At 37.5% G+C, this 239,165-nt stretch overlaps 5 protein-coding genes across 5 annotated transcripts in view; 4 read left to right on the top strand and 1 right to left on the bottom strand.

Moving 5' to 3' along the window:
- The first annotated feature begins 19,541 nt into the window (after nucleotides 1-19,541).
- On the top strand, nucleotides 19,542-76,743 carry LOC131201287 (deleted in malignant brain tumors 1 protein-like). The gene is made up of 22 exons (XM_058189105.1): nucleotides 19,542-19,613; nucleotides 24,247-24,315; nucleotides 27,083-27,103; nucleotides 29,547-29,831; nucleotides 31,120-31,143; nucleotides 35,250-35,288; nucleotides 37,614-37,922; nucleotides 39,477-39,497; nucleotides 45,375-45,398; nucleotides 47,158-47,181; nucleotides 47,785-47,811; nucleotides 56,253-56,400; nucleotides 57,362-57,582; nucleotides 58,441-58,613; nucleotides 59,034-59,422; nucleotides 62,611-62,882; nucleotides 68,175-68,322; nucleotides 69,286-69,506; nucleotides 70,362-70,534; nucleotides 70,955-71,343; nucleotides 74,531-74,802; nucleotides 75,911-76,743. Exons 1-22 carry the CDS (start codon nucleotides 19,577-19,579, stop codon nucleotides 76,063-76,065), a joined length of 3,441 nt encoding a protein of 1,146 aa, XP_058045088.1. The 5' UTR covers nucleotides 19,542-19,576; the 3' UTR covers nucleotides 76,066-76,743.
- Nucleotides 76,744-86,519: 9,776 nt separating this feature from the next.
- Nucleotides 86,520-195,552, top strand: DMBT1 (deleted in malignant brain tumors 1). Its single transcript, XM_058189104.1, has 56 exons — nucleotides 86,520-86,581; nucleotides 90,585-90,599; nucleotides 92,498-92,533; nucleotides 93,737-93,884; nucleotides 94,037-94,218; nucleotides 95,794-95,838; nucleotides 97,025-97,045; nucleotides 99,617-99,664; nucleotides 101,357-101,419; nucleotides 103,114-103,176; nucleotides 105,499-105,561; nucleotides 106,734-107,045; nucleotides 110,451-110,489; nucleotides 111,608-111,919; nucleotides 112,557-112,598; nucleotides 114,527-114,671; nucleotides 115,571-115,767; nucleotides 117,958-117,999; nucleotides 118,286-118,464; nucleotides 118,969-119,357; nucleotides 120,051-120,309; nucleotides 138,687-139,035; nucleotides 139,969-139,989; nucleotides 140,153-140,197; nucleotides 143,099-143,143; nucleotides 144,249-144,476; nucleotides 145,149-145,460; nucleotides 146,101-146,127; nucleotides 146,496-146,540; nucleotides 146,736-147,047; nucleotides 147,666-147,692; nucleotides 148,059-148,103; nucleotides 148,299-148,610; nucleotides 149,265-149,291; nucleotides 149,884-149,928; nucleotides 151,044-151,088; nucleotides 151,287-151,598; nucleotides 152,570-152,596; nucleotides 153,176-153,220; nucleotides 155,188-155,524; nucleotides 158,578-158,901; nucleotides 161,131-161,429; nucleotides 162,394-162,420; nucleotides 165,922-165,960; nucleotides 166,478-166,507; nucleotides 166,557-166,850; nucleotides 167,825-167,872; nucleotides 168,746-168,896; nucleotides 170,403-170,623; nucleotides 171,873-171,920; nucleotides 186,765-186,909; nucleotides 188,397-188,543; nucleotides 191,529-191,779; nucleotides 193,070-193,272; nucleotides 194,037-194,422; nucleotides 194,979-195,552. The coding sequence occupies exons 1-56, from the start codon at nucleotides 86,533-86,535 to the stop codon at nucleotides 195,277-195,279; spliced, it is 8,169 nt and encodes a 2,722-aa protein (XP_058045087.1). The 5' UTR covers nucleotides 86,520-86,532; the 3' UTR covers nucleotides 195,280-195,552.
- On the top strand, nucleotides 171,673-180,950 carry LOC131200661 (deleted in malignant brain tumors 1 protein-like). The gene is made up of 5 exons (XM_058187771.1): nucleotides 171,673-171,920; nucleotides 173,498-173,524; nucleotides 174,567-174,742; nucleotides 177,980-178,344; nucleotides 180,467-180,950. Exons 3-5 carry the CDS (start codon nucleotides 174,593-174,595, stop codon nucleotides 180,663-180,665), a joined length of 714 nt encoding a protein of 237 aa, XP_058043754.1. The 5' UTR covers nucleotides 171,673-171,920; nucleotides 173,498-173,524; nucleotides 174,567-174,592; the 3' UTR covers nucleotides 180,666-180,950.
- Nucleotides 195,553-196,163: 611 nt separating the features above from the next.
- Nucleotides 196,164-204,033, bottom strand: C6H10orf88 (chromosome 6 C10orf88 homolog). The gene is made up of 6 exons (XM_058187765.1): nucleotides 203,692-204,033; nucleotides 201,557-201,760; nucleotides 201,000-201,072; nucleotides 199,637-199,840; nucleotides 197,939-198,387; nucleotides 196,164-197,001 (listed from the first exon to the last, which is right to left on the bottom strand). Exons 1-6 carry the CDS (start codon nucleotides 203,883-203,885, stop codon nucleotides 196,779-196,781), a joined length of 1,347 nt encoding a protein of 448 aa, XP_058043748.1. The 5' UTR covers nucleotides 203,886-204,033; the 3' UTR covers nucleotides 196,164-196,778.
- Nucleotides 204,034-214,687: 10,654 nt separating this feature from the next.
- Nucleotides 214,688-239,165, top strand: part of LOC131200662 (disintegrin and metalloproteinase domain-containing protein 9-like) — a 40,905-nt gene continuing 16,427 nt past the window's right edge. Inside the window, exons 1-15 of the mRNA XM_058187773.1 lie at nucleotides 214,688-214,966; nucleotides 215,968-216,065; nucleotides 218,875-218,951; nucleotides 220,773-220,851; nucleotides 223,380-223,456; nucleotides 225,355-225,556; nucleotides 226,082-226,147; nucleotides 226,469-226,537; nucleotides 228,503-228,675; nucleotides 229,939-230,023; nucleotides 230,744-230,865; nucleotides 233,336-233,507; nucleotides 234,294-234,383; nucleotides 235,889-236,084; nucleotides 238,724-238,829. Coding sequence (XP_058043756.1) covers nucleotides 214,894-214,966; nucleotides 215,968-216,065; nucleotides 218,875-218,951; nucleotides 220,773-220,851; nucleotides 223,380-223,456; nucleotides 225,355-225,556; nucleotides 226,082-226,147; nucleotides 226,469-226,537; nucleotides 228,503-228,675; nucleotides 229,939-230,023; nucleotides 230,744-230,865; nucleotides 233,336-233,507; nucleotides 234,294-234,383; nucleotides 235,889-236,084; nucleotides 238,724-238,829 — 1,685 coding nt within the window. The 5' untranslated portion in view covers nucleotides 214,688-214,893. The remainder of the gene's footprint in view (nucleotides 214,967-215,967; nucleotides 216,066-218,874; nucleotides 218,952-220,772; nucleotides 220,852-223,379; nucleotides 223,457-225,354; nucleotides 225,557-226,081; nucleotides 226,148-226,468; nucleotides 226,538-228,502; nucleotides 228,676-229,938; nucleotides 230,024-230,743; nucleotides 230,866-233,335; nucleotides 233,508-234,293; nucleotides 234,384-235,888; nucleotides 236,085-238,723; nucleotides 238,830-239,165) is intronic.

Genomic DNA, 239,165 nt, shown 5'->3' with positions numbered 1-239,165 from the left:
TTCAGAATGACTGTATCTCATAGGAACCTTGAGAAATATGAAATTAACTTTTAATGACGATAATGTATTTAATGGCATAATGCTTCAAACAGGCTGTATGAGTTCCCAGGAGCTAAAAGTGTTTTGCTGATGATTTTCATTTGTACTCAGTGTCTGAAGCATCTCACTGAAATGTTCAACAATACACAGCCAGCATTGATGGATTCCCAAAGAAACACCTTTCTAATCTCATGCTCATAAACCAAGACAGTTAACAATGTCAGCACAAAAAATGAGGTGGTCAACCTGTGTAAGGAAATTTGTTAAATCATTCTGACAAAAACAGAAGTTTTTTTTTTAATAAACTAGTAGTTGAGAGGTTCAATTACAGGTCATTTTTGTGATCAGCAGCCAAAAATCTCCAGGATACACCCCAAAGTGTCCATGAACTAAAATCTTTGTTTTCCAGTGATTAGGATACTATTGGAGAGTTTGAATAATCAGCATTATAATGCTAGATATGCTTTCCTGGATATGTCCTTTAGTTGAGACAAAAGCTAAAGCCTCATTTCTGTGCAAACAAAAATACAGAGGTTGCTTAAAGTCTGATCTTTATCTTAAAATAGTCTTTTCTAGATGTGTGCTTACAAGGGCCGGATAGCTCAGCCTGGTAAGGCCTGTTATTAAGACCTGTTATTAAGAACACAAAGCCTGCAATTACTGCAGGTTCGAGCCCGGCCCAAGGTTGACTCAGCCTTCCATCCTTTATAAGGTAGGTAAAATGAGGACCCAGATTGTTGGGGGGGCAATAAGTTGACTTTGTAAAAAATATATACAAATAGAATGAGACTATTGCCCTATACATTGTAAGCCGCCCTGAGTCTTCGGAGAAGGGCGGGGTATAAAAAAAAAAAAGTATATAACATAAGGAAACCTATTATGTTATCTTCATTTAGAAATTATCAGAAACACAATATCAACTGATGAGCACAGACAAAACAGTTAGACATATAACAAGTTACAAACACACTTCAGTGCAACCCTGTGTATACAAACCTTAATGTTCTTCCTTCTTTGTGGTGCACTATGTACTATTAGTCAAGATTTGTACTCTGTGAGGCTCAGAGGACAGAAGTTCACCCTAAGAACATTTCTGCTTACTCTGCCACACCTGAAGTTGCACATTAGTTCACATGGTCAATGGCTGGTTGTGTAATTCATTCCATTGTAACACACTGGAAGGCTAAGATCAAGAGAAATAACTAGAAGTCTGAGTCTTCTACTTAATGCTAACTTTGCCGATTGCTTTCATATCAGACTAGGTATACTTTTGTCATAAGACAAGACCTTTGAATTTGGTTTTCTGAACTATGATGAAAAAAAGTTTGTTGTTGTTTCCCCTCACCTTGGTTGTTTTAAAACAGTTTTCCTCACTTTCTTAATTGTTTTAAGTAATCTCCAGATTCTTAAAATTTATACAGAAAAGTGCATTAAACTGTAAAATGACCATTTCTTTATTTTTGGAAAATAGTTATATGAAGATCTGTTCCAGGATTACAAGGTCAATGATGCCACGACACATAAGGAAGTATTTGTCCGTTGGTGTTTTCCCCTGCTCATTTGCTTATCTTATAATGGTGTCTTGAATATTGTGAAATCTTGTTTAAGTAAATGTATCACATAGGATTTTTCCCCAATGTGGTTTTGTAACTGTAGCAGGAAATACTTGCCAAAAGTTAACAAAGAAATGAAAAGTTTTAAAGATTTAGCTTGTTTTGGATTAATTATTTTATTATTCCGTTATACTTTTGCTCAGTAGAACTGAACCAGTTTGCCAAGACTTTTAAATTTTATGTCCAGAGTTGTCTTAACATTTGACTTCCACAAGTTTGTTTTCTTCAACAAACAAACTTTCTTTCTTCAAGTTTTCTTTAGTCTGACTATTGATACTATTAAATCAGATGTGTGATACCAAGATAATTTGGTAAATTAGTAATACAGCTAGTCCTTGAGATACAGCTGTAATGAAGCCTGCCCATTAAAGCTGCATGTCCCAATGTCTGTTTAGTGAAGCATCTTATTTAATGATCTCCCATCCCTGCTCTCCCAATACAATCATTAAATAAACATGAAGTTGTTAAGTGGAACACAGGGTGCCTGAAAGTTGGGGGAGGCCCTTGGAGGCCTAGCACAGGGCCAGGTTCACCTGCCCTGGCCCTCCCAAGTCTCCTCTCCATGACACCCTGTGCTCTGTTTCCTTCCCCTTGGATCCCCACATGCCTTTTCTCACACCCCCCACCTTGCATCCTCCCCTTCTAAGCTTTAGACCTGATTCCCACCCCACCAAGCCAAACACCCTCCACCTTTTGGAGAGCTCTAAGACCTTCAAGAGTGCTAGAGTGGATGCTTCATTACATGGCCATGTGGCACGATTCCAGAAGCATCAGTGATATTTACAGCTCCCAGAATGGTATTTGGCTACTGAAAACATAAGTAATTGGGAAGGAGTGTATGGGGCCTGGTACAGATCAGGCCTAAGGCCAGTTGGAAGCTGTTGGGGAAAGGTTTGCAGGTGATGGTGGGGGAAGATAGGTAGAAGGTGGCTAAGACATAATACAGAAGCTGTGAAATGGCTAGTTTATGTGTAAAAGAAAGGAGTGTATAGTATCAATCTGCCATGCTCTTAGGCTAAGATCAAGAGAGGAAGAGGAGGAGGAGGAGCAGGAGCAGCAGCAGCAGCAACCCTGGATGATCTTCTATCCCAGGGGTCCCCAACTCCCAGTACATAGCATGGTACCAGTCTATGCCCCGTTGGGAATTGGGCCATTCGAGCAGCGGGTGAGAGTGTACGTGTGCGCAAAGCTGTGTTTGTGTAAATAGAGCACATGAAACCGTCTCCTCTCCTCCCCATCACCACCTATCTTCAGAAAGGTTGGTGACCACTGTCGTATACTTTAGCAACAAAAGTAGAAAGCTCAAGATAGGTTTAGCCTAAGTTGGACAGAGGGGATGAAGTTCCCCCTGAGACTCAGGTACATAGGGCAGGTTTCAGTAATAGGTCTCTCCTTTAAATGGAACATGGGCAGTGAAAGTTCCATTCAGGAACTTTATTCTAAATGACTTAATGGTTGACATTTGAAGCAAAGGCTTCATCTTTGCAGGCTTAATGTCAAAACTCCTAATGATGGTCCCACAATGTCTTTGCATCAAATATTACTTTGATATCAGTATTCTTGATTTCTTTTGAGGGGGGCATATTTGAGACTTTGGTTTTGTACATTCTTTATCTGCTGAAATCTTGGATTTGGGACTGCCTACAAATTCTTCTGTCAGTTATTGACTTTCTGCATTCCTTATCTTATTATGGTTAGCCTGACCAAGCTATCCTGGATAGGACTTTGGCTTGTGCGGAAAGTGAGGACAATCAAACTTGTTATATGAATTAATCAAAATTTCTAGTTGCTCCATTTAATGTTTGAAAATAACCTGGGTTTATATTAATATTTGCTATTGCTTCTTAACTATTTTGATTTGGTAGGCACAAGCAAAATGTAACATTTGAGATCAACAAAATAAAATGCATGTTGCCAAATGTTGAATAGAGTCAAATATTAAATACTACTTTATGTTAACAGCTGAATCTTAAATGTAGCATTTTGCCATTTATTTGATGATGAGGATGAGGATGAGGATGATGAGGATGAGAATGATAGTGATAATGAAGTGAAAGCAGGATAGCAATTCTCAGTGACCACACAGATTGTCTCTATGATGATCTGTCACTAATTTGATCCTCAGCTCTTCAAATGTGCCTTCATTGTCTCTCTATCTTGTTGCTGGTCATCCTCTTTTCGTTCATTCCACTTTTCTCAGCATTAGACTTTTCTCCAAAGAACTCTTTGCACTATGGGTCTGAAGCAGGAGTGAAATCCAGCAGGTTCTGACAGGTTCTGGAGAATCGGTAATGGAAATTTTGAGTAGTTCAGACAACCGGCAAATACCACCTCTGGCTGGCCTCAGAGTGGGGAAGAAATGGGAATTTTGCCTTATCCTTCCCTTGGAATGGGGTGGTAATGGAGATTTTGCAGTATCCTTTGCCTGCCACGCCCACGAAGCCACATCCACCAAGCCACACCATGCCCACCAAGCCATGCCCACAGAACCGGTAATAAAAAAATTTGGATTTCACCACTGGTCTGAAGTAGAATAATCAGAGCCCATTCATTTGTGCCATGACTGAGAACTCTAGGTTAATTTGTTCAGTGATATATTACTTTGTTTTCTTAGCTGTTCATGGAATTCCCAGGTGTCATCTCCAACACCAACCGTTTTCACTGTGTTCCTTCACTTTCAATACTAGGTCTTGCAGATCCTTTGCATTTTCTTCTATCAAGGTACTGTCATATCAGTATAACATATTTTAAATTAATAGATGCTAAACAGACATTTATCTGCATTGTCATTAGAACAAGCTAATGCACACACACATTAAAATATATTGAATTATGAGAAATTCTCACTTTTCATTTATACTTTCCTCTGTTTCTCCTCCATGCAGAGCAGACCAAGGGAGCAAAAAATGGGTTACCTGGTACATGATTAAGTGTTTGATAAAATTAATGAAATATATAAATACTATATAGGCAAATACTGAACTTAATTAAAATTGGATACATTTGTATAAAAAATACAGGTTGTAGATTTAATTCAGGGTTAGGGTTATTATATAGATGCATGCCTTTAAAAAAACACCACTTAGATAATCTGATTACGTCTGTCTGCATTCGTTTGCAATGTGTTGCAATACAGTATGACATACAGCAGACACATAATTATTTATAGCTTGGCAATTTAGAGTTAATGAATAATTTGATCCTTCGATAACCCATGTAGGTTACTTATTGGTTTTATTGTTTCTGGGCTTTTGAACAATATAAAAAACGTACAAAGTTTATATTTATTGTAACGTTTTTTAAAAAAAAACCTATTTACATTCACACATCAACTTTTGCACTGTTACATTTATGTGGCTGAATTTTAAAAAGAATCCTCCTTTGTGTGAAACAAAGATCCGGTTCAGGTCAATGAACTCATAGATGGATATTTTAAAAATGAACTATAAATGTTTTTATCTTTACAGAGAAACTGAGTAAACAATACCTAAGCTTGCTCTGCCCTTCAGAAAAGAAAACCACAGACACACGCACGCACACACACACACACGCACACACCTCATCCACTCTAAATCAGGACTGGGCATCCTAAGATCCACCATCACTGACTTGTTGTGACAGAGGACACAAACATGCAACATTGCTGTTTCTTAACTATAGCCCAGGTTTTCAACTGGTTTTTCTAAACCAATCCATCTTTTTCAAAAGGGAACAGCACAGTGGCCTAGAGGTGAAGATGCTCATCTTAAATTCAGGAGGTTGAGAGTTCAATCCTAGGCAGCAACAGATATTTATCAAGCCACAAAGAGAAAATATCTGCTGTGAACTCCCTATAAGAGTCAGGAAGTAAACCAGTAAACACTCATCTCCATTCAATCCCTAAAAGGTAAAGGTTCCCCATACACATGTGTATTAGTCATTCCTGACTCTAGGGCCTTAGTTTCCATCCATTGCTTTTTGTCCTGCCTTCAAGTGCTTTGGAGAATAGGTTGACTCTCTCTACTTTTAGAAATTGGAACAATGCTATCATGTCACCCCTAGTCCTTCTTTACTTTAAACAAGACATACACAATTCCTGCAAATGGCAAAAAAGTTAAGTAAGAAGTTAATCTAAGAAAGTTTTTGAAGGATTAAGGGACCAGATGAATTTTAAATGTTACATCCTTTGAATAATTGACTAAACAAAACACAAGTTATTTTGTTTATTAGGAATGAGATCATTGTCTGAAAGTTGAAAATAAAAGAAAAACGGAAAATAGAAACTTCATAATTACAGAAATGGGACACTAGAGGGGACCAAACTTCCAGGCAGGAAAAAGTAAAATGAAATTTACAAAATGATTTCCTCCCCATTTTTCAAAATTGTAATTGATACTGTTGTTAGGGATATTTATTTTTCAGTGTTTTATTGGCTTTTTGTATTTGTTAGTTGCTCAAACAATCTGGACTCTCCTAAGCATGAGAAAATTCTCTGATTCTGTTCTTAATCTCTCCAAATTTATGGGACCTACTCCTACCCCAAAAGGGATGCGGTGGTTAAGACGCTGAGCTTGTTGATCGAAAGGTCGGCAGTTCAGCTGTTCAAATTCCTAGTGCCACATTCGAAAGCACGTAAAAAATGCAAGTAGAAAAATAGGGACCACCTTTGGTGGGAAGGTAACAGTGTTCCATGTGCCTTTGGTGTTTAGTCATGCTGGCCACATGACCACGGAGACATCTTCAGACTGCACTGGCTCTTCGGCTTTGAAACAGAGATAAGCACCGCCCTCTAGAGTCAGGAATGACTAGCACATATATGTGAGGGGAGCCTTTACCTTTACCCCAACCCCTTTCCCCTACCCCTAACACTAATCCTAACCATAAACATACCCAGGCTCTCTGATGCATTGGTAATGTACATTTTGCTGTCCAGATTCATGCCGAACTAACCTAAACCCTAACTGAAATTTCCTGCAATGGGTTTTTCCCATGTATTTTACCATGAAACCTAGATAAGGCAGGCTCAAAGACTGAGCCCCACCCTAAGCATGACCAAGCTCTCTGAATCCATTGGTAATGTCCATTTTGATCTCCAAATTTATGGAGACTTAAACCTAACCCTAACCCTAAATGTAATTTTCCTCAGTTGGCTTTTCCCATGTATTTTACTAGGAAACCTAGATAAGGCAGGCTCAAACAGTTAGCATCCTCCTAAACATAACCAAGCTCTCTAAATCCACCGGTAATGTTCATTTTGCTCTCCGAATTAATAATAAGCTAACCCTAACCAGTGGTGGGATTCAGCCAGTTTGCACCACTTCGGGAGAACCGGTTGTTAACTTTCTGAACAGTTTGGTGAACCGGTTGTTGGAAGAAATCATTAGGGCAGAGAACTGGTTGTTAAATGATTTGAATCTCACCCCTGACCCTAACCCTAAGTGGATTTTCCTGCCAATAGGATTTTTCCATGTATTTTACCAGGAAATGCAGAAAATCGACCTCACCAATGAATTTTCAGCGCATGGATATGTTTAAAAGGGCACTGACTTTTTGATTGGTGAGGCTTATCCTCATTTCCTGTTAAAATACCTGGAAAAATCCCATTGGCGGGAAAGTCCACAGGATTAGAGTTAGGCCTCCATGAATTTGGACAGAAAAATGGACATTGCCAATGAATTCAGAGCGCATGCTGTTTAGGGGGGCACTGACTTTTCAAATGTGGCTTATCTTCATTTCATGTGCAGGAGGCAGCGAGGCAGGTCCATTAAGGGCCAGGAGTTCTGTCTCTCTGGGTGTCTGGAGATGTTTCCAGTGCACTCTTGCTAGCCCCAGCCCTGCCTACGGTGCCAGGCAACCTTGCAGCTGAGGGCCCCTCTGTTCCGCAGCTCACCTTGTGGTTGTGGCTAGAAGAAAATAAGACCCAGTCTTTTTTTCAGGGAAACACGGATATGTCTAAGTGCTATTGGTAGTGCTATTAAATTATATTTCTATAGAATTTTAATATATAGAATATATATTAATATATTAACTATAATTATTATAAAGGGCCGCGGTGTGGCTCAGGCTGTAAGAAGCCTGTTATTAAACACAGCTGCTTGCAATTACTGCAGGTTCTAGTCCCACCAGGCCCAAGGTTGACTCAGCCTTCCATCCTTTATAAGGTAGGTAAAATGAGGACCCAGATTGTTGGGGGGGCAATAAGTTGACTTTGTATATAAATATACAAATAGAATGAGACTATTGCCTTACACACTGTAAGCCGCCCTGAGTCTTCGGAGAAGGGCGGGATATTTTATTTATTTTATTTATTTATTTATTTATTTATCGTATTTATATACCGCACTATCTCCCGAAGGACTCAGGGCGGTTCACAGGCAAATAAAAACACATAAATACAGATTAAAATAACAATTAAAAAACTTATTCTAAAAGGCCGAATGTTTAAAAACAATATAGAAAATAAAACCCATTTAAAACCCATTTAAAACCAATAAATTTAAAATCTAATCCAGTCCTGCGCAGATGAATAAGTGTGTTTTAAGCTCGCGACGGAAGGTTCGGAGGTCCGGAAGTTGACGAAATCCTGGGGGTAGTTCGTTCCAGAGGGTGGGAGCCCCCACAGAGAAGGCCCTTCCCCTGGGCGTCGCCAGACGACACTGCCTCGCTGACGGCACCCTGAGGAGTCCCTCTCTGTGAGAGCGCACGGGTCGGTGAGAGGTATTCGGTTACAGTAGGCGGTCCCGTAAATAACCCGGCCCTATGCCATGGAGTGCTTTAAAGGTGGTTACCAAGACCTTGAAGCGCACCCGGAAGGCCACAGGTAGCCAGTGCAGTCTGCGCAGGATAGGTGTCATACGGGAGCCACAAGGGGCTCCCTCTATCACCCGCGCAGCCGCATTCTGGACTAACTGCAGCCTCCGGATGCCCTTCAAGGGGAGCCCCATATAAATGTAAATAAATAAAATAATAATAATAAAATAAATAAATAAATTCTTTGAAATGGTCCCCTTTTTAAAAGAAAATTCTGGGGCCAGGTATACCACAAAATTTGGAAAAATATGTCAGTTCTTATTAGTTCTGAAACATAACATACAGTGGTGGTATTCAGTGGTTATATCCAGTTCGGGCACACTGATAGCGGTGGCTGTGGGAGGCTCCGCCCATCCACCCATCCATCATCACGTCCCGTTTTTGATGCTTTGTGGATGCACGGAAGACCCTGCGCATGTGGAAAGGTGGCGCATGCGCTCACATTTGCGAACCGGAAGCGAAGGTAAGTGAACACCACCCGGTTAACATAGTTTCAATTTGGAACTAGCAATACAATATAGGACTATTACAGTGCTATTATACGATTATAGGACTTTGCACTTTTCTAAATGTCTGACCAAAGGATGCTATTTTTAGCTAGGCGGTGGAATGGTGATCTGATTTCAGCCTGTTGATGCATTTTTCTATCCTTGAGTCTTAAAATTAAGCTAACCATAAATTTATAAAACGCAACCCCCTCCTTTACTACACTCCTAAAATCTGTTTACTAGTTTCACCTTTAGATAAGGTAGGTAAAAGTTCACCTTGAGGAGAAGGAAATGTGATTATTTTTACTTGGTGGTTTTCTTTTCTTGACCTCTTCTGTTGGTAATACCTATATTAAGGGGAAACCACACCTTCCTGTATTTTTAGACAAATAAAACATGCATTTTTTAGGTGGGTGAGTTGGGATTAGACACAGCCATGCTCTGCTTGCTCTGTTTTGAATGCTGTGCTTTCATTCTTGAAATTACTATTGTTTCTTTATATTAACATTTGGGAAATGCTAGGCACCCTTAATTTTAGATCAGTTTAGTGAGTTGGCATGGGGTATCACTGTTATAAAATACATAATATGGATTATTCTCTATTAGCAGATTTTCTTTTACAGGTGGTACAAAAGTATTAAATTTTGAGGTGGTTTGATTGATATCAAAGGTAGAGTTTCTCAAACCGTGAGTCAGGATTTCTGGGATTTTTTTTTTGTCATGAAAGGTGAGGAGGCTCACAATTTTCTTTTTCCAAGATGACCCGGAGTACATGGGCAGAGTGGGAATACAGGCACATTTTGCTGTTGTCTTTGTACTTCTTTTTGCTTGTGAAAGTCGCAAAAAACAGCTACCTATCCCAGACTTTGAAACGTTCATCAAACTTAAATCGCAGTGATATATTTACTTTTTGCCCATATTTGACTCCAATAAAAGAATTAAATTTATTTGTGGCAGTCAAATAAATTTATCTATCATTTTCAGTGGGTGGGGTGGTGCTATAATGTTTGAAACTCTCTTATTTAACAGAACAATAGAATAGTAGTGTTGAAAGGGACCTTGAAGGTCTTCTAGTCCAACACCTTGCTCAAGCAGGAGACCTATGCCGTTTCAGACAAATGGTTGTCCAGTCTCTTCTTAAAAACTTCCAGTGTTGGAGCACCCACAACTTCTAGAGGCAAGTCATTCCACTGATTAATTGTTCTAACTGTCAGGAAATTTCTCCTTAGTTCTAGGTTGCTTCTCTCCTTGATTAGTTTCCACCCATTGCTTCTTGTCCTGCCTTCAGGTGCTTTGGAGAACAGGTGGACCCCCTCTTCTTTTGGGCAGTCCCTTAAATATTGGAGCATTGCTATCATGTTACCCCAGTCCTTTTTTTCATTAAAATAGACATACCCAATTCCTGCAACCGTTCTTCATATGTTTTAGCTTCCAGCCCCCTACACATTTTTCTAGAGTGTCGACATCTTTTTTTATAACATGGCGACCAAAACTGGATACAATATTCCAGAAGTGATCTTACTTATTTATTACTTATTATTTATTTAGAATATCTGTGAAAGAATTCCCTTCAATATCTCTGTTCAAATTCTTAATATATATTTTGTAGCTGTCAAGTTACTAATGTGTGCAAATAGAGACAGACCTCTTCAATTGCCAATTCACTCTGGCTAATGTGCATTTTTTGGATATATAATTATATGCTCATTCTGTTGAAAGTGATGCATCACAGAAGAATAATATATACAGAGATGTGTTAAGAATACACAAGAAACTGACTCTAATGAAAATATGATCTTCTACCTTAAACTTTGTCCCATTTTGCAAAATGTATATGAAAGGTCTTTTACTTCAGAATTTGCTTGCATTTGCTTGTGTGACTAACTTGTTCAAAGTTGAGGATTTTAATTGATTTTCTTATCAGTTAAAGGTATGAGTACAATAGGACACACAGTCTCATAAAGGTTACCCAATAACACTAAGGCTCACTTAGATATAAGAGCAACCAAGATGATTAGGAGACTGGAGGCTAAAACATACAATGAACAGTTGCAGGAATTGGACATGGCTAGTTTAGTGAAGACCAAGGGAGACATAATAGCAGTGTTCCAATATTTGAGAAGCTGCCACAGAAGGAGGGGGTCAAGCTATTTTCCAAAGCACCTGAAGGTCAGACAAGGAATAATGGATGGAAACTGAACAAGGAAAGATTCAACCTGGAAATAAAGTGAAATTTTGCAGAAGTTGTTTAAAAAAATAGACCAATAATTATTAGAACATTAGTGACCCTAAATCTATACAGGATTGTATATAGAAACACAAAATCCTGTGGAATCCCCTTAGTTAAATATTGTAGGACTGGACACTAGTCTCTAACATTCATTAGTCTTCCAGTGAGGAAGAGAGCCATAGTATCACCAATCTCCAATTCTAAATCTGAGAATTGATCCACAATCAAAAGTATTAGACGATCCAGGAAAATTAGCATCTCCAGATACTTAAGCTTTTATTTTTAACTGCTAAAGGAAAATTTCTAATCTCGAGCCTGTAATTTTAAGCATATAACAACCTTCCCCTATTTGGATTATTGTGGCGAGAACCAAAAAAAATCACCTATATTTAGCTAATTTATTTGCAAGCCTGTTTGATACTGTTTACAGTGCATTTTATTATGTCTGCACAAACTGAACCCAATTGACTTGAACTGGAGATTTGAGGTTTGAAGAAGTTATGATTTGATTTAAACTAACAGGCAGAAAGAGCCTTGACCTCCAATACCTGTCAGCCAACTTTGGCTTCCAGACATCACTGATTTATTCTCTTTAGTAGTAGAGCTGACATGTTAGAATGTATGCTAAAAATTGTCAGAATAAAACACTGAAATAAAGACTTGCCCTGTATTCCTCCAACGAAAGGAAGCGGATCATTTGTTTACTCTTATTGACTGCCAATATTTCCATTCCTTTTTGGGTTTTCTTCTCAAAGAAGTTGCTTTTCTCATCTATCAGTTAGGTGCCAAATCTGGAGTCCTAAAAACACGATGTTCCCTTCAATTGGCTGGCACATCTTTTGATAACTGTTTCATCTGCTGTGGTTTATTTTTATTTTTTTTATTTAATTTTGTCATAACAATATACACAAGCATAACACAAAAAGATTATATATTATATAAAAATATATATGAGGAGAAACAAGGAAGTATAAGCATATATATATATATAGGGAAAGAAAAAATAGGACAGGAACGGTAGGCACGTTTGTGCTCTTATGCACACCCCTTAGAGTCCTCTTAGGAATGGGGTGAGGTCAACAGTGGATAGATTTTGGTTAAAGCTTTTGGGGTTATGAGAAGAGACCACAGAGTCAGGTAAAGCATTCCAAGCACAGATAATTCTGTTACAGAAATCATATTTTCTGCAATCCAAACTGGAGCGGTTGACATTAAGTTTAAATCTATTGGTAGCTCTTGTGTTATTGTAGTTGAAACTGAAGTAGTCATTAGCAGGAAGGACATTACAATGGATGATTCTATGAGCTAAACCCTGGTCCTGTCGAAGGCGACGGAGTTCCAAGTTTTCTAAACCCAGGATTTCAAGTCTGGTGGAATAAGGTATTTTGTTGGTTACGGAGGAGTGGATAACTCTTCTCGTAAAATATCTCTGGACACGCTCAACTGTCAGAAATATGGTATGGGTTCCAGACAGGCGAGCTGTAATCAAGAATTGGCCTAGCAAATGTTTTATATGCTCTGGTCAGCAGTGTGGTGTTCTTGGAAAAGAAGCTACGCAGGATTAGGTTAACAACTCTTGGAGCCTTTTTTGCTATGAAGTTGCAGTGGGCTTTGGCACTTAGATCATTAAATATGAAAACTCCAAGGTCTTTGACAGAGTGGGGGTCATCTGTAAGGTAATGCCCATCAAGCATGTACTTAGTGATTGGTTTCTTTTTTCCAATATGTAAGACTGGTTCTTCTTAGATAGATTCCCCTCCATTACCTGTGACAGTTCTCTTTATTTGACTTTGCACTTCAGTTTTCACATTGTCTACATTTATCAAATAGCTAGGATTTTTCAGATAAGGCCAGTTTTCTTTGCTCTTGTTAACCTATTCCTTCTTTTACTGGGCCTTTTTTCATTTGTAGCTTATCATTGTGAAAAGGCTTCCTGGTGACACCTTTATTCTCTAAGCCCCCATTTGCTTGCCCTCAATGTCTAATCAGTCCATTCATTAGATAGCCTTAGTCTTTGGTTAGCTCTGGGCTGTTAAACTCCTGGCCCATGGGCTGGATGCGTCACACGCTGGCCCCGCCACCGCCCAGTTTAACGGAGGGGGGAAAAGTCCCGATATGTCACATGACACTGTTGTGACAACGTGAGTTTGACACCCCTGGTTAGCTAGACCTGTGTTTTCCCTTTGAGAGCGACCAGCAGCTGTTTCAGGAAGAGAATTACAAGTCAATTTCCCAAATCCACCTAACAGCAGCAAAGTTAGATGATCAATAATGAGCAGTGACTTTGTGTTTGTGGGTAGGATTATCCCATAATCTATTGTCACTTTGGCTTGGTGCTGAGCCCACATCCTCTACCAGGTTCAGGGCACGTGTCACTGGTCCTATTTTTTTGTAACAGGACAGGAAGATCAGAGATGGATTGCAACTTGACAAGGTCAGGAAATCACATAGTGAATGGGAGACTTGACTCTTTCAGAGAGTTTTGAATGAATTGACTCTCCCACCTTATGATTGTAGTATCCCCTCATTCAATCACCTGTCAGCTGCATGCTTTAAATGTGCCTTACACCTTTTTCAGAAAACAATAAATTTGTTTTCAAACCATGTTGCCAGACAATTGGTCATTAGATGGACATGGCTGCACATTAAAGCAGAAGAGCAGAAGGGAGAGATTCTACTGTTCTTCTAGGTCAGGGCTGTCAAACTCGCAGCCCGTGGGCCGAATGCGTTACACGCTGGCCACGCCTACACCTAGTTTAGCGAATGGGAAAAAAGTCCCGATATGTCATGTGATGCTGCTGTGTCGACGTGAGTATGACACCCCTGTTCTAGGTAGTCCATTTCCTTTGGCTGGCAACTTTATTTATCCTCAAGCATGCTGGGCTACCGTACTTATCTGTGGGTCAAAGACTTGAAAACTTCTTTACTTTACCAAGCAGTTCCTCCACTCTGCAGAAAAGCTGTTTTATAGGCTTGTTTGAGTGTAGAGTTTTGAAACAATGCTAAACTCTAGATCAAAACAAACCTTCGTAATAGATGATAGTCAGATATGAGGATCTGTGTATTAAATCTCTAGAAGCTCTTTAGCTTTACTAAACAATTCCTTCCCCACACCACAGATCATCTTTTCAAAAAACTTGGAGAGACAGCAAGTTTTCACAGACAGCTAAAGCCATGGCTCTAACCATGTAGGTTGCTGCAGTCAATCCAGGATAAATTAAGTGTATATAAATCTTCAGTAATCCAAAAAGGTCTGCTATTAGAAAGAGCACTGAGTACACAATATATCTTCAGTGTTCCTCCAATTAATTAATATGTAAATATAACAACTGGTTATCTATCTCATAAATAGGGCCCATGAGTTTGCTATATCATTAGCATCATTGATATATGCTTGATATTTCACTAGCATCACTCCTGCAGTGTGGAGTGGACAAAGTGAGGCTGTGAGATGTTTGGCTTGATGAAATAACCCAGTGACCTTTGCAAGGGGAAGGGGTACCTTTCCCTCTCTTAAAAGTGTTGAATCCACTTGCAAGACTTCCAGAGGTATGGGGAATGATTAAGTCTTGGCGAATCCTGTCTCCTGCAGTGCCTCTTCCCGGTTAAAAATCCTGGGATCCTTATACTGTATTCAAAATTAAACCAGGATTCTGATGTCAAGTTGATCCGTGTAACATAATCTCAGAAATCAGAGCATTGAAGGTCCAAATGTTGCAAATGGTGAAAGAAAGAAAGAAAGAAAGAAAGAAAGAAAGAAAGAAAGAAAGAAAGAAAGAAAGAAAGAAAAAGAAAGAAAGAAAGAAGTTATTCTGCCTAAGTAAAATATTTACATCTTTGCAAAACAAAAAGGAATCATACGACATGCGCAGTCCCTTTGTTAAATACAACACATCCCTCTTCTTTGTATAAGTTAAATCTTCTGAAAAGCAAACAGGAGAAAATGACAATAATTCCAAAAACTCCCTTGCAAGCAAATATACCATGGAATGCAACAAAAGTACACAAGAATATGAACAAAACGGAGCAAGAAGAAAGACAAGCTCCAGATATAAACACTTGAAGGATGGCTAGAAACAAAAGAAGGCTGTTCTGCACTTGAAACAATCCTTGTGAAGTTGGAACAGGGCCTACTCAAGTGTTTCGCACAGTTCTAATCCATGGTGATCACTATTATGTTTAACCTGGATTAAATTTCTTCCCCAGAATTCCAACAACTGCTCTCCCCTGCCTACACACCAGGGATGGGTTCTATTTTTTTTTACTACCAGTTCTGTGGCCGTGGCTTATTTTGTGGGTGTGGCTTGATGGTCACATGACAGTGGGGTGTGACTTGGTGGTCATGTGACTGGGTGGGCATAACTTGGTGATCATGTGACTGGGTGGGTGTGGCCAACTTGATGTCACTCACATCAAAGGTTAGGGTTAGGGTGCCTGGCCACTCCTTGCCTCAAAGGTCTCAACAAGATACAATTTCCCTGTCTATTTACTATTTAATCCTATGTATATATGCCATATGTGTACATACATATTACATAGTATAGTGTGTACAGGCACACAAAAAGTTATATTATCTACTATATATATGCTTTATGTACACATACACACACACACACATACCCATCTTCTAAAACTATATACATTCAACCTCACTTACTAAATTTGGAAAAACACACCCAGAGTCCACTTTCTGCCACACATTTAACTATAATTTCTGTACATTAAAAACATTACACACACCTTCAGATGTTCTTCCCTAACTTGCACATGACAGTTAGAGCCAGGAAAGATCATGGATTGAGTAAAATATGGTGAAATACACTTAACAATGCTCTTGATTAGCAGCCAAAATTTTGGGCTCAATTCTGGTCTTTAGTCAAGGACTATCTCTGCCTTCCTGTGCATGGTAGCCTTGTCCTAGTAAACTCTTCCTTTCTGGCAAATTTCCTCTCTGTTAGAGGCACTAAAATAATCCAGACAATGTAAGGTTTTCTGCTGGAGCAAGGTGTTGGACTAGATGGCCTCTAAGGTCCCTCTAAACCCTAGATGGCTGTCCTGTTTCAAAGCATCTTTTGAAGCCACGTCTGGTGCCAGGGTTTGTGGTCCTTTCTTCCTCTTCTCTCTCTCTCCCTTCCTTTCTCTTTCTTCTTTCTTTATCTCTTTCTTGTCTCTCCCTTCCCCTTTCTTTCTTTTTTCTCTTTCACTCATTTTCTTTCTCTCTTTTTCTTTCTTTCTTTCCTTCTCTCTCTCTCTTTCTTTCTTTCTTTCTCTCTCTCTCTCCCTCTCCCTCCCTCCTTTCTTCAAAGTCTAGGAGAGTGAGACCAGGAGGCCCAAGAGAAAGCACCTAGCAGTGAGCATAATGAGAGCTTCAGGTGGGGGCAGATGGGAACCAAAATGAAAGCTTCAAGTGGCAGCGGCAGCAGCAGCTGAAACAGGAACTTCAGGTGGCGGCAGTGGCAGTAGCAGTGGTGGCAGTAGCGGTGGAGGTAGCGGCACTAGTGGCAGTGGTGGCGGTGGCGGTGGGGGCAGTGGCGGCAGGGCGTCCTGGCAGTGGTGGCAGTGGCAGTAGCAGCGGCTGCAGTAGCAGTGGTGGTGGCAGCGGTGGCAGTGATGGCAACAGTGGTGGTGGTGGCAGTGGTGGTGATGGTGGCAGTGGTGGAGGTGGTGATGGTGGTGGTGGCATGGCAGTGGTAGCAGCTGTGGCAGTGGCTGTGGTAGTGGCAGCGGTGGTGGCAGTGGCGGCAGCAGTAGAGGCATAGCAGCAGCAGTGATAGCAGCAGCAGTAGCAGCAGTGGCAGTGGTAGCGGCAATAGCAGCAGCGGCAGCAGTGGTGGTGGTGGTGGTAGTGGTAGTGGTGGCAATGGTAGCGGTAGCGGCAGCGGCGGCAGCAGTGGCGGTGGGATGTCCCGGGGACTTTTCGTACATGGCTTTTGCCGTGGCAGGTAGCGGCAGCCATGGCAGCCCCTGAGTGGCTTTTGCCATGGCAGGCATCAAAAACAAGCAAGCATGGCAGGATCGCAGGGAAGGGAATAGGCTGCAAGCTGCCTTTCCGATAGCTGGGCCCCCCCGACATGCTTGCCTGCCTTCTACGCACCCTTCCCGGCAGTCCCGTGGCCAGGCCTGCTTGCCTGTCTTCCTCCCCCCTTCCATTGCCTCTTTGTTCGGCTGCTTACCTTCCTCGGCAGCTGGTCCAGAGTGGGAAGACAAGCTGACCGGAGTTTTTGGTCACTGCTGGAAAGCCACTTTCTCCGCAGGCCGCCAAAAAGTACCAGCAGAAAAAGCTGCCACCGCTGCCGCCATGTTCTTTGCACATGTGCATCCCATTGGACTTGCAAGGCAATAGAATGTGCATGCGTGAAGAACATGGCGGCGATGAACATGGCAGCTGGGGCGAGCCAGCCATTACTACCAATTTTGCGAGCGACTACATATTTTTACTACCGGTTCTCACCCACCACTGCTACACACCTGCATTTTAAAAAATAAAGTTGGCTCCTCCTTGACGCAGAGCCTTACTTATTTGAACTGAAGTGAGGCTGTTGAGTGGCATGTTCATAGTAAATATTATTTAAGCGTTTTTTCTATCAGGGCAACCTGGTCTACCAAAATATGGAAAGGAGCATACTGTTTCCCTTTCATCTTTCAGCCCCAATCCAGGACCTTTGCAGGCAGTCACTTTCGTGACAAACTATTTTGTGTTAAATTTATATTTATCGACAAAGAACTAAAAGAAGACTAGTGTAGATCTATTTCAAGCTATTTAGCTCTCATCAACTAGCCATACCTTTCTGGGATTCAAACCTGGGTTGCTTGCATATTAAGTAAATGTATTAATCTCTAAGCCACAGGTGCTCTTTGCTTTGTCAGCTGTACCAGGGGAGAAATTAAGTGGCTTAGAGGCTAATACATCTACCTAATATACAAGCAGCTGAGGTTCGAATCCCATGGCTAGCTGATGAACTAAATAGCTTGAAATAGATCTGTACTAGACTCCCTTTATTTCTTTGTCGGCTCCATCTCTAAGCAATTTACAGAGTCAACATATTGCCACCAACAATCTGGGTCCTCATGGTTTTTTTTTGTTTACATTTATATCCTGCCCTTCTCCGAAGACTCAGGGCGGCTTACAATGTATAAGGCAATGTTACCCATCTCAGAAGGATGGAAGGCTGAAACAACCTTGAGGCAGTCAGGATCAAACTCCTGGCAGTGGGCAGAGTTAATCTGTTGTGCCACCGCGACTCATACATTTGGAATACGCTTTTTGATAAAAAGTGCTACAAAATTAATTAAAACATATCATATGAACCACTTTAAATAAATATTAGCAACAATGTTCAATTTTCAAGAAAAGTATAAGTATAGGTAGTCCTTGAATAATGACCACCATTGAGCCCAAAATGTCCATTGTTAAGTGAGACATTTGTTAACTGAGTTTTGCCCCGTTTTACCACCTTTCTTGCCACAGTTGTTAAGTGAATCACTGCAGTTAATAAGTTAGTAACCTGATTGTTAAGTGAACCTGGATTCGTCCATTGACTTTGCTTGTCAGAAGATTGCAAAAGGGGATCACATGACCCTGGGGCAGTGCAACTGTCATAAATATGGACCAGTCGCCAACCATCCAAATTTTAATCATATGACCATGGGGATGCTGCAAAGGTGGTAACTATGAGAAATGGTCATAAGTCACTTTTTATAGTGCCGTTCAAATTTTGAACGGTCACCAAATGAACTGTTGTAAGCCAAGGACTACCTATTCTTAAGTAGTTATTAGTGGCTTGGGACAATGGAAGGGGAAAACAAGCTGCCTAAAGATTCTCCTTTTTATGTGGGCTTTTTTTTTACATTATTTCATTTTCTGTCTCCACTTTTCCTTTATTACCAGCTTCAAGACTCTAAAATAACAACACGTTTCATATTTTTAAAAGAATCAAACACACAATAAATCATAATTTTCCACTCAATACCCTTATATATTTTTGGCAACACTGCTGATGGCCTTTGAATGTTGCCCTATCAGCAGATTATGCAGGTCTATTCTCCCGTTTAAACTGTTTAGTCATGGTTTGTTCTTTGGCCTCTTCAATCTTAGGCACACCTGAAGAGCTTTATTATCACAGGGAAATGGCTTATGTTCAAAAGGAAGTAATCTACATTTTTATTGAATATGTGGCAATTCTTTTCTATAAATCATGGAAACTTGTTATCACTGCAATGCTATCCTTGTTGGCAAACAAATAGAGCATACATGTGAATGGCAGATATTGATCCTTGAAAGACATTGCCTTAATGTTTATGGCAACAAAGGCAAAGTGAGGTAGGGGAGCCACACCTCTGTGTTGTCACAAACTTTTAAATTCAGGCGCTGGTGTGTCTGAATCTGGGACAGAAGGGTTGGGAAGACGGACACCACAATGATGCTATCTTGGGTGATGCTGTTAGTGCTTGCAGGTAAATTCTATGCTTAATCTTCTCCAGGGTGATTGCAATAGAGTCTAGTACAGGGGTCTCCAACCTTGGCAAGGTTGAGTTGACTTCAACCTTGAGTTGAAGTCCACCAGGCTTAAAGTTGCCAAGGTTGGAGACCCCTGGTCTAGTAGATGGATCATCCAAGTTCTCCAAAACAGGACTGTTTTTGAAAAATTACAGGGCATGGCTAAAACTGAATCTTTGCATTCTATGTATCTTCAATTAATTCAGAATGTTCACCCTTAGGAAGCAAATGAAGCAGTTTTCAGATTCCATATAAAATTTTACATTCTGAACTAAATTCTAGAATTTAGCTTTATAGGAAAATATAACACGTATCATTGTACATTTAAATGATTTATACATCAAAATGAGCTCTGCTCATCCCTTAAGTTTCTAAATCGTGCAAACTATTTTTTCTCTTATGGCAAAGTTTCACTTTAAATATACGTTTAGCCAGCAAACCACCATCTATAATTTTGGGGATGTCTTTTGAATTGTTAAGAATCTGTCAGTGATCAGAACCCCTCAAGCTAAATCTTTATTAACTTAATACATCTTTATACATCTTTATTAACTGTTTATTATCCATGTTTTTTTAAAACAACACAGATATTAGGATTTAATCTTGTATCAATACATTCAATATCTCACTCAAGTCTCATGAGAAACAATTGATGAACATTCTTTGAATGTTATTTTCATGCCAGCTATGTATCTGCTTAATTGTCATTCCATTTAACTACTTCATGATTGACTAATATGGTAATCAGATTGTATGCAATTTTACCGTTTTGGTCGCCATGATGTAAAAAAGATGCTGAGACTCTAGAAAGAGTGCAGAGAAGAGCAACAAAGATGATTAGGGGACTGGAGGCTAAAACATATGAAGAACGATTGCAGGAACTGGGTATGTCTAGTTTTATGAAAAGAAGGACTAGGGGAGACATGATAGCAGTGTTCCAATATCTCAGGGGCTGCCACAGAGAAGTGGGAGTCGGGCTGTTCTCCAAAGCACCTGAGGGTAGAACAAGAAGCAATGGGTGGAAACTGATCAAAGAAAGAAGCAACTTAGAACTAAGGAGAAATTTCCTGACAGTTAGAACAATTAATAAGTGGAACGACTTGCCTGCAGAAGTTGTGAACGCTCCAACACTGGAAATTTTAAAGAAAATGTTGGATAACCATCTGTCTGAGATGATGTAGGGTTTCCTGCCTGGGCAGGGGGTTGGACTAGAAGGCCTCCAAGGTCCCTTCCAACTCTGTTGTTATTATATTGTTATATTGTTACCAATTGCCTTGCTGCAGTTCAGGATTTTATATTTAAGCATTCCCAGTTATCTGTCAAAAATGGTATAATTTGGCAAAAGTTCTTGATCACTTTACGGCTTTCTCTGAAATCTTGGGTATCGCTGTAGGACTGGCTGATCTGTTGTTCCCTAGATCCTAGTTTCTCCTCTGTTTCAACATAAGGAATACTTTGCCCTATTTAGTCATCTGGCATTTCCAAGGTTTTCTTGATAATCTGTTCTTCAGAATTTCTTTAAAAACTTCAGACAAGCAATGATTTTTTAAAGTCCCCAAGGATATAATTCTTGATGGTGAAATTTAAACTCCTTTAAAATAAATAAATCCTCCATGATTATGTTTCTTTCCATCTCAAGTTTCAATTTTGACTTTTATCCTGTTCATCACAACTGTGCCTCTTGCTCTCTAATTGGAGAAAGTAACGATGCATTAGGTGTTGATTAGCTCAGCTTTTCTTTATAACAATATTAGGATTTTAATCTCTTAGTTGATATACCGATTCTTTTCTATTTTATTTTGAACGTATCTTGTTATTCTTAACATTCTTAGCCAATCTCCTTGCAATCCGACCATTTATTCATTACACTTTCAGGCAACCTGTATGCCCTTTTCTTTGGCAGTTTATCTGTACATCTCTTTTTTATAGCTTTATTTATGTGTTTTTGTGTCTAAAAACACATAAATGTATTCATTCTTCTACCTTTTAAAATTAGGATGCTCCCTGCAATATCACTAAGTTCATTCATTAGTATTTCTGGGCAGCTGTGGATATTTTTAATATATACTAATATGTTTCCCTAAACAAATTTTATAATTATTATATTTCCATTATGGAAATCAGACCATGAGGTGTCTGTTATACCCTTTTTCTGTGTCTGTATGCCTTCAAATCATTGCTGAGTCCTAGAGACTGCCCTAGACAAATACCTGCATTTTTTCTTGAGAAGATTTCAGAAGTGATAGGCCTTTGTCTCCTTCCTAGGCCTAAGAGACTGGCTCAAGCTTAGAAAAATGGATGAGAAGGCCATTTTAGTCTTCAGGTTCTTGAATTTACCAGCTATACAAAGTCTATTTGCAGATATAACAATAACAATAACAACAACAGAGTTGGAAGGGACCTTTGAGGCCTTCTAGTCCAACCCCCTGCCCAGGCAGGAAATATTATTTGTGCATGATTAGTTCTCACATAAATTGTGGTTTTTTTCTTCCATTAAATCATGTCCAGTTTGTGGACACTGCCTAGATCACTCCCTGAAGTTTTCTTGGCAAGGATTTTCAATGGTTTGCCATTTCCTCCTTCCGAGGGCTGAAAGAAAGTGACTAGCCCAAGGTCACCCAGATGGTTTTTTGCCTAAAGTGGGCTATTAGGACTATTCTAGCCTGATACTGACTTAACCACTACACCACATTGGTTCTATAAATTGTTTATTATGTTTATTTACTTTATATAACATCACAACCCACGTTTCTAAATGGCTTACAAGCAAAAAACTGAAAATTGCCATAAAATTTAACAAAGCAACCTACTTAAAACACAAAATCTAATCCCAGTTTAAAAAGTACTATCCCATTGACACCCAATGAAAATCATGCTGAATAAATTTTAGCAACCTTGTATTTATTGTTTCTTTATTTGACATTGTTATCAATCCTTTTTCAAACAGACACAGACATAAAATAAAATGAACAATTCACCACTTGCATAAATAAAAAGGGGAAAGATACATTTACAGACCAGTGGTGGGTTTCAAAAATTTATACTACCAGTTCTGCGGATGTGGCTTGGTGGGCGTGGCATGGTTTGGTGGCCGTGGCTTGGTGAGCATGTCAGGGGAAGGATACTGTAAAATCTCCATTCCCACCCCACTCCATAGGAAGGTTACTTTAAAATTCCCATTTCCTCCCGATCAGCTGGGACTGGGGAGCCAAAGAATAGATGGGGGTGGGGCCAGTCAGAATGTTTACTACCGGTTCTCTGAACTACTCAAAATTTCTGCTACCGGTTCTCCAGAACTGGTCAGAACCTGCTGAAACCCACCTCTGTTACAGACCCAGTAAACATAAAAAAGAGCAAGTGTCTTTTTTTTTTAACCTTTAAAGACCTAAATGTCTTTACTTCTCCAGGTTACTTGAAGGAGCATCTTCTCCTTTATGTACATGCCCTGATTTTAAGAGTATTTGTCTAACAAGGCTCTCTTCCAGCCCTTACCACCAAAAAAGAAGAGGTGGGGATTTACAAAGGAGGGAGCTTTTTCTGTGGTGGTGCCCTAATTCTGGAATGACTTTCTAAGGAAATGTTAAATGGTGCCCACCGTAGCATCATTTTGGTGCCGGGTGAAGACTTTTTTCCCAGGCTTTTGCATTTGCTTAATTGTAATTGCATTTTGACTTATATTGCTTTATATATTGAATGGCTGGCTTGTTGCTGTCTAATTTATAGGGAGTTTTCATTTTGCACTTTGTTTGATTTTATTGTATACACATTTTATTGCAAACTATGCAGAAAGTTAATCTATTACATATTTCAAAATGTTAAAGAAATAAATAAAGGCATAACCTATATCTTACTTTTTCAGCCACCTAAGATTCATTGCAAGAAAAAAAAATTGAGTTAAAAAATAGACCGAGCTCAGAAAATGCAAGGTCTTGGATCAAGTTCCAATATGCATGATGCTGAGCTACCAGCAAAAGGGGCTATTTAAGTAGGCTAATCTGTCATATAATGCAGAACTGATGTTCCTTTTCTAATTTAGACACACTCCCCTGCCATCACAAGTGTACAAAATCAGAAAAATACACCTGCACCTTTATGTAAATAGGAAAAATTCCTGTGGCAATTCCTGAATTTTAGTGTGTCTGGACATAGTCTTTTGTCTGTTTGAATCCGTATTTCCTTCTTCAGGCATAGTGGCAATGGGAAGAGAAAAATTTCCTTATATTATCCAAGCCAGCTAAAGAGACTCTCGGTTTCTATTATGTTCTTTGGCTTGTGTGCAAGGCCGAAAGAAAGATATTTTTTTATATCTTTCTTGCACTTCACTGCTATTATACACACATGCAACTTGAACTGCATACTTGTTTTGCATTATTTTATTTATCATGATTGCCTACTTGAAAAATGTATAAAACAGATAAGTGAGGCATGCAATATGGCGGGTTATATTGTTAGGGTTTAGTTGTCACAGAAGTTTCTAAGCATTCACTAAGCCTTCTAGTTTACATGATATATTCATTTAAAATTAGCTGGTAAAAATATTTTGCAATGTCATTTAAACTCATTAGCACTTCAATTATATTATTTCTACAGGTAATTCTGCAATAACAACAGCAATAACAAGACCAGCAAGAACAAGAACAAGAGCAACAACTCCTTTCTGTAAGTCTTTTGCTTTTTTAAAATAACATTGTTGCTGCTATTGTTCTGCTGAAAACTCTGACATGCCATGCTTATTTACGCTCCATAGCCCATAATTTGCTTTAAAGATATATAATATATTATATAAGTTATAGTGCTATATCTTTAAAGCAAATTTCCTTCTAGATTTGCATCAAACATAATTTCAAATATGTAATTTTCCTGTCTCTTCACATTGTCTTATTGCAGGGATGTCAAACTCGCGGCCCAGGGCCTGGAAGCCTCACATGCTGGCCATGCCCACCCCCATTTTAGCAAAGGGGGGGAAGTTATGATACATCACGTGACGACGTGTCGTCGCAAGTTTGACAACCCTGTCTTGTTGTGTGAACCAGTGTTGTGTCTTGCCCGCTCTCACCGCAGCCGGGGCCTTCTTATCTGCTTCCGAACGCTGAGGAATGTCCTAGTATGCCTCCCGGCCCCAGCCCTGGCTCCATGCCCAGACAGGCTGAGGAGGAGGAAGCACCTCCCGGCCCCAGCCCTGGCTCCATGCCCAGGCAAACGGAGCAACTAGACCCCTCCCCCTCCCCCACAGCATGTGAGCCTGAGGGAGGTCAATTACCAACAGCTGCCGACTGGAGTGACCCTCGCTTCAGAAGAATTGATAGGCGGCGGCGTCAGAAGGAAGGGAGGGGCAGGCCTGGATAAGTGCTGAGTCACGGAGCCACACCCCATGGCCTACATAAAGGATCTGCTTTCTGGCATTCTCTGAGTCAGGCAAAGTCGAACATATCTTGCTGAAGTCACTTTCTGGTCTCCTGCCTGCCTTGAGGACTTTGCTAGGACTTTGGCAGAGCTGCAGAGGCACGCCTGATTCGGATTTCCCTGACCCGGCCGTCAGCGGAGGAGTGGGACACGACAACCAGTTCATGCACCAGTGCAAACTGATTGTTGACGCAATTGGCTTTGATGAACTGCAGTCCCATAGGACCATATCAATCCTTCTCCAGTATCAGATGCACTCAGCTGATATGAGCCAGAGACTTATTTCTGTATGATTAGGAGGGAATTGCAAATATTTTGAAAAAGGAGCTTGAAAAATCATAGGAATGCATACAAAATGTTCTCCCTCCAAACCATTAAATATCTTTTTGCAGACACAGATGACTGTTTCAGGGTATATTTCTGAATGTGTGAGTGTGTGAGCACGTGCATAGCTACTGCATTTTATGCAGTACTTGGACGAGGGGATAGATGGGGAACTCATCAAATTTGCAGATGACACCAAGCTGGCAGGAATAGCCAACACTCCAGAAGATAGGCTCAAGTTACAGAAAGATCTTGACAGACTTGAACATTGGGCGCTATCTAACAAAATGAAATTCAACAGTGAAAAAAGTAAAGTTCTACATTTAGGCCAAAAAAACAAAATGCACCAGTACCGTATATGTGGTACCTTGCTCAATAGTAGTACCTGTGAGAGGGATCTTGGAGTCCTAGTGGATAACCATTTAGATATGAGCCAGCAGTGTGCAGCAGCTGTTAAAAAAGCCAACACAGTTCTGGGCTGCATAAACAGAGGGATAGAATCAAGATCACGTGAAGTGTTAGTGCCACTTTATAATGCCTTGGTAAGGCCACACTTGGAATATTGCATCCAGTTTTGGTCGCCACGATGTAAAAAAGATGTTGAGACTCTAGAAAGAGTGCAGAGAAGAGCAACAAAGATGATTAGGGGACTGGAGGATAAAACATATGAAGAACGGTTGCAGGAACTGGGTATGTCTAGTTTAACAAAAAGAAGGACTAGGGGAGACATGATAGCTGTGTTCCAATATCTTAGGGGCTGCCACAAAGAAGAGGGAGTCAGGCTGTTCACCAAAGCACCTGAGGGTAGAACAAGAAGCAATGGGTGGAAACTGATCAAAGAAAGAAGCAACTTAGAACTAAGGAGAAATTTCCTGACAGTTAGAACAATTAATAAGTGGAACGACTTGCCTTCAGAAGTTGTGAATGCTCCAACACTGGAAATTTTTAAGAAAATGTTGGATAACCATCTGACTGAGATGGTATAGGGTTTCCTGCCTGGGCAGGGGGTTGGACTAGAAGGCCTCCAAGGTCCCTTCCAACTCTGATGTTATGTTATGTTATGTTATGTTATGTTATTATTCAGCAAGACCGGAAATGCCTCTACAGGGATATCTGGGTAACTGCAAACATAGGGACTTTAACCCTGATAATGTGGGGATCACTACAATGTAAGGGAACTGAGTGGTCCTCGGTGATCTCTGATCTTGGTGGTTTTCTTGCAGACGTATCACTATGCAAACTAGGTAACATCATCAGTGCTACCAGTACTTTTCATTTCAACCCTGATATATTTGTATATTATACAAATATAACTGGGTTTTCACTGGCATCCCTAATACAAGATAATGAGAAAAATTGTATGCTCACAATTTTTCAAAAGATGAATTGTACACAGGAATGAATTCCTATATTGGAAAAGAGGGCAGAAGGTTTTAACTATAAAAGTTAATACCCCTTTGACATTTCAGAATCTACCACTGTGAATTTAATCATTTTAGTTTGTAGACTTTATTGACATTTAAAAGTTCATTTCATTAATAAACTGCTTATGAAAATAAGGTTTTTCCCTAGAGAGATATCAGTAATTTTCATGTATTCTTAAGAAATATTCTTTCTAATAAGCACAAAATCACAGTCTGATCTGTTGCAATAAGAAATGTTCCTGCAAATCACTAATGTATTTTTTTAAATTTTCCAGATACCACCCCCATTTATGATGGTGAGTTTTCAAACATTTATGTTGGTTTGCGTTGGAGTTGTTAGATCAGCCTTTGTCAACCACTTGCTTCCCAAGTGCAACAAATGCACAACTGGAATTCTGGGAGCTGTAATCATGGCGTGCCTGGAAAACTGCCATTTGGGAAGGTTGCACTAGACTAGTGATGGCTAACCTTTTTATCATTGTGGGCCAAAAGTGGTGGAAGCACGCGGGGGTCATGCGCATGGCCACACCCATAATTCAATGCTCCCCCCCGCACATGCACGCATGACCCCCCTGCTTTTGGCATACGATGGCCCGATGGGGCTGGTACACCAGTTTTTCACCCTCCCCAGGCTCCAGAGGATTTCTTGGGGCTCCAAAACGGCCTTTCCCATTCTCCCAGAGGTACTCCAGAGGCCGGAAACGGCTAGTTTCCTGACTACCGGTGGGACCGGAAGGCCCGTTTTTTGCTCTCCCCAGGCTACAGAGGTTTTCTAGGAGTCTGGGAGGGTGGAAACAGCCTCCCTACCCCCCCCCCAGAGACTCTCTGGAGGCTCCGAATATGAAATAAGGTGAAAATGTTCTTTAAAACTGTAAAGGAATGGAATTGATCAGTAGGAAGGTGAAGAGAAGGATATTTCACTTATTGTTATTCCCTGCTTTGCTCCAGCAATATCTGTTTTCCCAGCCGAAACTAATGGCAGTGGAAACAGTCCTTGCTATTCTACTGCCCCAATCAAAAATTACTTTTTTTATAAAAAAAAAGTCCAGTAGCAAGATCCAAATCAATATTTCTGTCAAGTCATCTGAAACAGCACCACTTGAAAAGGTTGTGTATTGTTCTGAGTATATGGCAAAAACATGGAGGTTCTGAGTTGTCAACTTTAAATCCAAAACATTTGCATAGCCAAGGCGGATTGAGTTTAGACCATACTGTTTCAAAATTCAACTAGGGCTTTCAGTGATCAATCAATAATCATACAGAAGAATCTTCCCTATATAAACATGAGGTCTGGTTATTTGACTGACCACTAGCCTCTGTTCCATGTTGCTTCTGGCTGTTCCATGAGATAAGGCCCAGTAGGAGCACCTCAGATCCCATCATTTAAGCAGTGACATCTAGTAGGACTCTACTAGACCCTTCTATGTTGTGGTATCGATCTTCCTTCTGGAATGATATCTTCCCTCCCACCCCTGAGATCCAAAGGCTTCCCCTCTGATTAAGTTTAGGAACCTTTGAAGTCCTAATTATCTTCCCAAGCTTTGGATCAGGGCAATAGTTGAATCCTGTTGGATGTTTTTCTTTTCTTTTCCTTTTCCTTTTCCTTTCCTTTTTTTCATCTTTGGTTGAGACCACTGATAACATGTTTGTATACTTTTGCCCTTTACTTTTTAAACTGTGAGTTTCCCAGAGTTGCTGGGAGTATGTTGTACAATAAAATAAAACATAAACTAGATATCTGAGGCCTATCCCACCATTTTTTCTGACATAGTAGCTTAATAGTGCAGGGAGCTTTTGAACCGAAGAGCCTCATCTATGATCTGAAGTAATCCTGCCCAGGTATATTGTTATCACATCAGAAACAGGCCACTAACCTGTTGGAGGAAGGAATGGGGAAAAAAAGACTAAGATTTACAGTATATTATGTTTAGCAGTGGTGAAATCCAAATTTTTACTACTGGTTCTTTGGGTGTGGCTTGGTGGGCATGGCAGGGGAAGGATACTGCAAAATCCCCATTCCCTCCCCACTCGGGGACCAGCCAGAGGTGGTATTTGCTGGTTCTCCGAACTGCTCAAAATTTCCGCTTTCAGTTCTCTACAACCTGTCAGAACCTGCTGGATTTCACCCCTGATGTTTAGGTCCCCTAAGATAACACTTTTCTGTAGTGTCCCATTTAAAAGTAATAAGACTGAAGCAAGACAATAATTCCACTTTTATTTGGGAGATACATTTTAAAACCATCATTTTGTGTCCATTCTACAAATATGTAGAAATCTAATGATTAAGTGATTAATTAATTAAGAGCTGTGATAGCACAATGGTTAGAATGCAGTATTGCAGACTAATTCTGCTGATTGCCTACTGCCTGCAATTTGGCAGTTTGAAAATCACTGGCTCAAGTTTGACTCGGCCTTCCATCCTTCTGAGATCAGTAAAATGAGGACCCAGATTGTTGGTGGCAACATGCTGGCTCTGTAAACCACTTAGAGAGGGCTGTAAAGCACTGTGAATAAGAGCACAAGAGTGCCTACCGTTCCTGTCCTATTGTTTCCTTTTGTTATATCCAATTAATATAGTTATTACATACTTATACTTATATATGTGCTTATAATTGTATAGTTATTTCATGCTTACTTCTTATATATACTGTGTGACAAAATACATAAATAAATAAAATAAATATAAATATAATTCTAAGTGCTATTGCTAATAACGCTCTTTTTAATGTCTATTTAAAGAAATTTATGTGAGGCTGTCGGGAAACTGTTCCGGTCTACTTGAAGTTTATTACTTTGGTGGCTGGACTGGTGTATGCTATGATCAACTCAGCCTGACGGAAGCTGAGGTCGTCTGCAGGGAACTGAAGTGTGGCCGAGCACTTTCAGTTAGGAAATACAACAACAGCCTCACTTACCCTTACTTGAGTAACGTGTCCTGTACTGGCAATGAAGACTACTTCTGGCAATGCTCTTTTCGAGAAGGAAGCTGCCGAACCAACGCAAATGTTGCAGTTGCATGTGCAGGTATAAGTCATTCTCTGATTTTGTGTCACATTGATACCAGGAAAAGCAGGTTATGGAGTAAAGACAGAAGTCCAAAATACAATTCAATATCCATAGGTACAGCCATCTCCAATTTGGTGCCCTTCAGAAGTATTGGCTATATTAACCATAAGTCCATTAATTGTATTGGCTGGAAACATTTCATGCGCCATCATCAAGGAGGACTTCATGCTAAGGTAGCTGATAGGATTTTGTTACTATTTGTTTGACTGATCTGTTTATGATCAATCATTTATTAGTACCAGATAGCTAAGGTGTTTAGTTAGATAGGGAGTCCTCAACTTATGACCACAATTGAGCCCAAATTTTCTGTTGTTAAGTGAGACATTGGTTAAGTGAATTTTGCCTCATTTTACAACCTTTCTTGTCACAGTTGTTAAGTGAATCATCGCCATTGATAAGTTAGCAACACAATTGTTAAGCGAATCTGGCTTCGCCATTGATTTTGCTTGTTCAGAAAGTTTCAAAAAGTGATCATGTGACCTTGGGACACAGCGATGGTCATGACTCAGTTGGCAAGCACCTGAATTTTGATCACATGATCATGGGGATGCTGCAAAGGTGGTAAGTGTGCAAAATAGTCATAACTTTTTTCAGTGCCATTGTAAACTGTGAACGGTCAAAGAATGTACTTATAGGATTGGATGTTGTCCAATTTGCTGCCGTTTGCCCAGCTCTGTACCTGCAAATCTGATGTACATGATTTTTTTTTAAGTACATAAAATCCTCTGGTTGTGCAATTAATCATCATAAACATTACCTATTTACATATTTTCCTAGAACAGGAGAAAATAATTACATATATATATATATATATATTTGTATATATATATATATAAATATATATATATATATTCTGAGGTTTTCGCGGGTGTTTGTATGTAGGTCTTTGGTTATTCGGGTTTTCTCCCGCGTAAAATTGGAAGTATCTTGGCGACGTTTCGACGAAGTCTCATTCGTCATCTTCAGGCTTCAGCTTCGTGCTTCTTGCTCCCAGAAGCTCGAAGCTGAAGCCTGAATATGACGAATGAGACTTCGTCAAACGCCGCCAAGATACTTCCAATTTTACGCGGGAGAAAACCCGAATAACCAAACACCTACATATATATATATATATATATATATATATATATATATATATATATATATATATATATATATATATATATATATATATTTATCATGATCAATAATACGTACAATAATATGTACATTTAATGCCTCATGTTTCTTCTTTTGTTGTTGACAGACTCAAAATGGCTTCAAACAACAGGTAATTTTGAATTAATACAACTGTCAAGCATTTGGGAAATTAGGAGATTCAGGCAGTTCAAATGAGAATAAAGATTTATTTCAAGCTTAGAATCTGGAATCTGCAAGAATTTGGCCAAGTGACCGTCAAGGGAAATACACAGGAATTAAGAATAGGGAGGCATTCGACTTAGAAGTCTTGCAGGTGCTTAGGGACTCATGACTTACGACTCCTTTGACCCCTCCCTCAGGCTCTGCCTAGTCATCTCCTACAACAACATCTTCAAAATAACATTCGTATCCAGCTGTGAAATATAAACCAGTTTTGCTGTTTTAAAACAGTTTTGCTATTTATAAAAAACAATAAAGACACACACACACACACACACATATGCATATACTTTCCTGATATGGGTTGCTCAGCCTTGAGATGAGTAATTAAGATCCAGTAACTTATTTCTTTGGTACTGTGTAATTGCAACATTCCTTAGCTTCTGGAAAAGTTTAGAAACCCAAACAAAACTCAAACGGAAATAAATGCCATCTGCCAGCCTTATTGTATAGCAGTTTAGAGCTATGGACCAAGAACTGATCTGGGTATATGGAAAAGAACTATAAGCACTCTGGATCTTTTTTTTTCAACATAATATCTAACTACCAGACAGGTAGTAACTGTGTTGTTTAAAAAAAATATTGGTTAATCATGGGAATTGCCACAAAAAAGGTGATTTAACAAATGGTTTTTTAAAACTACACAGTTGCTACCTGTCTGATAGTTAGATATTATGTTGGGGGGAAAAAGTCCTGGTTGGGTATGAAATTCTCTTAAATCCATTTTTCCAGATATAACTTTGTTCCTGTTTGTTTATCTGAAGAATTTCCAGTTATAAAGGAGCAACATATTAAGCAATACTCTATTGATCCATTTCAAACCAAAATTCACTTCCCCATTTATTTTCAGTTTTCATAAAAAATGTGTTGTTATAATTATTTTCGTAGTATATAAGGAATTACAGGTTACCATTATGGTATGGCTCTTGTAACATTGTACAGACACAATCACTAAAATTAATTTGGAGCGCCCCCCTTTGGTGATCAGTTGCTATAACAAAATATGTGAAAAATCACGATGCCCTGTATAATGGCTTTGCAGTTCCCACTCAAGATTTTTAAAAGCATCAAACTGAATTTAGTTACTTAGCTTTGTCTTTAATTATTCTTATTTGTTGGTGACAACAGAGATGGAGTGGTTCATAAAATTAAGGCTTTTAAAAAAGCAGATAGAAATATCTAAGGGATTTGTTAGATAGAAATATGAAGTCAAATGAAAGTTGATTAAGTGGGAGGGGCAGATATGGCGGAAGGGGGGGATCGTATCATTTTGGGGGGCATGCGCTCGATGTTTTCAGGCGATCGCGCGCCCCGATCCCCCTTCCTTCTCCCGTTTCCCGGATGGTCAAGACCCTCAGAGCCTGGGCCTTCGGCTTATGTTGTGCAACGCCCGGTCCGTGGTCAATAAGGCCCCCCTAATACATGATCTCATTCAGGGGGGTGCACGGATCTTATAGGTGTTACGGAAATCTGGTTGGGCACTGAAGGGGGTGTGCCCCTTGTGGAGATGTGCCCACCGGGTTTCCGTGCACTCCATCAGACGAGGGCTCAGGGTAGGGGTGGGGAAGTGGCGGTGGTTATTAGAGAGAGTCTAGAGCCGAGGGAGACCACTGTACCTCAGATTGCCGGGTGTGAATCCCTCTTTGTGAGGTGGGGTCATAGGTGTCAGATGGGCTTGTTTGTCGCGTACCTGGCTCCTTGCTACGTGACAGCTATAATAGGACCTACCTAGTGGCATTGAGGGAAGCGAGACGTTGCTACATCTCGTCCCTCATTGCGTCGGCAGATAACCACCCAGCCGCCCTGTTTCGGGTGACTCATTCCCTCCTTCACCAGGGGGAGCGGGATGACCCGTTGCAGGGACGTGCTGAGGAGTTTAACGGTTATCTATACGATAAAATCGTTCAGCTTCGGGACGGTCTGGACCAAAATTGCGGGGATCCAGATGGGGCGTCTGAGGGCGGTCTTGTTGACATTGTTTGGGATGAGTTTGACCCTGTGGCTCCCAAGGACATGGACAGGTTGCTGGGTAGGTTGAATGCCACCACGTGTTTACTGGACCCGTGCCCCCCCTGGTTGGTACTGGCCACTCAGGAGGTGACACGAGGCTGGCTCCAGGCGATTATGAATGCTTCTTTGTTGGAGGGAGTCTTTCCGGCCACCTTGAAAGAGGCGGTGGTGAGGCCCCTCCTCAAGAAGCCTTCCCTGGACCCGGCTGTTTTAGGTAATTATCGTCCGGTCTCCAACCTTCGCTTCGCGGCGAAGGTTGTAGAGAGTATGGTGGCATGTCAGTTTCCCCGGCACCTGGATGAAACTGTCTATCTAGACCCGTTCCAGTCCGGTTTCCGGCCCGGATACAGCACGGAGACGGCTTTGGTCGTGTTGGTGGATGATCTCTGGAGGGCCAGGGATAGGGGTTGTTCCTCTGTCCTGGTCCTATTAGACCTCTCAGCGGCTTTTGATACCATCGACCATGGTATCCTGCTGCGCCGGTTGGAGGGATTGGGAGTGGGAGTTGGAGGCACCGTTTATCAGAGGTTCTCCTCCTATCTCTCCGATCGGTCGCAGACGGTGTTGACAGGGGGGCAGAGGTCGGCCCCGAGGCGCCTCACTTGTGGGGTGCTGCAGGGGTCGATTCTCTCGCCCCTTCTGTTCAACATCTATATGAAGCCGTTGGGTGAGATCATCAGTGGCTTCGGTGTGAGGTACCAGCTGTACGCTGACGACACTCAGCTGTACTTTTCCACCCCGGGCCACCCCAACGAAGCTATCGAAGTGCTGTCCCGGTGTCTGGAAGCCGTACGGGTCTGGATGGGGAGAAACAGGCTCAAGCTCAATCCCTCCAAGACAGAGTGGCTGTGGATGCCGGCATCCCGGTACAGTCAGCTGAGTCCGCGGCTGACTGTTGGGGGTGAGTCATTGGCCCCGATGGAGAGGGTGCGCAACTTGGGCGTCCTCCTGGATGAACGGCTGTCTTTTGAAGATCATTTGACGGCTGTCTCCAGGAGAGCTTTTTACCAGGTTCGCCTGGTCCGCCAGTTGCGCCCCTTTCTAGACCGGGATGCCCTATGCACGGTCACTCACGCCCTCGTGACGTCTCGTCTGGATTACTGCAATGCTCTCTACATGGGGCTCCCCTTGAAGGGCACCTGGAGGCTTCAGTTAGTTCAGAATGCGGCTGCGCGGGTGATAGAGGGAGCCCCTTGTGGCTCCCATGTGACACCTCTCCTGCGCAGACTGCACTGGCTACCTGTGGCCTTCCGGGTGCGCTTCAAGGTTTTGGTAACTATCTTTAAAGCGCTCCATGGCATAGGGCCGGGCTACTTACGGGACCGCCTGCTGTTACTGAATACCTCTCATCGACCCGTGCACTCTCACAGAGAGGGACTCCTCAGGGTGCCGTCAGCCAGGCAGTGCCATCTGGCGACACCCAGGGGAAGGGCCTTCTCTGTGGGGGCTCCCACCCTCTGGAACGAACTCCCCCCAGGACTTCGTCAACTTCCGGACCTCCGAACCTTCCGCCACGAGCTTAAAACACATCTATTCATCTGCGCAGGACTGGACTAGATTTTAAATTTATATTGGTTTTAATGGGTTTTATTATTTATATTGTTCTTTTTAATTATTTGGCTACGTGGAATAAGTTTTTTAATTGATATTTTATTCTGTATTTATATGTACCTTTTTATTTGCCTGTGAACCGCCCTGAGTCCCTAGGGAGATAGGGCGGTATACAAATGCGATAAATAAATAAATAAATAAATAAAAATTATGACATTTTCTAATTTAATATACTATTAATATATGAGTGGCTATAGTCCACATGGGATGCTATTCCTTTTTTATATTATATTCTTTTCTTTCAAGTTGTTTTCATTAAGAAAATTTTGTACATGTGTGTGTATATAGATAGATATCACATATGTTTGACATACCCTTAAATATTTCATGGGTAAAATGTCATTAGTGTGCTATTATGTGTCATGTAGTTTAATATGTCTCTTTTCCTTTTTTCAGCTCCTTTTCCAGAAACCAGAACACCTGATTATAGAAAAGGTAAAATTATACACTGTGCTTTCCCACAATATTCTAATATGAAAAAAAGGTTATGTTGGTATCCATAAATCACATATAATTTGGATATTAACTTTAGCATTTCTTTCTGTTTCTTATTATAGTTATGTCTACAGTAACACTATCTTTTAAGCTGTAGTTTCAAGGTTTATTGATTTAAGCTAAGCTTTCATATCTGGCCCGTAAAATTCCAGAAGGCCAGGAGATGGCCCCACAGTGATAGAAAACTCTGTTTTTGCTGCCATCTGGTAGTTTGCATTTTTATAGCCCAATTTTGCTAGATTGATTTTTCCTAATTTCACTGATATTTTAAGGAAGTACACATAATAATAAGGATGCTATTGTAACAATTGAAAAAAATTATAACGTTTAATTTTATTTAATTTCATAATTTTATTTTCTATTGTTACTATATAATACTCAATTATTGTATTTATTGTACAATTATTATTATGATTGAGTATACAATTATACTCAATTAAAAGTATACTCAATTTTATTGATATATTATCAGTAAGAAAACTAGATAGCAAAGAAGATATTTGAGAGCCATTTTATCCTGATGGTTTAGTCCTTGCTTTATAAAAAATATCCCCACCATTTAAAAATTGCTCCCTCTTGTGTTGGAAGCACTGAGGTGCTTCTGGGTTGAAGGATTAGCTGGTGACATCACTGTTGTCCAGAGGACACCTTGTCAGGGACTCCTTTCATATCCTCATTATATTGCCCACCAAAGTTTACTTACGGTTGCCCGCTTTCAAACTGCTGGGTTGACAGGAGCTGGAGCAAAGGACGGGAGCTCACCCCATCCTGCAGCAGCACTCAGGTCTCAAAACAGGCTTGCTGATTGCCAACCCAGGATCCTTACCACGTGAGCCACTGCACTCTCATTTAAAAATAATTATTCCAAACCATCGATTTCTCATAAAAATGAATTTCAATTTCTTTGTCAAGAAAAATGAAATATGTTTGACTGCCTCAAGTATTGGAAAAGTCATCAAATAGTTGTCATAGTTAGAACCAAGAATTTGCCAGGACTTTAAAAGCATCAAATTATACCTAATATTGAGTCCATAAGGGAACATGTTCAATGTCGTATTCCAATCCATTTATTGACATTAACAAATATGCCTCATGATTACAAGGAGAAAATTAAACCACTTTTGCTATATGACAGTGATCTTTGCTCTTGAAAGAAAAATCTGTCCCCCAAAAGATATCAGGAATATATGAATATATTTATTGAAGTAGAATTTTGGGGAGGGAGTTGGTTTTGTTTTTGTATAATAATATCTTATTTTTGCAGGATGAAAAAGCTCAGACTTGGAGCAGACAGTCTGATGGCATTATTATTGTTGTTGCTGTTGTTGTTGTTGTTTTTATTATTATTATCTGTAGCACAGCCACCAGATGTTTTTTTTTATTATTATTATTATTATTATTATTATTATTATTATTATTATTATTATTATTATTATTATTATTATTATTATTATTTTAGATTTAATATTCAATTTGATTCATAGTCTGGGAGTGATAAAAACTTAACTATTCAAGCCGTAACCAAGAACCTAAGAGCTGTTAGTATAGTATAATGTTAGTAGAATACTAACATCTCAGTATATAGGTAGTTCTGAGTAAGGTGGTTTTTTTACTAGATCTGATAAATTCAAAATTTCCATGTACAGTATCTAGGCAACCTTTTGAGTATTGCTCCAAGGCCTCCTATTTCTGTTGGTACAACCATTGGTACTATTGGTTTCTTCATAATTGCTCAACTTTAATTTGAAGATAGCAGTATTATGGGGTTTTTTTTCTAGTTGTTTCTCTTCAATTCGTGCATCACCTGGTGCTGCAATATTAATGAACCATATTGTTGTTGTTGTTGTTGTGGTGGTGGTGGTGGTGGTTGCTATTCTTCCTACAATCTTTTTGGTCCTCTTGGTTGGGGATGCTAGAAACTAAAGCACAAAATCTCAGCATGCCCATTTTCTTCCAATGTCTTGAAGAAAAGAAAAATAGCTTTGTTGAACAGTTATATTCAAAATGTTAATTTTCCAGCAACAATATGGAAGAGATTGCCATTGTCTTCTCCTTAAATTTTTTTAAAATTCCCAAACAAGCATACATTTGGCATTTCCTAATGACCTCCAAGAAAACTTGATCCCAATAGATCCAACCCCTGATTATTTGTTTTGAGATCAGCCAAGATTGGGTAGATTCTGGGTACCACATCTTCATATTAAATTTGTGAATCTTCGTCAAGAACAGCAATCATACTAATTGATTCAATAATTAAATTTTAAGAGCTCCGATTGGTAAATGGAGGGGATCGCTGTCAAGGCCGTGTTGAAGTTCGGCGTGACTATGGAGAATGGGGGACAGTTTGTGATGACTCATGGGATCTAAACGATGCGGCGGTAGTATGCAGACAACTCGGATGTGGACAAGCTGTTGAAGCTAAACATGGAGGCTATTTTGGACAAGGATATGGTCCTATTCTTCTCGATGATGTTTACTGCCGTGGGTATGAATCCTATCTTTGGGACTGTACAACTTCAGGCTGGGGAAAACATAATTGCAACCACTATGAAGATGCTGGTGTTATTTGTTCAGGTACGTTGAAATCCTATGATGAGATCAATATGCATATTTTATGGGAGTTTTCCCCCCTCAGTAGTTAATGTTGAGAGTTTGTACATTTTAGTGTACTTAGTGTTGGAACTTAATATTCAAACTCACCTAATAAAAACCCAGAATGCTAACAAACAAACCCAGAAGAAAATCATGGCTATAAAATTATAAAGAGATAGGATTAACCAAGAAAAGAAAAAGTTAGATGGGCACAATCAGACTTGCAAAAATATATCTGTCAGCAACTTTTACCTAAAGAAAAATGTCATGCCAGCCTGGCATACAACTGAGATTAACTTGTTGCACTATGGTAGTGGAGACCCATGAGTGTGTGTGTGTGTGTGTGTGTGTGTAGGAGGGGGGAAGAGTCAGGTTTTAAGAGTTCATTTAAATACATTGGGGGCTATATGAATCTCGGGAGGGACCTCATTTCAGAGGACAGATGCTGTAACAGACCTCTGCTTTCTTGGTCCCATGAAGTGGTACCATCTAGCTCAGGGGTGTCAAACTCAAGGCCTCGGTAGGGCCATATGTGACACTCCCAAGCTTTGTTTTCACTGGCAGAGAGTTCCAGGAAGCCACCGCAGCCAAAATGAAGCTCGGGAGCCCATTTTCATTGACAGAGCGCTCGGGCCACCATAGATGCAATATGAGTGATGTCAAGCTGGACACGCCAACCCTGGGCCCCCGAGGTCAAACACAACCCTGATGTGGCCCTCAATGAAATCGAGTGTGACACCCGTGATCTAGCTGATGGAATCCAAAGCATACTGATTGCATAGAATGGAGCCCCAGAAGCCACAGTAGATAGACATTTCCTCAGATAAATAGCCCCAAGGCCATTAAAGGCTTGATAAGTGATAACCAGAATGTTGAATCCCATCACAAAGCCTCCTGGTAACCAGTGCAGTTAGATATAGTCCAGGAAGATATAGCTGAGTAATGGTTAAACAGAGGAAGCCACAAAGAGATCATGCTCTCTGCAGGGAATTTTAGGACAAGGCAGATAAATATAAGCCAGGATTCTATTTAGAGAGAACAGTAAAAGAGCATGTAGCTTAGAAACTCTACTGAGCCATCATCTCAAGGATATGTGATAATACGGGGGAGTATTTTGATGATGCCCAGCAGAGCAATAGATGTATAACTCTCTCAAATTAGACAATAACTCTACCATCCCTGAAATACATATAATATCGCCAGAAAATCTTGCATTCAAGCAGAATTAGCTACATAATGATTTTAGTGCAGGCTAAGAGGGCCTTTTAATTACATCGAATAGCTATGGGAAAACGTAGCCCTTTTGCTTTTTTGTACTCTTGAAGTGGCCTCTTGAAACCAAATAGTTGGCGTACAAGATGAAAAACTTTTGCAGCCTTAGCAAAACAAAGCAAACACTATTCTTCTGGTCATAGTATCCACTTTACAAGCAATGCGATAAGAAATGGATATGCATATCAATACAGTCATTGTATTGTCTAAACTACTAAAGTAAATCTCTTGAAATGTAATCAAATTGCTTTTTTTCTTTTTCAGCGAGTGTTCGTCCAACACCAGGTAATGCTGAGACACTAGAAGTGTATTTCAATGTACATTTTGATTATTTGAAGACTTAAAGTTGAGTGAAGAATTTGGAAATGGGGAGGGGGGGGTTGTTCCAGGTATCACCTGATCAACATGATGCTTTTCCAAATAAGTCAGTATTCCCCAGTTCTGCATCTGGACTCCTGTTCATTTTTGTGATTTTCTCCTTGAAAAATGACATATATGGGAGCATACTGGATTATTCCTCTGCACCCAGATAGCCTTTATATCCAGGGACAAACATCTCACAGTAAAATCTGGACCATCCACTGTTATGGTAATTTGGATATTTTCATGGACAGCAAAATCAGCAAAGCAAAGTACTTTTTGTTTGCTTGATGAAATAGATGCAAAATGTTTCATCTTTACTCTTTGTTTATTGACATATTTTGGATTGTTAACAATAGGTAAGTTTGAAATAATATCTGCAAAACAGTCCATGAGAATCCAGCTATAAAACCTAAACCAATTTGGTGACTAGCCTTTGCTTTGTATATGTTTCAGTGTTTGTTATCTAGTCCTATGATACACATCGTAGAGTTCTCCACTCCTCTGATCACAACAAAGTACCTTATGCCACCAGACCTGAAATTCTGGGTTTAGAAAATTTAGAACTCCGCCACCTTCGGCACGACCTGAGTTTAACTCATAGAATCATCTATTACAATGTCCTTCCTGTTAAAGACTACTTCAGCTTCAATTGCAACAATACATGAGCACACAATAGATTTAAAGTGAACCGCTCCAATCTTGATTGTAGAAAATACAACTTCAGTAACAGAGTTATTAATGCCTGGAATGCACTACCTGACTCCGTGGTCTCTTCCCAAAATTCCAAAATCTTTAACCAAAGACTATCTACTATTGACCTCACCCCATTCCTAAGAGGTCTGTAAGGGGCGTGCATAAGAGCACCAGCGTGCCTACCGTTTCTGTCCTAATGTTCCCTTTGATTGTATCCAATTCGTATAGTTATTTCATGCTTATACTTATATATACTGTTGTGACAAATAAAATAAAATAAATACATTTTTATTAAGTAGATTAAGTGCCGTCAAGTCAGTGATGTCTCTTAAAAAAAATCCACAGATATATTTTTTCCATGATGAACTGTCCCTAACCTGATCTTTCAGGTCTTCAAACAGTGAACCCATCACCACCGTAATGGAGCCTATCCACCTCCCATCACAAATTTACCTTTATTAGTGTAATATGACCTATTCAGGGTTTAACTGTGGTAATAAAAAAATATTATAACTTTAATTATATCTACTACAGCAGAAAACATTGCTATCTGAATACATTTATCCAAAATAGAGTGGATAATATTTTATCACATTCAAGTTTCAAATCAAATCTAAGGATTTCAGAGCGCATGGTAGATGTTTTAAAAATTCCAATGTCTCCCTGCCCAAGCTATCTTTTCCTCTTCAAGCATTGCATATCTCTATCTTGTATTATTTGAACTACTGAGCTACTGTGGTGCAGTGGTTACAGTGCAGTACTGCAGGCTACTTCTGCTGGCTGCTGGCTGCTGACTGTCAGCAGTTTGGCAGTTCAAATCTTACCAGGCTCATGGTTGATTCAGCCTCCCATCCTTCCGAGGTGGGTAAAATAAGGACTCAGATTGTTGACTGCAATAGGCTGAATCTGTAAACCGCTTAGAGAGGGCTGTAAAGCACTATAAAGCAGTATATAAGTCTAAGTGCTATGAAAACAAGCAAAGAAACAAAAACTTTTTCATGATTGCAGAGTATTTCATGACTTAGTATATTTGTTATTGTGACTGAATGTTCAGTAATGTCAACTTCATTATCAAAATCTAAAAATCAATCTGCTTTTAACCTTGTGTAGTAAGCTATATGATTTCAGAATGTAACTTCATGCTTTATCTATCACTGTAGTCTATCTAATACTTTATGTTTGTTCACTGGCAGATCTTATTTATTTATTTTTATTTATTTGTCAATCATATATAAGATAACAGGTAAAAGTATAAACATAATTTGGATACATGAAAAGAATAAGTAAAAAAGGAATATTAGGACAGGAATGGTAGGCATTTGGGTGCACTTATGCATGCCCCTTACAGACCTCTTAGGAATAGAGTGAGATCAACAGTAGACAGTTTAAGCTTAAACTTTTGTTTGTTTGTTTGTTTGTTTATTTATTTATTTTAACTGGACTTTCTATGTTTAGAATGCAGACCACTGACAATCATTTATAATACAGTTATATTCATTTTATTTATTTATTTATTTATTTATTTATAAATACATTTATTAGTACTTCTAGCACTAAATGTTTTAAATAATGATGCTGGTATTTATTTTAACTGGACTTTCTATGTTTAGAATGCAGACCACTGACAATCATTTATAATACAGTTATATTCATTTGTTACAGGCTAGTAACTTTTGTAAGCATAGCAGTAAAGTCAGGTACTTTGTTGTTGTTGCTATTTATATATTTATTTGTTACAGGCTAGCAACTTTTGTAAGCATAGCAGTAAAGTCAGGTACTTTGTTGTTGTAGCTATTTATTTTACTAGCAATGTCACATAGACATACCACTGAGTTCCAGGAATAGATGTCACAATGTTTTTTTTTTCAGCAGCAATTCATTCTTTGCTACATATTAAAAATTGAAACTATCATAAACTTTTCTCTTTCAGGGTGGATTACACCGCATTGGCCAGGTAATGAAGACTGACTTAAAATGTATTTTCATGAACAGCATAAATTGGAAATAGGACAATAAGGAGGGGAGAATCTACTTACTTTCCAATGGAATGTCAGTTAACATAATCTGCCCTTCACTAGCTTAGTTTAGTTTATTGTTTACCATTTAATGAGGTATCAAGCAAAATAAGATAAAATAATATAACAATATCTACAACTCTTACAGCATCTCATGGTCATGTGACCACTAACATTTCCTAGTTTATTTATTTGTTACAGGCTAGTAACTTTTGTAAGCATAGCAGTAAAGTCAGGTACTTTGTTGTTGTTGCTATTTATTTTAACTGGACTTTCTATGTTTAGAATGCAGACCACTGACAATCATTTATAATACAGTTATATTCATTTTATGCCTCCTGTACACGTAAACAGCATATTCAGAATAAACATAGATTTTTAAATTATATATTGTACTGTCTGTTTTATTTATTTATTTATTTATTTATTTATTGTATGCTTTTGTATGGTCCATCAATATCACCACCAACCCCTGGTAAGAAAGCTTTGGGGATTTGTTTCATCTATTTAAATGAATCCATTTAAAATATAAGAGTAGGGTAGATCTGATTTAAATCAAGTAGATTTAAATCACTAGTAAAAAGATTTGATTTAAATCAACTCAACTTAAATCATAATTTTTAAAGAGCAACTGTCATCTCTGTCCTGCAGCAGCTCCTCCTCTGACCTGCTGTTGACTCACCAACAGTCCCAATATTGCAGAATATACAGACTCATGCTACATAACTAACTATGAGGAATAAACTAAATTATTAATGTATCTTAAATAGAAAAGTACCTTTAGATAGATTTTTACTCCAAAAGCATTATACCCAATTGAAGAGTTAGGACAATGCTTACATAACTTTCTGGAAAAGAATTCCTGAACATCTCTTGTTAGTTAAGGAAGCAAGGTTAGGTATAATTTCTCTGCTTTCTCTTTCCAAATAATGACTAACAGCAGGCATCCTGGTTTTGTTTTTTTAACTGGCTTAATAACATACAGCCACGATTGTACAATTAAAGTGCTGCAGGCAAATGTCCAAGATAAGCCAGGAAGTCAAAATTCAGCCAGGAAATCTAAGAAACAACCTAATGCCCTTGTCATGGAACAAGCAGAAATCAAAGTCAAAGACAGATGACATGTCATAGAAGTGACCAAAAGAATAGATGGGGCCAAGGAACACTCTAAAGCTGGAACTAAAAGGGAGCTGAACAGAAAAAGCCAAGGTACACACCCCTCAATCAGGAAGTCTTTCTGGATCCAGCAAGCCAAATAAATAGGAAACTTTTTATCATTCTCCTGATCAAGAAAAGCTCACCATCAGCCTGAATAGGTGAGTCCTTCAGGGTCAGTCTCATAATTAAGCTTAATATCCTTCAGGGTCATTCCCATAATTCAAATACCAGTACTCCACATGTTGAGTAACTTCCCATAAGTCTAAATCCATTCTAGTTCCAGAAACTTTTCACTCTCTAATTCTGTCGAATCTGTACAGGTAGCTATCAACATACAACAGTTCATTTAGTGACAGTTCAAAGTTACAACAGCACACCTTATGACCCCTGCAGAATCCCCAACTCAAAATCAATATTCAAAATGATGGTTGCAATGTCCCAGGGCCACATTCAGAATTTATAAACCCCTTTTTACCCTTGAGCCAAGAAATCTAAGAAACAACCCAGTGAATCATGCATGTCATGGAACAAGTAGAAATCAAAGACAGGTGAGCAAAGGAAGAGTTTTGTTTCAGCAAAAAGAATCAAATGCTTTCTGATTTATATTCATTTTTATGCCTCCTGTACACGTAAACAGCATATTCAGAATAAACATAGATTTTTAAATTTTTAAATTTTAAATTTTTAAATTTTTAATTTTAAGATTTTTAATTTTTTTAAATTATATATTGTACTGTCTGTTTTATTTTTGCCTGTACACCGCCCTGAGTCCTTCGGGAGAAGGGCGGTATAGAAATCAAATAAATAAATAAATAAATAAATAAATTTTCCTTGGTAGATATTCTTTAAACAGACACATCTCATTTATTCCAATATTTCTACTTTCTTGTTTTTAGAAATGTGGTTAAAACAGGGTTATTCCTGCAGATTTTGGGAGCAGAATCTTGTAATATTGTTCCATGGATTGCTAACATTTTCTAATTTAAATTATTAATGCTTCTCGTGCTAAATATTTTAAATAATGATGCTGGTATTTATTTTAACTGGACTTTCTATGTTTAGAATGCAGACCACTGACAATCATTTATAATACAGTTATATTCATTTGTTACAGGCTAGTAACTTTTGTAAGCATAGTAAGTAGCAAAGTGAAGTACTTTTTTTTTTTAAATGTTGCATTTCATTTTGCTAGCAATGCCATATAAACATACTGATAAGTCCTAGAAATAGATATATTGTTTGAACAGCAATTCATTCTTTGCGACATATTAAAAAATTGAAACTATCATAAACTTTTCTCTTTCAGGGTGGATTACACCGCATTGGCCAGGTAATGAAGACTGACTTAAAATGTATTTTCATGAACAGCATAAATTGGAAATAGGACAATAAGGAGGGGAGAATCTACTTACTTTCCAATGGAATGTCAGTTAACATAATCTGCCCTTCACTAGCTTAGTTTAGTTTATTGTTTACCATTTAATGAGGTATCAAGCAAAATAAGATAAAATAATATAACAAGACCTACAACTCTTGCAGCATCCCATGGTCATGTGACCACTAACATTTCCTAGTTTATTTATTTATAAATACATTTATTAGTACTTCTAGCACTAAATGTTTTAAATAATGATGCTGTGGTCATTTTTTTTACTTATATTGGTATTTTTTTAAACTCAACTTTCAAGAAATAGATGCATGACCACAGACAATTACAATATACATATATTTATTTGTTACAGGCTAGCAACTTTTGTAAGCATAGTAGCAAAGTGAAGTACTTTTTTTAAAAAAAAACCGTTGCATTTCATTTTGCTAGCAATGCCATATAAACATACCGATAAGTCCTAGAAATAGATATATTGTTTCAACAGCAATTCATTCTTTGCTACATATTAAAAAATTGAAACAATCATAAACTTTTCTCTTTCAGGGTGGACTACACCGCATTGGCCAGGTAATGAAGACTGACTTAAAATGTATTTTCACGAACAGCATAAATTGGAAATAGGGCAATAAGGAGAGGAGGATCCACTTCCACTTTCCTATGGCATGTCAGTTAACATAATCTGCCCTTCACTAGCTTAGTTTAGTTTATTGTTTACCGTTTAATGAGATATCGAGCAAAATATGATAAAATAATATAACAATATCTACAACTCTTACAGCATCTCATGGTCATGTGACCACTAACATTTCCTTGTTTATTTATTAATAAATTTATTAGTACTTCTAGCATTAAATGTTTTAAATAACGATGCTGTGATCATTTTTTAAAATTATACTGCTAGTTTTTAAACTCAACTTTCAAGATTTAGATGCATGATCTCAGACAATCAATTACAATCTATATATACAAGTATAAAAGCAAAATAGCACTCATGCATCATCACAAAATCTCCAGAACTGTAAAGTCTACAAACTTGAAACATTGCCATATATGTTCCTCTTGGCTTCTAGGTGCTCACTAAGAAAGGATTTTTTTTGAAATGACCATCAGAGCATTACTATTTCCTATATTATGATTAACACGGTCTGATCTAAGGAGTTCTACTCCCCCTCCCCACCTGAAAAGAACTCTGTTCCAAATGTAAAACACAAGCGGAGGAGAGGAGTTTCAGTTTTATTTTCACAGCAGCAAGCAGGAGATAGGATACGATAGGCTTCTGTGGGGCAAGGCTGAGGGAGAGAAGAGGATAGGATAGGAGTGGCTTCTGTGGGGCAAAGCTGAGGGAGACAAGGGGAGAGGAGAGGCCATTGTAACTACTCATTAATTTTCAAGCTGTAAGTGTCAATTTATCAAGCCGGATCATATAGTTTCATAGCAGAGCACAGGTATTCAGCTATATACATATATTTATGTGCTACAGGCTAGCATCTTTTGTAAGCATAGCAATAAAGTCAAGTGCCTTTTTTATTTTTTTGCTTTTTATTTTAATAGAAATGCCACATAGACATACCACTGAGTTCCAGGAATAGATGTCACAATATATTGTTTCAGCAGCAATTCATTTCCTTGGTACAAAATAAAACAATCATAAACTTTTCTCTTTCAGGGATAAGTACTACACCGCATTGGCCAGGTAATGAAGATTGACTTAAAATGTATTTTCACGAAAAACATAAATTGGAAATAGGGCAATAAGGAGGAGAGGATCCACTTCCATTTTCCTATGGCATGTCAGTTAACATAATCTGCCCTTCACTAGCTTAGTTTAGTTTACTGTTTACCGTTTAATGAGGTATCAAGCAAAATAAGATAAAATAATATAACAAGACCTACAACTCTTGCAGCATCCCATGGTCATGTGACCACTAACGTTTCCTAATTTATTTATTTATAAATACATTTATTAGTACTTCTAGCACTAAATGTTTTAAATAATGATACTGTGGTCATGTTTTTTTATTATACTGGTATTTTTAAAACTCAACTTTCAAGAATTAGATGCATGACCACAGATAGTCAATTACAATATACATATATTTATTTGTTACAGGCTAGCACCTTTTGTAAGCATAGCAGTAAAGTCAAGTATTTTTTATTGTTGTTGTTGTTGCTATTTATTTTACTAGCAATGCCACATGGACATTGACAATGTCTATGACTCAGACAATGCCACTGAGTTCCAGGAATAGATGTCACAATATTTTTTTTCAGCAGCAATTCATTTCCTTGGCAAATATTAAAACAACCATAAACTTTTCTCTTTCAGGGTGGACTACACCGCATTGGCCAGGTAATGAAGACTGACTTAAAATGTATTTTCATGAACAGCATAAATTGGAAATAAGACAATAAGGAGGGGAGAATCTCCTTACTTTCCTATGGCATGTCAGTTAACATAATCTGCCCTTCACTAGTTTAGTTTAGTTTATTGTTTACCGTTTAATGAGGTATCAAGCAAAATAAGATAAAATAGTATAACAAGACCTACAATTCTTGCAGCATCCCATGGTCATGTGACCACTAACATTTCCTAGTTTATTTATTTATAAATACTATTTATTAGTACTTCTAGCACTAAATGTTTTAAATAACAATGCTGTGGTAATTTTTTTTTTTTTTTGTTATGCTGGTATTTTTAAAACTCAACTTTCAAGAATTAGATGCATGACCACAGACAGTCAATTACAATATACATATATTTATTTGTTACAGGCTAGCAACTTTTGTAAGCATAGCAGTAAAGTCTTTGCTGTTGCTGCTATTTATTTTACTAGCAGTGCCACATAGACATACCACTGAGTTCCAGGAATAGATGTCACAATGTTGTTGTTTTTTCAGCAGCAATTCATTTCCTTGGCAAATATTAAAACAATCATAAACATTTCTCTTTCAATTATAAGGACTACATCGCATAGGCCAGGTAATGAAGATTGACTTAAAATGTATTTTCATGAGCAGCATAAATTGGAAATAGGACAATAAGCAGGGGAGGATCCACTTCCCCTTTCCTATGACATGTCAGTTAACATAATCTGCCCATCGCTAGCTTAGTTTAGTTTATTGTTTACTGTTTACTCTAATGATGTAATAACAAAATATAATTAAATAATGCAGCATATTGACTTATTAAAAAATATTCAGTGAAATAGTCAGATAAGATCATCCCTTGACAGTTGACCCCAAATCTGATCTAGATAGGAAGCTCTTAGTTGAACAACTTTAGCTATAAACTTAGCAGTCTTTCTTACCGTCTGTGTGATTTTACCTTGGAGGAAGTAAGCAAGCCTATTGGATGGGGTCCCAATGGGCTATCCTGACAATTAGGAACTTTAAAGGCTGTGCTATGACTGAAACATCTGGTTAGCAGTCAAGGAGGATAGGAGTGATATCCCTATTGCGGTGCACCATAGATACTGATCCTCTCTGAATAAGGTACTTATTGAAACTGCCCATGGTTTACCATAGTATCCAAGAACTCTATAATAAGTTTCCCCAATCCTTCCCCTTGGGGAATACAGATACTCCTTGACTTACAATTATTCATTTCGTGACCATTCAAAGTCACACCAGTACTGAAAAAATGTAATTACCTTTTTGCACACTTATAACCTTTGAAGCATCCCCACGGTCATGTGATCAAAATTCTTATATTGGTAACTGACTCCTATTGATGATGGTTGCAGTGACTTAGGGTCTTGTGATCTCCAGGATAAGCCAAGTCAATGGGGAAGCCAGTTTCACTTAACAACGTTACTAACTTAATAACTGCAGTGATTCACTCAACAAATGCGGCAAGGACGATCTTAAAATGAAGCCAAACTCACTTAAAAGTCTCACTTAGCAACAGAAAGTTTGGGCTTGACTGTGGTTGTAAGTGGAAAACTGCACTGCCGGTATAATCTTTAATCTTTCCATTGCAGTGCAAATGTATCTGCCAATGGAATGACATCTGTAGATTATAAGTAGGAAAAAGTCTAGGATACAATCTTGTGGAAAGGACCTCAACGCCCCAGAGCCAGTCCTGTATCCTAACACTAATCCTTCTCTATGACTCCATAGTATTAAGTATTCTATGTCGCTCATACATGTCCAATATTTCCAACTACTTCAAAATTTTAAGAAGATTGTTGGACTATGACTCTGAGGATCATAAATTATTGTTTTCCTGTCCAGACGGATTACTGGTTGTAAGCACCAATCTTCTTGCAAATCTAATTAGAGAGAAATTAAAGCAATGAACACAAAAAGTCAGAGTGATACTTTTGAAAAGATTCTTATACTTTCTATAATAATACCCATTTATGACCATTTTCCTCCAAAAATATTTACTATTATAGAATACCATAAATATCATTGAACTTGTACATGAAGTTTATGTACAAGTCATGTTCTTGGTTGAGGAAGAAAGAATTATAATCCATCTTTTTTAGACATGTACATAAACCTCATGTACCTCATGTAACTTGACATTTTTAATAACGCACTTGAATTACAAAATCCACTCTTGACAATTAATTCCTTTGTCCACTTATTCAATGGATTTCCTCATAGGTAATTTATATTTGCTTTCTTTACCTCACACTCATAAGCCCCAATCTTACTGATAACATTTTACTACTTTTTTTTAAGGAAGAGAAAGGCATTTTGATAATACAGTTCGTCCTATACTAATGGACTCTAATCCTTTTGACTGAAGTGTATGTGACAGAATTGACAACTTCCACTAATGCAAAAGAAATAAATTGAGGATAAATATACTTCCCATTTGTCAAATGTACTTCCCATTTGCCAAAATTTGTCCCATTTGGCTGTTTATTTTTTAGTGCTCTCCAAGCAAATGCAGAAGATGTAGCAATTGTGTCTGCTTTTGTATGCCCTTCTTTAGCATGTATTTTTGAAGAAAAAAAAGAGAGAAAGAGAGTTTACTTCTACCTGAAAGAAAAGTTGTAGCATGACAAACACCTTTAGGTCCTAAAAGAGATTTATTAGGAAATAACACTTCACTCTTGATTTCTGGTTATAATAGTACTGAAATCTGTTTTCCAATCTCCTGAAAGATTTCCTTCCCTTCAAAGAAGGATCTATTTCAGGCATGGGCATTTTCTGGTAACTGGGGGCTTCACTTAACTTTGTTGGTGAATGGAAAGAAAGCTGAGGTTCCAAAAAAGGGCAGGATAACATCACACATGTGAGTAAGAATGGAATTTATAAAGGCTTACTTTCATTTTGAAGTGTGACAATCCTGTTTTAGCATTTTCTCTTCAGTTTTCATCTGTTCTCCCACTGCAAAGTGGTAGGCCACAGTACCCGTTTTGAGCAATTATGTTCAAAGGGAGACATTTTGGGGTTATTTTTGCCATGTGATAGAGAATGCTATTGTTGCTTTTACAAATTGCATTGTTCTCAATATGTACAAAACAGTAAGCAGAGTGTGGGGTTCAACCAGTGTAACAACTGGTTCACTGGGTGCGTGCTTCATGCACTCAGTGTGCGTGCAGTGCAATTAAAAATGGCTCTAAAACATGCCTTCTACTTCAGCCCTGGTGATTGAAACAGCTGAGGTGCAGCAATCCGCTCTGCCATGCCGATCAGCTGGGCTTCAAACACAGTAAATAAAGGTTAGTATAGCGCAGGGGCAGGTGGACAGGCCCACCTGATCATCGGAGAGAACCGGTTTGCTCTCAGCTGATCATTGGAGCTACCGATACACCCGAACCAGTGCGAACTGGTAGAATCCCACCTCTGGTAAACAGGCATTAGTGTGTTGCAAAGATGGAAGAGTAGTTAGGAAATAAACAAAAGCAGATGTGAAACTGCATAATCTTGTCTCTTTACAGCCAGAAAATAGAGGCAGGGTCACATGATTTCCCATTTAGTGTCTGTTTTGCTTAGCAATGGAATTGCCAGTCTTGATTCAGTTGTTAAGTGAGGATTGTCTATGCAGCTTTCTCCAAACTGGTGCCTTCAGATATACTGAATATTTTAATCTAGCTCCTTTGAAAAGTAATTAAAAGTTCCCTCTGAATATACTCAAGATATTGAAGCACTAGATTTTGCAGAAGGCTCAGAAGAACCTCTCTGAAGGCCTTCAAGAAATGTATGACAAGGACTGTGATTGCACAGGTGATACTTCTACAATAATTGCTGCTAAAATGGGGTTGCTCCCAGTACTGCAGCTTTCCTTAAGTGGCAATCTTATCAAAGGTGGACACCCATGTAGTCAGTTAATGTGGGGAGGCCCATGAGGCGATTGAACTGAGCATTTCATAATATGTGATTCAGTGCTTCTGGCAGTGGGACCTGAGGGAAATTTTGATTCATGAAGTGCTCTTCAAACAGTTCAAAGAGCTTTCAACATTTTTTTCCCTGTATTTCTGTTTTATTTCTATTGGCTCTTAAGGGTGTTACAGATTATATGTAGCTTTTTGGGATTATGAAATAGGCAACAGTTGATATTTAAGATTTAGTATAGGGGCATTTTAGTACAAAATGCTTAGCTTCTTCTCCAGAAATACTACACTATTTATTTATTTATTTATTTATTGTTCAAATTTTTATACCGCCCTTCTCCGAAGACTCAGGGCGGTGTACAGCATAGATAAAACACATATACAAAAAATTTAAAATACAGTATATAATTAAAAATCTAATTCCATGAGCTGAATATTTAAAATACGTAGATAAAATTATAGAATAGAATAACCCCACTAAAAAAACCCCACTAAAAACCCTCAATTAAAATTTATCATTAGGCCAGCCCTGCTTGATGAAAGAAGAAAGTCTTAAGCTTGCGCTTAAAGGTCCAAAGATCAGGGAGTAGGCGTAGCCCCACAGATAGTTCATTCCACAGGGCAAGGCCCCCCACAGAGAACACTCTTCCCCTGGGGGCCGCCAGCCGACATTGTTTGGCCAACAGCACCCTAAGGAGGCCCTCCCTGTGAGAGCGCACAGGTCGATGGGAGGCTACTGGTGGCAGCAGGCGGTCCCGTAAATATCCCGGTCCCATGCCATGGAGCGCTTTAAAGGTGATGACCAAAACCTTGAATCGCACCCGGAAGACCACCGGCAACCAATGCAGCCTGCGCAGGAGAGGTGTTACATGGGAGCTACATGATGCTCCCTCTATCCCCTGCGCAGCCGCATTTTGCACCAGTTGGAGCCTCCTGGTGCTCTTCAAGGGGAGCCCCATGTAGACAGCATTGCAGTAATCAAGGCGGGAAGTAACGAGGGCATGAGTGACTGTGCATAGAGAGTCCCAATCCAGGAAGGGGCGCAACTGGCGAATCAGGCGAACTTGATAAAAAGCTCCCCTGGCGACGGCCGTCAAATGATCTTCTAAAGACAGTTGTACATCCAGGAGAACGCCTAAGTTGTGCACCGATTCCCTGGGGGCTAACGATTCGCCCCCCACAGTCAGTGATAGAATTAGCTGACTATGCCGGGACGCTGGTATCCACAGCCACTCCGTCTTGGATGGGTTGAGTCGAAGTCTGTTCATCCCCATCCAGACCCGAACGGCCTCCATCACATCAACGGCTTCGTTGGGGTGGTTCAGGGTGGAGATGTACAGCTGAGTGTCATCGGCGAACAGTTGACAACTCACTCCAAACCCACGGATGATCTCTCCCAGCGGCTTCATGTAGATGTTGAACAGGAGAGGTGAGAGAATCGACCCCTGTGGCATCCCACAAGTGAGGTGCCTAGTGGTTGACCTCTGCCCCACTGCCAACACCGTCTGCGAGCGGTCAGAGAGGTAGGAGGAGAACCACCGAAAAACGGTGCCCCCCACTCCCAAATCCCCCAACCGTCGCAGCAAGATACCATGGTCGATGGTATCAAAAGCCGCTGACAGATCTAATAGGACAAGGACAGAGGAACAACCCCTGTCCCGTGCCCTCCAGAGATCATCAACTACTAACCAGAGCATATAAAACATTTGCTAGACCAATTCTTGAATACAGCTCGCCTGTCTGGAACCCATACCTCATTTCAGACATTAATACAATTGAGTGTGTCCAGAAATATTTTACAAGAAGAGTTCTCCACTCCTCTAATTACAACAAAATACCTTATGCACCAGACTTGAAATCCTGAGTTTAGAAAATTTAGAACTCTGCCACCTACGACATAACCTGAGCTTAACTGATAGAATCATCTATTACAACGTCCTTCCTGTTGAAGACTACTTCAGCTTCAATTGCAACGATACACGAGAGCACAACAGATTTAAGCTTAATGTGAACCGCTCCAGTCTTGACTGCAGAAAACGTGACTTCAGAAACAGAGTTGTTAATGCCTGGAATGCACTACCAGACTCTGTGGTCTCTTCCCAAAACCCCAAAGCTTTAACCAAAAATTATCTACTGTTGACCTCACCCCATGCATAAGAGCACCAGCGTGCCTACCGTTCCTGTCCAAATGTTCCCTTTGATTGTATCCAATTTCATATAGTTATTAATACTTAGGATTATATATATGCTTATATATCGTATAGTTATTTCATGCTTATGCTTATATATAATGTTGTGACAAATAAATAAATAAATAAATAAATAAATAAATAAATAAATAAATAAATAAATAAATAAATAAATAAATCAGCACAACAGAGAATGCCTCAAACATATACTTTCGATCCTCCTTTGGGTTAGACTGTCAGGCACCCAGTCCTCCTTGTTGTTGTCAAGAATAACAAATAATGTCTAATTTCTTGAATTATTTTTATCACAATCTCAGTTACTTTAATACTTATACTTAATAATGAATAAATACTTAATATGTGTAAACATTATCAGCCAGTATGATTGTGAAACATGAATGTAAATGATGATTCAGCCGATACTGGTTTTTAAGCTTGTAATTAAGAGAAGGCCAAGGAAGAACATGTTTAGGCTTACTTCCATAAGATATAGTACCTGTAGTTTCTGAAACTATCAAACGCTAGGTATATTCCATTTTTCATTCTAGGCCAGGAGTGTGAAACTCACATCACGGCGGCATCATGTGACATATTGAGACTTTTTTCCCCTTCGCTAAACTGGGTGTGGGTGTGGCCAGTGTGTGACACATCCAGCCTGCGGGCCGGGATTTGATAGCCCTGTTCTAGGCCATGTTTTGTCCTCCCACTTTTGCTTACTAATTGGCTCATAATTTAGAAGGCCTTCTAGATTCATATCTCCTGATGAGAAAGCAAATAGCAGCTCAGTCAAGAGGGGCTTTCACCACCTCACCTGGTGCAGAAGGTATAATATTTCCTGCATCAGAAGGCACTTCTCAGAATCATTGATACCTTATTCATCTGCAATGTGAACTATTGCAATGTGTTTTACATTTGACACTTGTGAGCTACTTGGAAGCTATAACTAGTCCAAAATCCAGAGGCTCAGATTCATGTAGTTATGGATACATCTAACTTTGGCCATATAATACTATTCTGAGAGCTGCCTTCATTACCAGTCCTGGTTGTCATATTTAAAGATATTTATGGCTCCAAATCTGGCTATTTCTGGGATGACTTTCTATCAATGGATTGCCTTTCTCAAAGCTATTGAGACTTAATAAAATGATAAAAACTTGAATATTTCCATAGGCCTTTTTAGATAGAGACATATAGATTTTGATTCTTCCTTTTTTATGAGTATTATTGATTACTATTAGCATTTATTTTATGCTTTTATTACTAGATTGACATTTCTGCTAATTTAATCCTGTTTATGTATAATAGGGTTGTTAATACTCAGAGCAGCATATAAACTTTTTGAGATAAATACATGTGGAATGCTGTCTTTGAGGAAGTGTACTTGGTATAAACAAATATATTTGGCTGTTTCCTGGAATTATTAAGTACTCATTTGATCAAAATACTCAAAGTAAGTGTACTTTGGGACATTCATTGTCTTGTGGTCTTCCCTATCATACAGAATTATTGTAGATATAAAATTGAAGAAAGGTCCCAAACCATGAATAAATTCTATATTTAGTCTCTAAATCCTTTGTATTATTATCTAATGAAATTATGGTTTCTGACTTTAGTTACACATGATTTATTTTGCTGCTATTAGGTATGCAGGCAGTCCTTAACTTACAATCACAATTGAACCTAAAATTTATGTTGCTAAGTGAGACAGTTAAGTGAGTTTTGCTCCATTGTCCAACCTTTCTTGCCACAGTTATTAAGTGAATCACTGCAATTGTTAAATTAGTAACATGGTTGTTAAATGAATCTGATTTCCCCATTGACGTGGCTTGTCAGAAGCTCACAAAAGATGATTACATGACCCCAGGCCACTGTAACCATCATAAATATGAAGGCATCTAAATTTTGATCATGTGATCATGAGAATGTTGCAATAGTTGTAAGTGTGACTAATGGTCATAAGCCACTTTTTCCCATGCTGTTGTAACTTTGAATGGTCACTAAATGAACTATTGTATGTCGAGGACTACCTGTGTTCATTTTTTATCTTTTATAATCTAACTTATAAAATAAATTATAAACAATTCAGTCCTATATATAAACGTATAAAATACGTTTTGTGGTGCTTATTTTCAGAAATCACAGTCCAAGTGATCTTATAGATGTTGGATGATCTGTTTTATATAAGTTTTGTGTTGTTAATTTATGCCCTCTTTTTTCTTCCCAGTTGATTTATTACAAAAGTGACATAGTAGAAAAAATAAATCACATCTAATTACATTATAATTGTTTCTATTACCATATTTCAACTTCATTTAGAGAATCAACCTTCTGTATGTCATTAGATATTTAGAAAGCTTCACAGTGTTAGTTTAGGAAGAGAAATAGCACTGGTAAAGCAGATATTGACCTCCAATGCAGTAGTGATTAACACTGAGTAATTCAGTTTCTTTTATAGCTTTTTTAACTTTAAGACATTAAGAAAAATAAATAAATGGGGGGAAAGTCAGATTTTCATTTCTCTTTCTATAAGTAGAAACTGATTTTGGACCATAAATATTTGCTCCTTTTTTCTTAGCAGATGAATAGGAATAACAAAACCAATGTAATTGTTAGCTTCTAATAAGAACTGTTTAGAAAATATTATTGATAAAATTATCCTTAATACAGAGAATTTATAGAGTAGGATTCCAGTTCTGTCTCATCTCAGATTAATTCACTGTTATTGGTTTGTCTGGTTTATATATCTCCCCATCTCACAAAACAATTAACTATGGGCTTTAGACATTGTGATTCCTTCAGAACATAAAGCTAGAAGGCACCAAGATTCTGAGTTTAAGAAAGATTCAAAGATTGATATTTTTCTTATAATATGGTTCTCCTAATCCTAGCCCTGTATGATACTAATGTGTTTTTTTTAAATTTCTTTTTACTAACAATGTCAGGACAATCTTGTGGTGGTTTTCTTGGATACCCATCAGGATCATTTAAAAGTCCATATTATCCTTCTGACTATCCAAACAATGTGGACTGTGTATGGGAAATACAAGTTAGAAACAACTACCAAATAAGACTTACCTTTCAGGACTTTTTGTAAGTTAAAGCTGTTTTTAATGCATGCATCACGATACCGAGACTTGTATATTAAATAGATCAAGATGAGTTCAAATTACAGAGCGCACTTTTCAAAATGCAATCGGATTGTAAACTTGAGGCAATGGATTTGGCTGAAGGTAATTAGTTAAGCCATGGTAGAGCTTGGTAATGGTAGTTCTTTTTAAGGACAGAAAAATCAGTCCAAGCTCCACACATGGAGAGGAACTCATCTAAAGTTTGATCCAATGTTTGAAATGTTTAAATGGACTAATCAATATTTATTTCAGTCTCTACAAATAATTAATATATGAAAATAATTTCAATAATTTCTATCTACTGCACTATACAAAGTCAGCTGACAAAAAATATTGAGAAAGGATGTGGTAAGAGGAGGAATGTTTAAATCAAAGTGCAGTCTTTGATTTCTCAAGTCGTAAAAGGTCCTGTTAAACCTATTCCTCAGTATCTCTTTTGTTCTTTGGGAGAACTTCATGAAATAGATAATATGACTTTCTGGAAGAGGGAAGAATTTCTGGAGTTTTACCCATTCCAAAATATTTTCTCAGAAAAAGTCTATCCAGTTCCATGTTATTGGACTAATATGTCAGTGTTATATATTCAAATTTTGTGCCAAGTACATTAACATTTTTACCCAAATTATTGTTTGTTATAAATTGTCATCCTTATCACTGCCAGCAGCATTGCCGCAATTAATTAATGAACGAGTGGCCATTTCACCAGTTGAAAGAATTGAAAACAGCTACCTTAAATGAATTGGGAAGTTACAAGTTCAAATATTGCTTTTGTTATGTCTCCTTTTACTGGAACTAATCACAGAGAGAATTTTATTACTAACACACACAAAATAAAACTTCTCTCTTGGAATATCGGAGTAAATGTATAAATTACAAACTAAACAATATCTATGTAAACACTGTACTCCTGTTTTGCTTTCCAGTCTAGAAGAATGTGATAGATATAGATGCCGTTGTGATTATGTTGAAATCTATGATGGACCTCTTCATACTGCCTCACTGCTTGGGAAAATTTGTTATGGCTATTATCACACTTTTACATCAAGTTCCAATATGATGACAATTAAATTCCATAGTGATAGAAGTGTCACAAGAAGGGGATTCCTTGCAAACTATCACAGCATCTCTGGAGATCAAAACACAAGTAAGTATAACGTTGTTATTCACTTTTCATTTACTGACCTTCTGAATATTATTTAGAATTTCGTGAAAATTTTTAGCATCTTATTCAATTTTGGTATAATGAGATACAATTTATTTAGTTTTTAATTCTTCCTTTTGGTATACCCTGGTAGAGGGTTTGTAAGATAGAACAGTTTTGAACCAGATACCTATAAGCATGCGCAATGGTATCTACAGACTAGACAGTTGAACAAAATGTGAATATCCTTGAAATAAGGAACTGTGTAGTTCCAAACAACTAAGATTTATATTCTAGAGTGGCTATTATGTGATTTTCATGTGATCTAACACCTAACTTTGAGCCAAATTTCAAGCCAAATTTCAGAAGCTGATTCTTAGCAAAGTTTTTCAGGTCTTTTGCTGTACTATGATTGTAATGCCATGAAAAAATATTCCAATTCCAATTAATCAACATAGATTATTTTGAAATTTCCATTTATGTGCTTCAGAGAGTAAGCATTTGGGCATATAATTGCCCTCCAGTTTTTGAGAGACCTTTAAGAATGGAGTTAGATATAAAAGAAGTCACGCAAAACTACGCCCAATGAGTTCAGTATCCTGATGTAGACATGGGTGGTATATGGGGGGGCAAGATCCAGAGACTGTTTTTTATGGTTGCCTGGAAAGCATCTTTCCGGCATGCTTTCAATTTAAAGCAAAAGTTATTAAGCTGCAGAATATGTAAAATTATTTGGCAGGCAAAATTTTGTTATTTTGTGCTGAGATGGCGTTAGATTCATAAAATAAGCATAATAATAAATTATTGCCATACTGTATGTATTTCAGTGCAGCAATAAGATTTCTTTTTCCTCCTTGACAGCTCTTGTTTGCCAGCCGACCTATATGGAAGCTGCAATTAGTAGAAGTTATCTGAACTCTCAAGGCTATAATCCATGGAGTGTCAGCTTGATGGATCCCAACTGCAGACCGAGGATCACACCATATTATGTTATATTCAACATACCATATAATGGCTGTCGGACCAGAAGAGATGTATGGAGACTTCTTAGAATGTTTTTGCTGCATGAGTCACTCATTCATTAATTCTTTCATTTTTTCCTTAAAGCAGAAGTAGGATGATTCAATCATTCAGGAATTCAATCATTCAATCATTCAGGAATTCAATCATTCAGGGATTTATTTAAGACAATGCTCCAGATTGAAACGTGTTTGTGACAAATAGCAGGAGCTCAAAGCACAATGATTGACAGGACCCATTTTCTCCTCTGTAGCCAATCATTTCTCTGTTTTCTTAGCTGTACTCTCAGTGTAGTTCAGTTTTTTATGGACATTTTGAATATGGGAATGCTTTCTGGCCAACATCTATTGGCACAGCCAATATTTTTATAGCATCTCTAACATGATTGACCAGATAAAAAGGATCTTATATCAATTGTTTCATGTTTCAAACAGGTTGATGCCGATACTATTACATATTCAAATGAGATCTCAGTAATTGCCCCTTCACAAGACTTCATAAGAAGGGTACCAGATCTTCTTGTGCATGTCAACTGCAAGATGCTTCAAAACACCTGGATAGAAACAATGTATATCGCTCAGCAAACCAAAGAGATTAACGAAACACAATATGGCCAATATAGTGTGAACCTTACATTTTATGACTCATCCTTCTGGAAACCAGTGAATGATATGCCTTATTATGTCGTATTAAATCAAAGGTTATATTTGCAAGCTTATCTCTATAGTTCCGATTCCAACCTGCAGATGTTTTTGGATACTTGTACAGCATCACCCAATTACAATGATTTTACAAACCTAACTTACGACATTATCAAAAATGGGTAAGGACTTCATCTTCTTTCAAGCTATTTGGTTTTGTGGGAAAATGTGGGAATACATTAATTTTGATTGCTTTTATTTTCCAAACTTCTATGTGGTATAGTTATTTGGTAGTTAAATAACTGGGTAGATCAGACCAGAAACAACATTCACAATTCCATTGCAATTGTGTCTTCATGTCAATAGGATCTTCTCCCTCTCTTTTGAGTTTGCATGTAACATAATTCTAGGAGTTTTGAGGTTTGCATGTAACAGAACTCTACATAACATTATGCTGAGCCAAAAGTTCTAGAAAGCTTGCACTGTTATAGTAAACCATATCTAACAGGAAACTATTTGTAATACATTTGAAATCTCAGGATCATTCTGACCTTAGAAATTCTCCCTCGCCCCATATAGGAGAATAGTGGTTTGTCCCAAATTTGTGTTACATTTTCTGCAGAGGACTCACTTTTGCTATGGGTTTGAATGTGGTAAGCCACAAAAGTGTTAGTAATACCATTCCCATCTACCAGCTTACTTCCTTCATGATGTAGCTCACCTAATGTTCTACTTTCCATCTCTATTCTGCTAACTGTTATATATACAACAGGCAAAGGCTTAAAGCTGAAATAACCAAAGGCCCTTCCATTCAGAATACATTTGCTAATTATCCAGGAATCCTGAGTTCCAGTAGAAAGTAGAGTACAGTAGAGTCCAGTAGAACTAGAAAGTTCTGGGCCTTTTGATAAAGAAATCCAGATAGCAAAGATTCTCATTTGTTCACCTCTCTCTCTCTCATTCTCTCTCTGCTTTTGCTTTCCTTTTGTCTAATTTAACCAATCAACTTTTTTAAAGTAGCTACATTTAAATCACGAATATGCAACCCAAGATCCTCAAAATAACAGATGACTCTTGAATTATATATCTTTTTTCCTGTAGACCATCACAAATTGTTATCAGACTGTCATATTTTAATGCCACAGAAGGAAAATTCTTTAAGGGACTTATTTACATCAACCTTCTGGGTCCATTAAATCAAGTCAAACATAATTCTGGCTTTCTTCAGCCACTACATCTTGGAGTACAGTTTGGTAGCATGCTGCCAAAGGGCCATCTGTGGATTTTGACCTTAAAGAATTTAATTACAGCAATATATTTATTTCCTTGAGATTAAAATCAGAAGACATTCCAGTGACATGGGTTGCACGTGAAACTTTTATTCATTTCTGAAACCAATCCTCTGCGGTGTTCCTTGTTCCTGGTATATAATTCTGAATCAGAATATATGTGTATTGACAAATCATTTGGCAAGTAGTTTGGATAGTCTTTTTCATCAAAGTTAAGGTTTACTGACCTGGCATTATGTCTATTTTGAATTGACATTGTAAAGATCAAGTTGATATGCATCTTTTACTTTTCTTGAGAAAACAAAGCTTTAAAATTGAAAGAACAGTAAAAGATCATATGCTGAACATTACCCAGAAGCAGTGGTACTTAATCAGAGCTTTTATTTATGCCTTCAGATTGGCAAACCAGAACATAATTTTTACAAGCAACCTAACCATGGTTATGATAGTCTTGTGGTCTGATGAGACCAAAGATTCTAAATCATATAGGGCAAATTTGAATTATGCCATGAGTGGAGCTAGGTTCTTGATGAACCTATTGATCTATCCATGTAGTTTTCTCTGAACAATACCAGCAGGCCAAATCTTGCTTAGCTTTCTGAGATCAGTCAAGCTTGGCTAATTTTTCCACTTAGCTTAGCAAATGGGATAAAAAGCAGCCTAAGAAGTTTAATAAAATATGTGAAACAAGATAAACAGGATTTAAATTTTGTGCATAGCAATAATTAACAAGTGAACACTATAGGTCCCTTTGTACATTTATCAGATAAATTGCATTTGCCAGGGAGGGTCATCTGATATAAAATATATTACATCTTAGTATAAACAAAAACTCCACACTTAAGAGTTTTAAACTTTTTTTTTAACTGGAACCTTATTCTTTCTCCAACAATGTATAAATAGATATCTTGAAGAAGATCACAAGAAAACTTCCAATGTCTCAGTTATTCAAAGCTGGTTTTCTTTCCCTAGAAAAATATTAATTGTCTTGATTTCCCATGAAATTCTGTACTACTTGTGAATGTCATTGAGGATAGGAGCCACTAGAACATATTGTAAATAATGATTTTCATAAGTTGATTTATGTAGTTTGATGATAGTCATCTTCCATACCTGGTCTGAAATGAATACAAATTCATTTAATAAGATGACATTTACAGTTATAGAACTGGCTTTCTTGTTTTTTGTGTTGCCAAAGCATGTTCAGCATTTCTAAATATTAACAATTCAAATATGAGAAATCAATAACGTACTCTGCCTGAAATATTGGAGGTATTTATTGGGATAAATGGCATCCAGGAAAGGGGATGTCACAAGAGATAAGAAGATGATTGAGATTCTTTTGTAATGCATCAAAATCACAATAATACTCTTGCCTGTTTTGACTTCCCTTGCCATATGTCAGTGCTGGAAATCAAATACAGTCCTATTTTTCATATTCAGACTTTTTAAAGACTTTCTCAGAGAAAGTTCATTAGTTGGGCACTGACATAAATGGATTCAACCAGATGCAGGGGTGGGATTCAGCTGGTTTGGGCCAGTTCGGGTGAACTGGATGCTAATTTTACATCTGCCCTTCCCCGCCCAGGAGTCTTCGTGTGGCCTGTTTGGAGGCCAGGTAAGTGCAGGGCCTGCACAGAGGCTCTGGGAGGACAAAACACGGGCCTCCTGGAAGTTCTGGAAGTCTGGAAACGGGCCTGTTTCCAGCCTCTGGAGGGCTCTGGAGGTGCTCCAGAGCTCGGGAGCCTGTTTTTGCCTCCTGGATTCTTGAGGAAAGACTCCAGAGCTTGGGGAGGGTGAAAACGCCCTCCCACCATGGTACAGGAGGCCAAGTAGCCCACATCCACTATGGCCACGCCCACCCAGCAACCAGGCAGAGAACAAGTTGATAATTTTTTTTAATCCCCTGATTGGATGTATCAATATTATACAGGATGCTGTTTTTTTTTACTTCCATACACAGCACATTCATTGCATTTGGGTTATTTTAATGTGAAAATTATGGAAAATAAATTGAATATAATAAATGCAATAACTGGCATGCTAATTAATGCCAATAAATCTTCCTTTTTTTAATGCAGGTGTGTTAAAGAATCTACCTATCAGACTTACTACTCCCCATATAGAAACATTCTTCGTTTTTCCTTCCAAGCCTTTGCCTTCATGGGCAGGCACCCATCAGTTTACCTGCAGTGTAAAGTGGTGGTTTGCAGATCCTATGACTACTACTCAAGATGTAATCGAGGCTGCCTGCTCCGATCCAAGAGAGATACAGGCTCCTATCATGAAAACCTAGATGTCATTATTGGCCCCATCGAAGTTGTGAAGGATGGTGTTCAGAACAGAAACTTTGGTAAACTGAATCAAAACTTCTTTCATGGTTCTAAAAATAATCAGTGCCACTCAGTTCTTTCAAGAGCAAGTAGCATGAAAAATTGGGAGAATTGCTAAAAAGCAAGAAATAATTTGAAATAACTGACAATAACCACAGTCCTGATTACCACTCCCTGTCCTGCAGCATTCATTATTCCTGATCAGGGTGTCAAACTCTATTTCATTGAGGGCTGCATCAGGGTTGTATTTGACCTCAGGGGGCCAAGGTGGGCAGAGCCAGCTCGACGTTACTCGCATTGGGGGTGCCTTTGGTGGCCTGAGTGCTCTGCCCATGAAAACGGGCTCCTGAGCTCTGTTTTCGGTTGTGACGGCTTTTTGCAACCTTCTGCCAGCGAAAATGGAGCTCAGGAGGGCCACCCATGGATCTTGAGAGGGCTGCCCGTGGCCCTCCCTAGCTCCATTTTCACTAGCAGAGGCACCACAGGCTGGTCCTTTGCTGTTTCCAGGGTGCCCCGTGGGCCAGATCTAAGCACCCTTATTTATTTATTTATTTATTTAATCACATTTTTATACCGCCCTATCTCCCGAGGGACTCAGGGCGGTTTACAGCCTGATAAAAACACAAATATAAATATAAGATAAAACACTAATTAAAAAACTTATTGAATAAGGCCGAATTTAAAATTATAATTAAAATAATAAAACCCCGTTAAAAACTAAATTTAAAATTAAAATTCTAATCCAGTCCTGCGCAAATAAATAGATGTGTCTTAAGCTTGCGCTTAAAGGTCCAAAGATCAGGGAGTAGGCGTAGCCCCATGGATAATTCATTCCACAGGGCAGGGCCCCCCACAGAGAACGCTCTTCCCCTGGGGGCCGCCAGCCGACATTGTTTGGCCAACGGCACCCTAAGGAGGCCCTCCCTGTGAGAGCGCACAGGTCGATGGGAGGCTACTGGTGGCAGCAGGCGGTCCCGTAAATATCCCAGTCCCATGCCATGGAGCGCTTTAAAGGTGATGACCAAAACCTTGAATTGCACCCGGCAACCCGGTAACCAATGCAGCCTGCGCAGGAGAGGTGTTACATGGGAGCTACGTGATGCTCCCTCTATCCCCCGCACGGCCGCATTTTGCATCATTTGGAGCCTCCTGGTGCTCTTCAAGGGGAGCCCCATGTAGAGGGCATTGCAGTAATCCAGGCGGGAAGTAATGAGGGCATGAGTGACTGTGCATAGAGAGTCCCGATCCAGGAAGGGGCTTAACTGGCGAATCAGGCAAACCTGATAAAAAGCTCCCCTGGCGACGGCCATCAAATGATCTTCTAAAGACAGCTGTACATCCAGGAGAACACCTAAGTTGCGCGCCAATGATTCGCCCCCCACAGTCAGCGATGGAATTAGCTGACTGTGCCGGGACGCTGGTATCCACAGCCACTCTGTCTTGGATGGGTTGAGTCAAAGTCTGTTCGTCCCTATCCAGACTGAACGGCCTCCAGGCACCGGGACATCACATCAGTGGCTTCGTTGGGGTGGTTCGGGGTGGAGATGTACAGCTGAGTGTCATCAGCAAACAGTTGACAACTCACCCCAAACCCACGGATGATCTCCCCCAGCGGCTTCATGTAGATGTTGAACAGGAGAGGTGAGAGAATCGACCCTTTGGCACCCCACAAGTGAGGTGCCTAGCGGTTGACCTCTGCCCCCCTGCCAACACCGTCTGCGAGTGGTCAGAGAGGTAGGAAGAGAACCACCAAAAAACGGTGCCCCCCACTCCCAAACCCCCCAACCATCGCAGCAAGATACCATGGTCGATGGTATCAAAAGTAGCTGACAGATCTAATAGGACAAGGACAGAGGAACAACCCCTGTCCCGTGCCCTCCAGAGATCATCAACTACTAACCAGAGCATATAAAACATTTGCTAGACCAATTCTTGAATACAGCTCGCCTGTCTGGAACCCATACATCATTTCAGACATTAATACAATTGAGCATGTCCAGAAATATTTTATAAGGAGAGTTCTCCACTCCTCTAATTACAACAAAATACCTTATGCCACCAGACTTGAAATCCTGAGTTTAGAAAATTTAGAACTCTGCCACCTTCGACATAACCTGAGCTTAACTGATAGAATCATCAATTACAACGTCCTTCCTGTTGAAGACTACTTCAGCTTCAATTGCAACAATACACAACAGCACAATAGATTTAAGCTTAATGTGAACTGCTCCCGTCTTGACTGCAGAAAACATGACTTCAGAAACAGAGTTGTTAATGCCTGGAATGCACTACCAGACTCTGTGGTCTCTTCCCAAAACCCCAAAGCTTTAACCAAAAATTATCTACTGTTGACCTCACCCCATTCCTAAGAGGTCTGTAAGGGGCGTGGATAAGAGCACCAACATGCCTATCGTTCCTGTCCAAATGTTCCTTTTGATTGTATCCAATTTCATATAGTTATTAATACTTAGGATTATATATATGCTTATATATCGTATAGTTATTTCATGCTTATGCTTATATATAATGTTGTGACAAATAAATAAATAAATAAATAAATCACCACGACAGAGAATGCCTCAAACATATACTTTCGATCCTCCTTTGGGTTAGACTGTCAGGCACCCAGTCCTTCTTGTTGTTGCCAAGAATAACAAATAATGTCTAATTTCTTGAATTATTTTTATCACAATCTCAGTTACTTTAATACTTATGCTTAATAATGAATAAATACTTAATATGTGTAAACATTATCAGCCAGTATGATTGTGAAACATGAATGTAAATGATGATTCAACCGATATTGGTTTTTAAGCTTGCAATTAAGAGAAGGCCAAGGAAGAACATGTTTAGGCTTACTTCCATAAGATATAGTACCTGTAGTTTCTGAAACTATCAAACGCTAGGTATATTCCATTTTTCATTCTAGGCCAGGAGTGTGAAACTCACATCACGGCGGCAACATGTGACATATTGGGACTTTTTTCCCCTTCGCTAAACTGGGTGTGAGTGTGGCCAGTGTGTGACACATCCAGCCTGCGGGCCGGGATTTGATAGCCCTGTTCTAGGCCATGTTTTGTCCTCCCACTTTTGCTTACTAATTGGCTCATAATTTAGAGGGCCTTCTAGATTCATATCTCCTGATGAGAAAGCAAATAGCAGCTCAGTCAAGAAGGGCTTTCACCACCTCACCTGGTGCAGAAGGTATAATATTTCCTGCATCAGAAGGCACTTCTCAGAATCATTGATACCTTATTCATTTGCAATGTGAACTATTGCAATGTGTTTTACATTTGACACTTTTGAGCTACTTGGAAGCTATAACTAGTCCAAAATCCAGAGGCTCAGATTCATGTAGTTATGGACACATCTAACTTTGGCCATATAATACTATTCTGAGAGCTGCCTTCGTTACCAGTCCTGGTTGTCACATTTAAAGATATTTATGGCTCCAAATCTGGCTATTTCTGGGATGACTTTCTATCAATGGATTGTCTTTCTCAAAGCTATTGAGACTTAATAAAACGATAAAAACTTGAATATTTCCATAGGCCTTTTTAGATAGAGACATATAGATTTTGATTCTTCCTTTTTTATGAGTATTATTGATTACTATTAGCATTTATTTTATGCTTTTATTACTAGATTGACATTTCTGCTAATTTAATCCTGTTTATGTATAATAGGGTTGTTAATACTCAGAGCAGCATATAAACCTTTTGAGATAAATACATGTGGAATGCTGTCTTTGAGGAAGTGTACTTGGTATAAACAAATATATTTGGCTGTTTCCTGGAATTATTAAGTACTCATTTGATCAAAATACTCAAAGTAAGTGTACTTTGGGACATTCATTGTCTTGTGGTCTTCCCTATCATACAGAATTATTGTAGATATAAAATTGAAGAAAGGTCCCAAACCATGAATAAATTCTATATTTAGTCTCTAAATCCTTTGTATTATTATCTAATGAAATTATGGTTTCTGACTTTAGTTACACATGATTTATTTTGCTGCTATTAGGTATGCAGGCAGTCCTTAACTTACAATCACAATTGAACCTAAAATTTATGTTGCTAAGTGAGACAGTTAAGTGAGTTTTGCTCCATTGTCCAACCTTTCTTGCCACAGTTATTAAGTGAATCACTGCAATTGTTAAATTAGTAACATGGTTGTTAAATGAATCTGATTTCCCCATTGACGTGGCTTGTCAGAAGCTCACAAAAGGTGATTACATGACCCCAGGCCACTGCAACCATCATAAATATGAAGGCATCTAAATTTTGATCATGTGATCATGAGAATGTTGCAATAGTTGTAAGTGTGACTAATGGTCATAAGCCACTTTTTCCCATGCTGTTGTAACTTTGAATGGTCACTAAATGAACTATTGTATGTCGAGGACTACCTGTGTTCATTTTTTATCTTTTATAACCTAACTTATAAAATAAATTATAAACAATTCATTCCCATATATAAACTACAATACGTTTTGTAGTGCTTATTTTCACAGTCCAAGTGATCTTATAGATGTTGAATGATCTGTTTTATATAAGTTTTGTGTTGTTAATTTATGCCCTCTTTTTTCTTCCCAGTTGATTTATTACAAAAGTGACATAGTAGAAAAAATAAATCACATCTAATTACATTATAATTGTTTCTATTACCATATTTCAACTTCATTTAGAGAATCAACCTTCTGTATGTCATTAGATATTTAGAAAGCTTCACAGTGTTAGTTTAGGAAGAGAAATAGCACTGGTAAAGCAGATATTGACCTCCAATGCAGTAGTGATTAACACTGAGTAATTCAGTTTCTTTTATAGCTTTTTTAACTTTAAGACATTAAGAAAAATAAATAAATGGGGGGAAAGTCAGATTTTCATTTCTCTTTCTATAAGTAGAAACTGATTTTGGACCATAAATATTTGCTCCTTTTTTCTTAGCAGATGAATAGGAATAACAAAACCAATGTAATTGTTAGCTTCTAATAAGAACTGTTTAGAAAATATTATTGATAAAATTATCCTTAATACAGAGAATTTATAGAGTAGGATTCCAGTTCTGTCTCATCTCAGATTAATTCACTGTTATTGGTTTGTCTGGTTTATATATCTCCCATCTCACAAAACAATTAACTATGGGCTTTAGACATTGTGATTCCTTCAGAACATAAAGCTAGAAGGCACCAAGATTCTGAGTTTAAGAAAGATTCAAAGATTGATATTTTTCTTATAATATGGTTCTCCTAATCCTAGCCCTGTATGATACTAATGTGTTTTTTTTAAATTTCTTTTTACTAACAATGTCAGGACAATCTTGTGGTGGTTTTCTTGGATACCCATCAGGATCATTTAAAAGTCCATATTATCCTTCTGACTATCCAAACAATGTGGACTGTGTATGGGAAATACAAGTTAGAAACAACTACCAAATAAGACTTACCTTTCAGGACTTTTTGTAAGTTAAAGCTGTTTTTAATGCATGCATCACAATACCGAGACTTGTATATTAAATAGATCAAGATGAGTTCAAATTACAGAGCGCACTTTTCAAAATGCAATCGGATTGTAAACTTGAGGCAATGGATTTGGCTGAAGGTAATTAGTTAAGCCATGGTAGAGCTTGGTAATGGTAGTTCTTTTTAAGGACAGAAAAATCAGTCCAAGCTCCACACATGGAGAGGAACTCATCTAAAGTTTGATCCAATGTTTGAAATGTTTAAATGGACTAATCAATATTTATCAGTCTCTACAAATAATTAATATATGAAAATAATTTCAATAATTTCTATCTACTGCACTATACAAAGTCAGCTGACAAAAAATATTGAGAAAGGATGTGGTAAGAGGAGGAATGTTTAAATCAAAGTGCAGTCTTTGATTTCTCAAGTCGTAAAAGGTCCTGTTAAACCTATTCCTCAGTATCTCTTTTGTTCTTTTAAAGGGAGAACTTCATGAAATAGATAATATGACTTTCTGGAAGAGGGAAGAATTTCTGGAGTTTTACCCATTCCAAAATATTTTCTCAGAAAAAGTCTATCCAGTTCCATGTTATTGGACTAATATGTCAGTGTTATATATTCAAATTTTGTGCCAAGTACATTAACATTTTTACCCAAATTATTGTTTGTTATAAATTGTCATCCTTATCACTGCCAGCAGCATTGCCGCAATTAATTAATGAACGAGTGGCCATTTCACCAGTTGAAAGAATTGAAAACAGCTACCTTAAATGAATTGGGAAGTTACAAGTTCAAATATTGCTTTTGTTATGTCTCCTTTTACTGGAACTAATCACAGAGAGAATTTTATTACTAACACACACAAAATAAAACTTCTCTCTTGGAATATCGGAGTAAATGTATAAATTACAAACTAAACAATATCTATGTAAACACTGTACTCCTGTTTTGCTTTCCAGTCTAGAAGAATGTGATAGATATAGATGCCGTTGTGATTATGTTGAAATCTATGATGGACCTCTTCATACTGCCTCACTGCTTGGGAAAATTTGTTATGGCTATTATCACACTTTTACATCAAGTTCCAATATGATGACAATTAAATTCCATAGTGATAGAAGTGTCACAAGAAGGGGATTCCTTGCAAACTATCACAGCATCTCTGGAAATCAAAACACAAGTAAGTATAACGTTGTTATTCACTTTTCATTTACTGACCTTCTGAATATTATTTAGAATTTCGTGAAAATTTTTAGCATCTTATTCAATTTTGGTATAATGAGATACAATTTATTTAGTTTTTAATTCTTCCTTTTGGTATACCCTGGTAGAGGGTTTGTAAGATAGAACAGTTTTGAACCAGATACCTATAAGCATGCGCAATGGTATCTACAGACTAAACAGTTGAACAAAATGTGAATATCCTTGAAATAAGGAACTGTGTAGTTCCAAACAACTAAGATTTATATTCTAGAGTGGCTATTATGTGATTTTCATGTGATCTAACACCTAACTTTGAGCCAAATTTCAAGCCAAATTTCAGAAGCTGATTCTTAGCAAAGTTTTCAGGTCTTTGCTGTACTATGATTGTAATGCCATGAAAAATATTCCAATTCCAATTAATCAACATAGATTATTTTGAAATTTCCATTTATGTGCTTCAGAGAGTAAGCATTTGGGCATATAATTGCCCTCCAGTTTTTGAGAGACCTTTAAGAATGGAGTTAGATATAAAAGAAGTCACGCAAAACTACGCCCAATGAGTTCAGTATCCTGATGTAGACATGGGTGGTATATGGGGGGGCAAGATCCAGAGACTGTTTTTTATGGTTGCCTGGAAAGCATCTTTCCGGCATGCTTTCAATTTAAAGCAAAAGTTATTAAGCTGCAGAATATGTAAAATTATTTGGCAGGCAAAATTTTGTTATTTTGTGCTGAGATGGCGTTAGATTCATAAAATAAGCATAATAATAAATTATTGCCATACTGTATGTATTTCAGTGCAGCAATAAGATTTCTTTTTCCTCCTTGACAGCTCTTGTTTGCCAGCCGACCTATATGGAAGCTGCAATTAGTAGAAGTTATCTGAACTCTCAAGGCTATAATCCATGGAGTGTCAGCTTGATGGATCCCAACTGCAGACCGAGGATCACACCATATTATGTTATATTCAACATACCATATAATGGCTGTCGGACCAGAAGAGATGTATGGAGACTTCTTAGAATGTTTTTGCTGCATGAGTCACTCATTCATTAATTCTTTCATTTTTTCCTTAAAGCAGAAGTAGGATGATTCAATCATTCAGGAATTCAATCATTCAATCATTCAGGAATTCAATCATTCAGGGATTTATTTAAGACAATGCTCCAGATTGAAACGTGTTTGTGACAAATAGCAGGAGCTCAAAGCACAATGATTGACAGGACCCATTTTCTCCTCTGTAGCCAATCATTTCTCTGTTTTCTTAGCTGTACTCTCAGTGTAGTTCAGTTTTTTATGGACATTTTGAATATGGGAATGCTTTCTGGCCAACATCTATTGGCACAGCCAATATTTTTATAGCATCTCTAACATGATTGACCAGATAAAAAGGATCTTATATCAATTGTTTCATGTTTCAAACAGGTTGATGCCGATACTATTACATATTCAAATGAGATCTCAGTAATTGCCCCTTCACAAGACTTCATAAGAAGGGTACCAGATCTTCTTGTGCATGTCAACTGCAAGATGCTTCAAAACACCTGGATAGAAACAATGTATATCGCTCAGCAAACCAAAGAGATTAACGAAACACAATATGGCCAATATAGTGTGAACCTTACATTTTATGACTCATCCTTCTGGAAACCAGTGAATGATATGCCTTATTATGTCGTATTAAATCAAAGGTTATATTTGCAAGCTTATCTCTATAGTTCCGATTCCAACCTGCAGATGTTTTTGGATACTTGTACAGCATCACCCAATTACAATGATTTTACAAACCTAACTTACGACATTATCAAAAATGGGTAAGGACTTCATCTTCTTTCAAGCTATTTGGTTTTGTGGGAAAATGTGGGAATACATTAATTTTGATTGCTTTTATTTTCCAAACTTCTATGTGGTATAGTTATTTGGTAGTTAAATAACTGGGTAGATCAGACCAGAAACAACATTCACAATTCCATTGCAATTGTGTCTTCATGTCAATAGGATCTTCTCCTCTCTTTGAGTTTGCATGTAACATAATTCTAGGAGTTTTGAGGTTTGCATGTAACAGAACTCTACATAACATTATGCTGAGCCAAAAGTTCTAGAAAGCTTGCACTGTTATAGTAAACCATATCTAACAGGAAACTATTTGTAATACATTTGAAATCTCAGGATCATTCTGACCTTAGAAATTCTCCCTCGCCCCATATAGGAGAATAGTGGTTTGTCCCAAATTTGTGTTACATTTTCTGCAGAGGACTCACTTTTGCTATGGGTTTGAATGTGGTAAGCCACAAAAGTGTTAGTAATACCATTCCCATCTACCAGCTTACTTCCTTCATGATGTAGCTCACCTAATGTTCTACTTTCCATCTCTATTCTGCTAACTGTTATATATACAACAGGCAAAGGCTTAAAGCTGAAATAACCAAAGGCCCTTCCATTCAGAATACATTTGCTAATTATCCAGGAATCCTGAGTTCCAGTAGAAAGTAGAGTACAGTAGAGTCCAGTAGAACTAGAAAGTTCTGGGCCTTTTGATAAAGAAATCCAGATAGCAAAGATTCTCATTTGTTCACCTCTCTCTCTCTCATTCTCTCTCTGCTTTTGCTTTCCTTTTGTCTAATTTAACCAATCAACTTTTTTAAAGTAGCTACATTTAAATCACGAATATGCAACCCAAGATCCTCAAAATAACAGATGACTCTTGAATTATATATCTTTTTTCCTGTAGACCATCACAAATTGTTATCAGACTGTCATATTTTAATGCCACAGAAGGAAAATTCTTTAAGGGACTTATTTACATCAACCTTCTGGGTCCATTAAATCAAGTCAAACATAATTCTGGCTTTCTTCAGCCACTACATCTTGGAGTACAGTTTGGTAGCATGCTGCCAAAGGGCCATCTGTGGATTTTGACCTTAAAGAATTTAATTACAGCAATATATTTATTTCCTTGAGATTAAAATCAGAAGACATTCCAGTGACATGGGTTGCACGTGAAACTTTTATTCATTTCTGAAACCAATCCTCTGCAGTGTTCCTTGTTCCTGGTATATAATTCTGAATCAGAATATATGTGTATTGACAAATCATTTGGCAAGTAGTTTGGATAGTCTTTTTCATCAAAGTTAAGGTTTACTGACCTGGCATTATGTCTATTTTGAATTGACATTGTAAAGATCAAGTTGATATGCATCTTTTACTTTTCTTGAGAAAACAAAGCTTTAAAATTGAAAGAACAGTAAAAGATCATATGCTGAACATTACCCAGAAGCAGTGGTACTTAATCAGAGCTTTTATTTATGCCTTCAGATTGGCAAACCAGAACATAATTTTTACAAGCAACCTAACCATGGTTATGATAGTCTTGTGGTCTGATGAGACCAAAGATTCTAAATCATATAGGGCAAATTTGAATTATGCCATGAGTGGAGCTAGGTTCTTGATGAACCTATTGATCTATCCATGTAGTTTTCTCTGAACAATACCAGCAGGCCAAATCTTGCTTAGCTTTCTGAGATCAGTCAAGCTTGGCTAATTTTTCCACTTAGCTTAGCAAATGGGATAAAAAGCAGCCTAAGAAGTTTAATAAAATATGTGAAACAAGATAAACAGGATTTAAATTTTGTGCATAGCAATAATTAACAAGTGAACACTATAGGTCCCTTTGTACATTTATCAGATAAATTGCATTTGCCAGGGAGGGTCATCTGATATAAAATATATTACATCTTAGTATAAACAAAAACTCCACACTTAAGAGTTTTTAAACTTTTTTTTTAACTGGAACCTTATTCTTTCTCCAACAATGTATAAATAGATATCTTGAAGAAGATCACAAGAAAACTTCCAATGTCTCAGTTATTCAAAGCTGGTTTTCTTTCCCTAGAAAAATATTAATTGTCTTGATTTCCCATGAAATTCTGTACTACTTGTGAATGTCATTGAGGATAGGAGCCACTAGAACATATTGTAAATAATGATTTTCATAAGTTGATTTATGTAGTTTGATGATAGTCATCTTCCATACCTGGTCTGAAATGAATACAAATTCATTTAATAAGATGACATTTACAGTTATAGAGCTGGCTTTCTTGTTTTTTGTGTTGCCAAAGCATGTTCAGCATTTCTAAATATTAACAATTCAAATATGAGAAATCAATAACGTACTCTGCCTGAAATATTGGAGGTATTTATTGGGATAAATGGCATCCAGGAAAGGGGATGTCACAAGAGATAAGAAGATGATTGAGATTCTTTTGTAATGCATCAAAATCACAATAATACTCTTGCCTGTTTTGACTTCCCTTGCCATATGTCAGTGCTGGAAATCAAATACAGTCCTATTTTTCATATTCAGACTTTTTAAAGACTTTCTCAGAGAAAGTTCATTAGTTGGGCACTGACATAAATGGATTCAACCAGATGCAGGGGTGGGATTCATCTGGTTTGGGCCAGTTCGGATGAACTGGATGCTAATTTTACATCTGCCCTTCCCCGCCCAGGAGTCTTCGTGTGGCCTGTTTGGAGGCCAGGTAAGTGCAGGGCCTGCACAGAGGCTCTGGGAGGACAAAACACGGGCCTCCTGGAAGTTCTGGAAGTCTGGAAACGGGCCTGTTTCCAGCCTCTGGAGGGCTCTGGAGGTGCTCCAGAGCTCGGGAGCCTGTTTTTGCCTCCTGGATTCTTGAGGAAAGACTCCAGAGCTTGGGGAGGGTGAAAACGCCCTCCCACCATGGTACAGGAGGCCAAGTAGCCCACATCCACTATGGCCACGCCCACCCAGCAACCAGGCAGAGAACAAGTTGATAATTTTTTTTAATCCCCTGATTGGATGTATCAATATTATACAGGATGCTGTTTTTTTTTACTTCCATACACAGCACATTCATTGCATTTGGGTTATTTTAATGTGAAAATTATGGAAAATAAATTGAATATAATAAATGCAATAACTGGCATGCTAATTAATGCCAATAAATCTTCCTTTTTTTAATGCAGGTGTGTTAAAGAATCTACCTATCAGACTTACTACTCCCCATATAGAAACATTCTTCGTTTTTCCTTCCAAGCCTTTGCCTTCATGGGCAGGCACCCATCAGTTTACCTGCAGTGTAAAGTGGTGGTTTGCAGATCCTATGACTACTACTCAAGATGTAATCGAGGCTGCCTGCTCCGATCCAAGAGAGATACAGGCTCCTATCATGAAAACCTAGATGTCATTATTGGCCCCATCGAAGTTGTGAAGGATGGTGTTCAGAACAGAAACTTTGGTAAACTGAATCAAAACTTCTTTCATGGTTCTAAAAATAATCAGTGCCACTCAGTTCTTTCAAGAGCAAGTAGCATGAAAAATTGGGAGAATTGCTAAAAAGCAAGAAATAATTTGAAATAACTGACAATAACCACAGTCCTGATTACCACTCCCTGTCCTGCAGCATTCATTATTCCTGATCAGGGTGTCAAACTCTATTTCATTGAGGGCTGCATCAGGGTTGTATTTGACCTCAGGGGGCCAAGGTGGGCAGAGCCAGCTCGACGTTACTCGCGTTGGGGGTGCCTTTGGTGGCCTGAGTGCTCTGCCCATGAAAACGGGCTCCTGAGCTCTGTTTTCGGTTGTGACGGCTTTTTGCAACCTTCTGCCAGCGAAAATGGAGCTCAGGAGGGCCACCCATGGATCTTGAGAGGGCTGCCCGTGGCCCTCCCTAGCTCCATTTTCACTAGCAGAGGCACCACAGGCTGGTCCTTTGCTGTTTCCAGGGTGCCCCGTGGGCCAGATCTAAGCACCCTTATTTATTTATTTATTTATTTAATCACATTTTTATACCGCCCTATCTCCCGAGGGACTCAGGGCGGTTTACAGCCTGATAAAAACACAAATATAAATATAAGATAAAACACTAATTAAAAAACTTATTGAATAAGGCCGAATTTAAAATTATAATTAAAATAATAAAACCCCGTTAAAAACTAAATTTAAAATTAAAATTCTAATCCAGTCCTGCGCAAATAAATAGATGTGTCTTAAGCTCGCGGCGAAAGGTTCGAAGGTCGGGAAGTTGACGGAGTCCTGGGGGAAGTTCATTCCAGAGGGTGGGAGCCCCCACAGAGAAGGCCCTTCCCCTGGGTGTCGCCAGTCGGTACTTCCTGGAGGACGGCACCCTAAGGAGTCCCTCCCTGTGAGAGCGCACGGATTTGAACCCTGTGTTTCAAATCCGGCCCCCAGGCCTTGAATTTGACATCCCTGTTCCTGATAAATAATTTTCAGTCTGGTTATATGCATATTAGCTTATGTTTAATTGACCACTAATTTCTAGGATGTTTTTCAATCACAGTTCATGTAGATGATGTACCATCATTTTCTTCTGATTTTATTTGCAGAAGCAAATCTGGAAGGCCAGGAAAAATTGGCAACTCCTGATTCCCATGTACCTTACATAGTTGCTGCTGCCATCCTTGCAGTCGTTGCCATGACTCTTGCAGGAATTATTCTGAAAAACAAGTGGAAAAGATCAATTCCATATGAGATAATGTGAGGACTTAAAAATCTTGTGTTATAAACCAGTGCTGAGTTAATTGTGATGAACTTAATTATTGGATGGAGAGTGTCCTCAACAGCAATACCAGTATTTCTCTGATGTATTAATATTCTTGTGATTTACATTGATTTTGCTTTTACATTAAATTTAAGAACTAGAAAATAAGGTCTTGAAAAATTCATTAAATTTATAGTAGCAATCTGAAGAATATATTTGTACGGAATTTTGTAATATTCTTAAACACACTGTCCAGAATGAAGGGATGAGGGCTGGAATTTCATCCCATATAATGTCTCTTCAGTCCTTCCCAGTTCAGGACGAAAATATGCAACAAGCACCTCTGTTCTCTTTATTCTTCCTATTTAATTAAATAAAATACAATTTCACTTTAGCAGGAAGCTTGTTTCTGAAAGTTCTACAATTTTTATCAAGTTATCTCCAGTCTGGCTATCTTAATTCTACTATCAACTGAGAAAAAAGTGTTGAAAGAGAATGTATATATTCATTAGTTCATCTTAAGCAAGATACAAGTTGCAAACAGATCAGCAGATATTTCCATGTTGTCCTCCAAAGTGGCCCAACCCAGAATATAATAGTACAGATGAGAAATTATTAATCAAGTACAATAGCAACAAGAAAATCTTGATGCAAAATCTTGATGAAATACTGCCAAGTATTTCTAGTGATTCAAAAAGATTCAGGAAAAGTAGTCTAATGATTATTTCTCAAAGAACAGCATGGCCAGTTAGTCAAATCTTTTGCCAAGAGTCAAAGTTTGATCAGATAGTCCCTCAAGGCAACCCACATGGCTGTAGTCTTCACAGAACAACACTAGGAAAGGATTTTTTTAAAAAGTTAAATTGTAAACTCTTTAGAATGTGAAAAATGTGTGGTTTTCCAAAGTATGTCCTGTATTATTATGGTTATTTATTCAGCTGACTAAAAAGATGCACACTTACATGTTCCTGGATCCTGGTAGGAAATGGGTATGGAGAGTATAATAATTATATTATTGGAAACACATACTTGAATATAATCCATAGCAATCTTGGAAGAACTAGACAGAGTGAAAAAAAATCAGAATGTTACATCAATAAAGGAGAATATTTATCGTTCAGGTTGAAATGACGTGTCCTCAGTGCTCTCTGAGCTTGGCTGTTTTCCTGAAGATGTTTCATTAATCCATACTAGGTAACATTATCAGCACTGATGATGATATCTAATTTGGATAATGAAATGTCTGTAGGAAAACATCCAAGCTCAGAGAGCACCCAGGACCCCTCAAGGATGTTAAAAGTAGATGCAAAGTTGAAAAGGAAGGAATTGTTTTATTCCTGCTGAATTTAGATACGGTATGTATATTTTTAAATAGGCCTCTGTCCAATAAATGGAGAATGTTCATAAATAAAAATGCTCCTATACCCCAAATCTCAGTGGTTTATTGAATATAGAAAAGGAGGATAAAGGCTCGGGCATCATTCTACCCTATTCTTTAACAACAACTTTAAGAGTGAAGTCATAGGAATTGCATGTCTAGTGAAGTTCTGTTTCAAGAAGCAGGGTGTCTGTTTTCATTTCAACGTATTTAAAGTTAGTTTTCCATTGTTAGCTTGTTATTTAAGTAGTCTTCTGCATTTCATTCAACCACCTGTTTAAAATATGTTACACATAGTGACAACAATATGCTGAATAGCAAAGGATCAATACACTTACAGAATTAAGCAGAACTATCTATAATGTATCTGGAAGTTGATTCATGGCAACTGAACTTCTTTTCGTGTTGGTTCAAAACATTTTGCTGCTTATCTAAGTAGCTTCTTCAGTGTCAATAAGACTGAAGAAGCTACTTGGATATGCAGCAAAATGTTTTGAATCAACAAGAAAAGAACTCCAATATCATGAATCAACTTCCAGTCGACTCTACCTGGTTGACAGAGAATTTTCAACAACATATCTAGAAGATATGTTGATGAAAATTTGTGCGCAGAAGACCTTCTGCGCACAAATTCCAATCATACTTTTTATAATTTTGTGAACAACAAACTTAAAGATTCAAGATCCATCCCACCACTAAAAGAATCTAAGGGCAAAAAATATAATGATGAAACAGTTAAAGTAAACCTCTTTAACACATTCTTTGGCTCAGTCTTTGTTAACAGTAATGGCTCATACCCAACATTCCCCAATCGTACCAATAATGAGTACAACGACCTAACACATACAGACTTCACAGAAGATAATGTTGAAAAAGCTCGTCGCAAACTGAAACCATCCCTATCTATTGGACCTGATGGACTATGTGCATACTCCTTAAAAAAAACTTTCCACTAATATAGCAGAACCCCTAAGCATAATCTTTGAAAAAGCCTTCATGACCAGTTCCCTTCCCAAACTTTGGTCACTAGCCACGGTCATCCCTGTCTTCAAAAAAGGAGACCCCAGCCTAGTTGAAAACTACAAACCAATCTCTCTATGCTGCGTCACCTGCAAAGTAATGGAATCTATCATCAACCAATCCATTACCTTCCACCTAGAAATAAACAACCTACTCTCTAATAAACAATTCGGTTTCAGAAAAAAATTATCCTGTAACTTATAACTTCTTCACTGCAAAAACATATGGACTACAAATCTTGATAAGGGCGGAGCAATAGATGCAATCTACATAGACTTCTGTAAAACTTTTGACTCAGTAGAACATGATAAACTTCTCCTAAAACTAAAATCCTATGGCATTTCAGGACCCCTCCACAATTGGATAACAGCTTTTCTATCAAACAGACAACAAGTGGTCAAAATTGGCAATGCTCTATCAAATCCTGTTCCTGTCAAAAGTGGCGTTCCACAAGGCAGTGTTCTTGGACCAACACTCTTCATATTATACATTAATGATCTCTGTGACCATATTACAAGTAATTGTGTTCTCTTTGCTGACGATGTCAAACTATTTACCACCAACAATACAACTACCCTTTAAAAACACCTTGACTTTGTATCTGAATGGTCTAAAACTTGGCAACTCCGAATCTCAACCAGCAAATGCTCAGTCTTACATATTGGAAAAAAGAACCCAAACACTAAATACAAGCTTGATGGACATTATCTTACAGATGACCCCCACCCTGTTAAAGACCTTGGAGTTTTCATATCAAATGATCTAAGTGCCAAAGCCCACTGCAACTACATCGCAAAAAAGGTTTTAAGAGTTGTAAACCTAATCTTGCGTAACTTCTTCTCAAAAAACACTACACTACTAACTAGAACATATAAAACATTTGCTAGACCAATTCTTGAATACAGCTCGACTGTCTGGAACCCATACCACATTTCTGACATCAATACAATTGAACTTGTCCAGAAATATTTTACAAGAAGAGTTCTCCACTTCTCTGAATACAACAAAATACCTTATCCCACCAGACTTGAAATCCTGGGTTTAGAAAATTTAGAACTACGCTGTCTTCGACATGACCTGAGTTTAACTCATAAAATCATCTATTACAATGTCCTTCCTGTCGAAGACTGCTTCAGCTTCAATTGCAACAATACATGAGCACACAATAGATTTAAGCTTAATGTTAACTGCTCCAATCTTGATTGCAGAAAATATGACTTCAGTAACAGAGTTGTTAATGCTTGGAATAAACTACCTGACTCTGTGGTCTCTTCCCATAATCCCCAAAGCTTCAACCAAAAACTGTCTACTATTGACCTCACCCCATTTCTAAGAGGTCTGTAAGGGGCGTGCATAAGAGCACAAGCGTGCCTACCGTTCCTGTCCTATTGTTTCCTTTCGTTATATCCAATTAATATAGTTATTACATACTTATACATACATACATATATATATATATATATATATATATATATATATATATATATATATATATATATATAGGTCTTTGGTTATTCGGGTTTTCTCCCGCGTAAAATTGGAAGTGTCTTGGCGACGTTTCGACAAAGTCTCATTCGTCATCTTCAGGCTTCAGCTTCGTGCTTCTGGGAGCAATGTGTGATTGCAGCTGTTTCTTCCTTTTTAACTGCTAGTTTATCCCCACTGGCAGTTAAAAGGAAGAAACAGCTGCAATCACACATTGCTCCCAGAAGCACAAGCTGAAGCCTGAAGATGACGATTGAGACTTCGTCAAAACGTCGCCAAGACACTTCCAATTTTACGCGGGAGAAAACCTGAATAACCAAAGACCTACATACAAACACCCGCGAAAACCTCAGAAAACACACACACACACACACACACACACACACACATATATATATATATATATATATATATATATATATATATATATATATATATATATATTGTATAGTTATTTCATGCTTATGCTTATATATACTGTATGACTAAATAAATAAATAAATAAGATATTTTTAAAATTGTGTTTAAAATGATCAGAGATCGGCTTTCCTTGGTTGTGTGTGTGCATCAACATGTTTCACCATAACTGACCCTTACTATGCTCACATTCATGTGGATGAAGAGAAACTAGTGAATTTCCTTGTAAATATTTTTTTTGCAGACACTATTGCAGATAAAGATTAGTTTGTTTTAGATTAACAAATTTGCTTGAGTGATTTCTCATTTCTTCTTTGGCACTTGAAGTGCCAAGGCCTTGACTTCTCCTTGAACTGCCTGAAAACCTCTTCCTTATGTATTCATTCATTAAGTAATCATACAATTTTCCATTCTTAGCTTTCTGCACTACCTTATCTTTTCCATGCCAACATAAGTATGTCTTCCATCTTTGCCTTACTTAGTTCTTGGCTTCAAATAATTGTATTATTGCTACCTCTTCCTTGATTTAGATTATAGTTTTCTCTGCCTTTACATTATATCCATTTGATGAATGGATGAATACTTAGAGAATATGCACAAGTATCCATAAGCATGGCTGGGATTAAAGGATCTGCAAATCTTTGAGAAGAAACTTTAGTTCAATGAAGCTGGGATTGAATTACCACACAGAATCAGAGTTCAGTCACAGCAGAGATCACTCTGAATATCACACCATATAGCTGTGTTTAAATCACTATTTGAATTGCTATAAGGACTCAGCAGCTTTAATTGTTTTTCTTCTGAGTTTTTTTGTAGGCAATATAAACATTGCAACTTCATTTCCATGGATGGAGAATGCTCTTGGATATGAGCAGCCGCTAATTGGTTAATTATTTTATTTCTCCCAAATTATTTAAGAGATTAAAATTGTTTTAAGATTATTTGTACTACGTGTAATATTCATTCCTGAACTGGAACGTTTCAGGGAAAACCAGAACATCTTACGTTTATTCTGGAATATGCTGATCTTGTTATTCTGAAGTTACTCTGAAGATTTTTAGATGTTAAACTTCTAGGATAGAATAGAATTGCAGTGTTTTGGACATGCTCTGTCCATGAAACAGGACATTTCAAAAAGTTACATGTAGAACACCGCAATCTCCATCCTTTTCTGGAAGAACTATTTCTGAAAAACAAGTCACAAATCCTGGAATAGCTGGACCAAAGAATTCTAAGAGGGAAGGAGGATATTGAGTGTTTAGTGTTCCCTAGAAAGTTCTATTTTCAAAATGATGAGTTCTCCACATTGTCTAGGGTTGGACGGTCAATAGATTTAAAAATCAATGTTTTTTTCAGCTCTTAATTTATTTACTATGGCGTGCTATGTATCTCTGCTTTTGTTAGACCTAATGAAAAATTACCATTCCTGTAAAAACAACTGAGAATTAATCTTAACTCTGACTGTTTGGAGTAGATTTAATTCTCCTAAGAATAAGTGCTTTATTAACTCTTATGGACAGTGACCCAAAGTGCTTTTAAGAATTGAGGAGGGATTCAGAAGGCATCTGAACGCCACTTTCTCTATGTCAACTGCTTTCTTTCTCTGTGGCTTCCTATCTTTGAAGTATTGTATCTCAACATGTAAGATGGATCTATGAACTAACACAAAAGAATTTCCAGGAAATCACAGCTGCGTATTAAACTATTCCTGCAAGCAAAGAATGGATTTACACCAGAAAGGCCAAAATGTGCCCAATAGCTTTGGCTACCTTTTGTGAGCACTCAGAAAACGCAAGGATACGATGCTACAAAACAATATCATAGACAAGCCAGTTGTCACTTTTTAATGTTGTGCCAAGTGCAGCATGCTATAAAAGAAAGTAAGAAGGGAAGTAAGAGTTTACTTATAATACATTTTTTAAAACTAAGAATAAAAACTTCTCTGCAGAAGTCCAGCATAATTTGGTAGGCTATTTGGATATTGCTTCACAGTCCTTTCTTAACCCCTGCTATCTCAGCCTTAGATGAGATATAAGGGAAATGTAGACTAGACTAGACTAGTCTAGACTAGACTAGAACAGAACAGAACAGAACAGAACAGAAGCTATCAAACTCAAGGCCCCGGGGAGCAGATCTGGTCCCCAGGGTGCTTAGATCTGGCCTGTGGGGCTACCCTGGAAACAGTGAAGGAGTGGTCTGCAGTGGTTCTGCCAGCAAAAATGGAGCTCAGGAGCCCATTTTCGCTGATAGAGCACTTGGGCCACCACAGGCACCCCTGACAAGAGTGATGGTGAGTTGGTCATGCCCAGCTCAGCCACACCCACCCTAATATGGCCCTCAATGAAATCGAGTTTGACACCCCTGAAATAGTATATTCTTTATTGGCCAAGTGTGATTAGACACACAATAAATTTGTCTCTGGTGCATAAACTCTCAGTGTATATACATGCAACAAAGTAATGAATCATAAATCAAAATATATAATTATAAATCTATCTGTATCTCTATCACCTATCACTTATATCTATCACCTATCCCTATCCCCTAACTATCTATCTATCTATCTATCTATCTATCTATCTATCTATCTATCTATCTATATCTATCTATATCTACATATATCTACATATATCTATAATCTCTTTCTCTTTCTCTCTCTATTATCTATCTCTCTATCTCTCTATCATCCATCATCTATCAATCTATCTATCTATCTGTCTATCTATCTATCTGTCTATCTATCCATCCATCCATCCATCCATCCATCCATCCATCCATCCATCAATCCATCATCTAGCTATCTAGCTATCTAGCTATCTAGCTATCTAGCTATCTTTATCTATTTCAGTGAAATAATCTAATATACTCTGATGTAGTGGTGAAATGTAAAATTTGTTAGTACCGTTCTGTGGGTGTGGCTTGTGGGGGTAATGTGACTGCATGGGCATGGCCAACTTTTTTTTTTACTTTTAAAAGCATTTTTTCAGCCGAAGAGGTTGCAAAAAAATGCTTTTAAAAGGCTCTGGTGATCAGGCAACTCAGCTAGGATCACCAGAGCCTTTTAAAAGCATTTTTATAGGCTCTTCATCTGAAGAGGTTGTAGAAAAAATGCTTTTAAAAGGCTCTGGTGATCAGAGGTTTTTTTTTTACTTTTAAAAGCATTTTTTCAGCCGAAGAAAAAATGCTTTTAAAAGTAAAAAAAAACCCTCTGATGATCGTGCAGCTCAGCTGGGCATGGGGGGGGCAGGGATTTTTGCTACCGGTTCTCCGAACCACCCATCACCATCGCTACCGGATCGGGTGATCTAGTCCAAACCAGGAGCATTTCACCCCTGCTCTGATGCTTGGCAGGGTTACTGTCGCGTAAAGGATGCACTTTCCTAGCTATCTTCTTTCTATCAAAAAACAAAAATGAAATATTTAAAAATAAAGCGGCTGCAAAAGTTATGGTACTTTTCCATTATAGCCTATGGCTGATTTCCTCCCTCCCTCTTAACTTAATTTCAGAGTGATTTCAGGATTGATCATTACAATTAACCAGAATTAAGGTGGAACAACATATTATGCTCTGGGAAAGTTCTGAGGTTTGCAATGATACAATCGTGTTTGTTTTGAATTATTTGAACTACTTCCTTGGTTTCCAAACATTAGAGCCTGTTTGATCCAGTGGTTAAGGTACCAGGCTAAAAACAGAACTGTGAGTTCTAGTTCTACCTTAGAGATGAAAGTCAGGTGGTGATTTTGGGCCAATCACTCTTTGTCATCTCACTGGACTCTTGTGGGAAAAACAGGAGGGCAAAAGTGTACTAGTTATGTTCACCATCTTGAGTTTTTTATACATATCCTCATCAGCCTGAATAGGATATTTAAACCTGGGCAACAGTCACCCAGCTTAGTATGGGTCCCACTCATTTCCACATTTGCTGTGGTGAATCCCCCTCTTGGAGGCACTTAGAACTTCTGGTGACTCTCATAAATCCCTGGAAGAGTCTCCATTGAGAGATGACCCGAGATATCATGTATAAAGCCAGTTCTGGGAACTCTGCAAATGAAGGTTCAGGGTCAGATTGTAGTGAGGCACAAGGTCTCAGTGAAAAATTGTTAAACTGAGGCAGCATAGGTATTTGAATGTTTAAACCAGAAATATAGTAATATAAGTACCATATTTTTCGAAGTATAAGATGCACCAGAGTATAAGACACGCCTTAGTTTTTGGGGAGGAAATAAGAAAAAAGCTGATTGGCAAGTGGATCGGCCTCTCAGAATGCCCCCAATTTCAGAGGTGAACTTTAACAACAGGTTTCTTAGTTGTGAGCTCTGTGCCTTGCTTTTTTTTTTTTTTGCTTTTTTTTTCTGCCTCTGAAAGCCTCTGAAACAGCTTCAGAAAAAAAAAAGCCTTTGAAGTTCTGTTGGGGGGCTTCTTTTCTGAAGCTCTGAAGCTCTGTTTGGGGGTTTCTTTTCTGAAGCTTCGTTTCTGGTGCTTTTTTCAGCCTCTGAAACCTCCGTTTGAGAAGCTGGCTGGGGCTATATTCAGAGTATAAGACTCACCCAGATTTTCACCCTCTTTTTTTTTGGGGGGGGGAAATGTGTGTCTTATACTCCGAAAAATATGGTGTATGTGTCATGAATTAATTTCCACATTTGTTGACAGCTAGAGTTAGATCATTTCCAAGGAACTCTGGTTTTATAAATGTTCAGTTGCCAATAGCCAATGTTGGATCAAAGTCTATACAATAGTATTTGATCATGTTTTGTAAATTTTATTTGCTTACTGTATTTATTTATTTATTTACTTCACTGAAGCCTTTTCTCTAAGCTTCTCTAAAGGTGTGTAACTAAGAATACTTTTAGTCAGGAAGGCACACACCCAAAAATCTCACTTAAGCCCAAAGGAGAACTTGCTGTTTTTTATTATGCATTGCTTAATGCAATGCATAATAAAACCACAGCGGAGCTACTTCCCTTGTGTTAGCAGCATTGAATGTCTCATTAAAGCTATGCCCAATGAGATGGCTGCTTTCATAATCAGACACTCTGTGAACTTTCTCAATACAATGTTTATGGGGGAGCAAATCTGATTACAGATACATTGAAAGAGCTGTTCTAAGAAACTGATTGGGATGATATCAGCTGATGGAGGGTCTTTCCTAGCTTGACATCTTTTTCGGTTTGTGACTCAGACTGACCACTTTAGTTTGCTTAATAGCCAGGTGCATTGACTCTCACAAAACCTGTGTGCAAATTACCTTGGGTTCAATCTCTGCCTTCAAATTCCTGTGGGTGTTTAACTCTATTATAACCCTGATTTTGCTAGCAGCCAAAATACCTAATTCTATTGCTATAGGACAGGGATGGGGGAAGAATGTGCATTCTTCTGCCCCTTGGAGTATATAATTCAATAAATTCTGTTAGGTTCTAATGCCTAAACAGGAGTTACACAGAATGCAGCCTGGATGAGGTATGACAAAATGAAAATGATCCACTTAAGGTGAGTCTAGGAGAATCTTTGCAAATTCTCATGCATTTTCACAAAATAAATACGAAAGTCCTTAAAATATCAAAAATGTAATACAGATTGAAGTATTTTGGACTTTAAAGAGAGAAAACCAATTTCCCTTTGAGCACACTGAAGTAATGTCAGGAGTCACATTCTATGACGCAGCTGAAGGAAAACTGTCCTCTTAAGATGTGATCACTTCCAAACATGCCACAATTTTATAATCCCCTTTGATATGGAGAATGTTCCCATCTATGCATAGTAGTTAGGAGGATTTATGGTGTTCTGTTACAATTCATTTGATACCACCTCATATCCATAGATTTTTGCCTGCTTTCTTCCTGGAAAATATCTCTTACCAAAAAAAAAGAGGAAATAGGATGACAAATCTGGGCTTCATTTTCAAGACTGTTTACACAATAAACTGTATAGAGTATTAAACAAGCATAGAAATTAAAAGATAAGGAAAATGCCATTTGAATGCACCTATAATGTTGACACAGTTTAATAAATATTGTTTGGCATCTTGAAGTATTTTCCAAATCACTTCCTTTTCATCTGCACTGTTGAAAAAAAATGCAGATCAAGTTTCAGATTCTGCACTGTATATATGCAGGTGATCCCTGCCACAGGATTACTATTTTAAATTCTTCTGGAATCTTCCCCCGAGATGGATCACACACTGATCTTTCTTTGGGCACTGCTACTTTCAGCCACAGGTAATATGCTGGGTTTGATGTGGGCAAAGAGATACTTGGTACCAACAAAGGAGAATATTTGTAGCTCAGGGTTGAAATGAAGGGTCCTTGGTGCTCTCTGAGCTTGGTTGCTTTCTAGCAGATGATTTATTAGCCAAACTAGGTAACATCATCAGTGCTCAGAGTGTTTATCAGTGCTCAGAGAGTACCAAGGCATACTTATTTCATTCTCTCCATATACAAGGTTGGAAATGAGTTAAATGAAGAACTGAAAATGGGCTATTTAAATATTTTAAAGCAATGACTAGAATGTAGTGTCTACTGCATTTTTTCTTGGGAACATTATGGATATTTCTTTCAGAGATTCCCCCCTCCCCCTTCCTAATCGAGCTAAAAGCCATAGGATTAACAGGTAATTCCTAGCCAAGTACTGGACTGGTTCTGACTAAGAAAATCAGCTAAGGTCTCATAAATCTACTTTCTGGGACAGTTATGATTTATTGAAACCTATTTCATCAGTGGGAGTATACAATTTGGTCTACAGGTTATGGATAGACTTGATACTTAGCTAATGTTAGTAATAATTAAACCAGAACTTTACTGGAATAGTATTAGTATTAGTTATTAGAAATAACTAAATAGCAGAAATTGAATTGAGACACTTGAATGAGATTAAGTTATGAATTTCACTGAAAGCAGAAGGACAAGATAGACCCGACTAACTTGTTTGCTTTAATTATTGTCTCAGTTTTGTGATTCTATCAGCACAAGCCAGAGACTACTCAATCCATCATATTTTCCCTAAAAGAACATTTCTGGGAAATATATCTTCAGTATAAGATGCAATCAGGGTAGCTTTTCCAGTTTTATGTAATAAAAAAGTCATAAGGCTAGGGGTTTTCCTAACTTAGTAATAGATTTAAGCACAGCTTGTTGCAAGTATATTTATTGATTTCTGCACAACCACATTCTGATTTCTTCTTACAATAGGTGATGGAATAAAAAAATTCTAACTAAAAATCAAGGAAACCAATGATTGTTTCAGCCAATATAGTACTAATTTCTCAGCCCAGTGTTGATTAGACCTTCCTTCCTTCCTTCCTTCCTTCCTTCCTTCCATCCATCCATCCATCCATAAACAATTATATTGAAATATAATTTGATCTAAATTATTATCCTAAAAAACCCACAAAGTCACAAACTTGGGAATGAAAGAAAAACTAGGAACTAAGATGTAGCTGGAATGGGGTAATATTAGAAAAATATTGGTCAGCACTTGAACGTATGCCAGCAGATGGTGATAAGATGGCCGTCTGCCATACAAAGTAGCAAACATGTGAAATAAAAATGCAGTTATGCTTAAATGCCACATTTTATTTTAGCAATGTAAATACAGTTTTTTTCCTATTTTTTCTATTATTGCCTAACATGAAGAATGCACCTCCATGCAGCTATTTGGGGTTGGATGATTACCATGCTTTTGCTACCCTATTCAATAGATCAGATGCAATATGATTAAGGCTGATGCCTTAAGAATTGCTGTGTAAAGATAATGAATCCAGGAATAAAAACCTCTTAGAACGATTTGGGCCCGTTTTAGAATTTGTAATTAAAGTAAGTTATGAAACATTCTATATTCTTTTTATTTTATTCAAGATATATTGTAAGAATGGTTAAAATATATTTATTATTTATTTATTTATTTTATTTGATTTTTATACCGCCCTTCTCCCGAAGGACTCAGGGCGGTGTACAGGCATAATAAAACCGACAATACAATATACAAGTTTAAAATACGATTTAAAAAACTTATTTAAATTAGCCCAGTGATTAAAATTTACCATACTAAAAAACCCCGTTTAAAATTAATAAATTTAACATTAAAATCCCAATTTAAGCCAGCCCCGCGCGGATAAAAAGATGAGTCTTGAGTTCGCGACGAAATGTCCGAAGGTCAGGTATTTGGCGTAAACCCGGGGGAAGCTCGTTCCAGAGTGTGGGAGCCCCCACAGAAGGCCCTTCCTGGGGCCGCCAGCCGACATTGTTTGGCGGACGGCACCCTGAGAAGTCCCTCTCTATGGGAGCGACGGTTCGGTGGGAGGCGTGTGGTAACAGCAGGCGGTCCCGTAAGTACCCAGGTCCTAAGCCATGGAGCGCTTTAAAGGTCATAACCAACACCTTAAAATGCACCCGGAAGGCCACAGGCAGCCAGTGCAGTCTGCGCAGGAGCGGTGTTACATGGGAGCTACGCGTAGCTCCTCTATAACCCGCAGCTGCATTCTGGACTAACTGAAGCCTCCGAGCGCACTTCAAGGGGAGCCCCATGTAGAGAGCATTACAGTAATCCAAGCGAGAGGTAACGAGCGCATGAGTGACTGTGCATAAGGCATCCCGATCAAGGAAGGGGCGCAACTGCCGAACCAGGCAAACCTGGTGGAAGGCCCTCCTGGAGACGGCCGTCAAATGGTCTTCAAACGACAGCCGATCAACCAGGAGGACACCCAAGTTGCGCACCCTATCCTTTGGGGCCAGTAACTCGCCTCCAACAGCCAGCCGCGGCTGCAGCTGACTGAATCGGGGTGCCGGCATCCACAGCCACTCCGTCTTGGAGGGATTAAGCTTGAGCCTGTTTCTCCCCATCCAGACCCGTACAGCTTCCAAACACCTTACACCTTACCCGTACACCTTACCCGTACAGCTTATAAAAGACAAATGAAATTAATCAAGTTAATAGAACAAAAATGGTATACCTTTCAGAAATACATGTCTTGCTTTGCGGTGGTTATTTATCAATTCTACTTTTATTGTAAATTGAAATGCCATAAGCTTCTTCAAGTCAGTATCCATCTAAATGTCTGAATAAACATTCCAATCATTTCTAGCCAATCAGAGTTATTATGCTAGATAGGACAAGAGACTCTACCTAAATTCTGTGTCTTTCCTAATTGGAAGGACTGATTCCTTTTTTACTATTTATAGGATAGGTTTATAATTCCTACAACAATAGATACTGATAAACTACAGTACAGGAGTGCCAAGCTCGCATCATCACAGCGTTATGCATTATACAAAAATAAACTTTCCCCCCCCTTCGCTAAACCACCCAGTTGCATCCAGTCCACGGGCCGTGAGTTTGACAACCCTGCTACAATAAATATCACATGCAAAACATCATATCTATATTTAAACACTAGGATATAAAGCCAAAAAAACCCAGTAATTAGTTAATAGCCATTACCAAGATTCAAAGTGGATTGATATATGCCATATTTGGTATAAGATAAATTTCACATTACAATCAACTAAATGTTTAATTTGGAAATGTTCAGCTATCATTCTCAATATGTGAGTTTGAGAATTGTCTTTACACAAAGAAAACAATATTGTAAGTTTTGGTATATATATTTCTTGAATGAATATAATCATTTCTATATTTTCAGAATACTTCAGGTGTAATATGTTAGGGACATCAGAAAGTAAACAGATGTTGATTCCTGTAGCTCCAATGTAGTAGATTGTTCTACATCTAGAAGTAAAGTAGATTAGCCCAAATTCTACCTAAGTACACAGTCAGTCAACTCCATAGCTCCTACCAAATGCCATTTTGTTTTCCAGTTAAAAGCATGGTCTTGGTTGAGTTTACTTATTACTCAGGCCACTGCAGAATATTGATCTGGGAAGTGTATCTATGCAATCAAGAGACTGACTTACAGTACACAAGTGATTAAGAAATAAATAGCTAAATAAAGGGCAGGAAATGCATAAAGGGGAAATATTAAGGTTGGGTGACAGAAATGATAGGGTTACAGGACTGGGACAGGATCTCCAAAAATGTAGAAATGTGTTTGCTTATATTAAATATTTTTCCCCCAGCATCTACAGTATCTGGTAAGTGTTGTTCTATTAATGGAATTGATTCAATGCCACAAATTTTCTTGTAAAGTAGGTACAGAAGAAAGAGATTGGGTCAAAACAATGTGTTTGCTTATATTAAATAAGCTTCCTTTTCTTTTTTTTCCTGCAGCATCTACAGTATCTGGTAAGTGTTGTTCTTCTTCTAATGGAATTGATTCAATGCCATAATTTTTCTTTAAAGATACGATCCTTGTGAAGTAGGTACAGAAGAAAGGACATTGCAAAATATATACACTCTTCATTGTTTCCCCTTAACATTGAGAAATATGACCAGGTTAAAGGTTTGGGAATGAATCACTCTCATTCAGGTGCTGCCAGCATAAGTGGGAAAACAATTGTTTCATATTAAACAGATTACAAAATTCAAATATTCAGTTCTTTTCCTCCTGCCTTCTACTTTCTAAATACATCAGATTCATGAGCTTTTAAGCCAGGCAAAAAAAGGTTGCAAGATCAAGTGCTGGTTATGTCAGGTACAGTAGGGATATTTCAGTTTAGGATGAAAAAAAAGGGGAAATAAGGAAGATTTAATAATATCCCCTTTGCATTTGTTGTCAATTATGGAATCAGCAACGTACGTCCTAATCCATCATCTTCTTTACTAGATGTCAGTGTTCCAAGTATTGTACCCATTCAAGACAGAACTCCAAGGCAACCAGATTCCTCAAAGAACAGTTTATTGGATACATCATATTGGCACAACTGATGAAAACCAACTCTGAAAGTTCCCATCGTTTTCACCTAATTAAAAAGTGAAAGTTCCCCCTTCCCCCAAGTGATTAGTCACATTGTCCAATAGAGGTGCTGGCTGGTTGCTTGGTTACTCCAGTCCTCCCCTCCCCAGCATCTATTGGAATATCCTTGGTTCCCACAGAAAAACTTTCTGCAAGTCATCTTAAACAAAGTGGCTGTGGGCAGTGTAAAACCATTAAAATAAACCAATAAATAGATTTAAACAGTTATTTTGTTAAAATCCTAAAAATACAAACAGTAGAGGAGAGATTAGATTGCAGGATCTAATCTGGTCAGTCATTAGGACCAGAGGTTTAGTCTTCTGAGCTTTTGGATCCATGCTGGAGCCCATCCTCAGGAGACGTCTCCCTCACCACATTCTGGTAGAGAGAAGTTCCCTGGGAATAGACTGCAGCACAAGTCCAGAAGACTAAACCTCTGGTCCCAGTGACCGGCCCTGGGGCACATATATTTGCCTTCATTCATGAGAGAGTAAATTAATCACAACACTAAACAATCTTAAGATATCCCTGGTTCCCTGGGATCCTTGGCCTGACAACAAAGCCAGGCCTTGAGGGACTTACGTAATATAAAAAAGGATGGGGCTAACTTCACTTCTGGGGGAGAATATTCTATTAAGCATGCTCCATGGCTGAGAAGGCCCATTTCCTAGAATCTGTCAGGTGTAAGTCCCAAAGGACCGGATCCAAAGTATGCTGTTTCTTCCAGATCTAATGGAATGGCAGATGTAGTTGGGGAGATCTGGTCTCTCAGATAACCAGTACTATGCTATGAAGTACTTTAAAGTTTAAAACCAGCACCTTGGACTGGCAACCATGCAGCTCATGGAGCACAGGTGTGATATGTGCTTTTCTAGGAGCACACATAACTGCTCACTACTGCTGCACTCTGCACCATCTGAAACTTTCAGATGCTCTTCAAGGGCAACCCCATGTACATTACAATAGAACCCAATTTGGAAGTTACTAGGGTGAACATGTCTGTGAGGAGAGTTTCTTGATTCTACCACAGATAATTTTGTGTAAGTCTTCTTCAAAGCTTTTAGTGCTCTGCTGATGATAGACCAGCAAGGACAGCTTTAGCAAAGAGAAATTTATGCTGCCCTTCTAATGGTTGACTCCCTAAAGTCATGTACACACACACAAACAAACACACAAACACCATAATATGATCAAACTAATCCAAGACACAATTTCTACCACATTTGAGGTAACATCAAAATAATTCATCTTTATCTCTCCCCCTCCCCTTTTCACCTTCTTTTTAAAGGAGTAACTCCCATGCCAGGTGATCTTTCTTCATCATGTAAGTAGAACATCTACGTAACATAATTCAGAAAAATTAGTTTTCAACCATGTGGAACACTTTTTAGAACAATAATTCCCCAGCAAGCAATTGACATGCAAATATCCACAAGGTGTATGTGAGCTTTATTTGCACATTTTTAATTTGTTAAAAGGAACCTATTGCAGAATGCCTTGAAATTCCTTGCTTCCAGACATTTTATTTCACCAGTCTTTTACTCTGCTGCCAATAGCATGAATTTTGTTATTTCAAAACAGGATAGTCAAATATAGCTAATATAGGCAATATTATAAGACAGGGGTGTCAAACTTGATTTTATTGAGGGCCACATCAGGGTTGTGTTTGATCTCCGGGGGCTGGACTGGGCATGGGCAGCTCAACATCACTTGTGTCAGGGTGCCTGTGGTGGGCCGAGTGCACTGGCACTACAGGCCAGTCCTTCGCTGTTTCCAGGGAAGTCCCGTGGGCCAGATCTAAGTACCCCATGGGCCAGATCCGGCCCCTGGGCCTTGAGTTTTACATCCCTGTTATAAGACATGTGACATCTTTGATTAATACAATGATACTTAATGCTGGGTCTTCAAGAAAAATAAAACATACCCAGAAAAGGCACACTTTTACTTCTTATAGCTGTACCCTAATAATCCTAATTAATTAATATTAATAATTAATAATATTATTAATTATTAATTAATAATAATAATTAATCCTAATAACCCTAATTGGCTGTACACCGCCCTGAGTCCTTCGGGAGAAGGGCGGTATAAAAATTTAAATAAATAAATAAATAAATAAATCTCATCATATTATATTTTGGGTTATGTCAACTTTCTGCTTCTGCTGATTATCATGAGACCAAAGTGACCAAGACTGTAAGGCCTAAGAAACAATAAGATTTTTTTTTAAATGAAAAATAAGATTAAAAACTGCCACTGTGGTTATAGGAACAGCTTCAGATGATAGTGCAGCTGGTAGTTGTGTTTTTGCTAAGAGGTATTAGATATGATATATTTCATTAAATATATACAGAAACCAAACTACTAATCAATTAATATTAAATTACATTCACAATTCTTAAATTAAGCTAATGTATAAATTTTCACCATAAAATTTATTTTCACCATAAAATTTATTGAGTTGTACAATAGATATTATATAATTTAATATATGATGAAATATGACATTCTACTTTTTTTTTTATAGCTGAACCTGGATGTGGTGGCACGTTTTCAGATGATACAGGCTCATTTTTTGGCCCATATTATCTTGGAGACAATAGAAATAAAGAGTGTGTCTGGAGAATTGACTCCCCTGAAAACTATCCAATAAGAATAAACATTAATTATATAAAGTAAGCATTTTCCTTTCAAATCTCATTCAGTCATTTCAATCCCCGCCATTTCATTGGCCTTTCTGCATGAAAGGGGAAACAAGAGGTTTTTCCCCCCAATGATGCTCTGTTATCTGGTCCATGATTACTTTTGTGTACTTTTTCCTCTTCAGCTTAGACTGTGCTACTGAATATATTGCTGTCTATGGGGGAGAACCGCAGAGGTCAGCTCTACTTGGGAAAATATGCGAAGGAGAAAGGACATTTTTCTCTTATTCAGGCCTGATGACTTTGGTACTACACAGACATTCCGAAAAAGAAGGTCAAGGCTTCATTGCATTTTATGATGTAGGAGGTAAGCATGCTACTGATCCTGTTTAATGAAAAGAAGGACTAGGGGTGACATGATAGCAGAGGTCCAATATGTAAGAGGTAACCACAAGAACAGCGAGTCAAGCTATTCTCCAAAGCACCTGAGGGCAGGACAAGAAGCAATGGATGGAAACTAATCAAGGACAGAAGCAACCTAGACCTAAGGAGAAATTTTTTGACAGGGAGAATGATTATCTAGTGGAATGACTTGCCTCCAGAAGTTGTGGATCTCCAGCACTGGAGGTTTTTAAGAAGAGATTAGATAACCATTTGTCTGAAATAGTAAAGGGTTTCCTGCCTGAGCAGGAGGTTGGACTAGAAGACCTCCAAAGTCCCTTCCAACTCCATTATTCTGCTATTCTAATACTTGCTGCTATGTTTTTCCTACCACAGGGTATTTTTGCTGACATTTTACTTTATTGTACATATCTTTCTTTCTCTGCCTAATCTCAGTTATTATTGCTCAGATTATTAAAACAGATGGATCATTTACAAGGTTCATACAGCTACTCTGAAAAATGTCACCAGATATCTCAGCACAAATGTGGATGTCTGATCATTTCATTTTATTGGTGAATCCAAAGGAAATGTTGAACGTCCTTGTACTTGCACACATAGACAGCTTTCTGTGTTTGGTTCAGTCTAATATATATTCGCACTGGGATTTTTTCAAATATTTTGCATGGCCCTATACCACAAAAAACAAAGCATCCAAAATCTGAAATCCAATATTACTGTTATTTCTGGGAAGAACTCTTGAGCTAATCAGTCCTTAAAACAAGCAAAACATAATTGCAGTTGAATGCTTTATTCACCAGCCCAGAAAATGCAACAAGATGCTATAGAGTAGTGGACCACAGCAACGTCAAGGAGCATGCTCCCCCAGTTTGCTTTCTGGCTAAACTCTCCATGACAACACTTTTATAAATCACTGGGTACCGAATAGTCATTTTGTGAGATTGCTTTTGAAACAATCTCAATCCGCAGGTATCTGCAGATATGCTGCAGTCAGTCATAGAAACATAGAAAACTGATAAGCAGAAAAAGACCTAGTGTTTTATGGCGTATGCCATTTGAGGGGGATGGGTTATTGACTTTTTTGTTTGTTTGTTTTCTTTTTATTTATGTATTTATTTTTTTTAATTGTTACTTTTACCTTTATCAACATCACCCTCACCTCTTTATTATATAGAATCACATGTGTCTCATCAAAGGAATCTTATAAATCCCTAAACTAAAAAGTGGTTTCCTTTGTTTTTTTTTATAGCAGAGGTCTTCAAACTTGGCAGCTTTAAGACTTGTGGACTTCAGCTCCAAGAATTCCCCAGCCAGCATGCTGAAGTCCATATATCTTAAAGTTGGTAAGGTTGAGAACTAAGAAAACAACAAATTGGGAAGGTGCTTCTATGGCTATTGGTAGAAAAGCAATTGAAAAGCAGAAAAAACAACTGAGATTTGTTTACTTATTTGTATCCCACCTCCATTATTTTTACAAATAACTCATAACTACTATCTACGGATATTGGGCAAAGACTAATAGATTTTTTTTTCTTATCAGAGGATTTCACAACTCCATTGCCAAGAGCTAACCTCACAAGTCCCGGTAAGTTTATACTCTCAATCTATAATTTTTCCAAGAAGTTTAAAAATTATTGTTTGCAAATAATAAGTAAACTAAACTAAGTAATCAACTAAATTATAATCAAACTAAATTATAATCAAAAGAAAGCAAATATAATACCAATAGTAATTGATGGCTTGGATGCAATCCTAAAACAACTGGAGCAAATTCACCATTAGTCAACTGCAAAAGACAGCTTTAATCGAAACCGCTTATATCCTGCGACAATATCTGCAACAGCATCGAACATCCACACCTGCCTATGTCAAGTCCTTGGAAAGGATTCAAATGTGGACAAAAATGCCAAATTCAGGCTGACTGTGTGATGAATCGTAAATTGTCAGATTTACTTCTTTGCTCAGGAACTAAGAACAATTTATGCAATTTATTTATTTAAAATTTATTTAAAAATTTATGGGGCATGCATAAGAGCACAAGCGTGCCTACCGTTCCTGTCCTATTGTTTCTTTTCATTATATCCAATTAATATAGTTATTACATACTTATACTTATGCTTATATATTGTATAGTTATTTCATGTTTATGCTTATATATACTGTGTGACAAAATAAATAAATAAAATAAATAAAAGTTCAAGAGAGTTACATTAAAATAGAATAGAAACTCCAGGATGACCCTTTAGTCCAGAGATTTCAAGAATATTACAGAACTCTGAATGCTATAAATAGTTTATCTTGCTTCTAGGAACTTCAGCCCCATTCCCTTTGGAGAAATCCATGTTAGAAAAGCCTGCCATTTTACTCTGAGGGGTAAATGAGTTTTAACTGCCAATCATTCAGATGCACATTATTCTGCAGACATGTGTACTGAGATGTCTATTTCAGGACCGCTCCTTCTTCATTATTCCAATCCCAAAACAAAATCACATATGGAAAATGTAGTGCATTGGATTTCTCTTATTTTGTGGGAATGTTCTAAATTGGGAAATGCATGTGACCATATTTCTGACTTTGTTATTTTATTCTTCTCTCTTTCTTTCCATTCTGCCTTTACACTGACCCTCATGATGTTTTTGAGAAAATTCAGTTCATGATCACATTTTAGTTGTAATCGTACCAGATTTTAATGACTGATTATAATAGTATCGACAATTAATACAACGGATATCACTTACATATTATTTTATTTTATTTTATTTTCTGAACAGCTCGTCCTGAAGAACCAACTGGTAAGTTCCGTAACCCCCTTTTCATGTCTTAAAATAAATTCTTTCTGGTTAGCTACTCTGTGTGAATGATACCTATTGTCATTTAAATAACTGATAAAAACACCCTCATAGAAGAAATAATTTTTTGCCAGATAAAGTCCTAGAGTATTCCTCTCCTCAAAATCAGAAACAGTTAGTTGGATATTAAACCACAGACTGTTATTGCAATATTCAGTACGGAAAAGGTATTTATTTCTTTAGGAGTAGAGTAGAGTAGAGTAGAGTAGAGTAGAACAGAACAGAACAGAACAGAACAGAACAGAACAGGAATAGAATTTTTTGGCCAAGTGTGATTGGACACACAAGGAATTTGTCTTGGTGCATATGCTGTCAGTGTACATAAAAAGACAGGATACATTTGTCAAGAATCATAAGGTACAACACTTAATGATAGTCATAGGGTACAAATAAGCAATCATGCAACAATCCATATCAATATAAATCATAAAGATACAAGGAACAAAGTTATGATCATGCAGTCATAAGTGGGAGGAAATGGGTGATAGGAACGGTGAGAAGACTAATAGTGCAGCTTTAGTGAATAGTTTGACAGTGTTGAGGGAATTATTTGTTTAGCAGAGTGATGGCTTTCGGGGGGGGAAACTGTTTTTGTGTCTAGTGGTCTTGGTGTACAGTGCTCTATAGCATCGTTTTGAAGGTAGAAGTTGAAACAATTTATGTCCAGGATGCGAGGGGTTTGTAAATATTTTCACAGCCCTCTTTTTGACTTGTGCAGTATACAGGTCTTCAATTGAAGGCAGGTTGGTAGTAATTGTTTTTTATATACTGCCCCGTAGTGCTTTACAGCACTCTCTGGGAGATTTACAAAGTCGGGGTTATTTACATACTGGCCTCCAAAATCTGGATTCTCATTTTACCGATCTCAGAAGGATGGGAGGCTGAGTCAATCTTCATTTTACTTTTCTTTATTGTTTGTTGGATATGAATTGCATTTGGTTCTCTTGTTATGTGAATGCATGGCTGGATTTGGAGGGTCATCAAATCTTGCTTCTATGTGAAGATACCCCTTGTTGGCATTTTCCTAAAGCAACCAAGTGGTAAATGTGTGGTACACTCATTTCTCATTTTCTGCTTCTCTTTATACCAAAGCAGTTCATCTTCTGATAGCTAAGAAAATATACTCTACAGAGAGCCTAATTCTCTGTTATATGGTATGCATAAGGCTCTGCTGTTCTAAATCCTGGTTCTAATCAAGCATCAATAATGGATCTATAACCCCCATTACCCTTCTGGATTATTTTCAATCATCCTGAAGGAACGACATTATCTGATCTTAGATACTGTCCTTGCTCACTGCAATATTTGATTTGATTATTAAAAATGAAGTAGTGTATCTTTAATATTGATCTTCTAAAAGACCTAAGCACACCCTCTTCCCCCCACTTTTTAATGATACTGATTCTTCAGAAAATTATTCCCATCAACTATTGCAAACTCCGAGTATCACATGGGGAACTCTGTTTTGCCATGCATGCTAAGGAAGACATAAATGACTGCAATATTGAATATGTCTCTTCCTTTGTGGAAGAAATAGCTACATATTTCTTATGGTGCTGCCCATTCTAAATGACTCGATGATTGGCTATTTGATATTTGCCTAGTTAATGATTGTCAAATTCCATCAATAGGTCCAAATAGGAGGAAGCTCTCCTGGGGGAAAACTTGTCGACAGAAATTTCTAGAAATATACAGTAGAATAGACATTGCTTTTTAGGAATTAATAGTCAAGGTTTCCCTTTAAAACAGACTTTAAAAGTATGTGTGTGTATCTATGGAACAGTTAATTCAATCAGGGAAAAAAGGATTTGTTTGTTACCTTTTTGGTGTTCTCTGAATTTATATGTATTATCGATAGAAAGCTATTTTTTGACTGTAAATAGACGATGAGGATGATTCTAAATCTGATAAAGAGATAGTTTTTCTAGTTTTTATAAATTACTCACTGAAATATATGACTGTATAAGTGGAAGAATGGTAAAATCAATAGGAGTGACATTTAAATTTCCTTTCTTTATGAATAAGTGTTGGAGACATTAGTAAGTAGCTAACTTCTTTTTTTCTGTTCCAAATCTAACTTTCTAATAAACTGTTAACCATCAATGATAGATATCATAACTCCCAACTGGATTTTTTTTCTTTAAAAATAATAATTAGCTTGTTCAGTATTGGTCTTTCTACATTTAGAAGTTCAGTGAAACTATTGGCTCCATGGATGTGGCTATCATCTCAAAGACTAATCTACCCATCATTGATTGAGGATATATCATTGTGGGAAAAAAGACTTCATTAAGTCATGACAGTGGCTGTTTCTTATTATAAATATTGTAAATCTCTACTATGAAAACATCCTTGATTGGTAACTAAGTGATAATATATGAGCAGTTTACCAAGAAAGATATCCCTGCAGTGTTAAGCTGGAAGTCAGACAGGTTAATGTATTTATTTCTTTTGCCTGGCTTCAGTGCTATTATCTCACAAATATGTTCTGACCTTTTTTTTGTGCATTTTTAGTTCCATCTACTCCTATCAAAACAACTTTCATACCAAAAGAGACACCTGGTAAATTCACACTTTTATTTTCTAAAATCATGCACTGATGAGTGATCAAAAATGTAGTCTAATAATTGTTATATTGACATAACTTATTGCACTTCATGTGACAAGGATCAATGGAGGGAACATCTGGGGACTGAGTAGAGGTGATGGAGCCACTCAGAGAAGTAATTCTCAACTGAAAGATAGTCTATTGACTACAGAATCAACATCAGAAATCTGTGAAACAAATAACTTTATAAACAACAAATCCATACACTACAGCTTTTTTTCTATTATATATATCAGACCAGTAAAAATCCATCCTAATTCCAATTACTCATTAAGTCACTCCCTCCATCTTGTTCTCATAGAATAAAATCTTTTTCTTCTCTGGAATAACTATCAACCTATTATAAACTTCTCTCTTTCTCAAGGGATTCTCAACCTTGTTAGTACCCATGAAGAAAAAGTCCCAGACTTGTTTTCTTGATAATTGTAGATTTACTTGGAACTCTTCTTTCCATTACAATGGAAAGTTTGTAATTAAAATATCATCATAATAGAGAATAGTACCAGATTTATATTCCAAAAATTGCAATTAAATTCTTTGCATTGTCAGATACTGTGCCTTAGTGATTTGGTAACTTTCCATACATAACAGCATCTCTGAATTAGTCATCTTTTTTCCAATTACTTGAATAGTTTGTTCCTCTTGCTTTTATAATATTTTAGAACATAACTGAACTATAATGTGAATTGTTTTATTTAAATACTTCTCAAGCGGACTTTTGCAATCTATTTTTTTCATGTTCTAAGCTCCCTCTTGTCGTCAAGGAGTAAATATTTTATACATTGGTTAATGCTTCCTGGCCAATCAGAATCCATATAAATTGAAAAATTTCAGCCACCCACAACTAAACAATCCAAAGCTACAGAGTACATAAAAATAATAAAATAAAACAACAGATTTTTATATCTTTATGTTTTCCATCAAAGTTTTTTTTAAAAAAAGGTACTCCATTCTTCCTTATTTTGTCTTGCCTGCAGCAACCCTCTTTCCTGACATTCACCAATAAGGAAGTCTCAGAAATGATACAGATCTTCTAAAAGGTGTAAAAGGCTGTGACTGCAAAGAGACTCTTTTAGCTTAATAAAGACAATAATCCCACAAACTGATTAAGAGAAAAATGCACTACTTATTGTCTATTTAAAAAATAAAATCTAAAATGGCTGCTATTTAAACAGCAAAGTGATTGCAGCCCTGTCCCCCAGCTGCTGCTGAGGCTGCTTGCACACCATTGTTGTATGGAGGATCTTGTGGGGTAATTCTAAAACTATCTAGGAGACTCATATAAATGAAGGGAATGTGGTTCCCTTGTTAGGAGTGGAAAAAGTCTTGGTCCAGAGGAAATCCCACCAGACTGGTCATTCGGCCATTTTCAGGAAGTCCAATTGTTTGAGGATATATCACTGTGGAAAAAAAGACTTCATTAAGTCATAACAGCGGCTGTTTCGTATTATAAACATTGTAAATGTCTAGTTTGCAAAATCCTTCTTTAGTGAGTGATCATGTATAAGCCCTTTACTACTAAAGATATCATCCGCAGTCATGCTGGGGAGTAAGGCAGTTTTATTTACTGTATACAATTTATTTTGTGCCTGGATTCATTGTTATTATCTCACAAATATGGTCTTAATTTTTTCCTGCATTTTTAGCTCCATCTAGTCCAGCTCCACCTATCCAAACAACTATCCAAACAGTTATCGCAGAAACCGCTGGTAAGAAAACTCACATTTTTATTTTCTATAATCATGCGCTGATGAGTGATGAAAAACATAGTCTAGTAATTGTTATATTGACATAACTTATTGCACTTCATGTGACAAGGATCAATGGAGGGAACATCTGGGGACCGAATAGAGGTGATGGAGCCACTCAGAGAAGTAATTCTCAACTGAAAGATAGTCTATTGACTACAAAATCAACATCAGAAATCTGTGAAACAAATAACTTTATAAACAACAAATCCATACACTACAGCTTTTTTTCTATTATATATATCAGACCAGTAAAAATCCATCCTAATTCCAATTACTCATTAAGTCACTCCCTCCATCTTGTTCTCATAGAATAAAATCTTTTTCTTCTCTGGAATAACTATCAACCTATTAGAAACGTCTCTCTTTCTCAAGGGATTCTCAACCTTGTTAGTACCCATGAAGAAAAAGTCCCAGACTTGTTTTCTTGATAATTGTAGATTTACTTGGAACTCTTCTTTCCATTACAATGGAAGGTTTGTAATTAAAATATCATCATAATAGAGAATAGTACCAGATTTATATTCCAAAAATTGCAATTAAATTCTTTGCATTGTCAGATACTGTGCCTTAGTGATTTGTAACTTTCCATACATAACAGCATCTCTGAATTAGTCATCTTTTTTCCAATTACTTGAATAGTTTGTTCCTCTTGCTTTTATAATATTTTAGAACATAACTGAACTATAATGTGAATTGTTTTATTTAAATACTTCTCAAGCGGTCTTTTGCAATCTATTTTTTTCATGTTCTAAGCTCCCTCTTGTGGTCAAGGAGTAAATATTTTATACATTGGTTAATGCTTCCTGGCCAATCAGAATCCATATAAATTGAAAATTTCAGCCACCCACAACTAAACAATCCAAAGCTACAGAGTACATAAAAATAATAAAATAAAACAACAGATTTTTATATCTTTATGTTTTCCATCAAAGTTTTTTTTAAAAAAAGGTACTCCATTCTTCCTTATTTTGTCTTGCCTGCAGCAACCCTCTTTCGTGGCATTCACCAATAAGGAAGTCTCAGAAATGATACAGATCTTCTAAAAGGTGTAAAAGGCTGTGACTGCAAAGAGACTCTTTTAGCTTAATAAAGATAATAATCCCACAAACTGATTAAGAGAAAAATGCACTACTTATTGTCTATTTAAAAAATAAAATCCAAAATGGCTGCTATTTAAACAGCAAAGTGATTGCAGCCCTGTCCCCCAGCTGCTGCTGAGGCTGCTTGCACACCACTGTTGTATGGAGGATCTTGTGGGGTAATTCTAAAACTATCTAGGAGACTCATATAAATGAAGGGAATGTGGTTCCCTTGTTAGGAGTGGAAGAAGTCTTGGTCCAGAGGAAATCCCACCAGAATGGTCATTCGGCCATTTTCAGGAAGTCCAATTGTTTGAGGATATATCACTGTGGAAAAAAAGACTTCATTAAGTCATAACAGCGGCTGTTTCGTATTATAAACATTGTAAATGTCTAGCTTGCAAAATCCTTCTTTAGTAAGTGATCATGTATAAGCCCTTTACTACTAAAGATATCATCCGCAGTCATGCTGGGGAGTAAGGCAGTTTTATTTACTGTATACAATTTATTTTGTGCCTGGATTCATTGTTATTATCTCACAAATATGGTCTTAATTTTTTCCTGCATTTTTAGCTCCATCTAGTCCAGCTCCACCTATCCAAACAACTATCCAAACAGTCATCGCAGAAACTCGTGGTAAGAAAACTCACATTTTTATTTTCTATAATCATGCACTGATGAGTGATCAAAAACATAGTCTAGTAATTGTTATATTCACATCATATCACAGCATATTATACCATCACAGCATATTATACCTTCCTATATATATATAGGAAGAAGAAAAGAAAAACAATATTATGACAGAATTAGTCATCCTTTTTCCAATTACTTGAATAGTTTGTTCCTCTTGCTTTTATAATATTTTTAGAACATAACTGAACTATAATGTGAATTGTTTTATTTAAATACTTTTCAAGTGGACTTTTGCAATCTATTTTTTTCATGTTCTAAGCTCCCTCTTGTGGTCAAGGAGTAAATATTTTATATATCTTAAAAATCACAGATTTTTATATCTTTATGTTTTCCATCAAAGTTTTTTTTTTTTAAAAAAGGTACTCCATTCTTCCTTATTTTTCCTTGCCTGCAGCAACCCTCTTCCCTGTCATTTACCAATAAGAAAGTCTCAGAAATGATATAGATCTTCTAAAAGGTGTAAAAGGCTGTGACTGCAAAGAGACTCTTTTAGCTTAATAAAGATAATAATCCCACAAATTGATTAAGAGTAAAATGCACTACTAATTGTCTGTTTAAAAAATAAAATCCAAAATGGCTGCTATTTAAACAGCAAAGTGATTGCAACCCTGTCCCCCAGCTGCTGCTGGGCTTCTTGCACACCATTGCTGTTTGGAGCATCTTATGGAGTAATTCTAAAACTATCTCTGACCTAGGAGAGTCATATAAATGAAGGGAACATGGTTCCCTTGTTAGTAGTTAAAGAAGTCTTGGTCCAGAGGAAATCCCACCAGACTGGTCATTCGGCCATTTTCAGGAAGTCCAATTGTTTGAGGATATATCACTGTGGAAAAAAAGACTTCATTAAGTCGTAACAGCGGCTGTTTCGTATTATAAATATTGTAAATGTCTAGCTTGAAAAATCCTTCTTTAGTAAGTGATCATGTATAAGCCCTTTACTACTAAAGATATCATCCGCAGTCATGCTGGGGAGTAAGGCAGTTTTATTTACTGTATACAATTTATTTTGTGCCTGGATTCATTGTTATTATCTCACAAATATGGTCTTAATTTTTTCCTGCATTTTTAGCTCCATCTAGTCCAGCTCCACCTATCCAAACAACTATCCAAACAGTCATCGCAGAAACTCGTGGTAAGAAAACTCACATTTTTATTTTCTATAATCATGCACTGATGAGTGATCAAAAACATAGTCTAGTAATTGTTATATTCACATCATATCACAGCATATTATACCATCACAGCATATTATACCTTCCTATATATATATAGGAAGAAGAAAAGAAAAACAATATTATGACAGAATTAGTCATCCTTTTTCCAATTACTTGAATAGTTTGTTCCTCTTGCTTTTATAATATTTTTAGAACATAACTGAACTATAATGTGAATTGTTTTATTTAAATACTTTTCAAGTGGACTTTTGCAATCTATTTTTTTCATGTTCTAAGCTCCCTCTTGTGGTCAAGGAGTAAATATTTTATATATCTTAAAAATCACAGATTTTTATATCTTTATGTTTTCCATCAAAGTTTTTTTTTTAAAAAAAGGTACTCCATTCTTCCTTATTTTTCCTTGCCTGCAGCAACCCTCTTCCCTGTCATTTACCAATAAGAAAGTCTCAGAAATGATATAGATCTTCTAAAAGGTGTAAAAGGCTGTGACTGCAAAGAGACTCTTTTAGCTTAATAAAGATAATAATCCCACAAATTGATTAAGAGTAAAATGCACTACTAATTGTCTGTTTAAAAAATAAAATCCAAAATGGCTGCTATTTAAACAGCAAAGTGATTGCAACCCTGTCCCCCAGCTGCTGCTGGGCTTCTTGCACACCATTGCTGTTTGGAGCATCTTATGGGGTAATTCTAAAACTATCTCTGACCTAGGAGAGTCATATAAATGAAGGGAACATGGTTCCCTTGTTAGTAGTTAAAGAAGTCTTGGTCCAGAGGAAATCCCACCAGACTGGTCATTCGGCCATTTTCAGGAAGTCCAATTGTTTGAGGATATATCACTGTGGAAAAAAAGACTTCATTAAGTCGTAACAGCGGCTGTTTCGTATTATAAATATTGTAAATGTCTAGCTTGAAAAATCCTTCTTTAGTAAGTGATCATGTATAAGCCCTTTACTACTAAAGATATCATCCGCAGTCTCATGCTGGGGTGTAAGGCAGTTTCACTTCCTGTATATAATTTATTTCATGCCTGGATTCATTGTTATTATCTCACAAATATGCTCTGACATTTTTTGTGCATTTTTAGCTCCATCTAGTCCAGCTCCACCTATCCAAACAACTATCCAAACAGTCATCACAGAAACCCCTGGTAAGAAAACTCACACTTTTATTTTCTATAATCATGCACTGATGAGTGATCAAAAATGTAGTCTAGTAATTGTTATATTCACATCACTTATTGCACTTCATGTGACAAGGATCAATGGAAGGAACATGTAGGGAGCTTAGGGTGGAGGGGATTATAAGCAACATGGAGACAATGATGAGGGAAGATTAACAATATTCGATGAATCAATTTCGGAATTCTATGAAACAAATAACTAAAGTCATATCTGACAACACACTTTTTATATCTTCCCATACTTTTTTCAGCACTAATTTATTGTCAAATCATAGGACAATCATAAAGTATCTTACTCACTTTTTGTTCAAATAAGAATGTTATATAGCCTTACAAAAGGATATATTAAAGTAGATGCACCAAAGCTATCCATTCCTCAAGACAGAGAACTATATACTTGCCATATGAATCTTCTTTAATTAATTTTGAATACACACACACATATATACACACATAAAGATAAACATAGTATGTGTGTATATAATTGGTGAAATTTTCCTTCCCCACAGTATAACACTGAAGGAAAAGTTTATATGCATATAAACTTAATACAAGATCATATTTCAGTCACAAATATGAAGATGTATCAGTAAAGAAAATGGACTTTAGGAGTAATTTAAAAAGGTTATGGGTTAATATTAATTCTGCAAATGCTAGTATAGAATACTGTTAGAAATGTCCACATAAATATAATATGGAACAGGTTAAATGGTTTTTCTCTGCATATTTTACCCCTGCAACGTTATACAGTGGGGAAAGAAAAATTCACTAATTACCGGTATATATCATTTTTAGTGACTGACTGTAGTACTGTTACCCCAATACTGGGAGTAATTATGCTCCACTATAATTACCCTAATTATAGATTTTATGCTTTATTTATTTTCTCAGATGTAACTGTTTCACATGATGCTATTTCATACTCAGAAAAGTTGCCTGCATAAGAATTCCAAAACTGAATACTATGAACTATGAATACTATTAAGTAACATATTTTATGTTTTTCATAAAAGAAGTTTATACTAATCGTAATTAATTGGCAAAATTATGAAAATCGTTTGCTCATCTTTGGAGTATCAAATGCCTCATTATTTCCAGTTTCACATTCAAAAACATGGATTCTGACTCATCTTTCTCAGGTAAATCTATAAGACTGGTGAATGGAAAAAATACCTGTGAGGGACGTGTTGAAATCTTTCATAATGGATTGTGGGGAACCGTCTGTGATGACTTCTGGGACGTAAAAGACGCAACAGTTGTGTGCAAGCAGCTCGATTGTGGAAATGCCATCAGAGCATTTAGAAGTGCTTACTTTGGTCAAGGCTCAGGAAACATAACTCTGGATGATGTAAATTGTAGAGGAAATGAAAGCAGATTGGAGGACTGTCCTCATAGAGGATGGTATCGTCATAATTGCAACCATGGAGAAGATGCTGGTGTTTCTTGCTCAGGTATCTTCCGTAGTCTGAAATACAACAGCATACTGGGAAAGAAAGTGCAATATGTTTACAGGTTTTCCTTATAATGGAACAGGTGTAATGTTATACATATCTTTGAAAAAAGAAAAAGCAGCACTTAGGCTAAATACATCTAGTCCACATTGGACATGTGGACTGAGCAGGTTCCTCAAACTGAATATAAAGCCACAAGTTGTAATATTAGGCTGGTATAATAACAAGAACCAGAATATTTTTTGTCAAAGACCATCATACAAGACTGATTTTATCTTCTTTTTTTGAAAGACAAAAAGGACAAATATAAAAAGTAGAAAGAGGGGCACATAACTAAGGCAGAATATCAGAAAATAGCCCGAACCTGCAAAGATGAAGTGAGGAAAGCTAAGGCTCAAAATGAATTAAGACTTGCGACAAAAGTCAAAAATAACCCCAAAAAAAGCTTCTTTCAACATGTAATAAAGAAGAAAAAAATCAAGGAAATGATTGCTCCACTAGTGGGAGAAAGTGGCAAGAAGGCGATAAGCAACTGAGAGAAAGCAGAACTATTTAAATCATATATTTTTTTTGCATCTGTGTTTACACAAAGGGAAAAAACAGTCCAACCTATCAAAAACAGTACTATAAAAAATAGATTAGAAACACAAGTTAAAATAGACAAGAAAATAGTAAGTGAGCACCTGTCCACTCCAGATGATTTTAAATCACCAGGACCAGATAGATTACTCCCCAGTGTTCTGAAGGAACTGGCAGATGTGATCTCACATCTATATCTCACAAGATATTGAACAATATCTTCCAAAGATCCTGAACCACCAGGGAACTACCAGAGGACTGGAAAAGAGCTGATATAGTTCCCATCTTCAAAAAAATGGGGAGGGGGGGACGGGAATAGATCCAGGAAACTACAGTCCTATCAGCCTGACCTCAATACCTGGGAAGATTCTGGAAAAGATTATCAAGCAACGAATCAGTGAACACCTTGAGGCAAACAAAGTCGTAACCAAAAGCCAACATGGGTTTGTCAAAAACAGATCATGCCAAACTAATCTTATTGCATTCTTTGACAAGGTGACAAAATTAGTGGACCAGAGGAATGCTGTTGATATAATTTACTTAGATTTCAGCAAGACATTTGATAAAGTAGACCACAATCTATTACTTGATAAGATAGAAAAATGTGGGTTAGACAACATCACCACCAGAGGGATTCCTAACTGGCTGACCAACCACACTCAACAAGTAGTCCTTAATGGAACTGCATCTACTGCACATAGAAGGAAGTATGCAATGGTGTACCTCAAGGGTCTGTTTTAGGCCCAGTACTCTTCAATATCTTCATCAATGATTTTGATGAGGAGATAGATGGGAAACTCATTAAATGTGCAGATGACACCAAGCTGTCAAGAATAGTCAACACTCCAGAAGATAGGCTTAAGATTCAGAAGAATCATGACAGACTTGAACCTTGGGCGCTATCTAACAAATTCAATGGTGAAAAAAGTAAGGTTCTACATTTAGGCAAGAAAAACCAAATACACAGGTACAGTATAGGTAGTTCCTCACTCAATAGTAGTAACTGTGAGAGAAATCTTGGAATCCTAGAGGCCAATCACTTAAATATGAGCCAGCAGTGTGCTACAGCTGCTAAAAAAGCCAACACAGTTCTAGGCTGCATTAACAGAGGGATAGAATCAAGATCGTATGAAGTGTTTTTACCACTTTATAATGCCTTGATAAAGCCACACTTGGAATGCAGTATCCAGTTTTGGTCACCACGCTGTAAAAAAGATGTTGAGACTCTAGAAAGTGTTCAGAGAAGAGCAATAAAGATGATTATGGGACTGGAGGCTAAAACATATAAAGAACGGTTGCTGGAATTGGGTATGTCTAACTTAATGAAAAGAATGGCTAGCAGTGTTCTGATATCTCAGGGGCTGCCACAAAGAAAAGGAAGTCAAGCTATTCTCCAAAGCACCTGAGGGCAGGACAAGAAGCAATGGATGGAAACTAATCAAGGAGAGAAGCAACCTAGAACTAAGAGAAGAAAATTCCTGACAGTTAGAACAGTTAATCAGTGGAACAACTTGCCTCCAGAAGTTGTGAATTCTCCAACACTGGACGTTTTTAAGAAGAGATTGGACAACCATTTGTCTGAAATGGTATAGGGTTTCCTGCCTGAGCAGGGTGTTGGACTAGAAGACCTTCAAGGTCCCTTCCAACTCTGTTATTCTATTCTGTTCTATTTTAATAAATATTAGTTTTGTACATGAAAATGTGGTACACAGTGTACATGCCCAAATGCTGCTATTAAGTAGCTTGATAGTTGGCTGAATGAATAAATGCACCTAAAGAAGGCTTATGGATGACCCTAACTTGGAGTCCACAGTATTGTGTTCCACAGGACTCTCTTCCCTTTGCTGTTCAGCATTTTATTTATTTATTTATTTATTTATTTATTTATTTATTTGTTTGTTTGTTTGTTTGTTTGTTTATTTACATTTATACCCTGCCCTTCTCCGAAGACTCAGGGCGGCTTACACTATGTTAAGCAATAGTCCTCATCCTATTTGTATATTATATACAAAGTCAACTTATTGCCCCCAACAATCTGGGTCCTCATTTTACCTACCTTATAAAGGATGGAAGGCTGAGTCAACCTTGGGCCTGGTGGGACTTGAACCTGCAATAATTGCAGGCAATGCAATCAATGACTGTCTGGAACCAACTGGAATTGGAACCAACTTCCTTTGTAGAGAACCTTGTTTGAAAACCCTACCATACATGCTGTTAAGGAACTGTAAATATGTAGTTGCCATGATCCTTCCTAAGTGAAAAGTATTGTTTCATGAAAATAAAAACATAGTAACATAGAAACCTGATGGCAAAAAAAGACATGGGGTTCCATTGATTCTGCCCTTTGAGGGTTTTTTAATTCATTTGTTTGTTTTTAATTATTATTTTTTATTTTTATTATTTATTTATTGTATTTTTAATTTTTGTCATATGATAGACATATGTTTATCCCAAACGTTTTTAAGTTGGGCTACAGATGTTTGACCCACTACTCTGCTGGAAGTTGGTTCCAAGCTTTCACTATTCTTTCTGTGAAATAATAATATGGAGGCATTGTTTATACAATAATAATGCAGTTGCCATTATGATCATGTGTCAATAAATAATTACAACGGTGAGATTCCGTAAATCACTAGTATGACATAGCATTAGTCAGCAATGTTCAAAGAAATATTATGAAGCAGTTCCCTATGAAGACATCCTACTCCAGTTACATATTGGGTAATGAGGTAAATTTTACAAGTATATAGAATTTGTTTTATGTTGGTCTTCAATGTTACTATCTCACTATTTGCAGATTCCATGACTTGTTTTATTTTTTTGTAGGTAATACTGCAGTTGCTCCAGAACCAGAAATACCACCTAGTAAGTCTGTATCTTTGATCCTGAAATTAAAGACTCTGAAATAAGAGCAGGACAAATCTCCAATTGATCCCCAAACATATAACTTTTGCTGCTTCTACACTAAAGGGAAAAATGAATTCTTGTAACTTACCCAGAGTTGTGCCCACATGGAAGACCATACAAATATAATAAACAAGCAAACAAATAAATAAATAGCTTCAAATGTGGCACCACGGGCAGTTACAGGACCTTCCCGAAGTGTGGAGATTAAATGACTGCTCCAAGAGCTGCATTGGTTGCCAGAACTTCTTCCAGGTTCAGTTGAAGGAGTTGTTCCTGACCAACGGGGCCAGGATATTTGAGGGAAAACCTCCCTCTGGTTGCATCTGCTCATCCCAAGTGGTCTGGCAGAAAAGGCACATTTGTGGGGAGGTGTCTCCTATATAAAGAAGTTATCACTTGATGAAGTCTGGTGATGCAATACGTAGCACCCATTCTTTTTCCAACCTCCTCCCACAAGGTTAGATTGACCCCAACCTTACTGGCCTTACAGAAGTCTCTCAATTTGTTATGTTGCTTGGATTTGGAGCCTGCTAAATGTCTGTATTGAGAGTGAAGAATGAATTATACTCTCAGGGTGATTATGTTCTTTATGTTTTTAATCCGGTTATTAATGGTTTTATATCTGTATTTTTGTGGTTTTATTTTTGTGGTTATTTTTTTATTTGGTCTTATTTTGGATTAATGTCTTTGAGCTGCCCAGAGTGACACATGTATATTGTATATTGAATTAATTAATTAGTGAATATTGTATATTGAATTAATTAATTAGTGAAAAAGAGATCTGTGCATTTTCCATGCAACCATCTGAATAGAATTTAAAAGTAGAGCTTTGATAACATAAAAGTATCAGTTAACTCAGGGGTCTGCAAACTTGGCTCTTTTAAGACTTGTGGATTTCAACTCCCAGAGTTCTTCAGCCAGCTTTGCCAAGTTTGCAGACCCCTGAGTTAACCTATTTTTAACTAACTCTGTCCTATGCAAAATTTCAAAAATTCTTGTGTCTTTGAAGTCTCAGATGCCTCATTTTTTTTCCAGTTTTCCATTCAAATACATAGATTCTGTCTCATTTTTCTCAGGTGAATCCGTAAGACTGGCCAATGGAAAAAATAAATGTGAGGGACGTGTTGAAATCTTACGTGGTGGATTGTGGGGGACCGTCTGTGATGACTCCTGGGATCTAAACGATGCAAAGGTCGTGTGCAAGCAGCTTGGTTGTGGAAGTGCTACCAAAGCACATGGAAGTGCTTTCTTTGGTCAAGGCTCAGGAAACATAACTATGGATGATGTGAATTGTAGAGGGAATGAAGAAAGATTGGAGGAATGTTCTCATAAAGGATGGTTCCGTCATAATTGCAACCATGGAGAAGATGCTGGTGTCACATGCTCAGGTATCTACTGAAATATAAGAACACAACAGGAAAGAAAATGCAATTTGTTTACATATTTTCCTTCTAATGGAACAGGTTTAAAGTTATATATTTTTTATCTTCAAATAAAGGAAAAAAAGCAGCACCTCGGCTAAATACATCCAGTTTGACATCTATAATGGGCATGTTCCTCAAACAGAATATTAAGCCACAAGTTAAATAATCCTTAGGCTTGTTATAATGAACAAGAACTAAAACATTTGTTTATCAAAGACCATCATGCAAAACTATTTTTATCTTTTTTTTAAAAAAAAAAGTTTTCAGATGAGAATGCAGTGTAGGTGTCCAAATGCTGCTATTAAGTAGGTTGACAATTGGCCAAATGAATCACTGTATCCAAAGAAAGCTCATGGGTAACTCAGGCTCAGAGGGAAGGTCTATTCACCTTCATTTGAAAGGTCTTGAGCATCACAGGGGTCTCTTCCCTTTATTAACCAACGTTTTAATCAATGAACTAGTTGCAGGAATTGGGAGAACTCTGATAAATTTTGGCAGATGAATAAGACTAATTTCATTTAGCAGGTATAATGTTCTCTGTTTCTCTCCAATTATTAGTCCCCCTGTATTTATATGTTGATTAAGTTTGTTTTCTTAACAGGTTTTTCTACACCTGCTCCTCCAGTGACAGAGATCATCCCTAGTAAGTCTGCATCTGAGATCCTCGTTTGTCAATTCAGAGAAATGGCTATTGACATTCTCTGTATTGTTCATGTTGCACATATGTTTTGCAATAACAGACGATCCATTTCACTCAATTCTTATTAATGAGTGTAATGAACCACCTGTTGACACTGGAGAAACAAGGCAGAGGCAATGAATCAGTAGTGGTTTTCAAAACCCATCGCTACAGGTTTGCTCGTGGTCGTGCTTGTGCTGTCTCTCGCGTGCAACAGCGAAGTGTCTGGGTGTTCTGTCCCCTCCCTTCCTTCCCAAAAACAACATGCCAACCAAGGCTGTCTGCCAGCAATTTATTTACACTTGGCCAGGTTTCTTCTGGCAACAAAAAGTTCTGGCAACGTTCCTTCATGCGCCAGCCAAGTCCTTATCAAGTAGCAGCATGCTGACAGACTTTTGCCAGGGCAACCAGGAGTCTGCAGGATGATCTAAAATACTCATAAGAAATCGCAGCCTTCAGTCCAAAGCAGTCAAAGAGCAGTAGTCTGTAACTTTGTCCAACACAAGGGCCTACGGAGCACTCTCCCTGCTTTTATCCCCTGTGGGGTGTGGCTCCCCGACTCGGCACTCCCTGGGTCTGCCCCACCTTTTCCTCTGCTGCGCATGCTTATCTCGGCGTCACTGTTTCGCATCTAGCCAAGATTGATCCTCAGCAGCTGGTTCTTGGGGCGTGGGCAGGGAGGAGGAGGGGTCGGGGGAAAGAGGCCTTGTCAGCTCCTCCTCCTCCTCCTGGCCTGCAGCTGGAATCTGGGACGGTGCCAGGGAGGAGGAAGGTCCGGGGGGGAAGGAGGCCTTGCCAGCTCCTCCTCCTCACTCTCCAAATCATCCGGCTCCAGGAAGACAGGCCCAGGGGCCAGAGCCACAACACTGGGTGGGTGAGTGAAGCCTCCTGTTGCCACCTCTACTGGTTCGCCCGATCCAGGGCGAACCGGTAGCAACCCACCACTGCAATGAATGTTACCTAAAGAAAACTGCCCTTTAAGCAGCAAAACAGCAAAAGCTATAACTTCCTCTAACTTTCTTCAGAGAGCATCTGAAGGAAAGAAAGACAGCAAAGCTCAGTCAGGCCTTGAAGACTGATATCAACCCTATAGGATGAAACAGAATAAGAAACCAACAGGGATTGTAGTGCTATACGCTGCATAAACAGAATCTTGAAAGCCTGATGAGGATGTCTCTCCTTCTCTCCCTTATTATACTGAATTAGAGAAGAATTAGTGCGACATTTTTTTCCTCATCATTCCTTTTGAAGTTTCAAAAACTTAAAGGGTGCTTTCATTTATGTAACTGTCATTTTTACGGGTAGTCCTCGACTTACAACCACAATTGAATCCCAAATTTATGTTGTTAAGTGAGACATTTGTTAAATAAGTTTTGCCCAATTGTGGATAGTTTTCCACAAATCAGACTACATTAGGCTTCTTATTCAGCTGCTTTTCTTCATATGTTTATTTATATGCTTAATATATATGTGTGTGTGTATCAATAGCACTTATATATCACTTTACAAAGCTTTACAGCCCTCTCTAAGCAGTTTACAGAGTTGGCATATAGATATTTATACACATATAGTGAGTGTGTGTGTGTGTGTGTGTGTGTGTGTGTGTGTGTTTTATTTTTTAAAAAAATCATAAAACATTGCACTGAGCTTGCCTTACAGATTCCCCTAATTAATTCGGTTTAAAAGTAAAATAATATATTGATGCTATTGCCTATGTTGTATTCTTCCAAATTCTCAGAGATTTTAACATTTTTCTGACACACCTGCAGGAAAGTAATTTTTGGTCTTATTTCCTGTAACAAAACGAAATTAACAGTAGCATGGGAAAAGCTTTAAAATCTACAAAGTTTCATGTGCCTTACATGCACAATATTTGGCTTTGTGTTATCTAGCAAATCAATGTGGAGGCCAGCTGACAAATGCTGATGGATCCTTCTCTGGACCTTATTATCCTGGAAACCACACCAATATGACCTGTGTCTGGAAAATTCAAGTGATGCCCTTTGATCGCATAAATTTAAAGTTCTCTTCTATCAAGTAAAGAAAGATTCTTCTAACTTTTTCCTTCTATATGCTTAATAAATTTGTTTTTTGGTTTGTAAACTGCTAATATATTATCAGTGTACATCAGCAACAATTATTCCAGAGTGAACCAGACTGGGTTAGCAGGCATGATATACATTTGGGATGACTAAAACTAAGTAATCAATTCAAAGTTTAACTGAATTCAACATAGTTTGACTGAAATAATGTCTTTACAATTTTAAATATGCCCCTTAATAAGTACTCCTTTTGGCTTAATGTGATTGTTTCTTTCTTAAATGATTTAACACAATTTGTTAAGTGAGATATACCACCCAATTTTTTAACCTTATAACCCTTTTTTACCGCAGTTGTTAAACAAATCATTGCAGTTAAGTGAATCACTTGATCATTAAATGAATCCAGCTTCACCCATTAACTTTGCCTGTTGGAAGCTGCCTAGGATGGTTACATATGGCAATCACATGACCCTGGGATAGTGCAACCGTCATAAATACATGCCGGTTGCCAAGTGCTCAAATTTTGATTGTGTGATGCTGGATTTGGCAACATTTTCAAATCCAAGGACCAGTCATAAGTCCCTTTTTTCAGTGCCATTGTAACTTTGAATGGTTGTAAGCTGAGGACTACTTGTAGTGGTTAAGGCGTCAAGCTAAAAACTGGGAGACTGTGAGTTCTAGTCCTGCCTTAAGCATAAAGCCATCTTGGGTCAATCATTTTCTCTCAGTCCTAGGAAGGAAGTAGTGAAAAAAAAATCAGTTCTGAAACAGTTTGCCAAGAAAATCACAGGGACTTGTCCAGGCAGCAACAGAGAATTAGTGATTGAATGGATGAAAAAAAAATGATGGCATAGTAAGAGATAAAGAGCGAAATCTTTATCTATTTCTATACAGCTTGAACTGTGATAAAGAATATATTGACATTTTTGATGGACTCCGATATAGTTCATATCCACTTGGAAGAGCTTGTTCTAGCGCCTATCTCAACTATACCTATTCATCAACTTCCAACATAATGACAATAGTGCTACATAGGGATTCAGGTTATTCAGGAAATGGGTTCTCTGCTCGTTACTACTCTATTCCACAAGGTAAGGATATTTATGTAATTCATTGAACCTGTATCCTGTTAATGATATAATTTAAGGATTCAATATTATTTTAAACTAACTTATATTTAGTTTTATACTGTGTAGGGCCATTGGTTCATATGAATATTTCAGCAGCCTATCTTCATGAACAAAATAATCTTTATTATCTTTGAACTTTCTGAAATTGAATAATATTTAAATAAATGAAACAAAAGAAGAACACAACAATATAACAATAATATAATTAATTGGAAAGGCATCAGATGCAACAGAGCAGAATAGAATAGAATGGGACGTTTTATTGGCCAAGTGTGATTGGACACACAAGGAATTTGTCTTGGTGCATATGCTCTCAGTGTACATAGAAGAAAAGATACCTTCATCAAGAATCGTAAGGTACAACATTTCCTGTTAGTCATAGGGTACAAATAAGCAATCAGAAAACAATCAATATCAATATAATAATAAGGATATAAGCAACAAAGTTACAGTCATACAGTCATAAGTGGAAGGAGATGGGCGATGGGAACGATGAAAAGATTAATAGTAATGCAGACTTAGTAACTAGTTTGACAGTGTTGAGGAAATTATTTGTTTAGCAGAGTGATGGCGTTCGGGGGGAAAACTGTTCTTGTGTCTAGTTGTTCTGGTGTGCAATGCTCTATAGCATCGTTTTGAGGGTAGAAGTTGAAACAGTTTATGTCCAGGATGTGAGGGGTCTGTAAATATTTTCACAGCCCTCTTTTTTACTCGTGCAGTATACAGGTCCTCAGTGGAAGGCAGGTTGGTAGCAATTGTTTTTTCTGCAGTTCTAATTATCCTCTGAAGTCTGTGTCTTTCTTGTTGGGTTGCAAAACCAAACCAGACAGTTATAGAGATGCAGATGACAGACTCAATAATTCCTCTGTAGAATTGGATCAGCAGCTCTTTGGGCAGTTTGAGCTTTCTGAGTTGGCACAGAAAGAACATTCTTTGTTGTCCTTTTTTGATGATGTTTTTGATGTTAGCTTCCATTTTAAATCTTGCGATATGGTAGAACCTAGAAATTTGAAGGTCTCTACTATTGATACTTTGTTGTCTAGATTGTAAGAGGTGGAAGTATGGAAGGGTTTCTCCTAAAGTCTACCACCATTTTTACAGTTTTGAGTGTGTTCAGTTCCAGATTGTTCCGATCGCACCAGGAGGCTAGTTGTTCAACCTCCCGTCTGTATGCGGATTCATCATTGTCTCGAATGAAACCGATCACTGTTGTGTCATCTGCGAACTTCAATAGTTTAACAGATGGATCGTTACAGATGCAGTCATTGGTATACAGAGAGAAGAGAAGTGGGGAGAGCACACATCCTTGGGAGGCCCTTGTGATAACACAACTCCTTATCACTAATTTAATATTTAAAATAGGAGAATCAACAATGTTTTAAAATGGAGCAAGACTAGTGGAAGTGTACCAATTGAATCAAAAGATTCCACAATTGAGATGGTACAATAGAATATATTTTCTCTAGTTGTGTCTTATAATGTATTTAAAGTGCTTGGAGAAACACCTTTTTGTAAATTCAAAAATAGATAAATGGGATGCGGATCTTATTTTCAAGTCATTTAGAATTTCAAAAGTAAACCTGAAAATCTTAAAAGAAGTATTCAGTACAACTCTTTCAATACTGGTATAATCCAGTTTGGTTGTACTAGTTTGTTTGACAGCTATACTTATTCTATTTCAGAAGCCACACCATATGTATTCCAATCACGTAGGTTCATAGGCAAAGTTAATTCAACCCTTGTTCTCCCCATTGCTGTTACGAGATTTCAGATTTGGTTCCAAAGCAGCCAATCACTGATGCCACCAGATGACTGATGCAGGAGCCAGAGGGAGGTGGGAAAGAGGGTGGGGACACAGCCCACTATCTTCCCTGTGCCATGCAACCTATGGGCTTCTGGAAAGTATAGTTGGAAAGTGCAGTGGTGCTGAAGTGGCCACAAGTTCCCCAGATTTCATTCCCACAAGTCACCGTTTCTGCATTCTGTAAGTTAGCCCATTTGAGTTTCCTCAGTTCAATAACTGTTGCCCTACACACTTTCCAATTTCACCCAATTTAAGGTTACAAACAGACCCAAGAGTTTTAGTAGTATGCAGATTGGATGGAAGTAGTAATCATCATGTTTAATGAAATCGTTTTATTGTGTTCACAGAACTGACACCTACTACACCAGCTTCGACTTCTAAAGAGAGAAGTAAGATATTATTCTTTTTTCTCTGATATTGTTTAGTTGATGAGCTGTAAAGAGTTAAACCATTCCTGAGAAGATGATGTAATTTCATAACTGTTTCTGATAAATCCACTTTTCTATGCATTATTTGATTTGGATGCTTCTACTCTCAGGAAAAGTGAAAGTCTCATTTGCTGGCGATATTTCTTAATTAGTTTATTTGGTCCACAAGTAGATTCAAGAATTAAAATAATAGTAATACTTAGATGTATTGGCATTTTGCTTAATGTTTCTCTGTGTTATTATTTAGGACTTTCATGTGCTGATGGATTCATGCGTGCACAGCTTAGCATAGCCTACCTCAATTCAATCGGCTATGATGCATCACAAGTTTACCTGAACTCCCTAGATAGATCATGTTCATCTCACATTTCAGGCGATTATGTTTACTTTACTATACCATTCTATGGCTGCAACACGGAGATAACGGTGAGAATTAATTGTTGTTGTTAAAGCTAATAATTATCTGTCTTGTTTCTCATCTTAACTATTATTATAAGAAAATGTACCATGGCTTGGGTTTTAAATTGTTACAAACAATTATTTTTAACAACAATATGAAATATAAGTTTCAAGTTAATTTCAGATATTGCGTTTAAGAAATTCTGCTTGACTTTGAACACATTAACTGGATCTAATTTTACAATTAAAATTTTTAAAAAGGGAATTTTGGAAAGGAGGGGAAAAAAATCAATGATGTTGAGACTGACTCCCTATTTTATCATCCGAGTTGAGGAAAAGCCAGGGTTGTGGCTGCTGAAATGTTTTGTAATGGGTAACATGGTTTTTGTTAACATAACTTTTGTTATTGTAATTCTGAAATAACAGTAGTCTTTGAAATGGTAGTTAGTGGGTATTTTTATGTCAATACTATTGATTAATTTTTTCTTTTTTCTGTTTATTACTTTTTCTTTTTTTTCCGTGCTTTTTTAGGTGAAGAATGACACGATAATTTATTACAATGTAATCAAGACACTCAACTCCGATTATATTATTACAAGAAAGAAAAACTTTCAATTTCATGTTTTGTGTGAAATGAAGCAGAACACTATTGTAGAAACAAAGTTTATTGCCGAAAATGCTGTTGACATTACTGAAAGACATATTGGCCATTACAATGTGTCTCTGGCATTCTATTCATCATCATCCTTTACCGATAAAGTTCTGGGATCATCATACTACGTTTCACTCAATCAGAATTTATATCTCCAAGCTACTCTGCATACTGCTGATCCAAATATTGTACTCTTCTTAGACACGTGTATCGCATCTCCAGATAGTAATGATTTTAGAACCTTAACCTACGACTTAATCCGAAGTGGGTAAGTGTGTATTAAATATGTAAGAACCATAATCCAAGTTGCCACAAAGAAATTGCCATTGTGTCAGGCACATAGATTCTGAATTAGATTTTCTGCTTATGTCATATTTCTTAAGACAGTCTAGAAAGAACTGCAAGGTTCATCTGCAAACTATAATGACTCATTTTCAAATAATACAATACCAGATTATGTTAATATTTCAGTTACATTATCAAATATTAAGTGTTAATATCAAATTATAAAAGTAAGTGTTAATATCAAGTAATTCAATCACATATACAAAAACTAAGGCGAATAAAAGGATATTATGGGCTGAATCGATTGGTCATAAAATGCATCCTAATGACCAAATTTGTTTTGATTATAGTCAATTTCACATACTTTGTACAGAAATAGTTATTATTACAGAGCCATTGCCTTGTTCTTACTATACAGTCCTCTGTACTAACAACATATTACTTTCCCTCCCAAGTACATATCTTAAAGCTCTTTTACGAGCCCCAAATTTGAGTTTATTCATTTCGATAATCCAATATTATGTTTTCCCTATTGTTCTCTACTGCATCTCATAATCATCAGAGTCAATCTACTGCAGAAATTTAGGAATTACATACATCATTACACTGTAATAAAATATTTTGAAGTAAGCATCTAGGCATACTTGACACAGCAATATTTTATTTTATTTTTCAGATGCCCACGAGACTCTACGTATAGAAGCCTGCCCTCACCAACAAACAATGTAGTTCGTTTCCAATTCAACTCCTTTAAGTTCCTTAACAAGCACAATTCAGTTTACATACAATGTAAATTAGTAGTGTGTAGAGCAGGTGATCCTTCATCTAGATGCCACCAGGGATGTTTACTGAGAAAAAAGAGAGGCGTGGATGAATCTCAGGAGAAGGTTAATGTTGTTGTGGGACCATTCAGACTTCTGAAGGATGAAAATGAAGTTCAAAAATAAGGATTCCCTACCCCCTCAATTTGACTATGTTTTCTGGTTAAAATGATGAAAGCTAGATAGATACCTAAAAAAATAATCATACCCATGTTATTCCATGGAGAAAATGTTTCAAATCCATAGCTGAATACTATCTTTTATACAAGCAACTAAAAGCGAATGAAATATTAAAACAACTTTTTAAGATCTTCAGAGCTCTTCATCAGACAATATTAGGGGATGAAGGAAAGGAAAATTAGTCTAAACAGCATTTTATATAGACAAGGTCTTTTCCTAAATGGCTATGCAATTTGCTGAGTCAGTACATCATAATATAAACAGGCTATTTAATTTTTGTTAAGCACTTTATACAGAAATGCCAAAGTCCACTTGAGGTTTGCGTTCGTCATGATGATTATTAGCCTTATGAAAATATTTGAGAGTCCATCAATAACATACTCTTATTAAAACCATTAATTGTATCCAAATAATTTTACTATTTGACACTAGAAAACAGCTAACTTTTAAAATGTTCTTCATGTTTTGTCATTCTTATTTTATTAAAGTCTGACATAGAAAATACACCAATTCTAATAGTCAACCTACACAGAAAAAATATGTACCTGTATTCCATACAGGAAGGATACATACTAGTTGTATTTAATATCTAAATTGTATAAATATATCACATTATTGTACTATCCCTTCATGCTCTGAAAGCAAAATTACTTCTATTTCTGAAAATAATTGTGGATTATTATTCTTTCTCCCACACCAATGGCACTTTATGAGGCAGCTTCTGCTGTCGGAGAAGTTACATGATATATTAAAACTTGGTCAGACTTTTGAATAATTTGTTGAAGACTAAAAGGGTCAATATAGGCTAACATGAGGACTGTTAAACTAACAAGAAAAAGAATAATTTTTTAAAAAACCCTAAAGATGGATGAGCTACATAAATGAAAAGTTTTAGGATTCCATGCTGTATATATGAATAGAAAAATTGATTTCAAATTATTGGAAATTGTATTTTGCTTCCAATGCATTGCAATAAAACTGCTATCTTTGCAAACTAAGAGTGATCTTATTATTTTGGTACAAGGACAACTACTGTATTTTTTGAAGTGCGCCTTATACTCCAAATGTAGCCCAGCTTCTCAAACAGAGGTTTCAGAGGCTGAAAAAAGCATCAGAAAAGAAGCTTCAGAAAAGAAGCCCCTAGACAGAGCTTCAGAGGCTTTTTTTCTGAAGGTCTTTTGGTGGCTTTCAGAGGCAGAAAAAACTTTTTTCTGAAACAGAGTTTCAGAAGTTTCAGAGACAGAAAAAAAAGCAAAAAAAAAAAAAAAAAGCAAGGCACAGAGCTCACAACCAAAGAACCTGTTGCTAAAATTCACCTCTGGGAACAGTTGATTAGGGGTATTCTGGGAGGCCAAAGCTGCCAATCAGCATTTTTCTTATTTTTCTCCCCAAAAACTAAGGTGCATCTTATACTCCGGTGTGTCTTATACTCTGAAAAATACGGTACTTCTATAGAAAAATCGAACCTATGAATTACTATATTTATTATTATTTGAAGATTTCTTTCCCCACTTTTATTTCATGAAATAGTCCCAGAGAAAGATACAATATATGTTAAAATTTACAAGAAATTAAAACAATTTAAAATAAAAATATTTTCACTTCTTCTTTACAAACTAGAAGAATCCTTATTTTGGGAAATCTAAGAATATCCACATCTTTAAAATAATACAATGCTATTATATGTACAAAAAAGATACAGTTCAGAAGAACTTCAGATTCAAAAGCCCAATTTGATCATAAGTCTTAGAAGAAAGGATATATTTTGAAATGGAGACCAGCATCTATTATGCTAAATGCCAACTGGAACACAATGGGCAAGAAATTTCACAGATTTGTTATCAAGAATGGCTTTTCTCAGGTGGCAGCATGACATTTCTAGCAAATTAATTTTCTCAAAAAGATCTAAATGTCTGATCAGATATATAGGAGAGAAGGAATGATCTTCAGATCCTAACATACATACAGATTTGTAGATTGCTATTGTCACACCAAACACAGCTCAGCGGGAAATTGGAAATTGGTACAGCTCCTTCAGAACAAATACGTATTACGGTAATACTTGGGTGATGCATTTTTCTGGCTAAGTTTAAGAGTGGCTCCAGCTACAGCAAATTGCTATAATCCAACATAGATTTAGACACTGTGCAGGCAACCTGTATCTAAAAATATAGTGGAAAACAAGCATTGTTGCTCATGGAATATAGTTTAATGAAAGTAATGGCTCAACATTCCCTTCAAGATTTTGTAAATGCTTTTTGGCACAGTTTTCAAATTTTTCACCTGGAAACCCTTCAGACTATTCTGAAATTCACCAATCCTTACAAGTGTAAAGGTTCCTACTATAAGAAAGGTCCCTTCCTACTATAAGAAAAACGATATAAGGGAAAAAAAATGGCTATCAAACCAATCCTTACCAGAAAATAATTTGACAATGAGAACAGGGAGCTAACAAAACCTTCCCATTCATAATCTTTACACAATGCTTATTATGAAGTTGCTCTGCTTTATATGCTACTGACAGAGTCTGAGACTGATGATATAGTAAAATTGCTCATGCTTGTAATGGAAATCATGAGGTTTTCAGATGGAAGTATGAAAAAGGCCATATGTGAATGCTTGTGAGTTTTAAAGAATCTCAGATTCTCTACATCATGGGTAGGTCACATAGAGTGGCTATTAGACAATGAGTTAGATAGTGCAACAACAACTAACTCTTCATGCTGCTTAAGATGTGCATACTCAGATCCCTCAATGAAGCAGAAGAGTCTCCAGATAAGACTAGTAAACCACAACCATTCTCAGTTCCTCCAGTCTGGGCTGATACTTCATCAAATAGCAGAGCTAAGTCTAGCCAACTATATACAAGCTCACCCATTCAATTCAAATCTCATTAAATATGCCAAGATGGCTCTACTAATTAAACTTAAATGATAAATTAAACCTACCCAACAGTCAGTAACAGAATGACAACCTGGTAGGCTGATTTGATGATACACTGCGACCTGAGGGATAGCTCTGTTTTCTTTTATTTCCAAGTTTTGATGCTATCAGTCCCCTTGTTTAGTTTACTTAAAATTATATTATTCAGTTAGAAGTATGTTATTTGCCTAAACTGATTACAACAACATAGAACAAAATTTATACACACGCACACACCCTCAGACAAAGATGGTCATATGAAAAGGTGGGGGAAAATAAATATTTTCTCAGATCTTCCGTTATTAGTCTTACTTTCCTTGTGAAGAGAACATTTCACCACAATTTCACAGTCTTTCAGAATTTCCAGAGCTGTTTGAAGTAGTCAAGTTCTTACCTTGGTTCAAATCAACATTGCAAATCAGGCTACACAGTGGGTTGGGAGAAAACCTGAAAAGAGATGCCAGGGAAGGTTGAAAAACTGATCCAAATTTCTAGTGGGTATCATATCCTAATTATGACTATCCTCATAACTGTACATACTATATCATAGGTTTTATTATCAAAATGTGTACATTTTTGCATTATTCATAATAACTATATTAGAGAAAGTGGTAAAAAGGAAAAAGATAGAAATTTCATATTATACTGATATTAACAAAGAATGTTAATGTAAAGTGAATTAACATAACATCAACTCTATATTACATTTGTTAAAATGTAAGAATAAGAATAAAGACTAGAAATGGAAGGAAGAACAAAAGCTTTACTTTAAACAAAACAACTCAAGAAATTACCAAATAGTTCCATGGATCTCTTCTTTGCTCTCCCCTCAAAGAAGGCTAATTCCTATTTATTTATTTGTAGCCCTCCTTTATTATTTTTACAAATAACCCAAGGCAGCAAACATACCCAACACATCTTCCTTCTCTTATTTTTTCCACAATAACAATCCTGTGAGATAAAGTGAAAAAAACTGAAAGAAAGTGACTGGCCCAAAGTCACCCAGCTAACGACTAGCCTTGCGGTGCAACCAAAACAATCTGAAACTGAACACACTCAAAACCGTAGAAATGGTGGTAGACCCTTCCATACTTCCATCTCTCACAATACTAGACAACACAGTATCAACAGTAGAAACCTTTAAATTTCTAGGTTCTATCATATCGCAAGATTTAAAATGGACAGCTAACATCAAAAACATCATCAAAAAAGGACAACAAAGAATGTTCTTTCTGTGCCAACTCAGTAAGCTCAAACTGCCCAAGGAGCTGCTGATTCAGTTCTACAGAGGAATTATTGAGTCTGTCATTTGCACCTCTATAACTATCTGGTTTGGTTCTGCAACCCAACAAGAAAGACACAGACTTCAGAGGATAATTAGAACTGCAGAAAAAATAATTGCTACCAACCTGCCTTCCATTGAGGACCTGTATACTGCACGAATCAAGAAGAGGGCCGTGAAAATATTTACAGATCCCTCACATCCAGGACATAAACTGTTTCAACTCCTACCCTCAAAACAATGCTACAGAGCACTGCACACCAGAACAACTAGACACAAGAATAGTTTTTTCCCAAAGGCCATCACTCTGCTAAACAAATAATTCCTCAACACTGTCAAACTATTTACTAAATCTGCAGTACTATTAATCTTCTCATCGTTCCCGTCACCAATCTCTTTCCACTTATGACTGTATGACTGTAACTTTGTTGCTGGCAATCCTTATGATTTATATTGATATATTGACCATCATTTGTGTTGTAAATGTTGTACCTTGATGAACGTATCTTTTCTTTTATGTACACTGAGAGCATATGCACCAAGACAAATTCCTTGTGTGTCCAATCACACTTGGCCAATAAAAAATTCTATTCTATTCTATTCTAACTTTCATGGCTAAGATGGGACTTGAACTCATGGTGTCCCACTTTCTAGCCTGGTGCCTTAACCACATGTGAAAAGCACACACATCAACAATTCATTGCTGATGTATAAATTAGCATATAAATTAGCATAAATTAACAATTTATTGCTGATGTATAAATAAATCTATAAATTAGATTTACTTCTAACGTCATGATATTCTAATGTTCAATTAATCAGTGGAACAGCTTACCTTTAGTTTAGAAGTTGTGGGTGCTTCATTACTGGAGGTTTTTAACAAGAGACTGGACAGCCACTTATCTGAAATGGTATAGGGTCTCCTGCTTGGACTAGAAGACACTGCAAATATTTAGTATATCTTTATGATTCTATTAATGGTTGATTTGTCTGAATGCCAAGCTTCCAAGATTTCCCTAACAATTTTGGATTTAGTTTGGATTTATTTATCCTGTCCTAGAAGCTTTGATAATATGTAGTATGTTCTTACTGAAAAAGTGTTTTGAATTGGTAAATAATAGATATTGACCCACTTACCTTGTGTAACTTGGAATTCTCTAACCAATTCAAGTAATTCCAGGAAAAAATTTTTTTTTCTTATATTATGATAATGTAATGTATTTGAATTTCAGAAGGGAAATTTAGGCGGGAAAAAAGCACGTTGCTGATTGGCTGGTGCCTCAGCAAAGTACTATTTAAAGTGGGGTTTTGCCTGTTGGCTTTTGCTGGGATCACAATAAACTAAAGAGCTGTTGTCACTTGTATCGTCTCCTGCCTCTTCATTGCCCAAACTTAACATTGGCGACGAAGGTGGGATATTGGAGGCAGTGAGACTAGGAAAAGAGCTGAAGGAGCAACTTAGTTTCAAACCCAGCCAGTCATCCAGAGCGGATACATAGCGATGTCTAGCTATGCACCGCCAGCGCCATTTGACCCAGCCAAGGAGAAATGGGGGTTGTACATGGCTCGTTTCGAGTAACGAACTGCAAGGATTATCGGATAATCGGAAGCGCGCTTACTTCCTGAGCCACTGTGGGCCAGAAGCCTTCGATACCGCTGAATCGCTGTCGGAACCAACGCCTGTCCAGTCAGTGCCATGACCAGTGCTACAGACCACACTACAAGCACACTACGCGCCGGTGCCGTTGAAGTTCGTGCAACGGTTCGAGTTAAGGCAAAGAGTTCAGCGAGAGGGTGAATCGATAAGCGTGTACATGGCCGCATTAAGGAAAGCCGCAAACCACTGTGAGTATAGGGACTTGGAGGACACTTTATTAGAACAACTCATTTGCGGGGTCAGGGACATCCGACTACAGAGGCGGCTGCTGTCGAAAAGCAACCTAACCCTGGTGATAGCCCTGGATGAGGCCAGGATGCACGAGATATCCACCAAAGTGGCGGAAACCTTACAGAAGCCGAACGCACAAAGTCCATCAGCGAAAGCAACGCCGGTCCACAGAGAAGAGATCCAGGCAGACTGGGAAGAGGAAGAAGAGGAAGAGGTTTTCCACACCGGGAGGCCGGAGAGAGGCGACCGTGACGAGTGCTTAAGTTGTGGAGGCCAACACCAACGACAGAATTGCAGGTTCAAGGATGCAATTTGTCGGCGGTATGAAAAGAAAGGACATATAGCTCAGACCTGCCGAGCCTCCCAACCTTCCCGCCAAAAATTCAAACCGGCCAATCAACAGGGTGCCGGTTCCACGAAGCAGCCAGGGATTGGCCAATTCAAAAAAGGCGCGAAGTCGAATCACACCACTGTGTGAGTGGGCCACGCATCGACACGGCTAGAAAAGAAAATATTCACTAAGACTACATCGAAGGAGTGCAGTGTAAAATGGAGGTGGATACCGGCTCATCAATCATGATTATGTCCTGGGACATGATCGCATGGGACCTGCCAGAAGTCGCAAAATGACAGCTGCAACCCCAAAAGCTGAGAGTGCAAGACTACCAGGGAAACCAGATCCCTGTTAAAGGAGCCACAACAGTCAGAGTAAGATATGGACAATTCAAGAAAACACTGCCGATCACCATCGTTGATGGAAGCCTGCCCAGCTTACTGGGGCTGGACTGGTTTCGAGCCTTAGGAATGGGCATCACCGGGATCCACAGCTGTGGAGTCAACCTGAAGGACGAATTGTTGAAGGAATTCGAGGACGTTTTCCAAGACAGCCTGGGCAAGTATGTGGGGACCCCCATCTCATTTAATTTAGACCCCCAGGTAGCTCCCATTAGATTAAAAGCTAGGAGAGTTCCGTTCGCTCTCAAACCCAAGATTGACAGGGAATTAGACAAACTAGTAAACCAGGGAATACTAGTCCCTGTCGACCATGCAAAATGGGAGACACCAATAGTGACCCCAGTCAAGCCGGACGGATCGGTCCGTATTTGTGCTGACTATAAGGCAACGCTTAACAAGGCATTGCAAAAGAGTTCCCATAGTGCAACATTTCCCGTTCCCATAGTGCAACATTTGTTGCACTCGTTAGGACAGGGACAGGTTTTTGCCAAGTTCGACCTGGCTCAAGCCTACCAACAATTACCAGTTGACAATGAAACGGCCGAAGCACAGATGATTGTCACACACCGGGGTGCTTTTAAATGCACTCGATTTCAGTTCGGAGTTAGTGTAGCCCCCGGGTTATTCCAAAACCTAATGGAACGGCTCCTACAAGGTCTACCGGGAGTAGTTCCATATTTCGACGATGTACTGATATCAGCAGAAAATTTGGAAGAATTAGGGGTCAAATTGCGGAAGGTTTTGGGCATTTTCAGGTCTGCGGGGCTTAAAGTTAAACCCAACAAATGTCAGATAGGAGTTGAATCTGTAGAATTCTTGGGTTACAGGATAGATAAGGAAGGCATCCACCCAACTGAGAGCAAAGTGCGAGCCATTAGAAAGGCCCCACCCCCAAAAAACAAAACAGAATTACAAGCATTTTGGGGGCTTGTAAACTTCTATGCCATCGACCATGGTATCCTGCTGCGCCGGTTGGAGGGATTGGGAGTGGGGGGCACCGTGTATCGGTGGTTCTCCTCCTATCTCTCTGACCGGTCGCAGACGGTGTTGACAGGGGGGCAGAGGTCGTCCTCGAGGCGCCTCACTTGTGGGGTGCCTCAGGGGTCGATTCTTTCACCTACCCTGTTCAACATCTATATGAAGCCGCTGGGTGAGGTCATCAGTGGTTTCGGGGTGAGTTATCATCTGTACGCTGATGATACTCAGCTGTACTTCTCCACCCCAGACCACCCCAACGAAGCGGTCGAAGTGCTGTCCCGGTGCCTGGAAGCTGTACGGGTCTGGATGGGGAGAAACAGACTCAAGCTCAATCCCTCCAAGACGGAGTGGCTGTGGATGCCGGCATCCCGGTTGTTGGGGGCGAGTTAGTGGCCCCAAAGGAGGTGGTTCGCAACTTGGGCGTCCTCCTGGATGGACGGCTGTCTTTTGATGAACACCTGGCGGCCGTCGCCAGGAGGGCCTTTTACCAGGTTCGCCTGGTTCGCCAGTTGCGTCCCTTCCTTGACCGGGATGCCTTATGCACGGTCACTCACGCTCTGGTTACATCTAGGCTGGATTATTGCAATGCTCTCTACATGGGGCTGCCCTTGAGGTGCACCCGGAGGCTGCAGTTAGTCCAGAATGCGGCTGCACGAGTAGTAACGGGAGCCGCTCGTGGCTCCCACGTGACATCGCTGCTCCGTAGCTTGCACTGGCTTCCTATGGTCTTTCGGGTGCGCTTCAAGATTTTGGTAACTATCTTTAAAGCGCTCCATGGCTTAGGACCCGGGTACTTACGAGACCGCCTGCTGTTACCCTTTGCCTCCCACCGACCCGTACGCTCGCACAGAGAGGGTCTCCTCAGGGTGCCGTCCGCCAAACAGTGTCGGCTGGCGGCCCCCAGGAGTAGGGCCTTCTCTGTGGGGGCAGTGACGCTCTGGAACGAACTTCCCCCCAGCCTGCGTCAAGTGCCTGATCTTCAGACCTTCCGTCGTGAGCTCAAAACATATTTATTCATTAAAGCGGGACTGGCATAATTAATGATGTATTTTAATTGGGTTTCTTAATATTTTTAACTTTTAACTTAAATTTTAATAATCAGCCTTTAAAATTTGCTCTTTTTAAATGTTGTTTTAAATTGTATACATCTTTGTTTTTACTCTGGCTGTACACCGCCCTGAGTCCTTCGGGAGAAGGGCGGTATAAAAATTTAATAAATAAAATAAAATAATAAATAAATATGCGGTATTTTTAAAAAATAAGGCAATGGTAGCCGAACCGCTACATAAACTGCTGGCGAAAAAATCTGTATGGACTTGGGGCAGGGTTGAGGCTAAGGCATTTGAAGATGTTAAGAAACTTCTGTCCAGCGATAGCCTGTTAATTCAGTACAATGGGACGTTGCCACTAGTACTAGTTTGTGATGCATCACCCTATGGCAGGGGTGTCGAAACTTGGTCTCTTTAAGACTTGTGGACTTCAATTCCCAGAGTTCCTCAGCCAGCTTTGCTGGCTGAGGACTCTGGGAATCCTAATAAAGGACAAGTTTGACACCCTGCCCTATGGGGTAGGGGCTGTCCTCAGCCACAGGTTACCGAACGGTTCAGAAGCCCCTATCGCATATTTTTCCCGCACGATGTCCGCAGCAGAAAGAAACTATAGCCAACTAGATCGGGAAGCCCTTACTATAGTCTCTGGGGTTAAAAAATTCCACGAATACCTGTTTAGGCGACAATTTGAAATAGTCACAGACCACAGACCTTGGCGGGGGACCGTCCAACACCGGTTGCATTATCACCCAGGCTGACCCGTTGGACTATTTTCCTGGCAGCATATTCGTACCAACTGTTTCACCGACCGGGCAAGGACTTGGGACATGCGGACGCTTTAAGTAGATGCCCGTTGCCAGAGACTATTGAAGACCCGACCCCAGGGATGCCTGTCTTGTTAATTGACTCTTTGGACTCTGGCCCAGTCACATCCACGGAAGTGACTAGGGCATCTTACAAAGATATTATTGTAAGGACTATGATCAGTTGGGTGCAGAGGGGATAGCCCGCTGCACCGGGGGATTGTTTCAAAGAGTTTACAAAGAAGCGTTCGGAACTGTCGGTACAAGGGGGTTGTCTATTATGGGGGGATAGAGTGGTTATTCTGGAGAAATTAAGAGGACATGTGTTGGAGCTATTGCATGTGGGCCACCCAGGGATTGTGAGGATGAAAAGCCTAGCGAGAAGTTATGTGTGGTGGCCACAAATGGATAAAGACATTAGCGACCGGGTAGGGAAATGCCAAGCTTGTCAGGAATCAAGGCCACTACCCCCAACAGCCCCCATCAGGGAATGGGAGAAACCCCAGGGTCCATGGTCCAGGATCCACATAGATTTTGCTGGGCCGTTCCATGGGCAGACCTTTTTAATTGTGGTAGATGCCTACTCGAAGTGGTTAGAAATTTTACTAATGAAAACCACAACAGCGGAAGCAGTAATCACAGTCTTGAGGCATCTATTTGTTACACACGGGTTACTCGACACCCTAGTGTGCGATAACGGTCCGCAATTCACGGCCACCCAGTTTGAGGGGTACTTGGCAGGAGAGGGCATCCGACATGTCCTCTCGGCACCTTTCCACCCGGCGACGAACGGACTTGCAGAACGTTTCGTACGCAGTGCCAAGGAAGCGCTATCTAGAATTAGCCCAGGAGATTGGCAATCCAAAATTGATAGCTTCCTGGCAGTCCAACATAGAACGCCCTGTGTGACCACCGGCCGCAGCCCATCGGAGTTATTAATGGGTAGAAGACTCCGGTCCCCCCTAGATCGGTTAAACCCAACATACTCCCCTGATGGGTACCAAGGCACGAAAGGAAAAACCAGAACAATGACAACAGGTGACACGGTATGGGCACATAACTATAGTGAGGGTCCAGCGTGGCTTAGGGGAAGAATTGCTGGAGTGACGGGCCCAAAGTCATACTTAGTGGACATGGGGGATGGCCGAGTGTGGAGGTGCCACATAGATCAATTACGAAAAAGAATACAAAACGATCCAGAAACCAAACAGCCAGACCCTGACTACCAAATATTTGAACCAACAACTAGCTCAACCCCGAGGCAGTCGGAGGACTTAGCTGAGGCTGAAGAAGTCCAGCGACGCCAACCGGTTCCTCCAGAGGACAGCAGGGACGACTCTGCAAATAATCCAATGCCGGAGGGCCCAGAGGAGGAGCTGGGAGGAACAAACAGTCCCTCCGACCAGCTCGACTCACTCCCAGGGAATGAATTGCGCAGGTCAGAAAGAGTTAGGAAACACCCTGTCTACCTGCGTGACTACGTGGAGAGATAACATGCAAAAATTATGTAAATATGGTAAAACGTGTTCTAGGAGGGGAGGAGTGTAATGTATTTGAATTTCAGAAAGGAAAAAACACGTTGCTGATTGGCTGGTGCCTCAGCCAAAGTACTATTTAAAGAGGGGTTTTGCCTGTTGGCTTTTGCTGGGATCGCAATAAACTAAAGAGCTGTTGTCACTTGTATCGTCTCCTGCCTCTTCATTGCCCAAACTTAACAGATAACATCTAAAGGAATGATCTGGTTTAATACTAGGGATGTAAATCTCCTGGAATTAGTGACATTGTAGACATTAATTTTAAAACTTGTTAAAATAGACATTATGCCCCACCATCCCAAAAATTTTTTTTCTAAATTCCAGCAATGCCATCTACTGGAATTTAAAACTCATGACAAATGCATCTAGGTAACATTTTCTGTTATCCTCTTGTAGCAACAAAAAACTGAATAAAACCAGTTAAATTCTGTTCTTTTTTTCCCTATATTTAATTTGTATTTTAAAAGAATGGTTGGCATCAAGTTTATTTGTTTATCAAATTTATAGACCAACCATCTGTCTCCAAAAGATCTTTTTTAAAGCAAGTATTTGCTGTATTTGAAAAGTGTGAATCCTGGCATGATATGTATTTAGGTTTTCCTATATACTAGGAATGTGAAGAAGACACAATGAAGCTAGTGTTCCATGAAGGCTTACTGAATACTGGCGAGACCATGCTTGCTTACAAGAAAGAGACATGGCAAGACAAATGTCCATGTATATCAGTTAGCAGTCAGAAGACATGCTGAAAATTCCTTAAACTCACAATACATGGACAGACTCAACCGTAGTTTCACCTGGGAAACAGTGAGCATCCTAGACCAAGCTAAGTTCAAAAAATTCTAGGGAATTCCTGGAGGCTTGCCATTCAAACGAATCAGCTATCAATAGACACAGATAATAGCCACATTTAAACACCAGGCAAAAGTGACAATAAAAAATGAAGAAGGAAACAAAAGGACCTCTTCAGCAACCAACATATAGGTAAGCAGAATTTAATACTAGACAAAACTTTTCCTTTTTTTATCCTGCAAACCCTTAATTTGGGTAGAGTCAGGGTGACTCAATGAAGCTGAGCATTTACTGGTTGGATGTTCTTCCCGACACCTACTTGGAGTTCACAGCAAATATTTTGTCTTTGCACTCTAAGAGAGAAATATCTGCCACTATCTAGGATTGAATTCTCAACCTTCTGAATCTTCACCACTAAGCCACCACATCATTGAGGAAAACCATTTTCTTTTTTCTCTTTCTCCCCCTCTCTCTCCCTCTCTCTCTCCCCTTCCTTCCTTCCTTCCTTCCTTCCCTCCCTCCCTCCCTCCCTCCCTCCCTTCTTGAATTTATGTTCTCCTATCAATTCTTCTGCTTTAAAATATTGAAGCAGGCTTGAAAGATAACATTGAAACACAGATCTGGATGTTGAGAGAAGAATGACTCAGTTAATGAACTTGCTAGGATAGTAGAGAATACTATCATTTTTATGGATATTGAACTGGATATTAACTGATGAAATGTACAGATTCATTTATTTAAAATATGGTGTTCTATTAGAGCAGTTGCAAAATATAGTAAAATGAAACCCAATAAATTTTCATTAATATAAATAATTGAATAACAGACATTTCATATTGTAAGCATGATTTCTGTATAAAAGACATTTTTATAATGAAGAACATTTCTGATTAAGCCAAACACCTGCTTAGTCCAACATCCTGTTTTCTATAATAGTCAATCAAATGTCTTTGGGACATCTACATTTAACTATCTACAGTCCTTTGTCAGTAGACTGTAACATTTGAAAAAGTAGAAGTATATTTATCTGACAAGACACAGGAAATATAAAACTAAGTTGGTCACTTCTCTGCTACTTAAAGTGAAGAATTTTATATCAAAATATATTTTATTCTTTATACTGTTTCCATCTCCCTTTAAAACATTAATAGAATCCACAGTGGTCTGAGAATCAGCGTCTCCACTAGATAATTGACAGTCAAGCTGAAACTAGATTAAACAAGTAAAAAATAGCAAACAGAGAAAAATCCTTTACTGAAATTTCCTCAAACTTCCAAATTAGTTACCCAGACCTAATCCTCATATCAAAAGAAGACCTGCAAAAACAAATAGAGTTAATTAAACTAGGTCTCCCATCGGAACTGCATGTTCACAAGAATACATGCTTACACACACACACATACATGCCCCTCAAGGATCACGCTAGAATCAGCACGTAGACACTTCTACACCCTGAATAAGCTTTCCCTATATAAGTCTGCTGCTGTACCCCATTTCTCTGCAGCTGCCCCTAAAAGCAAACCGTTTGCTTTTAGGAATAAATATTTCTCCTTTCCTCACAGATATCTGGATCTCATTTTTATTCTTGCACAACCCCAGTTTGAATTGGAACCCCAAATTATTCTTCTGACATTAACTAATTAGTTAGAACTAATAGAGTATTACTGAGATTTTTAAAAATATATTCTTTGTTAGCTACAATGATTTAAATGTTGCATAGCTTCCGTTGTTAGTTAAATAGGGTTACATAGGGTGATCATTCAGCTTGTGATATATATTTAATTTGTTCAGCCTGTGACGACGATCCAAACAGAAAGAGAAAAGGAAATACCTCTTCAGAAGCATTAAACGTATTTAATTGAAATGCGGAAAGAAAGAAGCACTTAAGAAAAGAACAGTTAGTTCCCAGAAGTCTCATTCTACCTGTCATAGATATACACATGGCCTTCAATTTTTACATAGGCTCTTTGTTTTACTTGGAAGTTAGATGGAGGTTTTTAAACTAGACATTGTTATAATAAACAACTTCATAAGCATGCCAAATCCACAAAGGTCACCCTCAGAGCATATTTCTCTATTTTTGCATTTTAAAAATCATATATTTAAGATTAGTGACTAACCATTTGTTCTTTTACAAAATTTACTGCCTGTGCAAGAAGACAAAATTTGCTATTCATTATGGTTGCAATTTTCTTTAAAATAATTTGACACCACAATTATTTTAAGGTAGCATATCATTGTCTGTATATTTGCATGCTAAAGCAGGGGTCTTTATCCCTTTAAGTGTCTTGGTCCCTTTAAGCTTTGCTGGCTGAGGGACTCTGGGAGTTGAAGTCCACAAGTCTTAAAGAGACCAAGGTTGGAGACCCCTGTGCTATAGAGTTACAGCAAAAGAAAGAAACGAAGATGATTTAGATCTTAGTTCTCAAATCCAATACGTCTGAGATTTGAGAATATATATATCAGATCACTGTTTTGTTTATTTTGATCTAAGGAAAACATGAGGACATACTGCAAACGAAATTCAGATTAGTATGATGGCAGTATAGTTTTCAAAATAGATATATCTGTTCCTAATGAGCAGCACTTTCCTATGATTATGACTGAATGAACCAGTTATAGGGCCAAACATGGCCCTTTAGATGTCACTGAATGACAATGCCCAGAAGGTCCTGGGAATCTCATTGAAGAGGGCTGCTGGGAGTTGTAGTTCATTAACTTACAGAAAACTATGCTTACTATTGCTGACCTTCATTTTAAGTTGTGCACTAAAGAATCAAAACTGTTTGTAATCAAACGTAATATAGAAGAGAAAGTGAATTTCATCAAGACCTCACTTCTCATAGAAGGTAGGTTTGATTTTGATCCTCCAATTGAAGAAATCCTTCCTTGTATAAAAATTAGTCTAAAGAAAAAGTTTTAAAATAAATGGCTGCTATAGAGTTTCAAAGAACAGTAGGGGCAAGAACTGAAAGTCCTTCTCTTCCCACTTTCCAGAGGTAATTCAATTTTCTCAAAGTGTGCTGCTAACTTTTCAGAAAGGGAACTTTTGATCGGATGGATGAGACATTGTTTAATTTGGCCATGTGATTTTAGGAATGCAAGATAAATTCCAATTTCATATCTTGCTTTTCTCTGATCTTTTTATCAGAAAGTCATTCTATATGTAACAGTAGTGCATATGGAAGCTTAGTAAATGGAATTTCAGCATCCCTTGTCATTTTTGTGTATTCTAAGCAGGTGATCAGTCTTAAAGTGAGGTTTATTTTGATTTGATTATATACCATCAAGTTAATGTTAACTTTTAGCAAATGTCTAACTATAGGTAGTCTTCGAATTAGCACCACAATTGAGCCCAAAATTTCTGTTGCTAAGTTAAACACATGTTAAGTGAATTTGCTTCATTTTACAACCTTTCTTGTCTCATTTTATGACCTTTTTTGTTGTTAAGAGAATCACTACAGTTGTTAAATTAGTTACACGATTGTTAAATGAATCTGACTTCCCTGTTGATTTTGCTTGTCAGAAGATAGCCAAAAGTGATCACATGACCCCACTGCAACTGTCATAAATATGAGTCACTTGCCAAGCATTTCAATTTTGATCATCTGACCATGGGAATGCTGCAGAATGAAAATGATTATATGTCTCTTTTTTCACTCTTGTTCTAATTTTGAACGGTCACTAAATAAACTATTGTAAGTCGAGAACTACCTGTAGGCATTTTTCAAGCTGCCCACGGCTTAAAAAGTTGTGTTTGATCCTATCAAACATTTTTTGCATAAATATCACCTAAAATGTTCCACACAAGTCCGTAGTTATAGAAAGACAAACCCAATTAAATAAATGGGTCGAAAACATTTTACTTCTTCCTTTATTTACTGCGCAAAATGACCCAAAGCTACATATTTATAATTAAGCACAATATGATTTAGAACGGGGATGAGTAATATGCACTGTAGATTACATGCAAACACTGAACCCTTTTGGAGCTCGGTGACCTGAACCAAAATTTGTTTTTTTCCTATTACTTTGAAGTTAGAAACATATGAAAATTATAGTATATACAATCCTAAAGAAGTTGACAATTGTTTCTGGCTTTATCCTTAGAGAAAACAAACCACAAAAAGCAAAACGACAAATTACACATTTTTTTGCTGCTTTTTTAAAGAAAATATTTAAACAATCATAGTTCACTGTAACTCCTGTTGGAGAGGAGACTCACTGTAGATACTCAGGCCAGCACCAGAGGAGATAGCATACTTATTCAAATGCATTATAGGTAATTTTCATTTAATGATGGTAATTGGGAGCAGAATTTCCATTGCTAAATGACAAGATCATAAAGCACAATGTCACATGCCTGCACTGCTTAGCAACGGCACTTCTAGTTGCCTTCATTTAATGATTCACTGCAGGTTGTTCAGTGAGGACTTGATGTGGTTCCCATTTGTGACCACTGGCCAACCTCCCTATTAATTTGGTTTATAGAAAGTCAGCAAATGGTGCAAATGATGACCAATGATTGCAGGGACATTGTGATTGACTCACCCCATTCCTAAGAGGTCTGTAAGGGGCGTGCCTACCGTTCCTGTCCTAATGTTCCCTTTGATTGTATCCAATTTTGATTGTATCCAATGCTTATGCTTATATATACTGTTGTGACAAACAAACAAATAAATAAATAAATAAATAAATATAAGGATAGGTCATAAAAACCACTCATTCAGTCAGTGCCGTCATATGTTTGAACAGTCACTGAATGAATAGTTCTTAAACAAGAACCACTTGCAGTTAAATATGTTTTTGGGCTACATCATCACAAACTTGGGGATTTGCATTTCATATGGATAGATCTCAGAACCCAGAAAGTCCAGTACCTGGTGATGATTCTAGCCTATTTCTCAGACATTGTATATAATTGGATAGCTTTGGATATGCATTTGCCATTAACTTTAAAAACGAACATTTCCTGGAGCAATTGCATTAGACGTAATTGTACATGATTACCAAGCTTTTCCATGAATATTGGAAACTCAGCCTCTTCTTCACTTCTCCTTACTAGTAACTCTGTGTTCCCTGGACTAAATATTGTGAAATGAAAATATTATTAACTTCCTTGATACAGACTTAGGAGATGAAGATGGAAGATCAAATTGCATACTCAATTTTTTTTTCCTGTTTGGATTGGAACATTTATAAATTCTCAAGTTTCCTGTTTCTTTAGATTAGCAGAACACAACTTGAAATATGGTCCCCCAGAAACTCTTTTCTTGGATGCTGCTAATACATGCTGCACTTCTACAAGAATCAGGTATTGTGGGTGTATTGTGTTGTGTTGTGTTGCGTTGTGTTGCGTTATGTTACGTTATATTATATTATATTATATTATATTATATTATATTATATTATATATTATATTATGCTATGCTATGCTATGCTATGCTATGCTATGCTATGCTATGCTATGCTATGCTATGCTATGCTATACTATACTATACTATACCATACTGTACCCTATGACTATCATTAAGTGTTGTTCCTTAGAATTCTTGATCAACGTATCTTTTCTTTTATGTACACTGAGAGCATTTGCACCAAGGCAAATTCCTTGTGTGTCCAATCACACTTGCCCAATAAAAAATTCTATTCTATTGTATTCTATATTATATTATATTATATTATATTATATTATATTATATTATATTATATTATATTATATTATATTATATTATATTATATTATATTATATTATATTATATTATATTATATTATATTATTATATATAATTTTTTGGATCTCAAAAGGTGATAGGCTGTTGTTAAATCTCGGTTAAATGAGAAATTATTGCTGCTTTGCTCACAGTGTTCAGAAAACACCCAGCAATATTGTAAAGCATGAGTAAGCTATGCTTGGATCAATGTTACCTCTTGATTCTATGATTTTGGATGCACAGAAGCAAAAGAAGCAATGTACAAATCGTGTACAAAAAGTACAAGCCCAGTGTGTACGTATTTTAACACTTTCATGCTAATCCAAAAATGGTTTTCAAGAGAATTGTGAAATAGCTGCACAACTTGTCTTTGGATGGTGCTAGCAATCCTTCATCAAGAAGTGCCCACAAAACTGCTCTCAGAGAATCCTTTTCGATGACTTCTATGAATAAAATGAATCCACTCAGGAATTAAGGCATAACAAAACTACCATGAATCCATAGTCTACCATGTAAACCTAAAGTTATTATTTTGCAGATTATATTGTAGCATTATGTTTTTTCTAAAAAAAATCAAAACAGTATTGAGCTGATCTAATTTTGTTTTACCACAGCCACTTACAATAATATCATTTGTGTTTTTGAAAGGGACACAGGAACTACGCTTAGTAAATGGATGGAACAGATGTGCCGGAAGATTAGAGGTTTATTTTAAAGGAATTTGGGGGACTGTTTGTGATGACTACTTTAATCCGATCAATGCACATATTGTGTGTAGACAACTTGCATGTGGCAATGCAACTTATGTGGTAGGATGGTCGTACTTTGGCAAAGGATCAGGGAACATCAGTCTGGATGATGTAAAATGCACAGGAAATGAGTCCACCATCTGGGATTGTGTTCACGCTGGGTGGTTCAATCATGACTGTGGACACAATGAGGATGTCGGTGTCATTTGCTCAGGTATACATCTGTCTGTATATTTATATATGATGTAGATCTTTAAAAATGAAGCCAAGCCATATATCTCAACTAAAAAGTTACTAGAGGAATGACTAAAAGTAGAACATTTAGTCAATATACAAACTAACAATTCAAAAGAAACAGGACTACAACGTATATAGGGTTTATCTGATATTGCAGAACTAATAAAATTAGTGAACCATTATTCTTATTCTTATTAGCTAAGAAAAGTGTGTTCTATAAGAAAAGATAATGGCTCCTTCAGATTAAACTCAGCTCCTTGTATAACTAAATTAATATATTGGCTTGATGAAGGACTTTACTATTGCCTTCTTTGGGGCATAAATTTTAAAATTCCCCAGTCTAACCTAAAACTCTGTGGCCTTGCATATAAATATTAAATAAGTCAAACCCTGTTTAGTTTTTTTGAGGTCAACCATGTGAGTTCAGTGCTGGTCTCTATTTGATCAACGCCTGTTAAGTAACAAATATGCAATTGTTTCCTAAACTGAAAGTTTATAAATGGCAAGTGAACAAACATTAGCCATCTACCGTAATCAAGATGAAACAATCCATGATATCTCAAAGTGGACTATTATAGTCTTTCTAATTGACTATTAATGACAAGTTATTTGTTATTTACAAATGGGAATGCAGTGGCTTAAGCAAAAGATCAAAGAACTTATAATGCCATCACTCTGTATTAGTAATTTTATAGTCCTTTTATAGGGCATAAATTATGAAGCTAATTGCAGTTTTGGTTAATCCGATTGGATAATAACCATCATAAGCATCAGTAACAGATGAAAATGAAAATGATTTCTTGAAACTAAATGTCTAGATTTTCATAAAACTCATATATGACAATATTGTACTTTGTGCAGCAATAAAATTAAATAACATTATCAATATTTTCTCCCTCTTTGTTAAAAGATGCTGCATTATTACCAACAGGTAAGTCTCTTTATTTACACTTGGTTAAAAATGAGAGCAGGTTGATCCTTCTTAAATCCATAACTATTCTTGGGAATTATAGTCATGATTTTGTTGATAGTTGACTATATTGTACAAACTGAAAATGTGGCTTTTCTGAAATGTGTTTTTTTTCTGATGACAGGCAGTACAAAAATACCAACCCCAACTCCATTTGTTACATCTAAAGGTAAGCATCTCAAAACATTAATCGTTAGATTTTCATCCCACCTTTATTATTTTACAAATAACTCATGCTGACAAACATACCTAATACTTTTTTTTCTCTTTCCATCTTTCCCACAAAAACCCACATTAGGAGGTGAGCTGAGTTGACAAAGGGGGACCAGCTCAAAGTCAACCAGCCGGCTTTCATACCTAAAACGAGAGTAGAACTTGGTCTCCTAATTTCTAGGCCAGCACCTTATCCACTATTGCAAAAGGAGTACAAATATATCAAACAAGGGTGAGGGCAACAAGGGTTAGATTTGTCAGCAACTTTTACCAGGAGTTTGTTCCATTGATATCAGGAGTGCTTTCAGCATAAATAATGTTGTTCTTAATTTTTTAGAAAGAATAACAGTTTTGTTCCCAATATACCACTGTTAAATTTGTTAACTGCTATTCAGAAGCAGAACTATACAACAAGATGGTGAGAGTCCATTTGGAAACAGTATGAGTATGTGAGGCGTCTGCACCCAACTTTCAATTTTGTCCAGAGATATTCTGTTGCTTCAGATTATAATGTGGGTTTTTGGTGAGAAAAATAATAGTTGGCTCCAGGGTCACATGCAGTTTCCCCAAAATTTGGCTGTGAGCCTGAGCCACCTCTCTGCCATTTTAACGTGTCATAAGGAGAACATTATTCAATACTTGCAAATGCTTGCGTTAATTGAATTTAAATTAATTCAATTTAAGTCAATAAATAATGTGAAATCATATTTATTTTTCATTTTTGGGCTTTCATCTGAAGGATTTCTGGGTCCCAATTTATTTCTTGCACTGCAGCTCTAACACCACAGTCAAAAGTTCTTGATCTAAAAGAGGCATTGTGCCCTACTCTAAATTTATCTACTAATTAATTAACACACGATAAATGGAGGACAAAGTTGCAGAGGTGATGCTGACATCTGCTACAATGGGGTACAAATTTTTATTTTTTGAGAAAAGTCAGGGGCAGGTGGAGTGTGCCAAAAGATTAATTGTGGTGTTGCCATGCCTGTGCATGGAAAGGTTTATTTTTGTGATGCCTCAGAAATACAGGTAGTCCTCAACTTTCGACCACAATTGAGACCAAAAATTTGGTTACTAAGCTAAGTGAGTTTTTCCCACTTTACAATCTTTCTTGCCACAGTTATTAAATGAATCACTTCAGTTGTTAAGAGAGTTAACATGGTTGTTAAATGAATCTGGCTTCCCTATTGACTTTGCTTGTCAGAAGGTTGCAAAAGGTGATTGCATGAACCTGGGACATTGCAATTGTCATAAATAAGAATCAGTTGTCAAGTGTCTGAATTTTGATCATGTGGTCATGGGGATGCTGCAATAGTCGTAAGCATCCAAAAAGGTTGTAAGTCACTTTTTTCAATGCCATTGTAACTTTGAACAGGCACTAAATGAACTGTTGTAATTGAGGATTACCTGTAATCCTTCTCAAATATGTTGAATGTAAAGACCAGCCTGGGGCTAATGTTATTGCCCAGAATGTTTGTGTCGTGTCCCACTCCTCCGCTGACGGCCGGGTCAGGGAAATCCGAATCAGGTGTGCCTCTGCAGCTCTGCCAAAGTCCTAGCAAAGTCCTCAGGGCAGGCAGGAGACCAGAAAGTGACTTCAGCAAGATATGTTTAGACTTTGCCTGACTCAGAGACTGCCAGAAAGCAGATCCTTTATATAGGCCATGGGGTGTGGCTCCATGACTCAGCACTTATCCAGGCCTGCCCCTCCCTTCCTTCTGACGCCGCCACCTATCAATTCTTCTGAAGTGAGGGTCACTCCAATCGGCAGCTGTTGGTAATAGACCTTCCTCAGGCTCACATGCTGTGGAGGGGGAGGGGTCTAGTTGCTCCGTTTGCCTGGGCATGGAGCCAGAGCTGGGGGCTGGAGATACTTGCTCTTCTTCAGCCTGTCTGGGCATGGAGCCAGGGCTGGGGCTGGGAGATGCCCCCTCCTCAGCCTGTCTGGGCATGGAGCCAGGGTTGGGGCCGGGAGGCATGCTAGGACATTCTTCAGCGTTCGGAAGCAGATAAGCAGATCCCGGCTGTGGTGGTGAGATTGGACGAGACACAACAGTTTGAATGTAACTTATTATGATGCAGATTGCAGTATAATTTTGTGCAGGTAATTTCCACTTTCCTGTAATGAACTGCCTTGATTGTGTAACATATTGTACAGTATCAAGGCACTTCCACATGGTCATTTTTTTATATTTCCCAAACCCTCAGAATCAGTCTGAGAGCAATTGCTGTTCATCTTCAGTTTTGCCGCTTCAGAAATGCTAAGAAGCAAACTCAGTGCTCCACCCAACAACTTTATATCTTGCAAAAGGGATGAAAAAGATGAAAAACATCCAGCTAGCTGGCACTTTGAACTTTGATAAAAGCAGGGGTGAAATCTATTTACTTTCCTTACTGGTTCGGAAGTGCACGCGCCGTGCACACACGTCACATGTGTGCACAGACCCTCTGCACATGCACAAAACCCTTCTGCGCATGCGCAGAGGGTACAAAACAGCTGGGTGGGTGGACGAAGCCTCGTACCACGATTGCTACCAGTTCTCCGAACCACCCGCCATAATCGCTACAAGATCGATCAATCCAGTCTAAACCGAGAGCATTTCACCCCTGGACAAAAGCTCTTTACAATTTCATTTGTTCCTGTTTTGTCTGGGTAACTGGAGAGCTACAAAGCCTGGAATTCTCATTACAGTGCCTGAACCATGAACTCTGTCTCTGATGGAGATATAGAAATACAGCTTCTCAAAATAAGTATACAAACAAACAAAGCAGGTACACTGAATGCACATCAAAAGGAAAATATTAGTGCCAGCTGTTTGTCTACCAAGTTAACTCTAAAATTTATTGTTTTTGTCAGACCTTTCTACAACCCCTGTAGATCTGACTACGCAGGAAATAAGAGGTATTTCTTATATGCTGAAATAGATTTACCTTTTTGTGTGTGTTCTGTTCTACAAATGATTATGATTAATGTTAAGAGATTTGTAAAGCCTATTTTCTACACTTGGGCATACCATTTTTTTTAAGTGGACAATATTGTTCTGTGTGATAAAATATTGCATCTAAATAAAACATACACAGCCTGTTGGGCAAAATTCAACTGTCTTCTGTATTCAATACAGCATAATAAAACTGATCTGTTATGTCATTGCATAAGCACCCAGAGACAAGAGTTTGAAAAAACTGTTATGTAATCCTTTGCTGAATAGCATTAGTGTTGTGGTTTTTTCATTAAATCGAGTTCCTTTGAATCTAAAGAAGGTATTTTAAAGGATTGAAAAAATAAAAAACACAGTTAAAAAGCTGAATGTGTCAACAGGTACAATTCTATTAAAACTGTTGTCATTATCACTTGCACAAGCATCATCTTTAAAAAATGGCTGATTATGCTGACACGTTTTTTCCTTTTGCTTTTTTTCCTGCTATACTTAAACTGCACACATGGCAGGTTGGTTACCTAAGCTGAAATTTATTTAGTGAAATAAAACGAATCCTCATTGAAATCACAGGTGGATCTCTAATAATGGGACTTTTTGTTTCTGGAAAAAAAACCAGCATAAATAATGGTTTGATTATTTTTTTAAAGAAAAGAACAAAATAATATACGTAGTATTCTTTTGGATATTCAGATTGCCTCACACATATAATATTGCATTTTCAATAGTGCTATGAAGCTAAATTTGTGTTATTTTCCAGGATTTCAGAAATGGTTCTAGTGGCTTTTATTTTGTTTTTATTTCTGATTACTATTTTTTATTTTTGTAGACCTCCCAGAGTCACTCAGGTGAGATGGATGGCACTATAAATTGAATAAATAAATAAATTTAAGTAAATTGTTCAAGTTCTCAGTGCTTTTGATTTTACATCTTTACATGTAAGAGTGCTATGGCAGGCTAGCATCAAAAAAACCTCACTCATAAATAGGTATAGCCCGGAAATTGATTCTTCTGAAGCTTATTATTATGTACCGGTAACTCAAAATTATTTTGATTCCTATTTCTTGGTAGATTCCACATATTTCCCAACTAAAAAAACCTTTGAAACCACCCACCCAGCAACTGAGAAAGAAATAACACCTACTATGAGAACTGTAGAAATGTCATATAGAACTACATCATCATCTAAGACTACCCATTCAATAACCCAGAACGAAGAAACAGTCATGCCAAGCTTGGGAGCCACTTCTCAGAGAACTGTAGAAGAGTTGAAAACATCTGCTCCTACTTCCGTGATTGGTACTATTATTGGTAACCTAAGAATTGCTCTAAATCAGGGGTCTCCAACCTTGGCAACTTTAAGCCTGGAGGACTTCAACTCCCAGGATTTGAATTTTAAGCCTGGGAGTTGAAGTTCTCCAGGCTTAAAATTGCCAAGGTTGGAGATCCCTGCTCTAAATAGCTTATATGTGATATAGCATATAAATTTGATAAATAAACAAAGAAAACATTCATTGATTGTGGATGACGTAAAATAGTGATAGTGTCTTGACTGATTGGGAGCCAAATTAATTAAGCTGAACTAGTACAAAAGCAATATGATAAAGAGGTTTGGTCAAACAAGCTTTGAATTTGGAAATGAATAGGTATATGTAGGAAGAGCACATGGATTGAGAAGAAGAGGAAGTGAAATAGCATGGTTGGGTTTCTTTCACAGCATTATTTTTATCTCTATACATCTATGATAGCAAACAAGATCTACTCAGGGAATAAGAGGTATTTATTATAAGTGGGACTTTCATTCTTATAACAGTAATAACTACTATAACAGTAAACCTGCAGCACTTCCAGCTGACCATAAGGGGTGCAAAAGAGAACAACAGAGGTGATTCCTCTCTATTTACTAATAAAGAATTCTAGAAATTAGATATCTGAGGCGAAAGTCCAATCTGCATTTGTTTTCATTTCAAGAAAAATCTCTGAGACTGGTGAATGGAGAAGACAAATGTCGTGGTCGCATTGAGGTCTTTTACAATGGAAGCTGGGGAACAATTTGTGACGATGGCTGGGACATGAATGACGCACAAGTTGTGTGTAAGCAGCTTGCCTGTGGAGAGGCCCTTCAAGCCCTACCTAATGCTGCATTTGGGGAAGGAACTGGCAGCATCTTCCTGGATCAGGTCCAATGCAAAGGGGACGAATCCTCTCTTGAAGAATGTTCTCATAAACCTTGGGGCGTTCATGACTGTCGCCACAAAGAAGATGCTGGGATCATTTGCTCAGGTACTTTTAAACTACATCAAGTATTGTGATGTGTACTTGGTTTACATTATCCAAACAAAATAAACAATAATTTAAAAATCAAGTGTCATTGTAATGTGACTGTTGCCAGGTAGAATGTTATCATTAGAAACCGAAGTTTGTCTTCATTCAGCTACAGTAGGTGGTGGTGGTCTAGAATTGGATTGCAAATCCTAATTGCTATTATGTGTAAAGCTTTCACACCATCTTCATTCAGTACAAAAATGCATTTATTATTGAAAGTACAAAGATTTAAGGGCTGGGCCTTGTTATGCAAGTTTCAATAAGTTATTATATTATCTTTAAGTAAATTTGTTTAAGGTTCTTAACACGTTTAACAATGGAGGTGGCAGATTCAATTGCAGTCACTAAATGAGGACTACTTTAGTCTTGATATTAAAAGGCAATAGGCATCGCTACCATACCAATACTTTAACTCAGGTTTGCTATACTGTACTCTTTTTTATTTTATTTTATTGTGTCAAACTGAATAGTAAAAAAATATAAAGGAAATAATGATAATAATAATAATAATAATGGCAATATAATATAACCTCTTAATTTATCAACATCAGAATGTTGTCATCTTCACCCAGAAAGAATATATTTCTTCTATTTTCAGGTCCTGCTGTCACCACATCACCACCTGGTAGGTATTTGCATAAATTCCTATTATAACATAAAGCAAAGCTTGCATCCTAACATAAGAAGAAATGATAAGTAAATAATTAAATTGGGTACTTATAAATTGCTTGTGATTAACCAGTAGAGATTGGGTCCTGGATGATTGGAAGCCAAATTAATTAGGCCATAAAGTGTTTGGTCAAAGAGAATGAACAAGGAATGAATTTGTAAACAAATATATGTAGGGAAAAGAAAATGGATTGAGAGGAAGTTTAAAATAAGGAGAATGGTTGTTTTTTTTCCACTGTTATTTTTTATCTGTGCATCCACAATAAAAGAGAACTTCTGTAGACGTTTCAGAGTCATATAACTATAATTTTCTGTTTTTGTCAGATCTCTCTACACCCTCTGCTAAGATGACTACTCAGGGAATAAAAGGTATTTATTATATGTGGAATTTTCATTCTTATAACAGTAATAACTATTGTAACAATAAACCTACAGTACTTCCAGCTGATCGCAAGGGTTGCAAAACAGAACAGCAGAGGTGATTCCTCTTTATTTAGTAATAAAGAATTCTAGAAGTTAATTATCTGACGCAAAAGTCGAATCTAAATTTGTTTTCATTTCAAGAAAAATCTCTGAGACTGGTGAATGGAGAAGAGAAATGTCATGGTCGTATTGAGGTCTTTTACAATGGAAGCTGGGGAACAATTTGTGACGATGGCTGGGACATGAATGACGCACAAGTTGTGTGTAAGCAGCTTGCCTGTGGAGAGGCCCTTCAAGCCCTACCTAATGCCGCATTTGGGGAAGGAACTGGCAGCATCTTCCTGGATCAGGTCCAATGCAAAGGGGACGAATCCTCTCTTGAAGAATGCTCTCATAAACCTTGGGGCGTTCATGACTGTCGCCATAAGGAAGATGCTGGGGTCATTTGCTCAGGTACTTTTAAACTGCATCAAGTATTGTGATGTGTACTTGGTTTACATTATCCAAACAAAATAAACAATAATTTAAAAATCAAGTGTCATTGTAATGTGACTGTTGCCAGGTAGAACTTTATCATTAGAAACAGAAGTTTGTCTTCATTCAGCTAGGTAGTTTAGAATTGGATCCTAATTGCTATTATGTGTAAAGCTTTCATACCTTCTTCATTCAGTACAAAAATGCATTTATTATTGAACATACAAGATTTAAGGACTGGGTCTTGTTATGCAGGTTTCAATAAATTATTATATTATCTTCAAGTAAATTGGTTTATGGTTCTTAACACATTTAACAGCCACAGGACTTAACAAGGGAGGTGGCAGATTCAACTGCAGTCACTAAATGAGGACTACTTTAGTCTCAATATTAAAAGGCAATAGGCATCAGTAGATATACTTTGTCAGGTTTGCTATACCCTTTTTTTAGTGTAGTTTAGTTTATTGTGTCAAACTGAATAGTAAAAAATATAAAAGGAATAATAATAACAATGGCAATATAATAAAACCTCCTAATTCATCAACATCAGTATGTTGTCTTCTTCACCCAGACCGAAGTTATTTCTTCTATTTTCAGGTCCTGCTGTTACCACATCACCACCTGGTAGGTATTTGCTTAAATTTCTATTGTTACTTTAAAGCAAATCTCGCATCTTAATTTAAGAGGAAATGGTAAGTAAATAACTCAGTAACTTAATTAGTGACTATTGCTTGTAGTTAACAGTAGTCATTGGCTTCTGAATGATTGAAAGCCAAATTAATTAGGCCATAAAGTGGTTCGGTCAAAGAGAATGAACAATGATTGAATTTGTAAATAAATATATGTGGGAAGAGCACATGGATTGAGATAAACTTTAAAACAAAGCGAATTTTTTTCTTCACCATTATTTTTTATCTCTACACATCCATGATAAAAACGAACTTCTGTAGAAGTTTCAGAGTCATATAACTATTTTTTTGTTTTTGTCAGACCTTTCTACATCCTCTGCCAAGCTGACTACACAGGGAATAAGAGGTATTTATTATATGTGGGACTTTCATTGTTATAACTATAATAATTATTATAACAATAAACCTACAGCATTTCCAGATGATCATGAGGGGTACAAAACAGAACAACAGAAGTGATTCCTCTCTATTTAGTAATAAAGAATTCTAGAAATTAGAAATCTGAGGCGAAAGTCCAATCTGCATTTGTTTTCATTTCAAGAAAAATCTCTGAGACTGGTGAATGGAGAAGAGAAATGTCATGGTCGCATTGAGGTCTTTTACAATGGAAGCTGGGGAACAATTTGTGACGATGGCTGGGACATGAATGACGCACAAGTTGTGTGTAGGCAGCTTGCCTGTGGAGAGGCCCTTCAAGCCCTACCTAATGCCGCGTTTGGGGAAGGAACTGGCAGCATCTTCCTGGATCAGGTCCAGTGCAAAGGGGACGAATCCTCTCTTGAAGAATGTTCTCATAAACCTTGGGGCATTCATGACTGTCGCCACAAGGAAGATGCTGGGGTCATTTGCTCAGGTAATCTGAACTGCTCAATTTTCAAGTTTTGTGCTGTTTTACTTGATCTATGCAAACAAAGCTAAAAGAATAATATGAAAATCAGGTTTCAATGTAACATGTCTGTTCCTGGCAGAATATTATCATCAAAAAGCTAAGGTATGTTTGCATCTAACCAGGAGGTCTTGAGGGGATCCTACAAAGGATCCTATTTGCTATTCTGTGTAAAGCATTCAGACGGTCTTCATTGATAATGTGCTCAGTAGGAAAAAAAAGAGCATTCATTATTGAACTTAAAGGTTTTGAGAATTTCTTCTTGTTATGCAGGTTACAATAAGTTATTACATTATCTTTAAGGGAATTTTATTAAAGTACTCAATATACTTAGTAACCACAGCACTTAATAATGTTAATTGAGTTGGCAGACTCAATTGCAGACTCAGTAAATAAAGACTACCTATAATCTCAATATAAAAGACAACAAGGATCAGTTCCAATACTTTATGCTAGGTTTGGAGTATTCATTTTTATTTTATTTTATTGTATCAAACTAAAGAAGAGTTAAAAAATATTTTAAAATAATGATAATAATTATCATTAATGTAACCTTCTAATTCATCAACATAAGTATGTTGTCATCTTCATCCAGATCAAAGTTATTTCTTCTATTTTCAGGTCTTGCTGTCACCACACCAACACCTGGTAGGTATTTTCTGAAATTTCTATGGTTACTTAAAACCAAATCTTGCATCATAATTTGAGGGGAAGTAGAGCCAGTAAAGTCTTTAGCAGCAAATAGAGAAATAATATTCATCCAACTTTCTTTTCTTTCTGTTCACTGAAAGCAATGTGTGAAATAAAATTAGCCTTTAAGATAGTCATGTGTGATGAAGACTGGAGTTTTGCTTTTCAGCAAGTCACTGAATAATGTATGGATTTAAAAGAAGAATAACTGCCATTTGTTATTTGATTTAAATAAGGTGTAAAATAAAACGAAAGCACTGAATTATGTAATATATTGCTTTGGAAAATAAGATGAAAAATGAATGAATGAATGAATGAATGAATGAATGAATGAGTGACTCTGGGGTACTTAAAAATTGTTTTTGGTTAACCAGTAGAGATTGGATCCTGATTGATTGGGAGCCAAATTATTTAGGCTATGAAGTGATTTGATCAAAGAGGAAGGCTGGGTTTTTTCCCCAACATTATTTTTTATCTCTATACTTCTTCGTTAGCAAAGAAGTTGTGGCATGTTTCTGAAACATATAACTATACAATTTGTTTTTGTCAGACCTTTCTACAACCTCTGCAGATCTGACTACACAGAAAATAAGAGGTATTTATTATATGCTGAAGTGGACTTGTATTCTTATAATAATAATAAATATTGTAATAAATATTGTAAACAAACAGCACTTCTGGATGATAACAATGGTTGCTTACATGCTGGTTCCAAATGGTTCCTTTATTGTACCATATCTGAAATAACAGTTCATGTGAAGATGTGGACTAGATCTGTGGAGATCCAGGTTCAGGTCCACCATGAGAATTTATGGGATTACTTGAGCCAGTCATTCTCTCAGCTTAACTTAATTAGAAGGTTCGTGTGAAGATAAAATTAAGGGATGTGGTGGCTCAGTGGCTAAGACCCTGAGCTTGTTGATCGAAAGGTCGGCAGTTCAGCAGTTCAAATCCCTAGTGCCATGTAACGGGATGAGCTCCCGTTACTTGTCCCATCTTCTGCCAACCTAGCAGTTCGAAAGCACGTAAAAAATGCAAGTAGAAAAATAGGGACCACCTTTGGTGGGAAGGTAACAGCGTTCCATGCGCCTTTGGAGTTGACTTATGGCAGCCACATGACCACAGAGATGTCTTTGGACAGCGCTAGCTCTTCGGCTTTGAAATGGAGATGAGCACCACCTCCTAGAGTCAGGAACGACTAACACATATGTGCAAGGGGAACCTTTACCTCATTCAAGTTCTTGTGGAGATGGTCTATAAATCTAACAATTTTTTTTTATATTATCTGCCAAGGACCAATTAATATGTAAATCAATCCAGTGTTTGAACTCTCAAGCTCATGATGTGCTTGATAATGTTTGTGAAAATATGATAGCAAGATGACAGACTGACTGACTGACTGACTGACTGAATAAATTGGTGACAATGGGATACTTAAAAATTGGTTTTGGTTAACCAATAGGGCTTGGGTCCTAAAAGATTGGGAGCCAAATTAATTAGGCTATAAAGTGGTTTGGTCAAAGAGAATGAACAAGGATTGAATTTGTAAACAGATATAGGTAGGAAAAGAAAATTGATTGAGAGGAAGTTTAAAACCAAGAGCATGGCTGCTATTTTCGCATTATTTTTATCTCTATACACATATGATAGCAAAGAACTTCTGCCCAGGTTTCTGAAAGATATAACTATAAAATCTATTGTTTTTGTCAGAGCTTTCTACAACCTCCACAGATCTGACTACACAGCAAGTAAGAGGTATGTATTATAGGTTGAAATGGAATTGCACTCTTATAATAGCAATAAACTATGTATGAATAAACCTACAGCACTTCCAGCTGATCAGAAGGGGTGCAAAAGAGAACGGTAGAGATGATTCCTCTCTATTTAGTATAAAAATTCTAGAAATTAGATATCTGACGCAAAGGTTCAATATACATTTGTTTTCTTTTCAAGAAAAATCTCTGAGACTGGTGAATGGAGAAGACAAATGTCGTGGTCGCATTGAGGTCTTTTACAATGGAAGCTGGGGAACAATTTGTGATGATGGCTGGGACATGAATGACGCACAAGTTGTGTGTAAGCAGCTTGCCTGCGGAGAGGCCGTCCAAGCCCTACCTAATGCTGCGTTTGGGGAAGGAACTGGCAGCATCTTCCTGGATCAGGTCCAGTGCAAAGGGGACGAATCCTCTCTTGAAGAATGCTCCCATAAACCTTGGGGCATTCATAACTGTCGCCACAAGGAAGATGCTGGGATCATTTGCTCAGGTAATCTAAACTGCTCAAGTTTTAAGTGAAGTTATACTTGGTTTACATTATCCAAACACAGTAAAAGAATAATCTTATAACTCAGATGTCAATGCAATGTCAGATACAATATTATTGTCAGGAAACCAAGGTATGTCACCATCTAACTAGATAGTCTTTTGTCATTTGCTCAGGTAATCTAAATTGCTCGATTTTCACTTGTTTTGCTTGGTTTATTTATCCAAATACAGTAAAAGAATAATATGAAAATCAGATGTGAATGCAATGTGACTATTCCCAGGAAAAATGATATATTAGAAAGCCAAAGTATGTTGTCATTCAACTAGGTGGTCTTAAATGGGATCGCAAAGGATCCTACTTTCTATTATTAGTTTAGTTTAGTTTAGTTTATTTAGATTTTTATACCGCCCTTCTCCCGAAGGACTCAGGGCGGTGTACAGCCAGATTAAAACAATAATATACAAAATTAAAATAACAATTAAAATACATATTCAAAGATGGCCGAAAATTAAAACCGTCAAATTGACCTATACTAAAATACCCCAATCTAAAATTAAAAAACCAGAAATTTAAAAATTTAAAAATCAAGCCAGTCCCGCTTGGATGAACAGATATGTTTTCAATTCACCTGACCTAAACTCAGCAAAGCAGCATTTCCCTTCGCATTGCCTCTTTAACTCTTAATCCTTCATTGTCTGTTCACAATCTCAGCAGAGTCCTGTTTCTTCCAGCTTCAGTTTAAAATGTGCTTTTTTACCCAGGCAATATTTGGAATTTCAAAGCAAAAACCTTGCCTCATTGTGCTGTGGTGAGTTAAAGAGGTGATGCAGAGGGAGAGGGAAATGCTGCTTTACTGAATCAAAGCAGCATTTCCTACGCTGCCCAGTAAGAACAGCCTATCATACTTTCCTTCATCAACATCAGTACGTTGTCATCTTCACCCAGATCAAAGTTATTTCTTCTATTTTCAGGTCCTGCTGTCACCACACAAACACCTGGTAAGTATTTGCTTACATTTCTGTGGTTACTTAAAACCAAATTTTGCATCATAATTTAAGGAGAAATAGGGCGAGTAAAGTCTTTACCAGCATACAAAAAAATAAGATTCATTTAACTTTCTTATCTTTCTGTTCACTGAAAGCACAGTTCATGAAATAAAATTAGTCTTTAAGCTAGACATGTATTGTGAAAACTGGACTTTTGCTTTTCAGCAAGTCATTGAATAATGTATGGATTTAGGAAAGAATGGCTAGCATTTGTTGTTTGATTTAAATAAGATATAAAATAAAGTGAAAGCATTAAATTGTGGAATATTTTGCTCTGGATAGCAAGATGACAGGGAGGGCGGGAGGGAGGGAGGGAGGAAGGGAGGGAAGGAAGGAAGGAAGGAAGGAGTTGTTTGTGTTTAACCACTAGTGATAGGGTCCTGAATGACTGGGAGCCAAATTAATTTGGCTGTGAAGTGGGTTGGTGTTTTTTCCCAGCATTATTTTTATCTCTATATACCTAACTTCTTAGAAAGAAGTTCTGGCAAAGTTTCTGAAATAGATAGTTATAAAATTTCCTTTTTTTGTCAGAGCTTTCTACAACCTCTGCAGATTTGACTACACAGAAAATAAGAGGTATTTATTATATGCTGAAATGGATTTGTATTTTTATAACAATAATAACAGTTGGACTTATGAGATCAGTTGGGAGTATTACTGGTGTACCAAGCTCTTTGGTGCACAGCAACCTCTCTGCCTGAACTGCTTGGGGTTTGCAGGGGAGTTCCCCAGGTTTATAGTCCTGGAGGACTTCAATCTGCCATCCCTGGGCTTGGTTCTAGAAGCAGCCCAAGAGTTCATGGCCACCTTGGCATCCCTTGGCTTATTCTAGTTCATCCAACTTGGGGTGGCAGTCATACTGGATATACTTTTCTTGTTGGAGCAGTGGCAACATGATGGTGGGGAATCTGTCATTGCCACGACATGGTGGTGGCTGTGGGATTTTCCAATGCCCCGTCTATAGCAAGGCACAACCTATTCAAGCTCCTCTTGGCAACTAATGGTCTCACTCAGGTTTTAGAAGGAGTTGGGGGATATTCTGAAAGTTCTGCTGCACAGTCCTATGGAAGCTTTGGCCATAACTTGGAATCAGAATGTGGCCAAAGCTCTGGACAGGATCATGTTCATGTGCACCCTTTTGGCCCACGGGTCCTGAAACTCCCCATGGTTTATGAAGGAGATGGAGGGTACTGAAAAGGTCCAACAGACAGCTAGAGCACCACTGGAATAAAAAAAATGAAGTCCAACAGACACAGGTAAGAGCCACAATTAAGACCTCTCTTCTGGTGTAAGAGTAGTGAAGTGTCACTATTTTTCTAGTCATACTGCATCAGCAGAGTGTTGTCCAATGGCCTTATTCAAGGTCACCTGGTCTCTCCCTGGGAAGGAAGGCTCAGATGATCATTTCCACAGCCACGCAGAGGAATTTGTTGAACACCTGATGGATAAAATTTTTCAGTTTCATTCTCAATTTGAGTCCAAGTGTGAAGCAGGTCTATCTGAGATGCCTGATGAATAGACTTGCTAGATTTCTGATAACAGTTTGACCCTGTTGGACCTGAGGAAATAGAGAGGATCCTTGGGGCTGTTAAGCCAGCTACCTGCTTATTAGATCCTTGTCTAGATCCTTGGTTGGTGAAAGTCTTTAGGATGGTGACCTGCAGGTTGATCCAAGTGATGATTCATGCGTTGATGCAGGAGGGGGTATTCCCGCCATTGTTCAGGGATGCCGTGATGTGCCCCTCCTCAAGAAATCATCATTGGACCCATTTTTCCTGGACATCTTTCACCCAGTGTCCCACAACCCCTTTCTAGGGAAGGTGATGGAAAAAGTAGTTGCCTTGCAGCTCCAGGGAATCCTGGATAAAACATTATTTTTTCAGTCAGGTCTCAGACTGGGTTATAGGATGGAAATGGCATTGATTATGTTTGTGGAAAATCTCTAGTGAAAGCAGGATGGGGGTAGCGCATCCATTCTTACTCTCCTTGACCTCTCAGGGGCTTTCAAGATAATCACCCATGGCAGCATTTTGGACTGGCTATGGGGGATGGTGCTGAGTGGCACATTATTGTGCTGGTTCAGCTCCTTTTCCCACGGCACATCCCAATAAATGAATGGAATGGAATGGAATGAATGAATGAACGAACAAACAAACAAACAAACAAATATTGTAACAATAAACTAAACTATCCCAAGGGATGCTTACATGATGCTTACCAAATGGATTCTTTTTTGTATCACATCTGAAATAATAGGTTTTCATGGGTAATCATATATTCAAAAGTCATGTGTTTAACTACCAGAATTATTAAGCTGCTTTCACAGAGGCTCAGATAGCCATAGGAGAGAACTGAACTATAGAGAAAAAGCATATGGTTTTCACACCATATTATGGAACCGTTTTCATTCTGATAGACTGACATTAATGTATTACATGGCAAAACAGAACAGCAGAGATGGTTCCTCCCTCTTTAGAAATAAAGAATTCTAAAAATTAGATATCTGAGGTGAATGTCCAATATGCATTTGTTTTCATTTCAAGAAAAATCTCTGAGATTGGTGAACGGAGAAGACAAATGTCGTGGTCGCATTGAAGTCTTTTACAATGGAAGCTGGGGAACAATTTGTGACGATGGCTGGGACATGAATGACGCACATGTCGTGTGTAGGCAGCTTGCCTGCGGAGAGGCCTTCCAAGCCCTACCTAATGCTGCGTTTGGGGAAGGAACTGGCAGCATCTTCCTGGATGAGCTGAAGTGCAATGGGGATGAATCCTCTCTTGAAGAATGCTCCCATAAACCTTGGGGCGTTCATAACTGTCGTCACAAGGAAGATGCTGGGGTCATTTGCTCAGGTAATCTGACTTGCTCAATTTTCAAGTCATTTGATATTTTACTTGGTTTATTTTATACAAACACATAAAAGAAAAAAAGAAAAATCAGGTATCAATGTAACATGACTGTTGACAGGTAGAACATTATCAAAAAACTAGAATATATCACCATCTAACCATCTAACTAAATTGTTTTGAATGGGATCGCAAAGGAGCCTAATTGCTATTATGTGTAAAACTTTCTGAAAATTTTCATTGATAATGGCTTTCAGTAGAAAAAAGTGCATTTATTATTGAACATACAAGGATTTAAGGATTTAACCTTGTTATGCAGGCTTCAATAAGTTATTACATTATCTTCAAATAAATTTGATTGAAGTATTTAATATGCTTAACAACCACAACACTTAATGATGGAGTTGGCAGACTCAGTTGCAGTCAGTATATGAGGACTACCTGTAGTGTCAATACTAAAAGGCAACCAAGCATCACTTCCAATACTTTCAGCCAACTTTGCTATGCCTTTTTTATTTTACTTTATTGTATCAAACTAAAGAAAAGTAAATATATATATATATAAAAGAAATAATAACAACAGTGGTGATATACTCTATCCCACTAAATTATCAACATCAGTATGTTGTATTCTTCACCCAGATCTAAGTTATTTCTTCTATTTTCAGGTCCTGCTGTCACCACATCACCACCTGGTAAGTATTTTCTGAAATTCCTGTGGTTCCTTAAAACCAAACCTTGCATGATAATGAAAGGGGAAATAGAACCAGTAACATCATTACCAGCACAGAATGAAGTCTGATTCATTCAACATTCTTTTTTACCCCCTTTCATTGAAACTACAATTTGTGAAATAAAATAAGTCTTCATGTTATGCATGTCGTGTGAAGACTGGAGTTTTGCTTTTCAGCAAATCATTGAAAAGTGTATAAATATAAGAAAGAAAGGTTATATGTTTGATTTAAACAAGGTTTATAATAAAGTGAGAGAGTGGAATTATGGAATGTTTCGCTCTGAATAGCGAGATGGCATATACACTCAATAAATAATATATAAAATATTCTGTGACTATAGGGAATTTAAAAGTTGTTTCTGGTTAAACAGTACTGTTAATGTCCTTAATGATTGGGAATCAAATTAATTAGGCTAATTAGTACAAAAGCAGTATCATGAAGTGATTTGGTCAAAGGAAAGTGATTAGGATTGAATCTGAAAACAAATATAGGTATGAAGAGCAAACGGATTTAGAGGGAATTTAGGAGGTTGGACTAGAAGGCCTCCAAGGTCCCTTCCAACTCTGTTGTTATGTTATGTTATGAAGTGCAAAACCAAGAGAATGGCTGTGGTTTTATTTATTTTTCAGTATTATCTTTATACACCTATGATAGAAAAGAGCATCTGGCAAAGTTTCTGAAGCATATAATTTTCTGTTTTTGTCAGAACTTTCTACAACTTCCGCAGAGCTGACTACGCAGGAAAGGAGAGGTATTTATTATATGCTGAAGTGACCTCTCATTCTTGTAACAGTAATAAATATTGCAACAATAAACCTACAGCACTTCCGGCTGATTGCAAGGGGTGCTTACATGCTGGTTCTAAATTGTTCCTTTGTTGAACCACATCTGAAATAATAGGTTCCTGTGAAGATGTGGACTAGCTTTGGGGAAATCCAAGTTCAGGTCCACCATGAGAACTCATGGGATAACATTGAGCCAATCATTCCTTCAGTTTAACCTAATTCACAAGGTTGGTGTGAAGATAAAATTAAGGGGTGCTCCTCATCCAAGTTGTTTTGAACTCTTGAAGATAGTCCATAAGTCTAATAAGGATTTTTTTTCACTCTATCATCATCATCATCTTTTAACAACCTCATAATCCCTTGCGGGGTGAAATCTGGGCAACTCAATGAGCAAGCAGTGTGTTTAATGGCCACATGCCCTTTCTGTTGCCAATGCAGAATTTTGTTCAGTAGATATATTCTCATTGTGCCCAGAGAGAGAAATACCTGCCTCTACCTAGGACCGAATACACAACCTTTGTGAAACGAGAGCTCCACCTCTAAACCACTGCACACACTTTCACTCTATCTATCATGGACTAGTTAATATGTAAATCAATCCAGTGTTTGAACTATCAAGCTCACGATATACTTGATAATGTTTGTGAAAAGATGAATGTCATGTCAGACATAATGAACCACTTGTACACCTACTGTTTTCTACTCACACAGACATTTTAGAGTATGGTGACATGAATGCTGTTGAAACTCTGTGAAGTAGATGATCCTGAATGTTTCAGCACACATAAAACCATATTTCAATAAGCTACTGTATTAAATACAATATCTTTTGAAACTACAGTATATTTTGCTGAATCAAGAATGTGTATTTAGCATGAACTCCCCTAACTAATTTTCAAATTTCCTGGTTTTCATTGTTATTACTGAAATGTCTGCAATTCTTATTGAAATTATTTTATTCAGGTCTATGACTAGAAAAATAACTTTGCTATTGAGATCTATGCAAAATTTTGTGAATGAATAATTACATACTGTTTTTTCTGAAACTAAAGCTCATTAAAAAGTTAAATAAATAAATGGGAAATAAACTTGCTTAATCTAGATCGATATATGTAAATATGTACTGTACATATCTACCTATGTTCTTAAAAAAACCCTAATCATCCTGTTATCTTGAGTCCTGTATTTAAAAACAAAAATTATTACCCTGGTTTTATAGTCTTCAAAGGATCGGTTAGGAGTTGATATGAGCTCTAGTACTTTGCACCAAGGAGAATCCTTTGGTTGTGCTGGTTGGAAATGCCAAAGAATAGAATTGAGCTATAGAGAGGAAGCATATGGTTTCATATCATACTATGAAACAACTTTTGTTCTGATAGACCAATGCTATCAATAAAAAAACAATATGACTTGAATAAAATTGACTGACATTAAGGTATTATATGGACAAGCCAGAAGACAAAGAGGTGATTCCTCTCTGTTTAGCAATAAAGAATTCTAAAAATTAGATATCTGCAGATAAAATCTAATTTACATATGTTTTCATTTCAAGAAAAATCTCTGAGACTGGTGAATGGAGAAGACAAATGTCGTGGTCGCGTTGAGGTCTTTTACAATGGAAGCTGGGGAACAATTTGTGACGATGGCTGGGACATGAATGACGCACATGTCGTGTGTAGGAAGCTTGCCTGCGGAGAGGCCATCCAAGCCCTACCTAATGCCGCATTTGGGGAAGGAACTGGCAGCATCTTCCTGGATGAGCTGAAATGCAAAGGGGACGAATCCTCTCTTGAAGAATGCTCCCATAAACCTTGGGGCGTTCATAACTGTCGCCACAAAGAAGATGCTGGGGTCATTTGCTCAGGTAATCTGAACTGCTCAGTTTTCAAGTCATGTGATATTTTTACTTGGTTTATATTATCCAAAATAGTAAAAGAAAAATAAATAAAATTAGGTGTCATTACAATGTGACTCTTCCCAGGTATAATATTATCATCAGAAAGTCAAAGTATGTTACCGTCTAATAAAGTGGTCATGAATGGGATTGCAAAAGATCCTAACTGCTATTAATGTGTAAAGCTTTCAGATAATATTCATTGATAACAGTAGAAAAAATTGCATTTATTATTGAACATAAAAGGATTTAACCTTGTTATGCAGGTTTCCATGACTTAGTACATTATCTTTAAGTAAATTTGCTTAAGGTGCTTAACACATTTAACAACCACAGCAATTAAAAATGGAGTTGGCAGATTCAATTGCAGTCAGTAAATGAGGACTATCTCCTCAGCATCAATATTAAAAGGCAACAGGCATTCGTTCCAATACTTTCAGCCAGGTTTGCTATCTCCTTTTTTTATTTTACTTTACTGCATCAAACTAAAGAAGAGTAAAAAGAAATAATGGTGATAATAATAATGAAAATATAATATAACTTCATAATTCATCAACATCAGTATGTTGTCTTCTTCACCCAGACCAAAGTTATTTCTTCTATTTTCAGGTCCTGCTGTTACCACACCACCACCTGGTAGATATTTTCTTAAATTTCTATTGTTGTTTAAAACCAAATCTTGGTCATAATTTAAGGAGAAATGAAGCCAGTAAAGTCTTTATCAGTACAGAGAGACATAAGATTAATCCAACTTCCTTTTCTTTTTTTCAGTATTTGAGAAAGTGCAATTTCTCAAATAAAGTGAGTCTTCATGCTATGCTTAAACACTGAGATTTGGTTTTCAGCAAGTAATTGAATAACATATGGATATAAGAATGAATGACTATCATGTGTTATTTAATTTAAAGAAGGTGTAAACTAAAGTGACAGCATTGAATTGTAGAATGTTTTGCTTTGGATGCATTTATTTGTGAGATGGCACATAAATTTAATAAATACATAACTAAAATATTTCGTGTTTATGGGGTACTTAAAATTGTTAGTGGTTAATCAGTAGTGTTAATGTCCTTAATCATTGGAAGTCAAATTAATTAAGCTAACTGGTACAAAAGCAATATAATGAAGTGGTTTGGTCAAAGTGAATGAACAAGAATTGAATTTGAAAACTAATATATGTTGGATGAGCAAACGGATAGAAAGGAAGTGGAAAACCAAAAGAATAGCTGTTTTTTCCCAACAATATTTTTATCTTTATACACCTATGATAGCAACAATATTCAGGCAAAGTTTCCGAATCATGTAACTATAAATTTTTGTTTTTGTCAGATCTTTCTACAACCTCCATGGATCTGACTACACAGGGAATAAGAGGTATTTATTATATGGTTAAGTAGATTTGCATTCTAATACCGTGTTTTTCCAAAAAGACGATCCACCTTGAAAAGAAGCCCTATCACATTTTTGAGCACATATGATCACATTAAGCTCCACCCACAAAATTAGCCCCAATTAAGACTCCACCCACCCCGGGGTGCAGGGGGTGGGACGAGGCACACAGCTAAAAAATAAGCGAGGGGGAAATGGGGGTGTGAAACTGCCCTACTTAACAGATCTTGCACTATTAGACACCTGCCTCGCCTTCTTCTGCAGCCACTTCTTCTGCAGCCACTTGCCACAACTTGCACGCATTGCCCTGGCCTCAGTTTGGCCTTCAGATGCCTTCCAGCAGGTATCTAGAGACAAAACGGAGGCCTGGGCAATGCGTGTGAGTGGTGGCAAGCAGCCACAGAAGAAGTGGGCCAGCGGTGGGCTCCTGCTGGGTGGGGCTATCGGTGCCACGGCCATGAGGTGAGTCAATAATTAGAACCCTCCAAAAAGAAAGCCTAGCCGTTTTTTCAGGGATCAAAAGAAAATAAGACCCAGCCTTCTTTTTGGAGAGACATAATAATAATAATAATAATAATAATAATAATAATAATAATAATAATAATAATAATAACAACAACAACAACAACAACAACAACAACAACAACAACAATGATAATTGTAATAATAAATTTACAGCACTTCCAGCTGATCACAAGGAATACTCTCCACCTAAGGGTTGCAAAACAGAACTGCAGAGTTGATTCTTCACTCATTAGAAATGAAGAATTCTAGAAATTAGATATCTGAGGTGAATGTCCAATTTATATATGTTTTCATTTCAAGAAAAATCTCTGAGACTGGTGAATGGAGAAGTCAAATGTCGTGGTCGCGTTGAGGTCTTTTACAATGGAAGCTGGGGCACAATTTGTGACGATGGCTGGGACATGAATGACGCTGAAGTTGTATGTAGGCAGCTTGCCTGTGGAAAGGCCATCCAAGCCTTACCTAATGCTGCATTTGGGGAAGGAACTGGCAGCATCTTCCTGGATGAGCTGAAGTGCAATGGGGACGAGTCCTCTCTTGAAGAATGCTCCCATAAACCTTGGGGTGTTCATAACTGTCGCCACAAAGAAGATGCTGGGGTCATTTGCTCAGGTAATCGGAACTGCTTATGCTTTAATAAAGTTATTACAGTATATTTCAGTAAATTCATTTAAAGTGAGACTTGGTAGACAATGGAATAATAATCTTTTGACTAAATAAAACATATGGAATTATTCTTTTTATTCAACAACAGTATGGAAGTATCTTATTGTAAGTCACATGCTTTTCGCCTGTTTTCCCCTATAGCTTTTATATTCAGAAGTCACATAGTCCTCTGAAATGTCTCTGAAGAGTTTAATGATGCAAAGCTATAGAAATCATAATCAAATTTCACCAACAGAACATAGTTACAATATGTCTAGAACTTTATGTTTATTTTAAGAACCAAATGTCTGCTAAATTTATTTTTTGTTCGGAATGCTACATTGCATTGACCATCTTGAGTAGATTGGTTTATGGGTAGTGCTTGCTTACCAACCAAATTAGCACTGAAAAATGAGACTTTTGACAGGTCCTTGAAGGTATGGTTTTTGTAGAATCTCTGTGATCGTGATTTCGGCACTTGGCAACTGGTAAGCATTTACAACAATCACAGTATCCTGCAGTCATGTGATTGCCATTTGCAAACTTCATAACCAGCTTCCAATAAAGTCAATGAGAAAGGTAACTGGAAGTTGCAAGTCATATAACCACAAAACTTAATAATGGAGATGGAAGACTCAGATGTAGTCAGCAAATAAACACCATATATAGTCTCAATACTGAAAACAGTATTGGGATCAGTTCTTATACTTTCAGCCAGGTTTGCTTTTTTATTTTAGATTACATTTATTACAGATTTATTTATTTATTTATCACATTTCACAAGAGGGACACTTTTACTTCATTCATTCATTCAAGAAAAATACGAAAATATAAAAGAAAAAATGATAACATTGGCAATATAATATAACCCATAATTAATCATCATTACTATATCATCTTCACTCACAGAAATTATTTCTTCTATTTTTAGGTCCTGCTGTCACCACATCAGCACCTAGTAGGTATTTTCTTAAATTACTATTTTTACTTGAAACATTGTATCATAATTTAAAGGGAAATAGAACCAGCCAACTCTTTAACAAGGCAGAAAGAAATAAGATGCATCCAACTTTCTTTCCAAAATCTGTACATCCAAGGAATATACCCAGTGATGGCATTCAAATAATTTAACAACCGGTTCTCTGCCCTAGTGACGAGCTGGGTAAGTGTGGCTTGGTGGTCATGTGATCATGTGGACGCGGCCAACTCAACGTCACTCACGTCGATGGGTGCATCGCCTTAGCTATTACAATGTAATAAGGGTTAACCAGAGAGGCAATTTCTTTAAGCAGGGCAATAAAGTTTAGGCTAGAAACAACACCAGAATGTTCCCTTCCTGCCTTCCTTACAGGATTAGCCTTGTAAAGTGGAAAAAAACAAAATAAGATTTCTTCCAACAACCGGTTCTCTAAACTGCTTAGAAAGTTAACAACCGGTTCTCCCAAATAGGTGCGAACTGGCTGAATCCCACCTCTGAATATACCAGAAGGACTAAAAAGATGTGAACTGGAAAATATGTAATGTAATGCAAAACAAAATCTTCTGGGGCAATGGGAACATTTTTTTATGTTATGAACATATTATGGATGTTCAAAATCCAAAACAGCTGTTTGATAGTGGAGGTGCTAATTCCCAGACCGGCTAATGTAGTACTTAGGGCACTTAAAATACACCTCTTTCTCAGAAAGTAACCAGGGCTAGCCCTTCAAGCTTATACTTTCAACTTTTTTTAGGGATAACAGATTGGTACATTTGCAAATAAAGGTTTCGGTTGCAGGCATTCCATAATTTTCTAATAATGTCTGGCAGAATATCAGGGAATCCAATGTCACCATTAGAAATAAAAATAAAGTAATGATTTTTAAAGTCTTATTTCAAATTGATTTTTTGAAAAAAAAGTTTTCAAGGCTTGACTGAAACAGGTGCCTGGTAGAGAAAAAGGGAATTCACTTTGGGTGTATAAGTGCCAGTAGATAACATCTAGTGCTTCCTGGCTTTTCTCTCTTTATTAAAACAAAAAAGAACAGCAACAGAAAACATTTTGATTGGGGGTAGGATGGCAGAATAGGGAGATTTACCTTCCATTTCATTATCGTGATAAATCTCTTCTCGTTTCTAGTAATTACTAAGTGTGGCAGCACTATATTAGTAATTCTGCTTCTGTCGTCATACTTCCTTTGAAGTGATATCTGCATTGTGGAAACAGAGGGAAGTAGGGACATGCAACAAACCTGTTCACTTCTGTCAGCCTTTTCAGATAGGAAATCAAACCAGGATATCAAAATCAATAGTATTAATGCTACCTTTATTATAAGGAAACGGTAACACAGAGGTGCCCAATCCCTGGGCTACAGACCAGTACCAGACCAGTACCAGTACGGGTACTTACAGGACCGCCTGCTGTTACCACATGCCTCCCACCGACCCGTGCGCTCTCACAGAGAGGGTCTTCTCAGGGTGCCGTCCGCCAAGCAGTGTCGGTTGGCGGCCCCCAGGGGAAGGGCCTTCTCTGTGGGAGCACCTACTCTCTGGAATGAACTTCCCCCCGGTTTACGCCAATTGCCTGACCTTCGGACCTTTCGCCGGGAACTGAAAACTTATTTATTTATCCAAGCGGGACTGGCCTGATTTTTAAACTCTAAATTTTAAATTTTAAATTTTTCAATTGTAATTTTATTGGGTATTTTATATGGTCAATTGGACGGTTTTAATTTCGGCCTTTTATTGAATAAGTTTTTTAAATGTTATTTTAGTGTGTATATTAATTGTTTTAAATGTAGGCTGTACACCGCCCTGAGTCCTTCGGGAGAAGGGCGGTATAAAAGTTTAATTAAATAAATAAATAAATAGCCTATGAGGAATCAGACCCCGCAAGCGGCGAGTGACTCCCCTTGCACATGTGCGAGATCTAAGTTGTGCACAAAACCATTCTCCCCTGGGTCATAGAAAATTTGTCTGCCATGAAATCAGTCCCTGGTGCCAGAAAGTTTGGGGACCACTGCAGTAATAGAAAAACAAGCCTGAAAGACCTTCCTCCTCCCTCCTGGTATTATTTTCAACAGAATTCAGCAGGGTCCTTTCTGAGGTGCTTTCTCTTTTCTCATTCCTTTTTTGGACTTTGATTTTCTTATCAGATGTTTTTTTGGCTTTGGCTCTTTCTCCTGCTTCCCAAAGTTATTTTCATACACTGGCACAGCTTCTAACCAAACACTAGGCCATTGAATTTAATTTAACCAGGACAACTCAATTGGAAAAGAGGTAGAGACCTCAAAATGTTTATCTTTGTTTATATGATGATGTAAAAGAATAACACGGTTGTCATCTCGAATATTCAGGGAAAAGAAACCTGAAAGTTATTTCTCAAATATACAAAAGAATTTGTAAATGATCCAAAGATTTGTAGATTATAGACAGAATAGAATAGAATTTTATTGGCCAAGTGTGACTGGACACACAAGAAATTTGTCTTGGTGCATACGCTCTCAGTGTACAGGTAGCAACTGTGGCCAGGCCTAAACATATATCTTCTTAAATCCATTCAACCCCATTTATATAAAAGGGAACACATGTCACAATAGCTAGAGTTGTACTGTACACACACACACATGCATGCCCAACAAAGGCAGAATGTTATCTGACAAAAAAAAATCAGGTTGGGAAACACTGAAATGCCTTTTTTAAATGAACCCTCAAAGTGTCAATGTAATGTCATTGGGAGAAAATGCTGTTTATATTCTTTTGACAATTGCAGAAAGTGCATTGGTAACGACAACAAACTCATTGACTGTAAAGTTGATGAATGGCAAAAACCGATGCCAGGGTCGCCTTGAAATCTTTCACAATGGGAACTGGGGAACAGTCTGTGATGATGGTTGGGACTTACCAGATGCAAAGGTTATATGCAGACAACTTGCCTGTGGAGAAGCTATGGAAGCCACCAATGAAGCCTATTTTGGGCAAAGCACTGGCAACATCCTCCTATTTATTTATTTTATTTATTTATTTATTTTTTCACAACATCATACAAAAAGATTATATAGTATATAAACATATATATGAGTAAATGTTAGGAGGTATAAGCATATATATATATATAGGAAGAAGAAAAGAAAAATAATAGGACAGGAACGGTAGGCACATTTGTGCGCTTATGCACGCCCCTTATGGTCCTCTTAGGAATGGGGTGAGGTCAATAGTAGAAAGTTTTTGGTTAAAAATGTTAAAAATCCTAGAAAATGTTCAGTGCAAAGGGAATGAATCATCTATAGAAGTGTGCTCCAATTCAGGCTGGGGAACTCATCAGTGTGACCACAAGGAAGACGCTGGTGTCATTTGCTCAGGTAACCATCGCCGCTGTTGTTAGTATAAAATGATTTCATAGGAGCCTTCCTAGCAAAATATTATGAATGCTTCCCTATCTCTCAGAGGAAGAGCTCTTTCTGTATCTTTTTTTTCATAGAAACAGTTTCCCTTACAACAAAGAATCCCATTACACTTAGTAAGTATCGTTGTCTCTGCAAACAATAGTGTATTTGAGAAGTGATCTCATTTTGCATAGAAGAACATATCATAAAATAATACTTAGGGAATACTGAAATTCCTGAATTTAGTATTTAGTGATATAAAAAATGCCAGTGACATCTGTTCCGTGAAACTGGTGTGTTATGCCTCAGACTCCTTTTCACTGAACACTGAATCATTACTTTTTAAATTTCTGCTGTTATTAGCTGTGAAAATTAACATACTAGAGTTTCGGTGTGAAGGCTCTGTCTGTGTTGTAAATAAATGGTGATAAAATAAGAACACTTAGTCACATGCATTCCAAAATGATAATCAAAACCAAAATTGTATATTATAAACTATACTTTCTGATTTTAATAGACTTGCAAAATATTCTTGAGAGTAATTAAAATTACTCTGTAGAGAAACATCAAACTATCAGATTCTTCTGTCTGTTTTCCTTTCCTTTCTTCATTTATCAAACTCAACTATTTCTTTTCTTTTGGTTTTTGTAGCTCCCACAAGAAATACATCAAAAGTACCAGGTATTTACATTTGGATCATTTTTTAATAAACTCGATCTATGCATTTTAGTGCAAACATTATGCATGCACATATTCTTTTGTGTCTTTAATATGTTGCATTGTAGAACTTCCAATATACTGTTTTATTTAAGCAAATGCATTTTTCAAAGGTTTTTTTTTTATGTTAGAAGTTTTTCTGGTGTACTCCCTAAAATAACCTCCCTTTTTTTTGCATTTAAGATTATTTTCAGCTCTAATGTTAAATTATATTTGCTCTATTTATTACCAGTTCGGGCACTAACTACTCAGAATCCAACTACTAGACCTGTTCCTGCAGTAACCACACCTCATCCGATTATTCCAGGTCAGTAGATTAACCAATCTCCTGTTTAACGGACTTGAGCAGTTAAAATTCAATGTTGAATAACATTCTGGGATGACTTCTTTTCCTTATGCAAAACAAACAAAATATTCCAAGCTCATTTTTGCCTGCAAAAATGCAAATATAGAAAATTATGTGGGATATTTATTTCTTTTCTACTACATTATTTTTCTCAGCACATCCTCCATTCCACCATTTTTATTTGGTCTATCTAGATGATACATTAAATGTATTCAAGCCTTCAATATATATATTTAAGTAGCAGGAGGAAAGGTTGAACAATCTTACCTAGAATTGTAATAGATGGAAAATTCGCCTAGCCTTTTTTGTATATACATACAAACATACCATTAAAGGCTTGTGAAACCTAATAGGGTAGGTAGAGATAACCAGTGTATTCAAGTATTAGACTCCCAAGTAGTTTGCCTACGGCCAAGAAGAGAAAAAGATTTCAATCAAAGGTTAAATAATATCACTCAAGGAAAAATAGGTTTTGAAACATTGGGTGGGTCAACGTGTATGAGAGTAATTGGAGGGTGTTTACTTTTAGAGGTGACTGCTAGAACCCTATATACAAGGAAGGTTGTTTCTGGACTGCAACTAGCTATTAGTCATGCTCAGTTGGCATCTGAGTTCTTAATAAGCTCTTAAAGCAAATGGTGCTTCAAATAATTGTGGATAACTGGAGTATCTGTTCTCCCATGTGATCTAAGCACTCTTTGGAATGGGAATACTAAGCACAAATATAATTTTTGACCTATGTTGGCCAAAATCAGCCAACATTCTCTTCATCACAGAACATGCTGCATGTGGAATGGGGAGGCATTCCTTAATAATCATGTCATGTAAAATCTCTATTGAACGGAGGATTCAAAACAAATATTAATTGTAAGATGCTTAAATTTGAGATTTGTCATTATTCAAGTAACTGTATTTTTATCTTTTCCTTCTTCTAGCATCAAAATCTATAGCTTTTCCTAACACTAAGAAGCCCACTCCTTCTGGTAAGCTATCGAGCTGAAGTTTCTTTTCAGCATCAATTAACTAATTTAAGATTACAAACCTATAAACATTTTTTTCAGAAATTAATTCATTGAAATTTTCTCCAGCAGTACACATGTAGGATTGTGATCTAAGTGGTTTTCTTTCTTTCACTGAAAGCCACTTCTCCCTTTTTTACATATTAAAATAATAATAGTTTTTAAAAAACAGAAGATAACGCATAGTTAGTCTACTATTATCTAGCACTCACAGTATGTCAAAGGCTGAAAAGAAATTATCACCAAATTTGAAGTACAGAATATTTAGCTACAAAAGTAATAGTGGTTTCCTTCTCAGAAATCTAAAATAATAGATCCCATTTTTAGTTAACTTGTTTTTCCTAGTTCCTTACTTAGCAGTTCCTCTCATGTTTGACAATAATGTACTGTATGAATTGGGTGGTACTATTTTTAGTTTTAAATTTTATGTATCCCAAACATTGTTATAAATGGAAGAAATAAGAGTCACATAGGCAAGGATACTTCCAACTTCTGGGATATTTAAGCAATGTCTTCGCTTTGTAGTCTATTCTTGCTTTTTTTGCTTACCCATTCTCAAGTAGGTTAAAAACCACACAATGGATTTGTCTTTAACATTCTGCTTTTTTCTTCTTTTTTCTTTTGAGTTTTTATTGACTAAGATGCAGGGAATGTAGGCTGTTTCCTCTCAAGTTGTTATTTTCTTTTTTCCATAATACTTTTATAAATGGCTTTATTTGACATGTGCAAGCAAGTTTCCTGGAGTTTTTGTATATTTTTTCACTAAAATTATATATGTGTGTATTAACACAAGCATACTATACAAATAAAGCCCTTTATTAATTTGTTTCCCTCTAGGCAAGTGTCTCTATGGCTGCAAACTCACAGGTCCTTCAGGTTCATTTTCAAGTCCATTCTATCCTTCAAACTACCCAATGAATTCTTACTGTGTTTGGGACATAGAGGTAGAAGAAAGACGTCATGTAGAACTCAGATTCAAAGATTTCAGGTAATAAAGGACCTGCTAGTTCATCAATGAAAATGCCGTTGAATAGTTTCTGCCACAAAGTCTTGCTTTTGTTAGAAACTGTTGTAACTAAACATATTTCATACTTTATATTTGGAAAGTTTTATGGGAACAATCCAGTGGTAGGATTCAACCAGTTCACACTACTTCGGGAGAACCGGTTGTTAACTGAGCAGTTTGGCAAACTGGTTGTTGGGAGAAATTATTAGGCAGAGAACCGGTTGTTAAATTATTTGAATCCCACCACTGGAACTATCTCACAGAATGCAGGGTATTTTCTTTATTCTTCTATCCTAGGTTTATGATTTTAATAGCATTATTATCCCCTGGCTCCTAAGATTGCAAGAATACAAAGTCCTATAAATAAAATGGGAAGTGTGTGTGTGTGTGTGTGTGTGTGTGTGTGTGTGTTTTCTTGCTGTCCAATTTCTGCTTAATTATTTTTGTCCTCAATATACGAGGCATTAGCCAATGGCACCTTAGAGAACAACAGTATGTATTAGGCAAGAAAATTCTATCTGTTCTAACTGAAAATTATTAAAATAATAACTGATTTTAAGAAACGTGTTTGTTTGTTTGTTTATGACCTGACAGATGTCTCTTTGAAAGCAGAGTGTAATGACAATTTAGTTGTACTTACTTTATACCAGGAATGCTGATCTTGAAAACACAGGATCTCAAATGGCCTATAACTCTAATCAAATTATAACACTGAATATGAGGGAGTATTATCCATAATAGTACATGCTTAAATTTTATAAGTGACTCTGCTTTCTATTTATAGTATTGAAGGAGTATGCATATATCATGATAGAGCCTCCCATTAGAAATAAAATTGATCCCACATTTTTTGGCTTTTAAAAACTGAATTGTTAGAGACAACCTATGCAAGATAAAACAAAACCATTGGCTTGTTATCAGTGCTATTATTATAGCATGATTTTATTTTACTACTTTAAAATTTATATAATCAAGTTTATAGAATATAAATAAGTTGCATTATTTATTGGCATATGGTTATGGTCACCTAGAGTTCCCCTACAACTAGAAATAACATAATAAAATAAAATAAAGTATATTTTCATTCAATTTAATATTGTGGTGAGCAACTTTTTCCACCCTGGGAGCTTAGCTTTCTGAAGGCAAGATAATTGATATAACATGGGTGGACCATTACTTTTTTTTTTCTTTTTCCCTCTGAGGAGTTTAGATTTATCTCACTTTTGAAATTCTGCTATGTCTGTCTTACAGCTCACATAAATAGTTTTTGCACATTTTGTGCCTCAGAACTGAAGCAAAGTTGTAGTTGGTTCAGAAGAAGGACAAGGAAGGAATTCAGAGGTTTCTGGGCATTGCTGGATGGAATAACTTCTGTGGGAATTGTTGAGGAAGGACAGCTTTAACATATTGTTAAAACTGAATATCTGGATGTAATGGTAGTTTCATGTAATTCTGAAGGCATTCGCCTACTCATCTTTTTGTCCACAGAGTGGAAATTACCAGATTCTGCACGGTTGATTTTGTGGAGATCTTTGATGGCCCTTTCTCAACATCTCCTTCATTTGGAAAAATCTGTTGGACTCCACGAAAGATATACATATCCTCATCAAACAAAATGAGAATTGTATTTATAAGTGATTCTAGCATGAGTGAAAGAGGCTTTCTTGCACACTATCGAGAAGTGCCTCCAAGGAAAACTGTGATTCCAAGTAAGACTGCTTCATGATTATCCTTCTCTTGTTCGATTTCTGTATTATTACCAGTAACTTGGGTATTGCTCCACTTCTTTCTCTTCTTTCTTAAAAAAACCTTATATTTCATAGACATTTCAAATGGATATTTTAGTCCCTTCAATATACAGAGGACCCCTTTGGTGAACTGATTTTCTTTGTACCTACAGATATAAAACTAAGGTTGTTGAAAGTGTAGAAATAAAAACAAAGGTGTAAAGTGGATGGGTGCTTGTCCTGCTCAATTTTTCCATCTTTGGGGGGAGTGGTAGGTCATTGCAATACTGTGTTTGTTATTTGAAAGTCCTTGCTTTCTTCTGAGCTCCCATAGTTGGGAAGCAGGCAACATACAAACTCAATGTGTTTCACAAGGAATGGGACCTACAGCAGGCCCTTCCTAAAACTTCTAAGTTTGATTTTGGCAAAGGATTCCAGAATATCCTAAGAACATGCTTTGGACATGATCAAAGTATTTTCAATACTTTTCTGGGCCAGAATGGCCACTTCCTGTGAAGACACTCCAGTTGCTCACTGTCACAAACATTCAATATTTTTTTTCAATGACTAGCTACCAGTTGAATTGCTGAATTGAAACAAATGACACTCGAGCTCTCACAGCCATTGCCTCCTCTGCTCCATAAGTTGGAGCAGTGGTCACGTCTCACTCCAGCAGCATCTCTTACCAAACTGAGAAGAAAACTCCCTCCTTGTCTCTACTGCTCCGGCTTCTTTTATACTTCTTTCTTCTGAAGCCTGCTTGCCAACTTGCAAGTACTTCTAAGGAAATTTAAACTCCTTTTTCTTACTTTCTCTGCAGATACGTATGCACCTAGACTGGTAGCTGACAGTCAGATCATTGCACAGTGAGAGAGAAAAAACCCGCAATCTTGATAATTTCAGAACAGTTCATCCTCCTACATGGAGTTTAGTGTTAATATATCTCAACTGTAGATTTGTGGTCATGGAAGAAGACAATTGCTTTTGCCTCTAATCATCTTGCATTTCATTTTCCCTCCAGCTCAACTTTTAAGACTGTATATTTTATAAAACTATAGAATATAAAACTTTGCATTTTAAAGCAACAAATTATATCTCCTTAAATATACCATCTCCCCATAACTTAATGATGACATTGCAGAAGAGAACAATGTAGCAAAATGTGCTAATAAAACTATATACAGTAAGTTAAAATATGAAATAATAGTATTGCAAACATTTCTTTCAACAGCCTTGCCGCCGCCACCACCACCAACTACCACAGTAGCCACGATAGCCAGTAAGCAATGTTTTTATGATACGTAAAACATTCATATGAGCATGTGATTATTGTTCAGTTTGGTGAACATTTTGTACCTTGTTCCATAAATTAGTATATGCCAAATAAATCTGTATCTGTCGATGGATCAGAGCTCATGATCAAAAATAGCTTTAAACACTTTAAACATGTTTTAAAACTTGGTGCACTTACAAAGTATCCCTTAAAATATATTTTAAAAATTTCCCTCCTGACGCCGCCACCAAAAAAAATCTATGTATTGTTTTCTTTTCCTGATTGCTCCTAGTTCCTTCCCTAATTTGGGGATATTTCCAAACCAAAGAGGATAACTCACTCTCCTTCTGACAATTTACAAAATCCCAATCCAGATATTCCCATGCTAAAGGAATAAATAAAATCATGGGAAAGGTATATTGCAAAACAACCAGTGATTATCCATAAAGAAACCTTATAGTTGTTGGTTTTCCAAGATATACCCTAAGAAATTAGTTTTATTGATTGTTAAAGAAGTTTGAATTCTCAAAATCAGTATCCTTATACCGGTTGTAGAAAGCTAATGTTTTGTGGCCATAATGTTGACAAAAAATGAAATCACATCCTATAAACCGTCATTTTTATGACAACTTTTAAATCAGGGGTCTTGATTTGCTTATGCTTATGTATACTGTTATGACAAATAAATAAATAAAAATAAATAAACTGCAGCCCACTACCAGGCCATGGCCTATTTGGAACTGGGCCGCATGAGTGGGAGACTGACAAGCACGTACACACACACAGCCCAATTTATGTGAGTGGTGGGCTGACATAGTTGCACATGAGTGTGTAGCTCAACTTGTGCAAGTCAAGTTTGTGCAAATTAAGCTGTGTGTGTGTGTGCCAGCCTACTGTTCACATAGCCCCGTTTCCCTCTCTCCCTCCCCAGCTGGGCCGCTAAGCTGCAAAGGTTAGGGACAACTGTTTTAAAGATAATTGAACTTTTTTGTTTTTGCAAAGGTAAACTCTGACTTTAAATTTCAAGATTTTGTATCTCCCTCATTTGAACCTCCTGTTAACTTCTATATAGTGTATACCATACACTCCTTAGACTTCTAACATATTCAGTTTTCTTTCCAGCTGCAATCTTGCTTCCTCTACAGACACCTGTTTTGTTTAATATTCATTAATGCTGCTTCATTTACAATGTTTGAACTAGCACTGCAGTAACTGAATGTAGATACTTCAGACAATATTGCTCATATGCCTTCTCTCAGTCCTGGAATAAGCAGGCTGTAAGGTTATAGGTCCAGTTGTTACACCATTAACGTTCATTGCAACATCTAGTTGGAATCTAGTCAAACATACATTTCCTCCTTGCCATGATTTCTTCAGCCAGTCATGGAGCCACTGCTTGACTGTTGCTTAGTCTCTGGTCCAACAGTCATAGGATCAAGTAAGCCTGGTATTTGCCAAGCGTTAGCTGTCTTATATTTGAACAATACTTCCTACATCACAGATCTAGTAATTATTCTGTAAGGTACTTCTACAAGCTAATTTGTAAAAGATGTCTTAATCATAATATTTTTTTTCTTTCATAGCTCTTCCGGATGATACCACAGATTTTGGTAATTTTTATTGTTGTTCAATTACTTAATTAAACATTTTCATGGACCTATGGCATTCCACAAGAATTCAAATAATTTTATTTGTTTGTTCAGTAGCAAAATGAGTGGTCTAGTGGTAAAGATGCTCGCTTCTCTCTCAGAAGGTTGAAAGTTCAATCCTAGGTAGTAGCAGATGTTTTTCTCCTAGGGCGCAAAAAAAAATATATCTTTGAATTTCATGTCGGAATCAGAAAGAACATCTGACCAGTAAATGCTCAGCTCCATCCAATTGCCCCAACTCTACCAAGTAGAGACCACAGGATTGTAAAAAGAGAGTTCAGTAGCAAATTGCCATCCACACAATGGATGAAAGTTTTAAAAGTTTTTGGAAACCGCACAAATGTCAGTGTCAACAAGGTTGGGTGGGTATATTAGACAGAAGTGTCTCCTCCAATGCACTGCTGCTTAAGGTCATGGTGAAGGGTGGAGAAGAGATTTAGTTACTGATTAAAGTGATTGTGGCAAAAACATAGGTGATGGGAACGAAGGAGGAAGCAAAGCCAGTATTCTTATTACTCAGGATGCCACAGCTGAATCACCTGTCTGATTCACAGAAAGTTCAGATGCCTTTATTTTTAACTCCTGACTTTCAAATTAACATAGCTGTTGCATACTTTTACTTATATATATATATTTTTCTTTCATGATGTGTTGTTTTTATTTATGACAATGTTTGTGTATACTGTTGTGACAAAAACAGACAAACTGTTTAGTGGCTTTTGATTCACAGTACTAGGAGCATTGTAGCTACTAAGGCTTTGATATTAATGTGTGCAAGCATACCAAGCAATTTTGAAATGAACTAATAAATACTTATAATTGTAAAACAACATGAATGGATTGATTAATTTGGAAATGTAGAATGAAAAATCTTAAATACTGTAAGTATGGTTATTTTAACTAATGGTAAATCAACGATATCTGCATTTACAAGGTAACCTAGCTATATTTTTATATGTTTTCTTCTATTGACTGACATCACATTTCCTTTCTCACGGTGCAGTAACACTTTCTTGCTATTCGGAATACATGAAGGCAGTTATTGGGAAACAATATCTCATTTCAAAGGGCTGCCTTGACTGTAATTTGTACATAAGCGATTCTACCTGTACACCTGACATTTCAAAAGATAAATTTACATTCTATATACCATATGATGGTTGTGGAACCAAAAGAGAAGTAAGTATCTGATAATATGACCTGTCACTATAATGGAATGGTTGTTATTTTGGAAAGTTTAAGGCTGAAAATCTCAAAAATACAATCTTTTCCTGCAAATAAATTGTGCTTAAGGAGATGCTATAACTAATTCTTATTTGGAGATGTTAACTAATATTTGATCACGTAAATTAGTGGACATTAAAATACTTTATATCAGATGGCCAAAACCGACAATAACAACATTAGATTAGGTGGACCCAGTTAACCCAGTAATAGATTATATAGCCTAAGTGATATGATAAAAGTCTTTAGGTGAGTGAGATTTCCTTCTTATCAATGTAAATGCATCTAGTCTATTTGCCTTCATTCTAAATACTAATAAAGGAGAATATTTATAGCTCTGACATGAGGGGCCCTTGGTGCTCTCTGCGCTTGCAGATGCTTCATTACCCAAACTAGATAACATCATCAGTGTTAGTAAGAAGTGCTGTTTGCTGTCAGTTTATATTCTAGTGGCTTGCCTGACAGCGTTGATGGGATCTTAGAGATTCTTTGATTGGGCTGTTTGCTGTTGGCTTCTTTGGAAGTTTCTTGATTGGGGTATTGTTTAGAATAGAATTTAGAATAGAATAGAATTTATTGGCCAAGTGTGATTGGACACACAAGGAATTTGTCTTGGTGCATATGCTCTCAGTGTACATAAAAGAAAAGATACGTTCATCAAGGTACAACATTTACAACACAATTGATGGTCAATATATCAATATAAATCATAAGGATTGCCAGCAACAAGTTATAGTCATACAGTCATAAGTGGAAAGAGATTGGTGATGGGAACTATGAAACGATTAATAGTAGTGCAGATTCAGTAAATAGTCTGACAGTGTTGAGGGAATTATTTGTTTAGCAGAGTGATGGCCTTCGGGAAAAAACTGTTCTTGTGTCTAGTTGTTCTGGTGTGCAGTGCTCTATAGCGTCGTTTTGAGGGTAGGAGTTGAAACAGTTTATGTCCAGGATGCGAGGGGTCTGTAAATATTTTCACGGCCCTCTTCTTGATTCATGCAGTATACAGGTCCTCAATGGAAGGCAGGTTGGTAGCAATTATTTTTTCTGCAGTTCTAATTATCCTCTGAAGTCTGTGTTTTTCTTGTTGGGTTGCAGAACCGAACCAGACAGTTATAGAGGTGCAGATGACAGACTCAATAATTCCTCTGTAGAATTGGATCAGCAGCTCCTTGGGCAGTTTGAGCTTACTGAGTTGGCGCAGAAAGAACATTACTTGATTGTTGATTGTTGGTCTGATGTTAACCTTGGAGTTAATCTTTGCTGATCTGGGTGCTGATTGCTGGTGGATAGATTGTTCGATTTTTTTTTTGTTGCTTTTTGGGCTGCGTGATTGTTTCTTTTGCATAGGCTTGTGCCAGGCTTCTAGAAACTCTCTGGCATTTTTGGACTTGGCTTGGTCTACGGTGGTCACATTTTCCCAATTGAAACTATGGTTAAATCTGTCTGTATGTTGTGAAATTAAAGACTTTTCATCATATCTTCTGACTGCTAGTTGATGTTCATGGATACATTCTGCCAGTCTTCTGCCTGTTTGTCCTTTATAGTGGTCGTTGCAGTCCTTATTGACAGCAAATATCACTCCTGATGGTAGGTAACATCACTGATGATGTTACCTAGTTTGAGTAATGAAATGTCTGCAAAAAAGCAAGCAAGCTCACAGAGCACCAAGGACCCTTGATTCTAAATAGTTTAGCTCTGGATTTTTAAAAATGGATTCCATAAAATATTGATGGGGTTTGGTGAGAGATTAAGGGCAAAAGAAAGTATTTATTGAAATGCAGCCAATTTCTTATCACGGAATTTTTTTTTTTATTTGCATTTATATCCCACCCTTCTCCGAAGACTCAGGGCGGCTTACACTATGTTAGCAATAGTCTTCATCCATTTGTATATTATATACAAAGTCAACTTATTGCCCCCCAACAATCTGGGTCCTCATTTTACCTACCTTATAAAGGATGGAAGGCTGAGTCAACCTTGGGCCTGGTGGGACTTGAACCTGCAGTAATTGCAAGCAGCTGCTGTTAATAACAGACTGCATTAGTCTGTTGAGCCACCAGAGGTCCCTTATTTTGCCTCTTGAAAAGAGATCCTGTGTTCTTTTTTTAAAAAAAAATGAGTTCCATGGTCTGAAAAGTTTTGAAGAACTCCTGGTCTGGTTGATATCAGAAAAGCAGTACAGTATTCAGCACCCCTTTCCAAATACAAGTATACCTAGCTATTCACACCCTCCAAAATGATCTGATATTCAATCAGTTCAAGGCACTGGATTTAATCATGTGTCTTTGAAATGCTTTAGAGCAGGGGTCTCCAACCTTGGTCCCTTTAAGATTTGTGGACTTCAACTCCCTGAACTCTCTGGGAGTTGAAGTCCACAAGTCTTAAAGGGACCAAGGTTGGAGACCCCTACTTTAGAGCAGTATTTTTCTCATTTGGCAGCTTTCAAGATATGTGGAGTTCAACCCCTGCTTTAGAAAAATTCAAAAGCAATTCTGAGACGATGGACTTTCTGGCTACCAAGAAACATTGTCATGGTTTCTTTCCATATATAGATAATGGTGACTGGGGTGGTAGAAGGATGCCATACTCTCTACTAACATAAGTAGCTAGCCAATAAATTGTATCATTTCCTAAACCCTGATTACATTTGAAAGCTTATTATTTTTTTTTACCTAGAGAGAAAGTGGGTTGCTGTTATATTTCTCACAGGTGTACTATAAATGCAGAAATGATAATACACCATTTCTCGGTATTTCAAAAAATGTACAGGCAGTTAAATGGCCTATCTTTCTCAGAAAACGAGTTGATGCACCTGCAAAAATGCAAGCGATAGAGGGAATTCTTCAGTCTTTCTTAAGACCTTAGTTTTAAAGGGGTTTTCCCCGCCTGTTTTTTAAAATTAGAGTAAAAACTTTCTGGTTTACTATAGCTCCTGTGCAGGCACTTCGCTATACAATTTGAAGATTACTGTGCTTTTTGACTCTCATCCTTGCTATTTTTACCTTAAAAAAACTATATGGAGAGAAACATTTCAAAACTGTATTGTAAAACTGTTGAAGTTATTTAATTCTTTAGCTCCTGCCAGGAGAATAGAGGGTTATTGCAGCAATTCTTTCTACTAAATCATGGGGGAAGAGCAAATGCTTTAAAAATGATCGCATTTATATATTTTGCTTGATGTTTTAACAGAATTATGGGAAGATAAGCACTTTCACCAATATTGTCAGCAGCACTGGGAATGGCATAAATCCTCAGTTTCGATTCACCTGTAAAATGGAGCCCAGCAAAAATATGGAAGTCACCCACAACATTGATGAATTTGAATGCACAAAGCAAGGGCCAAGATTTCAAATGGAATTTTTATTTTATGAGTCACCTTTCTTTAACCAGCCAATAAATAACATGGGTTACTTTATGAACCTGAACCAGAATGCATACATCCAAGCCACCCTCTACAGCTTTGATAGAAATCAGATATTATTCATGGATTCTTGTGTGGCATCCCCTAATCGTTACGACTTCAAAACTGAAACTTATGTCATGATAAATAGAGGGTAAGGCTAACAGATCAGTATTTCTTCACATAATCATTACTTTTTTTGCCTCTCTATCGTATCTAGATACATTTGTCATCACTTTATCTGCATCTCCAGAATACTCTTTTGGAAGCTTTCCTGTAATGCCTCTGAATCAGCTTGTGTCAACCTGATGCTTTCCAAATGTGTGAAATTTCAGCTCCCATAACGATAGCCAGCCAGCCAATGGTCATGATAACTAGGGGTTAGATAAATTACAGTCCAGCACATCTGGATCAAAACATGATGTTGAAAAGTGCTTTAAGCTCTGCAATCATTCTCTTTGCCTCCTGCTCCATTTCCTTCTGTTTCTTAACACCAAACATAACTTAACTGAATATTATAATTTCTAATTAGATTTGATTGGCTCATTTGACAATCTATTATTGGATGCCACCCACCCTGCCATTATTTTTGCCAACATGGTCTTAATCTTTCTGTTATACATACCAGTTATCTTTAGTCTCTAATCCTGTTTCCAACTCTCTTGTGAAAACCGTTCCTGACCATCAAATGCATCATAAATTTCACAATTTTGACAAGTAGATAATTATAATTGCTAAATAATGCAGAATAAATTGAAAATGACTGATCAACACAAACATATATACAAATGAAAAACAATTTTCACTAAATGGCTTAAAAGATATCTACCTATAGTATGCGATAGACCAAACTCCAAGTCACTGTTGACATGAAATTACATTTTTACTGACTTCCTGTTATACTTATTTGTAGATAGATAACATTATTATCCATTCATTTGCTAGGAACAACCTAAGAATCTCAGTAGAATAAACATAGAGGAGAGTGAACTACCTGTGCCCTCTATGCCTTATGTGGTTCTCAAGCAAATATTTTAGAAAGTGAATAGATAGTATACGGTGCATTGTGGGAAATTAAAGCTTGTCAAAATAAATTAGACTGGCTTTGTGCAAGGCTGTTTATAAGTGAGAGTTTGATATGGCAGGGGAAACATGAAAATAAGTTGAAGACAGTGTTAATGGATTATTTAAAAAGTGTGAGATAAAATAAAATGAGATAAGATCCAGAATGAATGGATGCTGAATGAAAGCAAATGAATACAAAAGTTTTTGTCCTGTATGAAAGAAATACAGGTGATCCTCGACTTACGACCATAATTGAACCCAAAATTTATGTTGGTAAGTGAAACATGTTAAGTGAGTTTTGCCCCATTTTACAATCTTTCTGGCCACAGTTGTTAAGTAAATCTGGATTCCCCACTGACTTGGCTTGTTCGAAGGTTGCAAAATGGGATCACATGATGACAACGGTCATCAATATGAGTCAGTTGCCAAGTGTCTGAATTTTGACTATGGGGATGCTGCAACAGTCGTAAGTGTGAAAAACAGCCTGCAGTCACTTTTTTCCCAAGCCGTTGTAACTTTGAACGGTCACTAAATGAACTGTTGCAAATCAAGGATGTGAAGGTTGTTGTTCATATGGAGTAAATGAATGGGACTGAATTGCAAAACAACACACAAAAGGAGAATGAACAGATTGAGGGGAACGATTGAGAAAGTAAGGAATGTATACAGTTGATCAAATTTTCAAAACTAGGATGAAGTTCAAAGAACAAAAGTATTTATTTATTTATTTATTTATTTTTCAAATTTTTATATTTGAAAAGTATGGAGTGTTGCATGTACATAGTAGAAATAAGGATGGTTTTCAAGGACCAAATGGTACAGACACATATTGTAAATAGTGTTGCTACAAATCAGAATTAGTCCTGATTCATTCCATTATCTTGGGCCTCTAGTTTCTTTGGCTTAGTATTTCTTACTCAGTATAATGTTCATTGTCCTACATAATGCCTATGTATGTATGGGTTTTCAAAATTTTTCATTTTAAAATCTTCCACTTTTATTATTCTTGTGTATTTTATTATCAGAATGGGTTGACTAGCAATCTATTTGCAATTATGCAACTATTTGCAAACTAGTAAATCTGTGATCAAATTCTCTCTCATAAACATGATATTCACTGGAGCACCCTATTGCTAGTTTAATACAGTGCAATTGGGTTTGTGCAGGTTCTAAGAAAAAAATGACATCTGTCTTTGTTCCATCTCTTTCAGATGCAAAATGGATAGTACATACCAACTTTTTTCTTCAAGGAACAGAAGAAACATCAGCTTCAGATTTAAATCTTTCACATTGCGCAACAACTATTCCCCAGTTTATATTCGCTGCAATATACTCGTTTGCAAAGCACTGGATTATTCCTCTCGTTGCTACCAAGGCTGCTATAAAAATAATAGAATAACATGGAAGTAATTTTTCTGGGTTATTCATGCTTACCAAACAAATAGCAGCTTGAATGTAATCAAATGCATGATGCTGTCATGCAAATCTTTCTCAATAATGACAATTTTTCACATGATTGCATTGCAGAATTGAACTATTCAATGTTTAAATGTTCTCACTGTTATGCTTTTATCTATCGTCCTCATTCTTGTCATCAGGTACACTTTGATTTGATGTGGGGACATTTACAACTCTTTTGCCTTAATTCATCATAGTTAATTAGTTTAACAGCCTAGCGAAATAAATAAAGATATGTAGAAGCATTCTGTTTTTGAGTATTTAATCACATTGGGAAAAATAGAGTAATTGGTTTTTATCCATCATTATTACAAAGTTAAATGTTATTCTTATCATTTGGTAATATACTGAGTCTATATTTCTATTTCGTGAAGCTACAAGCTACTATATCTAGGTTTTATTCAATTGACTCAAATATCATTCAGCATTTAGAACAATAAAATGCATAATAATTTGGATATTATTTAATGCACAAGTTCTGCTAAATTTGCATCACCAGTAGAAAACTAATGGAACTTGGACAGCGTAGAGAGGGAAACTATATCAAATTATTTTTTTTAAAGAGTCAAAGAATGCATTTTAGATTTTAAAAAAAGAATGCAGCAATCACAGATTCAGTAGTATGGACTAAAACAAAAGCCTTTACCCATTACAATAAATATTGATCTTTTCTGCTCTATTATTATGACCCAAATATGTAAAGGGTACATTCTACTCTGATCCGAGATTGTAACCCATCATAGGACAAATTGCTCTAAAGAAAATAATTAAATATAAAATCAGACTGAAACTAATGGGCTGTAGGGAATTTTGTCTAAATGACAGTAGAGTAGTAGTAGGTGATATTATAGTGGTGAAATGGATTGTCAATTTTGTTTAAATTAGGGTCTCCAATCTTTGGAACTTCAAGCCTGGAGGACTTCAACTCTCAGAATTCCACAGCCAGCAAAGCTGGTTGGTGCATTGTTCAACTTGTTTTGATTTGCACCAATGAGGAATTTTGGCTCTGTCCTTCAAGACAAAGTAATCTGTATTTTATTAGTATAAAGTGCTGTGCTCTTTATTTCTCTCACAACTACAACTACCAGACAAACTACCGGTATTTTTGAAAGGCCTTTTGGTCTTTTTCTCTTGAGAAGCCTTGGACTCTTTTACTACATGTGTTATTTAGAAAAGGTTTTGGTTTAATGGAGATTCATGCATAGTCAAAATTCTTATGGTAATTCAAGTAGTAAAAAAAAAATCCGCTACTATTAAGTTCTTCTCTTCTACGAAGTAGACAACTGACAAATATACAGTATAGCTTTTACATATATTGCCCTTTCTACAATTTCAGATTACTTCTGCTAAAAATTAACAATATATAAAATTTTATATATTAATATATAAAAATTAATAATAGCTCAAAAGAAATTTCTCATTTCAAATGGGGGAAAGAAAACAACCTAAACAGTATCTTCTCGATAAAGAAAATGCTCTAACAGTTTCCCCCAAGTAGAAGTTTCATAATTTAAATATCAACAGAAATTTAGTATATATCAGGGGTGTCAAACTCACAGCCTCTCATTGTCGTCACATGATGTAACATGAATTTTTTTCCCCTTCACTAAAACGGGGCGGGCGGGTCAGCACATGACACATCCGGCCCACAGGCCACAAGTTTGACACCCCTGGTGTATATAATAACAGACACTCCAACACCAAACTTGCATACAATATTTCTCTGACAGTTTTGTTTTAGGTGCAGATTACTTTTACTTGCAAACAGTCAGTGTCAATGCTCACTCCATATTGGGAGCTTAGTATGAATAAAATGAAGCCTTTAATCCTCATTTCAACTTTAGCCCAAAACTGGATTGGAAGGACCATGCTGGTTATTTACCCATAATGGTGTATTAGGGCTACATTTAGAGAATGAGGTGAATGCCAATTTTCCAGAGCAGTCCTTGTGTTTACACAGGTGCATATTACTGACTAATCAGAAAACGTGTCGGATCACACTATCAATATTTTATTTTGAATAATTCCACGTGCACATTTGTAGATACTAGTACTGCCTCACCATGGTTTGAAGTTGAGAAACATCACACCTGTGGATTCTAGGTCATCGCTAGGGACCATGGAAAAATCTATAAGACTCTTTGTCTTATTGCATCAGCACATCCCACCCAGTCAGGCAAGAAAGATATGTTACAGACCTGTCAGTCAAAGAACTCTGGCTAGCTGCTCCTCTGCCTCACGCTTCTGGCCTTTCACAAAGGAGTTAAAACATCATAACTGATCATATATATGCTGATGGCAGCACGATTACTTTATGCACAAAAATGGAAGGAAACTGTGATTCCCACAACAGACGAATGGCTGCAAAAATTGATGGAGTTAGCAGAGAAGGCTAAACAAACTGCTTTTCTTAAAGAAAAAAACCCATTAATTTTGTTTCTCCTTGGAAACCGCTTTTGGATTTCATGCTTGAGGTGGAAAAAATGAAACTTTGATTTTGCGTTTAGCTGATTAGATAGGTTGGTGTTATAGAAATGGCAAGTGGTTAAAGAGGCCAAATCCAGTCTCATCATCTGGGTGATTGTGTGACAAGCCATAATTATAATAATATTTGACGCTGGTTTTGTCAATTTTAGTATTCAACTATTGCAGAAAGCTATAGTAGTCAAAGGCAAGCCCCTAGGACATTGTCGGAACTAAAGACCTAGATTTTTTTTTTAAGTAGCATCAGCTTTTTGAGATAGGCCAGTTCAAGAACCAGGCATTGCAGACATTCCAAGAATAGCAATAACAATAGCACTTATATACCGCTTCATAGTGTTTTACAGCCCACTTAAAGCAGTTTACAGAATCACCATATTGCCCCCACAAATCTGGGTCCCCATTTTACCGACCTTGGAAAGATAAAAGGCTGAATCAATCTTGAGCAAGTGAAAGTTGAACTGCTGGCGGTTGGCAGAGTTAGCCTGCAATACTGCATTCTAACCACTGTGCCACCATGGCTCTGGTGCTTTTTTTTTGCAAGAAGATAGACTAACAGAATTTTGAAAACATGTCCAAGTTTCTCTATGTTTCACCTCATACCAAACAAAATTAAAGCAGGGTTTTTTAGCATTTTTTTCCCCTCAAGCTTGCCTCTCCAGAAATGTGTGATCTGTTCCATAATTTCCTACTCTCACATAACCTTTAAAGGCTGGTTAATTTCTTCCCAAGATCAACTCTACGTTCCCTTTCATATCATTTATGAAAGCATCTTCAAGTGAAGCAGCTCCACAGCAAGAGAGACTCACTCAGGCAACCAACTTCAGATACTGTATTGTCTTTCAATAGTAGCATGAGAAATGGAATATACTGTACCAACAAATATTTGCTATCATGCATCAAATCTACTTTATATTGCATAAGGGGAAAGATTAAATTTAGTGGAACTCATGTAACGCAAGGTGCCATAGTACTGCGTGCAAAGCCCTTGATAGGATAACTGAGGGCGGGGGGAGAGCAGTACTTTTAATAGTTGGGCATAAAGGATGAGACTTGTGCCATGGTGATTTAGCATAGCAGGAAAGTCACATATCAGATGAAGTGAGGGTTTACAAATACAACAGGCTTTGTTGGGAATTCTGTTCCAAAGAAGTCTTTCTTCATATCTTTGACAATACAGTAAACCTCAATTTACAATAGTGTATTTAGTGACTGTTCAAAGTTACAACAGCACTGAAACAGTGACTTATGACCATTTTTCACACTTATGACCCGTTGCAACATCCCATGAACACATGATCAAAATTCAAATGCTTGGCAACTGGTTCATATTCACAGTGGTTGCAGTGTTCCGGGTCATGTGATCATCCTTTGCAAACTTCTGACAAACAAAGGCAATGGGGAAGCCAGTTTCATTTAACAATGTGTTACTAATTTAAGAACTGCAGTGATTCACTTAGCAACTGTGGCAAGAAAGGTCATAAAATGGAGCAAAATTCACTTAACAACTGTGTCCCTTAGCAACACAAATTGTGGGCTCAGCTGTGGTTGTGAGTCAAGGACTATCTGTATATTATTTCAAATCATTTACAACAACTATTAATTAGGAAGTATTCTTTTATATATCTAATGTACTTAAAGCAAATTCCAATAGACAAGGAATGGTCAAGGCCCGGGCGCCAGATCCAGCCCACGGTTTGCTTAGATCTGGCCCACAGGGCTGTCCTAGAAACAGCAAATGACCAGCCCATGCTGCCTCTGCCAGTAAAAACTGGCAGAGGGCTGCAGGAGACCATCACAGCCAAAAAATGGAACTCGAGAGCCCGTTTTTGGTAGCAGAGCTCTCGGGCCACCACAGGCGCTTCCGACACAAGTGATGATGATCTGGCCATGCTCACATGGCCACACACACCCTGGCTCCCCAAGGTCAAACACAACCTTGATGTGGCCCTTAATGAAATCAGCTTTGACACCTCTGCAATAGACCATTAAACCTCCAAAGATTCATGGATTCTTATGCTAATATGAAGCCATTCTTATTCATAATACTCTATAATACAAATGAAGTTTGGAGAGGAAATGCCTAATTCGAATCCTACTATAGAAGAAACTGTTGAACAAAAAAGGCATCCAGGGCAGATTGTTTAAACAGACAATTTCTTATCCAAATAATCCTCAACTTGCGACCACAATTGAGCCCAAAATTTATGTTGCTAAATTAGAAATTTGTTGAGTTTTGCCCCATTTTACGACTTTTCTTGCCACATTAGTTAAGTGATTCACTGCAATTGTTAAATTAGTAACACGATTGCTATCTGAATCTGGTTTCCCGATTGACTTTGCTTGTCAGAAGCTTGCAAAAGGGGACCACATGACCCCACGACACTGCAGCGATCATAAATGTGACTCAGTTGTCAAGAGTCTGAATGTAAATCAGATGACCATGGGGATGCTGCAACGGTCATAAGTGAAAAATGGTCATAAGTCACATTTTTCAGTGTCATTGTAACTTTGAACAGTTACTAAGTCCTCTGTTGTAAGTCGAGAACTATCTGTATTAGAAACTAGTTCAACCAACAACCTGGATCAACATACAATCTGTTTTCAAACTTTTTAATCTTCATTGCATGATCATGACTCTTAGCAAACTGAGTTTTTAATATTTGTCCATCTATGAAATTGTAGACCTGTAGATTTTGAATGACTAAGGGAAACAATTATAAAAACCAGCGTTTTGGACATTACATGGTAGCTATAAATAGATTACTCTGGTCTTTAAAAAAATCTATAGTATGCAAAATCCATAGTTAGCACCTGTTTCTTTCTCACGTACATCTCCAAATTGGGCTCGGACATTAATGATTATGAAATAAGCAGAGCTATAAAAGGCCTCAAAAGGCATTAACGATTTCACAGCAAAATGTCTGCACTGAGGCAATATGCTTCTGCAGCAATCTTCTTGGCATTTTTCTTCAGTTTGAGTTTTGCTGAACAAAATCTGGCAGAGTTACAAGGTATGGAAAACTACAACAAAAGTTAAACTAATATACATATCTAGTTAATGTGCAGTGGCTTCAAAATCGATCTTTGCCTAAATTATGACTATACATTAAGTATAATCTTCATTCTTGTAAATGAATTCAAAATGTTATATATTTGATAAGTTCTCTTACTGACATGAGTATAGTTTATAAAAATATTATAATTATTACATTGTTCTCTTATGTAAGGCAAAGTGTAATATGCACATTTAAAACATATTTATTTATTAAATTTATATGCCACCTATCTCACTGTCAAACGACTCCGGGTGGCTTGCAACTTCACTAAAATATTAAAAAGTTAAAACACTGATCATTGAAAATTAACAAAAAAACCTGGGTAAAATAGAAACCAAAACATAAATGGAATGAAGGTCTGATCTTTTCAATCGACTAACTCCTTCCAGTGAGGAACATGTAAACATGTAGATGTTTTTATGGGAATTTTACATTTATGTAAGTAATATCCATAAGTTTTCAGTCAAAATTCCTCTATAAAATTTTACTGAGATTAATGCTGGTTTTCTAGAACGGAATACAACATGTGTGAAAACGCTGATGAGAAATTTTCAAGCAATGCCAATTCAACTCAACGCAAGTGAAAACTGCATCTGGGAAATAAAGGGAGAAAGGGATACAAACCAAACCATTCGACTAATTTTTTCTTACGTCGAGTAAGTATTCTTAATATGAATTATGCCAGAAAAATCATAAATTAGATAAGCAACCAATGTCTGCACTAGATCACTAACTGGAAGTAAGAAGATGCAAAGGAAATAAGATCTTTGGAAATGGCAAGTTAACTAGACAATGAGATTAAGAGAGGAGAGCAGAGAGGGATTTTATTAAGCATTGTACAGTTAGTAAGGAAATCAGATTTGGAGATCCATAGAAGAGAGATCTGTAGAAGATCTACTTTAAAATCTGGAAAGACAAGAAACAAAACTTTGTTTTTTAAATTTTTTATTGGCGAAATATAACAACCAGACGATATGATGTACAACTATAACAGTGCTAATGAAACCAGACAAGAATATACAGAATGATTAAATGAATGACATTTGAAGAAAGCAAAAATATATCCATACAGTGTTAATATAGAACTAATTCAGACTTATATTATTAAATCTAGCCATATAGACCAAAAAAACAAAAAAGTTGTGAAGCTGTTTTTTTTTTGAATTAAGGACAACAGAGAAAAACCAAAGCAACTTAGCCTGGGTTAGCATTAGGAAAAAACAAGAAAAGAAATGATCAGCCTAAAGCAGTGATGGAGCACTTAGACTAACTTTATTGTCATTTTGAATGTATACTAATTGGGATACATTAAAATGAATTTTCGTTGCATACGACTCTCAAAGGGGCACCACCTCCAATATACTACACCTTTTGGACCCAGTGCATCAAAAATTTTAAAAATGCCTAACTTGACTGCTGTCCCCACCCCCTTTCTCTCTCTCTCACACACACACACACACACACACGCAAGCACAGAAAAAAATTATCTTTCCCCTCTCATCTAGACCAACCTTGAGGTACCCCATTGTCATAGTTTTGCCTTCTCTGGCCCAGATATAAGCAACGTAAGGGGTTAACAGAAATAAACAATCAGGTTGACACAAAGATCGTGAGTAAGCAAAGTTAAAGGGAGAAGTCATGAGATCATCTTTTGTGATCTTCTGACAAGGAAAGTCAGAGTCACTAACAACCATGTAACTAAATTAATAACTGCAGTGATTCACTTAACAACTGTGACAAGAACAGTCGTACAATGGGGCAAAACTCACTTAACAACTGTCTTGCTTAGCAACAGAAATTTTGGGCTCAATTATGGTCGTACATTGAGAACTACCTATGTAGGCATCATTTTTGTAGGGTGTCTTTTTCAGTGATTGAAGACTCAGACAGCAGAATTATGACACAATTATATATAAAGCCAGGATTTGGAGATCCTGTTTTTCATAATGTTTGCAGGAGATTTAGTATTGCTATAACAGAAGCTTAGTGCAAATATTTTATTTGGTTTCAATAATCTTTTGTTTTTTTATCATGGGATTTAATACCAACATATAAAAGCACAAATCTTTTTTTTCTCTTAGATTTAGCCCACTGTCCTCATGTGATGAAGAATATATTGAAATATATGACGGTCCCTCAACTAATTCAACTGTTTTAGGAAGAATATGCCATACTCAAGACTCAGCATTTCACTCATCATCTTCAGCTTTAACGTTTCGCATATCAACGGGCTCCACAAATTTTACACGAAAGATCCATGCATTTTATTACTATATTTTACCAGACACACGTAAGTCGTCCACAGAAGATGGAAGGGAGATCTCCATCCAGAATCACCGGGGAGTTCAGGTTACCAGTTTTAGAATAGAAACTGATCGATGAGACTTTTGCAGAATTGTTTGAAGCTATAAAAATTGCATTGAGCTTTTCGTAGCTACGATGAATTGTTAATTGAAAAGCGAGTTAAAAATGAAGTAAAAATAGCTTGAGCGCAGAGAATTTGAAGAAGTCTGTACATAATGTGTATGTATATTCAATACCAGAAAGAAAGATTTCCATCTTACAGGTAGTCCTTCACTTACGACCACAATTGGGCTTGAAAACTTGGTCATTGAGCTAAAACAGTCATTGAGATGCCACATGACTGCTTCATGTACATTAGCTCAAGTTGTGACAGCAATTGTGAGAATGCTGATGTTTGCTAGCATTTTCACAGCAGTAGAATTTGAGGTTCATTCCTCCAGCACATTGAAGTAGTTCACCTCTGGAGAGGAAATCTGTCAACTCACTTGCAGAACAAACCTCAAACCCAGCAAAAACGCTTGTGTTCTAGCAAATGCCAAAGCGAGGATAGTGCAGTGATTAAAATCAAGATTGCAGGCTGACTCTGCTCTCTGCCAGGAGTTTGAATCTGACTGGTTCAAAGTTGACTCAGCCTTCCATCCTTCCAAGGTCAGTAAAATGAGAACCCAGATTGTTGGGGGCAGTATGTTGACTCTGTAAACCACTTAGAGAGGGCTATAAAGCACTCTGAAGCGGTATATAAATCTGAGTGCTATTGTTATAGCTATTTTCCCCTTCCCTATGGAGCCTTTCTGATCCCTCCAGAGGGAAGTAGAAGGTATTATGGAACACTTTTGTTTTGAAAGGTTTAGAATGCAGGTATTCACTAGTATTTTTACCAGATCTGTTCCTCCAGCACGTAAAGGGATACCCCTCTGGAGGAAGGGACTACAAATCCAACATCCTCCCCACCTAGAATATAGAATAACAGAGTTGGAAAGGATCTTGGAGGTCTTCTAGTCCAACCTCCTGGTCAGGCTTGTTCTGACTGTGACTGCCAATTTTAACAACTGGTCGTGAGTCAAGGACTTCTTGTAACTGAATACCAAGCAATTGTGCATAGGCATTAACTCACAGTGGGCTCAATCTGTTTATGGCCAATTCCTCTATCAGCAGCACACAGATTTAGTGGAAGTTCTATTAATCCCATGTTGTGTGTATAATCTTTAAATAATCCAAACTTGAACTCTAAGAATTACTCTAAAGGTAATAAAGGCAGTTGCATAATTTCTAATCAGCTTGAATCCTTCCACTGGCAGAGGATAGGAATAGGAAGAATAGCAAATGTTGTATTTTCTACATACTGATGTAAGTTTTTTTAAAAAAAACTTATCCCCCGGCTGCGCGGGGGATAGAGGGAGCTTCTCGGAGCTCCCATATAACACCCCTCCTGCGCAAGCTGCACTGGTTGCCGGTGGTCTTCCGGGTGCAATTCAAGGTGTTGGTGATCACCTTTAAAGCACTCCATGGCATGGGACCAGGTTACTTATGGGACCGCCTACTGCCGCCAATAGCCTCCCATCGACCTGTGCACTCTCACAGAGAGGGTCTCCTCAGGGTGCCGTCAGCCAAACAATGTCGACTGGCGGCCCCCAGGGGAAGAGCCTTCTCTGTGGGGGCACCTACCCTATGGAATGAATTGCCTCTGGGGCTACGCCTTCTTCCCGACCTCCGGGCCTTTAAACGCGAGCTCAAGACTTTCTTGTTTCACCGAGCAGGGTTGGCCTAAGGGTAATTTTAATGGGTGGTTTTATTACTTGTTATTTTAATATTCGGCCTATGGAATAAGATTTTTAAATTGGAATAGCGTGTTTTAATTTTTGTACATGTCTTTTTAACTTGGCTGTAAACCGCCCTGAGCCTTCGGAGAAGGGCGGTATAGAAATGTAAATAATAAATAAATAAATAAATAAAATCTTTCTAAAGCCAGATGCGGAGGTTACTTAACTGGCCCAGAAGGAACATTCAGCAGCCCGAATTACCCCAAGAAGCACCCACCCTTTACATATTGTGTCTGGCATCTAGAAACAGAACCATATACCCAAATAAATTTAATTTTCAAGGACATACTGTAAGTACATTTTGGTTTACATGTGTGTTTCAAATTTTGGTCAGAGTATGAAATGCTAAAATTTCTAAATAAAGAAATAAGATAAAATAAGTTTTAAGATTAACCTTGCATTTAAAAATAGGCAGAATTATATGATGGCATCTCAATAAAAATCATTCAATAAAGGGAAAGTGGAAGTCTGCACTACTATTAATCTTCTCATCATTCCCATCACCCATCTCCTTCCATTTATGATGGTATGACTGTAACTTTGTTGCTTGTATCCTTACGATTTAAATTGATATTGTTTCCTGATTGCTTATTTGTACCCTATGACTATCATTAAGTGTTGTACCTTAGAATTCTTGATGAACGTATCTTTTCTTTTATGTACACTGAGAGCATATGCACCAAATTCCTTCTGTGTCCAATCACACTTGGCCAATAAAAAATTCTATTCTATTCTATTTTAGCAAAAGAATTACAATATGCTTATCCTTAAACTAATATTTGACAGTCACCTTTTTCTGAATCAATGCTCTTTATTTCCTATTTTCATTCCTGAGTCCCTTATTTTACAATAATCACTATAAAACATTGATTCCTGAATTAATTATACACATTTCAGAAACATTTGCCTAAATCCAACCTATACCTTACATCAGTTTAGCTTCTCTAGCTAGCATCCAAACATGTATGAAAGCTAGTCCCACAAACTCAAGAATGTATTATCTGGCATAGAACTAAAATGGAATATAAATTAAGACTGCCAACCTAGGACTGGGGAAAACCTTGAACCAAAATTATTCTAAGGATAAATGAAGATAAAGGGGGTATGAGAAATCATAGTAATAAAAAACTATTGTTTTTCTTTGTATCCAGGCTAGAAATGGATGGCCACTGCAGATATGATTTTCTTGCCATTTTTGATGGTCCAACGTCCGATTCTCCTTTAATCAAAAAACTGTGTGGTCTTTCAGCTCCAACATTTAAGTCTTCATCTAACGCTATGACAATCGTGATGTCTACGGACTATGCTAATTCTTACAGGGGCTTTTCAGCTCGCTACACAACTACACCAATATCACAACCAAACAGTAAGTCCAATGAGGCTGTAATAACTGATTTATACTGATATGGAAAGGGAATACCAAGTACAGATTGATTCTTCCAATGATATATAAATCTTCTATATGACATATAAATATATATGTAGTATATAAATCTGCTGTATATAAATCTGCTATGACATCTTTTCTAGGTTGGGAAACATGGCAAGGATTTTGTCCGTATTTCAAGTTATGACTAGTTTAACATAGGCATGAACACACCCAGATATTCTACCCATCACCAAAGATTCCTACTCCTATTTTTTAATTTGCGCCTTCAAATCAGTGTTGATTACCGGCTAGTATGTAAGCAAGTCCCTGTAGGACTTTCTTGTCAGGTTTTTGAAATTGGTTTGCAATTGCTTTTTTCCTTGGGCTTAAAGGATAACAGCAGAAAATCACTCGGCTGGCTCTGTGCCCGAGAAAGGACTAGAACTCACCATCTCCTGGTTTCCTTAACCATCACACCAAACTAGCTCTCAGTATAGCTACACCTGACTATAATTATATATGCCTGATGACATGTAAGATCATTTATTTATTTATAAATTTATATAGCTGCCACAGCAATGACTCTGGCCAGTATACAAAGTTAAAACCAAATATTTAGACAATCCAAATAACAAATATCCAGTCACATAGACAGCTAATTACAATTTACAATTAAAACATCAGCTAGCAGATGTTTTGGGGGAGAGTGTTTTCACTTTTCTAAACTGCAACTTAGTTCAAAATACAGCAATTATAAGAAATCCTAAAAAGATCACATGCTGAAAGCACTGAGCTTTGCTGGGATCTCTACTTGTAGGATTATAACATTATACAGAGAACAATGATGCTTACCTTGAACCATATTTTTTTACTCTCTTTACAGAGCAGCTGTTATAGAAGCTGAAATATATATTTCAGAATCAATGTACTGTACCGTAAGCTAAGATCTAACCTACACCCAAGGAAATAATTTTAATATTTTTCTTTACCATTTTGGAAGTGCTTCAAACTCAAAACATTCCCAAAACGATAGTAATAGTCAGATTTCTATTTGTTTTACTTTACTATTTTGCCACAGAACCAGGCTCCCCCATTTATATACAAACCTATTTAACACTGCTTACCGGTAGCTTTTTCAAAACCAGTGTCATGGTTAGAAGCTACTTGTCAAAGATGTTTTGGTTTTATGAAACAAAAAGGAAAAAATGAACTCATTTTTACTCAAAACAATGTTATAACCTCTATTATCTCCTTTCAAATTCATCTACAATAGCAGTCACATACTTCTTCCTAGGACAAAGAATTTTTTATATTACTCCTGAGACTATTCTATTTTTTTCCTTTTGCTGTTAGCATCCCTCAGTTGTTCTTCAGACAGGATGACAATTACTCTCAGCAAATTTTACTTGGCTTCACTCAACTATAATGCAAGTTTCTTACATCTGAATGACCAAACTTGCAAGCCTATTTCTTACAACCCAGTGGTATTTTCTTTTCCAATCAACAGCTGTGGAACAATTAAAAAGGTAACATTCATCTTGCTGTGAATTCATTTATTTTTTCCTGTAGCTGCTTTTAGTAGAGTCCCCAATCAAAGCTGAAAAAATCCAATGAGGACTAGTTGGCAGCTGTGAATTTTCCGTATTCTACATGTTTCTTTCAACTTGCAGTTATCAGATTTAGTTTCACTTAGGTAATTTTTTTTAAATTTTCAGAAATTTAACTTGTCATGGGGAATTTTATGAAAACCTAATGAAAATGTTTTTAAATAATACTATGAAATTTTTTTTAAAAGTCAATTAAATTAAAAAAGTGCTTCAGTATCGGACAAACCCCTACCGCCCACTATGAAAGCTGGAACACCCACTAGTGGGCGGTAGGGACCTGGTTGACTACCACTGCTGTAAATGGACTGCATGCAGTTCATTGGCTTCCTTTGTAGTTTTATTTACTGGTAACAGCCTGCTTCATTAAATGCCCTGTGCTTTTTACAGAAATGCTGATTTTCAAGACACCTTCTTGGTTTTCAAATGGTGAAACTAATAGTAATAGTATCAAAGAAACTGATATTGGAGAAGGCTTCTACTTTTCAATGTTCTTCAATGTATTATATATGATTTTGTTGCTACTTGTAGTTACATTTAAACAAAATACTTAAGTATAATTTTATAATTAGAGATTATAAAACTTTAGACCTGTGATGTATCTGTAGCTCAAAAACATTTTTTTCTATCTCCCGAAACATTGTACCATTTAAAAAAATACCTTCTTCCTTTTCTTTCCTTGGCAGACTGAAGGTCAAAGCATCTCATACAGCAATATTGTAACTGCCTTGCCAGCAGGCAATGTGATCAGCCGCCAAAAGAAAGTTGAAATTGTTGCAAAATGTATAATGGAAAACAATTCAACAGTAGAAGTTGTATATGTAACAGAAAGTGAATATTTAGACAATACAACGAGTGTAGGTAGATACAATCTCAGCATGTCGTTCTATGAAACAGAGTCCTTCTCCAAACCAGTATTTGAAACTCCCTACTTTGTTGACTTGAACCAAATGCTCTATGCACAGATCAGCCTACATTCCAGTGATCCAAATCTGGTAGTGTTTGTGGATACTTGCACTGCATCTCCAGATCTTAATTCTAAATCACCAAAATATGATTTAGTTAAAACTGGGTAAGTATATTCACTGTTAATTACCATTAGGATTGACTATAACTATAAACTAAATTGTATTACAATACATGGAATGGATGTAAATTCCATCATAGAGAAAGAATAGGACAAACATTTCATATTATATTACATACATTACGTAATTATTTAAAGGTATCTGAATGATATCTAAGTACTACTTTTGTTTATAGTCAGTCAAGTTCATTCTTCTTTACATATATTTAATAGTCTTCTCACAAGACTCCAGGCATTTGATAAAATAGATTAATAACTACAAGTATATAAATTGTAATACATCTCACATGGCTTTATTTTACACATGCAACAGATTAACATGAGTAATCTTCTGGACAGAATATAAATTGGGCTAACTATAAATTGGAAGAGTCCATGTGCCAAAGGAAAGTAAAGAAATAGATGTAGGATTGAAACTTTTTTTGCCTTAAAAGCACCCATTCTTGAACTTTTACAAAGCTGTTTCTGGTAACCATAACATATAAATACATATAAATTCAAGTATTAATCATGCTAAAATAATCTGAATATTCTATTTCAGATGCACTAAGGACGACTCTTTTATGGCCTATCCCATCCTTGAGCATTATGGAAGATTCAGGTTCAAATCCTTCAGATTTCTAAAACATCACCCATCAGTTTATCTTCACTGTGAAGTTTTAATTTGTGACAGCAAGGATTCCAATTCTCGCTGCACCAAAGGTTGCATTTCTCGGCATAAGAGAGAGATTCCCTCCTACAAATGGAAAGGCGATGCAGTGTTTGGACCCCTCAGACTGAAAAGAGAAGAAAGTTCCATGGATCGCTCAGGTGAGAATGTTTTATTGGAATTGATTAATTAATTTCATTGGAAATTGTTTAAGAGCACTTTCAGTATTATAAATAGCAATCAGAGCACACTACCACTGAACTGCAGATAAGCAGAATGCCAGTGCCATCATCTCTACCCAGTCAATCAAAATACTGGTTTAAAAAAAAGGAAATTTATAGCCAACAATTTTCCAAATTTTATTTTAAAAGTATTGTTCCATGATTTTGGAATTTGTGAAGACCTTTTAACCTCCTTTTGTCTTCTGTTTTTTATATTCAGCAATTTCTAGTGAAGTTTATCCAGAAGAAAGTCTTAATGCACAGCCCCAAATCCTATATATCCTTGCATTTGTTGTGTTGGCTACAAACACAGTACTCCTGGTTGGTCTAGCAGCAAAGCGTCTCATCACTCAAGAAACCGGATACAGATACCAGAAACTGAATAACTAACAAGGATCTTCATCTGACTGTTTCACATCTACAGATATATAGATGGAATGTTCTGTTGTCTTTCCATGATTTTTCCCTTAAAAGTACAATTTAAATTAAAATAAATAAATTAAAGAGCATTAAACTCATCTGGAAGGGAAATAGCAAAATACAAAACACACATACACCGAGTTACAAAAAAAGGAAACTGAAATTGAGGAAAATTATGGTCATAAATACGATTCTTCTCTTCCCCCACCTTTTTCTTTTTTTCTGGTAAATTTTTCAGGAGACACAGGTGGCCGTAGGGAAGAAAATGGCCAGGAATATTCTTCTTCCATGAACTCCTTCATGTTAAATTTATTTTTAGGCAAACCCTTTTACCTTGTTTATTTATATATTAATACACAAACATTCAAGGAAACTACTGAAAGGAAAGTATACATGAATAAATCATTGAAGAAAAATAGTTTTTGATGTCAGAAACCATTTGATTCTATTGCTTTACTGCAAAAATTCATCATATGTATAATATTTACCCATGAACCATTGTCAAATAGAGATAAATATATACAAAATAAGATCAGAACAAATACATTTTGAAATACCTGGAAGTTCTACATGGATAACAAGATCAGATACAGAATGTGTCAATGACTCTTTTCCCTTAATTAATCTCCTTTTTTCTGAAGATTAATTTAGAATCCAGAATGAATGGATGAAATTTAACTATTTTATGCAAAATTACCCTATATTAAACTATAAAAATCTTATCAAATGTTGATAAAGCTGCAAAGCACTTTATTTAGAAGGGTTCAAAATAATTTAGTAAGACACTGTATCATGCCCAAAACTAATTTTTAAATAGTTACAAATAAATAGGTCATAAGCAGATGTAGAAAATACTCTGAAATGTAAAAAATACTTATTTTGCACATTACAGATATATAACAATTAACATTAGCATATAATACTTGCAAAATTATAGAAAAAGTACAAAGTCTGAGGTGTAAATGTTTACAAGCTTATAAGCAAAAAGTTTGTAAAATACAGACCCGGCCTTATAAAACATATTGAGGTCTTTGATTTTTATAAGAATTTCCTACCTCTTCCCATCTGTGTTTTCTTCTTTCAAAGTACCACATTCTTGAGAAACAATATGCAAATTATTAACCAAATTCATTACTGCAGCAAGTTTATTATCAATATGTTCTTGAAGTTTTTGCATACGTAGGTCAATATAATCCATTAATCTCTTCTCTGTCAGGTCGATCTTTTTGGACATGAACTTTTCCAAATACAGACAAATATGCTGCTGTTCTAAACTGCAAAAAAAATGCAAAAAACCAAAAACTGATCCATGCTATCCAAAAGTATAAATTATGTACCTTAAGTAGCATGAATTTTATAAATACCCCAGTAGAATATCTGACAATAAACAATCAAAATCTGAAAATCTTCCAAAGCTAACATTACTTAATAGTACACATAATTAATATTAATAAATTAGAAATCTTAAATGTGTATTTTTAAATGTTAAGCAGTATCATCTACCACTTTCTACTTAATCAAATGAGTAGAAGATTTATTAAATTAAGTCAATCAAATACCTCTAGTAAGGCAGCAAACAAAATATGGTTATAGATCCTTAATGGATATCGAGGCGTGCAATTTTTTAGCATTTGAGTACAGATCCTCATTACATTACATTGGAACTGGAAGAGGACACTCTTATGTTTCAGTATAAATTTTGTGAATTATTGTACCCAATGCTATAGTGTGCTTCTACAAATTTGTTGGATTTTTATTACTGATGTATTATTTCATGTTCTTAACACTGTGAGCTATTCAGAATCACTTGATAAGTGGACGCCCATATAAGCTGAATAAGCAAATAAATATCTTTCTTTTCCGTGATTCATGCCAGCATCATAAAATTGATTTAAAGAGATAATCTAGGCAACCAGTAGATATTCAGAAAATAACTACCTAGTTAACTATCTTTCAATTTCAACTGATTAATGTTTTGTATATTTCCTGCTATTAGAGCGCAAAGATTTCTGGAAAGTGAACCATTCAGGAATTAGCAATTTGAGTGATCTCAACTTTAATGTATTAAAAAATCCAGCTAAATTCAAACTTACACAATGATGAAAGGTTTTGTTCAATTAGTTCAACTGCCTGGTAAAATTTACCTTATTTTTTCAAAGAGGCATTTTTGCCAATTTTAAAAACGGATAATTTTTTTCAATATGAACTCACCCAACAGTTTGAATTCCATCTTTCTGAGGAGCAAACTTTTTTTCAAAGCGTTTATCCTTTTCATCTATGGATAGACGATCTACTTGACCACATACCGTTTGAAGAAGTGGAAGCAGCAATGTGGAATTAGGTATATTTGAATTTTCACTTCCTTGTTCTTGAAAAAATGATGCCAGCAACCCTTTACAGTCATTTTCAGTATGTACAGTACAAGGCTGAAGTCCAGGGAGCTCAAATATATTACCGGTAACCTGTTTGGTCATCTTGGAGTGTGCATTCAAATCCTCTGCAACTGTTTTAGCTTTTAAAAGAGAAGGTCCATTGGACAAGTGGCCTAACCGTTCAAAGTCAAATGCCTCTTTCAATCCATCAATGGGATGATTTTTTCCATACACAAATCCATTTCCTCCTAAGATGGTTTGTAACTTGCCTCCAAAAGAAATTCCATTCTAATAGAAATAAAATACATGGTCTTGTTAATTTAGATATACTGTATAATCCAATAAAATAATTGTACAATTTCTAATCTCAATAGTATCTCTTTGTATATTGCAGACTGATATTGAACTGGTGAATATTCCCCTTATTGGAAAACCATTTGCTCAATGCATTGTTTTTCTAGCAATTTTCTGAAATTCCTCCCTATTCAACCCATTGGCTCCTGCTAACCCTGGCTATATTGGAGAGAAACTCACTGAGCCAGGGGGAGGAACCAAGCAGGGTATTAGTCTGGAATTGTTATGTGGGCATAACATGGCAAAGTCCAATCCCCTTTGAATATTGTCAAATCTAGTTTGGCCCAGATGCAAACTGCCAATGTCCTGTGAAATAAGCATGAGCAAGAAAGTAGCTAATGGAATTCTTCATTGAGTTGTGTAGATCTGATGGTCCGTGCCTACCAGGTTGTTTGAGAATATTTTATGTTTTATTATAATCTTTGATAGAAGGACATAAATAGTTTGAAGCTTTCAAGAAGAAAGTATCAATGGAGGCTCTTTTTATTGTTATGTTAAATGCACGTCGTGCTAAATGTGGAGTGAACAGGACAATTGAAAAGGAGAGTAACAATGGTAGAGAAGAATATAATTTCATTTTCACAGTTATTTTCTTCATTGCCAGACTGATCCAGAACCATGATAATTAATGAATTACATACTTTTCAAACAACACCCACCATTCACGTTTAAATAGTTATGACATGAATCATCAGTGAAATTTTCTTGGCAATAATATGGAACTTGTTTGCCATCCCCTAGTTCATTTTTTCCCCTTCCAGATTATCCTATAACTCTGGACTCTGGTAGCCTCCTAAGTACTATGCAAAACTGAGCTTATCTACTTTTGGAGTCTAATTGGAAGGTTCACATGTTGCCATATAATTTCAATTAATATATACCTTACCTTTCCAGACCAATGATGTAACTTTGTGTTATATATTTATCTATTTATCTATCTTCACTATGCAAAATGCCACAAAATTAGTCTGAAAAGGAAAGCTATAAACAGAAATTCTACTACGCAACTAAATTTTGTATAAGGCATTTGAAAGGAGGCAAAACCTGCCTTTATTTCAGTTGTTAACAGCACACAAATAATATATAAGTTGAGAATACAAATATCCCACATTATACAGTCCCTTCTATTTCTTGCACTTAAAAAGGACATTTTATGAAAAGTGTTTTGCAAATGGTAACTTACCTTCTGCTGAAAACGAACCATATCTAGGAGTTGTTGTGCCCCAGGTGATAATTTGGATCCCATTGATTCCATTATAGTTTGTACTTTATCTAGGTCTATTCCTGATCCTACTGTAACACTTGGCACAGTTTTTGCACAGGCTGACTGGACTTGTACTATGATTTTATTGATGAGTACTCTTTGTTTTTCACTGATGGACAATAGCTAGTGAAGAGAGAATTCTGGTGAATTGAGGAAATAATTCAATTAAGTTAAGACACTCTTTTAAAAACAGACCTCCAACTGTCTCCTCTTAACTTTCATGGTAAACTTTATGCAAGTGCTAATAATAGGTCTGATATAACTAAACATAAGATTAGGCTAATAATAAGACTAGGTTGAAGCAAAACATTAGTTGTATTAAAATTTGTTGTTAGATAGCATTAAAGCCAAAATTTTAAGCAGGACTAGTTTCTTGATTCTGCACTAGTGTGATTCCAAGCTTACATTTTATAGAACTTTTGAGAGGAAATTGCCCATTATGTCAGTAAACATGAGTTTCTAATCTTTTATTTTCTGAAAAACGGAGAATGATGATGAATGAACCTCCTTTCTATTTTGTTCTGAGTCAATTTTATATCAGTTAGGCGTATTGAGTCTCATAGCCAGGGATCGAGGTTAAAGAATTAAAGAAAGTTTTGGAGTACAAACAGGAAAACATGGGACTGAGAAGATAGGTTTATTTTATGATTGCAACTGGAAAAGAATAGTTTTTCAGGGCAAACAAATGGTGTTTTATCAATGGTAAGTTATCAATCTGTCTCCCTATCATAGTTTATTTGTGCTATACTGCTTTTTGTTCCATCTCTAAATCCCCTCTTTACAAAGGAAAGAGAGATATAATTAAAATCGACTTATGATCAAAATATCCGAATATCACAGATTAAAGGAAATGATCTTTTTACGACTTCCAAAATATAAGTGGGAACACAATAATTTTATTTATCACCATTAGGGTTGTGCAAGGCATTCAACAAAGGCTCTTAATAAAGTGTATCTCTTTTCAAAGCAGCTCTATCACCAGAAGGCCTGTACAACCACTTCAAATATTGACTCAATCAGTTTTCAGGTATGCAGGGCCAGCTGCTTTATTTGCAATTTCAGAAGTGTTTCCTGTGCATACAGATACACATAATGTACAGACAGCTGGAGAAAGTTTTCAAAGAAGCTACAAGACAGTTGATTCAATGCTTTCAGGAGTAGTCCTTCGCACATTATGCAAAGGTCCTCTTTTGAATAATTTGCAAAACTGCTGGAACTATCTTTTTAAAAAAATGATCCAAAAATTTAAGAGGGTTTCTTTTTTGGGGGGGGAATAACCTACCTTAATCTTACAAAAAACCGTGGAGCACTCCAATTTAAGATACTTTTTGTATAATGAAACCTGGTCACCGTTGCTAGAAAAAAAGGAAAATAAAGAAATTGTAAAGTTTTTATAATGCTGCATCAATAAAATAGTTTTCCATAAAGAAAAATACAAAAAATACTAATTTTCTCCTTATGTAATTTGAGCATGTATAAATAATCGTTTTTTCTTTCATGAAATGAAACATTATTGTTAAGATCGCTATCCAACATGTCAAATTATTAATATCATATCTATTACATTCCTGCTATCCCAACACGTTTCTTTAGGAGAAAGACCTTTCAAAAATGTTCTAACCAATCATCAAAATGTTCCTTTCAGTTTCACTGTATTAGTAAAACACAGTCTACATACCAATAAGAATGCATAAGGAAAAAAAACAATCAAGCCACATTACTGACATATAAATATTAAAATATTCTGAGTATATAATTTCTGGAAGTCTTATCTGCGAGACTGAATATAACTCATTATATTATTGGCTAAATCAAGGTTGAAAAGACAAAACAACTGACCTGCCATGTTTGACAGTAAATGCTTGCTCTCCCCTTCCAGTTCCATAGTATTCATCTTCTAAGTATACTTCCATGTTCCTTGCTTCACTTATAATACTTAGACTGACAATTTCTTCAGCTCTACATGGATCACAATGCAAGTAGAGCAAACAGGGAACTACACCGTCATTGTTTATTTGTCCTTCAAGAACGACAACATTCTGACTAAATAAGGGAGAAAGATTATCTTAAGTTACGCATTTGAACATCAGTACCTCTGGGAAACAAAAGTTTCAAATGCACATGACAAAAATCCTAAAATATTTATCCCATGGCTAAAATCTTACACAGGCATTCAAAAAAAGAAGAGGGCCGTGAAAATATTTGCAGATCCCTCGCATCCTGGACATAAACTGTTTCAACTCCTACCCTCAAAATGACGCTATAGAGCACTGCACACCAGAACAACTAGACACAAGAACAGTTTTTTCCCGAAGGCCATCACTCTGCTAAACAAATAATTCCCTCAACATTGTCAGACTATTTACTGAATCTGCACTACTATTAATCGTTTCATAGTTCCCATCACCAATCTCTTTCCACTTATGACTGTATGACTATAACTTGTTGCTGGCAATCCTTATGATTTATATTGATATATTGACCATCAATTGTGTTGTAAATGTTGTACCTTGATGAACGTATCTTTTCTTTTATGTACACTGAGAGCATATGCACCAAGACAAATTCCTTGTGTGTCCAATCACACTTGGCCAATAAAAATTCTATTCTATTCTATTCTATTCTATTCTAAATGGCTATCTCTTCAAAGTTTTAGTGCAGTTACATGAAGAAAGAAGTGTTTTTCCTACCCTTTGAAGAGAGAGGCTGAATTTATGGTAGATTCAGAAAATAGAAGTCCTTGCTTAACAAATAGTAACTGGGGCCAGCAACTCCATATTAAGCAACACAGTCATAAAAAAGCAATGTCACATGACTGCATTGATTTACTATGGCAGTTACAGCAGATGTTGCAAATCGTCCATATTATTAGGTGTAACATCACGATTGCCATTTGCGACCTCCTGCCAGATTTCCCCATTGAAATGGTTAGTCAGAAGCCAGGAGTGAAGGTTGTGAATGGTAATCAAGCAACAGAGTTCGCTGCAACCATTTTAATTGTGAGCTGGTTGCCAACAGGCCAAATTGAAACCACATGACCATATGGATGCTGCAACGCTAGTGGTAATTGCCTTATTCAGTCTCATAGTAACTTTGGTCTCTAAATGAATGGTCATTAAAGACTACCTATATGGAGAATGAATAAGGACCAAGCATGAGCTAAATCAATAAAGGAAGATAAAACAGGTCCGGAAGAAAGGTAAGCCCAAGAAAGTGACTGGATGCAGGGGGTGAGAACTCAGAAAGAGGGAGGTAGAGAAGTTTAAAAAACCAAAAGCCAATGAAAGAATGGGTGCAATAGAAGCAAGGATGGATTGCACAGAATTGTTTGGGAGTGATACATTAAATGTAAACTAGATTCGATTCAATTTCTTTTCTTTTTATCTTCTGCCTTTCATTTATTTTGCTGTTTCTTACTATTTCGCCCCTACCCTTCACACAGTAAGGCTCAATTCAAAACAGATTAATTCGATTTTGGACATTTGATTTATTCATGACACTTAATCTGAGGTTAGCAAGTGGGAATGGAGAGGTGTGGGTCAAGAAAATATACGGTTCTGCTCCAAGATGTTGGGGAAGGGGCACAAGAAAACCCCAAAATTTGTGCAGTACACCATCAATTGCTTCTCCCCCTCCCATTCCCAATTGCTAACCCCAGATTTAGTGCCATGAATAAATCCAGCCCTTCTATTTCCATGTTTTTAAGTTGTTTTGGAAGCCTGGCTTAGCCAGCAAATCCCAACGGACTGCATCCGCACATCCAGGTAAACCATAAGCCGCGATTTACAGCATCCATGCAACAGCCCATCCCCGAATCAAAAGAATGACGGGATCCTGAACCCAGAAATTTGAGTCTGGAAAAAACTACTCAACCACCCTGCTGAGAAGGCCTTGGCATCACCAGGCCACTCCTCGGCCGTTAGCTACACTTCAGTCATCCCCCTTCCCTCCCGGCCTCAAAAGGCCCTTCTCACCCGTTCGGGGCTGGTTCCGAAACCTCCTCCGCATCGAATTCCCCCGCCGGGACGACGCAGAGAACCCTCGCCAGATCGCTCGGGCACTTCCAGGAACAGGCGACCGAGACGCGGGGGCTGCCGGCAGAGACGTCCCAGCCAACCTGGGGCTTCTCCGTCAGGCTGCTATTGCTGCTCGCCATAGCCATGGCCATTAAGAGACCCGAGCCTTTATAGCGCAGCAGCCCCGGCCGGAATGAAACCCTGTCGGCGTAAATTTAAGGCGGAACTGAATGTCCAAGGGACACGTTGCTCATCGGACGTAGGTGTAGTAGGACTTCCGCCCTCTCACAAATTTAACCATAGACATGACGGCTTTCTATTTTTCTGTCGTCAGTATATAGGAAGTGAGTTGATCAAGCACGTGATAGCGCCGCGGCTCATTTGTCATTACGGCGATCCGCCTGTTTTAGGAGCTATGGCTCTCCGGGGGGTTGTGCTTCTGCAACTGTTCAACGAGATTACAGAAGACCGTTTTTTGCTGTCTGCTGTGACGTAGCCGCAGTCCCTCTTCGGCAATAGAAGCCAAGAAGGAAGCTCATGGTTATTTTAAAGTTTTGGGTGCAGAGCAAATAATGTAATATTTTTTTTAAAGAAAAATCCTGACGCTTCCTGTGTTCGAGAGGAAAATTAAACTGTCCAGCATGACTAAAAATGAAAAAATGCCGATACTCCTTTCAGGCAATCCAAGGTTGCGGCATGCCTTACCTGCAGGCAGTGATTATAAAGCTGGGACTTCCTTGTAATAAAAATGTAAGGTGCGGTCTGTTTGCGTGTATGGATAGATAGATATGGAATATAAGGAAATGGATTCACATTGGGCACAAAGCCATGATTTGCTTAAGAAGAATTGTCAGGGTTTGCCCAATTTAGGAAGCATGGATTACAAACTACATTATGGCTTGAGCTGATGTGAAAACTTAACCAGAAATTTCTTTGCATAACTTTGCATAACCTTGGAAATGAATGCCTATGGAGATTCTCAGTCATCCAGGTCCTGGTTGTCCCAAAGGTGCTTATTCAAGAGGCAACTGGATTTTCTGGTTTTTATTTGAAGATGTTTCCAAGAAGCTTCTTGGATGAGAAGCGAAACATCTTCAAAAAAAAACCAACCCAGAAAGTTCAGTTGCCTCTTGAAAAAGCACCTTTGAGACCTTGGAAATTAAGAATGAAATCTGTACTATGTATAGTGTACATATGCAACTTGCTGTTTGTAATGGCTTTCAAAAGCTGGAGTGGAGGACATTCAGGTTTTAAAAACCCTCAACATTTTAAATGCTGAAACTGCAGTGCGGTAGAACAAACACATGGAATGTAGAAATATTTTAATTTGATTGAAAGTCATGTTTCCTTAGACCAATGAAGTTTTATAAAGAAGTTTTTTAGGAATTCTTAAGAGTTTGCATGACATTTTCATGTTAGCATGTTGCACAAACCAAAAATTGGTGGTTCATTTTGTCTGGCAAACTCAAAATTGGTTTGAGTAAACCATTGTTAAGTTAACCATGAGTAAGTATGTCTTATAAACACAATTTTTATTAGATGATATAGTTAAAAGTTAGAAAACAAATAATAAAGAATAAAGGGCTGAATTATCTGGGATAAAATTAACAGGAAGGAATGAAGCTAAAAGTATTTTAGAAATCCACTGGAAAACTTTTTGATTCATGGGCAAATATTGGTACTTCAGTTGATTATTTCTGGCACTGCAGGAAAACCAGGGGTTGTTTAAATCTGCTTAATGGCAATTGTGGAAGGGGAAGGAAATATGTAAATGCATAAGAGTTAATCAAACTTAATGCTGTCAGTCTAAATCAGGGGTATCAAACTCAAAGCCCAGGGGCCGGATGCGTCACGTGCTGGCTCTGCCCCCGCTTGGTTTAGCGAATGGGGGGAAAGTCCCGATAGTCATGTGATGATACAAGTTTGATACCCTGGTCTAAATAGCAGAAAACTGTACAGCCCAAGAAACTCAAGCTGAACAATCAATCTAAAACAGGAAGGATTCCTTCAGGTGACCTTGAAGAAGAAGGCAGAAAAATCTAGGTGCCTTCCCTTCTCCATCTCCCTTATAGCTTTCATTCCCCAAAGAGAAAACATCTGTTCAGTCTGTTTCCTACTCCCAGTCCCAATTAGTAGTAAATCAAAGACTACCTATATACTATTAAATATGCTTTTAATTGCTTGTATAGTCTGTCACTTTTTGTAGTTTGTCAATATTTTCCACAGAAGACATTTCTTATATGATTCATTAGACTTTTTAAAACAAAAATGAAGGAAAGCTAATTTGGGCTGTTCTATAGAAAATTGTGAAACAGGCAAAAGTTTATTCTGAAGATCTATTTCCTCTTGTAGTGAACAGAAAAAGGAACAGTTTAGTTCCATGTTTTTTGTTCCTGCTGCCTTCCCCCCCCCCCAACAACTAGTGAACATGGTATGTGTATGTGTTTATACACACACACATTTGCTCTCTTTTATGGACATAACTATTAATTCATAGAATAACAAATAATGTTTCTAAGGTTAATGTAATAATAAGGCAAATAATACAATATAAATACAGATCAAGCTAGCAATGGAGAATAAATAAAAGATCTAAAGCAGCCCATTTCTTCAATGACTAGAAAAATAAAAGGATATCTTTGTTGTTAGTTGTAAAGTCGTGTCTGACCCATCGGGACCCCATGGACAACGTTTCTCCAGGCCATCCTACCGTCTTCCTATCCTCTACCTTCCTAGTCCATTTATGCTAACGCCTACTGCTTCAGTGACTCCATCCAACCACCTCATTCTCTGTCGACCCCGTCTTCTTTTGCCCTCAATCTTTCCCAGCATTAGGCTCTTCTCCAGTGAGTCCTTCCTTCTCAGGTGGCCAAAATATTTGAGTTTCATCTTCAGGATCTGGCCTTCTAAAGAGCAGTCAGGGTTGATCTCCTCTAGGACTGACTTGTTTGTTTGCCTTGCGGTCCAAGGGACTCACAGGAGTCTTCTCCAGCACCAGAGTTCAAAGGCCTCAATTCTTTGGTGCTCAGTTTTCTAATGGTCCAACTTTCACAGCCATACATTGCAATTGGGAAAACCATAGCCTTGACTATACGCACTTTTGTTGGCAGGGTGATGTCTCTGCTTTTTAATACGCTGTCTAGATTTGCCATAGCTTTCCTCCCCAGGAGCAAGCGCCTTTTAATTTCTTGGCTGCAGTCCCCATCTGCAGTGATCTTGGAGCCCAGGAAAATAAAATCTGTCACTACCTCCATTTCTTCCCCTTCTATCTGCCAGGAATTGAGGGGGCTGGATGCCATGATCTTAGTTTTCTTAATGTTGAGTTTCAAGCAACTTTTACACTCTCCTCCTTTACCCGCACAAAGAGGCTTTTTAGTTCCTCTTCACTTTCTGCCATTAGAGTGCTATCATCTGCATATCTGAGGTTGTTGATATTTCCCCCAGCAATCTTAATTCCAATTTTTGATTCATCCAGCTTTGTCTTTCTCATAATGTGCTCTGCGTATAAGTTAAATAGGCAGGACGATAGTATACAGCCTTGCCGGACTCCTTTCCCAATTTTGAACCAATCAGTGGTTCCGTGTCCAGTTCTCACTGTTGCTTCTTGACTAGTATACAGGTTTCTCAAGAGACAAATAAGATGGTCTGGTAGGCCAATCTCTTTAAGAACTTGACACAAAAGGATATCTACCTGACGCCATATGGAATATGGAATAATTAATTAATTGCTCTTATCTTAAATTCAATATCTTCTACATTAACTGGTCTATAAATTTGCCAATTTCAGCGGAGGATAGTACTCAGAGTCCTTCAACAAATATTCATACAGATTAAAAAAAATTATTGTAATTATATAGCTACCCTAGATTAGAGGTTTTCTGGGTGTTTCATAATTAATTCGAGGCTGAAATAGATGAATAATACAAAATAACAACTGAGGGGTCTCATCCAAGAACTCTTTCTCATATTTCGAATGGGAAATACTAAATAATTTCCAGAAGACTACTTTTGTTTCAGTAGGATTGTAGTTGGTTTATCATCTTTAGGTTATAACAGGCATTCTGGGCTGGATCTAGGAATATTTCCCTCAAAGTATGAGTTTGACCTTTCAAGGGAAGTTCCACTATTTCAAAAATAGGATGAATTTTGCTTAGCTGGCATCTAAGCTGTCATCTACGATCATTCATGTCTGAGTTTTCAGTTCCTTGACCCTCAGTCAAGCCATTACACCACAAACATTGATCCAGAAGCATCCTTTAGATGAAAGAAACAAGCTCTTCCATCAATCTTGAAAGAAGGGGAAAATACAATAAATCCTAGAGACTATGTAGCCTATACTGACAGAGCAAGAATTTCCATGCTTACTTTTTGGAATCAATTATCCAAGGAATAGCATAAATATCTCTCCGTCAAACCACTTAGTTTTAAAAAAGTGATGGTATTGAAAGGTGCTGAGACCATCATGCATAAGTACTTTCTGCATTTAGAAAAAATAAGTACTGAAATTAATCAAAGATTTTATTGATTCAGAGAGACGACTTCCGGTATCCAGCGGCAACGGACGTCTGGAAGGTTTCTCCTGCCTCCAGCGCCCGAATCCGGCCGCCGCCGAGGCCCTCAGGGGCCAGGTGTTCCGAAAAGGACACCTGCCGCACGGACGGCTCGCCAGGGGTCTCCCAGCCGACATACAGGACTGTGGGGACCGATGCTGGCGCGTCCTAGGCTCGGCGGGTTCGAGGCCACAGGCCGCGCCATTATTTTGGTCGTCGCCTGGGCGCTGTGCCCGTGACACCGGGCATTGGATTTATAACTGCAGCAGCCTGGTGGTGAACAGGGCACGGAGAAGAATTGAGGAGGAGAAGGAAGGAATATCGGTAACGTGAGTGGAGTGCTCCGGAGTGGGGGGGGGTTTTCTCTCTCCCCTGCGGTTGGAAGGAGCACGAGTTATTCTGGAGAGAGGAGAACTTAAAATAAGAAGATTACCGGTTTTGTGGAGCTCTGGAGAGAAGAGGTGATGGAGAAATTTAGGAGGGAAGGTTTGAGGCCCCCTCCTTCTGGGGAACAGTGGTGGCGCCCAGCCCGCCTTCACTATGAGAATTTTGATGACATCACTTCCCTTGACTTCCTGGTTGACTAACTGTACTCTGGACTCGTTGCTCCTGTGAGTGCCCCTGGTGGATCCGGAGGAAATTACAAGGATACTGTGCCTGCCTGAGGATTTTGTATTTTTTTCCTTAATGGCAAAAGGTCAGAGACCAACTGCTGGAGAGATGGAGAGAATTTTGGAAAAGTTATCTAATATGGACAAGAAATTGATGAAATAAGAGCAGAAATTGTGACTATCCAAAAGGATTTAAAGGATACTCAACAAGTTTCAGCAGAAAACAAGCAGAAAGTGGAAGGTTTGAGGGTGAGATGCGGGCAGTGCAGAAAAGAGAGGAGACGACAGGCAATGCTGTGCTTGGACTACAGATGGATAAAATGTCTTATTTCCTTAGGTTTCAAAATTTGGAAGAAGTGGACCAAGAAGACTTGAGAGATGTTGTGACTAAATTGTTGGGAGAATTTCTTGGGAGAGGTGTTGATTTCATGAATTGGGATGTGGATCGAGTTTATAGAGTTAATTCAATATGCACGCACGCATGCAGTTCCCAGAGAGGTTCATGTCAAATTTGTGAGAAGAGAGACGAGAGATGAAATTCTTAGAAAACATAGGAGTGGGGCACTGATTTACAGGGGCAGGGAGATAGCCATTCTGAGGCAGATTCCCAGACAGGTACGTGAAAAAAGAAAGAAATATTATTTTTTGTCAAGCAAATTGTACCAGAAGGGAGTGGGCTTCAGATGGCTGATGCCAGAGGGATTGATGATTTTCCGGGAGGGCATTACGAAAAAATCAGTACAATTATGGAGGCTACGGCCTATGTGGAGGAACACAAAGCCTTCCTGGAATCAGATGACCCAGGAATTGAAGAAGGGGAGGTTATAGATCATGGGGCTGAAGCGGCTGCCGCTGTTGCGGCCCTGGAGTTGGGTCAGGCTGAACCCAGAGTTCTGAGATCCAAAACTAGGAAGTGATAAAGATATTTGGGATTGTGTTGGTTTTCCTTATTCTCTTTTGTACGATATTCTGTTTATTCTTGACTCTTCTTTATTACGTATTTAAAATTTGCAAACTTAGCTACTTCGTGTCACCTGCTTGCCTTATGGCTGTTGTATGTGTTAAAAAATTTGAGTAAAATTCTTATTTTAGATAAGAAAAATGAAAATTTACCATACCTGATATGTATTTGTATAAACCTTTTTTGACTAATAAAAACTTTTTGAATAAAAAAAAAAAAGATTTTATTGATTCATAACTCATGACTGCTTCCACTCACAAAGCAGTTATGTCTTCTTATCTCTTAATACAATACTGTAGTTAATGTGTCAAGTATATTCAGGTTTCCACACCTTGAGGAAACTTCGACATTACCTGTCCAGGGTTTCATAACATTTCCTATTGTGATGGGGATATCTGTCAGATTCTTTGGACAACAGTTGACTTATGTGAAATAGTTCATAGTACAATCTACACATTTATTTCCCACCTACATGGCAGCGACATCCAGACAGGAACAGCAACAGAAGAATGACTCTGAAGCCCAAATAAATATATAATCCACAAACAAAGATGTCAAAACTCTTAAGTTAACAAAAGCAAGACTTGTGGTTTGCATCACAAGCTCCTTGCTAATGTATAGCTTAAACTAAAGGAAAGCAAAATCACAAGACTTACAAGTGAAAATTGCAGCAATATTTCATACGATTATGCAATGAAAGTAAACCAAAATAGATATAATGGGTTAGTTTTGGCAGAATGCCTGAAGAGGAGTGAATTGAAATTTGTGATGACATTAAATATGAACAAACTATCCCAAAATGCAGAAAACAAAAGGAGAACCAGCTGTTTGTTAAAACTTTGGAAATGATAGAAGAAAGTTAGAAAGCCAAGGGCAACAGACACAGAGCCTTTTCTGTGGTGAATAGTTTGTTGGAAGCTCTTCATTTCTCTCCTGCTGCGCCTTGTTATTTTGTATTGTTTTAAATGGCTTTAATCTTGTACATCACCCAGAAAATCATGATGGTGTCAGGTAGCCTTATAAATGTCATAAATAAATAAAGTCATGGGCATATCACAGTGGTGAAATCCGAATTTTTTAACTACCAGTTCTGTGGGCACGGCTTGGTGGATGTGATGTGGCTTGGTGGGCATGGCAGAGGGGAAGGATACTGCAAAACCTCCATTCCCACCCTACTCCAGGGGAAGGATATTGCAAAATCTCCATTCCCACCCGACTCCGAGGCCAGCCAGAGGTGGTAGTTGCCGGTTCTCCAAACTGCTCAAAATTTCCACTATCGGTTCTGCGAACTGCTCAAAATTTCTGCTACCGGTTCTCCAAACCTGTTGGAACCTGCTGGATTTCACCCCTGGTATATCAGGAATCTGATCTTCATATTGAATATCAATGTCCAGGAAGCAACAGCTAGAATGGAATATGGAGCAATCAAACAGGTCATGATTGGGAATGAATATACCACTGCTACCCTTATTCCCTTATTTAATTAATTTATATGCTTAATACATTAAGAGAAATGCTGGACTAGAAGAAACAGACACTGGAAATGAGAGTCATTGGAGCTCTATGAGCTTGCTTGTTTTCTTGCAGACTTTTCATCACCGAACTAGGTAACCTCATCAGTATTCACATAGTTTGGGTAATGAAATGTCTGCAAGAAAACAAGCAAGCTCAGAGAGCACCAAGGACCCTTCCTTTCAACTCTGAACTACATATATTCTCCTTTATTGGAGACACTGGGAAATTTGCTGGGAGAAATTTAAGCAATCTCAACTCTGCTGATGGATGAAACTGAAGAAAATTTAAGAAATTCCATGTTGAAGGTAAAAGAAAAATGAGCAAAAGCTGGACTGCTGTGTATCACTACATAAAACAAACAAAAAAGAGAAAGCATGTCAAAGATAAAACAAAAATACAAATAGGGAGCAAAGTTAAAGTAAGTTTATCCTGCTAGACTCTAAAATTCACAGAGCTGGTAACCATTATGAGAAAACAACTATGACAGATCTAGACAAATACTAACATACAGAGATATCAATCTGTTAACAGAGGAATGATGATCATCAGAAAGATGATAATCTGAACAGGAAAGATGGATATTTTTGGATTGTGATACTGAAGAAAATAGCTGATCATATTTTGGACCACAAAAACAAATACTCCCATATGTGAAGTAAAACCAGGTGGTTCACTGGAAGCACTAGTAATAATGGTAAAACTGAAATGTTGTAAATGGTCAGTTGAAAGCAAGAGTCATTAGAAAAGACCCTGATGGTTAGAAACATTGAATGTATTGAAAAAGAAGACTACAGGTCTCACACTGGCACAGATAACACACACACACACAAATCAAGAAGCAGTTACTGGGGTACAGTCCTAGCAACATGATATCCATTAGAGCTAATTCAGAAACAGCAAAATACATTGCAGGTGATAGATTACTCATGAAGTGCACATCGATTATTATCCACCACTGTTGGAGGAAGTGTTTATTTTGCTTTTGCATATATTACTTTTAGCAAACCCACCTATTATTAGTAAAGCATTAGAGAAGAAAATGTAAATGGTACCTTTAAAAGTGTAGGAAACTTTCAGGTTTCTCTCTCTGGATGAACAATAGCAGAGCTGGACATTTTAATGCAATCCTTTGTGGATTGGAGAAGGCATGTATTTATGGCATGTATATGTGTGTGTATATATATATACAGGAAAGATTGGACTGCCATCAGAAATGGTGTAGCGCAGTGATTCCCAAACTGTGAGCGGGGGGTCCCCCGGGAGCCGCGCCACCGCCACAAGGGAGCCGCGAAGAAGCAGCGTCCGCTCCACACGCAGTGCCGCGAGATCCCAGACGCACAAAGCCGGACACGGCCGCAGCGACCAGGACTCGCACACCGCAACTCGGGACAACTCCAAAAGCCAAGGGACCTCAGCGCGCACACCCACACGCGGGCAGGCCACAGCAGGCAGGAAGACGGCAGACGCCCGACGACGGACCAAAGGAGAAGCGCGAGCTCCGGCCCGCCCGCCGCCTGAACCACAGCGCCCGCCCAGACCCGCCGCCTGGCGAAACGGCGCACCTCCTCCAGTCTGCCCGCGGCGCCACTGGGCTCCCAGACCACCCGACACGCTGCCCAACACGGCCGCGGCCACCACGCTCGACGGCATCGGGAAAGAGGGGCTGCGCAGAAAATAGCAAAACCACCCCGTTAGTTCCTCCCAGGTGAGCCAGGCTGGAGGCGAGAACAGCCACCTCCTCCACAAGGCGGAGACCCGGAGGAACAAGGGGATCGCGAGGCCAAACTCCGAGACCAAGCAGGGACCCCACGCCTGGGAAAGTTCCACAGAGGCCGCTCCCATCAAAGGAGACGGCGCGTCCATCAGCAAAACATGAGTATGCCAAACACTTTGTAGAAACAGACTTTTTGATTAAACTCACATACCTATGTGATATCTTTGAAAAGTTGAATGTGTTGAATCTCTCTTTACAAGGAGGCAATATGCACATTTTAAAGTTAACAGAAAAGATTTCAGCTTTCAGAAAAAAATTCAGAAAAAAAGACAAAAATTAAAAAAAAAATCGGATGTACCTATTAAGGGAGCCGCGGAAAAAATCCGAAGTGTTATGGGAGCCGCAAACCGAAAAAGATTGGGAACCTCTGGTGTAGCGTCTCCTTGGGGAGGGGGGTTGGACTAGACCACCTACAAGGTCTCTTACAACTCTGTTAATCCATTAAAAAAAAAAACACCACCTCAGTAACTTTAAATTGTGTGGACTTCCCTTAAATGGAAGATACTGAAATGGCTGAAATGGAGAAATGCTGATTCTAACCACATTATGGTTAAGCTACTCTTGGAAGAAACGTCCATCTGGGTTCAGTTCCAAGTGGGGAAAAAGACACTGGAAACATGGAGACTGCTTGGAAAGATTGTTTAATGGTGGACAGGACTCACATGGCTTGAGTTCCTGAACAGAAAAGGGGCGAGATACTGAGGGTGCCTTGGTTTTATGCTTTCTCTGAGCTTTGAACTTCCTGGGGCACAGGAAGAGTATCCTGATTGGTTGTCAGATTCCCAGGGGGTGGGGGTCTTAGCTAGCCTTGCTGGCTGATGTAATCTTCCCAGGTGTCATGTGGTGAGTTTCTGTTGCTAGATGGGTCCTATTGTGTGGCAGATGATGGTCCCATTGACAAAGGTGGGGAGAATGAGTTTCTGCCTCTGGCCCATTGACAAAGGTGGGGGGAGGCAGGAAGCTGCATTGTCCTTAAAACATGTTTCTCAATTTTTCATCCAGGGAAATATAATATTCTGCCCTTTTAATATTTCCTAAAATATTTCATTCTTCTAGAAGGGGGATGGGTGCTAACTTCCTACACTACTTAATTTCGCTTGCTTCTGGGTCTGGAATTTGGTCTTTGGCCCTGCCCGCCCTCCCTCCCTCGAAGTTTTCAACCTCTTGGAATCTAAACGCACGTGAGGGACGTGCTCTCTTTATTGGAGTGTAAATGAGATGTATTTATTTATTTTTATATAAGACGCCATCGTGGTGTGTCAGCTAGCCATCATCACCCTCAGAACGTGCCAAAGGTGCTTTTTCAGGAGGCAATTGGACTTGTTTGTTTTTTGTTTTCCTTTGAAGACCTTTCGCTTCTCATCCAATCATAACTTGGATGACTGAGAATCTATACAGACTCACTATCTCATCTCAGAAGCAATCCGGGCTTGAGATCGACTTTAAAAAACAAACAAACACTTGTCTTTAACTTCCTTTTCTGCGAAAACTCCCCCCCCCCCTCCTTTGCCCTTCGCTCGCTGCCGTGCGGCTCTATCAATCGCCGAGCGCGCACGTGGCCAGGGCTTCAAATGCGCTGAAACTAGTTCATCAATCTCAGGACCGGCGCTCCCCCGTCGGTGGGGAGGGGTTTGTGAACTCCTCCCGCTGAGCGCCTAAGGTTTCAAGAGCGGTTGTTTACCAGCAGTCGTCCGATGAACTCCTCCAGGGCTGTCCCCGCCTCGGTCGTCGAAGCTGGCAGAGCGGATCATGTTAGCAGCCTGTTACCTGAACTTCCTCGTCTTGGGACTCAGCGCCGTGGGAAAGCAAGTCGTAGCCCTGGGCAAGTAATGGTCTTGGTTGGCTTTCGGAAGAGCAGCGGAGAGTGGCAGCTAAAAAAAAGAAAGAAAGAAACGGTCAAGCCCGAATTCTTGGGAAATGATCTGGAGGTTCCTTATATGGAAGGAAATGTTGTCAGTGGGTCCGCTTCCCAGCAAAGGCGTTTTCAGTGAAAGAGTTGACTGGCAGTTGATCTTGTTTGTTGAAGGGCAGCTGTGAAGCACATTTCTCGTTTCCCGAGGAACTTTCAGAATCGACACAGCCATATAGACCTAGGCGGAGGGAAAAAGTTTAATAAGGGGTTAAGGGAGGGAGAGCTCTCTGCCTCTTTAAAACACCCATTGCTGTCACGGGTAATGATGCTGACCATGACAGAAAAAGTTGAGCGTGGTGCCCCTGTGAAAAGGCTATTTGTCAAAATGAAATACTGTACTCCGGGTTTGAAAAGAGAGAGAGAAAGAGAGATTGAATTACCCACAGGTTTTCTCAAACTGGATTTATTCATTTGCTCACTTTTTAAACCCATTGTTTTCTCTCCCTCTCAAGTTGTCCGCAATTCTCACCTGTCCAAGAAACTGTCCCTGGTTTTGCTGAATTGGTTTCTTTGAACTTTTCATGCTTAATGCACAGAGTATAGAGGTAAAATAAATGGAAGTGTAGAAAATGGAGTTGACTTTCTAGGCCCAGATCTAGATGCTTCTGCTGTTTAAGCAAGAATTGTCTCCCCCATACTGCAAAGAAATCATTGATATTTCTGGGGAATCGACTGCCTCTTTCCAATTTCAGTCCTACATCAGTTTAGCCACTTTCCACATCTGATCTGCCTTTTAATAAAATTTGTTAGTCTGAGAAAGTGTCACCACCTTATTTCTGATTTGTGGATTCTCTTAGTTATTATAAATACATGGCAAAGTAAAAGTCTGCATTCTTTATAATTGTACTTAATAAAACTAAGAAGTTTTTGGAAAATCTCTCTATACTAACTTTTTAAAAAATTATTTTTAGGCGGACATACTCAACAGATCTCTAGGCATTCCACATATGAGATTATAATTCCTAGAAGATTAACAGACAGAGAGAAGCGCTGGACACATTTTAATGAGGTTTGTTTCTGTTTAAATTATTTTCATTCCTGTGATGCTCCTCAGATAATATGCTACAGTTTTTAACAATGTATATCAGTAGACAAGACATGCATTGTTGGTCAATCTATGTCCTACTAATTAAACAAAATCAGGAAAATAATAGCACTATATTGATTTAGTTGCTATTGCCAGACAATTTAGGGTACTATTATTTTTTTTTATTAATCAAATTTATATACCGCCCTATCTCCCGAAGGACTCAGGGCGGTTCACAGGCAAATAAAAACATATAAATACAGATTAAAATAACAATTAAAAAACTTATTTTACAAGGCCGAATATTTAAAAACAGTATAAATAATAAAACCCATTTAAAACCAATAAATTTAAAATCTAATCCAGTCCTGCACAGATGAATAAGTGTGTTTTAAGCTCGCGACGGAAGGTTCGGAGGTCCGGAAGTTGACGAAGTCCTGGGGGTAGTTCGTTCCAGAGGGTGGGAGCCCCACAGAGAAGGCCCTTCCCCTGGGCGTCGCCAGACGACACTGCCTCGCTGATGGCACCCTGAGGAGTCCCTCTGTGAGAGCGCACGGGTCGGTGAGAGGTATTCGGTAGCAGTAGGCGGTCCCGTAAATAACCCGGCCCTATGCCATGGAGCGCTTTAAAGGTGGTTACCAAGACCTTGAAGCGCACCCGGAAGGCCACAGGTAGCCAGTGCAGTCTGCACAGGATAGGTGTCATACGGGAGCCACGAGGGGCTCCCTCTATCACCCGCGCAGCCGCATTCTGGACTAACTGCAGCCTCCGGATGCCCTTCAAGGGGAGCCCCATGTAGAGAGCGTTGCAATAATCCAGGCGAGACGTCACGAGGGCGTGACTGACCGTGCATAGGGCATCCTGGTCTAGAAAGGGGCGCAACTGGCGCACCAGGCGAACCTGGTAAAACGCTCTCCTGGAGACGGCCGTCAAATGATCTTCCAGAGACAGCCGTTCATCCAGGAGGACGCCCAAGTTGCGCACCCTCTCCATCGGGGCCAATGACTCGCCTCCAACAGTCAGCCGTGGACTCAGCTGACTGTACCGGGATGCCGGCATCCACAGCCACTCTGTCTTGGAGGGATTGAGCTTGAGCCTGTTTCTCCCCATCCAGACCCGTACGGCTTCCAGACACCGGGACAGCACTTCGATAGCTGCAGAGACACTACTAGTATTAATAAGAAAATGTTTTATCACATATTTTATCAGGGTTTTTTTTTATCAACATGGTTGGTAGCCAGACACAGCAATCCTATCTTTAAGTTTATAAAGGCTGGATAGTATAAAACTACCATTAAAAGAAAAGAACCCTTCCTCCCTCCTTCCTCCCTCTCTCCATTCACCCATCCCCCCATCCATCCATTCAACCATCCATCCACCTTTCCGGGACAAATGTCTTCATGGCAGGTCTAGAATGCACATAAATTAATCTCCTTGAGATTAAGAGTTGGAAAACATTGGATCCAGCAGACCCTTTGGACCTCTTTGATGTCAAAGAGACCTAGCCTTGTACCCAAGAGGAAATGGAAGGGATCTGAACAAGCCAAGAGTCCATGGAGCACTTCAACTGCAACATTAACATCATTGTTGCAATTGAATCAAGAACCGTGGTATCACAGTGCTTAGAATGCAATATTTGCATTCAATATTAGGCTAACTCTGCATTCAATTACCAGGAGTTTGATCCTGACTGACTCAAGGTTGACTCAGCCTTCTGAGGTCAGTAAAAGGAGGACAATATGCTGACCCTGTAAACCATTTAGGAAAGGGCTGTAAAATATTATTGTATTGCAAAACATGCTGGGGAAAGGTGGCAGCATATTCTATTTTCCATGTTAATCCATCAAGAAATCCAGTGAATTTAGCTACATTGTCAGAATATAATTTACACTATGTAGATCTACAACCTTGGATTAATGTATGTACATTGCAGATTTATATTGGCGCTTACTAACTATCTACATATGTATATGTAACCGGAATAGGATTTGCACTTTACTTGGCATCTGCCGGGATTCACTGTATAAATGGGACATAGCATCCTGCCTTCAGTGTGACTGTGGGGTCTCACATCAAACTGTAGATCACATTGTGACCAGCTGTAAGCAGAGGGCATATATAGGTTCACTAACTCCCCCCCCTCCGATAAACGGTGTTGCGCTTCAATGGTTAGATGGCCCTAGACATTGGTATCCAAATATAGCTTTTTAAAAAGTTAATATTTTACTGTGTTTTTAGTCTAGGTAAAATATTAATACATGTTGTAAGTCCATGTATGTTCATACCATACATAAATAGCAATAGCACTTATATACCACTTCACAGTGCTTTATAGCCTTTTTAAGCTGTTTACAATCTGGATCCTTTTTACTGACCTCGGAAGGATGGAACCCTGAGTCAACCTTGAGCCAGTGAGAATCGAACTGCCAGCAGTCAGCAGAAGTAGCCTACAGTGCTGCATTCTGATTGCACCACCATGGCTCTTTTAAATTCCCAAATACCTAGATAAATAAATAAATAAATAAATAAACAAAGTATGTATCTATAGGTATGTGTGCACACACACACATTTTGTTTTTAAATGCATCTAAGTTGCAGAAGATACAGTATGACATGCAGTATATTAAATGTCAAGCCGGACTGAGCTGTTTGATTTATTTTCTGGTTAAAAAGTAAGCATAACTGTACCAGCATAAGGTTTTTTTTGTAATCAACAGCACCATTTCAAAGAATTGGTGAAGTACATGTCAAATGGTCTTTACGTATATAAATTTTTCTGATTATATTTCAGGAACACTTAGATGATCAGCTATCTTACTTGATCCAAACTGGAAATGGAACACACATTCTGAAATTAAAGAAAAATAAGTATGTTAGATGCAGTTCTGAATCTTTTTTCTATTTCATTTTAACTTTTTTTTAGGGATATGAGAATTTCACTAAAATAAGCAGTTTGAAAAGTAAAATACAATAGAAGAAACCCTTTAAAGAATGGCATTTGCTAGCATAGAGATCAGATAGAAATATTCTATTGGGAATGAGATATTGAGTTAAAAAAAACCCCAGAATATTCTTTATCTCACAAGAACTGAGAAGTTATGCTAGATTGTGGGCTGAAATAACTTTATTGTAGGTGCCTGAGGAAAGAAAATATGTTGGGTGTGGATCCTATGTTTTATGAGCATATGTTATCAGAATGAAAAGTTTTGTAAAATGCAGATGGCTTTTGCAGATGAGAAACAGATGGGACTTATGGAATCCACAGTCTAGCTGAACTGGATTTAGTTCATTGGAGCATTAGGTCATACAGTGAAAATGATACAAGTCTTCCTTGTCATTTCAGAACATTTAAGGACAAAGCATAACAAACAAAAAATAGGAGGGACAAGTTTTTTTTTTTTTTTTTTGTTTACATTTATACCCCGCCCTTCTCCGAAGACTCAGGGCGGCTTACAGTGTATAAGGCAATAGTCTCATTCTATTTGTATATTTTTACAAAGTCAACTTATTGCCCCCCCAACAATCTGGGTCCTCAGTTAAAGCATTACTTGCTAATAGTATCTTTATAAATACATTGTCAGTTAGGATCTGGTAACTGCAATACAGTAGAGTAGGTACTGCAACAAGCAGTACCCCGTAAGTAATACATGTGAAAAGCAAAGACCAAGAAATCTATATCTAAATCATAAAATCTTACCTTAAATCATAAATATCTATTGGAACATCTCCATCACTCTATTTACATGAGATGCATAACTGGATCAATGGGATGATTAAATGTGACTTAAAACAGCAAAAGGGGTTAATTGAATTGGGTTAGTTTCCTTTCAGTAAGGAAATCTGACATGATTAGTGGCTGACTTGAACAAGCGTGTCACAGGAATAACTTGTGAGAGTAACTCAGGATATATAATATCTTGGCAATACCTACTGGAATGCTGCTTGTTCAAAATACTTGGCATTTTAAGATTATTACACAATAACTATTGTATAATTAATTTTGGCACAAAGATATTGCAGGGCTAATCTAGCACTAAGCTCCAAGGCACAGCATAGTTATTTTTTTTCCACCTTGATTTTCTCTTGAAACATAAATTATGAAAATAGTCATAGAAAAAGATCAAAATGTTAGAAATGCAGGATAATATTGGCAGGCTTTTAAATGATGAATATAGCAGGGTAATTGCACAATAAAAGTTAGAACTAGTGTCTTATTTAGGTAATGAAGGTGTTCCTTCTACTGACTAGGAAAAGTCTTAAGATGATGGAAGGATATCACAGTATAGAATTACATTCTGACCACTGAGATCTTTGCTAAACTACATGGGATGCTTCCATTTCTTGTATTACTAGAATAATAATTATTAACAATTAACTATTAATGATTATGAATCATTATTGTTTTAATTCATTGCTTAATGTTACATTTTAACATTACACTACATGACGGATTAATAGGATATGGCACTACCATTGCTTAAAATGATTAGATTTCCATATTTAAAAATGCTTGAATGTTTACTTAATAATTTTTTAAAAAAAAATCAAATCCAGCTTATATTTCATTAAAATATTGGTATGTGGGTAAATTTTATTATGAACTTTGAAGTGTTTAAAGTGTTGTAGTGTTATCATTCATTGATGAATAGCCTGCAACTTAAAATACTATTGAATTGAAATTTGTTGCAGAAACCTTCTTGGGGAAAAGTTCACAATATATACTTATAACCAAGAGGGCAAGCTGGAGAGCACTCCTGTGGAAACTCAGGTATGTTGTATCTGTGAAGAAGCCAACTTTTTATTCTAGTTTTTATTATTAAAGGTAAAGGTGAAGGTTTCCCCGTCTGGTTGTGTCCAACTCTAAGGGGCAGTGCTCATCTCCATTTCTTAGCCGAGGGAGCCAGTGTTCTCCAAAGACACTTCTGTGGTCATGTGAGCAGCACAAATATACTGTACACCGAGGCGCACAGAACGCTGAAGTGATACCTGTTTATCTATTTGCATTTACATGCTTTCAAACTGCTAGGTTGGCAGGAACTGGAGCAAGTAACAAGAATACTCCCTATCACGCAGCGCTTGGGTCCTGAACCCAGGCTGTCAGCTTTCCAGTTGACAAGCACAGCATTTTTAACTGCTGAGCCATCTATTTTGATAAATGAGACGCACGAACAGTGACAAATGCCCCTTCTTGAGTTCCCGAAGGAAAGGTAAAAAATAAATGAATAAATAAGGCTCTGAGTTGTACAAAACCTTTTCCAATGGCTCTAGTAGCTGGATATGGTGTGAATTGTATTCTAGCATGTGTGAAACACAAGAAAAAGATCATTTCATTGCAGAAAACCACTTTTCTGTGCCAAGGCTATTTTGTCAGATTTGGTTCTTGGAATACACTGTATTTCCTCCTTTGCCATGATGATTAATAGTCTGGGAAGTTAAACAATATATCTTAAGAAACTATATTTTTTTACTAGCAGCATTTTTATCGTACAACTAATGACTGATTTTATAAGATACTTTATTACTCAGTCTGAACTTGCCTGTGAATTTGAGTTGTAGATATTTCTGACTGATGTTCTAGGACTCCCACAGAAAATAGCATCTCCAGAATATTCTTTCAATTGGGCATGGGATGGATAGACATCATGAATCTAAAAAATACTGTACAATTCACTTCCTTTGAGCCCCAGATCAACTCACTGCCATGGGTGCCAAATGAGTAATTAACTTGGTAATTTTTTATCTAAGTTGACCTTTTTGCCAATAACTTTATCTGCTAATAAAAATGTTTTTTGAAAACTTAAAAAGGCTGCCATTCTACGGCATTCGTGGCTTAAAGAGGAGTGGATTTGAAGCTTGAGAAAATTGCTTTCCAAAAAGGAATGCAGGATTAGATCTAGACTTCCAACAAATCTTGCTAAAATGTAGCTTTGCACTGTTTGAGCCAATTAAAACATTATCATTGTCTTGGCTGAATTTTATGCAAAACATAGTATCAAAGACTACATATTTGTATTGAGTTTGGCTGTCCTGGAGCCCCCAAGGCCTGGAGGTTTTGGCTATTAAATTCTTTGATGTACATTTTTCTGCAGAGATAGTTAGCTAACCTAGCTCTTTGATACTGCTTGTCTTCCAATGCAGGAAATGTGTTTTTTTTTAAAAATGGGGGAAGAAACTATATGTAGAAAGCAATTGAAGTTCCCTAAATGGGAAAGTCCTGTGAAAATCAAAATTAGAATGCACATTGTTTTGTATTACATAGAATAGTTCTATGCCTACAGGTTTGCCTAACTAAAATAGCAGCAATTTAGTGTTTGCACATTACACTGGGCAAAAAACAACAAACCACATCACACATCGCAACCACACTATAAAAGCCCTGTCACTATATCCTTTATATAAAAATGATCCAGAGAACTATTATATCTTAATTGTTTCAAACCATAGCAAGAAATGATTTATAATGATCCATACAAAACTTTCATCTCATTTTTCTGTGAAACACAAAGGAAAGAAAATGAGAAACCTCCACGGTAAGCATGTCGTGGAGATTTATCATCTTTCCTTCTACATCTTTCCTTTCGCATGTGTCATTCATAGGAAAATAAAATGGCTGGATGTAAGTACCTGCATGGAATCTCTCTTTTCAAGCAATGCTTGGCAGGAAGAGAAGCAGGAAATAAAAACAACTGTGTAATTGCTCTATTACTGTTGTAGGTCTGTTGGCATTGATCATGTTACAGATAATTTTAAGGTAGCAGGATAAACATTATCTGCATTACAACCCACAGAACTGTATAACACATGTCTTAGAAACTGAGTGAATGCAGATAGTCCTTGGTTTACAACTGTTCATTTAGCAACTGTTACAGTGACCGGGGGGGGGGAGTGGTTTATAAGTAATACTTGCTGTTATAACTATGGCAGCGTGATTAACATCTGGGCATGTGGCAACCAGCATGTATTTACAATGGTTTTGGTGTCCTGGGGTGTGTGTGTCACATGACCACCATTTGTGACCTTCCCAGGTAGGTCCAACAAGCAAAGCGAATGGGGGAAGCAGATTTGCTTAACATTGCACAATTGATTTAACAACTGCAGTGATTTACTTAACAATGGTGGCAAAAAAAGATTGTAGAATCCGACAGGACTCACTTAACGATTTTAAATAACAGAAATTACAGTCCCAATAGTGCTCATAGATTGAACACTACCTGTATGGCATCCTTATTTCCATCAGATAATAAATTGGATCTGCTGTTTGCCTTATGAAAACTGCTGTTAACTATCTGATTTCAGGCCCACTGTTACTACCATGGAAATGTTGAAGGTGTTCCAGATTCTCTGCTTGCCCTCAGTACCTGTGATGGCCTTAGGTATAATCTTTCTTTTCTTTTTGTCAGTACTTGCAGACAAGTAGTTTTCAATGCAACAGAGGAAAGTGAGGCCTGGGGCACTTTCATATTCTGTGCTAATTTGAAGTCAACTCAGCAGTCGAGATTTCCACAAATATAAGTTGTTTTAAAGAGTTTTGCTAAGACATTTCTGACTCAGCTGTGGTATAGCTGAACCTACTGTGTTGTTTTGTATCTTGTTTCATCCAATCTTTGCTTCTGAGCTTTCACTCAAATAAGGGGAGCTTATTTTAATTCCTCTAGTAGTACCCAAAACAAAATGCTTTCTTTGTCTCATTCTTTAACACTGGAATGCAAAATGAATAACTAGATAACTAAGATCCCCACTCTCCTCTATTCTTCCTATTCTTTCATTTAATCATAGAATAAAAGGGTTGGAAAAGCTCAGGATTGTCCCATTCCACAACCATAGCAGATACAACAACATCTTCATTTTGCCATCAGGGACTGTTTGGAGAATAAGGAATTATTCTGATAGTGCAGGGGTGTCAAACTCAAGGCCCGCGGGCTGAATCCAGCCCACGGGGTGCTTAAACCTGGCCCATGGGACTGCCTGGGAAACAGCGAATGGCAGGCCTGCAGTGCCTCTGCCAGAGAAAACAGAACCCAGGAGGGACACATGCGGTCCTTGCGAGCTACATTTTCACTGGCAGAGGGTTGCAGGAGACAGTCGCAGCCAGAAATGGAGCTTAGAGGCCTGTTTTCGCTGGCAGAGCACTCGGGCCACCACAGGTGCCCCCAACATGAATGATGTCAACTGGCCATACCCACCCTGGCCATGCCCACCCCAGCCCCCTGAGGTCAAGTACAACCCTGATGCGGCCCTCCATGAAAATTGAGTTTGACACCCTGTGAAAGTGGATTGTAGCAGTAGCTTAGAGCAGGCTAGCGGTTTTTTCCCCCCCTCCCAGTATTTCAGTTCAGCAATGGTGAAAATAATCATGGATCATCTTCATGTAATTTTTGAAAGTTTGAAGGGTCTAGATGTGTTAGGACTGTAATTCTCAAGATTCCTTGGTTTTAGCTATACTGACTGAGAGTTCTAGCATCAGGACAAGGCCAGATTGAAAAAGGCTGATAAGAGACAGTGGGTTGCTATTGGTGTAGATTAAAGTATGGTTTACATCTATTGCCTTCCAGTATTTGCTGAAGAATAACTCCAGTAGTCACAGCCAATAAGGCCAATGGTGAAGGAGAATGGGAGAGTGTATTTCAGAAACATTTGGAGAACCAAATGTTCCTCTGCCTAGTTTACATTATTGCAATTTTGAAAAGTTATCTGGTCTTTCAAAACGTGTATACTTCTAGAAATTTTTGCCAGAACTGAATCTGACATTAGTTCTCCTTATACAGTTAGTCCTCAACGTACAACAATTCATTTAGTGACTGGTTGAAGTTACTACCACACTGAAAAAGTGACTTATGATCATTTTTCCCACTTACGAACATTGCAACATCCTCATGGTCATGTGATTTACATTCAGATACTTGACAACAGATTCATATTTATGACTGTTGCAGTGTCCTGGGGTCATGTGACTATCTTTTGTGACCTTCTGACAAGCCAGATTCACTTAACAACCATATTACTAATTTAACAACTGCAATGATTCACTTAACAAATGTGGCAACGAAAGTCATAAAATGGGACAAAACTCATTTAACAAATTTCTCACATAAATTCTGGGCTCAACTGTGGTTGTAAATCGAGGACTAAAGACATATCATTATATTTCCTTATTGAGAAACTAGTAGATTTGTACTGTGATATTGCTACATAGTACATTGTATACTTATTTAGAGTTATTTTTGTTTATATAGCTAACCTTTGATTAAATAACTTTTCTTGTCCTTTTTAGGGGAATCCTCTATATTGGTGACAAGCAATATGGCATGGAGCCAGTTAAGGGATCAAATAAATTTGAACACTTTTTTTATGTATTAGATAAATCTCATGAACCTTTTTCCTGTGGTGTACAAAATGATGACCAGTATCATGAACAGATTTTGAAATACACTAATATGTCACATTATCCTTTCAGTAAGGATACACTTCGAAGGGTAAATATATTTTAATCTTATTTTTCAAATATTGCATGCTTTAATCTATGTATTCTAGATTTTAGCCACACCTCTTTCACTTTTAACAAATTATTTACTTCACACCGAGGACACTTTTTCCTCATGTTATTTCTTTCTGAAATTAAATAGTGCTTGGAAAGGGGGTGGGGAACAAAGATAAAATAATAATTTAAAATTCTGTATCTTGAGTTACTACACCTGAAGTCAAATTCAGATAATTCTCTGGAAAAAAAGGGAAAAATGTACTGCTGCCTCACAGTTTGATCCCAAATCCAGTTTGAATTGAAATACTAGAAGCAAACAAGGAAGTTTGATTTGATTCGATTTTGAAAATAATAGTTTGACCGATCTAAATGAGATTGATTATTTTCAGACAACAATAGTTCACATCATGAATTGGCTTCAAATGCCTGGTGTTAACTTTTTACTTAATTTTTGAACTATAATTTTGAACTAATTCCAAATAAACAGCTATGTCATGCGGGTCTGTTTTCAATTTTACAGAAAAGAAGAACTGTGCTGCCAGAGAAACGATACATCGAACTCTATATGGTTGTTGATAAGAACAGGGTAATTTCTCTCAGCCAAATATCTTTGGCTTCCTGGTATTATATCCAGAATTTCTCTGTCGCTCCATTGCTGATAGGAACACAGTAATAAGTTTTTATTTCTGCCAGGACAAAAAGTTGAGTTTCGCCCTAGGCAAGAGATAAATAGATGACTAATGGCCTTAATTTAATGATACTTAAATTGTGTTAAATTGGAGTCTGTATGAAAGTACCTAATTTTAGATTTTGGATTTTTTGGTGGACCAACGTTGCTATGCGATTTTTTTAAAAATTTCCTAATTGCCTTTCCTGATTAGATTGTCTTCTTTCTTTAATGTTTTAGTATTTATTCAAAAGAACTATTGAAGCTGTACAGAAAGAAACAGTTGAATTGATTAATTATGTAGATGGGGTAAGTCAGCATATTTGTTACTCATTTGTTATGTCACTTTTTAAGAGAAAATAAAAAATAGGACAATAATGTAATTTCCATAATTGAAGCTGGTCACAACATAGGTTTTAAAAAACCAACCCCAAGGTACAGAAGTTACTTTTACATTCTGATGCTGCAAAAATGAGATACTATTTATGTAACGTAATTCCATTTATAGCTAGACTTTGTTGCTGTTAACTTCATGAAATATATATATCAGACAAAAGCAAACATATTTGTAAGAGATTTTGATCTATTAAAGGAATCTATGAATTGTGCCAGGGCCTTTCTTGTTATTCTTCAGAACAAAACTTAAAACCTACTGCTGTTCTTATAATTTTAATATTTATATTTAATATTGCTTGTAGCATTTTTATAATATTTCTTTTTATATAAAAATTTTATGTCAATTATATGTAATTACCGTATATACTCGAGTATAAGCCGAGTTTTTCAGCACGTTTTTTGTGCTGAAAAACGTCCCCTCGGCTTATACTCGGGTCTATACGGCTTATACTCGAGTTTTTTTTTAAGCCCTCGGCTTATACTCGAGTATATACGGCTTATACTCGAGTTTTTTTTTTTTCTTTTTTTCACATTTTACCGGACGGCGCGAGGAAGCCCTGCCGGTGCAGTGAGAGGGCGGGGCGGGGGAGCCGCCAGCCTTCTCAGCTGAGGGAGGGAGGGTTTCCCCAACCGGTAGGTGCCTCATTTCCCACCCTCGGCTTATACTCGGCTTATACTCGAGTCCCCAGTTTACCCCAGTTTTTGGGGTAAAATTGGGGACCTCGGCTTATACTCGGATCGGCTTATATTCGAGTATATACGGTAAGTGTTAAGAGTTGTTTCAATAGGCAGCACAAACTTTTTTATAAATAAATAAAATTAGGCTAAGTTCCAGGTATTTATTTTATTATCAGTTTTTAATCTTACTTACACAGAGAAACAAGTTTAAGAGTAAATGATCTTATATTTCCTGAACTAATTGAGATTTACAACCTAAATCTTTTCTGGTCTGTGTGACTGCCATTTTCCCCAGTATCAGAAAAACACAGCATGTTAAACAATGTAATTATTTGGACAATTAGGGAAACAGTGATTTATATTTGTGTGTGTGTGTGTATGTATGTATGTATGTATGTATGTATGTATGTATATATATGTAGAGTAGCAGCTTATCGAGAGAAGTTCACCTCAACAGCCTATAATTGCCTATAAGTATTAGTATCCCATTCCAGAGATCAGGCTTTGCTTTCTTACACAATCCTTTTTCTTGAAGTCATACAATTCTTATACAAATTAGTCTGTTGTAGGATGCTTTTTCTAGCTCACCTTTCATGGTTGCACAAAGATTCCTCCTGCTATGAACCTTACCCCTTTGTTATCTCAAATAGTTTGTGAGAACATAACTAGTAAATTTCGGGAGACAGGAACTTTTGGATTACAATATTTGTTTATTGCATTAGTTCTTTTGCTTTTCCTTGAAATGAATATAGCTATTCAACACATATGCAGCATAATTCATATTATGTGTGATAATTTTGGAGAAGGGTTTGTACGCGTTAGCACGAATTACCCACCACAAAGCCTTGGTGGGTGCATATTTCTGCATGTTGTGGAATCTGTTCAAACAAAGACAATATCCTTAAGTAACCAGGTTTGCAAATCTCAACCTTGGAACTTGTAAACTATGCCTTTTGGTAATGCATTATGTCAATTATGGTTTGCTTTTCAACTCATAGGTAAAGTGGACTATGAGTTCAACATGTAAACTTAGTCAGTGTGCTGATTCACATTCATTGGCTAACTAGATATACTTTTTTGCGTGGCATATTTCTCACCAGCTTAGAGGGTGAGAGATGGGATTGGAGATGGGAACAGTTTGGAAGGAATTATCTAAATTTACTGAAACTGATATAATAGTCATAAATTGTATATTTACAGATGTTCAGTCATTTAAACATACAAGTTGTCCTAATTGGATTGGAAATATGGACATATGAAAACCAGATAGAGGTGGTTGGTGATTCAGCTGGAGATGTGTTGGGGAGATTTGTGACTTGGAGGAAAACAAATCTTATTACAAGATCAAGAAATGATATTGGTCATCTCATCATGTAAGGATTTTTCTTTATATTACACATACAAATATATTGGAATATTGAGAACAATGTGAAAATTCTACAGTTGTAATATTAGTAATTTTTAGAAATCTTTATCCCAGTATCATTTAGGGAAAGATTTTTGTGCATATGCTTGTTTCATGTTTGCAGGGATCATTTGTAGGGATTGGCAAGGATTTAAAAATATTTTTTGCTGCTAATTGCCTAAGAAAAAATATTTTCTTAGCTATTAGAATATAAACCAAAATATGTTTCAAGTTTATTTTTAAATTTTTGAGCATAATATATTTTACACCATTATAGCGTATTATAAATAAAGGGTAAAAAAGTTTAAAATTCTCATGCAATAGTTTAATTAAATTGTCATTAACATGACATAGGACCGTGATGGCGAAGCTATGGCCACAGGTGGCACACAGAGCCATCTTTGCAGGCACACGAGCTGTCGCCCTAGGTCAGCTCCATCGCACATGCGCATGTGCCTCATGCTAGCCAGCTAATTTTTGGGTCTCTGCCATGCATGCGGGAGCTGCGCGCACATGCACGGGGGGAGCAGCACGCCCCCCCATGCCCTGTTTTTGGTTCCAGGAGGCTTCAGGGAGGCCTGCTAGGCCCAAAACGGGGCATGGGTGGGTGCGGTGCCCCCCTTCACGGCCCATTTTTGGTCCCAGGAGGCTTCAGGGAGGCCTGCTAGGCCCAAATTGAAACACAGGGGGGGTCACACACGCATGTATGGGGGAGCGTGGGGGGGTCACATGCGCATGTGCAGGGGGTGGGGGAGTGAGGCGGGTCATATGCGCTTTGGGGGCAGGGCACATGGGTGGGCATTGCATCATGGGTATGGGCATGTGCGCTGTTGCGTGCGCGCGCTTTCAGCACCCGATGAAAAAAAGGTTAGCCATCACTGGCATAGGGTTAATCTAACATTGGGAAAGATACAATATGGGTAATTATATCTGTTCTGCTATTAACATAAAAGACAAGATATTCAGTCTGCCAAAGACATTATATCCGTCTTAAAACCAAATGAAATTAAAATAATGGGCCAAGGGTCCAATGTATCTCCAATCCAATTCAACAACTTTTTTTCAGGATGTTAAAATACTATAGCATCTGAAAAGGTCAGGGAAGTAAGGGAGACACTGTATGTGTGTGTGTGTGTGTAAAACAAAATATCTATAAATAAAATATGTACATTATTCAGTCTGGAGAGGCATCTCAACCCATCTTCCCCTTTAATCTGTTCCTGCATTTCAGAAGGAGAAGGCCATTTGGTTCAACAGTTGGAATGGCTTTCGTTGGCACAGTCTGTAGTGCAGATCACGGAGGGTCTATCACTACGGTAAGTATAATATCCCGTTTCAGTTGTAAACATAGAGTCTTACATTACATTGTGTCAGGATTTTGAACGTTTATCGTTGAGTTTAGATTTCTGTGGAAAGCAGAAGCACTTGGCAGATGCCTATTCTGGTGTTGACTACTAACCCATTGACAAAGTCATGCTGAACACCTACAAAGTATAATACTAGCAACCAGGAACATAGAAAAGTAACCCAGATGAGAGCGAAGGCAGTTGTCCTACAGCGAAAGCTTAAAATATGATAAACAATAAGCTGATAAGAGGCAGCATGACTGAGCTTTATAAAATTTTATATGATAGGTAGAAAATTTAAAACAGATTTTAAACAAAATGGGTGGTCTAATTAAGAGCAGGGAAAGAAAGTTTTTCAAACTTTTCATAACTATGCAGTTCATTACCATGAACTGTCATAATTGCTACCTGCTGAGATGTTCTTAAAAGAGAGTTTTAGCAATGGCATGCTGTGCCAAAACTGAGCAGGAATGGAATTCGGCAACTAACATTGTGGTCCTTTTTGTGGACTTCTTCCCATCAGAATTTGGAGTTCAAAGTGGGAAATAAAATGATCAATGAAATAGACTTTAATTTGTCTAGCTCAGCTGTTGTTTTCTATTCTCCACTGTTATTGTTTTTCTTGTTTAAAAAAAAAAAAGAATCATCTCCCACCCCATCCTATGCTAACAATGCTGATATTTCTGTCAGTTTGATCATGACAATCCGATAAGTCATGCTACAGTGGTTGCACATGAGCTGGGACATAATCTCGGTATGAATCATGATGATGGAAGATGTGCAGATACCTATATAATGCACAGTTCAGATAAGTAAGAACATTTGCTTAACGTTATTTTTATATATATGTTTTTTTTTTTTAATTATACTGTATATTAAGTTTAATATGCCAAATCTTTGTTGGTTTAGGATCAAGCATTGCAATCCAATGGAGATACAGTGTTAGAGCATTTAGCTCAGTGATGGCAGGAAGAAACACCCTGTAGATATTAACTTTAATAAAATATTGGTCATTGCAAACTATTATAATTATGAGCATTCAATTTTCTTTGAAAAGCAGACTACTGAATTATACTCTGAATTGTGTTTCTGTTTTAAACAAGGTATTTTCTGTATTAATAGGCTATTCTTGGTAATATTTCATTACTATTATATGTTCTCAATCACAGATACTTGTGCATTTAAAAGTAGGCACATATACCTGATGAGAACACGAAATCTTTGTTCTTGAAACAATTTTTGAGTCTAGAGTCACATTATAGACAGGGTGTTTACAGTTTCAGTTATGCTACATTTAATGAACAGAAACCGATGGAGGCTAAAATTATATGTTTTATTTTTGAAATCTATTTATATACAGCTTTCATTTAATGGAAAAGTTGGTTAGTTAAACCCAGGTGATTGAGATATAGCTATGTTAGTGGAGAAGGGAAGAGGCAAGGAAACAAAGACAGATGTTGAATAGAGGACACAGGAAAAATACAAAGGATGGAGAAGACTTAAAATAGAGATATAATAGGATTGAACAATGTTTGGAGTAGAATACAGAAATTATTATCATTTAAATAAAAAGAATTTTTTTAAAAAAAACACAGATAATTACCTATCCTAGATCTGATGTGGTACAAGGTTAAAGTTTTAGACTGTAACTGAAGAGACTCGAGGTCAAGTCAAAGCACATTCATAAAACTCCTTTAGTGATTTGATCTGGTTTCTGTCAGTCCAATGTCTTCACAAAGCAGTTGTTGTGGGATAAAACTGGAGAAGGGAATGATACGTATGATATCGTACCTATGAGCCAGGGGTGTCAAACTAGCAGCCTAAGGGCCAGATACGTCATGCGCAGGCCACGCCCACCCCAGCTCTGCAAAGGGAAAAAACATCACAAAAATCACTTGACGCCACGTGCTTTAAGCTCTTGGAGTAAAGTTGGAATATTAATCTAACAAAGACGTGCAAAAGGGGTGCTATCCAAAGGATTCACAGCAATCCAAACATTTGTCAGGTTGCATGCAAGTTGATTAGTAGCATTATAGGCAGTCCTCGACTTATGACCACTATTGAACCCAGAATTTCTATTGCTAAGCGAGACAGTTGTTAAGTGAGTTTTCTCTCATTTTACAACCTTGCTTGCTGTAGTTGTTAAGTAAATCACCACAGTTGTTAAGTTAGTAACTCAGTTGTTAAGTAATTAACAACTGGTTTTCCTTTTGACTTTGCTTGTTGGAAGGTTACAAAAGATAATCACATGACTCCAGGAATACTGCAACCATCATAAATATGAGTCAGTGGCCAAGTATCTGAATTTTGATCATGTGACTATGAGGCTGCTGCGATGGTCATAACTGTGAAAAATGGGCATAAGTCATTTTTTTTAGTGTCGTTGTTACTTTGGTCACCAAACAAACCGTTATAAATTGATGATTATGGGTACATGCTAATAATCATTCTATTTATAAGCTATTTTCATTCCTAAAGAAGGTAAAGACTTTGACAAGGACTTTAAGCATCCAAAATACTTGTCAAATTCTATGGAGCCTATCCAGTTGCATCGATCAAAAGAAAACAAAACAATTTCAGGACTCCTTAAACTTTTCTTAAATGGTTCAAGAGGAAACAACGAACTGCTGTTTCTTTGGAGAATGGACTGGGTAGAAGTGGATAAATTAGGATAGACCTAAGTAACAAATTCCATATGGAACGGTTCACTTAAAAATCTTGAACTGAGAGGAAGCTTCTGAATAACAGACAACTATCATAGTCTGAATCTTTACCCTAGAGATCACAGAGAAATAATGGATGGAGATGCCCCACCCTTGAAGAATGTTAATGGATGCTGAGTTTAGTTTACACATTCATGGTGCCAAGTCATGTATAAGAAATGGTGCCAGAGGAAAAAGATGAAGTCATAGCTTTCATTATGACTCATCTATCTGAGACACATTTTGCAAGTTATTAAGCTGGCCTAACATTTGAAGGGAAAATCATCTGGGTGGAATCTAGCCTTTTCTAGATTGGCTGGGGTGCAGACTTGAAGTTTTCTTTTTTCAATTATGACAAGTCTATTAGAGGAATTACAGTGTGGTTTTTGTATATTTCCCCATTTCAATAATTGGCCAGTTTCTGCCTCACAATATCATGTATCTCTCTGAGTCAGAAACAGACTTATTTTGAAGAGGACGACATTGCTTTAGTGTAATGATGAAGTATAGTATAGTAGAATTTAGGCACAAAATGGGAAATATATTACTCTATATCCTGGAAAAAAATTGTTCTTTCTAGTGGGTCTAGGAACTTCAGCAGTTGCAGTGCTAATGATTTTGAGCAACTTATCCTGAGAGGTGGAGGAAGCTGTCTCAGAAATTCTCCCAAGCCGAGCGATATCTTTACAGAACCCATGTGTGGCAATAACATTGTGGATAGAAATGAAGAATGTGATTGTGGCACTCCAAAAGTAGGTAATTTGTATTTATATTTTAAAATATTGATATGCTAGAATTATACATACACACAACACCAATGCTAGGGCTATGCAACGTTCCAGATTCTGTTCTAAAATGCTACGTGAGGGTTAGGGTTAGGGCTAACCCTACAAGGATTTTTCTGGAATGCCTTAGCACAGCTGTGTCTTTTTCTGGATCCACATATCCATCATTTTTAGAAACCAGGAAAAGATGCCGTTGCTTTAAGGAGGTGTAGATAGATGTTGCATCTGTACCCCATCACAACTTTTTGGCATTGAAAGTAATATAATGCTCATTGCTGCATTTTGTTCCTCAGTGCTATCTTGATATTGGTAACCCTAATGCAACAATGCAGTTTTTGAAAATAAGAGTACTGTAGATTGACAAAAAAGTTTCTGACTTGTTTAGCCTCACTCATGGTGATGAACATGGAGAATGCCACTGATTTGTCCTACGTGTCCATGAAGTTTTCTTTTCTCTATCAAATCTTTCCTTGGTAAAATTTTGTAGTAATCACATTAGAAAAAGAAGGTTCCTCCTCACCATCAAGCATGTTTTTTAGGTTTTTATAAAACCTTGATTTCATTATATGATTATAAATGGGTAGCTTTTTAAAAAGAAGATACTTCAATTAAAAAGCAAAGTTCTGTGGAAATGTTTCTTAAAACTCTTTTAGTCATATCCCAGTGATGAGAATATTGATCTTACTGAGTCCAGTGGAAGTTTTCTTCAACAGTTGATCATGGACTATACAGCCAAAGTCATTTTCTTTACAGGAATGTACCAATCCCTGTTGTGATGCTGCCAGCTGCAAGCTAACACGTGGATCAACATGTGCTGAAGGATTGTGCTGTGAAAAGTGTCAGGTAAAATAGATTGTCCTTTGTGTCGATGTGGAGTACAATCCTGTGCTTTCATGTTTTATATTAAACCCCATTATGTTCAGCAGGTGTGTACCCCAATATTTAAATATACATAGAATTGCAAAGTTAATATATTTTATTAAGATATATTTGTTTTGAATTCATTATCATTCATGAAGATTGTATGCGTATGTTTATGTATACAGTAACATCTTATTACTGTTACATGCAGGAACATTAGAGGGAGATGAGAATAATTCAGGATGGCATCTGTGATTACACTACCAAAGCCTGATTGCTTTGATGAACATAAAAAGGATGGCTCTTCTATTATGTGGCATATGGGTTGGCCTTTTAAATACAACAAATGAAACAAGCACCAAACTTTGGTATTTGTCCATTCAAATTCCTTATACTGTATGTATCACTAAGATCTATCTGAAGCTCCAATAATATGTGATGGCAAAAGAATGCAAAAAATAAACAATTCCAGAGAAGACAAATGCATTTCCTTAGAACTGTTATGTCACATAACAAGGATTAGTTGCTTCCCAGAGTCACTTGATTGAGCTGAGAAATTAAGTAAATAAAAAATAGCTAACTGCTTCAGGTCTGTTCTAATGAAAAGTTCAGTTTGAATGCATGCATACATGCATACACACATACATACATAGATACATAGATACATACACACACACATATACAATACATACATACATTCTAGTTTTCCAATAAATTATTTACATCCTCAGAAGGAGAAAGGAGGAGGGAAGGAGAGAATGGAGAAAAGGAATGATCAGGCTTGAAAAATCCTGCAGCTAGATATATGAAAATATATCTATATGTCTCTATCTCTGTCTAGCTGTATCTATCCTACTTGCTTCTTGGACTGTGACTTTATCTTCCCCTACTCTAATTGTAATCCTGTGGTTTGAATTAATTAATTAATTATATCCTGCCTTTCTTCTAAAATCTCAAGGAGACATCTATCCTTTGTCATAACAATCCTTTATAGTAGTTCTATTGGATAAATTATGCCAGTCATCCATAATGTAGGGAGGTTAAGATGGAAAATGGGAGAGAGCCACCCATATTGCTATCCCATATTCAAGTAAGGACAATTGCACCAGCTGACTTTGGTACTCAGATACCATACAGATCAGCAAAGAGGACAGTCTAATTCTGCTCGCTCAAGGACTGGTACATTTGCATTTCAGTGTAGCCATCCGGTTGTGCTCATACAGGCAATAAATGTTGGTTGCTATGGGTAATATGATACAGTATGACTAAAAGATAAATATATCTTGCAGGTTTGGTTTGGTTTTTATGTACAATTAGTAATATGATCATTGGCATACCATTCTAGTAGTTTAGCCCAGGAACTATTCCAACCTTTCTTTCTTTTTCGCAAATCTCTTTCTCCTTCTCTCCTCTCATTAAAGGCATATGAATGCTGTCAATGTGTTACAATTAGAAACCAATAAAATCAATAAAATTCTGTTTTTAAGTTCAAGGTAGCAGGAGTGGAGTGTCGACCAAAATCAAATACCTGTGATCTCCCTGAATATTGCAATGGGACCTATTATGACTGTCCGGAAGATGTGTATGTTATGGATGGCTACCCATGTAATAATATGAAAGATTACTGTTACAGTGGAATTTGTGAAAGTTACGATTCTCAGTGTGAATCCCTCTTTGGAAAAGGTATGGTTTGAATCATTTGTGATCGATTGAACCGATAATAAACTGGCAGGTGTTATGTAGAAAATGTTTATGTATTGGAATGTAGATGATTATTATTTAGAAATTTTTTATTATTTAGAAATTTTTTTATTTTTTATTCCAATAGTAAAGAATATATGTAATTTGGGGTTGATCTGTTTGGATTCTTCTGTTCTACAAGCTTGATTGCTATGCTATAGATCCGTGATGGCAAACATATGGCACGTGTGCCACAGGTGGCACACACAGCCATACCGGTGGGCACGCGAGCGTTGCCTTAGCTCAGCTCCAACTGATTTTCGGGTCTTCCGGGCCCACCAGAAGTTGGGAAACGGGCTGTTTCTGGCCTCCGGAGGCCCTCCCGGGTGGACGAGGAAAGCTGTTTTTGCCCCCCTTGGCTCCTAGAAAGCCGCTGGGCCCACCATGCCATCGTGTGCCAAAATCAGGGGCAATGTGGGAGGGTCACACACATATCCGCGGGGGTGCGGGAGGCTTTGAATTATGGTGTGGGCACATATGCACATGACCTCCCGCACTCCCCCCACTTTTGGTACACAACGGCAAAAAGGTTAGCCATCACTGTTATAGAATAGAATAGAATAGAATTTTTATTGGCCAAGTGTGATTGGACACACAAGGAATTTGTCTTGGTGCATATGCTCTCAGTGTACATAAAAGAAAAGATACGTTCATCAAGGTACAACATTTACAACACAAATGATGGTCAGTATATGAATATAAATCATAAGAATTGCCAGCAACAAAGTTATAGTCATACAGTCATAAGTGGAAAGAGATTGGTGATGGGAACTATGAGAAGATTAATAGTAGTGCAGATTTAGTAAATAGTTTGACAGTGTTGAGGGAATTATTTGTTTAGCAGAGTGATGGCCTTCAGGAAAAAACTGTTCTTGTGTCTAGTTGTTCTGGTGTGCAGTGCTCTATAGCGTCGTTTTAAGGGTAGGAGTTGAAACAGTTTATGTCCTGGATGTGAGGGATCTGTAAACATTTTCACGGCCCTCTTCTTGATTCGTGCAGTATACAGGTCCTCAATGGAAGGCAGGTTGGTAGCAATTATTTTTTCTGCAGTTCTAATTATCCTCTGAAGTCTGTGTCTTTCTTGTTGGGTTGCAGAACCGAACCAGACAGTTATAGAGGTGCAAATGACAGACTCAATAATTCCTCTGTAGAGGAATGTTTTGTCACCAGACTAAGTAATATCATCAATATGTAGGAGAGTGAGGTTTGCTAGTTGTTTATATATAGTGGCTTGCCCTGTCAGTCTTGGTTGGGGTGTGGTTACTTTCTTGATAGTTTCTTAGTTAGGATATCATTCTTCCCCCATTGTTTATCTGGTGTTGTTTCCTGCTTGTTTGGGTGTTGGTTGCTAGACAGGATGTTGGCTTCCTTCCTTAATTTTTAGTTAAGTCCTTTAAATTCAGGTAGTCCTCAACTTCAACCATTCATTTAATGACCATTCAAAGTTACAACTACACTGAAAAAAGTGATTTATTATAATAATAATAATAATAATAATTATTATTATTATTATTATTATTTAATTTTTATACCGCCCTTCTCCCGAAGGACTCAGGGCGGTGAACAGGCAAAATAAAAACAACAATCAAATACATACAGTAGAATAAAATATTAATTAAAAAACTTATTTAAATTAGCCCAATCTAAAAATACTTTTAAAATCCCAAAACCTAATTTAAAAATTTAAAACCCTAAAAACAACTAAAATTCTATGCCAGTCCCGCACGGATAAATAAATAGGTCTTAAGCTCGCGGCGAAAGGTCCGAAGGTCCGGAAGTTGGCGAAGTCCAGGGGGAAGCTCGTTCCATAGGATAGGGGCCCCCACAGAGAAGGCCCTTCCCCTGGGGGCCGCCAGCCGACATTGCTTGGCTGACAGCACCCATTTAAGACCGTTTTTCACAATTATGACCACTGCAGTATCCCCATGGTCACATGATCAAAATTTGGATGGTTGGCAACTTGTTCATATTTATGATGGAGTTTGCAGTTTCCAAGGGTCATGTGTTTAACTTTTGTGGACTTCCCGACAAGTAAAGTCAATGGGGAAGCCAGATTCACTTAACAACGGTGACAGGAAAGGTCGCAAAATAAGGCAAAATTCACTTAACAACTATGTCCATTAGCAACAAAAAATTTGGGCTCCATTGTGGTCCTAAGTCAAGAACTACCTGTGGTTCATAGATAAGGTAATATGTGCTGATTATAGATGGTTTCCCAGAATGCCAAGCTTCCAGGAATTTTTGAATTTGGCTTGATCTAAAATGATGCTGTTTCCCGGTTGAAACTGTGGTTGAGTTTCTCTGTGTTGAGAGATTAAAGAATTTTTGTCATGTCTTCTGCCTGCCAGTTTATGTTTCTGGGTGCATTCTGCCTATTTTCTACCTGTCTATCTTAAATAATGTGTGTTTATATTGCATGTTGTTGATGGTTCCCTTTCTTTGTTTATGCGGTCTTTGGGTTTCCTTAAGAGAGTTTATGGGCATTTATATGTGCTACAGGGATGCCAACAGGATGTAGTGACCCGTTGCTTGTCTCGGAATTATCCTCGATGTAGAATAATGAAGTTTCATTTATTTTGTAGGAGCAAAGAAAGGACCAAATGTTTGCTTTGAAAGAGCCAATAGCAAAGGAGACAGATTTGGCAATTGCGGAATGAAAGGGCCAAATTTTGTAAAATGTTCCCAAGCGTAAGTAATCAGAAAAAATGTTTGATATTCTAAAGGCACATTAAGACTATATGACTCCATGCACACTCAGGGATTAAGTCCCATTGAACTGAATGCTCTTATTTAGATAATAGGCAACATGATTCAGAGTCAGAGCTCTGCACTCTTTCTTCCTTTTCCTTCTACTTCTAAAGAAACATACCAACAACCAACTTCACTAAGACAAAATTTCCTATTAGAGATAGTCCTCAATTTACACCAGTTCATTTAGTGACTGTTACAACAACACTGAAAAAAGTGACTTACAACTGTTTTTCACAGTTACAACCTTTCCAGCAGCCCCATGGGCACATGATC

This window comes from Ahaetulla prasina, chromosome 6, assembly GCF_028640845.1.
Source record: "Ahaetulla prasina isolate Xishuangbanna chromosome 6, ASM2864084v1, whole genome shotgun sequence".
Classification (NCBI taxonomy): domain Eukaryota; kingdom Metazoa; phylum Chordata; class Lepidosauria; order Squamata; family Colubridae; genus Ahaetulla; species Ahaetulla prasina.
Note: the sequence above shows the minus strand (reverse complement) of the source record. Positions and strands in the feature narration are given on the sequence as shown.

Coding starts and splice junctions, on each gene's coding strand:
- LOC131201287 (XM_058189105.1), top strand. CDS start 19,577: ATGATGCTATCTTGGGTGATGCTGTTAGTGCTTGCAG. Junction 47,812..56,252: donor GACTACATCGCATAGGCCAG/GTAATGAAGATT, acceptor TAACAATGTCAG/GACAATCTTGTGGTGGTTTT. Junction 69,507..70,361: donor CTCTGGAAATCAAAACACAA/GTAAGTATAACG, acceptor CCTCCTTGACAG/CTCTTGTTTGCCAGCCGACC.
- DMBT1 (XM_058189104.1), top strand. CDS start 86,533: ATGGATCACACACTGATCTTTCTTTGGGCACTGCTACTTTCAGCCACA. Junction 146,541..146,735: donor GACTACTCAGGGAATAAAAG/GTATTTATTATA, acceptor TTTCATTTCAAG/AAAAATCTCTGAGACTGGTG. Junction 186,910..188,396: donor CTAATTTTTTCTTACGTCGA/GTAAGTATTCTT, acceptor GTCCCTCAACTA/ATTCAACTGTTTTAGGAAGA.
- LOC131200661 (XM_058187771.1), top strand. CDS start 174,593: ATGAAGGCAGTTATTGGGAAACAATATCTCATTTCAAAGGGCTGCCTT. Junction 174,743..177,979: donor GTTGTGGAACCAAAAGAGAA/GTAAGTATCTGA, acceptor ATGTTTTAACAG/AATTATGGGAAGATAAGCAC. Junction 178,345..180,466: donor TATGTCATGATAAATAGAGG/GTAAGGCTAACA, acceptor CATCTCTTTCAG/ATGCAAAATGGATAGTACAT.
- C6H10orf88 (XM_058187765.1), bottom strand. CDS start 203,885: ATGGCCATGGCTATGGCGAGCAGCAATAGCAGCCTGACGGAGAAGCCC. Junction 199,841..200,999: donor CGGTTTTTTGTAAGATTAAG/GTAGGTTATTCC, acceptor TCTCTTCACTAG/CTATTGTCCATCAGTGAAAA. Junction 197,002..197,938: donor GATGGAATTCAAACTGTTGG/GTGAGTTCATAT, acceptor TTTTTTTTGCAG/TTTAGAACAGCAGCATATTT.